Source organism: Argiope bruennichi, chromosome 1 (assembly GCF_947563725.1).
Source record: "Argiope bruennichi chromosome 1, qqArgBrue1.1, whole genome shotgun sequence".
Taxonomy (NCBI): domain Eukaryota; kingdom Metazoa; phylum Arthropoda; class Arachnida; order Araneae; family Araneidae; genus Argiope; species Argiope bruennichi.
This window is the reverse complement of record NC_079151.1, coordinates 77,240,082-77,525,901: the sequence shown is the minus strand read 5'-3', so window position 1 is coordinate 77,525,901 and position 285,820 is coordinate 77,240,082. Positions and strand designations below refer to the sequence as shown.

General features: G+C 27.5%; 6 protein-coding genes across 15 annotated transcripts; 5 read left to right on the top strand and 1 right to left on the bottom strand.

Moving 5' to 3' along the window:
• The first annotated feature begins 25,744 nt into the window (after nucleotides 1-25,744).
• On the top strand, nucleotides 25,745-55,072 carry LOC129977422 (INO80 complex subunit D-B-like). Of its 3 annotated transcripts, none has more exons than XM_056090561.1 (12): nucleotides 25,745-25,842; nucleotides 33,187-33,289; nucleotides 36,360-36,628; nucleotides 43,070-44,016; nucleotides 44,681-44,780; nucleotides 44,881-45,111; nucleotides 45,553-45,653; nucleotides 45,901-46,034; nucleotides 49,271-49,475; nucleotides 49,601-49,738; nucleotides 52,207-52,344; nucleotides 53,500-55,072. In XM_056090561.1, exons 3-12 carry the CDS (start codon nucleotides 36,408-36,410, stop codon nucleotides 54,543-54,545), a joined length of 3,261 nt encoding a protein of 1,086 aa, XP_055946536.1. In that variant the 5' UTR covers nucleotides 25,745-25,842; nucleotides 33,187-33,289; nucleotides 36,360-36,407; the 3' UTR covers nucleotides 54,546-55,072. The 3 variants fall into 3 exon arrangements, with proteins under 3 accessions (XP_055946536.1, XP_055946535.1, XP_055946537.1); XM_056090560.1 differs by having other exon boundaries at nucleotides 25,797-25,952; XM_056090562.1 differs by having other exon boundaries at nucleotides 25,797-26,000.
• Nucleotides 55,073-82,522: 27,450 nt separating this feature from the next.
• On the top strand, nucleotides 82,523-144,282 carry LOC129976082 (uncharacterized). 3 transcript variants are annotated; one of them, XM_056089580.1, is made up of 25 exons: nucleotides 82,523-82,621; nucleotides 83,116-83,201; nucleotides 88,549-88,797; nucleotides 91,169-92,060; nucleotides 95,550-95,666; nucleotides 97,286-97,416; nucleotides 102,887-103,074; nucleotides 103,858-103,956; nucleotides 105,241-105,384; nucleotides 108,048-108,198; nucleotides 110,383-110,640; nucleotides 111,087-111,338; nucleotides 116,518-116,782; nucleotides 120,966-121,119; nucleotides 122,182-123,860; nucleotides 126,514-126,635; nucleotides 129,576-129,783; nucleotides 135,981-136,126; nucleotides 136,828-136,950; nucleotides 137,045-137,197; nucleotides 137,556-137,732; nucleotides 138,325-138,533; nucleotides 139,943-140,026; nucleotides 143,072-143,239; nucleotides 144,011-144,282. In XM_056089580.1, exons 2-25 carry the CDS (start codon nucleotides 83,130-83,132, stop codon nucleotides 144,228-144,230), a joined length of 6,261 nt encoding a protein of 2,086 aa, XP_055945555.1. In that variant the 5' UTR covers nucleotides 82,523-82,621; nucleotides 83,116-83,129; the 3' UTR covers nucleotides 144,231-144,282. The 3 variants fall into 3 exon arrangements, with proteins under 3 accessions (XP_055945555.1, XP_055945631.1, XP_055945468.1); XM_056089656.1 differs by having other exon boundaries at nucleotides 82,527-82,557; XM_056089493.1 differs by having other exon boundaries at nucleotides 82,543-82,736.
• LOC129976256 (uncharacterized protein F09G8.5-like) lies at nucleotides 141,530-172,433 on the bottom strand. The gene is made up of 8 exons (XM_056089774.1): nucleotides 172,390-172,433; nucleotides 170,849-170,949; nucleotides 167,195-167,260; nucleotides 165,289-165,512; nucleotides 159,994-160,207; nucleotides 157,873-158,260; nucleotides 157,468-157,596; nucleotides 141,530-142,018 (listed from the first exon to the last, which is right to left on the bottom strand). Exons 2-7 carry the CDS (start codon nucleotides 170,926-170,928, stop codon nucleotides 157,468-157,470), a joined length of 1,101 nt encoding a protein of 366 aa, XP_055945749.1. The 5' UTR covers nucleotides 170,929-170,949; nucleotides 172,390-172,433; the 3' UTR covers nucleotides 141,530-142,018.
• Nucleotides 172,434-172,820: 387 nt separating this feature from the next.
• Nucleotides 172,821-223,942, top strand: LOC129981101 (cytoplasmic dynein 2 intermediate chain 1-like). Of its 3 annotated transcripts, none has more exons than XM_056091787.1 (24): nucleotides 172,821-172,860; nucleotides 173,752-174,397; nucleotides 176,993-177,036; nucleotides 181,752-181,808; nucleotides 184,034-184,234; nucleotides 188,034-188,182; nucleotides 190,862-190,964; nucleotides 196,276-196,384; nucleotides 199,590-199,690; nucleotides 202,358-202,481; nucleotides 203,843-203,916; nucleotides 204,000-204,079; nucleotides 204,168-204,243; nucleotides 207,823-207,928; nucleotides 208,504-208,564; nucleotides 209,338-209,381; nucleotides 209,766-209,946; nucleotides 213,199-213,286; nucleotides 216,320-216,386; nucleotides 216,469-216,527; nucleotides 216,796-216,841; nucleotides 217,974-218,151; nucleotides 220,246-220,318; nucleotides 223,310-223,942. In XM_056091787.1, the coding sequence occupies exons 1-24, from the start codon at nucleotides 172,858-172,860 to the stop codon at nucleotides 223,409-223,411; spliced, it is 2,772 nt and encodes a 923-aa protein (XP_055947762.1). In that variant the 5' UTR covers nucleotides 172,821-172,857; the 3' UTR covers nucleotides 223,412-223,942. The 3 variants fall into 3 exon arrangements, with proteins under 3 accessions (XP_055947762.1, XP_055947754.1, XP_055947770.1); XM_056091779.1 differs by having other exon boundaries at nucleotides 172,847-173,075; XM_056091795.1 differs by lacking the exons at nucleotides 172,821-172,860; nucleotides 173,752-174,397 and having other exon boundaries at nucleotides 177,020-177,036; nucleotides 181,757-181,808.
• Nucleotides 223,943-235,401: 11,459 nt separating this feature from the next.
• LOC129976174 (gamma-aminobutyric acid receptor subunit beta-2-like) lies at nucleotides 235,402-255,004 on the top strand. Of its 4 annotated transcripts, none has more exons than XM_056089618.1 (11): nucleotides 235,403-235,556; nucleotides 235,651-235,688; nucleotides 238,352-238,437; nucleotides 241,017-241,138; nucleotides 241,551-241,615; nucleotides 242,984-243,216; nucleotides 244,852-244,934; nucleotides 248,067-248,204; nucleotides 248,334-248,594; nucleotides 252,619-252,785; nucleotides 254,452-255,004. In XM_056089618.1, exons 3-11 carry the CDS (start codon nucleotides 238,385-238,387, stop codon nucleotides 254,674-254,676), a joined length of 1,347 nt encoding a protein of 448 aa, XP_055945593.1. In that variant the 5' UTR covers nucleotides 235,403-235,556; nucleotides 235,651-235,688; nucleotides 238,352-238,384; the 3' UTR covers nucleotides 254,677-255,004. The 4 variants fall into 4 exon arrangements, with proteins under 4 accessions (XP_055945586.1, XP_055945593.1, XP_055945600.1 ...); XM_056089625.1 differs by having other exon boundaries at nucleotides 238,273-238,437; XM_056089611.1 differs by lacking the exon at nucleotides 235,651-235,688 and having other exon boundaries at nucleotides 235,402-235,556.
• Nucleotides 255,005-263,470: 8,466 nt separating this feature from the next.
• Nucleotides 263,471-285,505, top strand: LOC129967297 (GDP-fucose protein O-fucosyltransferase 2-like). Its single transcript, XM_056081877.1, has 7 exons — nucleotides 263,471-263,804; nucleotides 263,975-264,237; nucleotides 267,608-267,857; nucleotides 276,433-276,499; nucleotides 277,401-277,701; nucleotides 277,969-278,092; nucleotides 280,052-285,505. Exons 1-7 carry the CDS (start codon nucleotides 263,668-263,670, stop codon nucleotides 280,203-280,205), a joined length of 1,296 nt encoding a protein of 431 aa, XP_055937852.1. The 5' UTR covers nucleotides 263,471-263,667; the 3' UTR covers nucleotides 280,206-285,505.
• The last annotated feature ends 315 nt before the right edge of the window (nucleotides 285,506-285,820 follow it).

Below are 285,820 nucleotides of genomic sequence, written 5' to 3'. Positions count from 1 at the left end.
AGTAAAAATGAGTGGCAAAATAAAGATATTTTTGGAATTTATATTTTCCCTACATTCTTTTTCGATTATTTAAGGTAAAAGCAAGAATTCGTAAGGTTTTGGGGGAAAAAAATGTGAAAACTTCTTTAAAAATTTAATTAAAGTTCTAAAACCTTTCTCTTAGTATCACTATCGTAAATGCAAAATAATATTTTATATTTAAAAATTCAATAAAGATAATCGTTTATACTGAAAAAAAAATGCTAAAGACAATAAAAAAAATCTTAGCTGAGTGTTGAAAGAACATATTATTTTCTAAACATCTTTCAAAAAGAGCAATAACATTTTTTTTATCCAACGAATGTTTTTATTTTGGTATTAAATGAAGATTTAATACATTATCTTGTTAATCACTGAAAAGCATTCACATCTATACTATGTTAAAAAAAATGAACTAATTGCATTGATATATATATAATGTATGTTTTACATTACTATGTAAAAAAATTTTACATGGTAATATATGACATATTATTTAATTTTGGCAACAAAAAAATGTAAAAGCCTATTGAGAATTAAATGAAACATAAAAATGTTTTTGAAATTGCTAGTAAAGCAAGTTTTTATTTAAATAGTTTGTAAGCCTAACATAAAACTTACAAAAAAAAGAAACCTATTTTCTAAATTATAGAATAAATTTCAAATTTTTTGTAAAAAAAAATACCCCACAAAGATGATGAGCGAAACATTTCACACTAAAAAATATAAATACATTAGAATAAAACTCTTAAGCTGATGGAAAATGAATCTCGTTGCCGAAAACCGCAAGGCAATTATTCAAGGTAGAGCGTCGACAGTTTTATGACTTCAGAGTGCGGGGGGTAACTGCCCCTCAGCTAGGAAGAGTCCATGTCTTTCAGAACCATGCTGAAAAAGTCTGGATGTTAAAGGGAGTGCCACTTGAAAAGTGCTTGGATGTTAAAGAGATAAATATATATATTTGTTTCAGGTATTAAATCTTCCTCCTTAATTTCGAGAAATAATTTTACAATTCAATGTAAAAAAATGTTTTAATAAGTTGAAAAAAATTTTCAAAATTCAAGAGATCGGACACATTTAATTTATAAAAACTAAAACCTTATCAAAACAAAAATTATAAATATTTATATTTTTACGTAATTTTTGTGCAGTGTTATATGAAGCAATTGAAAAACGATTACCAATTCCTTCACAAATTTTCCGTATTTTGAAATTACAAGGCAGTTTTAATTTTTCTCCGAAATCGGAAAAAAGAAGGATCTGTTCTTCTCACAAAGCAAAAATTTGACGCGATAAGCAACATTGACACTGCTTTCAGGTGCCTGGGAATTAATTAGCATTTCTACTGGGCGGAAGATCTGCAAAAGGGGAAATATGTCTTTGCACTTAAAAGTAGTAAACAATATAGCAAATATTAAACAATATAGGAAATGGTGAAATTCAATTTAAAAAGAATCGCATTTCAGAGCAATGAATAAATATATTACGTCATCCATCTTTAAAAATTAGACTTAAAACAGATATTTTAGAAAAAAAGTTTATATTTTTTCAAAATACTTTTTTTAAGAATATAAAAAGCCTATAAAAGGAATATAAAATTAGTTAGGCTTAGAATAATCCATTCATCTAATGATTCTTTCTAATTGTATAGAAGAATTGAATAGTTTCTTGTACAACGATCTATGAAATCACATCCATAAAAGTATGTATTTTGTATGAGAAATATTTACACGATATCATTTTTTTTCAAAATATATTTAACAAAAAAGAATATAAGAACTCTTTGTGGTATAATACGTGGAAAATAATAAACTTAAAAAAAAAAGAATTTTTTCACCTTATTTATATAAAATTAATCATTCTTCAGGTTAATGTACCATGAAACCTCATGATAAACACTAGAAAATACTTCGTTATCAAAAATTGCAGAAATGAGATAGAATTATCAAAAACTGCGATTACAAATTGAAGTAAAATGAATCTCAAGTTTCCTCAGAATTGATATTTTTACCTCTAAATACTGAAAAATGTACTGAAAAAAAATTAATGCTTAACAATTAATACAAGATCGATCATTCTTAGGTGAATGTACTAAAAAGACATCGAAGGAATCAGTCGATTTCAATTTTATGTACGATATTAATGTAAAATCTTGAAGTCGGCAATTGGCAAATATATTGAAAGTGGAAAAAGAATAAAAAGAGTCGTGGAATCCCTTCAACCTAAAATAGCAAAAGAACAACTCCCCGTATGGGCATTACGCTATCAAAATTTAAGCGGCCTGAGCTGACATCTGAAAGAAAAGAAGGGTTATCGGCTGATCCCCGACCCTCCAGGGGGAGGAAAGGAAATGCCAGAAACACAAAAACCTTCTTCTCTTGTGTCCTCAGGGAATGCCCCATCTCCTTAACTGAAGTCCAGAAAAAGAAAATTCTGTAAATGGGTTGAAAAGTGAAAGGACCGGTTATTCTTCGAATTACCGCATCATTGGATCATATATCACTGAGATTTATCAGAGCGGTGACTTTGCTGGAAAGTGTGAAGTCACCGCTCCGCTTAATGGTAGCGACCTTGACTTTCCGATATTCGCATTTGACAATGCACTATCCCATAAAGATCATTTTTAATTGCCTGTGACATGACTTTCTGATGGCATTCGTTCTGTGCACTCTGCTGGCGCCGGTACAATGTAGAACTAAAGTAAATATTTTAAAGAAATAGCATTTATTTTTAATTCAACTTTCTCAGAAAATGCTTTACTTAATTAAATAAATAGTTTTGAAAAAATCACATTTAAAAAGTAAGTTGAAATAGATAAATTAATTCAATCACACGTTACTTAAATTAATAAATTAAGGATTTGTTACAATTAATAAATTTTATATTTAATAATAATTAATAATTTTTAATTAATAATATGATTGAAATAACAAATATTTGGAAAAAATATTTAAAGATAACAATAGCAAAATTATTTGTTATTCAAAAAATCATGGGTTATGCATCTCTACCTGTTTCTCTCATTCAAATGAACAAACCTACAGACCTTAAAAAATTTCAAACAAGTGTCCTCCTGAGGGAGAGAAAAATTTCACAATTATTTGATTGGATAAGAAAGTGGGCAGTGAATTGAAAAATGTAGATTTTTCTAGAATTCTCTGGATGTCAACTTTTTATAAACTTCTTAATTCGTAAATAAGTATAAAATAAAGAGAGAACATTAGTAAACTGTAACTGAACTAGTAAACTGACTTCACAAAAGCAAATAAAACACAGAAATTTATAAAAATTGAAATCAGGCAATTAAATCAACTAACTAATAATAATAAAAAAAAGAATTTGGAACAAAAGTAAAGATAAGACTACATACATTCTGGAACTCGAAACTATGCTTACTGTAATAAAAATACAAACAAAAAGAAATCAGCAAAATTCATAGCGTAAGGACATTATTTAAGAAATAATAGATAACCGAACCAACTTATGAATATGTCTTTTTATTTCCCTAACAGTAACTTTTAGTTTTAATGTTCTTACATGACCGTGACTGCCACGGTGACCTTGTGGTAAGGTTTTGGCTTCGGAACTGGAGGATTTTAGGCTCGAGACCCGATTCCACCGAAAAACCATCGTGTAAGCGTGTCTGGTGCACGTTAAATCCGTCGGGGCCAAATGTCCACCTGCTAGTGTGGTGTGGAAGCTCCGAGAGGGCAGTGTCAGCTCAGGTGGCATCATGGTTATCTGACAGCGTTTCAGAATTATGAGATACGTTCCAAAATAGCCCTAGTGTTGCTTTGAAACGGAACTAGGCTAAACTAAACTACATAACCATTAGTTCTCTCAAAAGTGTCCAAAACTCTACCATTTTCCATTTCATTGATGATAAGTTAGCATTTTTCACTAGTACTAAGTCATTCACTTTTAAATTATCAGATGGTTTTCTCCATTTGTTGTGAAATTTCAATTCAGTTAAGTAATCTGTATACCAGGACTTCCAAAAAGATTGCTTTACTAGTGATTAATTGAAGTCTTTCCCAAAGAGGAATTTTTTGGCCTGTATTATTACTAAAAAATCACGGACAGATTACACATTCTTTCACAGCTAAGGGGATGATGAATCTTAAACCATTAATTCAGTAAATATGTTTGATTGTAGAATTCAGTAATTGAATTCCTCCATGCAAATATTTGATATGATAGTATCGGACTAGCAACCTGATCACTAGATGAGTTTTTGGAAGGATGTAAGGGTGTTTTAATCGATAAGGTAAATTTGCGTTAAAATTCAATAACGCACAAGACACCATCTTCCTTCAGAAATGGTTTTAGCTTTCTCAATTTACTGCTTCAACCCACTTCTTCTTTCAGCTGATGGATTTACGTTAGTAAATTCAGCTGCTTTTCAGATTTGAATACAAACTTCTCCGATCGTCAGAACTCACTCACTTCCAAATATGATGTTTGCTATCTCAACAATTTCAGTTTATCAATAAACCTAAGACACACCATGTCATAACTCTTAACAATTTACTTTAACTGGAAAAGGATCAAAATTTTTCAAATTCTACCTTAACGACGAAACTATTCACAATACTATTCTTTTTCTCTTCTTTAAACTCATCAATATCCTGTGATTTCTCTAGCAACTGCTTAGGCCAATCGTTGCTGCTTTTCTGGAGCCAATTAGGACTAGAGATGCATAATCCACGATTTCTTTAATAACAAATAATTTTGCTGTTGTTATTTTTAAATATTTGTTCCAAATATCTGTTATTTCAATCATATTATTAATTAAAAATTATTACTTAGTATTAAATATAAAATTTATTAATTGTAATTAATACTTAATTTACTAATTTAAGTAACGTGTGATTGAATTAATTTATCTATTCCAGCTTACTTCCTAAATTTGATTTTTTTTCAAAACTATTTATTTAATTTCTTTATTGGAATAAATCCTTTTCTGAAAAATTTGAATTAAATATAAATGTCATTTCTTTAAAATGCTTACTTGAGTTCTATATTCTATCAATAGATGGCGCCAGTAGTAAGCAGAATATGTGCAAAGTCATGTCACATGAAATAACTAAACCAAATGCATAAACAAACAAAGCTACATTGTCCATGTATCAAAATTAAGAACATATTACCTACCAGAAAAATTAAAATTAAGTCATGAATAATAATTTTAAAAATTCCTTTTATTTCCCATGTTTTTTCTACATAATCCCCAACTTAAGTTGGCTCGCTGTCTCCACTCGTAAGATCCACTCTTTATCTTAATTTAGCCCATAGTAAAATATTCTGTTATTTCCTAATATCATTCCACGTATAAAGCTGCGTAAAAATTACTGCGCAATCAATCTACGTATCAAATGAAAGTGATTCCTTCGGTGCCCTTGCCAAGGTGTCAAAGTTCAAAACGTGTATTGAATTGGAGCGTGGTCGGAAATCGCAGGAAACGAAATCATGAAGGAACGAAACAAATGATCATTTGTTTCGTTCTTTCTTGACTTCTGCTTTTGTGCCGCGCTGCGCTTTCTTGTAAATAACCATGCTTGCCTCCCGAGAGAGAATAAAGCGAAATTAAAAATCCAAAATGTCTCTTCGCTGCTTCGAACCTGCATTCTGCTTCAACAAAAATAACCTTACACACACACACACACGCACGCAAGCACACACACTCGCACACACACACACATATATATATATATATGTAAGGTTATTTTTGTTGAAGCAGAATGCAGGTTCGAAGCAGTGAAGAGGCATTTTGGATTTTTAATTTCGTTTTATTCTCTCTCGGGAGGCAAGCATGATTAATCGAATTATATATCAAATCAAATATCTCTCACAGGCCCTAGGGGAAAGCCTGATTGAGATTAATGCTTAGAGATGGCTCATATTACAAGAATCACAGACTAATTTAACATAAACGAATTTAATGAACTGAACGAACGGCTGGGCCGTTTTACATCAATGAACGCTATTACAGTACTGAATACAGTTTTATTGGCGGGAATCAGGTAGGTTCTTATTGGCTGTTGAGTGATGGCGGGAGCGCTGCCAGGATGACGCTCCGTACATCACAATGGGCCGTTCTGATGAACTTGATGTCCTCGTCAATCTGAGAAAGAATCTGAAAAACTCAAAAAGGAAAATTTTAGATTTTTTTAAAACAGGAAAAAAAAGTAGGTGCTTTATGCAGTTGCAGACCAAGGCTTCATATAATCTACTGCTGTAGAGGTATGGTTGGGGCCTTCGTGGATTCCCACTTTCTCCATCAGGTACCTCTCGTGTTGCGATAGGGACCATGGAACTTCGGGCAAAGCTTCAAACCACTGCCGAATTGAGTCCTTTGTATGGTCACTAAGTTACCTGGATTATATTGAGTAGCTTTCTTCCTGTGCTTGTTGTCAGCTCTTTTATTTTCTTCTTGAAGGCGGAAGATGTTCTGTTGCGCTTCTTCACGAATTCCACGCGGTTGTCGATGACCAATTGCTCATATTCTTCCTGTAGGATGTCGAGAATTTTCTGGTCATTTTTATGCCTCATTTGCACACCGATGATGAGTTCGAAAGGAGTACATTTCGTACTCCTTGGAACAGTAGAGTTAAATACCCGTTGTGCTGCTTGAACAGGAGTGTAACACTTCGTGGGATCATTGATGGAAAGTTTGTCAAGCAGGAGGATAAGAGTTCCATGAACCCTTTCCACCTGTCCATTTCCTCGATGCATTCCTGTGGTAATTTCAATGTGATTTATATTTTTATTCGCGCAATAGTTTGTGAATTCTTTGGAAGTAAATGCGGAACCTTTATCCGTGATGATACGCATGGGATTTCCGAACACTGCTTCCTGCAATTGCAGTTTCGTAATTGCATCATTTGCAGTGACACCTTTGGCTGGATATAACCAAGCAAACTTTGAGAATGCATCTATTACGCTGAGAATATGATTGGAATTTTTATTGGTTGACACTAAGAGTCCAATAAAGTCAACATGGTAAGTACTTAGAGGAAAGTTTTTCTTTGGAAGCGGGTGTAAGAACCCTTCAGGTTTACCACGCTTTCCGTTGACTAGGATGCAATCGACAAAGTTCATTATTACCGATTCAATACTTTTTTGCATAAATGGGAAAAAACAGTCACGTTCGATAATGTTTTTAGTTTTCTCCACGGCGAAGTGCCCTTTTGAATGAGCGTTCTTAAATATTTCGTATTTCATTAGTTCAGGCCTTACAAGTAAACGACGGTTGTCCTGACATTTATACAAAATGCTATTTTGTATAAATGTCAGGTATACCAAAATAATATTACCATAGACACCACGAAATCAACTTGGTTGTTATCTTTACATAGTTCTTTCAATTTTTTTGTGTATTCATCTGACATCTGTGCCACTTGCACTCGCGCTGTTAACTCATCACAAAGTGCAGTCATGACTGTTGGGTATCTACTAAGTGAATCAACGTGACGCATTTGAATGCCTGAGCGATGTACTATCTCATAATCAAAATTATCGAGGAATAAAACCCAACGCGCTATTTTAGGAATTAATTCTTTTTTAGTAATAATCTGTTTGAACGCAGAGCAGTCAGTGACAATTTTAATTTTAGTTCCTAAAATGTAATTACGGAATTTTGTTAATGCTTTAGTAACAGCTAAAACTTCTAGTTCATAGTCGATAAATTTTCTTCCTGAGGTGTTTTTTTACTCATATAAGCTATGGGATGAAAATTATCATCGTCGTCAGCTTGAAGAAGGATTCCACCATAACCTAATTTAGAAGCATCTGTATGGAGTTCCAGTTTGGAACCTGGTTTGTACAGATATAAAACTGGATCTTGCGATAAAGCTCTTTTAAGGGTCTCAAACGCTTTTATTTGAGGGGGACCGAATTCAAATATTACATCATTTCTAAGTAAATCGCTTAGAGGTCTAGCTATTAAAGCATAATCTTTAATGTACTTCCGAAAATATCCCGTCAAACCTAAGAAACTTTGGATTTGTTTTTCATTACGTGGTTGAGGAAAATTTAGTACTGCTGAAATTTTTTCAGTTGATAGCCTAATTTGTCCATTTTCGATGACTTGACCAAGAAAGTTAATTTTTTTCTTTCAGAAACTGACATTTTTTTAGATTTAACTGTAGGCCAAATTCAGAGGCTATGTGTAAGACGCGTTCCAATTTTTGAATACCTTCAGAAATGGTTTGAGAGGGGATAATATCATCCAAGTAAACAATTAAAGTTCCGTCATGTATTAATTCTTGAAAAACTACTTGAATGTAACATTGAAACATAGAAGATGTATTCGTAAGTCCGAAACAACATTTTTTAAACTGAAATAATCCTTCATGGCTAATATAAACCATGTATTTTCTGCTGCCTGGAGTCAAATCAATATGAAAGTAAGCATTTTTGTGATCTAATGTGGAGAAAATTTTGTCTGAGTGTAATTTATCAAAAATATTTTCTATATTGGTAGATGAAATTTATCTTTTTTTTTTTTTTTTTTTTTTTTGTTCAAAGAACGGAAATTAAAACACAGTCTGGGTTTGCGATTTTTACGTTTCACTAAAACAACTGGAGACGCATAATCAGAATAGCTTTTTTCAATGATACCTTGGACAAGCTATTCCTCGATTCGGTTTATAACTTGTTTTTCTATGGGAGCAAGTTTACGAACCGGTGAGGTCCCAGGGATGTCATCAGTTAAAATAATAGACATTTGCAAATCTGTAGTACGGATTTTATTTGGGGAGTAATTTGAAATTAAATTAATTACCCGATCTTTCATATTTTTATCAGATAAATACCATATATCAAAATCATTTCAGAATAAACATTTAAAAGATTTGTGCATACTTCTGTGCGGGTTGAGGTTCGAATTCGCAACGTTAGGGTTCATAGCCGAATAACAAAGCCACTAGACAAAAGTGTACACTCTTCTCCGGAAGTTGTTAACTGGCTTATAATGTTACCACCACACTTCTTTCACTAACCATTCAGAATTTACATCAGAAAAACTCTTTTCAAAACAAGTATCAGTTATTAAATTAACATCAACAATTTTATTTTTATTCAAAGATATATCATCACTCTGTAAATAAAATTCAGAGTCAGCATTTCTTTTCGAACAAGTAGTAATACTTTTATTTTTATTTAGAAGAGAAGCTGAATTATTATAATTTTTTATACAACAAGCAAAATGAAAAGAAATATGTTTTTTTTTTTTTTTTTTTCCCTCACGGATTAATTTATTCGATTTGTTTCCGGCATCGACAGAAGGAATTATGCAACGTTGGTATTCTTTATCACTTGATGACTCAAGCTCGGATTTATTTTCAAAAAGGCATTCAGTTGAAGGATTTTTATTAGAAAAAGTGTTTTTAAGATCTAAATAGCTATTAGATCTATAGCTATTACATTCAAAAGAAATATTTGTATCTGCAGCTGCTAAAACTCTTTTCGCTTCTGATTTTTTATCAACATGACTAATATATATCGCCACTAACGGAAGACTGACAATTGAACTGTTCGCTAATTTAATTTTTGTGCTATGGCCTACATAATTTAATTTCTTTACATAATTAAGATTAATAATCATTAATACGCTTCCGCTATCAACCAAAGCTTTAATAGGAAAGTCGTTTACAATAATATCTACGTATTCCAATTCAGCGATTAGTAACTCTTGTGAAATTTCATTTGATTTAAACACGGAGTTTGCAGGATTTGAGTTATGGGGTCTTCCCTGATTGTTATGTTGTCTAGCATCAACATTTTGGGGACATAATTTTAATAAATGCGATGTAGAATAACATTTAAAACAAGTTTTCCTATCAATATTTCCATCGTGTATATGACCGTTATTTTGGCGGGAATTATTGATGCACGGCCTTGAACTGTAGTCATGTGTATGTCTACTCTCCTCCCAAAACAAACTTTTATTTCTTGCGCGGAAGTAAATGTCTATTTCTTTTGCTAACATCAGCAGTTTTAACCAGTCGGAGCCTTGTTTGATCAAAATGTGCTCGGATGTGTCCTTGTCAAGAGTGCTGGTCAATTTATCGGTTACAATTAGCTCACAAAGGGTCGCAAAATCGTTCACTTTTCTTAGCTCTAAATAATATTCTAAATTCGCTTTTAATCTTGAGACGAATTGCACGTGATTTTTTCCTTTAAATCTTTTGTCGGCTTGAAAGTTATCCCAACATTCTTTAGCAGATGGTTGGAATTCTCTTAACATTATTCTTTTGATTTCGTCATAATCTTTTATTTCGTTTTCGTTCGCGTATAACAAAACATGTCGGCATTTCTCGCCTAACAAATTTTAGAGGTGAAGGATGCTCGAGGATAGAACCTGGGACCTTTAGGTTAGCAGTCCAGTAACTAACCGATTTTGCCAAAACAGCTGTTCGGGCAGAAGCGCTGTTACTGGCTTATATGCAATTCACCACAGTACTTTCCCTCCAGTGAGTCGAAGGGGAGACGAACGATATGGCGTTGAGTGGTGATGTATTATTAGGAGTAGCTGTTGTCTTAATAGGCCTGTACTCAGTTTTGAATAGCGCCAAGCGTTATGGCGAGCGTTTGTGGGTGCCAATGCGCCAAGTGTGTCTGGCGCCTTTGGGCTGCTGCGTCAAGTGTGCGGGTCGATGGCGCCACAACAGCTGTATGAAGGTTGAAGGTTCAGCGTCAGAGGTCACCAATTTTAGAAGTGAGGGATGCTCGAGGATAGAACCTGGGACCTTTAGGTTAGCAGTCCAGTAACTAACCGATTTTGCCAAAACAGCTGTTCGGGCAGAAGCGCTGTTACTGGCTTATATGCAATTCACCACAAAATTTAGAAGGACTTCGGCTTTATATTCAGTTTTACCCTGTTTTGTTTCGTTCCAAAATATTGAAAAACAAATTGAAATTTTCTGATTTAGTTGGTATTGGCTTTGTCAATGTGCGGATGCTTTTAATTATTTGCTCGATGGACTCCGCATAACTTTCTGGAGGAGGTCCGTTAGGACTACTTATTCTGGTAGCTTGAATGTTTCTCATACTTTCTTCATGAGCTAAAGTTAATTTTAATTTTTCTAATTCAAACTGTCTTTCCTTTTCACGCGCTCGTTCGGTCTCTATTTTTCAGCGTTCCTCTGCTTCTATTTTTTCGCGTTCCTCTACAGTTGAGATGATAATGTCTTTAAAAAATTCCAAATCATCTTTAGCCGCTTGGCTATTTTCTATAATTTATTCAAGCTGCACAATATTTGTTTTTTCCAGAACTACCTCATCTATTGCTTCAGCGACAATAATTAAATCTTTCTTTTTTTGTATTTTTAAACATTTTGAATATGCCTTTACTTTTCCTAATAACAAATGCTAATATAATAACGATAATAATAACAATGCTAATATTTCTTCAAAACAGAAATTTCTAAAATAAACACATTCAAACAGTTTCTTTTTCTTGAAAAAGTCATTCTCAAATATACAAATTTTAAAATAAATGCTTGCAAGATTCTTTATTCAAAATGATACAGAAAATTCTCCTACCTGTTCTTCTTCAATTATATCCGTTGAGATAATATTCTGCAGGAACTTCACAATTTGCTGAACCGAAGATTTACTTGAACAATTTTGTCGGCTATTGCCGAACCGAAGATTTTCTTGAAAAATTTGTCGACCACTGCCGAACCGAAGATTTTCGTGAAAAATTTTGCCGGTTACTGCCGATACGAAGATGACGAAAATTAATGGTGAAATTTCCGGATTCTTACCGGATCGAAGATTATTTTTCTATTTCCGAGGTCATTGCATCCAGGACCGAGCCCCCACATGTAGACACATGTTAACTCTGGCTAGAAAAACAGGCCTCTACTAATCGGATTATATATCAAATCAAATATCTCTCACGGGTCCTAGGGGAAAGCCCGGTTGTAATGAATGCTTAGAGATGGCTCATATTACAAAAATTCACACATTAATTTAACATAAACGAATTTAAATCTCATCCTTTCAATTTCCACAATCTCGTAAGCACTCAAAATTACTATTTCCTTTCACTTTTTAATCTCCTTACACCATTTAATCCACTTTTCTCGCAAATCCTCTAATAAATTATCATTCCAATCTATACACATCTCCCATATTTCCTGCAATAAAAATTCGCATGAAAAATAATGTTATCAGTCGAGCCGTATTGGAAAACCTCACTTCCTTTTGTAAAACACAACGTTTATTACTCTTTAAAGTTTTTAATCTATCTATTAAACCCTTCGATTTCAGATAAAACAACTCGATCGAGAGTCCTATTTAACCCTAGCACTTTCACAAAACTACTTTTCCTACCTTTAAGACCATTCTCAATCCAAAATTTTTCTAACTTACAATTATTGAACCTCAGGTTTCTCAAAATAAACCATCACTTTTCAAAATGGATACAGCATCCAATGAAAGCTGCAATTCTCCATTCATGCGATTATCATCAAAATACAAATCATCGACATACAGTTCAAAATTTAACTTTGAAACAATTTTAATTAAAAGAGTAGTATTTAATTTTTTTAATTCATGGCACTTAATTTAAACGGAAATGTTTTACAAAGGTAAAGGTAGGTGTTTTACAAAGGGGAAAGGTAAGTGAAGGTTATCCGAATACCAAAGAAATTTTTAAATACTTTCTTTCACTTTCGGAAATTCCAATAATCAGAAAAGCCTTCTCTATATCAACATTAAATGCTATTTTAAATTTATGAAAACTGGAAATCACGTCTAAAATATCAGGATTAAAATTCGGGCCAATTTCCAATTAATCATTCAAAAATGACCTCTTGATTTCTAGCTGTAATTCAATACTACACGAACTTCTTTATGTATCTTATATTTATGTTATGTTATGAACCTTCTTTATTTTTCTTCTCTGACAACTGCTCTGTGGGGCATAAAATAATCATTTTCGTCTCACCCACGCTTTTCATTAACTCTCTTAAAAATTAATTTTCTTTATATTCATTCTCAATTAATTTATTTTTAAAGAAAACTCTCACTAATTCATTGAAATGCGTTTTAGCTTAACTGTAATTTTTTAAAAAGTAATCCGGATAAACTCTCCATAACAATTTAATTTCATATCTCCCATTTCCGAATTTTAAATCTCTTTCAAATTAATCTATTGAAGTCTTGACAACCGCCTTCAATTCTTCCTAATCTGTAATTCCTAAAGAATCCATTTCCAACAAAATTTAAACATCTGCAGTAGAGATGCATAATCCACGATTTTTTGAATAACAAATAATATTGCTATTGTTATTTTTAAATATGCGTTCCAAATATCTGTTATTTCAATCATATTATTAATTAAAAATTATTACTTAATATTAAATATAAAATTTATTAATTCTAATTAATACTTATTTTACTAATTTAATTAACGTGTGATTGAATTAATTTATCTGTTTCAGCTTACTTCTTAAATTTTTTTTTCTCAAAGCTATTTATTTAATTTATTTATTAGAGTGAACCATTTTCTGGAAAAGATGAGTTAAAAATATATGTCATTTCTTTAAAATGTTTACTTTAGTCCTATATTCTACCAATAGATGGCGTCAGCTGTAAACAGAGTACATGTAATCAAAATCAATCATGTCACGAGCAATTAAAAATGATCTGTATGGAATAGTGCATCATCAAATACGAATATCGGTCACTTCCGTAAAGTGGAGCGGTGACTTCGCACTTTCCAGTGAAGCCTCGCACTTTCCGGTGAAATCACCGCTCTGATAAATTTCAGTGATATGCAATTCAATGATACGATACGATAATTCCAATAACCGGTCCGTTCACTTTTCAATCCAATCACAGATTTCTTTCGAGAGCTTCCATTGGACAGATCGTATCGATTGTTACTTTCTATCGTGATCTAAAACCTGTAAGCGAAATATCATCAGTAAGATCGTATCAAGGATTTGAATCACACCCCTCTTTGAAAAGTATTGATCACTTGTATTTGTGACTTTTTGATATTGGTTACGTAATAACCGCTCTGAAAATATTCGTCATCCCTAATCTGCAGTAGAAACGAGGAGTGCTTCCGAAGTAGTGGGTGTTAAACTATTTTCCTATATCCCTTGTAATGAGAAACCAAAAATCGTACGGACGCAAGTCATTTTGTTTATTTTTTGGAACCGATAGTCTTCGATTATTCCCCAGCAGATATTCGCGATATTAAGATATTTATGTGGTTTATGTGGTAATCCATGCAGTTTCATTATCCTTTTCATCTCTTTATTAGAGACCTGAATGGGCAACCTGTTAACATTTCTGTTGATTGAGTCTGCTTATAAGATTTACTTCAGTGATATCAGATGTTTTTTTGATAGGTTTGGGGAAATTCTCTGAATCCCATAGTCACATAAAATTCTCATAATTTTACTTGTATTAGATTTAGTAATGGAAGCATAAGCGCTGCATGTAAGTAGTAATACATTTGATTTCAAAATCCAGGAATTATTACAGTGTACTAACTCATAAATTTCCAAAGGGGAAATCTAATGTCTCCTTTTTCTGTTTGGTAAAATGATCCAGTCGATGGTAAGGCTTCCCACAGAAAACAATTGTTTGAATTACTTACTCCCTTTAGCATTACAATTCGTCAATAAACACTTATACCATAAGTTATGCGATTTTTAGAATTTTCATTCTTTCATTCTCCCATTCTCACTATCAAATTTTTGAAACTTAGAGCACCTATTCCAAAAAATAGTTATCACTTGTATTCTCACATAAAAGGCGTTGATCACTTTTCTTCACTTCTAACACATAAATGTTCGAAATTTTTTTTAATTGGGATTTTTATTTTTGGAATTATTTATTTTTCGAAACGGTTTCGTAAATGTAGCTTCGAGTTTGGATTCACCCTTAGATGAGAGGTAAATTTCGCAATTCCTACCTAACTGCAGAGGTTTGTACGAAGTTTCCCGCTATTTAACAGTAATACGCATTTTCAATTCGCGATCGAGTATATTGCTGTGCTTAGCTATCATAATTAAATCGAACACCAATTTAAAGTCGTTTACCTCACGCAAATGCCAATAGTATTCAAAAGTTGCCCATAATCACGAAGGGAGCTGTACAAAACTCTCATTTTGTGATTTACGAACATACTAAAATTGATTGAGACATTCTTGAAGGTTTGGTTGAGATTCCTTTAAAATAAAGCTTTGATTTTATCATAATTAGCTGATTCTTCCTCAGTCATAAAATCCACTAAATTTGCAGTCTTATCTCCTAATATATAACATATTTTTTTGTTTTAAAATAATCCTCTAACGATTGAAAGAACTATTAAATAATTCTGCTTTGTTTAGGACCATAATTGTTGAAGTTTTTGAACTTTTTATTAAATTTTCTAGATTTATTTTAAATGGCTTTATATTACTAGACTGCGTTGTAGTCTTTGCCACTTCCAATTCTTTATCTAGGCCTGCTAATCAAATTTTCTCCAATTCTACTTAAATTCATTATCTAATTTTTTTATTCACAAATTTCTTACTTTCTTGTTTTTTCTTAACTACATCATCGATTACACTTTGCACAAAATCTATATCACTTTTATGAATATCATTATTTTCAATTAGAATTTTTTAATCGATAACTTTCCCCCATTCGGTATATTTAAATCCAAAACTTCAGCGATGAGGCTCAACTCATCTTTCTTTAAACTTTTGATAACAGAGATTTTCAAATCTCACTAAAACTTATCATACCTAATACAAATAATTCAACACAATTAACAAGCACACAATAAAACAGACTAATTAACCAACAAGACTACTTGAACTCATCTGCACACTTTTTGCTTCAACACAATAATAATAAGCTATTACCGAAAGAAAAAAACTAACACAATAAGCTATTATCTCATCACAACAATTAACATAATAAGTTATTACCACAACTCAAATGACTCAAAGTAATTATTTTAACCCTATTACCAAATCACAATTAACAATTCTCAAATTTATCAATTTAAATCTAAAATTTGCACTCACTTAGCTTAATTCTAAGCCATTAATTCCATAAATTCTTCATTACACACAAAAGAAATTGATCTCAACAAACCACACAAAGAATAAACAGAGGGAGGGACTATTTACCACACTTCTGACACCATGTAGGGGACTCAATCCCTGCAGCTAGCCTGCATATTATGTTATTCCTTGTGAAGAGAAAACTTCAAATTTCTCAAACATGTTTACTGCAATAGGTATTTAAAGAAGTGGGCAATGTATAAGAAAAGATTATGTAATATGTACAAATGAAAGTGAATGCATGCAGCGCTCCCAACTCCTTAGATAATATAATTAGAAAGAAGTTATGAAATAAATTTTTATAATATTTAATTTATTTTTTAAAATTTTAATCTATTTAAATAATTTACAATTCAAAATAAATCCAAAATTTCATAACCAGGTAGATTCCATGAGCAATAAATAAGGATTCATTAATTTTATTCGACTGAATCTTAGTGCTTATCTGAGACTGAGATGGCCTTCCAATCAATCTTATCTAAGGATAATCTATACTTATAATAAAGCTCAATGTGTGTGTGTGTGTGTATGTTGGCGCTCTACAGGCCAGGTCATTTGACATACAGCTACCAAATTTGGTACATGCATACCTTAGAGGTCGGGAATGTGCACCTGGGGTCCCTTTTTTTGAAATTTTAATTAGAATTTTAATTAATTATTAAAAACTAACTTTCCCGCCAAAAAAATCTTCCATTTTCCCCACCGCCAACTTTTCCGCCAAAATAATCTTCCATTTTCCCCAACGCCAAATGATTTAGGCTTTAGTTCTTTTTTTCTCCCAACAGTAATGAGGCTAGGGTTAAGAGTTTTCGGCGGATTATTTCAAACGATTCTTTTTATTTTCTTAATGTTTTATTCATTTAAAATTAAACATTGTTAATTAATCCATGTTTCAGATTCATTCTGAAGTACTTTTGAATTAAAATAACACAGAATAAAGGAAATTAAAAATGTATAATCTGCATAGCGTTACCCCAACTGGCGAAGAAAATTCACGCATGCGCACTGTGTTCTGATTGTTGGCATGGCAACCATTAACAACAGACGATTTAAATTACTTTTAGGTTAGTTGTATGCTTTTGTAAGTAAATTTTATTTATGTTAGTTATATATTTTTTTGTATATGCTTATAGTTTTAAGTACATCGTTTTTTAAGTAGTTTTTTTTAACCTGTTTTCAATGATTTAAATTATTTTTAGGCTAATTGCATGCTTTTGTAATTAAATTGTATTTATGTTAGTTATATATTTTTTGATATATGCTTATAGTTTTAAGTACATCGTTTTTTAAGTAGTTTTTTTAAACCTGTTTTCGACCGATTATTTTAAACGATTCATTTTATTTTCTTAGTGTTTGATGCATTTAAAATGAAACATTGTTAATGAATCGATCCGTTCATGATGAATCTGAGAAAATTTTGTTGACAAATTCTTGAGATATTATATAAATTAAGAAAGATATTCTTTAGTGCCCATAAAGTTTAAACGCTCAGTGACTCTATTATCAGTAATCATATTATTAAAAAAAATGCTTTGTTTCAGTAAAAAATATTATTATATTAATTGCAGATTAATCCTTTACACTTTAATTTAAAGCATAAATTCTACGAGTTGTAACAGAAAATTAGAGAGATACATATCACGTTATGACTGAAGGCCTTTATAATATTATGAGTGAATTATATGACTATCAAAATTTGAAGTTTTAAAATATTTTGCTGAAGAATCTATTAAAGTTGGAATTGCATAAAATATTTAATTATTAAAATTTTAACGAACATTAAGATTGGCGAACCGGCTGGTCGCCAAAGGCGGCTAGTTATTCATAAACCAAGGGTAACAAGATCTCCGAAACTTTATCGAATATTTCTCAATCCAAGTAGCATACAACATTGTATACTGTTATAAAATTTAGAAAAACAGTGCTGCAAAATATTGTTTTACAATATTAAAAACAGTGTAAAATGTAAGACTTGCCATTTTGACTGCTGGAATTATTTAGTAAAGCTGATTGTTTTTAATATACTGCCAGTGAAGTAAATTGCTCCTTTATTTTTATTTAATAAGTTTTTTAGTGTTTTAGATTTTGTTATTAATCCTTGAATTTAAACAACTTCAAAGTAAAGGTGGGGGGGGTAAGTAAAAATAGAAGTTTTACTTTATTTTTTTTTTCAAAATTATTAACATTACTTAATAGCCATTTTTCAAAATCACTTCTATACATTTGAATCTTCACTTCTATACATATCGAGAAACAGATAATATAAAAAAATTTCCCTTTAACATGAAGCTTGGTTCGCTTAATTTGATTTATTTATGTAGCTTCAATTGTAAAGTAGTAATAATGATGGACTCATAAAAAGTTAAATAACATAAAACTATATATATATATGTAATGATATTTTAACTCTAATTTCAATTTAATTAATTTCCAAGATTTTATCTTAATTTAGCCCATAGTAAGTTCATTCTCTTATTTCGTGCTCCAATTCCACTGTCTCTACTTAATTAATCCAAGAGAAGCTTTGTTGAATCAGCTGAAATCTAACTTTCCCACACTGCGCGTGAAGAGATAAAATACCGCTGATCAGGCAAATTCTTTTTTAAAATATCCTTGTGTTTCCCCTGCCTTCACCGCGCATGTAACAAAAATCCCTATCGAAATCTCGTAATATATTAGTACTATGAAGAAATAGTTTCCCTATCAAAATCATAGGTTATATAAGACCAGGGATAAAATGCCCAAGAGCTTTTTCCTCATTCCTTTTTCTGTGTCGTTCTGTGTGCTCATCGCTTGTACTGCTTTTTCAAAATGAAATAAAACGACGTCACGAAATTAAAAGTATCTTCACTGTCTTCAAACTACATCATGCTTCACAACAAATAATGTTACACACACACACACACACACACACACACACACACACACACACACACACACACACACACACACACACACACACACACACACACACACACACACACACACACACACATATATATATAATATAAGTAAAAATCTTTTATAAATATATATGCATGTAAACTCGCGATCATTCAGCCGTGTAAGAAGCTTCGCGCAATTTATATATTTTTTCCTGATAATAAGCCTTGTGCAGATGAGAATATATCAAAAGAAAATGTGGTCTGCTCAGTAAGGTGGTAGATACACAGGAACAAAATGATACAGCTGTAAAACTTCAAATGTATTATTAGAATATGATAAAAAAGTAAATTAATAGTTTTTATAGAATTGAATATGAAATTTGTAGATCAAGTCTATAAACAAATGGGCGAGTCAAGAAGTTACCCTCAACATTAGGAATTTTGCAGAATTAAAAAAAATATATTTTAAGCACTTTTACAGATATGCACGTAATTTTTAAAATTTAATGCTTTAGTATTTTAACTTATGTAAAAATTTTGCTTTTTGCTGTCATATAAAAATTTTGCTTTTTTGCAATTCTCTTTTTTTCTCACAGTCATGAGAAAAATATTAACAATGAACACAAACTTAACAATTTGCAAAGAATATACATTTAATTTTGTTTATGAATTTATTTCATCCATTTGTGTGGTAAAATTATAATTTTTTGATAAACGAAAAAAAAAAAAAAAAAGAAATACATATTATATTTTTGGAGATATTGCTTAAAGTCTTTATAATTAATTTAACATTTGATGAGACATTTTTCAAAACTTTATAAATCTCAAAATTTTCATGAGACATGTATTTTTCGCTGCTTATTTCATGGTGAGCAATCGACTGAACTAAAAAGAAAACCAATCAGTGCAATGAGAAAATTTTGGGAAACTGATAGTTAACTTTATCGACTTACTCGGTTAATTATTATGTCTATCTAGACAAGTATGTCATTTCCGTAGACATTACTTTTGTGAAGATGGGATTATATATGCTCGCATTACAGAGGTGTCCCCCTTTTTTATACCAGCATTGCTAAATATTCTTTCGAAATCTCTTCCTGAGTAAGTCATATCAAAGTTTTTGTACAAAATATAATTTCGATGTAAGATTTTTCATCAAAATCAATTATATCAATGCTAAGAATGCTTTGGAAGAAACAAGCAGACGTTAATAATTTCAGTCCTTCTGATTACCATCATCACATACGAATGGCCGAAATTTATTTACTTCACAATTACAAATAAGAGTTTTCAACTTTTCGTAGTCAATACTCTTTCTATCCAAAATTTTCTTTAGCGTACTTTTAGCATGCGAATAATCCGCTTCCACTAATCATCTCACCATGCGAGAATTTGAGGGTTGAAATTCTATTTATTACATTGACAGTGGAAAACGACATGATCTTTTCCCGATCTATACTGTTCAGAGCATTATTTGTTGCTACCATTATCAGTGTAGATTATATCCAGTCGGCCTTTCCTAGCAAAAAAATTTCTTAAAGCCTTTATAAAAACTTCTACCGATCAGGAATTCATGAATTCATTACAAAAACCAATATAAATGCCATAAGTAAAAAGTATGATTCAAGTCTTTTCTTTAGAACGGAAACACAATAGGTCTGCCAAATTTATCCATGAGATTTCAAAGGCTGCAGCAATTTTTACGTTATTTTTAGGAAGAAGAGCTAAAGGTTGTACTTTCGATTCAGCTTTAAATATTTTACAAGCAATTCGAAGAGAGACTACTAATTTTTTTGTAATTCATATTCACCATTACTTGGCTAATTTTTGTTGTTGTTGTTGCTGATTTCTAACTTTAGATATTCGTTTTTCTTTGGCAACATATTTCATTATTTTTGTCTTCATTTTTTTAATAGAAATACAGAAGAAAATTAATAATTTCTTCATCGCTTACCTTCCTAGATTTAATTTCTACAGGATCACTTATATCAGTGACTTCCAGACTCCATAATTCTGTTAAATCTAAATTGCATAAGTGATCTTTACCAAAAATGCCGTCAAACTGTTTATTTATCCTGAAGTGTCGTTCCAAGCTCTGTTTTGGTGACTAAACATTATCAATGGGCTCAAATTATTTGATTTGGTTTTAGTTACTTGAGCGTAAATTGAACAAGGTAATCTGATCCCATTAATAAACTTTTTTTAAAAAAATGTGACAAATATTAGGATAATGTACCCATGAAAAAAATATGCAATGTATGTTGTTATGTGTTATATGTTGCTATGTAATATGTTGCAATTTTACATTGCAACATATTTTATTTTCAATTAAAACGGAATAGATGTGAGTGAAAGTTGTGCATAAGCTTTGCAATGTAATATTATAGACATTATGGGAATCTTTAATTTCATTGTCCCCAAAAATACGTGGAATAAAATTTCTAAATCTATGTTTGCAATTCTAGTTTATCCGCAACATTTTTTTTCTTTTGAAAGATCTCTCAGGGCAAAAATCTTCAAATTATTCTAGATCAGTCGTTATAGGTGATTTTATGTCGTAACGAATATATTTAATAATAATGTAGATAAATTCCACGGTTTCAATATCTCTTTTGAATATAACTCATGTTGTGTATCTAGTTTGGTTTCATTTATACCTGTACACATAATATTATGATGTTTTCTCTTACATACAATGCACTAGAAATAGGTTCCAGAAATCTTCAAATGGTGACCTTGTTTCAAACAGACAAAGCATGCACCTAACTTCTGCAATATTCTTATTTCCTACTCCAATACCATATCAGGAAACTTAAAAGCATTCTAATATATTATGAAATAAATATAGAATATTGTTATGAATTTGCAATGCTGTTTCTCAGCGCAGTTAGTTCCATTATACGAAAAACAGATTTAAGGACAACTTTGATTGATACTGAATGAATGGCTAATAAATGATACCAACATGGTGATAAACTTGCCGAATTTGGCCAGATAGTAGAATGAAGATTCTACTATCTCCAGGAATTTTGATAACAAGGCCATTAGGACGTGAATTATCACAATCCTTCTAGAATTTTTTGTGCTCTACCTTGGAAACTATAAAAACCCGGAAGACCGAGCTGGAGTAAACCAGTTGCGCGAAGCTCAAGTGTTGAGTGGACGTCAAGTGATTAGTTAATAAAGGTTTGAACCATGTGCCAAGTCGTAGAGTCAAATATTAAAACAGCATTGTCTCGTGTACTGAGTAACCGAGTCAGTAGGGAGTAAACAATTGAGGTACAGCTGAAACGAGGAGATAGTCAAGAATCGCTGGCTTTGGAAGGACGTGAACAATTGTGGTGAAGCATTATAAACCAGATAAAAGCTACGAGACATGAGCAATTGCTTTTGTCTTGTGGTCTTGTTACTCGGCTACGAACCCAAACATTGCGAGTTCGGTCCTCGCTATAACGAAATCAAGACACTACTAATAAGATACTGCAATTTTATTTTTAAAGTGAATACAAACAGAAAATATTCTTTTGCAATTTTTAACTTTCGATATGCGCTTTAAAAAATCGTCTGGATTCCTATTTTAAAAATCTGCAATGAATTCCTTGTAATTCTCGTAATTCTTTTCTGCTGAAATGGTTCCCTTGATAATTTGTTATAGTGGTTACATTTAGTTACATTTTTTTAAATATTTTTAATTTAACACTTTTCATAATGTAGTTATAGTTCCTGTACAACTCAACCATTGCAAAAAGTAGTAAACAAAACAGCGTAGGGTTGCTAGAAGAGCGTTCCGATGGGTTGCCATATTGGCGACAAAATAGAGTGCACACTATTCTTCACTTTATCGGAGCTGTTTCGTCAACGAGTCTTAAAAGCTACTAAAAAAAATTTTTCAAACAGCAGAGAAAAGTCAAGAAAGCAATACTGCTCATGTTATAGATATTAAAAATTCCAGCCAGCATGACAAGCAGCTTTCTGTTAAGAAAGACCGTTAAAATACTAGATAAATTTAGAGTTTTAAAGCTGAAATCAAAATGTGAAATTGCAGCATATGTGTTTGAATTTAAATAATTTCTCTCAACGATTTCTTAAGAATGAAAATATAAGAGCTTTCCTTATACATAAGAATATATAAGAACTTTCCTTAAAAATATTAACTTCATTAAATTTTTTAACAATTATGAACACTATTTTTCAGCACACGTAAAATTACTTTGTTCAAATAATTTTTTAAGGATTAAAAAAATGTGGTAATCCTGCATTTTAGTAATAGAAGATTTTTTTATTTTTTTGTTTTGTCGCATTAAATCCAGAAATATCAATGAATAGATTATTTATTATTCTGGTTTCTAAATCAAAAAATGCAGATGTAATTTAAGGGCAATTAAAATTGTATTTCTGAATGTATAAGAGAAAAAAAATAATGAAAAATCTGAATTTATTGCTTCGATTAGTAAATTAACAAACTAAATATACATGCTTAATCTGACACCTTTAACTGTTATTTTAATGAAGAAAACCTTTTGTGTTAAAAAGGCAAGTCACTATTTACATTTCGTATTCAAAATTTGTCTTGAAGTATAAAATTACAAATTACTTTATGAAAAAATAAACTAAGTTGAACTTAAAATCTCTCAGTTATGAATTGCTTGTGAAAAATGAAAACGTTAAGCAAAATTGGTATTCTTATTTATAAGAAAGTATAGATAAATAAAGCATTTTTCTCTTCATCATGTTGCGAACAACGTTACTAAAACATGTTAAAAATCAGTTTATATTTTACGTCACTATTGGTTTATACATTTAAAAGTAATTATATCTCGATAAAATTTATGCATCATGTAAAGATTCTTTAAAAAGTATGAGGAAAATTTAACAATCATAGTGAATTTAAAATAATTTTACTTTTATCAATAAACGGTTTAATACGTGATAAGTAAGCAAAATATATCTTAAGAAAAAATTTAAAGGGGATTCGAATCTTTAATTTGAAATATTGTAGATGATAATGTTTTATTTTTGATTCATCTATCCTATTTTATTTTTTAAAATTTTCTTCCAATAATATAGCAGCGATAACTTTTATTTCGTTGTTATAAAAAATTTTCTTAATATCTTCGAAATACGGGTGAAGTAAATTTAGCAATTAACAACAAAGTAAGCAAACCCTTCACTAAAATCTCAAATTACAATGACAGGGTGCTCTATTAGTGTGAAAAACTGGACAGGCATTTCCATTATAGCTCAACAGCTGCCCCTTCCTGTTGTTACTCTAAAGGAAGGATCGCTTTCATTCCATTTCCGTAGACGAAAAATTTCACTGTGTTTTTGGGTACTATAATATTCTCATTTGCCAGGCTCATAGAGTTAATAGGATGTGCGAAATTTAGTGAATTTATTTGCGTTTGGTTGAGAAAGAGTTGTCAGAAAGACTGAATTGGCGCAAGAGGCTTGGCGTTAAGAGAATTTTATATATAACACGGGAAATAAATCGTTGTGATCTGGTTCAAATCCATTTTGTGACGATAATAATGTTTGAAAAGTTTCCAATAAAGGCTTCAAATTTGCTTCTATGATAATTTTCCAAAGGTAATTTGTGTCGAATTTTTTCCTATTTTTTAGGGTAATCTTGTAAGATTCCTGAATGACCTGGAACTCATAAAAGACAACATTTTTGATTCTGGGTCTCCCTTACAATTTTGAGGCTAGATACAGAATAATTTTGGATGAATTTAAAGTTATATTTTTAAGCGAGGTTAAGGCCAGATGAAGATTATCAATTCTAGATAAAGATTAAAATATATCTTATCAAGAACTAATTTTACTTCCACGACTTTATCGTCACCTCCCATTGATAAGTATAGATGATTTATGTATCGGAAGAGACGGCTTGACAGACTTTAGCCCTGAAAACAGAATTTAGATTCAATAAATAAAATTTTGGTGAGATGAAAGACAATCGTTTGTGGCATTGCGTTCATGTATTAAAAGGTGCTAAGAAAAAAAAGTTAGAATATCGGAAAAAAACATTATAGAGAAAAGCGGGAGAGTGAGAGATGAGATTAAACAGGAAAATAGGCTTGATAAACATTGTTATAAATTGAGTTTAAATTAATTTTGAAAAATTGTTTAAAATTAGAGAATTAGTTGTACAAAAATGAAATCTCAATCACTTAAAAGTCATTTTTTCAAATGACTTTTCTGTGATGGAGGTTTTAAGAAGGTGAAAAAATAATTTTTGCATCATGACTCTTTTTAATCAAATGGCAGAAAGAAGTAAAATAATTCTAACCTTACATCCCCTTTAGTAGGATGAAAAAAATCTTATGGAAAAACAAGGAAGAGAAACAATGAAGGAGAGAAACTTCTGAACAATTTCTAAAGCCCAAATCACCTATGCTGTTTACCCTCATCACGTGCTCATGAGTTTAGAACAATTTTTATCTTAATTGAAATGTCTTTCCGAAATGTGTGGCATGATAAAAAAAGAGAATCAATGAAAATTATATTTATATACACAGTAGTATTTTCATGTTAAAATTTTTCTTAGTATTTAGTTTCCAGTTAAATATCAATCTTTTTTTAAGGTTACAGCTCTAGTGCTCTTTCATTCAATTAGCTTATAAAGCATCTAACTATTTAATGTTAGCTTGTTATGACATGTGATTTTACATATTTAAAAATAATATTTAAGCTTTTCTCCTGATTCAATATTTTTACAAGCTTTAAAAATATCATTCAAAATTTTTTTTGAAATAAAAAGAATTCTTCAAAATTAGAGTAAATAACAAAACAAATATAATGGTGCACGGGAGCCATATTATTTGTTGTGATTGATCTTCGGAAATGTGAAGTTAATGGTAAATATGTTTGTTAGTATATTAATGTCCTTCATCCTGGGAAAAATTATTCAGAAAAACTTGGATTATGTGTGTTTATTATATTAGAGACGGAGTTTTATAATAAAATAGTGAGTCAACCTCTTTCTTACAACCTTTAAAGGAATTCTGTTGCTTATGTACGTAGGCTTAGCTTTAATTCTTTTTTGGCATTGTTATGTTATGTTTTCAGAAATTCTTATTACCTGATTCTGTCTTCTCGGAATTTAAATTAAAATCATATCGAAAGGTGTGAAATGGTTGAATTATGTGGTTCAAATATTTCCTGGGTAATTTTTTTTATTTATTTGTCAAGACAATTATAATTTGAGTGTTTATAAACAAAACTGTGGCATTAAGGTAAATGAAATTTTTTCCCTCACTTTATATTTTTTACATATTTTCTTTTTGATTACTATTATTTTTTTAGATATAAAGTATCCTTCAAATGAAATATTAGATTGATATTCAATGATTCCTAAAACAAACTTCATTATTGTTTTCATTTCAAATAATATTTACTCTACTGACTTTAATTTTTAGCATCAGCTTTGGGATTCCAGTTTTTTTTTAAATTTTATTTATATTGCAGTTAATGAGTACATTTATTTCTCAGTTTGCAACATATCACATAATTTGTTTTCTGGTATTTAAAAATATTTATTGATATCTACATTTTTCTAGGTATTGTAATCTATATTATGTTTGGAAGGCGAAATCTTAAATTTTTTTTAGAATAGAATATATGTGAACAATATTTCTATCAAAAAAACCTTATTTTTTATTTAAGATATATTTGCTGAAAACGGATGATTATTTAGATTGTAAACTATTTGGTCACAATAATTGGTTGTGTTTTGTAAATTGTGTCTAAAATAACAAACAGTTCAAAAGCAATTCAAACTAAATAATGTAATGTAAAATTATATATTTTTTTTTATTCCTTACTTTGTTCATTAAAGTTAAAACAAAAGTTGTTATAAATCAGAAATTATTAATATTTGTGGGATTGACTGAAATTTTTTTTATTTTTTACTGATTACAAAATATATTTGTTTTTGTTAAAAATTAATTTCGAGGTATGTTTTTTTTTTTTTTTTTTCACTCTAATGGACGTAATGAAAGTTGGGAAATATTTTCATCCAAAAAATTCTATCTCTCAAGATTCATCATTGTGCTATTTACTAGACATCTATAGAATACAGTAAAGATTCTTTTCTTCAGTTCAGATGCTACTGATTTTTTAATTACTTTAAAATGATTTGTTTTTGTTTTACACAGTATATTTTTATTCATTCATTGGCTGTACAAATTTCATAGATTAATTAATTGATAAAGATACATTAGTATGTAAATTGATAAAGAAACATCACCTATTCACATAATTAAATCTTTAAAATGGTACATTTTCATATATTTGTTTAAAAATTATATACATTTTCAATAATGTATAAAACTGCACATGTGGTAAAATTAATTGCATTTTTTACTGTTTTCATCTTAAATGAAGTGTACAAAATATTGTAGAAATTGTCTGGATTCTTTTTTTTCTCTCCATTGTTCAATGTCGTGTAATTCTGATTCACGAAAGGATTACTATGGCCCTGTTCTATGATATGTATGTTATTTAAATAGACATAGTATATATAGAGAGAAATATTTATATAAGAAAATCACACGATAAACAGGTTAATCATGTGATTTTCTTATATAAATATTTCATTCAAAACATAAAGGAATTTAAAATGTGCTTTATGAAAAATATACAAAAAATTATTAAAAAAATTCTTTTTTTCCTTATTTAGTATCAGCATTAAAGTGAATGTGGAAAAAAGTTAAAGTTTTAAAAAGACATAGCTTTTTGAATTTTATTTTATTACACATCTAATCAGAAAATTATTAACCTTATTAGCAAAGCTCTAACCTCTGACTTCTAATTTACCTCAGACAGCCATACATTTGGACTGCCAAAATGCCAAATGTTTATTTCTTTTCCCTTTATAAAGAGAGTCATAAAACGGTTCAGAACAGTCTTGTCTTTTTGCAATGGTTGCTTTTCTACTTACTATCACTGATATCTCCAGAAAGTATCTGAAGGCAAATGCTTAATTTATATTAAGCTTTCTACTTGCTAATCTCAAAATATACTTGTGGAACTGCTTAGATGTCAGAAAAATTTTAATTAAAAACGATATTAATACGACATTGTTTATCGACACTGATAAATATCATTTAAATTAATCAATTATGATGGTAAGTTAAATTTTTAAAAAAATTCTTTCGAAGCTGTAAATTTATTAACTTTGATAGAAATTATTTTAGTAAAAAGCAAAATATTGGGAATTATGTTTAAAAAAAATGAACTGATTTTTTTTGAAGAAGGAATTGCATTTACTGCAATACAAAATATTCTTTAATATTTTTTTTTTCTACAAGTACTTAAAAATTGTTTCAGTTATGAATACAATGATTTAAATATTCAGATTTTATAAAGTCTTGCTTATCAATATAAATTTTTTTTTTAACTTCAATCTTTTATCTGCCTGTACTTGATACTTTCTTAATTATAAATAGAATTTCTAAAGCATGAATATTAAAATCGATCTTGCAGATCATTTGAAGTTTACCTTCAATGTATTAATTGAATGAACTTAATTAATTTAAAAATGCTAGTAAAAGTTCCTGTTTATTAGAAAATATGGGGTTTGATTGCTATATTCATTAAAATTCTATATTTCTTTCATAGCATTTATATTTTGAGTTTTAATAACAATTGTGGCTTTCTAAAGGACATTTGAAAGAGAAATGAGAAGTTTAGATTTTCTAACTTTTAGCAGTATATCTGCAAGATTTGTATATAGTAAACGTCAGCTAGCAAGTAAATATTTTTTATTCTCAAATAAATGTTGTTTGTCCTTGTTGTCTTTTTTGCTATTCTATCATTTTGAAATTTTTAGTAAATATTTGGTATTTATTGTGGAAAGAACTTCATTTTTTATATACCTGTATATATCTTAGTAATCTTAAGGTTCCAGAATTTTTTTTTTTAATACTAATAAATAAATTTGAGCTACAGAGTTAGAAATGAATTTCTTTATATCAATTAAAATTTTAAGAAGCATAATATATTGTTTAGTGAGTTGTATAGATGAATAAATTCTTAAAATAAAATAAAAGTGACAATTAGGGATTGCAATACCGGGATACCGAATACCAGTATTTTGAGCCATTTGCACAATTTTGTAATACCGGTATTCACAAGTTTAAAAACCGGTTTTTCGGTATTTATTGGAAATTTTTAAAATTTCTCCACTATATGTTCAGGTATCGCGAACATAGCAAAATAGTATGCGTTTTTGTTTTTATGTCTCCATAACGAAGGCAATTAATTAGCTAATTATCAATTCGAATTCAATTATCGAAGATTATGATGTCACTACTGTCGATAGTGAAAAGGAATTGTCTCTTGAACAAAAATTAGAACTAGCGATAAATAAAAAAATTTCAATGAACCAAAATACAATACAGAAATCAGCTATATCCAAAACCATCCGACGAGAAATCGATTTATTTGAAGATCAGGAATTTAGAGGTAAATACTTGGAAAAAATTATATCACGCATTGCTGACAGTACCACCAACTAGCATAGATGCCGAAAGAGCGTTTTCGACAGCTGGTCATTTTTACACAAAATTACTTTTCAGGCTTAATGACAGTACAATGGATGCATTATGTTTTTTTAAATCACATTTCAAAAAGTTGTAATAGTACCCCAGACAGAATAGTGATATTTACACTTTTTTGTGATTTAAATAAATAAAATGTTTCTTTACTTTTTTGTGATTATATACTGTTATAATTTATAAGTTACAAATTATTTTTTGTGATATTTACACTCTCTAATAAAACAGGCAAATAAAACAAAGAAACACTTGCATTTTCTTTCTTTTTCTAAAATTTCTAATACCGGTATTAAGATTTAAAAAATACCGAATACCGGTATTGAACTTTTGGTCCGGTATTGCAATCCCTAGTGACAATTTTTTACTAATTAAATTTTTATGATACAGAAATGACTTTAAAATGATATATGCATGTTTATGAAAATTTAAAGTTATGTTTCTGTATTAAATTTGTTTTCATAAATTACAAGTTTATTAACATATTCAATGGCGAAAAATAAAATTTAAGGAATGTATAAAATGTTATAATCTAGAGGGATTATCCTCATTACTTTTGGCCATTTTGAATTTTTTTAAAACTATATTTTAACTAGATGAAAATGAAAGTTTATGCACATGTTACGAATCCAAAAGTTTAAAGGTATTGTTATGTTACAGATTGACACTGGAAAAAATATTCATGTTTATGAGATCTCAGCTTTTTCAGTAAATTATGCATAATACTGATAATTATGCATAATATAAGGTTTCTTAAAAATGATACATAGCTGCCAAATAGCAACTGTTGGTCATATTTTATATTAAAACTATACCATTTAAACTATATTTAATATATAAGACATTTAAAACTATTAATATATTTAAAACTATACCAACTTCTGAAGTCTTAAAAGAAATTTGAAGGGACAAATGTATTTTAATCACTTTTGGATGATTTAATTCAGAACAATAAAAAAAATAAGATGTTAGGCAAATTCTTGTTGTAAAATAATAATTCATACATTACAAGAATGAGATAATGCATGTAACTTATTAAGTAAACAAATGGTGTCACAAATAGTTATACCATCAAATTCAACCAACTTGTAACTTAGATTGTGCTGCCATCTATGAAGAAGAAATGCAAACACTTCTAATTTGCAATAAAATTTAAAATTTAACAAAATTAAACCAAATTTTAGTATATACCATTTAGGTTCGACATAAGAATAAGGTACAGATGCCATAGTTTTCATTTTAATTTCTTGCTGAATGTTAGTTTCCTTAAGTATTACAGATGAGAGACTTGGTTAATTAACATTATTTTGGAATGTTTTTTTGAAAACACATACTGTACCAAATCTTATCATATTCTGTAAAGAATGATGCTAAACATGTATGGGTAAAATTTAAAACAAACTCAATTTAATGCAACCATAAAGAGTGATATATTTTTATTGACTGAGTGATATATTTTAAATGACACAGAGCAAGCTATTATGGGTCCTAAATTTATTGCAGGTATATAGTTCTTTTTTAGTGTTATCTTAATTAATGTTGGAAAGTCAAGGAAGAAAAAATGTTATAATTTCCAAATGTGTATTAAATGCTAATAATAGAAGTGCAAAAATGTTTTCTTGTAGAAAAGAATGTGTTTAGCATTCTCAAGTTAGTTTAGTATATATATCTTATTTACTTGTGCTGTATATCTCATTAGTAAGAAGTATATATCTCATAAAGTAAGAAGTCAAATGTAAAATTATTATCGTTATAATTTATTCAAAATCTGATATATATTCATATTGAAAGAAATCTAAAACGGATACTGAAAGTTGTAGTTCTTCCACAATCAATTTTTTTGTGTTTATTTTAAATTTATTATTATTATTTATTTTTCACATTTTTCTGCTTTTTAAGAAATCTGCAGTTCAGTTGCTTAAAAAAAGGACTATCTGAAAGATTAAATGGACAGAAATTAATATTAGATAGAAATGTAATTTTCAACAGCTATGGAGTTTTCATAGTTTCTATGGAAATTAGAGGAAAACTACAGAATTGTGGATATGTAATGAAAAACTATGAAAAATTATAAGAAAAGGCTTAAATATGGAAAATTACATAATATGTTGAAGATACTCTTTTCCCAAATCTTTCCTCACAACAGTGCAAATAGTGGAAGTATTTTTAATGTGGTTTGTGGGAGGGAGAAAACTTATTCTGGCATGAATGCAAAAACTCTAGAGTCGCTAAACTTGTAACTAAAATGACTGTGAATTTTTTATGATGTTAATCTTAGCAATGATGACTGAAGAAAAGCAAAAGTTCTTGCTATTTAATAAAACAAAATTGCAAATGTCTAACATATAGTGTTCATTTTTTGATCAACAAATTATATCATGTGATTTTTAATTTAAAATTAGCCATATATATTTTATCAATAATAAATGGCATGAATAATGTTTGAAAATATTTGTTTTAACTAGTCAGAATTCTTTGGAAATACATATTTTTCAATGGTTATTGATATTATGTTATATGTAATATATCAGTCAGAAATGTTACTAATGGCTATGTAACCAATGTTGGAGGTCATGCAAAAATAAATTTAGTAGCTAGTAAGTACAAAGCTGATATTCTTAGAAAAATGGAAAAAAGAAGTATTTGATAAGCAATTAAGGAAGAAGCTAGTATCAAAGGAAATGTCTAGAAAGCTGTCAATTTGCAGAGAAATATTCATCTTTAAAAATGAAGTCCTAGGTCATAAAAATTTCTTCCATATCTGAATCTTGTAAATAAAATGAAGCTACTTGTATCAATGTCACTGGTGCTCAAAAGCAAAATATGAAATGCCTGTTGAGCTATGGCAATGAAAGTAAAAGAAAGTTAGTATTATGATGAGATGTCCTAAAAAGTCCATTGACCAATTAAGTAACTCTTGCTAAAATGTGTTAGTGAGATATGTTTTCAATAAAGTATTGATTTTTTTTTTCCTTATATTTGTTGCCTTATATACATTTAAATTTATCTTGGACAATATATTTCTCAAAATACTTTTGGGAAGATTATATGCTATTAATTTCTTACGTGTATATATATATGTATTTTGAAATAAACAAAAAAGCTATTTGGGCTCTAATTTTAATAATTTTTTTTCTGTATATTGACTATTTAATGTCTACTTTTTGCATGTTGTTCATTTGTGTATTATTTTGTTTTATTTTTTGGATTTCCTCTTTTTTGCCTCCTTTTGTCAATCACTTCCTAAATACCTGACAAATTAATGTACTTTTTATTAGATGGACAGAATATTTTATTCTGTGAATTCTGAACTTAGTTTACTAAAATATTGCCATTTTTGAAGTGGATTTTATGTATTAGTGAAGTAACTGGCACTTACATATTAATGGAGCCAAAAAAATTGTCATAGAGGTTATGTTTTTTGTAATTAATGATTAATAGCCAAATATGTCATTTTAGTTGTTGGCTCGGTTTGTCATTAATTTATAGTCAAGATTAAAGTTCTCTGGTGACGTCAAGTTAAGTCAAAAGTTGTGGTAAATTCACAAGTACCAATTAAATACGGATATTCATAATCATCTTAGTTAGAGAATTGCATCATGAATTGATGTTATAGTGTCTTATTATTTATAATTTACTTTTCAGGAAGTTGCCATTCTCTCCTTCCCTTTGTTTTTAAAATTTTCTCGTTCATTAGATGGGATGCTGATATTAGTTTTCAAAATGGATTAAAGTTATAGCTATGATGGTGAGTAAATATTTTTTTTTTTTTTTTTTTTGAAAAATAACTGTGATGAAATAGAAATTTATTTAGTAAATTTTCAAAAAATCATCATTAATTCCTTATAGCAGCCTCTGAGATTCAGTCACCAAGATGGTGTTGAATTCTCATCAAAACCATTAATTATAATTCTATTGATGAAATCATAGTTGCAGTTTGATATAATCCTAAGGTTGCCAAGTAAGTCCAGTAGCTGCTATGAAGGTAGTACCAGCTTTTGTTAGGAATTAAGTGTGAATTAGTGCTTCATTTTCAGATATTTGCATTTTATACTTATTATTCTTTATTTACTATTGGAGGTTAAATTTAATTGAAATGAAACTGTCTAAAATATTTTTAATGGCATGTATTTGATATTATTTGTAAATTTATTGCTTTCTTTGTTTTATATATGAATTTTTTTTAGCAGTTTTCTTTTTTCATTTTATTTGTAAATTTTCTCCTGCACATTCTTTTAATATTTCAATTTATTTAGAATAATCTTGTTTAAATTTTTGAAACATATTATTAAATTTTTAAAAAAAATAATTTAGGGCTGTAGATTGATCTTGTACCTACTGGCAAGTTGAAGAGAAAAATTTATGGGAATTGGCTATTGGAATTTTGAGTTTACTAATTATATGGAAAAATACCATCAGTATTCATCATATACTTTTTAAAGGCATTTTTTACCATTAATTTATACATTATTGATTCATGTGTTTTTTAGCATCCTCAGATGAAGAAAAGGGATATTGGAATTTGTAACATTTTGTAAATGAATGTCTGTTGTTAGTTTTTGATAATTTAAAAAATCTTTACCTGAATTTTAGTTGACCTTCCACAAATAATTTTAAAATTAAAAAATGAAATAAAATGTTACATACTTTGAATGAGAATATATATATGTATATATATTCTCGGCCAACAATTCCAAAATCTATATCTGCAAGCTTCTATTTTTGGATTGTGTAGTGAGAAGAAAGAATCAATAAATAATTTTATGTAATTCTTTTATTGATTAGTGTATAACTTTTAAAATTAAGTAGTAAGTGAAAATATTGATGCATTTATATTAAAGACTAAAAGATAATTGTTTTACATTCTGTTCCATAAAATGCATACAGTGTCCTTTATTCCCAAATAGTTTTGCTAAATGCATTACATTGATACAGATGAGTATATATCCTTTACCAGCTGATTGTTACAAATCTCTTATATGAACAATGAGTACACACTGATCATAAAATATATTACTGTCATATTCCATATAGTTTTCAGGAGATACAATCAGTGATCTTGTGGTAAAGTCTCTGGTGGTAGATTAGTGTGTTCCAGATTAAAAATTTAATTCTTTAAAAAAGTCTTTATTTATAGGCATGTTTTCTTGCTGATGTAGCATGGAAATTTGGTGAGAAAGTATTTGTAAACTATTAAAAATATGAAAATATATGATGTTTTCATATATCTGAATAAATTGAATTTTGTTTGTTAAATTTTTCATTTGCTAATTTTATTTTTAAAGAGTAATTTCTTTTAAATCTGTTGGTTGGGAAGTTACGACCATATTTTTGTATGATTATCAATTGATAGTTTAATTAATATTCATACATACCAATTCATTAACCATTCATTTTTTTTATAGAAAATCTTCTGTATGATAATTTGTATATTTGTGAAATTACCTATATTCAGTTTTCATTGCTTTCAACCACTGTTATTATTATTTGGTTTTCATTTATACCTTATTAGTGAAAATATGCTTGGAACTTTACCTATAGGTTTCTATAGCTTTCTTATAAGACTTGTATCTATACAGAGCTTGATATAAAACATATGAAATAAATAAAATGTTTATAACAAATTATTCCAAATATTTATAACAAATTGAGGTTTTATTTTAGCATTTGGATTTTTTTATGCAAAAAGAATATTAAAAAGTTGATTCCCACCCCCTCTTCACTTGGAAGTCCCCCCAAACTTAAGATGTTGGATAAAGCCTCAATTACGCCTGTGGTTATTAAATTAATTTCAACCAAATCAAATCAAATTAATTTTGGTTTTAACTGAAGAATTCATCTATTATTTGGTTCAGTTTAAATAACATAGTGTTGAAATTTTTGATATGAAATATCTTTTTAAACCTATGTGGTTAAGTTTAAATAATATAGTGTTGCAATTTTTGTAATGAAATATCTTTTAAACCAATTAGATTAATAATCTTACTAATGCATTTACAAGGAGAAATTTTTTTTTTGGGGGGGGGGGGGTTGGAGAGTATTTCTTTCTTAAAATTTTTTCTTGTATTTTTTTGAGCAACATACTTTTTATAGTTTTTCATCTTTTTTTTTTTTTATTTAATACTTATTGTCAGTTTCTTTCTTATTATTTTCAATGCTGTTTTGTATATTTTTTTCATAAAAATAATGCTATTTTATTTTTTACGTTATTTTTGATAAAATATTTAAGATTAAAAGCTCATATAAATTATGTGCAATGCACCACATTCAAAAAAAAAATCCTAATTTTAGTTTTATAAAACTTTTTAAATAATGATCATATTGATGAATAAAAAATATATTCATTTGCATTATAAAATAGATAATATAAAATATGGAAATATATAATATATTTCGTATCTGAAATGATTTCTGAAATAGTTTAAGAATTTTTCTAACTGGCTGATTTCAGCTCTAAAATTTGCATGTAATGTATTCTTTTTTTTTTTTTTAAGTAGTGTTTAAAGTTATGTTTTGTTAGACAATATGAACATTGTCATTTTCACGATTTATTCTTATACTTCTTTATGGATTAAAAAATATATATTAAGGGAAGAGAAGTGAAGAAAGATAGATTAAAACTCTTTGAATTATCAATCAGTTCAGCAATTAATCATTCTATCTGGCTGTTGATTTACAATTTTTTTTTATACATTGTGAAAAAATTTTATTGCATGTCTAAGTAAGAAAACAAGACGTTGACACATACATTATCAAAATTCATATTTTTTTGTGAAAAATATTATTATAGGCTTCTGATTTTGGCTAATTTTTTTCAGCTTTTATCATCTAAAGGCAGACTGTAGGTCTGTTTTGAGATATAGCCCATGATGTTTGAAGGGAAACATATCCATTACTCTCCTCTGAATAAGAAACCTTTATGTTCATACAGTGGTAAACTTTGTAAACAGAGACGCATCAATGGCTATGCTTTTTGCATTCGACATATTTTGGAGGATAAATCTGCTCCATTTAAGCAATGTGCTCATGTTGCTCGATATAATAAACAGAAATGTACCAATCCCATTCCTTCCAATGAAAATAGGGAGTAAGTTCTGATTTCCTTTTTTTTTTTATTTATTTAAGCTTTTATTTTATTTTTTGGAAATTTGAATATAGATTGTTATTTAAATATCATATTGTTATTCTTTAGTATTTCCTATGCCAAAGAATTGGAGCAACTTTACTTACCTTATTTTTTAAAAAAGATCCCTCCTGCTCCCAAAAAACAAACAAACCAGGTTTTAGTTGGTATAGGTCATGTTACATTATTTCTATACAATATGCACTTTAAAACATTTGACGGAAAACCAAATTTTATTATTAAGTAATTAGTTGCATACTTATAATATTATGTCCCTGATATATAAATAATGGAATTTTCTGTAGTATTTACAGATCATTTATGCATGTTAGAAAAATATAATGCATTATTAAATTTTATATAAATTTCTTTTCTTTATTTTTCTTTTTTTATGTATTTTATTTCTTTTGTCAATTATTTTATGTATTGTTTGTTTAACTGATTAATGATTAAAGTGCAAGTGAGAAAAGTGACAATGAACACACGTGCACACACACAAACAGTGGGAGGAGTCTTCTCAAAATTTTCTTGTGTACTTCTTTAGTAAAAGCACTATCCCTTCCTGTCATACCATATAAAAATTGTGGACCTTGAGAAAAGCCATGAACATTACAAGTCCTCAGATTTTAAGTCTTGCTTATGTTCATTTTGTATTTTGCTGTATAGAGAAGAAAATGTGCTCCTTAAGTGTCTTTTCTTTCTTTTTTTTTATCTATTAAAATCAAAATTTTATACAAAACTGCAATCTTAGTAGTATATTTATACTCTGTTTCACCCTAACTTGGCAGTATTGTAAAAGGTAGAAAATGTGACGCTCCGCGTTGGGAAAGAGTTCCCCATCAATTCCGACTTTAAAATAGTTAAAATGCGCAGAAATTTATCAAATAACATCATAAATTACAGAAATCCTTTTTTTTATGAATATGTATTTAAAATCATTCTCAAGTTAGAAGTGCTTAAATGTTAAGTATTTTGTAAATAAAGCGAACGAATAAAACTAAAAGATTGACATAATGAATTCCACTTTGGCTAGAACCGGTCTTCAAGGTCAATATTTGGCACACTTTTCTTTTACGTCTCCGCCAACTCAACTTCATTCAGTTCGCAACCATTATCATCTTTCGTACATTTTTATTTTCGCTTTTTTAGCAGCTGATATTTTTGATACTATTAATCGCATTAGTAGTTATTAGTTTTGTTTGGTGAATATTTATTCGATTTGTCATTTCTATTAACTTCTAAAATGTTTGAAAAAGAGAAAGTGTTTTCACCGACTACGCTGTGCACACCTTCAAGACGAGTGAAACCAACAAGAAGGGCAACATGTAAAAACATATTAAATGTTTATTCTCGACTCCGAGAAAACCCCCAAGATTCTATCAATCAAATCGTTGATAAAGTTTCGCATTTTACAGATGTTTCGCAATGAACAGTTTTCCTTTTGAAAAAAGAAATAAAGGCATCCTTTAAGCACCCTGGAAAGAAGCGGCCAGGCTCAGTAGATAAACATTCAGGTCTTGTAAAATATGATGATTTTACATTAATATGTATTTGACGAAAAATCCGTGCATTTTTTTCGCAGAAATGAGATCCCAACATTAGATAAAGTTTTAAAAGATGTGAACGATGATACAGATATCTTTTCGAAAAACATTAGCTGAACTACGCTTTACAGAATATTGAAAGATATATTGTTTTCTTTTGAGAAACGGTGAAATGAAATGAAATAACTTTAATGATTTATTAAAATAATGTGTCAATAATATTGAAAAAATAATGAAAATAAGAAAACAATTAATTCTCCGATAAAGTGATAATATGACAAAGTAAATAAATATTTACTATATGGCGAAAAATTTGCGAGATAAAGTTTCGCCAGCGATCTGCATTTCTAGTAACATTGTACTTTAAAGTAACCCTGTTCCCCTGACGACGACTGCGATTCGGCATGCCTAGAATATACACTACTGCCAAGTTAGGGTGAAACAGAGTATAATTGATTTTTAAGTTATCATGTTTACATACATTGTTAAAAAGTTTTATAGAGATCTATGCCTTGGATGCGCAAATTTTGTGTCGTATTTTATCTATCTAGCTCTTTATCCATATTAATAAAGATGATGATGTGTGCATATGTTGGCACTTTTAAAGCCAGATCATTTGACCTTCAGTTAGGAAATTTGGCACACATGTACTTTGGAATCAGAAATGTGTTACCTCAAGACGATTTTTTTTCAATTTTAATGTAAAAGTTTTATTTAATATGCACTCTATAGTGATGTTTAAATATTAATTATAATTTAAATTAGTTAAAAATTAAGTGAATTTAAGTGAAAATTAAGTGACACATTTTCTTGCAATAACGTCCAAAATTATTATCACAAAAAAAGTAAATTTTACACCATTTTAAAATTTAAAAAATTATCTTTTTTATATCAATTTAATAACTGTCCAGATTTTTCCTTAATTTTTCAAATATCTTTTTAATGATACCAGTTTAGTAGCCATGTAAAATTTCCTGATTTTTAAAATTAAATTTTTTTTATTCTGCATGATTTTCAACAATAGATTACATTGTTGACCCTAAGTACAAGCCATTTTCATTTTTTAAGGCAGAATTTATTTCACTGATGGCAGGATATTTTTTCAATTGTTGAATGCCGGAGAACAATTATATCTGCCTGCTTAATATTGGTCTGATTTACAAGATGTATAAAAATATTACAGTATCGCAAAATTTAGAACATAGATGAACTAGATATTCATGTTTTTAATAGTTCCATGATATCATGGTACCACATTCCATTAGAAAGGTTCATGTACACAATAAACAGCACATGTAAGAACATGGCTTTAATGTCTGATAATTTGCTAGAATCATGCGTATGAAGTTATATCTATTTATTAAAAAAATTTTTTTTTAATTAACCAATATTCCCAATGAACCAGCTGGTCGTCAAAAGATATTCCTTCTGAACCATCTGGTTGTGAAAGGCAAATTGTTTTAATATAAAGACAACTCCAATCTATTGCAGCTAAAACTAAGTGAGTTATGAAAATTTTAATATTACTATCTTATAAAAACGCACAATTTTAGACTGCTCCATCGATCGTTTCAGAGACAATATAGCAGTCAATTCTCAAAGTTTCTTCAAGTTTGATTGGTAAAAAATTATGCAAATGTTTATAATCTGTGATTGCAATTTTTATAATTTGGTTAGGTTTAATCATAGAAAATATGTTTTTTTTTTTTATATTTAAAAGTTGGGAGTGTCAAATCATACCAAAGGACAGTTTAAAATTTAGACTTATTAGTTTTTTGAATTAAATTTATTGACTAAAAACAAAATCAAGTATTTTTGTCATTAAATTTTTATCATTTAAATTCTTTGAAAAGTAAAACTAAATTTTATGGTGAATTAGAGAAATTTTTATTCAATAATTATTTGAGATATTGCATAAAGTATGAAAAATTCCATAGTGCATGTAAAATTTCAAGGTTGAATGACTCTGTTTTCAGTACTGATATTTTAAAAAAAAGTTTTTGTTGTACTATTTAAAGTTTAGTCACTTCCACTTGAATTGTAAAGTTCAAATTTTAAGGGACTAGCAGACAACGAGAGAGATGCATAATACAATGAACAGGACAGATTAAGGCTTTTCTAATGGTATGAGTTCTATGGCTATCAAAATTTGATGCTTTAAAAAAGTATTTTAATGAAGCTGTTCAGAAACCAAGTTATATAAAATATTTGATTGAAAATTTTAATGGGCATTAATCTTGACGAATTGGTTGGTTGCCAAATGTTGCTAGTATTTTTATATATATTGTCATTTGCATTCGTAATGACATCAACAAAATTTGTGTACTTAAATTCCAATCGAAATTTGATAGAAATTTATCAGTTTGATATAACGACTATATATGAATTTTCATCCATAAACAGAAATTATTTCAATTATTTATTTTTATATTTTTATTACATTTATTTAATTATTTTTTTTTTGGACTTTAAGAAATCTGAGAAAGTGGATATTCATGAAAATCTGACACTTTAATTATTAATATTATTTTGTGATTATAGTACCTTCTGTTTGTATATTTGACGTACGAGAAAGTAAAAAATTTTGTTTGGTAGAGAAACACTATGCTAGAGAAAAAAAGAAATGGTGCTCTTTATTAGCTTCTCATGTGTTCTATGTTGTGTGCAGAGGTTCTTCAATAGCTGAGGCAATTGAATTTTTGTCTTCAAATATAAGCATATTATCTTTAGAAATTTTCTAAACATATAATGAAAAATATTTGAATTTGTAAATTACATAATTTTTTATTGATTTGTACTAAAGATTGATGTGAGAGAGGAATATCTTGTAAACCACTCATAGTGAAAATTCAAAGTAATTAACTTCAGGGTGACAAAATGAAACACAGTTCATTTACTCAATTTAAACATACATATCTGGTCTGATCAAAATGTTAGGTATTTTCTTCAAGATGGATGGATTTTAGGATCTTCGCAATAAATCTTTTGTAATCAATTAATAATCTGAACAGGACAAAATGTTTTTCATGGTTTTCTTTTATTTAAAGTATTTCTTTCCATCGAAAACTTATTTCTCCATTCTCTTATATTTACAGTTTTAGAAATTTCACTCAAATCAGTAATTTCTTATGATCTTCGTTTGACATGTTTCTTTCTTTTCTTTTTATTTTAAAAGAAATTTAAAGAAAAGAAGAAAAACTTTTATGTTTTTATTCATTTTTAATGATGGTTACTAAGATGCTGATTCTTAATTTTTGCTTTTACTTTTCAATTTTTTGATATCTGAATTAATCTTGCAGGAAGTTCCTAATTAGAAGCACTTATATCACTTAAAAAAATACTTTGTATCTTTAAAGTATGTTTATTTGCTAACAGTTCACTTATTGGATGAATTTCCTCAACTTTTATTTTATGTGAAAGTTTATAATGCCTGGATATGTCATGAATGATCTCCTGCCACCTTCTGCTATCCATTTATCTATCCTACTAGCATAATCTGAAAATAAAATCTTGATAATTTCCAACTTCTACAGCTAATACAATTCTGCCATTATATTTGCTTATCCAACTAGTCAAAATGCCACCAATATTTATTGTGCTAGTATAATTTAAAATAGTACTTCCATTTGCAGTCATAAAATCTGTGACATGACAAGCTAATCAACTCTGAAATTAACAATGCTGCAGAAATATTTATTAAGCAGTGACCTTAAAAGAAATACAAATTTGTATATTAGTAGTCTAAGTTTTCCAATTTCAAAACTAGATTTGAAATTTACTGTTGATAAGCATCATTATATCCGTTACATTTCGTAAATGTTTTTTAGAATTTCCATTATTTAAATATTTTTTTACGAATATTAATCTTTTATACCATCAGAATTCTTATATGATTTTCAACTAAAAATAAACATGAGTAGCATTATAATGCATTTTTACATTACAGCCATATAACATCTTTATCAAAATATCATCTGCTGCTGATATTTTTGTTGGTACTGGGTTTTCCGGCTTGAAAACTTTTGAAAAATGTCAAGTCCAACATGGAATGATCTGTTTTTTTTATTTTTTTTTATTGAGTTTTTTAATCAGTAGAAATAAAAATTTTTGAAGATTTGCTACATTAACTATTACATGCACTTTATGCATGTAATAGTTAATTACAATTAAAAAAATTATTTAAAAAATTTTAGAATTTTTTTCATTTTGAATAACATTTTTAAAAATTATCTAAATATTTTTTTCAAAGTGTAAGCTGTAATAACAGAAAACAAATATTCAATAAAAAAATGTTTCTCTCAAGGAATTTAAAAATCAAAATGGAAACTTATGAACAATAATGAGAAAAACAAACAAAAAAAAAACGAGAACAATATTGATTTAATTTAAAGTTAAAAGAAAACAAAAAACACAGATGCTTGCACTTGAACCCAGATGTAGTTGAATTGCAATGCGAGCACATTTAAAGCCACTTTTCGATAAAATCGCAACCAACTTTAAAGAGTACATTATCAATTTAATATGACAGATGATCAGTAGATCACCAAAAGTAGTGACTGATGATAAATTGATGCAATATGTGATAAAAATTCAATATAAGAAATATATAAATTATCTTGACTTGCATACGTTTGAAGACCAAAGTAATCTGTTATCTCCTAAATCTCAAGAAAGAGATAACATGACAGCTATTTTAATAAGCAATTTTATTTCAAATTTTCCATAAATTATTCTTTAATGATTAAATGTTTGTAGGCTGATGTTATTTTAGGTAGTTTATTTTTAACTTGAAGGTTTATTATAAAGGAGCTTCTACTATGATGATTTTGGTAGTAAACTTGTTATTTCTTACTCTTTTCAGATTTTGTAATAGTCACATGCAAGTTGCTGGGATGTTGCCAAAGAAAGAACGCAAGATTAAAAAGGAAAAGGAAAAAGAAGTTCTCCTATCTGTTGAAGGGAAGTTGAAATTTGCTGATCGATTGAAAGCTTTATTGACAAAAGAAAGTAGTGTATCGTGTAATGAAGACACTTATAATTCTGATGATCCTTATGCATTTCCAGATACTGTTTCTGAGAATGAAAATGGTTGCATTGGTTTTTCTGCAACTCCTATTCTTAGGACTGTTTGGAATAATTCTCAGAAAAGCTCACCAGATACTTCATCCTTAGATTCCCCGTCAAGATGTGAGCAACCTACAAAAATTACACTTTCCAATGATAGCAAATTAAAGAGCAATGCTCCTACTCTGTCACAAACTATGAACAGACTTCATGCTAAAATTGCACAAAATAAACTCCTTGATAAGCAAAAGAAAACTCAAGATTCTAGTCAAAGTAATGTACCCTTAATAAATTCCCAATTGCAAACAATAGGCAATGTAAAAAGTGATCCCTTGTCCCCCTTGGAAATTAATAGTATCAGTTCCGAATCTAATGAAGCTAAAAGAATCTCTGAAGCAATAAAAGATGAAATAGTTATTAAAATGGAACCTGTGGAAGATAATGGGCGATCTGAAGACTCTATAGTATCTAATTTTATATCTTCACCTAATCCACCATCAGTTGTTCAGGCTGATTCACGAATGTCATCTGGTGTGAATTCCTGTTCATCTGAAAAGTATTTCTGTGACCCTGATAAGTCTCCAGCGCCCAGTGATATTAGTTCTAAAGAAAAGCCTTTGATAGAGACAGTAAAGAAGGAAAAACCTGAAGCAGCAACGAATAGTAGAATTCCTATTGTGTTAAGAAAGTTGCATAGAATTTTCAAAAACAGAAAAAAGCAAAATAAATACATTTTTCCATCTGGTAAGTTAAAAAAAATATTTTTGTATCTAAATGTTTAAAAAAATTCCGTATTGTAATTCATTGAACTTTCATGTGCAATTGAAGCTGCAAAGCAATTACAAAGTATTGTGATCAAATGAATCTGTCTTCCTATTGAAAGATATATAGATTGGTCATAACTGTTTTAGTATGGCTAAAAATTGCTTGAGTTCCAATTATTCAAAGATTTTTTTTTGTTTGGTATTGTCATATCTTTAATGATTTTTTATCAGCATGATGAGGCCTATGAATAAAAATATTTGAATTGATATGCAGTTAAAAAAAATTATCAATTGAATAAAATAAAAATTTCATGTTTGTTCTGTGTTTCTTGGAACTCTAACTGCATTTTAAAAGTATTATATTTCTAGTTGCATTCTAGAGTCTTGTATTTCTAGTTGCATTCTGAAATCTGTTTTCTGTTGTTTATTATGTGTCATACTATAAGTGTAAATAAGATTTTATTTTTCTATAAGTTTTAAAATTGCAAATTCCATTCAAAGGGTAGAATTATTTTTTCTAGTAGGGAAAACTAGAGAAGAATTTTTCATTAGTACATTCTTTTCTTTTTCTATGTTTAAATGCCATTTTCATTTATGTATTTATAATAAATAAGTTCAATGTTTATGCATATTCATTCTTTCAGGTCTGTATTCATCTGAGAGTGACAGTAGTGATAGTGAGGATGAAGGTCACTTATTCAGTCAGTTATCTCGATTTTGTTCGTGGGATAGACAAAGTTCAAAGTAATTGAAACCGAAATATTTTATATTGTTTGAATAAATATATTTTACTGTATTGTTTTATGGAATTATTTTTGCAATAGTAAATTTTGTCTATTTGTAGTTCTTTACAAAATATGAAAGCGGATTCCCGAACATCTCAGCATGCTCAGTTGAAGACAGAACTCTTAAGAAATTACTATCAACTTTGTCGTTTGCATTCTCTTCAGAAGCAGGAAAGAGAACGACAGCGAGAAATTATCCAGCCACTTATAGAGGCAGCTCGAGCTTATCCTATGCAAGCAACTGAGATTTTATCCAATTACTTAAAAAATCCTCTGAAACAAAAGAAAATGTATGTTAATCTTAAACATATTGTTTACATGAAAAGTATTATAATTATTTATGTTATTTAAAAATGTTTTTTGAACATATATATACATATCGTTTTGATTCGTCTGAAAAAATTCTAAAAAAATCTCGTCATTTGTATAATTTTATAATGGAACAGTGGCATTTTTTTTTTTCATCTTAAATTTTATTGTGTTGTTTTTGTATGATAATGCACTATTTTGAATAATAATTTTTGTTACATATGATATACTGCTGATTGGAAAATAATAGTTGTTAGAAAAGTAAATTGTGGCTCAACATTATTAATTTTTAAAATTTGTGCTGAAAAAGGAGCTTAAAATTTTCCTTTTCAGTTTAACACTGATGTTTTAAAATATTAGTATTTTTGTAAAAGTATATAAATTGTTATTATATTTTATTTACAAATGCATATATATTTCAGTGATAAACCAATTACATCTACTAAGAAATTTTGTACTTTTAAACGAGATGAAGTTGCTTGTCCCAATCCTGCTCTTCCGTATACTTGGCATTGCAAGAAACGTATCCTTTAAAAAAATTTTGATTTCCAAGTCATGTGTAATGTTGTGCTCATTAAATGCTGTTTCAGAAAGGAAATTAAAAAAAAAAATTCTAATTTTAATAGCTATTTATATAAATCTAGTACCTACTATTTTAAAATTATTCTGATTTGTTTCAGTTTGTTTCTTAATGATTTCAACTTCTTAAATATGTAATAATATCATTTTTTTAAACTTCAGTTTTCGTTATTCACCTTAAATCTTCACAGACATCACTTACAATGTTGACCAGCTTTTATTTGAACATTGCACTGCTAAATTTGCCGATAATACTCAGTGTTGTGTTCCTGTATTTGATGTTTGTCATGAACTTCCTTTGTGTTTTGAACATGCTAAAAAAAGGGTAAGTATTTTATTAAATATAAACTGCCAATGGTGATTTGGATTATTTATTAGTAAAAATTTAACTTAAATATTTTATGTAACTTGCTCTCAATGACCTTCCTTAGCAAAAGTTTCTAAATTTCAATTTTTCATAAACATTTAACGCTGTACTATTTTAGAAGCCTTGTGCCATTCCTTATTTAATACTTCTCCCTAATTGCCCATCATATCTCCAAATTTGAATTGAAAGAGAAAAGAAGGAATTTCAATTAATTCAATAGCTTTCTTGCTGAAATTAAATGAATTCATTAAAAAAAATTTTTTTTAAGATTGAAAGTAGAGTATAATTCATCATTGATGTTTTGTATGCACATTTTTCTCTTTCATAGTTTACATTATAATGGTGTATAGAATTATTCACTTAAAATTCTTCTGTTCCAAAAAAAAAAAAAAAAAAAAAAAAAAACCCAGCTTATGTAATATCCATTAAGAAAAATTCTGAGTAAAAATAAAAGCTATCTTCAGGTTATAATCAGTAATGCATTTTTATACACTCGGTTACTTTACAGAAAAAAGTAGCAGCATTTAAAAGTAAAGAAAAAACACACTATAACAGGGTTGCCACCCCACTTACAGGGAATTTAAAAATTGTCTTAGAATAACCTGGGAAAATACAGAGAATTTTATGTTTCCTAGTTACTTTTTCCCATTCAAATAATGCTGATCCCTAAAGATTGCAAGAATAAAAGATCGTAGTCATAGCTTCCAAAAATGAAAATACCATTTGTGATTGTATAATGCAGAAACTTACCTCTTTTCTTTCACCCCCTTTTTCACTGCATAGATAATTCTGGTTTCGATTTGTAAGACATTGCTCTTTTTAAATGATATTCCCAAATCGCAGCTAATAAGCATGTATGAGACCTTTGTCTGGTGATTAGCTTACCTACTGGGGTTTATTGAATGGTTTATTTATTATTTGAAAAACCATGAGCTTATTCAAAGTAGATTAAAGAATATTTTTAAATCAATGAACTGCTCAAAATCCATGTGTAATGCAAATTGGACAAATAAAAAAAAAAATCAATTCTGATTTTGATGAATGAGTTCAAGAATTTCCACTAAATGAATTTGTTGCGTACTGCTCACCATGTAAGAAGATCATAAGTTTAAGCTATATGGGGAACAGGCACTTACTAGTCATACCAAAAGTGGAAAACATACAAGACTCTGTGCCAGTTCAAAAGAATCATCATTAATGCTGGACTTAGTATCTAAAAGGTACAACACATCAAATCCGAAACCGTCAAATTCAATGTCCGAAGATAATTTAATTTCAGACTTTTGAGTTCAAGAACAATAATTTAAAACTGAATTTTTATGGCATTAAAACTTGTGTCACATTTGTCCTCTAATTCTTTCAATGAGAGATCGAAAATACATTCACTTATGTTCGCTGAAAATGAAAGAGCCAAAAATGTACATTGGGCCATACAGAAATGCTGTACCTTATTTGTAACGTTTAGGTCCATCAGTTCCATGAAAAATCTGAAGAAATTGAACCTAAATATATGAATTGACAAAAATGAATAAATAATAATGATAAAAAAATCTTGCTTTATAAATTTTGTTGTTGTTTGTTTGTTTATTGACTATTAAATGATTTGTATCATGATAACAAAAATGTCTTGAGTTTTATTTCACCCAAGTCCTTAATTTTGTGTGACTTAAATTTAAAGAAGTAGTACATCCCCCACTCTTAATATTTAAATTTTGTCTTGCTAAATTCTAGATAGAAAATAAAAATAATTTTTTTTTCTGTATATAAATATAAACCTCCTTTAATAGGATAGTATTTTGAACAATGTTAAATTGTTGCTTCCTTTCCTTTGCTTGTTCCACTCCTTAAAACTATATTCCACGAGATCTATTCGCACATTTTTTCCAGATTTGAGTGGCAACCCTGTATGATAACTGTGTATGTTGCCTCGTGAAAAATACTTAAATTTGAAAACCATTTTTAAGCACCTTAAAAATGCTTACTTGTAAAGAAGGGTCTTATAGAGTACTGAGAAGTTTTTTGAGTAGTACAAAGGAAACTTAGTTTTGTTTCCCCAGCCATTGGGGGAAAAAAAATGTCCAGGTTTGTTTACCAAATTTGCAAGAAACAAAACTAACAAAATTGAAGAATTTAGAGAAGGGAAAAATTTAGAATTTTTAACATTTTAGATGGTAAAATTTAATTTAGTTATGCGTGATAAAATTAATGTAGTCATACCTGAAGTTGTTTATTTCTATTACTTTTGACTCAGTATATGAAACAGATGGTTACTAGACAGGCTCTCAATGTCATAAAAATCATGAATGGAGGCCTAATAGCAATGAATACTTCTTCCAAGCTTGATTTTTGAAACAAAAATTCATTTTTCTGATATGAAAAAACTCAGTATAAGATTTTTTTGAGATCAAACATTTCTCCAAAACATAAATTTATTTGCAAGGAACTGTAGAGCAGAAACTCTTTGAAAAAAAAAATGCTTTTAATAAAATCAAATCCATGGTAAACTAGTGTCAAATTAAGCTGTAAAAAAAAAAAAAAAAAAACTAGCAAAGTTGCAAAATTCCTTAGAAATTTTCATCTTCAAAAAGTGAAGTCTGTGGCTATAAAAATTCCACATCCAAATCTTATGTAACAAATGGACTGGTTTGTTATACCAAAGTGTATGATGTTAGAAAGCTGCCTGCGGTATTTTCTCAATAAAGTGTATTTATACGTTTAAATTTGTCCTAGACATTGTATTTCTTAAAATTATATGCTATTGATTTCTTATTTTCATAAATATTTAAATAATAATTTTAAAAAAAACCCAATTGAGATATAGTTTTGCTAAATTTTTAATACATTGATTATTTAATTCATAGTTTTTGCATGCTTTTCCTTTGTGCATTGTTATTTGACACTTTTTGGATTCCCTCTTTATTGCCTTCTGTTCAATCATCCCTGTACATGCAACAGGGCATCAGAATAACTGATTATGAAAAATCAATTTTTTGAAACTTTCATATTTAATGTTTTCCCTGAATGTTTTCATGCATGAATTGTCTGCTCACTTTTAAAAACATATATAAGTCTGATTTTTTGTCACTTGACAATAAGTAAATGTTATAAATATTCTTCATGATTTGACTTATTTTTATTGAAAACTAAGATTTTCAGATTCACTTACATAGTATTTATTTTCAATTTTCTTATAGGATAATTATGATAAAATGGCATCTGAGCCAAAGCCAAAGAAACCTAGGAAAAAACCAAAGCCATCTGCATTAACTAGGCCCCCTAAGCGAGGCAAGAAGAAAAAGAAGCCAAGTTCTGTCCGTCCCTCAACACCTCCTCCTCTTCCTCCTCCTCCTCCTCCAGTATTGCCTTCTGTATCGTTACCTTCTAACTGTCATCAAATAGGTATAAAACCTGGTATTCATTTGTGTCTTGCTTTTAATTATTGATATATAGAATAGAAATAGATTAAGTTGCAAATATTGCTAATTTTGAATAATTTGTTTGATTTGTTTAATCTTTTCTTTCAGAAATTCCGAATGTAAATTCATTTTCTAATGAAGATATCAAATCTGTAGAAGCTGTTTTGCCTGTTCCTGACTTAAATAAAGATATAAATGGTGATTTACATGGGGATTTGGAAAGTGATTTAGAGGATTTCTCTCCAGGTATATATTATTTTTTTATGTTTACTGATTACGATGGTCCAAAGAAGATAAGCATATATTGTAGATAACTTTACTCTTGATAAAATGAACAAAATATTCTGTTGCAAATCCAGAATTGCTTAATAATAAAATAAACTGCTTTTTGTTTTCACTCTTATGCTGTGATAGCTATACTGTATGATAAAATTTAAAGAATTGTTTGAGTGAAAAATTATGAATTAATTGAAAATATAATTAGATAAATTATCATATTGATACTGATAAATATGCAACTATAAAATTATTATTCTATAATATTTGTTTTTATTTTTATTATTAATTTCATTAGAATTAAATAGTACTAAAATTCAATCTATAGTTTTTAATTAAAAAAAAAAGTGCAGATATAAACAGTGAATTAATGAATATATAATTGTATCAGAAAACTCCATGAAAACATTTATTGTTTTTTTTATGAATGCTATTTAAAATGTAATTCTAATATCGATTGAATTTTACATTTTTAATTGTCTCAAATTCAGAATCTCCATTGGTCTGTTCTGAATACATCTTCTTTCCAAATAATGTTCTTACTCAGTTTTATTTTAGTGCAAGAATATCATTCAAAAATTAATATAATGGATGCTGAAATATTCTGAAATAAATATTATGAAATATTCTCAAAAAGATGCTTTAGAAGGATTTTGCCTCTTAAATGATGTAGAGACAATTTATTAATAGCTAGATAGCATACCCAGTTATTTTATATTTTATTGGCAAACATCTTTGTACTAACATTTCTTCATCTCACTCACTTGATTTTATATTCATTCACTTTTGGATCTAACAATAAGAATAATAAAAACCTGGCAACATTTAAAAAAAGAATTGTAACAAAACATTTGAACTGATACTGATGTGCGCAGATGTTATCTATTCGCTTAAATTTCTATAAATTCTTAATTTTGGGCATCAATATTTAATAAAATCATGATATTTTAAAACATCTACAGGTTCTTCGTGTTTTTTTTTATATATACTAAAATCAGCTCGTACATCATAAAATCCAACAAACCAATAATACTAGAACGACTGGTCTCTTCCACATAATGGCTGCTGATTGTATTGGGCATTCAACTATTCAGTCAGCATGTATATACATACTATCCAATGCCTACAGAATTTCTGTAGTTTCTGCGGAAATTAGATGAAAACTACAGAATTATGAACATATAATAATAAACTATGGGTAAATAAATTTACAAAAAAAACAGACATATATGAGAAACTGTAATATACCCTTAAAAAACTTTTTTCCCCCCGCATCTTCACTGACAGCAATGTGGATAACTGAAAATATTTTTTTCACGATTAGAAAAATAAAAAAGAAAACTTGAATCTTGTTCCAGGATGAATACAAAAAATCTGAAGTCGCTCTTCATAACACAAATGAATCAGGTGGTTTGTTATGATGCGAAACTGACCAACGATTACTTAAGAAAAGTAAAAATGTTTGCTTTTTAATGAAACAAAATTGTAAATATCTAATAAATAGTGTTAATTTATGTGATGAATAAAATCATGTTGTGTGATTTTTAAAATAATTATTTCATATATATATATATATATATATATATATATATATATATATATATATATATATATATATAGTCAATAATAATTGTTTTAAATAATTTTGAATAATACTTGAAAATAGTTATTTTAAGTGGTTAAAATTCTTGGAAATATTTATTCTTCAATAATATGTTGTATGTAATGTATATGTAAGAAGTACTATTGATGCCTGAGTTTCCAATGTTGGAAGGCATGTATATAAAATAGAAAACGCAGTATATATTATAACTATAACAGTAAATATATAAAACAGTTTATATATTACGAAATCTCATCCAAAATAGTGAAAAAAATCAACATGAAATATCCAAATGACATTCTGAGTTCCATATCTAAATCAACGAAGTTGTGTTAATTTTAAAAATTCATAGTTTCCTAAGGCATTCAAACAAAATTTGCCAAGTTTTGTCACTTTACTCAGTTTTCATCTTTAACTTCTGAAATAATGAATGAAAATTATATCAGGCTTGCAAAATCTCAAAACGAAGTAACTTTTACTTTGAGATTTGATTGTAAATACCATCATAGAAAGAATTTTTGTTGGTGATGGAGAGAAAAATGGAATTTAAAAGTATGCTAAGTGATTCAAAATGCAAGAAAGCTTTAACTATTTCCTGGAGGATCAGATGGCATGAGGAGAAAGCAAATGAAAACGAAATAAACAATAAGTGCTGATGCAAAATAAATTGTTTTAAAATAATATTGTTGTTGTAATAAATGTTGTAGCAATATTATCTCGCCTTTGTTTAACACTGGTGATATATAGAATGTACAGAATAATTACAAATATGTTTTATTGTATGCCAATTGAATCCCTTTTTTTCATGTTCTATTCATATGTATTTTGTTTCCAGGTGCTATTGAGAAAACTTTAGAACTGCCATTAGATACAGCTGAATTGGCAAATCAAGCTACAAAACTTTTAGAAGAACATGATTTTACTGATGTCTTAAATAAAATTCCAGATGATGCTTTTAATGATCTCTTTGTTGGTCAGTTTTTATATTTTGATTTTTATATTTATTTGCATTATTGTTGATATTCTAAACCATTTTTGATACCTCATAACAAATAAAATGCTTTTTTTTTATCTTTTGTACCTTGTAGGAAAAGTGCATGTTAATGAAGTTATTTTGCTCTTACTCAAATATGCTTTCATTAGTGATTGTATTTACAGGTACAAAAACATTAAATGAAGAACTTAAAAAATAATGCAAATAAAATGCGAAGTTAATGATCTCATAATTAATTTTTATTTATGTTTAGATTTATTTGCACACCTATGAACAAAACAATTTAAGCATTTAAAAAAAAAAAAAACTGCCTGTTACTTAATGCTAAAATAAAAATTGGGATTTGCAGATCTGATGAAAATGTGGACCAGAGGATGTACATCATTATTACAGATTTTGCAGCCTTATTCTATTCTAGATTGCATTGCTAGATCTGTACTTTATTCAGCATACAACTTTAGTCAGATCATTTCAGTGCTTTACAAATATTGTTTACATCAAAGAAGAATGTTTGACATTGTTTTTAGTATCTTTTTGTTTGCTTTTTTTCATACAGATTGTGTTAAAATTTTTTTTTAATTGTACATAATTAAGCATATTGAGGAGAAAGTGTCAGCACCAAATTTATCAAATTATTAAAATTTCCAAATTTTTATTGTTTTATAAACTGGAAAATATTCAGTGAAAATTTAAATTGCTTAGATAATATCCTTAAAACCAATATTCTTCTGTATAGCAAAAATTATAAAACAATAATATTAAAAAACCTTTTATAGATAGAAACTAGAATTTTTAAATGACAAATTGTCAAAAAGCTAAAATTAGAATTTCTTCCATTACTTCAAAAATGAATCAAAGCAAATAAGTTCCAAAATGATGGCACACTGACTATAAAATCTGGCTGGCATGTAACATATGTTAATCAAAAATTGTTTAGGAACTGTAATGACTAATGAGACAAAGCAAAAAAGTAACATTAAACATGTTCAAGTTAGTTGTAGAAGTAAAATGCAATTGTCTTATTAATAATAGGATAGCATGACATTAATAGGATAATGAACTTAACTTGTTTATTATGCTTAATACTTGTATTTTTACTGTGAAATTTTTTAATGTAAAATTTTTAATTTCCAGATACTAGAAATGGCGATTATATTCCTACTCGAGAAGAGACTGAAGAACTTGAAAGAGCTCTTGCTGCTGTTTCCAAAGACGTCCATTTAGCTAAAGAATCGCTTGCAAAATTATCATCTGCAACTACTGGACCTGATTTAGAAGAATTGGAACGTACAATAGAAATTCATGGCAGTTTATTGGGTGCTGAGAACTTGACAAGTGCAATTGATGAAAATTCCTTTGCAGATTTGCCCAATAACCATATGGATACATTAAATGTTATTTCTAGTAGCTTTTCTACAAGTGATTTAAATTCATTTACCCAGGCTCTTTCTGCAATGACTCCAGAAAGTCTAGACCAAACTAATCTTCCCTGTGTCACTGAGAGCTCTCTTATACCCAATTCTTTAAATGTACCTCTTACCAATTCAGAACTCCCTCATCCTGAAATGCTCAATGGTCATTCTGAAATCTTAGCTGGGCTTCATCCTCTACATGTAGACCCTACATTTTCAAGTAATCTTTTAAATACTTCTACGGGTCTCAGTCTTACACATCCAAGTACTGTTGATAATAAGCTTTTTACGAATGGATCTTTACTATCCACAATGTTTTATAACATTGGACAAGTATCTTCCAATACACCTCCTCCACAACCACAAACATTTACTGTGGCATCCATCTCTGGGAGCAATACCTCTGAAGAGGTAGGTCTTATGTCTAATTCTGGAGGCCTTAACAATTCAAACAATTGGCTGCTCAATTCACCAGATGTCCTGGCACAACTAGCTTATCAGAATGGTTTTCTTGTGGCATCACAGGGGAGTAATTCATCTTATGCTAATTCATTTATTGGAAAATACCCTGTGCAAGATATTGCCTCTGAGATGGCCTTAGGATCTAATGACTCTCCTTTGATGCCTCCCATTGGTTGTAATGCAGAAAATGTGATATGTGGAACAACTGAGCAGCCGATACACAATATAAGTATTTCCAATGGACCTGCACCATCTTTGCAGCAAACTAGTTCTGTGAAAGTAATTGTGCAGGAAGGAGCTTCCTAGCAGTTGCTTATGCTTAATGTACAGAATTCTGGCCGTACCATGTAGGAGAATGCATTTAGGTATACATTTGCACACTTCACTATCATAAGGTTGGAAGTTGAGGAAACTTTTGCTATCTTTACCTGCATTGGGCAGTTTTTTGGACGGGTATGTGTACCTTTAATAATGGCATCATGCTCAACTCTGCATACTGTGTTTTTCTTTATTGTAAAAATTCTCATATAACCATGTGAATTTGTCATTGGACTGTGTATAGTGTCGTCTCTTATGAAATTTTTTCATTTTTTTTTGTACAGATATTTGATGTTGTGTTTCTGTTTGATTCTACTTTATTTAATCTGCTTAGAATACTATTAAATTTTAGCAAACTTGCTTATCTCAGTGTTTTCATAAGTAGAATGTGTCTAATTAATTGATGTTTGATTAACTTTAAAATAATCGTGGTTTAACAATAATGTGCTATAAATGCTATTTTTTTCTCTACAAATCATTGCATGCTGTGTTCATCAGTTTTATGATGTCTTGAAATATACATGATCTTTATTCATTTTAATGATAAACAAACTTTTTTTTATTTTATCAGAATCTTTTTATTTAAAATATTAAAATAAAAGGTAATGTCTTCTGAATAAAGAATATTTTATAGAGCTTGTTGAATATATGTTTAGTGTTTTTTTTTTTTTTTCTTCTAACCATAACTAAACATCTGAAATATTACTAAATGTAAATTTTAAAAATATCAGATTTATTTTTTATTTGTAAAACTCCAATTAAAACATGAGATTTTACATTCGCTTAGCTGAAAAAATAAATAACTATAACCCCTGTAAGAATTATAATTTTCATTAATAATATTAAAAAAAAAACTTGTTTGTTACACTTGTTGCAAATTTATATGAACTTCTTTATGTGTTGTTAATTTATTTAAATTTGTAAATATATGTGGCTGTACTTGTGTTTGTAAATTGTTTTGTATTTTTAAACCAAAACTAGTGATAATGTTTGAACAAGCATTGCTTATGATTTTTTCCTTTAAAAAATCATTTGTATTGAAGTAATGAAAGTACTGTGATATAATGTTTGTGAAATGTTTATTCTTGTCCTTCATTTATTATTTTTTCTAGTTCTTGTTTTTAAATGATTTTGAATTTGTATTACTGTATGATAGAAATGGCTAATTTTACTATTTATTATTTTTTTTAATGAAAAATGCTTTTTTGTTATCTAAATTTTAAAAAAAAATAGATTTTTTTTTTTTTAATTAGATGGATTTTTCATATTAGAATCGCTTTTCCCCCTTCTTATTTTTCAAAAAAAAATTTTATCTTATGAATAAAGAATGGGTATTCATCCATGATAAAAATTTAACAAATGCAAAATTTAATCTTTATATAAAAATGTTGGTTCTTACAATAAGTAATATGTGTATATTTATTTTTTCTTATATTTGCTATTTCTTTTTTTTTTAAAGCTTTTTACAATAGTGGAGTTTGCTAACTTGCAGGTAATTCCATTATGTACTGCTTAGTTAAAATCTACTTCGAGTAGATTGACAGTATTATGGTGGGTTATGCTAAAAAGTATATCATCTTTAAGTATAAAGAATTAGAATATGATGAAAAAGTTTTAATAATGTAGCACAGTTTATTAAAAATCCATTTTAATTGTTTCATTTTTGAGTATATTGTGTCAACTTTATAGTAGAATAGAATAATATAAAAATTAGTTTGATATATCCACACAAAAAAAATATGCATATATGCATGATTGTTTGCTTATTTTTATTAAATCACTATTTTCTTTTTTGTGTATGAAATATCTTTAAAAGGATTGCCAAAATGAGTTTTAAATATTTAATGATTCTATATAAATTCTATAAGACTTGAAATTCCTACTTATATGTCAATTTCTTTCATTAGAACATAGATCTAACTAATTTGCATCGTTAACCATTATAATATTCTAAAGGTATTTTTAAATCTTTTTTTTATAAATCATGTATGCAACTTTAAGTGGAAAAAAGATGATAATCATTTTTTGGCATCAATTTTTGTGTAACTAATTAAATTTTGCAAATAAAAGTCCTTCTAATTGATTTACAAATTAAAAACTTTCAACTTATGTGGGTGCTTCTTCATTTGGACCAATAAAATTTATTAGATAATTGGAGAAATTCTTGTGCCTGGGTATTAATTTTGTACAAAGTAATCATTGATTCAAAATCCACATTAAAAAAAAATTATTTACCTTCATCTTAAGCATTACTTTAGAAGGAATTAAAAAGAATTAGAACCATTTGATTTCAAAATGCATTTTTTTTAATTAATGAATTACATTTGAATATCTTTACTCCAGAACTTTTTCTTTTCACCTAAACTTACATCTAAAAGTGAAATGAAAAATATCATCTGAATAACACAAGTTTATATTTATGGATGTGGTATTTATTATTTGTAATGTGTATTACTTTCTACCTGTTGTGAATTTCAGTAAAGCAAATTGATGGATATTTCTATTATCAAAATAATTCACAGAGTTACTCTATTGACATACAAAAACCTTTATTTTAAGGTTAATTTTCCTACTGTTATTCTATCAAATTTCTCTTATAATAATTTAATGGCCCTAAGTAAATGAATATTCATATTATGTTACATTTTTCTTTTGTCTGATTATTCGAACCACTTTCTAGTTTCGGGCATATTTTTATGTTAAGGTTTGAATTATTTGTATATTTTTTTTGTTGGTTAAAAGTTGCTTTTAATTCAATAAAAAGCTACCACCTATATTATATTTGCCTTCATTTAAAAGAATATTTATATTAGCACACAAAAAACCAATTTTCAAATTTATCTGTTGCTAAACTATATTTTTCTGTTTAAAAAATAGTTATTGCATGAAAGTAATCTGCTGCAAGATATGGTGTAGTGAGTGAACTGATATAATATTAATGTGAAGGAATTTATAAAGTATATGAATGATTAATTATCATATCATTATACTTCATGTATCTTTTGAAAATGTATATGCATCTGATGTACTTATTTAGATTGAAAGATAAAATTCATTTATTGGGTAATAGTTAATAATAAAATAGTGCACATTAATATTTTTTAAAATTTTATATATGAGTTTAAATATAGGCGGTGCAACAATTCTATTTCTTTATAAAATTACAAATGATTCATATAACATTTGAAAGATATTATTAATATTGATGTAGTTTATTTTTTTGAGGGAGATGGATAGTAAAATATGCCATCCAGAGGATAAGAAACTTTCTTTTCCCTTTCTAATATTTTACATATTTTTAGAAATAACTTTATCCCTCTTCACTTGTGATTTGAAAGATGTACTTCATATAAATATTTCACTATTAATTTATTACTGAAAGTGGTTTGCATTTCTCTAACAATGAATACCAGTTTTAAAATCAAACTGTCTGTTTGAAATTTCAAATATTGATGTGCAAAATGTTTTCCTGAAAATGTATGTGAGTAAATAATAGTAATTCTTATATTATTGTATTTATTTGATATATGAATTTAATTTTCAATTATTCAGTGCATTTTAGTTTATTTCAATTTTAAAATGTACTGGTAGATGGAATTAGTTCTGACAAAAATCTTATCAATGTAAATGATTTCATTGATAATTAATGAGTTACCATACATTCACGTGTGATATTATGTACATGTTGACTGATTCGGTATTTCAATATGTTATGCATTTGAGTTTTTCTTATGAGATGAAGGATAAGAATCTGCTTAATTTTATGTTAACATCAGTTATATTGTATGATAATGGAATGATTTTCATTTGAATTGTTCTTGAAAAATCAATTCATAACTCATTGTAAATCAAGAATTTGTGTAAGTTTGCATGTTATTAAACTCCGAACAACAAATACATTTGAGATTTTAGTAATTTCTCAAGAAATTGATCAAAAAGCGTTTAAATCTGAATTTTGTAAACTTACATAACAATCATGAGATTTCTAAAAAAATTTCTTTTATTCCAAAAAGGAGGGGATAGTTTGAATTAATTTTAATCGGAAAATGTAAAACAAATAAAATAAAAGTAAAATTTCTTTTTTTTTTCAGTTAAATATTTTTTTTAATTCATGGGTTTAATAAATATTCACACTTTGATTCTGTGAATATTTAAATTAATAAAAAAGCTGTGCATTTTCTGTCTGCTTTTATAAAAGGGGAAAAGGAGCATAATTTTGAGAGAGAGGGGGTTCTAATATAATTAGAAAATATTTCTTAAATGAAAAAGGCTAAATAAAATAAGATGCTCAGATTATAATAATGAATTAATATTTTCTGAAATCAGAATGTTTTAAGTTTTGGTGTTATAATAAGAATTATAATTGAATTTTGAGTGATAAAAAAGTGCATCTTTAATTTGATTTTCTAATTTGATGAAGTAAATTTTTCACATGGGCATATAAATATATTTATATAAATGGGCATATAAATATATTTATATAAATTTCATATGGCATGTTACAGACTGATTTATTATCTATAACATAACTCTGTGAAGACATTTAAAATTTTGTTTAATATTGATTATAAATTTGATGAGCTAATCTAACAATTCATTTGAAAATCATCTTATCTCTTTGCTTGTGCTGAATTTGAAAATTAATAGCAAAATTATGTTGTAAAATTAGTATTGATTGATAGTAATTATGTTACAAAATTAATATTGACATATTATATCGAATGGATTATTTGCAGTATAAAACAGATTAAATGATAAGATTGAAAACATCATGAAGATTAATATATCTCTTGATTAACATAGTAAAGACATATTTGGATTAAATATGCATCATAATTCTTTTCATTGCTTCTGAAAGATTGATTTATAGTCTGAGCATATTTTTAATTTCTAATCAATTTTTCTTGTCCACATGTTTTGTAATATTAAAAAGTTCTTTAGAGGAACTTCTAAATTCATTTTTTATTCTTCTATAAATATGCAATATTTCATGCCACTTTATTATTTTCTCATAAATATATATTTTATATATTTTCATTAAACAAATGTGTAGAATTATTAATTAAGATGTTGCCAAAGTTTATTAAAACACATAAATTTCTGTATCTGCAGCATGTCAAACATAATATTGCTGCTGAAATTTAATAGTCTTTTGAAATGTCTGTAGATATCATTACTTTCTTTTATATAGTTATTTCAAAAACAGTTTTTATGTAAAATGTTGGGGGGAAAAACTCCAATTTATTTTCTATGAATTTGTATTCTGTGATTGATATTCTTTGACCAGTTTTGTTGTTAGATAAACATTTTTTTTAACCCTACAAGCTACTGATTTATTCTTTACATTTTATAATTAAAATAGAAATAATATTCTCTCAACTGAATGAAATTGACTTTTCCTTTGGCATTAAAGTACTATTCTTTCAGAGTGAAAAAATATATTGAGCAGATCTCTTTCATGGTTTTATGTAAATTTTGTTAAACAGTATAATTCTGTGAAGATCAGTATGATTTTGACTGGAAGATAATATTTCTTCCATCTGATTTCCACTGAAAATTCTCCATTATAAGGTACTGAAGAAATAAAAAAAATGGAGTCAGACTAAAAACAATATATTTGAATTTATTAAGAAGTTAACAATGTAGAATATATTGTATAATAAATGATGGGCAGTCTGCATATTTTTTTTTTCTGTGATGGTGAATAATTTTTTATAGTTTAGTTATCTGAAATGCTGTAATTATAATCTAGTTGTTTTGTTAAATTTAAATGTTGAACTTAATTTAATTTTTATGAAATTTGGAAATTGTTCCGATATTTGCTTCGAGATCTTATTTTTTAAGTATAATTCTTCTAATAAAAAGTCGAACCTTATGTTTGCCAATCAAGTGGAATATAGGATAATTCTAAAACAAGTCCATAATCAGGATGATAAAAAATCATTTTAAAAAAATGACCAGATTTATCTGATGAATAAAAAAGTAACATATATCTGTATATGTGAGGTTACATGAACTATATAAATGTAATACAAAACAAACAAAGAAAACCCTTGTATGATCAAAATTTATAAAAACAACAAAAATATGGCAGTTTCCAGTGTCTTCCAAACTAGATGTGCCACTTAATTCTGTGTACTGAAATATTATTTTATTATTACAATATGTTATTTAACATCAAAATAATACTGTTTGTATTTTAAAAGAGTCTGATGTAAGAAGGAAGAAATAAAGCATTTTATTTTTCTTTAAACAATATTTTGTAGTAAAATGGACCTGTGTTATAAATATGTATTCAAAAGTACTTTGATACTTGCTTCATTTTCTGCATGAGAAAGGTTTGCATGTTTTGTTCCAACTAAACTCTTTATGTTAAAACTTTTAAAATGTTTATATAATATGGTGCTTCAGTGTGTCATAGTTGGATTAGAAATAAAGCAATACTAGGCATCTATAAATATATACGTATATATGTTTAAAAAAGTTTTTTAAGAAGTGTGCAATTATAAATTTTTTGTTCTGAAGAAAATTTGGTATGTCATATGCATAAATATTTTCTTTTTTTAAAAAAAAAAAAAAATAATTCTATCGCTTAATTTACTTTTAAGTTGTGATAGTTTTTAGAATATAAAAATTGTATTGAGAATTGCCATCAACATAGCTTGGTGTTTTTGTAAATATTTTTTAATTTTTAGGTACTATGAAAACATATATTTATGCATTCACTGTAACTCTTGAAACAACAAATGAAAACTATGAACTTATTAGTAAATATGCTTTTTCATAGTATTTTCATGTAGGAACTGATTGTTGTGATGTCGATGTTAGAATCTGTTGTGAGTGTAACATTGCTTAACCATTTGAAAATAATTGATTAATTATTTTTTTTAACATTTCTTCATTATCAATGTCGAAACTCCCATCATTACAAGATTTAAGAATCACTTTGCAATACACCAAGAAACAGTTTTGGTTTTGATATGGATGAATGTTTATTGTATATTTGATGTGGAATGCATTTAAAAACTTTCTAGGATTTACCATATATTCAGTATTTACTTTAAGCATAAATGCTTTAAAAAATAAATTTTAAAGGTAGTAAAATTGTGAAATTTCATCTGTTATAAAAAATTTTTTTCTTTGCTTTGCTTTACAAAATGATTGAAAATGTATTATGTGTTAAATGTTTGGTTATTGTTTAAACTTAAGTGAGAATGTATTGTATCATATATCATAAAAAGAGTTATTTAAGATATAAAAATACATTATATTAATAAATAAGTTTTTGTAATAAAAAAATGTGATAAATATGTCGTTTTTTTTATTTTTCTATTTATTTCGTCAATAACTTTTATTCAGGAAGATATTACTTTTCAGCAACACATCAAATTAAAATTAATTGTTCTTAACAAATATTATTGAAAAATAGTAAACTTGTGTTTTCAGTGCTACACGCTGATAATTGAAAGCAATCTATAGAGCAAATCATTGACTTTATTTGTGAAAATATCATTTGTTTTTAAATATAAGTTAGATAGAATTTCTGATGAATTTGGACGTTTATGATTCCAAATTCTTTTCATTATACAGTATACTTTCTAACATTTAAAGACAGAGTTCGAAAAGAAAAGACATTTTTTTTTTAATTCGAAATTTCTATTTATATATTATGAATTCTGTAAATTAAAAGAGTTTTGGCTCCTTGGCAAGGTTTTGGAGAAGTTTCTTTCTTTTTCCTTTTCTTTTTTTTTAATTCGAGATTTCTGAGAGTTTATAAAGTCCTGATGCAATCGCCGATAAAGAAGTTTTTAACTTCCCCTAATTTTATTGTATAGTTCGCTTTAGAATTGTATTTTTCTTTTTGGAAATTTTATGTGCAGGGTAACCAGCCTACCGGGAATAATCGGAGAATTCCGTGAGATTGGAAAAAAATCAAGAAATTTTTTTTCTAAAACGAATTTTTTTATTTTGATAATAAAAGAAATTCTTTCTTTACCGCGATTTCTTTCATAATTTATGATGTTATCTTGATAATCAAAATAGTATTATAATTTTTTGATTCATCATTTTTGCATTGTGGCTCGAATTAACATTCGTGCTTTTATAGTCGAAATAATTTAGGAACAGTAAAGGTTATTATAGGTTATAATAACATTCGAAATTACATTTGGGATAGAAAGAAAAAATTAATCACCATAACTAATCTATTACAATTATAATAATTTACCAGAAAGTTTTTATTTATTTATTCAGAAAGTCAAGATGCAAAATATAATAACAGCAAAAATAGTTTTGTTGCTGCATTCTATGAAAGATGTAACGAAGGCCCAACTCAAATTACTGTTACGATTTTCAGCTTTAATGGACCTCTTTCATTCAAAAAGAAAGAAAATTCGATTGTTTTAGTTTACACTTTCTCTGATTTGAAATATACAAAGAAAAGGTATTGTGATCATCAAAAAATATGGATTCAGAATTTGATGAATCTCCTGAATCAAGATTTTAAGTCTGGAAAACGCATTTTTGGAATTATGTCTGTGAAATCGTTATCTCGGTAATACTGCGAGCTAGACGGATAAAATTTCGCATTGGGATTTTCACACCAGATTTATAGATTTCTATCAAATTTTAAACAAAATCCATTAGCAGGAAATCTGTGCGGCTGTCTGAGAACAAGCGAACACGATAATTGTAATACTTAAAGAGCTAGATGAATAAAATTTGGTATGCTGAATTAGCATTTAACTGGCCGATAAAATTTTGAACAAAATCCATCGAGGAATTAAGTCTGCTAGTATATACATCATCATGCTTGTAAGCGTTATTAACTCAAAAACGCAAGACAACGAAATGAATTGGAATAAAGTTGTAGATATGTGTCAAATTTTGGTGTCATTTGGATATAAAAAAAGTATCCAAAATGCATACTCTGTTTTCTTCACTGTACTGTAAAGAACAGAACACTTATGTGCGGGACTCAAATTCAAAATCTGTACACTCGTGGCTTTCATGTGTGTATTGGTGAAGGAGGGGGTGATTAAACCTTTTTAAGGAGTATGCCAATTAGCTTAAGATCATTCCAGCTAGTTTTTTTATTCGAAATTCTAGTCGATCATTCTACATGTTGCGGAGGTATGATTTTTTAAAATTAATATCTAAAATTATTTTAAACTAGATGTAAAATATTGTCTAGCATTATAATCTATGATTAATAAGTTTTAAGAATTAATTTATTTTTCCTTCTTTTTATTTTTCTTTTCTTTTCTTCTCCTTTTTTTTCCCCCCTTTCTTTCTTTTCTTTTTTTTTTTTTCTTGAGATCTTTTTGTTGAATTTAGAAGTATCGGACGTTGCTGTTTATGATTTCTTTAAGCAATTGCCAGTTTGTGTATAATTTTTTTTTTCTTTTCTGAAAACCAAACAAATTAATTACTAAATTATAGTATCTTCAAAGTATTATTGTACGATCATGATTGCCAATATTTTCTTCCATTTTTTTTTTAATTCTAAGAATCTGTTGCACTTTTTTTTATCCTTATCTGCATTTTTTTAACCCTTATCGTTTAGATCCATATTATTTTAATTCGAAACTTGTGTGTAATTTATTCTTAATTTGGCTAATGCTATTTTTCTGTTTATCCGTATTTGCTACGCTTCTTAATTCTGAGTGTCGAAATTGGAATTCGTTTAACAATACAGTGAATTCTGATTATCAAATCAAGATTTACTATATTGTTAGATAAAATGTAAGTATTTTTTCACCAATTTTTCATCACGTTCCTATTTTGGAAAAATCCAACTCATGGCATGTGCACGAAAGCGCAGAGAATTTCTATAACTGACAATAAGAATAGAAAGTATATGAAACCGATAAAAATTTGCAGAATTTACTCACTCCATCTTTTTCAAAGCTTTAACCCTCCAGCTGCGTATCCCGCGATTTCACGGGTTGGCAATCAGTCCATTTCTGCTCGCGTTTTTCGCAGTTCAGAACGTTTATTTTTGCTATTCTTTCACTTTCTTTGAAAAATATTTCAACTTATTTGCAAGCATCGCATCTAAATAGTGATTTTAAAGAAATACGCAGTCAAAGGGTTAATGCAAATAATTTTTTTATCCTATAAAGAAAAAATTAGGGCAGAGAAAAAAATTGCAATATTATGTGCTACTTAGGCATCGGAGTAAGTGTGATAGTGCTAAAGTTTATGATTTACTGATGCTCAGATTAAATGAAAAATCTAAATACCTGAAAAAATATAACCCTAGAAAGTTCATAAAGTTACAAGATAACATTAAATGCCTATTAACTCATTGAGCTTGGCTAGTGTGAGGATTCTAGCACCTCAGAACCCAGAATATTTTTTCGTGCACGAAAAAAAAAAAAAAAAATGGGATCGCCTTTTCCTTCAGAGTAGTTACAAGAGGTTGAACACGCTAATCTATCAATAAATTGTGCAATTAGTTTTAATAATGAAAAGACATCGTACAACGATCATTTGCGGTTTGTTTAATTTGTTGTTAACTGCTAAATTTACACTCGTGCATCTATCGACTATTTTAAATAATTGCGTTTGTTCTTATCATTTCTAAGGTGTATAAAAAGGCATCAAAAATATTTTCTGGTATTTTTGTATTAACCACATCTTAGCGATTAACAGCAAGGATTGCATGCTAATAGATCTTTCGTAAGTATTGTTCGCCAGTGGAATATAATTATTAATTAATACACAAGTACTTTTATATGAGATAATCGAGAAAATTTCGGGACCACTACTTAACTACTTCTTACTACTGAAAATATTACTTGACTTTTCTTCTTTCACATGTCGTGTTATTACTGATTCAAAATTAGCCCCAACGTCAATTTCGGTAGCAAATTCTTTTGCATCAATAGTAACTCATGTCCATACATTAAGGATAATGTAAGTTCAGGAAAAGAAAGAGTCAGAAGTAAAACAAATGTGACTTATTTGCAAAGCCTATTTATTAAACAAAAGGTAAAAAGCAAAAAAGATGCTATATGTTTGATATCATTAATAAAAATTGCGATTTTTTTTCTCCCTGATCAAATTTAAAAAAAAGCAATATTACATGGTTGGTATGATGGTTAATACTTAGTATGTCTCCCAGACTATGCAATACAGTCCATACAACACCTAGGCATGCCAAGTGTCAAATTATCGATCTAATCTTGGGGAATATTACACCACTCATCAAGCAATGCTCTCCAAAGTTCCGGTAGACATGTAGAAAGTAGTTGACGGGCTGCAGCTGGTCGGCCAAGCATGTCCCATATATGCTGTACTGGATTCAAGCCCGGTGAGAATGCTAACCAGTCCATACGAGTGATATCCTCCGATCGAAGGCATTCTTTTACGATGTTTGCACGGTGAGGGCAGGTGTTGTTATCCATCAACACGAATTCTGCGCCCATGGTGCTCCGAAACAAACATACATGTTGTTCCAGATTGACGTACCGATAGATTTGGACTATCATGGTTCCAATTTGAATATGAGGTCAGTTCTGGAACCGAGAATAGTTCCTCCCCAAACGAGCAATCCTGCACCACCATAACGGTGTCGTTCAATGATGCTCTCTTGGTAGTAACGGGTACCTGGCGCTCTACATATGAAAGTCCGGCGAGAATCAGACTGCAAGCTAAACCTGCACCGGTCGGAAAACATCACACAAGTCCACTCTTGCGGTGTTCACAATGCATGCTCTCTACTCCAGCCTAACCGCAGACGACAGTGAGGTGCAGTAAGTGGAACACATCTGACAGGCCTATGAGCATATATACCAATCTGCCCTAAGAGTCTGTACACGAACTGCCTTGAAACTGTCGTACCAGTGGCTGAAGAGAGCTGACGAAACAGGTCTGATGCCGTGCTCCGTCTGTTTCTTTTGAAGTAACTGACAAATACCGGCCCTCTTTCGGCGCTGTAACGCGGGGGCGACTGTGTTGTGACGTTTACTCACATTACCATCATCTTGGAATCGTTGCCAAAGCCTGGAGATGACACTCTGGGCGATTCGAAGTTCCTCGGATACTTTCAGCTGGGTACGCCCACATTTCAGACGGCCAATAATTTTACCCCGCAAAAAATCAACCAGATGCGTCCTTTGTGTCACAACTAGTTATTGCACTGAAAGGCTTATAAAGCGCTTGCGAACAATTTTACTTCTTTGCCTATATTCCTTATACATCACTCTCTTACATTCTAGTCATTGTGACTTGCTATCGGTGTCATCTGGTGGCTTTTTGCAATTTGCATATGATTTTTGAAGATGTGTGTAGTCTTTTTCGGGTAATATATTTATTTTAGAGTTCGATTTCCGAGTGACTCAGAATTATTCTTAATTTATGGACATGAGTTTGGACTTAATTTATGGTTTCAGTGAAGTACTTATCCGATCGAAGATTCCCAAAGATTATTTTGCAATTTCATAAAAAATCATGAAATACAGATGCTAGATCACAATCGTTTGCAATTTAGTATTTTATCATTTAATATTTTATCAATTTAGTTTTTATTTGTTACTAGCCGCCTTTGGCTACCACCCGGTTCGCTAATCTTAAAGCTCGTTAAAATTTTAATTAAATATTTTATGTAATTCCTACTTTATTAGCTTCTTTATCAAAATATTTTAAAACTTCAAATTTTGATAGTCATATAATTCACTCATAATATTATAAAGGTCTTCAGTCATAACGTAATACGTATCTCTCTAATTTTCTGTTAGCTCCCTAGAATTTCTACTTTAAATTAAAGTTGAAATGATTAATCTGCAATTAATATAATAATATTTTTTACTGAAACGAAGCTTTTTTTTTTTTTTTTTTTTTTTTTTTTTGCTATATGATTACTGAAAACAAAGTTATTGAGCATTTAAATCTTATGGGCACTAAAGAATAGCTTTCTTAATTTATGGTAATATCTCAAGAATTTGTCCACAAAATTTTCTCAGATTCATCATGAGCAGATCGATTAATTAACAATGTTTAATTTTAAATGCATCAAACACAAAGAAAATAAACAGAATCGTTTAAAATAATCGGTCGAAAACAGCTTAAAAAAGCTACTTAAAAAACGATGTACTTAAGTAAAACTATAGGCATATACAAAAAATATACAACTAACAAAAATACAATTTAATTATAAAAGCATGCAACTAACCTAAAAATAATTTTAATGAAGTTAGCATCCGTTGAAAATAGTTGTCAAGAATCAGAACACAATGCGCAGGCGTTAAAATTTTCAACGCCAGTTATGTTAACGGAAATGTGTGAATTTTTCTACACCAGTTAAGGTAACACTATGCAGATTAGAAATTTTTAATTTCCTTTATTCTGTTTTATTTTAATTCAAAAGTACTTCAGAATGAATCTGAAAGATCGATTAATTAACAATGTTTAATTTGAAATGTATCAAACATTAAGAAAATAAACAGAATCGTTTGAAATAATCCGTCGAAAAATGTGAAGTCTAACCTTATTAGCGTGGGGGAAAAACTGAAGCCTTACTCATTTGGCGGTGGGGAAATAAATTTTTTTTTACTGGAAAGTTAGTTTTTAATTAATAATTAAAATTAAAATTAAATGTTCAAAAAAGGGACCTCAGGTGCACATTCTCGACCTCCAAGGTACACATGTACCAAATTTGGTAGCTGTGGGTCAAACGATCTGGCCTGTAGAGCGCCAACACACACACATTGAGCTTTATTATCAGTATAGATTAGAATCTGCTAATAACTAATAAACAAAAAAGCTAAAATTGTTTCATTCAATATAATGAACCCAAAGGTCTCGTCTCTTACTAAAATATCAATTTCTTATTTTTCATATATGCTTATTAGAGCTCGTGTACATCTTCTAAATTGAATCTTAAAAGCTTAAGGCTTCTATCCTACTCTCCCATCTAGAGCCAATGTCTTCAAAGTCAATCCTTGAAAATATTTTTAAAATATCACCTATCAAAAAATAGATGATAATTGTTTTAACCATGTTGAAAAAATTAACAGATTCCAAGGATAGTTTTTCCATATCATTTAAAATGAAATTGAGAAAGCCACTACTAAACTGAACTTAGAATTCTCAAGATTTGAATTGCTTACCGAACCCCCCCCCCCCCCCTCCCTCCAACACATATACGTTTCTAATTTCCTCCATTTGAATTTGTCCCTTCCATTTTCTCCACTTCATATTGCGTGAAATGGGGAAATGGGTGAAACAAATTTATCAGCATAGAGAGATAATAAGAATATTATATAACAAATTAGAGCTATTTAAATACTCTTTAGTTAAAAGAAAATATGTAATATTATATTTAGATTCTTGACATTTTTGTAACAAAACATAGAAAAAATGGCAATTTTCTATAAGTATAGATAGATAAATAAAATTAATTAGAAAATAGGTAAATAAATTTAATCTAAATTGATTACATTTTGCAGTGATGTCAGGAATTATAGACTCTAATGGATTGATCGAAATGGACTTGTTCTCTGATTTCTATGACAAACAGATTTTTCTTGCTTGATTTATTTCCGTGGGGGTCACTTAAAAAGCCTCATCTACGATACACCTGCAGACTCAGATGACGATTTTGTCATCAAAATGGCTGTTGCTGTTGGAAATGTGCAGGACATAGCTGGTGTTATCTTAAAGTACGCCGTTCCATGCAGCGATGGTTGGTGATCCTTCTTCCGAGCATTTACTGTGAAATATTGCTTTAATAAAGGCTTTGTTACATTTGTTTTACCCTCTTGCCTTGTTCGTTCCCCTTTCTTATCTTTCCAAGGCTTTTACTTGCCATTCCGTACTGGGAATCCTTTTATATTCGTCTCTTTTAACCCTTTCGGGACTGGAGGCCTCTATCCTACACGCACGCACGGGACGGAGCGTACACAAAAGGTACGTCATTCCATAAGACGTTTCGCGTCGCTAAGCCTAACTTTGAAAAAAAATCACAAAATATAAAGTCCTAACGTCGTCATTTTTTCTACCTTTTTAGATTATTAGTTCATTTATAATTTGAGCACATTCTTCCAGCATAAATCGCGTTTTCTTGCCATTATAATCAAAACCAAGTTTTCCGTAATAAAAAGAGAAGTACGCGAAATGTATCCGAAATCTAAGCAAAATAAACATTACTGACGGCAAAAAACAAAAAGATTAGTTGCGGTTACACAGCAATAACAAAAAAAGAAGAAGAAAAGAATTCGGAGAGAGATCAGAAACGCAAATGATTGTATCAAACACAACGTTACATAACCCATCTCTGCTTATTTACATTATTCTTACCCCCCCTCCCCCGCAATAGCTGATGATTGAAATAGCAAAGGCTGAATATGAGCAAAACGAAGGTCAGGATACTAAAACTATATTTATTTCAATAGTAATGGACACAGAGAGCCATCTAGTGGCGTTTAAAAATTATTCCAGTTTAGAATGCATATGTGCATCACCGCCCCATGAGTTCGATTTCCAGAAATGCACGGGTTGTTCCCGGCTGTGGGAGACAATCAGTGGTGATGCATATATGACACGACCGAAGCGAAAGGTATAACCCTTTTTAAATTTTGCCGGACATTTTCCAATCAGCCTGTATGCCTGAAATAATTAACATTGTCAAGGAGAAAAAAAAACCTCATCCCTCATTTTCCCAAAAGTATTAATATAGATTTTAAATATTAAAAGCCTTTTATACTTAATGTCTTTTGTCTTTAATATTCTGCATCTGATTTTTAAAAGATCAAAGATATTAGACTCTTGCAATAAAAATTTATCTATCTCACTTCATAAAATGCAGATTTTTTTTCAAAATTCTTAATGTAGATTTCTTGTAAATTCTTAATCAAAGGGACATGCTTTAACAAAAGCCTTTGTTTTTACACCAACAGTTATTTCATCATAACATTGCTCTAAATTCTTCATAAATCCAAACTAGGAGGATATTTGATTATATATATAATTTCTTTCATATATTTTAATGAAATTCCTATCTATAACTGCACAAAGAGTATTAATACTTAACTCTTATGTCCATTAAACTGTGTTTCCATTGATATTTCCCGATGAAATTCTTTTTTTCTCTCTTCTTCTAACAAGTTTAAATTCTGAGTAATGCGGTGATATATTGTTTTCCTTTAATTACCTGAAATTTAGGACCCAACATTTCTTTAAAAATTTTAATCACGTTACTTCTGCGAATTTTATATCACTTGTATTTTTCGGTAGATTTTATATTCTTTGTCATTATTTGCTTATATTTAAGTTCGATTTTTTTTTTTTTTTTTTTTTGTACATCTGGAGGGTTTTTTTTCTGTTTTGGTAATTAGATATATTTAGCTTTTGATCGCCGCACAAGTATGAGTAAAGGACGAAAATTTACAAAATATGATGGTGAATGAATATTAGAACTACTTTAATGTGAGCCTTATCAAGTTATTTCTTTCTTTTGGAGCACTGAAATAATGTAATTTTCTTGAAATTGAGGTTCACAGTACAAAATAATGCAGGAAATAGATAAATAATGTTTTGTTCTAAAAGAACTGCATTTCAGAGCAATGCACACATATATAACGTCACCCATCTTTGTAAATTAGACTAAAATATATAATATATTGAAAAATTATATTAAATAGTTAAATTCGTCTAAAAATGTAAGTAAAATTAACTATGATTACCATCTTTTGTTTCTTTCTAGTTGTCTAGAAGAAACGATTTGATCTTTTAATATCGATCAATGAAATGACAAGTAAAAAAATTATATATTTTGTATGAAAATATTTACATGTAACATTTATAAACTTGTTTGTCCATGTTTGTTGTAAAGGTTGTCCATCTTTTTGTGATACATTATGTGGAAAAATTTATGAAAATTAATATCATATGGAACTACATGGTAAACACTAGACAAGAAGTCGTTTTCAAAAATTGTATAAGTAAGTGAGAGCAGCAAAAGTTCTATCTAAATATTCAGCTGAATTGATTAAAATTTAAAAAAAAGTTTTATCACTGCTAATATTTTTATACCACATATTGAAGGAAAAAAAATCATCTCAACTAGTTTATTATTGTAAAATTTACGAAAACAACATTGGGCAGTTTTGTAAAACAATATTATATAATATTGTTTTATAATATTGGAAAAGTGACAAATGTAAGGGTTTTGTTATATTGATTAATATTGGGTTCCAATATTGTATAATGTAATTTTCCTGGTATTCTCAGTGCTATAAATATTCTTAAAATGAATTATAATTACCTATTCGAAAAAGCATACTTTTTAGGCAACACGTGCACTTTATCAACCGCTTTCAACGGATGTTTTAAAAATAATTCAGTTATTTCTTCGAGCGCAGTCTCTAAGATCGCACCTTCCTGTTAGTGTCCCAGTGATAAACAAGGCTTAGCAGATGGTGCTAAAACTTGGACCCCAAAATATCATCCAATTTACTGATTCTATTATGAAGCAGTGCTCCAGGCAGTTTTAAATGAAGTAGAAAGTGATTTTAATGATAAGGATAATTGTACAGAAGAGTTTTTCGATGAAAGTTCGCATTGAACTGATTCTGATATGTATGTTCAAACATAATTAATTTTTCTATTGATAATGTTTTTTGAAAAATTTATAAAATGTATTAACCCTCTGGGTGGTTTCATTTTACGCGTGAAACTTCTGAAAAGCGAGAGATGCTAGACTAGTAATGTATCGTAAAAGCGCATTGGTTTTCCAAACGAGATGCACTGAAAGCATTAGCCGAATTTTTGCTTTCCCCCAAACGTCATGTGGGTCAAGAGTCCCTAAGGGTAGGAACAAGTTACCGCTCATTCAAGTCAAATTTTATTGTTTTCGTTTATATTGTACGGCTACAAAAATCAGAGGGTTTCCAAGAATAGTGAATGGGAAGACTGTTCTGTTTCTTTTTAACCCCGATCACTGATATAATACTTTGCGAATCGTAGTACAGCAGAATCGTTGAACAAAAATTTCACTATATATTCGGTCTCATTATATATATATATATATATATATATATATATATATATATATATATATATATATATATATATATATATATATATATATTTAAAAAGAGAGAGAGAACAGTCAATGTACAATTCAGTCAATGTCAACAGGATTATTCTTTTAAATAAATCATTGTAATATTTTTGTATCGAGCAATAACATTTGCAACGCGTTAGTATATGTCTAAAATTAGAACTAATCCTAAATAGTTCTGTTAGTCTGAAATGCATAAATAACAATAAAGAGCTGATGTATTATATATTAGAAGAAATGGCATCATCTTCTATTATAATAAAACATACAATTTTTGAGTGCAAATCAGCAAATTGGTTGGACAGCTAAAAAATTATATTATTTTAGAGCCACATAATTGACTACCTAGGTAATAGTTATCCAGGCCCTGAAACATCTCGCAGCAGTTTTATCAGAATTCAATGTTGTTTATAATCCTTATTTTTTATTGATAAATAATGACATCTTTGTTTTTAAATGATTCAAAATTATGAAATATACAATTTAAAACCTTATGAATTGTACCAGTGTAAATGGGTAGTGGGACAGATGCGTACAACCATTTGCGTACGAATCATAAAACTGTCAATCAGTTGTCTCGTTTACAATGCGGTTGTGTTACTGAGAAGGTTCAGTTCTAGAAGAGGTTACAACATCTTAAACGTTATCTAAAAGTGTCATATTTGGCGAGAGTTAGCCTGATGTTTGACACAATTTCGAATACTTAACGATACGTTCATTAATATAATTTCATGCGTTTTAATACAATAGGAGTAATTTCTACTTGCTTTTTATGAAAGATGGATTGCTTTTCAATGTATATATTTAAAAATGTAAGATAAAAACATTGGGGAAAAATATTTCTGCTCATATAAATAGTGTACCCACTTCGAAATAATAATCATTTTTTCTAGATTTCAGATATAAATGCATTACTTTACATAAATATAACGTTTTGCATTAAACGAAAGAGTTTGCGTTTCATTAATTTTTGATTTATTTCTTCTTGATTCGTTTATTTAATTCAATAAGTTCGTTATTTCAATATAGGCAATTAAAAATTATTTCTTAAATTTAAAGTACAATTAAATGAGGTTAGTGGAATTGAAAGGATTTGTAAGGAGGGATTTGTATTTGTTTTTAAAAAATCAGTTTCCAGAGTAGAACGCCATTCAAATTTAAACTTTTCTGTTTATCATCGTAGATTTAATTTAAATGTTGTTACATTTTTTTCAAAAATCTGTACTCTGATAAAGATAAATTATTTGTTCATTATACGACTTTGCACTTTATGTATGAAATATTTTAAGTATAAGGTGCGTAAAATAAGCAGCTTACTAAATCAGAAGTATATTAATATTTTGCTAAATGATCATTTGTACCTGCGAAAATTTGTAGGAAATATTAGCTGAATTCAAATTTAATTTTCTTCTAGTTGCACTATTCATTAAACTATAATCGAAATCTACTGTTAAATATAAAACAAAATTAAGAAAAAGGATTTTTACATTAATATATGTAGTATATGTTCTTCAGAAACTTTAATTTCATTAAAGATCGTTCTTATATGTACAAAAAGTCATTAAAAATAGCGTTGAATGAAGTTGTGGTAAAATACTCTTCAACAATATACATCTACCCCTTTATTGAAATGTTTACTTATTAGCTATGCGTTTTTTTTCCATATTTTAAACAATGTAATTATTTCTAATTTCAAAAGAATTCATGGCCGTTTTAAACCTTCCTGGGGCCCTGAGATAATGCAAATCTCAAAGCCCCTTTTTCCCTCCAAATTTTTTATTGATTTTAATTTAATTTTTATTCACCAATTTTAAGTAGTAAATTTTGAAAACTGAAGTCGCAAGTCCCTTTCTAAAAAGTCCATTTCAATTTTGTACAAATAAAAAAAGTGCACTGTCAAGACGTAAAATTAATTTTAAGCAAAATATCGAAAACAAAAGAAAACTTTCTATAACACTCTAAACAATATTGTAAAAGGAGGGAATATATTTCTTTAAACTGTAAAGCTTCAAATTTTTTAGAATTATAAAATAGCATAACGGGTAAATGGTAATTAGAAATATTACTAGAGTAAAGTCTCAAAATTAATTTATAATTTTGATTATAACTTGAATAAATTTGACTGCACGGCCCACTGTCATTAAATGAAAGTATAAAACTATTTACCTTACTACAACTATTAAAAATTATCAAGAGCTGAGGGGTTCCTTGACAATTGCCAACTTTACCTATTTAAAAATCTCCCCCCCCCCAGATTAGAATTATTTAAATAATTTTTTGGACTGTTGACATAACAGCTCCTGTATAGTAGATTCAAATCTCTTGGGAATTTAATTATATTTAATAGAAATGGCTTCAAGGGCATCTTTCGATTTTACCATTGATTCGGACGTTCTTAAGCGATTTTTTTCGTGAAAACAACGCACAATTTGCAGATATTTTGCTATGGAAAAAGTCTGGTTATCTCACAATGAGCCCATAGTTTTCAGAAGTCCAGTCGAGATCCATATAAGATTTTAAGAGCAAATGAATTTAGAACATTAGTTTCTTTACTTAAAAAAATAAAGGCAGACTTCTTTTACTGCATTGCAGAAGAAACTCTTGCTGTAACATTAAAGAAGTTTTTAAAGAGATGTTTTATTTCTTCATAACTATGTAAGTGAACATTCACTTCTATTTCTGGAATTTACTTTCATTCATAATACATGAAACTTTGATTAAATCTTCAGTATTCCATTATAGTATTTCCATTATAGAAATTTGCAATCTTGTAATTAAAATAAAATGAATAATTTCCTATTAGTATATTGCTAAATAAAAAAACTGCATTATAATACTTATGTAACAGTTATAATTTTTTTTCTCAATATAGGCTAAAAGTTTGGTGAGTTTGTATTGGATTTGAAGGAATATTTCACAGAGCATTAATTCTTTAATGCTACTATGTACAAAAAAATAATTTAAATGATTTCTTAGATCATAGTATTCAATACACTGCAATATTATAAAAATCAAATAAATAGTAAATGCGGGATAAGTTTAAAAATTGTGAAAAATGCTTTCTTACGTATTATTATTTCATTTCCATTTGTAATGTTCCATTAAAATATCCTGAGTTTTATTTTTAATTCATAAAATAAAATAAGGACTGCTTTAGGAACTTAAATAAAAAATTACCTAATAACATACGCACACACACACAAAGGATGGGGGGGGGGGAATTGGCTTTTAACACGGAAGCATATATTTTAAATTTCACAGATATCTCCAAATTTTTCGTTTAAAATTATTCAAAAATTAAAGTGTGGAATATTCAGACTTTAATATAAAAGTTTTAATTAACAAAATAATATTTTCTTCCAAGAATGAAAGTGAATGTATATATATGCGTCTATCATTCTATTTAAAATATCGACCATTGGACGTAGAGATACTAAATTTAACACACGTATATTTGGAAGAAAAAAATATGCAATTCAGTGCATTTAAAAATATTAATACAAAAAATATTATGTCTTACGTAAATTATCTTAAAACTTTAAAAAAATTCATTAAATTTATTGGTTTACCAGTCTTTGCTTAATTTTATTCTGTAAAAAGAATACAGATCTTAGATAGCATGTATGTTTTATAGTCAAGATCTTCCGTTTATATTTACGTACGAAAAGATAAAGTTTTCACATAAAAGAGAATACTAGATTTTTAAATATAAGATAAGATGTATTTTTATTATATCAGGCTTCTTAAATTATTTATTTCATGTGTATTTGAATTATTTATTTGAGTTCCAGAAATTCAAAAGCTTTGAACAGATTTAATTTCAAATAGTAGTAAATTTATCACTGTTAAATTCTCTTATTGATTTATGTGCTATTAATTAGCTGAAATGCACATTTAAATGATCCACTTATTTTTAAACAATGGGAATCGTTTGTGATGGTAATAGTTAAGTTCAGGTGTATTTTTTTTTTTTTTTAGAATGGAATTTCTATTTCGGATTTTTTTAAAGTTTATTGATTTTTATTTCATGAGAACTATATTTAGCATACTTTGATTTTGAATGAATAATGCAGAGAATTTATATGATTTGGAAGTAAAAACTATTTTTTACTGTAAATTTTTAGAAAGTTATCAAATAATTCTCTTATTTTTTGATAAATTAAAATTCTAATTAAAAATTCAAAAAATCACTTTCCTACCCTCCAAAATATATATTTGCCAAATTTGATAGGCAGACGGCAAGGTGTGTACAGAGAGGTGTACACATAGAGACAAAAGTTTTTTTCCCTGTGTTTAAGCATCAAAATGTAGTTAAAATACCAATACATTTTCTCGCCAAACACTCTTGCCAACAGATAACATATGTTTTAGCAAACCTAGACTAATTACCCCCTACCCCCTTTTTTCAAAGAGCTACGCGTGATTTATTGGCTTTTTTATGAGCTGTACGCAAATGGTTGTACGCATCTGTCATACAACCGTGTAAATGCATATCAAATGTTTTTATTTAGAATTTATTTTTGAAGTTGTATACTGTTCTAGTGATTTTAAAGCGTTAGTGAAATTTAAAACAATCGATATTTATTTTTATTCCTCTCTCATCTATTTCCACCATTGTTATTTTCAAAAACATTCAAAGGCAGCTAAAACAAACGATTCTTTTAAGATATTATGCAGGAGTATTTTATTCCTCACAAATTTCGATACGTTTATAACGCTTAAAATTTTCTTTTAAAATATACAATGTACATAAATGTTTGATTCTAATTTTCGTCTAATCTGAAAAACTAGTTTGATACTTTTCATTTAAGCAGTTTTAAACTTAATAATTCAAGATATCTCCTACTGTACGATATTTAAAAATTGCACGTATCACACACCTGGTTTTCGCAGATTTATCACCAAAATTTGATGTAAAAAATTTATTCGCAAGTTTCAGAAATTCTATATTCATATATTTTCCAGCACTCAGAGAAACGGAATTATAAAGAAATGCTGAAAGAAAACAAATAGTATCCACCCACAATATCATCCACAGACGTTTATTATTATTATTATTATTATTTCGAAATTGGGAAATCATAGAAAGCAGGCGATCATTGATGACATATCTAATGGACAAAAGTTTTAATATGAAATAAAATTATGTATCTATGCTTATAAGCTCTCATATAAAGCAAAAATTAATGAAATTGATCTTGTGGTTGAAGTTGACGCTGATTGGAATTATATATATACGTTGGTGAAATTTTGAAATCATTCGGAAATCTGGTTATTAGCGGATTTGAAAGTATCCAAGGTTTGTAACATAGTCAGTAGACTTTTATATATTTATTTATTTAAAATAAATGTTCACTACAGAAAAAAAAAATCCGATTAAATAGAATTTTATACAAAAGGAACATTTCTTTAAAAATTATCACCGAGCTATGAAAATATTGCAATGTGGACTAGGAATTTAAAAGTTAAACACATTTGAGATTTAAAAGCAATAAACACTGGACTTCAAATGTATTAAGAAATATATGCATGGAAACTAAATGCAACATTAAAAAGCAGATTAAGAATTAAAAATATGTAATATTTAAACGTAATAACGTAGATTAAAAAATTCAGCCGTTTTTAGAAACTTGTTAAAATGTTTGGAAAATTTGCATAACAAGTATTTATTTATATAATTGAATTAAAAAACAAACAATTGTTTCTCAAAATTTCAGATTAATACAGCATACTGGATATGGCTTAACCCCTTTTTTCAACCATTTAAACCCCTTTATTAACCATTTTTGACCTCCTTTCAATTCAATAACTAGGGTTAAAAAGGCAGTGCATGTACCCTTGGAATAATTCTATTCAAAGCATTTGAGAGAACTTTTAAATTATTTCTTTCTCGTACGGCAACGTATTGCAATTTTAATAAATTAATTGCAATTAACTTAAATGTAATCTTATCTCAATTATTAGAGAAAACTGGCTGATGGGAAATCTATATGACCGTGAATGCTTGAGCATGATACCCCAAAACAAAAGCGACTAGATCAGTTAAATGTATCATGCAATTTTATCAAAATGTAGATTTATATTAATTTTTTTAAATATAATTTGTAAAAGGATTGATTATCCGTGAGTCTGTCTGTTCGTGAGTGTTTGATTAATCATTTAAAATTACAAAAAATAGATAAATGAAATTTGGTTCTTTGCTTTGACATCATTATTACAAATATGTATCGAATTTTTGCTCCAATCTAAAAGGATAGAAAGACGTACCTAATTCATGATTCTATTCTAAAGAAATACGGATACCGCTGCACTCACAATCATATGCATAGGAGAAAGTAGAGAGGTAAATAATAACATGATATTTACTTTGATTGCAAATCCTTAAATTGCTTTTAATAATAATAATAAAGTATTGATAAAATTTGTTTTCTAGTTTGGACCAAGAGATATGTATACAGAATTTATAGGTTGATTTTTATAATAGTTCTTAACCTGTATGTTTAAAATGCCCTAGAAAACCCTGCTATGAAAATCACACAAGCCGATAAAAAAGGGCCAATTTTATCCATTGTCAATTTTTTTATTTTTCATATAATTGTTGAATTTTACATTATATTGTCTTCTATATACCTTCATATACGGTAAAAATAAATATGATTTAAAAAGTAAAAAGTAATATGTTTTTTCAAGAATTTTATTTATTGTAACATGTAATTTGAGAAGAAAATGTATGTCCAACGCATTTACTTTTTTCAATGATAATATATTTTGAAAAATTTCTAAAACATCTATATATCAAGAAAAATATCTGCAAAATATATTGGCAGTTTTTCATACTAATGCATTCATTAAAAAATTTAATTTGAATGTAAATGAAATGCGGTGACCTCCCCAGTTAAGTCCTAAAATTTCATCTCCCCAGATAAGGGTTAAAATATCAATATTAGGAAAATGGAAACATAAAGTTTTCTGTTAATAAATTCTGCTCCTCAGAATTCTTGATGGTTTATTGAAGGCTGGTAATTTAGCATGCTCTGTTTTTAGAAAGAGTTGGATGAAAAATTTTTGAAAAGGGGTTTTTAAATATATGATTCATTTTTTGTTTTGTTTTGTGTCTTTTAATTTCTTTTATTTTCTAACATTAATTAATTTTACTTTAAATTAATTAATCTATTAAAAATAAGATATCAAAAATTTTATTCGTGTTGTCATCTGATCACCTCACTTAAAAATATAAAAATGAGTAATAAATAGTTATATTGTTTTACTAAATATTGGAGTATCAAAATCATGACGTTGCTAAATGCAGAATCCCGATACTATTCAGTATTTCTAAAATATTCTACAATATTGTGATGCTATTAGGAATTCATAGTACATGAAATTAATAAATAAAATCGATCATTCCTAGGTTAATGTACCAAAAGGCACTGAATGAACCACTAGATATCCATTTTATATATGATGCTAATGTTAAATTAAAAAGGCGCAGTATTTAAAATTGTAAATGTAAAAATAAATTGTTTAATTAAAAAATTGTAATCTTTTGACAGTATATAGAAGTAAAATAAAAATCTTTGAAGAAAATATAATACAATTGAATGCCATTTTTTATGAATTATTTTATTATACAACTAGCCGTCTTTGGCGACCAGCAGGTTCGCCAATCTTAATGCTCGTTAAAATTTTAATAATTAAATATTTTATGTAATTCGTACTTTAATAGCTTCTTCATTAAAATATTTTAAAATTTCAAATTTCAATTCACTCATAATATTATAAAGCCTTCAGTCATAACGTAATATGTATCTCTCTAATTTTCTGCTAGTTCCCGTAGAATTTATGCTTTAAATCAAAGTGGAAATGATTAATCTGCAATTAATATAATAATATATTTTTTTGTAATACGATTACTGAAAACCATCACTGAACATTTAAACCATTTGGGCACTAAAGAATATCTTTCTTAATTTATGTAATATCTCAAGAATTTGTCAGCAAAATTTTTTCAGATTCATCATGAGCAGGTCTATTAATTAACAATGTTTAATTTGAAATGTATCAAACATTAAGAAAATAAACAGATTCGTGTGAAATAGTTGGCCGAAAAATGTTAAGCCTAGCCTCATTACTGTTGGGGGAAAAAAAATTGAAGGCTTACTCATTTGGCGGTATTGAAAATGAAAAAGATTTTTTGGCTGAAAAGTTAGTTTTTAATTAATAATTAAAATTCTAATTAAAAATTAAAAAAAAGGAACCCCAGGTGCACATTCCAGACCTCCAAGGTATACATGTACCAAATTTGGTAGCTGTAGGTCAAACGGTCTGGTCTGTAGAGCGCCAACACACACACACACACACTGAGCTTTATATAAGTATAGATTGAATGCCATTTTTTAAAAAAAATTTCATAGGAAATGATTTACTTACATATAATAATTTTTTGAAATTAAAAGCTTAATTGAAATAACAGTTATTTGGAATAAATATTTAAAAATAGCATTCCAAAAATGTTTGTTCCAAAATCCGAAATATAAAATGATCATACATCTTTATTTCTGATTAAAAATAATAGCCAAATATGCCCCAGGAAAGTATCTAATTGTTTTAAAGTTCATATCATGGCTCTATAGGAGTAGGGATGACGAATATTTTAAGAGCGGTTATTACGTAACCAATATCAAAAAGTCACAAATACAAGTGATCAATACTTTTCAAAGAGGGGTGTGATTCAAATCCTTGATACGATCTTACTGGTGATATTTTGATTACAGGTTTTGGATCACGATAGAAAGTAAAAATCGATACGATATTACTGAAATTTGTCGGAGCGGTGACTTCACTGGAAAGTAACAATCGATACGATCTGTCCAATGGAAGCTCTCGAAAGAAATCTGTGATTGGATTGAAAAGTGAACGGACCGTTATTGAAATTATCGTATCGTATCATTGAATTGCATATCACTGAAATTTATCGGAGCGGTGATTTCAGCGGAAAGTGCGAGGCTTCACTGGAAAGTGTGAAGTCACCGCTCCACTTTACGGGAGTGACCGATATTCGTATTTGATGATGCACTATTCCATACAGATAATTTTTAATTGCTCGTGACATTATTGACTTTGATTACATGTATTCTGTTTACTGCTAGCGCCATCTATTGTTAGAATATAGGACTAAAGTAAACATTTTAAAGAAATGACATATATTTTTAACTCACCTTTTCCAGAAAATTGTTTACTCTAATAAATAAATCGTTTTGAGTAAAAAAATAAAATTTAAGAAGTAAGCTGAACAAATAAATTAATTCAATCGCACGTTACTTAAATTAGTAAATTAAGTATTAATTACAATTAATAAATTTTATATTTAATATTAAGTAATAATTTTTAATTAATATGATTGAAATAACAGATATTTGGAACGCATGTTTAAAAATAACAATAGCAATATTATGTGTTATTCAAAAAATCGTTGATTATGCATCTCTATATAGGAGTAGTATTCATCAATGATATTTGTGATTTTTAATATTTCGTATAAAACAATTAATTAAATTTGTGGTTTTTAATATAAATACTGTGTTTTTTCTTTCAAATATGTTACATGAGAACGGAACGGAATGATCTGCATTTTATAGAAAGTAGAGTGAAAGTGAATCTTTAGTAGGTTAGAATGATTAAAATGTTTTATGAAGAAAAAACAACGACACCCAAACGACAGTTTGAATTATTTACACGAATATGATTTAATACCTCTCTAAAAAAATATTTTAATCACTCTGCTATTTTGATACAAGTAACCAATCACAACTGAATATTTTTTTTGTCCGATAATGAAGTCAGATGTTAACTGTAATTCCGCGTAACCGAGCCGTTAATTATTTTTTTTTCAATTCGAGCCGCTCAATTTCAACTGAAGTTACGTCTGCGGTGGTAAACATAAGCATCAAATTTTGTCGAATGCTACTTTTATTTGACATTTTTTTTTATTACAGAAGTGAATTAACTTCTTCTATTTGCTTCGAATATTTTTTGATGAAATCATTTTCGTTAAAATTTATTACTAATATCAATGTACTGATAATTCTGTATACAACACATTTTCAGTACTAGTGAGTAAACAACCCAGTCGTGAATTTTCATTAGTTCCTAATTTATTTTCCGTCTTTTTAAATTTATTATAGATCTCTTACTTTATTTTGTGTGTACTTGTGTGAAAATAAAATTTTTGACTTTTCTGCAACTTTTTATCTTCCTGATTTACTGATACCTAATTTTTTGAATGGTAAATTTATATCTCGTTTGTTATGATTTTGCTGTTTAAATCAATATGTTTCAATGTTATGATACCTGAACGCAAAATATTTATTCTTAGAATACATGAGTTATATGTTTTACTTCAGTGCATTTTTTAGTTGAAATCCATTTTTCAATTTCAAAGTACTATAATTTTAGTTTTATTAACATTATATATTCTTTTTCTTATTCCAGTACAGATTTAAATAATGTTGGCAGTCAAGGCAATAATTACAAACATAAAAAGTAGAGATATTTCTTCCCTTTTAGAAGATATTCAGGTAAATTTTGCTTTAAAAAATTAATTTGAGTTACCTTCATTTGCTTTTATTATTTCTTTTCTCTTGATTGAGTGTTCAGTAAAATTAAAAATTTACTAGTATTAATATGTTCTGGTAGGACACAGGGAGATAGTTTTATTTATATTTTCAAGACAATTATAAGGAAGTATAAAGTTAATGCCAATACTTAATCATAAGATTTAATTTTCAATTTTATTTGAAAGTTGTAACTATGCCCATTTTAATTCTTTTAAAAATGTTTTTCTGGAAAATTGGAAGTATATGCATGTATGTTTTTAAATTGAAAATTATATGTCAAATTTTTATAAATATTGCAAATTAGCAAATTTTGTTTATTCTATATTAGCATGTTCAATGAAAAATATAACAAACTGTTTGATGATTTGTTTCTAAAGGAAATTGAATAGCTGCTTAAGTTATGGAAATATTACTATAGATCATTTCTATAAATATCTAGATACGTAATCAAGCAGCCATACAAAATTTTCTTTTACTTATTATTCAGTTACTTTAATATTTCTTTAAAATATTTATATTAAGGAATAATGTTATTTAGAATATCAACATTTCTTTAAAAATTAAATAAAATATTCTTTAAAATGTTTCATAAAAAATATTGTTATTATATCTTTATTCAGAATAAATGAACTACTCAAAATACTAACATCGGAGAGGAGTAAGCCGTAAGTGAAAATAATTCTGTGGCAGATTTTCATTTAGGCAAACTAGATTACTGACTAGCCAGAGAGCTGCTAACAGTCAGTTAAATAATGTTATAAATTTCCAAGTATATTAACTTGCAAAAATTACAAGTTTATTTACTATAAAAATGTTAGGGCTATAACATATCCATCGAATTATTAAAATCGCTGTTGAATAGACTAAAGGAACTTAATGTTCTTAAGAACTAACGAATGAAAAATTAATTTTCAATTTACAGTATACTGAAATTTTATTCATTTAATGGGTTATTCTATACTCCCTTGAAAGGTCTAATAAATAATAATTTTGTTATATTTGATGCTTATATGCAATCCACATTCCATGTGTTAATCACCAATTTTTTTAAAATTAAATTATTTAATTTAAATAATTCTAAATTTTGGTATTTATCCATTCCACATTTCGTTTCAAAGCAATAATGAGAAAAGATACATTTTTTTAAAAAAACTGAGATTAAAAAAATTTAAAAATCAGCGTAACTTAAAAAAAATAAATAATAATATTGTTAAAGGAAAACAGCAAAAATATTTCAACTTTTTAAGGTGTCCAAATAATTTTGGAAATGATTATATTTAATACCTGGAGATTAAAAAGTAGAGAAATTTTTAAATACATATACACAGAGTAGACCAGATTATAAAAATGTTTTCATAGTTTTGCTTTTTTTGTCTTTAAATAAATTTAATACAAAAAAAGAAGTATCAGAAATAATTATGTTGGAAATAGACTTATTGATTCTAATCCACTTTCTGATTAAAAGTTTGAAAAAGTATGGGGGAAAAAAAAGCTTTTTAACACAATATTTATGAAGGATAGGAATATATAACTTTCTGATTGGAATCTTTGAATAAGACAATATCTTCAGCAAGTACTGCAAATTCCAGGTATCAATACAAGATTTGACTGGTAGAATTTTGGGTACAGATATTTTAAAATGTGCTTGTGTCAATTACAAGCTTCAATGGGGGTACTTACGAAGATCTGGATGGTCACCAAGGGTTATCGCCAAGTAGTAAACAAAGCGAGCGATAGCTCATCTATAATCTATTTACCATGTGTTGGAAGTTATGTTGAACACTTGTTCTAATAAAAGTTTTAAATCATCATTCATTTTGTGTATCTTATATTAGCACCCTTTATACTGTGGATTTTCTTGCTGATCTTTTCTTATCAAGAATCATAGAATGCATATTCAATCAACTGTTTTTTAATCTTATTATGTTTCGATAGTTTTTGATATTTTAAAATGACTTCAGACTTGTGATTTCCTTTGCATTTTGTGCACATATTACATTGATGAATGGTTGCCAAAGTGGTTTTCCTATTAATTGTTGTGTAAAGTAATTCTGTGTCTTTAAACACTGTTATAAGCAATATCTTATTTATTCTAATATTTTAAGAATATTTATTTATGGATTAAAAAGTGTGGATTAGCTTTAAAGAGGATAAACTAAACATACGTACTTTGAATATTCCTATTTTGGAATATTAAAAGGAATGTTTCATTTAATATCCTTTTCTTGAGGCAGCTTCTCCTGAAAATTTTAATGCAATGTGAGTTTTTCTTTTAATTATCTTAGAGCAGTATACCTTTTAATTTTCTATCTAAAAAAAAAAAAGTGTTGCATAGTTTTTTGTATATGTGATTTAAGATATTTTTTGATAAAAAGTTAATGAAATTTTCTTAGTGGCAACTTTTAGACATAGCATTTCCATTATTATTATAAACATAGAAAATCTAAATGCCTAATATCTTACTCTTTAATGCATAATGATATTCTTACTGCTATTTCTTTGTTATGTATTTTTAATTAATTTTAAAAATATTAGTTACTTGTTAAACAATTTCTATTGTGAATTGCTTCCTGTAATATAATGGGATTTATTTATTATAAAGATAGGCATAAGTATTAGTTACTTGTCATATTTATATTTAAACATAAATATTTTTTTTATATTATTTGTATCTTTCATTTGATTTAATAATTGTATATAAATTTTCAATAACTTTCCATATATTACTGTATTAGCTGTCATTGGTGACCAGCTGCTTAGCTTTGATTAATGATCACTATAATTTTCAGTTAAATATTTTATGTAACTTGATTATTTAATAGCTTCTTATGCAAAGTATTTTTAAATTTCATTTTTTTTAGTCGTATAATTTATACTATTACAGAAGCCCTATGCCATTCTATTCATTATAATATGTGTCTAATTTTCTGTCAGATTCTGTAGAATTTGAACTTTAAATTATGAAAGAAGTGATTAAATTTTAATTAGCAAAAATATTTTTGCTAACACCAAATATATTTTTTGAAATAATAGAATAAAAAAAATTGTTAACAGAATTGTTCAACATTGAAGTGTTATGTGCGCTACAGAATATTCAATAAAATTTTATCCGATTCATTTTAAAATTTAATTACTTACTTTCTAAAGGATTTAAATAATATAAACGATATTTTATTTTATTTCAGCCTGTATATGTACTTTTTAATCCATTGAATCATATTTATTAAAATAATCTTGTCAATCTATTTCAATCTTCTGTGATCAAATCTTAGTTATAAAGCTTTGACTATTACTAATTTAGAACAATTAACAATTCCATTATTTTGATTCAATCAGCTTTGGGGATTACTCTGGGCATTATATTTGCATATTTTCTTCAAAACGACCCATTTAAGAGAGGAGAGGTCTAAATTTCATATTTTTATGAAATGGTGATATTCAAATTTTCACATCTTAATCTCAAAAGTGTCTTTTAGTGTCACAAAAAAGTTGAAACTTTTTTTAAAATTTAAAGTATTAGTATCTCAAGGATATTTTATTAAATATTAGTGGTTCATTCTTCAGGTATATTGATTCTACTTGATTTTAGATGAAGCCTTTAGGCATAATTTCATATCTATAATTTCTCAAAATAGTCTGACATTAATACCTTGCTATTTTAATTGTCGTATTTAAATTATTTTTATGTGCTTTAACCTTTCATATGGAGATTTTATCTAATTGTTGCATATTTTTTAAAAACATTCTATTCAACTAAATTTTGTAATATTTTAATTTCACTTTTTTATTTCTTGTACGCGCTGCACAGATGTTAAACATAATCATTCTTTAGCTTTTAACAATAGAAGAAAATCACATGATTTTAATCTTTGATGAAATGTTGAAAATTGTTTGAATTTCGGAGCAACAATTCAATTTATTGTTGAAAATTAGGGGGAAAATTAAAAGGGGAAATTAGGAGATTTTAAAAATGTACTAAAATTCTGAAAAATTTGAACAAATATTAAATTAGTATCATGAAAAAAGTTTTTTAAATTTTGAAATGGCATTAAAAATATTTTTGGAAACTATAACAAAAAAAAAAAAAAAAAAAAAAAAAAAATCTGAATGTTTACTTAATTTTTAATTACAATTTTAACTAAAATTTCAATTTAAATGCACATTTAATCCAAAGTGGTGCACATTTCCATCCTCCTGAACATACATGTGCCAAATTTAGTAGCTGTAGATCAAACAGTCTGGCCTGTACACACTCATGCCTACATTCATTTTTATTAGTATAGATTAACTTATTACATAGTTTGCAGTGCATATTACTAGTTTGTACAATAACTAGTTTGCCAAGGTTAATGGATATGTATAGTTAATTGAATGTTTTATGCATAACTTGATAACTTTATGATTCCTACAACGAAGTATTTTTAGGTATCAAATTATGATTAATATTAAATCTGTAATTTTTAATAGCTATATGCCTGTTTTTTTTAATTGCATGCATAAACCTTTCTTATGAAATCAGGCCCCATTACATCATAATGTCATTTAAAATTTAAAATCTGGTTTATTTGTTTTTTAAATTCCACATTGTGTTTTGTGGTAATATAATTTTACTTTCTGATTTCTCATAAATTGTACAGATAATTAACAAGATCTTTCTTTTTTAACCTTTTAGTAATGGAAGTAAATTACTTGATTAAATATTTGATGAAACATTGAAAATGGTTTGAAATTCATTGTACAATAAAATGTATTGTTACAAATTATTCAAAAAGTATTTTTAAAACATTAAATTGTTATTATTGTTCTTGATTGCATAGGTTATTATTATTTCTTTTTGAATTTAAAGTTTGGTAAAAATAATTTTTATACAATGATATTTTTGGAAGCTATCCTGAATTTAAAATTTAGTTTTTAATAATTGAAATTTCTAAAAATTTGCATTGAGATGCACATTTTTATCTTTTAAAGCATATTTGTGCCAAATCTGTTAATTGTGGATCAAACAGTATGGTCATAGAGCACCTACAGATAAACACATTTTCTTTTATTATTCAGGGTTAATGCCATTTTTTTTTTATAACTTAAATGCAATTCTTTCCCATTTTAAGTTCTTTGATTTCTATTAAATTGTTTCATATTCATTTTTTTATTATCTATTTATTTAATTTTTATTTTTTATTTTGCTTTGTTGGACTACAATTGAGATCATCAAAATGTATGCTATTTTTTATATGTTATTGAGATTTAAACATTCACTTTAAATTTTAGAAAAATTCTAGTATTTTAATTTTAATGTTCTTTCTTTCAGGCTCTTTTAAAAGCTAACAATGACAGAATAGCTTGTATTGATTTATGTATGGTTTTAAAAGCTATATATCATTCAATTTCAACCAATGGAGACACCAAAGAAAACGACAAATATTCTTTAATATTAACAGTTGTTCCCTGCATTAATCTTTGTATTGATTACATAGAAAATCATTTTACTTTTGAAGATGCAGTACAACATCAGATTTTACCTGTTTTATTCCATATTGTCAAATTATATATGAAATTTGTAAGTTCTGATCTTTTATTGTCTTATTTTATGATTCAGTGTATTATGTTGATAGATTATTTTATATAATTTCAATTGAAATGTCTATTCTTAATGGAGTATTAAATGGAAGGCTAAATTTATTGATTGTGAACTGCTTTTCTAACAAAGCAGCTGTATAACTAAAAATAAGATTTTTTTTTATTTCTGATTTATGGAATTAAGTTTTTGTTTCATGTTAAAATTATTTAATTAGAGGATAAGTAGTTTATTACTTCATAAAATTTTTTATCCTTAAGTTACTCGTTTTATAGAACTCTTTTCTGATTCTCTTAAAAAAATCATTTAATAATGAAAAAAAAAAAAAAAGCTGTTCATTTATACCACTTTAGTTTGAACGAATGTATTTTTTTCTTTAGTCCATTATTTGATTTTTACCGTAGTGAAATTCAAAACAGTATCATTGCTTAATTGAGTTCCATTAAATGTTTAAATGCTGCATTTGTATTAAAGTTTGTGCTTTAATACAAACTTAAAAATTATTCAAGCACTTCATTAAATAAATTTATTCACTTGATGAATGAGGAATGCGATTACTGTTTCATGTTGGCTTTAAAAAATACTTTTTAAAAATTCATTAACTATCTTTCTTTATTTTCATTTTGCTTCTAACTATGGGGCTGGCATTTTTTTAACTTTGTGAATTTGTTACCATTATTTATAAAAATTAGGAATTAAAAGTTTTTCAATTTTCTGTAAAATATACGATCACATTTTTCTTTAATCTTTTTGAAAACCAAAGAAAATTTTATTTATTTTTCAAATAGATTAAAAATAAACAGTACTTTATAATTAACTTTCTAAATTTGAAACATTAAAAAGAGCCCTTTATTGAGCTTCGGAAGTGATAAAATAATTTTTTATAGCCTGACCCTTTTTAAATGCTGCTATTCTTTTCCATAAAAAAAAAAAAATGAAAAACTTGAAAGCATGGTATTGTTCTATCATAATTTTTGTGGGTGTTTTGCCAATTTTATGGTAGTACTCGATCTGGAATGCATTAGCTTTAATCTCTATAAAGCTGCAAATAAAATGCTCTAGATTAGTAAATATGATGAGTTAATGCAGAAGTGAATTTACACTTTGCAGCCTTGGCATGACAAATGTTATTTGTTGCTACATATATAAAAACCAAATATAAATTTTTTTGACTATGCTATACTTCTACATCAATGTAGACATTTTCAGAAATAATATATCCATTAAAATTAACTAGTAATTTGATAATTTTAAGAAATATTGAAAAAAATATTTTTATTGTTAATCTTATAAAAGTTGACTAAAATTTTTTGGTAAAGATAGTTTTACTTTTTATTGTTATGATAGTTTTTTTTTTTGTTTGTCTTTTTGGTTTTGACAAAAAATCATTTGTCTTTCAAAAGAAGAGGTTGTGTTTCTGCAGTGTTCTAGAAATATTAAAACTGGATTGTTGCCAAAACACATATTAAAATTTGAAAAAATACACATTTAAAGTTAATTAAATGTTTCAAAAAGAATAATATATAATTATAAAACAGGAAACAACATATGCTTTAGAAAATGTTCAGGTTTGCATATGCATGAATGTAAAAGTGTTAATTTCTTGGGCTAAAATGCTTGGTTTAAATTTGTGCAGCAATTACTCACTACATACCTTGGAAGTAATTCATAGATTTTATGTTTCCAAACAAAAACTAAGCAGAATTCCATATGCATCTAGAATTATCTATGGATTTTCAGTCGAAAGAGAACAGTTCCAAAAAATTATTATGTATAGTATCATCTAATTAGAAAATACACAAGGGAGAAAAGAAAGAGAAGAACTCAATTAATTGGTTAGAATAAATGTAAATTGGATTCTAAGTTTAAAACAGGGTAAAAAAATCTTAATTGCATGAGTACGGTCAAAATATCATCAAAATTGCTACATTTAGGATAAACTGAAAATAGAAATTTGTATTGTTCAATTAATTAAAGCTCTAATTTGAATTGATTGATAAAAAGTTCATAATTATCAATCAGTATTGTTTTTCATGTTAAAACTGTGAAATAATTTTCTGTGTTGTTAATCTAGTTTTTATTTGTAGCTCAAAAACAGACTGTTCAAATTTTTTGTTATTCTTCAAAAAAGACTATGGGCAAAATATTATTTGAGATTTCAGATAATTCAATTAAATATAAAGATTAATATAAGAATGGCTATAACTTCCTTCACCTTTTTGAACTTGTATTTTCTCTAGTTGTAAAAAAAAAAAAATTCTAGTTGTCATTGCATGCATTAATTTTTGTGATTATAACGTAGCATTTAATTTTGTTTTATTTAATTTAAAAAGCTTTTTTTCTTTCTTTACAGGATTTGTATTCTCCAGCTTTTGCTTGTATAGAATACTTAATAAAGCTCTTATCAGATAAACAAAAAGTTGTTAGTGATGCAAAAGCTTATATTTGCAATCTAGGAGCATTATTCTGGAATGAAGCTCTGAGAATTGACAAAAAGAATGACCAAATTGATTTTGAAATGGGTTTTAAATTTAGATCTATAGCTATTGAATTTATGCTATTAGAAGATAAACATGAAAAGCTTTATCAAAAAATTCCACTGACTCTCATTCGTTATTGTCACAACAACAAGAAACATGATCCAGATAATGTCATTAAATTTCTTAAAAATGTGTGGACAAAATTATATTTGCTTAGCAATGAAAGAGACCACAAATTAAATTTATTTAAATTTCTTTATTCTTTATTTGAAGTATCTGTAAAATATTTCCAATCTATATCATTTTCAAAATTTCTGTTTTCTCTTCTTCTGGAACTATCCGAGAGTTTAGTAAGTGAGAATCAAGAAATATTTTTAAAAATTTGTATTGAAATTGCAAAGTTATCAATGCAGTTTTATTTAGGAGAAGATATTACAGTTTCTAAAAAGATAATGCTTGATTTTCAGAAGATAGCAACAACCCAAAAAAATTATGAGTCTTATGAGTTTACTTTGCTTTCATATACCTTTGGTTTTTTCTACTTGTGCTTTACAGAATTTGTATATGTTATTGAGACAAGCAATGAAAATATCTTATCATCAGCACAAAAGAATAGAAAATGGTATGTTAGCTTAGTGAACCAATATCTCAGTATTTCATCAGATGAGCATTTTCAAAAAAATTTTCCATTTGGACCAAAGACTGATCTTATTATTTCTAAATGTTGTGCAATTTTCTTTGTGACACTTTTAAAGACAGAGCAAGGTAAGTGCATATTAATGTTATATAATTAAGTTATTATTCATGTTGTATTAAAGTTTGTAAAGTTGTATTAAAGTATGTATAATATAAATGATAAATTTCTTGCTAAAAACAATATTATGTTTAAATTTCTGTATTTTCTGAGAGCTTTGTTTTATAATTAAAATACAAAATCAAATTTAAAAATAATGTAGTTCAAGCTTTAATTAAATTATGGTTGAATTAATCTAACAGTGTCTATATTTTTGTATTTGATCAATTAACTTAGAAAAAAGCTAGATAATCATACGATATCTATGATTATTCCTTAACATGAATTTTTGAACTCAATTTTTAAAAATCTCAGCCATAAACTTAGGGGAGAATTTTCTTATTTTAGTGAGTTTAAAAAAATTATTTAATGATTGTATAATAAATATTTGAAATAATGATTATGATAATGATTTAAATGATTACTGTTTTGATGATTGTATAATAAACTGGATATATTTATGCTGCTTGTGAATATCAATTCTGGTAATATATTAAATGTTTGTACCTTACGGTGTGCTTTAGTTTGAAGAATATGGCCAATTCATGTTCAGTTTCTGATCTCAGTTCATGATTATTGAATTGATCAATTGTTGGATGTTTACAGAATGTGCCCCCAATAATCTTTATGAACATCATAAGTGGATGTTAATCCAATGCATAAAATCTTTGATTATATCTTGATGAATCAAATTAATTACTAAAAAATTATCTTTTAATACATTTACATTTATTACTTTTATACATTTATTACTCCATTGTTTCAGTCACTCATTAACTTTTAAAATTCTTGATTGTCTGATAATCATGCATGTAAAGGCTATTCACTCCTATTCTGCTGGGTTTCCTGACTTGTAGATATACCTGGTAATGAATTGGCTGATAGGGCAGCAAAATCTGCCACCAGTTTTATAAATGAATTTTTTTTTTTAACGACATCAAGAGATATATAAAAACCATAACTTGGAATGACATTCAGAATGGGACCATAAAGAGGCAAACAAGCTTCATTTTATCAAATATTCCATCAGATTTTGGCCAAGTTTATGTAGCAGAAGATTGGATACAATTATTACCCATTTAAAAATTGGCCATACTAGATTTACACATAAGCATTTGTTGTTAGGAGAACCTGTCCTTCGATGCAGAATATGTAAATGCCTAATGACAGTTCTTCACATTCAATGTTTTCATTCTTCTGACATTAATTCAAAAGGCATTCTTCATAAAGTGCCTCATCCTAATCGTTTTACCTTTTTAAAAATGATTTTTTTTTTCTATCTGATATGAATATTGTTCATTTTTTTTTAATGCTTCAAATCTGTACAACAATTTTTTTTTTTAAATATCCAGATTAGAATATTTGTAACATTGAACAGAAGTTTTAATTCACCATTTAAAATGTGACCATATGCCTTTTTATGAACCATATGTTTGTATATATCTTATGGTAGGTGTTGCATAATCAAAAATGGTTTTAGCGCCAGTAAGCTGCATCAAGCTTTTAATACATTTAAGTATCATAAGCGTGAAAACCATTGTCTGAATTTTTTTTCATCCACAAATTCTTAGATATCGCTATTTGTGCACTGGTTAATTTGCTTTACTAAAATTGGATTTGTTCTTTTGGACTAATTAGAGGATTACAGATTTTGCATTATTTTCTTTTGCATTCATAATTTACATAAACTTGTTGCACACTAAATCTATTTCTGAGAGTCAAACCCCTCGTGTCCATGTGGCAAGGAATTTCAGAGTCATTAGGATGACTGTGATGTCATCCTGATCACTGATTAAAGTTCAAAATTATTAGAAAAATTACATTCCGGAATAACTTTTAAGAAGATGAAAAAGTTAATATTTCTGTCTTTAAGTTTTTTCTGTCTTAATACCATTTATTTTTAGTTCAGCCAGATTCAAATGAAACAGTTGTATATCTTGGATAAATTAATATTGAAACTGAGTGTGCTTCAGTTCATAATGAGTTTTAAAAGCTATCTATTATGGGATATGACAAGATTTTTTTGCATTTGTTGAGTTGTATTCACAGCGTGAACAACACAGATAAATAATATCCGACAGTAGATTTATTCTTTGGTGACAGACTTGAGATGAATAAAATGTGTTACAAAAATTATTTTGAAAATGTGACAACAGTTAACCTACTCATTGTGTAATATTATGACAAAAAGAGAAAATCTCAAACTTAGTTTTCTTAATTTCCAGATTTTTCTGAAAGTCATCATTTTAAGGAAGGAATTGTTATTGAATTTTTATAATGACAATGAATGCCATCATATCCATCTATTGTATATTTTGCAATAATCAGAAATTTACTAATTTGAGCATTTTGAATTTGGGTTTCTCCTCTGGCCTCTTGAATTTCCTTTTAATATAATATTAAAATTTTGCCTATAATTTAAATTATGTCTATAATATTGATTTAATTGTTATTCAGAATTTAAAATTGCAAATTTTGCTCAAAATAAAATAAAAATGAATCTCGCTTTAAAAAAACAACTGTAAACATATTAAAAAGGAATGCACTATTTATTTTTTAATTTTATTGTTATATTCAAAGGTTGTATATTTATTAAAAATACTGACATATTAACTGATATTATTTTTAAATTGACAATTTCTTGATTATAACATTTATTAAAATTGTGTATTCATTATGTAATATTTGTTAAATTATTAAAAATTATAAATTAAAAACATTAAAATTGAATTTTCTGCTATTTTCAATATATGCTTATTTTTTTTATTTTGTATTTTTACATAAACTGAATTTTTATTATTTAATTTCAAATTATTGTTTATCATTAATTCCATTATTTATTTTTTATTTATATTTATTAATTTTTTTTTATTAACATGATCATTCATAAAACAAATTAAACTTCAACTACTCATTCAACTTTTGTGCAATATTTTGCTATCAAATGGATTTTTCTTTCTGTCGGATAAGATGTGATAATATTGAAGAAAAAATGAAATTTCAAACAAATGATTTTTTTGTCTGTTATTCTAGTGTTATGCATTTTTAAATGTATTAACATGAAGTAAAATGATGGTGAAAGGCGCTTGAATTTTCCCTTCTGAAAGTTATATATATATATTATGGTAATAATTCTACCAAAAATATTACAGTTTGCTCAACTGAGGTAAAAATCTCTTGATCTATATTTATATCTAACAAATTATTGGAATAAAGTAATTATTAAAGAATTTTTACCATAATCAAAAATTATAAATAGCACATGATGGATTTGTGTAAAAAATTTAATTCAAAGGATATTTTTATCATTTGCAAAGTATTTTTGGACTTAAAAATAACTACACACAGTGTTTAAAATCGAAGTAATTCTGAAAAATTTTGGTCTTTATTGTTGAATTATTGAAATTTTGTATCAATTTATTTATTTTCTCTCAATATTTATTTAATTTTCCTAATTGCAGATGTGAAGAAAATGCAGGAAATAATTAAAGAGGCTCAATTTTGTGTGCAACTTTCTGTAGCTAAGTTCAAATCTGCCAATCTGAATAATGAATTGAAAAAATTCTTTACTGGTTACTGTAAGTATTACATTTACACATTGCATATTACAATATTCATTGAATATTAAATACTTATTTGTTAGTATACTAAAGAATAGCTATAATATATAGCTAGTTATATAGTTAGTATACTAAAGTTTAGCTGAATGTATTTCACAAAAAGTTGTTTTTAATGACAAATTTTTGCAGTTATTAAATTTCATTGTGATGAATAGTTTCGGTATTTAAAACTTTTGCCTGTGAAAAGGACGCTTATACTAATGAATAGAAATATAAATACTTGTACTTCAGCTGTGGTGCACATAAATATTTCTTAAATATTTAGCAGATATTATTATTTTCTGTATGACATGATAGTAGTAGTTGCTAATTAGTAGTCCAGTTTTTCATTTTACGGCATATTTTAGGATTTGGGATATGTTATTATTGCTAGAAAAAAGGCATAAATACTATGCATTCTTCTAAAACTTAATTTATACTTTAAATCTTATTTTGACTAATTTTATTAAAAATTTTTATAAACATTTGCATTGAATATTTTTATGTTTAAAAAAGTTCAATGCAATAAGAAGCTTCTCAAGATTTTGTGTTAGATGTTATGAAAGGATACTTCATTAAATATTATATTAGTCATTAAACTACAAAGTTGGAAGCAGCTATTTTAGTAAATAATAATTATAAAAGAAGAAATTAAAATTTCACTTTATTTTTCATTTAAAAAAAAATGCTACTTTTTTTTTTTTTTTTTTTTTTTTACAAAAACTTTTATAAGAAAATGGTGTTAATAAAATATTTCAGTCATATTTATCTAGATAACAAAGCAGAAATATATGTATGTATGCATGTATATAGAATGTAAATAATTTTAGAGGAATTACTGTAAATAACATTTGCAGTCTGCCTGCATGTTGGGAAATGGCCAAGTTGTTGGGAAAATTGATTGAGGTCAGAGAATGTACTGATCTTGAGAAAGCCTTTCAACAATATTTTTAAATTCTTCATACTTTTTTTATTGCTATAGCAAATCTTTATAGGTAACTGCAATAGTTGTGATTGAAATGGTAATCTGATAGAAAAAGATTTTCACGATGATGGCATTGTTTGCCTTATCTTCACATGCTGTTTCCTTATAATTTATATTAATATAATTCTAATTATAATACTCTGTCATATTAAAATATTGTTCTAAAAAAAGAGAAAGAAAGAAAAAGAAAACCTAAAATTTATCACAGCAATTAAGTTGAGCATCAGCATTTGAATTATATTTTTAATATCAATGCTTATGCTTGTAATAATTCTAAATAATTAAATGTTTATTGTGTTGGATTTTTCAGAATTTTTTATATAGAGCTGCAAAAATAGTTTTGAGATGACATGCTTCAAAATTATTGCAGAGGAATTATAACAGAAAAATGTTGAAATGTATGATGATTTAAAAAAAAATATCTAATTAAATATTCAAATAATGCTTTCTTATTCCTTATTACCCAAAAAGCAGCCACTTGCTGAATTTACTTTTTTGGCCCTTGTGGTTTAAGAAATTTTGTGATAAATGAATCAGTCAATTTATCATGGGTATTTACCTATAATATATATTAATAGAAATTTCATAGGTATAATATTTCTATCTTTTTCAGTAAATGCTGTTACTAATATAGGATTTGCTTTATACAAAACCGGATTGTATTCTGAAAGTATTTATTTCTTGGAAGTTAGTTGTGATGTGTTGTGTCAGTATATACCTGCTGAAGAAATGGAAGATTTAAAGGTAATTTCAGTTCATTACAAATAAAATGTTTTTTTTAAATAAAAATCTTAAAATCTAATATCCTTATTCTTTTATTGCTATAAAATTTATTACATTTCTTACATTCTTAAATATGTACATGTGACAATTGCTTACTAAATGTTTTATTTTGTAAGTTTCCTCCTAATCATGATAAATTTTGAAATATGGTAATAACTTTTTCTTTCAATATATTTTCATTAATTTATGTCATATAATTAATGATATTTATTTTCTTGTGATTTTGAGTATTTGTTTTATGATTTATTGTGGCAAGTTGGAAAGTGAATTTTGTAATAAACAATTAAAGAGCCAAATTTATAAAAAAATGTGGCCAGAATAACAAAATCTGAGCTTATATTTTTCAATAAATTCCCAGCTTCATACTTACATTTGATTTTAACATTTTATTTCAACTTCTGTTTTCATAAATTGAGTAAACATTTGATTTTTTAAAAAATTGACATTACTACATTTTTTGCTTTTATATACTCAATGAAATCCTCAGCTTTACAATTAAATAATTAGAAATTTGAGTCCTGAATTTACTTGAGCTCCATTGTACTATCTGGGTGGCATACTGTAGGTCTGAATATTCTAATGCTAATTCACAAATTTGAAAAATTGATGTTGGCTCAGATATCATGATAATCTGACAATTTCAAAATTACATGGTCCATCATTATTATCATTGTCTTTTATCTTAATGCATGAAACATAACCTAAAATTTCTTGAAGTAATTATTTAAGGTACAATACACTATGTGATCAAAACTATCTGTACACTTTTTGATCTTTTGGTACTATGCACCATGCATTTTTCCAAATATCCCTAGAAAGTCTAGATGAATTAACTTTACTTTTGCAAAATATATCCTTGAATTCACATTTTAAAGTAAAGATTCAATCAAGAAACATTTAGAACAACTTGAAAACGATGCAGAAAAGGATTTTGTTTTATGCCATATTATAGAAAGAAGATAATAATTTTAAACTTTCAAAAGTAATTTTATTTGCATTTAGGCAAAAATAGCATGTATATGTGGAAAGATATAAACTCCTTTTTTTAATTCCAAACTTTTTTTGTGTATATTTTTTGCTTTTAAAATACAGAATTTACAATCAAAATTATGCAGCACTTGCACAGTATGCAAAAAAGTATTTTTAAAGCATTGTATTAAAATTTGAATGGAATGTTATAAATATCTGTGAAGATGTGATTATTTTTGATTAATAAATTTTAACTGCTCATGCATGAAACATAGTTAATACTTCTTTTCATAATTTCAAAGCTATAGTTAAAAGACAACTTATATTGAATGTTATTAAGACCCAGAAAGATTTTAAGAGAATCTAAATAACAATCTTTTTTTTACAAATTGAATTTTTTTTAACTTCAATGTTTGAATACTTATATAGAATTATTTAAAAGATTAGGAGTTTACTAAATACTCACTCCCTCATGCTTATAAATTAATTATTTAACATTGCAGTCAGTTAGGGCATCATAAATAACAAATTTTATTCATTATTATTTGCACAGACTAGAATAGAGCATTTAATATAGACTTCTAATGTTAAGTAATTTAATACAATATATAATTAAAAGTGTCGAGACTATATTATTTTTTTGTATACCCTACAGATGTATCCCAATATGAGAAGGCACTGCCCTTTAAGGTATTGATGACTGCTGCTCTATGAGGAAGGTTATCAATTTTTGAAATGTTCATGTGGGAATTGTATCACATTCTCATAAAAGGAAACTGAGAAGCCTTATTGCTGATGTAAGGCATAGTGTTAAATTCGAAGTTCCAATTCATCCCATAGGTAGTGAGGAATTCAACTTGTCATATGAGAGTCTAGATTTCAATTCCATCCAAAATCCTTCATATATGAACATCAAATTCAATTTCAATCGCAATGTCTCATATCCATAAAGGGGCTTTTTTCAAAAAGATCTGTGCAATTCCTGCTGTAGCATTTCAAAAATTAATGGCTTGTCATTGCAGCAAATGGTAGTGCCACCTCATATTAGTGATAACCCTTGTCATTTGGATTCTTTTAGAAAACAACTGCAATTCAACTTACTGCAGTGCTAATATCTTTCTGAATCTTCATAATATTCAATGGAATTGTTATATAAATTTCTTTATATATATGGTTTTGAAATTATGAATGGAAATATATTTTATGTATACGCAGTTAAATTTTATTTGCTAAGATTACATATATTTCCTCAAATTTTTATAAAACTCACTTTAGATTATAATATGGAAGGAAGTCACATATTCTGTAAATTTTGTATAATTTAGTTGAAAATTGCATTTTATAAGCAAAACACTTTCAGAAGGATTTGAGATTTTAAAAAAAAAATCATTTATACCTTCCCAAATATATTTGCTGCTTTTATAAAATGCATAATGCTTGGAGCACAACACTATTGTTGAAAATTTCAAATTACTGTTATTCATTTTATTTTTCAACTAGTTGCATCAGGCAAGTAAATGGTTTACTGAGAATTGGTTGAAATTTGATTTCATATAATTCATTTGGACTCTAAAGCTGTGTTATTTTAATTGTTTTACTTAAGTTCTGTTTACTGTGTACATGAATCTTTCTCATTGAGATAGTCCTACAATGTCATAAAGTTGTTAGAATCATAAATATCGGTTCAGCTAGCTCCTAAATTTCAGAAATATATATATAATTTGTCTTGTAAACTGCACAGATATTAAACAGAACCCTTCTTTAGTTTTCAACAATTGAAAAAATCATGCAGTTAAATATTTGATAAAACAATTAAACTGTTTGAATTTCATAGTAGCATTATAATATTTTATTGCAAATTAAGCGTATTAAAAATATAATTATCAAGCTCAGTAAAAATTTGCATGTAAATTAAATTGGTATCATTAAAAAGATTTTTTCAGTTTTGAAATGAAATAAAATTTATTTTTGTGCAATAATATTTTTGAAAGTTATGATAAAATAATACCAAAATTTAGCTTCATAATTGCTCTGAGATAAGCATTTCCATTCTCCAAAGTGCCACATACTATCAAATTTGGTAATTGGAGGCCAAATGGTCTGGATAGTGAAACACACGTATACTCTCTCTTCCACTCCCTCTCAGTTTTATTATTAATAGAGATTAATAATACTTTTTTATCCCTTGATATTTATTCTTTATTTTAAAATAATCAACTTTAAAAAAAGTCAAAACCTGTATAGTGTCTAAATGTGATCATGCAGATAATTTTATGATCATAACACTTTAATTCTGTTCAAGTTCAAAATGTTTCAGTAAAAAAGAGTAATATTAGTATTCTATTTAAGCAAATTTCTTTTTATTAAAACTTTGGAAATTTATTACTTCACAGAATGCAAATTTTCTTTGAAGGTTGAAAAAGGTATGAAAATTGTATAGAGAATTTAAGAAAATTTGTCACTTTATTATTAGTGCTTCTACAAATATCTGCATTTAAGGAATCAATTATTTATTTCCTTATTTAGTGAGGAATATAAAATGAATTATAATAAGATAGTCATTTTGTATTAATTTTTGTGTTTTATGTACATAAATTTAAAAAATTATTTACAGTTTTATGTTAATTAAATAGACCTTTTATAAGTTGTCATTTTTAAAATTAAGGTTTGTTAAACTGAAAAAGCTGATTTTTATTTATTTAATTATCTAAAGCATATTTTTATTGTTTTGTTCTTGTAACTTTCTTAGTAGAAAATTTTTAAAGTGACTGGGCTAATTTTTTGTATTTCACATATTATGTTTCTAAAATCTTAAAATATTTTATTCGTGATATGAAATTGCATGCACTTACAAAAGCATTTTCTTGGTAAAGGAAATAAATTATGAATTCTTTAGAATGTCTTCTTTTTGTCGTGATAAAGTTAAAAGGTAATTTTTGGTGAGTTTTAAAAGTTTTGTGTCAAGTTCATGACCAAGGAGCAATGCAATCTAATTAGGAAGGCAAAAAGCAATTAAAAGAAGATGCAGAAACTCATTCAGAATTTATATAGCTTCACAAGTGAATTTTCCCTAATTGTTAGTTGAATTAATTTTATGTATGTGTATAAGGAAGAGCATAGGGGAAAAAAAAAAAAAAAAAAAAAAACTGAGCAATTCATAAGTTTGCTGCTTTTTTTCTTTCAAGCTCTGATTGACCATAAAAAGTTAAACAAACAACATAATAAAATTAATTTATAATCACGAGTTATATACAAAAATGATTACGAAAAATACGATGAAAATTTGGACATTGTCATATTGGTGAACCAGATTTCCGATTCCCCTCTTCAAAGAATATTGCTGTTAATGATATGAGGTGAACTCTTTGACCTCCTCATTAATCTGGATGTCCTTTGAATTTCCTTTTAAGGAAAAATTATTGACATGAATACCTAAACATTCATCTTTCGAAGTCTTGACTTTTGCATGTTGGTTAGCTATTTTATTATCTGGGATTCCAAGGATTTCAGCATTCTCAATTTCTTTCAATTTAATTAATTGATTGAATAGCACCTTATGTTGAAAGAGTTTTGTGCCTTTGTTGTCCTTTATAGGAAAATATGGTTTAGGTCCAAGTGATTTTCATCATTTCTCTGAACTTAAAAACTGTCTAGGATGCCCTGTCAAAGACTGATGAGAAACTTCAAAGGACCTTCATTAAGACCTATCTCACACCACTAGCAGCAACATTTTTCAAAAAGGGGTAGAAAACCTGATTCACCAATGTTCATTTGGAATTATTTGTAAAAGTAACCATGATGATGTAGTATAACTTTTGGCAGGAAGTTCATTTTGTCCCCCCCCCCCCGTTTTTTTTTTCATATGACCCATTTTGATTTGAAAAGAAGAGGAAGGGGTAAACAAACTGGCCTTTGTATTTACATGAGTATGTAACGATATTTCTTAATTTAATTAAAATTCTAATTAATTTCCTACTTTTTATTTTAAATTAGCTCATACTACTTTATTCTAAAATTTTCTCTGATCTAGATTTTACACTTTAAAAAACTGATCACTTTACAGTTCTCTCATGTGCTTTAACACTAACAACATTCCTTTCAAAACTATCTAAAATTCCCTATCCTGAATTGACACATATCAAAGAAGTCCTAGGTGAAAGTGCATAAAGGAAAACTCATGTTTTTTCTCTTGTGTCCCAGTGTGAACTGATATATCTTCACATGTCATCCCCATGTATGAATCATGCCTTTGTGTGAAAAAATAAATTCAAATTAATTCTAAAATTGTCTTCTTGTTGGTTCGACATCTGGTAAAATATGTATGAATTTGAAAAGAATCGAGCTTGAAAAACAGAAGTCTATTCAGCTGATTGTATAATTAATCGATGTCATACTATGCATCAGTAATTATGTGTTGTTTTTATGTCCTTAGTTATATGTGTTCAAATGTTTTTTATTTCAGCCTTCTTTATGGAAGAAAAAGGAAATTTTGATTTATTGTTATTTCCTATCTGGAAGCCACAAAACAGCTCTTCTATCTATTGTGAAAATGATATTGATATTCGCTGATAAAAAAAAGGAATGCCTGGAATTGTGGAAAAAAGTAAAACGAGATGCTTTACGAATGAACGATTTGGAATCGACTTCTGTGTAAGCTGAATTATAATTTATCTCTCTATTTATAATGCTACACAAAATAGATATAATTATTAATGTAATTATAATTTTATACAATTTTTTGTTAAAAAATAAAGATATTTTTTATAATTATTTTGATAGGAAGGTGCAAGAGTAGATTAAATTGAAAAAAATATTGTTTTTTAGCCCTTTATTTACAACTAAAAGAAGTAAATATTTTTAGTGTTAAATTACATTCATCAATATTTTTAATCTTTCTTTCTGCCTTTAATTATTTTTGTTGATCAAATGTGCTTTTATATCTTAGTAATATATTTTTTTGAGTAAACTTGAATTATTTTGAGTATTAATAATAAATAATATAATATAAATTTTGAATATCCAACAATACTTTTACAACACTTTTTGTAATAAATGAATTGACATAATTATTAGAAATTATCTAGTTTTGCTTGTGTCTTAAGCATCTAAAGTATTGAAACTGTTTTAATTTCTGTAGAAATTTTATTCTCTTTGCATTATGAGAATTGGGTGTAATTTGATTCTTCTGGTATAAAATAGAAATTTTTGTTTTGTATATTTTAACTTGTTTATACATTTGCTTCTATAAAAATTTGTGTAATATGTAAAATTATTTATGTAAAAATTTTATTGTTATGTGCAAAAACTTTAAAACAGACTTTAATATAATAAAATAGTTCCTGTAATGATGAATTATGAATGAATTAAATATGATAAATTGAATATTTAAAGTAATATATATAAAGTTTAATATATTCTTGTTCTTCATTTTAGTATTATCAATGATGTGTTGTCTGAAATGAAGATTTCACTGAATGTGGAAGAAAAAGTTTTTCTATTAATGGAAGAATTGAAGATTTATAAGACTGAAAGGTTTTTATTATAAAATCCTTAATTTTTGTTATTATTATCTTGAATCAATTTATAGCATAAAGAATAACTGAACAGTTTAGCATTTAGTTATTATAATAATATGTAAATGTTGCAATGAAAATTGTGTAGTACTCCGAGTTTATTTCAGATGATTTTAGTTTGTAACTTGTAACTTATACAGGTAAATACAAATAAACTATAGTTTTCACATCAAAGTGTATAAAAATGGGATATAATTTTTAAAAATCATCGCTGTTAGCAGAATGTTTTTCTTTTCTGAATTGGTGAGTTCAAATAAACTAGATAAATTTTTCACCAGTGATTTTCTGGAAGACGATTAATAGAAAAATTTCAAAACTATAATGTCAAACATAATGCTCTTTTTCCTATTTATATTTCTTATACATATACATTATTAAGAATAAATGCTAGGTACTCAAAAACGAGTTTCCTCTATTTATCTGATTAATTTCACTGCTGCAAATGATGCCTATGTTATGGTATTTATTTCTGGAAATTTTTTTTGGCTTTCTATATAACACAATGTTTGATTATTTAAATTTATATCCATGCTTAAGCTTTTTTTTGTAATTATTGTTTGTGTAGTATTCTTATTTAAATATATTGTCCATATGAAATTAAAAAATTAAAGGCAATGTTTTTTTTCATATATTAAATGTATTATTGTATATATTAAGAAATGAAGTTGAGAAAATGGATTAGTTTTCCTGCTAACATTATAATTGAAAACTATATATTGACAAGACAAAAAAGGAATGGTGAAAAAAGAATTATATCTTTGGGTTCAAATACAAATAATCTTATTTGGGACAATGCATGAATTTTATTTTTCAATTTAATAGATCAGAATGTTAGAAACTGCTCAGAAAGTATATAAAAGTATTGAATGCTTACCTTTTGAGAAATAAATTATAATTAATCAGTTTTTTTTTTCTTGTCATCTCTTCTGATCATCTTTCTGTATGTGGTTTTTATAAAATTACATAAAATTTAAATTAGCAATACTGCTATTTATCAGTTTATATAAAGAATTATTTTCTTCAAAAATAGAAGCACTGTTAATAAATACAGTTAAATATTATCTTATTACTTGCCAATGTGACACTGTATATTTTTGCTGTTTTTCTTCCAAAACAAGCACATGAGAATTAGAATATCTAAGAGAAGAAATAAAATTTGAATCCCTCCCAATTGGTATTTCAGAAGTATCATGCTTAGAGTTTTGTAATGGAATAATCAATTTAATTTCTACTAATATTGCAGGTGCTCATCTGAAGAAGAAATTGTTAGAGTTGCAGAGATGCTTTTAAACATACCATGCAACAAATATGATCGTGGATGTGCTATTCTAGAAATTTTGACCCTGCCACCATTAGTAGCTGAAAGAATTTTTAAAATTTTGAATAAGTAAGTTTGAGTTATTTCCAGAATTTATTTTATAAGTGTTTTTTTTTTAAATATATATTCCATTAGAACTGTACTTAATTATTATTATTATTATTATTATTATTTTTTTTTTTTTTTTTTTTTTTGTGTGTGTGTGCATATTTTCTATTAGTGGAGGCAAAACTCTCTTATAAATTTAGGGAGACATTTTTCTTTCATATAGTATTAGAAACTATGATTGCATGCTCGTGCTTTATTATTTTACAAATTTGCTTTTCTTGGTGCTAGAAGCTGTTTGACTAATCTTTAAATTATGAGTGATGGAATCTTAGGATTCTGTGAAGTAATAGAAAGTAGTTTAATTTCTATGATCTCTTTTGTTTGATATGTAATTTCCTGTCCCAATTTTCTCTCATCTCTATTAATAATAAAGAAGAATATATATGCATCGGTACTTTACAGGTCAGATAATTTAACTTAGATGTACCAATTAGGCACATATAAACTTTGGAGGAATGTCCGTCTCAGAGCGATTTTTAAAAAAAAAACGTTAATTGGAATTATATCATTAAATGTTAGGCAAGATTTTAATATTACTGCAAAAACTGATATAATGAAATGGATTTTTACATCTATTTAAAATCGAAAAGATGTTTTTGAAGTGATATTTATTAAATTTTGTAGTTTTTTTCCCCCTGTTTTTGGCAATATTTAAAAATATTTTTTTTAACATTATTTTTGTTGGAATCATTCAACAATATATTTCATTGTGGCAATGAAACTTAGATTTTTTTCATTATTGCTTTGGGTATTTAATTGCATGATTTTTTTCCTGTTATTTGAAATCGTACCAGAAAGATCTTGTTAATTGTCCATGCAGTTTCCTGTTTATACAGCCATAGTTTGTGGTAATAGAGTGGCTAGCTGTTATTAAATTTTGTGCAGTTTACATGGGGATTTTGAAAATAAAATTATGCTACCGTAATTTGCAATACACAATTTAGTTTTCTCAAACACTTAATTTTTTAATGGCACTATGATGTCATGAGACTTTATACTATTAGTAAGATCCTTATATACAGTGGAACCTTGCTCAAGAAAGATAATTTTTTCCTCAATCTTACTTGTAATGCAAAATACTCATTCAGTGACTCAGTTTTTTTTCATAGGATCAATTTAAAATAGGATAATGGATTCCATTTCAAAAAATAAGTATTCAAAAATATTTATAATGATGCGATTTATTATTTACAATAAATGCGTTTTTATACGAAAGTTGTCTAAAGACTTCTTTTTTTTCTGGGGGGGGGGGGCGTGTTGAAAATTTGATGAAATGGAGGCACAGTATTAGTTTTAAATAAATTTGTAAAACACATAACTACTGACTTATTAGGATGATGCTTCTCAGCATGTGATAAAATAGTTTTCCATGTTTTCAGCATGTACTTTATTTCACAGAGGGCTTCCTTCTGCTAAAATCAATTCCTTCTTGCTGTGACTCAGAATGCATCTCTTAACGTTTAATATTCATCTTCTGATCATGTTTGTATTTTTGCTGTCATTTTTGCATTTTTTTTTTTTTTTTTTTGATGATTCAATTAAGTATATATTTTACAGTTCTGCTTTTAATTTGGAAAAAAAAGTGGGGGAAACTCCTCATCAACAAGCATCAAGTGTTAAATATAGTTTGATAGCCAATGTACATACAGAAGTCTGCATGTGACATCACAATGTCTTCTCATTTTTTTTTTCTGAATCATTCATTATGAGAAATGTTCATTAAGCAAGATTTGACTATACAATTAAATGAAATTAGATATGATGCGTAAGACTATTTAAAACTATTATTTTTACATGTGATTTGATGTTTATCACAATTTGATGCTTAAAAATATTTTTGAGTGAATCATTAACATCAAGTTATGTATTAGAGATTCAATTGAAGTTAAGTGCTGCTAATATTCCTGGCGAATCTGCTGATTGCTGTAAGGAGCTAGTAACAAAAACTGACTTTTCATGCATGGAATGATACAATTGGAAATGGGAAAAATTTTAATGATGTAAGAGTAGACACATAAGTTACGAAAAGGTAGCAAGATCTTAAGGTCTTATTGCTACTGTATCTTTAACAGCACACGGAGAAAAAACTTTACAAGTATCAATTATGAATGAATTTTATTAATAGAGATTGAATATTTAACTTAAGTTTGTTAATATTCAAAAACTCTTATGTATTTTTAGATATATTAACGATGAATTTTAAGTTGTAAGTTAACTACTGTGTTTTAAATGATTACTAACAAATTTTATCTCCACAATCACCAATTATATTTTGGAGTGTGTATATGTGTGTGTGGGGGAGGGATTATCAGACAGCATTCATTAAAATTTTTTGGATGTGAAAAGAATGCAGGGATTATAAGTTTTTATGTCAATTTAATTTTCTGAATAATAAGTACAATAAAAAAATTAAATAGTAATATTATAAATTTGTTGAAAATAGTAATTTTTAAAATAATTTTTTTGATCATGTAAATTATTTTTTGCTTATTGCTTTGCAGATGCTTTTTGCTGAATCTTTCTTATGATGAGATTTTCTGCCTTACAATTGAACTTTTATGTAAATGAAAAATGTTGAATTTGTTTTGTTAAATGTCTGTATTAAGGTTATTTTTTTTATATAGAACACTTCTAGAGATATGTTTAGAAGGTATTGAATTGATTAAAGAATATCAGATGGAAAATCCTACAAATATGGAAGCAAAGCTGCTGTTATCAGTCTATTACTTTTGTCTTTATTGTTTTAAGTTACAAGAGCTACACAGATTTGCACAAGTAAGAATTTTAGCATCTTTTTATATAATAATGTATAATGTTAAAAATTTTGTTTTGAACTTTAATGTTTATATGGCATATATATTAAAAAAAATCATTTTATTTTCTAGGTATTTTCTAATGATTATTGAAATTTATGTATTTGGTATCTGTTTTTGTAATGATATTTAAAATACATTAAAAAATCATTTTGAGAATTTTTTTTTTTTTTTTTTTTTTTTTTTGTAAAGGGTGATGGTAATTTAACCTCATTTATTCAGATCATTCTGTATTGCAAGTAAAATTTAAATTCATTCAAAAATTTGTAGATAGCCAATTCAAAGGGTATACTAAAGAAACATTCCAGGGAAAAAGAAAATCCGTAGATAGAGTTTATGAAATTTCAATTAGGATTTTACTTATAAAAAAATATGTGAAATTTTGATATTTCTTCACCATAACTTCTGAAATTATCATAACCCCTTTTAAGACACTTTGTTCCAATTAGTATTTTTGTAAAATACTTGTTGTATTAAAAGGTATGATTCACTGACATTTAGACTTGAAGCACACAAAAACATATATAGTTTAAGAAAAAAAGATTTTGGATTTGGTGAAGTTTAATATCTTCAATTTCAAATTAGAGTTCAATTTTTTTTATTGAGATAATAATAATAATAATAAACATTTGGGAGATTTATTGTGCAGTGCAAGGCTTCTAAAATACATGTCTATAAAAATTTGAAGCTTAAAAATATTCTGTCTAGGAAACCAATAAGATCAAGTTATGAAATATTTAATTATTAAGCAACCATTATTCTGGGCAAACAAACTTATTGCCAAATGTTGCTAGTATTAAATATAATTGCATGTTGCTATTAAGTACTGCTAGGATCTGTCATGTATAATGATAGTGCTAATATTTCTATATTTCTTGGAATTTTTAAAAGCCTTTAATGCATATCAGAAGAACTTTTATAAACTTCAATATTTCTTGGGAAAAAAGAGACTCTATTTATAGAAATTGCATTATTCAGAATTAAAAAGTTTTCATTTAAAAAAAATTTAAAGTTCTTGTACATAGTTAATGTTTTAGAGTTAAAGATTTAAAACAATCAAACTATGAAACTATATTTTAAAAATTGCAATAAATAAAATTATTTTTCAAAAATGTTTGCGTAATATTTGTTAGTTTCTGCTTTGCTTTTTGCAACATCTTTATTTTTCTTCTGCTTGATGTCAGACTTCTCTTTCACTGCTTTCACTGCTGATTCCATTCAATAATTATGTTTACTATAAGAAATGTAAAGCTAAATTAATGTTAAAATAAAAAAAAAATCTTATTTCAACTTAAAAAAGATTTGTTTAAAAGAAACATAAAATGGCATATATTAAGAAGTGTTTATTGATTTTTTTTAGGCTTATTTTGATCTTCTTAGAATTTTTATTGCAAGTAATAATCATTGAAACAGTTTTTTCCTTCCTAATTTATATCCATTTTCATTAATAAAATCAGTGGTTGCTTCTGTTATCAAAATAGGTATGCATCATTATTATGTAAGAATTTTTGTCCTATATATACTTGATATGTGGAAACAATTTTCTTTCTGAAAATATGATATCCTTGAAAAATTACACACATGCACACACACACTGATTTAAAGAATGTTCTTATTAATCTTCTCTAATTAATCAACTTATTCATGATTTGGTTACTGAATTGAGACATATACATTAGAATAATAAGGGAAATCATTCAGCTTTGAAGATTTTTGTGTGATACCAAATATATTTCCTAATTTTTGCAATACTGGTGAAAATTTTTATATACCGATTCAATAAAAAGTAATATATATAATGATAATTACAATGTGTGTGTGTATATATATATATATATATAGCTGTGATATATTATTATTACTACATATCATTGCTGACTTTTAGAGTTATATCTTACCTGTGATTGCTGTGGAGGGAAAAGTATGCCATACCTTTTTACATTGGTTACTAAAAATGGAATGCAGACAGGAATAAGATATTTATAGTAGCTATGAAAACAAATTTAATTTTATTGTACCAGTGAAAAATAGTACTGTAAAATATATTGAAAATTTACTTATTTAAAAAGAAAATTTAGTATTTTGTACAAAAATAATTTTTGATGTCATAGTCTTTATTACAAAGTTTTTTTATTTTCTTATTTAGTCAGAAACTGAAGCATCTTTGAAATCTAAGTCTGAAGATGAAGAAAATGAAACTTGTGATATAAAGCCAACATTTCCACTTGTTACTTTTTTTGTTGAAGCTGAGGTCATCAAAAATTTAGAAATGGCCCTTGAAACATGGATGGGAATTTCTAGAGATCTTAATTCTGATTGGAAAGAATTAACTGAGTCTGTTAATAACTGGAACCTTCTGTCTATTATTAATGCAACTGCAGAATTGTTTTCTACATCAGCATATGTGTGTATATGTATTTAATTATATTTTTGATTCAAATTTGATATTGATTGTTAATTTTTAACTTATATTTTATGTTAATGCATACTTCTATTTTTTATAATTATTAATTTGACTGGAGATACATGTACATTAATCATTTGTATTTTTTGATTATATAATTAAGTTTAATTTCATTTAGAAGTTTTTATTTAGATATTTTCTTTGGCCTTCTTATTTTTTTTTTTTTATTTCCTGTACTCATAATGAAAATAAAAGCTTACAAGGAAAATTACTGATTTTTTTATAAATAATCAAATATTATTATAAGGTTTAAATTTAATTTCCTATTATCATAAAGTTTTAATTTATTTTATCCACTTTTGAAATATTTCTTTCAATTTTTTGAGTAATTTGTTATTATTAATTGCATTGTGTACAGTCTTTATAATATTTAAAATTTTTCGTAGGATTTATACGAGTTGCGATCATGGATTCTTCTTTGGAATGTTGCTTCAAGCATTGAAAATAAGGAGTATCAAATCAGTAGTTCAATTTCTTTAGCAGATTTCCTTTTGAAGTGTGGTTATTCTGATACAGCAATTCAGTTGCTCAAGCTAGTTGAAAATGATCCTTTTTTAGATGAATCTTCTACCAGTCAAGTTTTATTGGGACTAAAACTTAAATTGATAAAATCCAAGGTTTATCTACAGAAGGCAATGGTAAGATAAAAATTTTCTTTAACATTTGAATATGTATGCAGGTATCTTTTCCTACTAAAAATGCATTTGGAGCACATTCTACTGTTTGAAATAAAACAAAATATGGTTGACAGTAACTTCAAATTGCTCCTCATTTTTCAAATAAATATTTTTGTATCAAATTTGGCTAAGGAATAATATTATTGGGTATTTGCATAAATTTATTTATTTGCATAATAAATTTACTTATTTGCATAAATAAATAAAACACAGGTCATTAACTGGGTAAAGAGAAGTGAGTTATGTGCAAACAGTATTTAATTGTTTGAGTATCATGATAGCATTGCTCGAAAAAGTTTGGCCAGTAAAATCTTTCTATCAGAAACAACCAAATACCATTGCAGCTGTTGAGAAAACCTGCTTACAAAAATGGCGAATGTCTTCACCTGCTCTATAAAGCACGATGGAAAAATTTAAAAGGACTTGGCTATTTAAATTCTGCCAGTAGAGGAAGAAAAGTTTATTGCATGGAAGATATAGTTGCAACTATTCTGGAAACCAAGTTATTCTTCAAATGGTAGTGTGAATATGCTTCTTGTGTTGTTAAACATGCTATATTCTTTTGTTTGAATAATCATGTGACAGATTTTGTATTCTTTATTAAAAAAACAAACCCTAATAAATATGGGGATATATATATATATATATCCTTTAATCCTCAAGTAGCTTTGTTGGATGGTAGTCGACATTACTTGGCTATAGAGTTTTCTATTAACTGATTAAGCTCAATTTTGATTTAATTTCCACTAACAATTTTATTCTGGATAAAGGAACATAATTATATATTCCACAAAGGATTCTTGCATCCTGAAGAAGTTATAGCATTATGTGATTTTATAACCATATTTATCATTGAGTTATATTGTTATGTGTCAGATTCTAAACCTGTGTTTTGGGCAAATAATATCTTGATATGCTGTCAAATTATATGATTGTGGAACTTTGATATTGACAATATCTTTAAAATGTGATTTTTACACTACAGTGCTTGCAGTATACTACAATTATTAATCTTCTAAGAGTTTCACACATATTTTGATGTGATGCCAGGTTATATTCAAGAATATGATGCAAGGATTTTAAAGTGTGGTCAGTAACAAAGTAAATTTTGTTTGCATAGCTTATTATGTAGATCATACACTGTTTGTAGAACATTTCAGACATACATTAAGACGTTTATTTCCCCCTACAAGGTTTGACAAATTGATTGATTTAGTTAATACAATGAATTCTAGCAAGGCGATTCTATGACATGGATGTCTTAGAATTTGAAGTCCCACAGTCTCCTGTTGGCATGGGACATTGTGGCGGTACTCATGTTGTGAGTTCATTCTTTGGAAAGGGAAATATAAGATGTTTTTCCTATCTGCATATTCCATAATGGTTTTATATTGATTTAGAATAAAATTGTGTTTTGTTTAAAATAGTATTTTTTTGAAATAGTTTATTTAATTTAAACATTGTTATTAAATTCCACAGAGATTTTATTCAAAATAGATTTTTACTCTCACCTGTGCATCGCATTGTGCATTAGTGTATGCACTAAACATCGCATTTAAGGATTGCAGTACCGGTATATTGGGATACCGAATACTGGTTTTTCGGTATTTACTAGAAATGTTTTAAATTGTCTCCATTATATGTTCAGGGATCGCCAACATAGCAAAATAGTATACGTTTTTGTTTTTATGTCTCACTAATAGGCGAAATTAATTAGACCGTGAATACAAAGTTGCATCGTACGATTAAGAGAAGTGATAAAATACTGTGAGTCATCCAAGCAGGTAGATCAAAACTATCCTATTATAGCTCCGAGCGATACTGCACACGCGCAGGATTTTTAGTCTGATATTCGTATCTGTGAAAACAAGGTTGTAGTAATGAAGAAAGTGCGTAATATTTCGATTTCTTTTAAACAAGTGAGTTTACTATTCACATTGTATTTGCATATCATATTTTAGGGTTCAAAATATTTTTCAGATTCATTATATGTATATATATATACTTATAAATAATAACCCATAATAATTAATAAGAATAACTTTAAAGAACATAAAAAATCCGTTGATAATACTTCGGTTTGGTTTCATTATTTATGATGAAAAGAATACAGTGACATAGTGTAAAAAATGTTCAAGAGTTATTAAAGTGAGCGGAGGAAGTACAAGCGGACTCCACACACATTTAAAAACAAAACATGATAGAAATTTGTTAAGAGGAAAGAATCTAATTGCGATGAAGATACAAATTTAAGCACAGTTTCTAAACCCGAATCCTCGGGAATTTTAGATTAATTTGGAGAAAGAAAAAAAAAGATAATTTGGATGAAATTATAAGTAAAATGACAGCATTTGATGGTTTGCCATTTCGAGTGTTTTGCACTTTTACTGAATTAAAAAAATTATTAACTGCCAAAAGTTTTAAAAATCTACCAACGTCGATTAACACTATAAGAAGAACTGTTATAAACTACAATAACAGTGCTTGCAATTCTGTGAAACACGGGCTAATACAATTAAAAGTAAATGGTGAAAAATTTAGTCTTGCATATGATGAATGGACAAAGTTTAAGAAATAGACGCTTTTTAAATATAAATATTCATTCAGAAAAAAAAAATTGGAATATAGGACTTGCACATGTCTTGGGACCAGCTCGTATGCCAGCTGAAAAATGTGTGGAATCTAAATTAGCAAAACATGGATTATCCCTGAAAGAAGATATTATATCTATAACGCTTGATGGAGCAACAGTTATGAAAAAAGTTGGAAAGTTGATTGGTGCAAATCAGCAATTGTGCTATACTCATGGAATTCAATTAGGAGTAATAGATGTATTATACCAAAAATGTATTCCCAAATACTGTGCATATAGAGACCGGATTCTGACTTTGAAGAGAGTGCGATTGATATTGACAATGAAGATAATAACAATGTAATTGTTGAAGAAGATATTACTAATGAAGATGAAATATTAGCCCATCAAGATTTGCTTCCTGTAATTTATAAAGTTCGAAAAATTGTTAAGATGTTTAAACTTTCTCCTCCAAAAAATGCCATATTACAAAAATATATACTAACTGAAAATAAAACAGAAAATATGTTAATATCAGATTCTAAAATACGTCAAAACAGCTTATTCCTATTGATGGAACGATTTTTGAAACTGAGAAATCCAATCCAAAAAGCAATAATTGACTTAAAACCTGCAAATTAATTTTTCAGATTAGTGAATTGACTTAATATCCAGAACTGTATCAGCTCTACTTTCAATAAAACTGACTGTTGAAGTATTATGTTGGAGAGATTCTAATTTATTAACAGCTAATGCAACAATAAACTTCATTTTGCATTCACTGAAGGAACAGCACACATCACTATCTGAAGAATTATATATTACATTGAAAAATCGCACAGAAGAAAGGCATACCGAAATAGAAAATGCCTTACATTATTTACATAATTATAATGATTTTAAAAATGAAAAAGAAAAGAGACTAACCAATTCAAATTTGATCACGTTTATAGTAAATTTTCTTAAAATTTTTTTACCCATAAACCTATCTACATTCAGAAAAATTTGGTACAGTTATTGAAGATTATGATGACACTAATGTTGATAGTGAAAAGGAATTGTCTCTTGAACAAAAATTAGAATTATTAATAAATAAAAAAATTTCAACAAACCGAAATACAATACAGAAATCAGCTATATCCAAAACCATTCGACTTAATGACAGTACAATTTATGCATTATGTTTTTTAAGATTACATTTCAAAAATTTGTAATAGTACCACAGACTGAATAGTAATATTTACAGTTTTTTGTGATTTAAGTAAATATGATGTTCCCTTACTTTTTTGTTATTCTTTATATACTGTTATAATTTATAAGTTACAAATTATTTTTTGTGATATTTACACTCTCTAATAAAACTGGCAAATAAAACAAAGAAACTCCTGTTTTTTTTTTGTTTTTTTTCCCTAAAATTTTTACTACCAGTATCCCGATATTAAGATCTAAAAAATACCGAATACCGGTATTGAACTTTTGATCCGATATTGCAATCCCTAATTGCTTTGATGCATTAGAAACTTAGAAGAGATATTTGTGACAAACTGCTATTCATATGTAGCAACATATTTAATTCAAACTTTTTTTTCTTAGTTGAAATTTTTTTAATACTAATCTAAACTTTTTATATTTTTTATTGCCTACAATTTTTTTCTTTCATCACACAAAATAAACTGATGCACTTAAAAAAATATTAAAATAGTCTAAATTTCAACGAATATATAAAAATTGTTATATTGCTTCTCTTTTCAGATTTAAATTCACGCTTTTATTTTATTATGATTAGTTCATTTAATGTGTTGATAAAAAAAAAAACACTTTTCTGATTTTAAAGCATATATACAAATTCATAGGTGTGTGTGTGCTCATTTTTTAAACTTCCTTAATAAACTGAATAAAATAGTTTTTTTTTTTTAAATTTATAAAAATAATGAAGAGAAAATTTATTTCTTAAATTTTTATTTGAAAACTTATTAAAATGGGAGTAGATCAATAAATATGGAAAATGATTTATTAATACAAAAGTGGAAAATTAAAAACTTCTTCCCCCACACTAATTTTGCATTGATAATTCCAAAGATAAGTTTCATTTAGATTTTTAATTAAATTATTTCTATTTTTTTATATCGCCTAAAGATGGATGGATTCCAAATGCAAAACTTTCAAAATCATAACAGCAAATTAGCAATTCTTTAAACAAATCTACTAGAGGAAAGTGCTGTTTATATAATGAATTATTTGCTTATATTTTTCCTAAATTGGTAGCTTGGAACTTTGAAAGTGCAAATAGTCATGAATTTTTTTTGTACGAACATGAATTCTTTTTTCATGGAATATTATAAGAACACTAAACAAATTTAGTTAATTCACTGCAATAATTTTTTATTAAAATTAGTTATTTACATGTTTAATATTAATTGCACTGATTACTTTATAATGTTATGAATTTATATTTTTGAATTTTTTTTCATTGTTTTATAAGTGTTAAATCTTTTTTTTTAATATCAATTCTGTCTTTTAATTTAGTTATTTTTGTGAATGTATATTAATTCATTATATATTTTACAGTTTGATGAAGGACTAATTCTTCTTCTTGACATTCTTCAAAACCCAGTTTTTGAAAAAAAACTGAAGCAAGTAAAGCTGCTGAAAGTACAATGTTTAATGCTTCAAACAGAATTCCTTTTAGTACCCACCTGTGCCTTCCACAATGCTCTAAATTTAAAACATTTTCAAATTAACACTTCAATTTCTTCTGCAATGGAATGTGCAACTCTTTCAGCTGGACTTTGGAAAGTTATGCTTGATAAACAGAATTCTGATTCAAATAATGGTATACTTCACTTTTTTTTTCTTTTTTGATATTTTTAATGTTATTTATTATTATTTTATATTTTATTTGTTATTTTGTTTTCCAAAAGAAGTATACAAAAAAATTATTGTGTTGGAAATAAATGATGTAAAACTGAATCAACTAAGTTAGCAAAAGCAGAAAAGAAAATGCATCATGCTTTTTTCACTATCATGTTCTACTTCATTCTCCATATTTTTTTTTCTATTTTTTTTGTATTTAAAAATTAGTTTTTTTCCATCTGCTTTATTCTATGTATCTAAACATTTTTAAGACTGGAAATACTATATATTTTTCAGATATTTATTTACTATTTTCCATTAATACACTTGTCAATTAAAACACTTGTAAGTTTGTTGTATATTGGGTATGATGTGTTCATAATGTATTAGAAAAATTCAATAATTCTCTGCCATTATTGTAGATCTTGGTACAAAGAATGATGACATGATGATATAGAATTCCCATGCATTCAGAGGTGGCTTTAGTGTGTGTGGGGGGGGGGGCAGTTATCCATCCTCCCACCCCATTGGTGAGAAATCAGGAGTTTTGTTGTTAAGTCTTCACTACTTAAGAACATTTCAGAGAGCTGGGCGTTAACGAATATAATAATTTAAAAACGATCTTAAAGTTAATAATCGAAATATCCAGGTAATTATTTAAGTCTGCAGAATGACTATATTTAGCCAAATAATCGATGACAAGTCGATAAGCCATCGCATTTTGCTGATAATTTGTAGTCAATCAATCAAGAAATCAGTGTTTGGATGCCAATGATGTTAAGTACATAGATTTAATTCAAATGATTCACAATTCTACATAATTTTCACTAGTTTGGTCATTTTATTCACCAATATTGTGATAGGTGAATAAAGTGTTACATTTTTGCTAATTGTTCTTTGTCTTTCAACTAAAATCATCAGAATTTATGAAAAATTGTTCTTATTTTCTTCCATTATTTCGTTCACCTATCAGTGGGATTAAAAGAAAAATTGAACCATTTATATTGTATATGAATAGCGCTATAGGGTTGTTTTCCATTATTCTGAATCCATTGAATAGTTTGGAAAAATAATTGTCATTGTATTCAACAATTTGTTACTTCCACACCAATGAATTTGCATATTTTTCTGTTCTGTCTTGCTTATTTCATTATGCTGATTCTCTGACTAAAATCTGGTTAATGATTAAAGTAAATTTAATAAAACATGGATAATTATTGTTAACACTCTTCTGTCATATACATTCTAAGAAGAGTTGCTTTGTTGTCACGAAATTATGTGAATTCAAATTCACTATAAATAAATTAGTAATAAAGTAAATAAATTCTGTAAATGTAAATTGGATTAATTTGACTGTAAAATATGTATTTTTTGCAATCTATTTATTAAGATGCAATTATTTCACTGATAAAATATTATTGCCTGTAATTGACAATAAAAATAAATATATGCAATATAATAGCTTTTGAGCTAAATTAAATAACTTTATCAATTATACTCTAAACTTGTTAAGTAAATTATTATCCAAATGTTTTAGTTTCTACATTCAGTATTATAGCTATGCAATCAAGAAATGCAATTTTTTTTCCTTTAATTTTTCTTTCAATTACTGCCCATGACAAAAACTGTATAGTCGCTAGTGTTTCTGCATTTTGAATAAATTTTGTGTGAAGGTGTTTTGATAAAAGATGAATAAAACATTTATTTATAGAATATTTATGTATAAAACATTAAGAAAAACCGATGTATGCAATTGAGGGGGGGGGGCCTAATATTTTGGGTTATATTAGTTTGCAATAGCTCTGAGGAGGAGGGGGGGGGAACCCTTAACTATAAGAGCATGAGCCTTAAAATAAGGATAGGGGAATTCAAATTCAAGATCTTACTTTGTTTTTGAATAAAACTTATTCATTTTCAAATCTAAATATATACAAATAATTGGCATGGAAATCTTATGTTTAAGTAATGTATTTTTCATGCTTTACTAAGTATTACTTTAAAGAATAAGTTTGTGTGCATATATAATAAACACAAAAAATGTTTTCTCTAGTTTTTTAAAAAGCAAAATCATATCTTTTCTGTATTGTATATTGTTCATATTCGAACAGTAGTAAACTTTTGTTCATGCATGTGAGTTTATTTGCCTCAGACTCAAAACATATCTGAGTTCTTGCTCATTGCTGCAACATTTTTTAAAATATTCTCTTGCCTAAAAATTTGCTTTTTGGTAAACTTGTCAAATATTTTTAAAATTATTTATTATGGATTTGTAAAAAATTTCTTTTGCAAAATTGTTTAAATTTTGTGTCTACATTCATTTTACATAGCCTTCATTGTAACTGCATGCATTCATTCATGTAGCATCTTATGTCATCCAGGAACAATTCATACTAACTTGGTTAATGTTGAATTGATACTAAATTGTATTGTTTGCCAAGAATGCATTGAATTGATTATACTAAAAGATACATGGGCATGAAGCACTCTGAATTAGTACAACAAATTAGGGTAGCATTGCTCTTAGAAGTGGGAGTGACAAAAAGAAAGAATCATAGGAAATCACTTCATCTGAAGTTCCTTGTTTTAAAACTAATTTTCTTCAGGGACTGACTGCTGTTAAAGATAATTGATTTTTTCCCCCTTTTCTTTTGAATTGGAAAGGGTTTATAAAAATAAGCGTACAATTCATTTTTTCAAGTTTTTTTCTTGCATTGACAGTATTGTATGCATTAATTTTTTTTTCTTATAAATAAATATTGTAGAAACATTGTTCACTTTCTTTTTTGAATTAAGAAACTTTTTTATAATTTTTTCGATTTAGTTCTTCAAATTTCTAAGTGTTTTCTTGGATATACAGTCAGTACCCAATATTATGCATTTGAAAATTATTGTAGCCTTGTTCAATTAATTCATTTTTGTGGTAATTGAAATATTTTATAAGTATTAAAAAAGTTCCAGAAGAATTTTTTAAAATTCTAACGAAATCCAAAGTACTTAGAAATGTACTTATCATTAAAATCCGATTAAATATTTTCGTGATCATGCTACAACAAATTAAGTTGATTTAATGCTACAATTTTTTAAAAATCTATATGCTGATCTCTTTTTATAGAATGAGATCTCAGTACAGAATAGACTCAAATATTGGTAATTTTTTGATGGCCAGTAAAAAAAAAAAAATAGTATAGTAAATATTTAATATAAACAGTATTTTTAGTATAGTATAAACAGTATAGTAAAATTTTAACATTGTAAAAAAAATAAGGACCAGTACCTAAATAAGAAAATAAATAAAGAGAGTGAAGAGTTTTATTGAGCTAATTAATACTTAATGTGACTTTAAATATAAAATGAATAATGAGTTGTTTTAAACCAAATTAGAAAAGATATGCTTGCCGCCCTGTCAAATTTGTCTTGCCCCCTCCCCACACACACAGGCGACAAACTTGTGCAGCCACCTCTGTATGCATTTAGAAATCGGATTTTGATATTTGAACATGAGTATAAATGTCATTTTGATAATTATACCATTAAATTGTATAACTATCTTTTTTTTTTTTTTCATATGTACAAATATTAGTGCAAATTTTATGATTTTTTCCCTATGTTTATGATTCAGTATTTCCTCCATATTATAGCTTTCAAATCTTCTTGCAAAAGTAACACACACAAGAAAAACAATTGTTGCACATTTTGTTAAAGAAAAAAATAAGTTTTCAAAAGTAATGAAATTATGCTAAATTGAATCTAGTTTTTTTTTCCCGCAAGAGATTGCTATGTTGCAACAAATTAGAAATTACAAATTAAGGATTATAAATATTTTACTTTGCACCATTTTAAGTTAAAATCATACGTTGAAACATACAAAATAAAGTTTTTAGATATTTTTGTTGTATTTCTTTAAAGAAATCAAGATATCTACTAAATTTAAGAAATAGAGAAAACAAATGCTTGCAAATTCTGATAAAACTAAACTAAACATTACTAAAAAGAATATGTTTGTTTATGTATAAAAAAATATTCTATTAATTTGATATTTAATAGGTAGCAATAATTTTAAAAATCAGTTTCCTATTTTGTTTTTATTGTAATTTGAAAAATGTTATATATTTTTGTTTAATGTAATACAGGCATTTCAGTAATGAAGTATTTATCTTCAATAGATTGGATGCCTTTCAAGACCTTGCTGCTCAGGAATTTTCTGAAATCATATTTACTTTTAGCTGAACAATATTTTGAAATCGGTGACCCTAGATTTGCAAGATGCTATTTAAAAGAAGGCTTGAAAATTGCTCAAGAACACATTTTGACATTCTGGTTTGTAAATATGGATTTAATTCTGACACTTTTTCTAGTTTTTTCCTATTCTGAAATATGTTTGATTCATGAATGGATTAAAATTTTTTGCCAAGTATTAAATTTTTAAATTCATTTATATTTTAAACATGAACAATGTTTTAACTGCAAATATTATATTAAATATACATTATTTAAAATATATAATTGCATTTAAATAATGTATAATTTAATTCATATTATTTTATCCAAAATCTTAATTTTCTGTTTTTAATTTGACTGCAAAAATGACATAATTTGATTATTTAATTTCTTCTAAATCAGTTTTGGAGTCACTATATTTCATTTTTGCAATTTTTATTAATGGTTTTCTTCTTAATATCTGAATAATGCTATATAACAGTTAAATGGACATGATATGTATTATAAAATGTGCCCTAGGTAGCAAGAGAGATCAAAATGTTAAAAATTTGTCACATATATATAGTAAAACTTCAAAACATTTGTCTTCATAAAAATTTTTAAATCAAAATGTAGAAGCTGTGCAAATTATAATCTTTTATTGCACTTCATTTCTTTTTGAACATTTATAATCAATTTCTTTAATTTTATCTATCTGGGATCATAGGTTTGCTGAGAATATTGATTGTATTTATTTTCTCATTTAAATTGCTTATTTCTCCCTCAAACTTTTTAAATGTCAAATTGTGACAGAACAGAAAAGCTGTGTCATTTTGATTACCTTGCACCTGTTCCATCCATTCTATATATGAACATCCTAATGTACTTGTATCTTGTGCCATCATAGTTTTAAAAATGTAACTGTTTAGTCCATTTATCTTCTAATTGCTGAAGTTTTATAATTTTAGTTTCTTATTCCTTATATATATATATTAAACAGATAACAAAGAATCCTTCCTGAACTTTCCACAATGAGAAAAAAAAATATCTTGAAAGGAAATAAATTTTTGCAAATTAGCCAAATATGTATTATAATATAATGTTTTAAAAATTGTCAAATTCATGAAAAATTAATCAAACTTTTTTAGTTGATTAAAATAATTTTTTCATTTTATTTTACAGGGCATCTAAAATGTTGATAGTATTAGCAAAAATAGACCTACTCTGTCAGAATCCAAATGATTGCCTTGTGAAATTAGATGGTTTAAAATACATTATGGATCAAGATACAAAGAAAAATGCATCATTGCTTTTCTCAAAAATTAACTCTATGGCAAATGTATCAGCATTTGTTGATGAATCAAATGATTTCATTATTGCTAGTGAAATTAAATTAAAATTAAAAAGAGATATAAAACAGAATTATATTCAAACTAATGTACATGCATCTCCAATTTCTACTAAAATGGAGAATTTTAAATTTGAAGTTAAATTTGAATCCTATGCCAATGGTCAGATGTTTTCAATTTTTTTGTTAAAATTAGAAATTTGGGCACTTAGTTGTTTGCATCTGATTGCAGAAGATAAAATTTCATTTGCCAAAAGTCAATTAAAAAAACTGCTACAGAGGTGTGAAATTCTGAAAAAGAAAAACAAAAGTTTTTTGGAGACTTTGACAACTGGAAAATTTGATCTACCTGTACCTTCTTTACGATATTCTTGCAAATCTGAAATAAAATTGTTAACATCTGTATTTCTGGAACTCTCTTTGATTCATTTTTCTGAAAATAATATAAAATGTTCAGAGGAATACCTCAAGCATGCTTTTAATTCATTAAGTGATTCTTATGGTAAAGAAAAGTATGCTTATCCTATTGATTATGCTTTATTAAATTATCATCAAATTGTAATGATTTTAAAAAAGGATTTGAAAATTGCATCAAATACTTGCTTAGAGTTTAAAATTTGTCCATCTGTGCAAAATAAATATGTGTTTCCCAGACGGATGTTAAAATCAGAAAAATCTGCTTTGAATATGAACACGCCTACTAAGTGTCCGCAAATTTCAGTTACTCCATGTCTGACTAAAAAAAAATTATGCCATGCCCCTTCTAAAAAAGATATTTTACCAAGACATTTAAAAAAAGACATTGAGATTACAAAATCCATTGGAATGAAGTCCCTTGTATTTAGCAGTAGTGATGATGATCCTTTCTCAGAGTTTAAAACTCCCAGTCCACAAAAAACGGCATTAAAAAATATTCGTACTAGAAAGAAACCAGAAAAATTAGACTGTGGATATCTTAAACCCAAAAACTCAGATAAAAGTATTAAAGCATCATGTGATATATGGAAATGCCATACACTTTTTTCGCCAGATACATCCAAGGAAAATAAAGATCTGTCTTGTGAAGTTAAATCAAGAAATGTACGCCAGACTAGACAGAAAAACAAAAATATAATCTCCGATTCTAATCATTTGCAAATACCTCCTAATATAAGAGCTTCCAGACGAGTTAAAACAGCTAAGAGTAAGTTAAAAAATACAGAAGATATTGTAAGCATTGGAAATAATACATCTGAATGTCATGATTTGGCATCTGCTACTACTCCGACTGAAAGGATTTCAATAGAATATAACAGAAGTTCATCTAAAAATAGGCTCAAGGAAGATGGGTCTTTGAGAAGCTTGTCCACTGATGATGTCTTTTACTCAGATTGTCCAGAAGTAATTTCTAAGAAGGAGAATGATTTTTCAACGGCTGAATTATCTTTGGAAAATTCTTATCCTATTATAGATGATCTTTGCAAAAGCTTGGATTCCATGGATATTTCGTCAGAGAAGAATTTAAGCATTTCTGGTATTTAATTTTTAAAAAATATTTCATACAAATATTAGTTAATATATAAAGGAAGCCTTATTTTCTAATAAACTCTATTTAAAAGTTTTCTCTTTAAGCATTTGTTCACATTAATGTTTCATAAATTATTCTCTTTTTTGAAGATTTTGTTAAATCATCAGTTTTGTAATTCGTCAGCATTTTACTGTCATGTATTAGATAATTTTCTTTCGAACAATATTTAAAAAAAAAATTTTTTTATAGTATTACATTATATTGGTTTTATAAAAAGATAATCTGACTTTAAAAAAATTCACAGTACCTGTAATTTGTAGGAAGAAGTTATCAATTATTTATATTGCTTCATGCAATGAAATTTGGCTAGTTTGGGTTGTTTTAATTCGATTTCATTTGTAATTCAAATTTTTCTCATAATTAGAATTCTTTTCTAACACTTTATAATTTAAGTAAATTTATTTTGGTTGATTTGAAGTTGAAACTAATAATTACCCTCACCTTTGTTTGAAAATAATAATTATTTTTATCTTCTTTTCAAATTATCTTTATGATATACTTTATGTATACATTGAAACAAAAAGCATTAATAATTTCTTTAAAATGGCTTTGAACAAATTATATTTGAATTGTAAGGTTTATTTTGAACTTTTGCTATACTATAGTTGTAATCAAAGTGCTATATAATTTTTAGTTATTATATTAATGATTATTTTAGTTATATTCACTAAAATAATTGTTTTAAAATAATAATAACTTTATTTGTAAAAATTATGTATTAATTTATTGTGTATTATTTATTAAAATCTTAGAATGAATCTTTATTGTCTTTTTTAGCTTAAATATTACATCCTTTCTTTTTCCCTAATTACCTAATTTTTTTATTTTTTTTATTTTGCGGATAGTTCTAGAGCTAAGTTCCCTGTATTGGAAGAGTTATATTTTAATAATAATAATTAATGCAGTATACTTTAATCAAGATATTTTAAATGAATATGATTATTAATTTCAAGTTGAATAACTTTCTATTCATAATAACATTCATGTTTTACTATACAATATTTTCACTGTGCTTTATCACATCCTTTATTAAAAAAATTTTTTTTAATATGTTTATATTCAACTATCATATCTGAAAACCAGTGCTGTAATTTAATTTACTGGGGATTTAAAATTCTCTAAGTATATTGTAAAAGCTATGTGTGTATGGAGGGGAGAGAAGAATGATTCACTAGATATATCTAGTAATACTCCATTATCAGTGAGGAGTGATAATTTATCTTTTTGTGTTAGATAATAGGACTGTATGTTGTTAAAATAGTGATGATCAATAGCTTTTATTTTTTAATAAGAAATATTTATTAATGATATAAATGTTTATTTCCTCTTTTTTTATGCCTCAATTACTTCTGAATTTTTGAGCTAAAAAGAAAAATGTTGTTATATTCATTTAATATTTTAACATTCATATTTCCCACTCAGGATCACTTTGCAAAAATAAAAACTGAAAATGGATATTTTCAAACAGGGGAAAATGGCCTTTAATGATATTATTTTCTTAAAACCATTTCTTTTGCTACAACTTTGAATCTGTTAAAAGTATTTCATTATTGAAGGAAAGAATTTTTATTTAAAAAGAAACTCTTAATTAAGTAAATAAGTTATTACCAATGTTGATAAATAATTATCTCCTACTAAAAGATATTTTTAGAAACCCCTTCAATGCAAGATGAAGTTTTTATATTTTTGGTATTTAGCTTATAGCATTTTTTAATATTTAGAACTCTTGTTAAGAACAAAGTTTATATTAAAAAAATTAAATTAATAGTTACATTAATTAGTTTAACAAAAATATTATGTTGGCTTTCACAAATATCTTTTTCATTTTATTTTACTGTAAAAGTTTATTTATTCTCCCCTCCCTGTGAACATGATATATATTTAAAAACAAAGGATTAATAAATAGATATTTTTCTGATCAAATAACCTTGTTTGTATCTTTCAATAATTATTCAATAATATTAATTAATATATGATGGTAAAAAGCATTTAGATTTGATTAAATGAAATTTTGAACTAGAAAAGCTAATTTTTTTAAAGAAATATAATATTTGTTGTTACATAACAATTTGCTGTACTTAAAGAATGTACAGTTTTAATAGAAGTAGTGCTGTATTGCAAAGAAAGAATAATAAATCAAAACGTTTAACTAAAATTTGTTTAATATACTGCATATCAATAGGGTTAAAGTTGTATTCAGAAACTGTTATCGGCATGTTTAACATGTTCTTAAGAAACACTGTACAAGACCATATCCTATTTCAAATGAAAAATTGCCTTATATTTTAAATTACGTATAGCATTACCATACGACAAATTTACTGTTCTTAACTAATATTACAAATATTGGTAAATGTATAATATAAATTCTGATAAAATTTTAAAATATATTCCAGCTTTTCAGGTAGGAAGAACATTTTTTTTTTTTTTTTTTTTAAGATTAAGATTTTTAAAGAATATATTCTATAGTTTTATCATTGAATATTTGTGTATTAATAATAAAAAATTTGAACTTCTCGATAAAAATTTGAACTTCTCTTCATTGAAGTTATATTTTTTATAATACATTTCATAATTATTTTGTACTTTCTTTTTACAGTTGAAAGACTAACAGACTGCATTGAGAAACTGAGATTCATCAGATCACTAGTTGAACATATAGCTCCTTATCCTCTTTATACAAACATATGCAAACTTCTAGCTATTTTATTAATGGCAAATGTAAGATTAAAGCTTTTAAATGTTTTTTTACTCATTTTAAAGATAAAAATGTCATTCATTTATGTTATACTTGTACCATCCCAGGTTTTAACTAGAAATTTTGTTTTAAGTTATCCTTTTGAATGTGGTCTCAATATTAGAAGATAATGAATTGCGATTGGTTTTTAATTTGTAAAATATATCTTTTCCTTGAATGTTCTATTAATAAAATTATTTTGTTAAGTATAATGTTGGAAAATTAAAAATGTGTAGTATTGTTGCAATCATTAAGTTTAGAAGTAAAAAAAAAAAAAAAAAAAGTGCTTTTTTATGCAAGATTACTTAAACAGAATGAAGCTATATTATGACATTATTGAAATATTTTTCTGTTATTGACAGAAATGCACAGATTTTTTTAAAATTTTTAGTTGTAAAGATAAGCTATTATTGTGAAAAATATTGAAAAGTACTAAAAAAAAATGTTTTGTTAGGCTTTTTTAAATAGTTCTATTAAGATTGCATTTATTTAGCAATGAAGTTTGCAAAGGTTTGCGAAATTAATTAATGCATTGTTGATTTCATCCAGATGATTAGAAAACTGGCATAGTTGTTTTTTGAAGAGAAAGTTCAAAGTAATCTGTCTTTATTCAACTTTTCTGTGTACACCTGTAAATGAATCAGTAAGCATGACTGACACAAAGGTGCAAATTTTAGTGTTTTCAGAATAAAATTTTATCAATATCTTGATTAAATTCATTTTCATAGTTTTCTACAGATTAATTATATGAATATTTAAACTTCTCTGGTATTGACTCTCCATTACTTTTATATTACTGTGAAATCGCTTTTTTTTTTCTCGTTATTCACTGGTTGTCACCACTAAGGTTTTTCAAAAACCATCAAAATGGTTGCAAAAGAGTAATGGGCTTTTTTTTCTGGTATTACAATCAATATCTTTGAAATTGTGATATTCACTAAAGAATATTCTTGATAGCAGGCACAAATGACATCCATACTTTTAAATGTGTTTTATTCATGGAATCCATGAAATTTTGATTGTGTATGTGTTGTCTGATTTGAAGATTATCAAAAATTCCAGTTATAAATATTTTTGTACATGTTCCAGTCATTTTTTTTTTTTTTTTTTTTTTTTTAATCCTATGTCTCCAAAACAAATGTTCTTTTGATGAGAATCTTCCGTGAAATTTTTCACTAGCTCTTGTTTTATGCAAAATACGAGTAAGATAATAATATTGATTAAGGATTGATGCACCCCCCCCAACGACCATTTTCTGTCACAATGACTGTTTTTTTTTTTTTCCTTGTCTAGTAATATTGTCAGATTTTGTTATCCCATAGACACTAATCACATTGATAATTTCTGTCGCCCTTCAATGCTATCCAAGAAAAATGTTAAACACTTTTAATGCTGCATGAATTATAAGTTGTTGTTCATCTGTTATAGGAATATCTTATTCTTTCAAGTTTTAAATGTTTTACAATTTAGCTCATAAATTTAAACAAATTAACTCATATATTTTTTACATTTAAAGCTCATAAAATAGTATATTCTCTTGTTTGAAATAAATACATCAAATATCATCAAAATCAGTTTACAAATTAACAAAACAAACAAAAAAAACGTTGTTTTTAGACTTGTGTTATTTTTTAAATTTTAGTTTGCATACTTATATCTTTCTTGATTTAAAAGACAGTATTGTAATGTAGATTTTTTTTTTTAAATTTATAAATGAAATTATATGGTTGTAAGATTTTAGAATATTTGCATGAAATAATAATACATATTAAATGTTTATAAAACTATACTTAAAACATATTTATTAAAATACTTTTATATAAATACTGACACAATAGTCAAAAGAAATGGGGGAGGGGGGGAGAGGTGCACATTTTCAAATAAAACCAGAAGTTATATTTTGAGATGAGGTGGGTGAGAGAAAAATACATTGCATAGAAATTATAAAGTAGTCATCTTAAAGAGTTGTTATATTGAAGAAATAAAATTTTATGTACTCCAAAGCATGTATGCTAAAGCTGTCAAAATTAAAACATCTTATGGCAAAAATGCTTTTATTGATTACATGAAGCATAAAATTATAATGTTTTGCTTTATAGAGAGCAAGAAGTATTTTTTGCATACTGAATATAAGTCTTAATGTACCATAAACAGATTATTCATCCATTCTGGGCAGATCAAATTCTCCTGAAAGATTGAGTGAGTGATCTCCACTTTATAAGACACTGATAAACTTGCATAGGAATTATATTTAGAAATTGGTTTTGATTATTAAATAGTGTGGTCCTAACTGTATCTATCTAGACTTCACAAATATTGTCACTATTGATAAGACTTGAACAAAAACCTGAATTAATATATCAATCACCTTTATGGTATTTTAAGGTCATAGTGTTCAAAGAAATTTCAAGAACTGAATTGAATGAAATTTGAGGGCAGGAAGATGTTTTATTGCTGTGGATACAGTTTTTTAAGAACTTCACATTTTTCGATTGTTATAAGATTTTATTAGTTGAAGGAATGCAATAAATTTTGCTTATACATTCAAAGAAATTTTTGATATTGTTGTGCTCCATTATTTTACAACCATTTGGGTAGACACAAAATTTGTTGGCAAATTTTTTTTTTTTTTTAAGTTCTTTGATAAAGTAGTTTTTAATGTTAGCATGAAATTTATATTTTAATTTTCATAAACACCAAGAATTGTTGGGAGAGAAGAATTATTACTTTTGTCTATTAAGATTTTTTTTTTTACCCTCTATATTTTAAAAATGTTTAGGATTATGAACATTTTCATCTGTTAAAAATTCATATCATTCATCTTGCTTCATAATTTGATTTAGCTTTTTGCTAGGGATTTCTTTCTTTTCATTTATTTACTGAGATACTTTCTATATCATTTAAATTCTTTTTGTCATTTATAGAATGAAGCACAGTCCAGAGATAAAGATTCTGCATTTATGCTCAGTGAAACATTTTCTTCAACATTACGCCAAATTCATTTAAGTAATATTATCTATTACAAAAGTAAATTGATAAATGGTGATAGCAATTGCATTTTAGAGACTTTAAGAAGGAATAATCAGCCTATATGCATTCAAATGGACAATATTCTGCAAACTATACCCAGTGGTAAGATGTTTATATTATTCTATATGTTTAAAAGAACTTTAAGTTATAGTCATGTTCTAGTTTTAAAGCGTTCTGTGCTGTGTATTTTTAATACTAAATGGAATTTTTGAAATATCATACTTTAAGTTTACTTTTCTTTTATTTCTGCATCCAGTGTGTTTAATGCTCTTGCCTAAAAATATTCATAATGGTGGTGTTATTACACTATTATAAGTTGAGTTTTGATTGTTATTTTGTAAAACCAATTATATCACAATGAATTAATAACTTTTGCCTATTTTGCCCTGATCAGCAATTACTGAGACCCCTTCATATTTATAAATTATTCAAACTACTATTAGCTTTAAGAGAAATATAACAAATTCAATAGAAAATCAAAAAGTTAGTTTTATTTCAAACTTTTAAAATAATTTATGCTGTTGTATATTCAGAAATAAAATCCAGAATATTATGCATCCCCCCCCCCAATCTCTGTAAAGATTTCTAGTAACTCTAATTTACATTCTATTTTATTTCTGAATGGGGGGGGGGGGTCTTCCTCCATGAAAACTTGAACTTGTAAAAACTCAATGGAGCATCTTTTCTTTTGATCATCATTTCAATGATCAATTCTTTTCTTGAAAATGTGCATATTTTGTAATTCATAATAAAATCAGTGCTTTGTACTACCTTCTAGATTTTGAGGTTCCTTCTCAAAAATATGAACTGATCTCAAGTAATTAAAAATCTAAAAATGTGTGTTTTGCTGTGGTGACAAATCAAATCTATTGCATTTAAATCCATTTAATTTTTTGCACTGGTAGTCATAATGGATTCTCAGTATGAGTCCAAATTTTAGAATTCAATGTCGGGAATTTTTATTTCGCATTTTGTGTTGTCTTGAATGAATTTCCCATTTATTTACCTTTAATATTATTCTGTTTATAATATACAGAGTGTTTCAGTGAACCGTTTTAGAACTTCTAAGAGGGGTAGGGTACATACTGACGAACCAAAATCATATACCCATGGGCAGTCAGAAATGCTTTCCTGACGCAGTAGATGGCGTTGTGCGAAAAGTTTGAGCTTTCGTGCAGGGAATCTTCATTTCGCATAAGAACGCCAAGTTAGTAGGATGGGTGATTACACGATCGCAGAGTTAGCCGATATGCATTTGGCGTATGGGGCTCAAATTGTAGTGGGCCAGCCGCACAGCGTTTGTACGCTGAACGATATCCGACGAGGCGTATTCCCAGTCATAATTTCTTTGCAAGACTGCACCAGAGGTTAGCTGAGACAGGTTCATTAGAAAGAGCTCACAGGGACAAGGTAAGAACAACATGGACTCCAGACGCCGAACAGAATGTGCTGCAGCATGTAGAGGGGAATCCAAGAACGAGTACACGAAGTGTAGTAAACGCAGTCGGGGACGCAGCCATTGCAGCGTCTGGAGGATTCTCCGAGCAGAAGACATGCATCCGTTTCACGTGCAGCGTGCCCAGACACAGAAACCGGAGGATTATGTACCTCGTATTGCTTTCGTACAGTGGTACCTGGGAAAAGTGCTACAAATCCCCTTTTTCCTGCTGAAGTGTTGTTTTCCGTTGAGGCATCCTTCACAAGGGAAGGAATTTTCAACACGCATAACGACCATATCTGGGCGCATGAAATACGACGTCGTGCAGCACAGAATCGATTTTCGGTCAATGTATGGACCGGTATTGTGGGAGATCACCTCATCGGACCTTACCTGTTACCGGGTCGTCTAACCGGACCTACGTACTTGCTCTTTCTGCAGCAAGTATTGCCACAACTTTTGAGAGATGAACAGATTTCTGCATCGACGCAACAGACAATGTGGTTCCGACACGATGGAGCCCCTGCCCATTATAGCGGAGATGTTCGTAACTACCTGGATGTCACATTTGGTCAACGGTGGATCGGACGTGGGAGTCCCGTGCGTTGACCTGCTCGGTCACCCGACTTATCATGTCATGATTTTTATTTCTGGGGTCATATGAAATCGCTAGTTTATGACATCCCTGTTAACACTGCTGTGGAGCTCGTTGCAAGAATCGCAGTAGCTGCCGGAGAGATTCGAGATATGCCTGGAGTATTCCAGAATGTTCGGATGTCCATGCGTCGGAGATGTGAGGCGTGCATTGTAGCCGTGGAAGAAAATTCGAACACTTACTTTAATCCATGTACCTTTTGCTTCTTTTCATATATTATTAAAACGATTTCTCATTTACGTCTCTTTTCTTTATGGTGCTTCTGTGTACAACACCGCTACAGGAAAGCATTTCCGACCCCACATTGCTCTATGATTTCGAGTTGTCAGGATATACCCTACCCCTCTTAGAAGTTCTGAAACGGTTCACTGTAACACCCTGTATACAATACATATATATAATATAAGGAATGCATTATAGAAGGGAACAAATGATTATTGTTTAAAAGAAATTTGTTTTGTTTTTTTAATTTATTGAATTTTTGAAAATTTTTTTTAATTAGCCATTTCCCTTTATAGTCATAAAATTCCTGCATTGGTCACTTCTGAACTTAAAACAGAACAATAAAAATATCTTTTTTATCATTGATTTATATTTATTATTATTGTAAAGTTCCTTTTTCAAATATTTTACTGTAGATATTTGTGAGAGGAAAACAATTTTTTTTCTTCATTAGATAGGCCATGAAATATTGTATGAATCTGACAGAAAAATATGGGGAAGAATAACTGAAGCTTGAGTAATGTCCAAATCAGTTATGGATCCGAAAGAAAATACATGAAATTGAAACATGATCACTTAAATATTGAAACCTTTATAGAACACATGTTATTTGCAGGGAAACAATAAATAATTTTCCCATGAGAAACTAAATACTTAAGAAAGTAGATTATAATCTTTTTTGATTTTTTTTTTAATTAAGTCAAATATGCTTTTCCAAGGCAAATCTGAATAAGAAATTAAACATCTTATCTACACATTGGATCTTCAAAATTTAAAATTATTAACTAAAAATTTCATTTTTTTTCTTCTTTTGGGCTAATTGTGGATATAAATTTTTTCAAAAAGAAATTATGTTTGACTTTGCCTTTTGATCTGTATTGATCATTTGAATTCATTTAGAATTTCATTCAGTTTTCTGTAACATTTTACTTGAGTTATAAAAAGATATTCCTTTAAATCTTAAGTTAATTTTGATAAATAAATAAAAATGTGTTGATAGTGTAATGTCATTTTGAGATCATTCTATTATACTAACTGCTTTTGGTAATAAATTATTTGCGAAGATTATTAAATTTGGATAAATATAAAAAAATATTGGATTTGAAAAATATTGAATTTGTTAAATATTAAAAAAATATGAAATGCATATTTAAAAAAAAATTATTTTGTTATTCAGTAAGACCAAAAAACAAAAATTTAACTGAGTTAAATCAAAACAAATTATGGCATAAATGAAAAAAAAAATTAAAAAGTGTATTAAAAACAGTGTATATATTTGAAATAAAAGTGGAAGTGAAAATATTACTTTCAAATTAATGTCTAAAGGAATCATTTTTTTAAAATCTTTATTTTAACTTTGGCTAAAGCATGCAATTGAATATTTTGCTAGATGAGTTTAAATTTTATAACATTAAAAAATTTTACAAACAAAATAATTTACAAAAAATTACAAAAATTTTCATAAAAAAAATTGATTAAAAATAAAGAAAACATTATATAGTGAAATATTGAAAGTGGTATAAAAAGTTTAATTTTGAAATTTAAGATGATGGAAAAATTATTTTTATGAGATTCAGGAGATATAGTAATGAATTTCTGTCTAAGTTATAGCAATTACCCCATCTGGCTTTGGTTAAGCCTATTTTTTTGCACTTGACTAATTGTTCGATGTCTATTTCTTAATTTGTTTTACTTCTTTCCACTATGTAAACACAATTTTTGGTAGACCAAAGCATTTCTAATAATATTTTGCAGTTTCATTAATTAATAAAGCATTGAATCAATGCAGTTGTAAAAACATTCAATGAAGCAATCTGAGATGTTCATATAATTTGTAATACATTTGTCTGTTATTATTCGACAGTATATAATAAGAGCGATTTCTGTGCTATCATATATATATATATATATATATATATATATATATATATATATATATATATATATATATATATATATATACATACACACACAGAGAGAGAGAGAGAGAGAGAGCTTTAATTTGAAATAACTAATATTATATAAAGCATTAACTATTTCATGTAGCGTTAATCTTTTTTTCTCATTTTAAATTGAATCATTATTCCGTTTTAAGGCATGTACCTACTAGCCATTCCAAGAATTATGATAATTAATTTTATACAATTTAAACTTCTAATTGCCCTGTATGTTGCAAATATTTTAATTTCATTGCATTTTTTTTCTTTTTCATAAACCTATGTTTATTTTCAGTCATTTTTTTAAAAAATTCTTATTTATGCATAATATCATTTTTTGGGGGGGGGGGGACATTCAAAATGATTATTTTTGCATTTTGTTTTTGTAATTTTATTTTATAATATTGTTTTTATTATTACTGATATTTATTAATCCATGACATAATGAATATTAGTGAATCCATTCATTATGCAGTGGCCAAAGTTCTGTGGATTTTGTTCATAATAAATGTATAAAATCTTTCATTTTTAATGCATCTGGAAATTTAATCCTATTTAAAGAGTAATAATAAAGTAAAAGAGAAACAAAATTTATGTAACTTCCTTTTAATTGTAAGTAATTTTCTTTGGCTATTGTCTAGTTCACCAGAAATATTGATTGTGTTTTATCCCAATAAAATCTTTATTGCATAGCATAATGTTCACGATTCCCTCAAATATTATTCTTAAGATCAAATGGTTATAGACAATAAACACAGTAATTTTATTCATCTTGCATCTTTTCTGTTTATTGTATACATAAATTTTGCTAATGGCGTTGAGTCCCATGAGATCATATTGTTATTAATGATGCAACTGTCTATGTAATCTTTATAATTGTGCATTGTTTTTATGATATTGTAATTTAATTTTTTTTTCTTATATAATCGGTACAGATTATAAACGAAATTCTTCCTTAGGCAGAATGGCAGAAAGTCGAGAAAACATTGAAAATAATTTTAATTTGGTTCGGTAATGAAATGCATAATTAAAGGTTATGTGGAAAAAAAATGTCGCAAAATGCAGGGGAAAAAAAATTGCAATTAAATTAATATGAAAAAAAAAGGCAATCTTTTAAAATTTTAAAATGTAAAAATTATTTTGGAAGAATGTCAAAAATTTAATCTTGAATAATTTATTTGACATGTAAATTAAAATTTCAAAAATATCTCCATGATGCGCATACACAAAGAGTGTCTGCATGCATAATATAATGCTAAATTTGCTAACTTTAGGTCAAGTAATCTGATTTGGAGTGCACCACAACTCATGCAACATATGTATATTCCTCATTATTAGTAATAGAGAATAAATTTGTCATTTGATCAATTGAATGGCAAAGATGAAGTGTATTGAAGGACATTTAATTTTCAATTTTTCTGATTTTGTGTATAAAATATTTAAGTAAAACTGAAAAATAAAATTAGAAACTGATATAATTTGTGAAGATTTTTGACAATATATACCCAACTTAAATGTTTTGGAGATTATATTTGATCATATTATTAAGCACTTCTGAGATATTACTATGAAAATTATTAATATAATTAGCAAATAAATTTGTCTTTATATTTCTTTGATGGTATGAGAACTTTGATTGTTTTAATTGCCAATGAGCAATATTTCTTATAAATTATCTTTAAATTATAAAATCAAAAATTAATTCTAAAATTTTTGCCTTTTTCTAATGTTAATAATGTTTAAAATAAAACACAATTTGTATAAACACATAGATACTTTAATACAACATCGACTACAAATTTACCATATTTGCAGCTTTATTTATGTATCGTTTATTTATTGTTTGGTTTGCTAGTTGCTGTAGCTTAACCAAATTGAAGCAAAAATATTTCAGGAAAAAGCTTAAAATATTCCACAATAATGATGCTTTCATATTGAGTTCTAATTTATATATTAGTAATTTCTTCTTGGATATTTTAAATTTTTATTTATTGTGTGGAAACTAAATTTAAATTGTTCTTAAATAAGCTGTTTTTTCACTTTCTAGATTATACAGTTGTTCAAATCAGTGCTATACCTGATGAAGAGTTTAAACTAAATTCAAAATTTAGGGCTTCAAAACTCATTGTTTGTCGCTATCAACACAATATGACACCTATAGTGATGTGTATAAATAGTTCATCAGATGAAATGGTGAGTTTTTGTGTTAATTATTCAACTGTGTAAAGAATTAGCAGAAATATGATATTAAATTTGTATTTTGAATCCATTTTTCTTGAATCTATACTATATAAAGTTATTAACTGAATCGTTTTTTATTATATTGTTATTTTTTTCTAATTTTTTATGTAAAAATTATGTTAAAATGGTAATTTTGATTCAGCTTCTCTAAGAATGAAATTGTTACATGTATTAACAAATATTTTTTCCCTCACTATTAGTATTGACTTAAGTACTTGTAAAATTAAGTCATGACAGTCTTTTACTATTATCAGATGAAGCAGATATTAAAATATTAATGTTAACTATAAAATGTGAAAGAAACTATTTTTGATATGTAAATTTGTTTAAAAAAAAGTTTAAGTTAATCTTTATCATTAGTAAATAAATCAAATATAATTAAATAAACTGTTAAAAATGAAATGCTTGTTTTATTTAGAGAAAAAAAAATTAAACAGTCTTGTTTTTTTGTTGTAGTTTGGTTTAGTTAAAAAAAGTAAGGTTTTAAAATTTTTTAACAGAATTTTTCACATTAATGCTTACATAATCTTAACAAATACTATTGTTTTAATTTAATAAAGAATAGGGAATTTTAATAGGGGAAATCTTATATTATTATGATCATGAACAAAAAAAAAGTTGTTTTCTAAATTAATGTGTAATTTCTTTTTCAGTTCAACACTAAGCTGTTCTCCAACTTTGAAAATATTTTATTAGAAAGCACTTTGATTATGAAGAAAAATGATGATACAAAAAAGTGGTGGAAAACTCGAAGTACATTGGATTCGAATTTGAAAGTATGAAAAAAAAATTTAATTTATTGCTAGTAAATGTTATTATTTGAAATATCTTTCATGTTGGCATAATATGTGATTTTGTATTTTTACCAAGTCTATGGTAGAAGATATGGAGGATAAGTGGTTGGGATGCTGGAAAGGTCTTATTCTTAGTAAATGTACAAATGAAGATAGATTACTGCAGTTGATGAAAATTTGTGATTTATTACCGAAAGTATCAATATCTGCAAATGAAAATCTTCTTCTTGTAAGTATTTTATTTAGTTGATATTTGAATTTGCCTGAGATATTAACTAAAATAGTTATAACTGTATAATAACTACTTTAATAATTATAATGATTTTTTTTTCTGAAATAAGGTTCGATTAAAACAAAGTATTACATTATAATCATACCACAACATTTTATGTTTTTTTTTCTCGAACCAGGTTAATAAATTAAAATATAATAAATCATTTTTATATAATTCCTTTGATTTTTATTTCTGAGTAGGTTCTAATTTTTTAAATAAAACTACCTATTTTATTTTTTTAAAATTAAGGATTGCATTTTCAAAAAACTTAATAAAAATTTAGATTGATTTAAAATTTCTATATTTCTATTAGATTTTGTTAGATTCAGCACCATATCTCTCAAGGGAACAACTCTCAGCTGCTGTTTGCTATCTATGGAATTGTAACCCACTAGATGAAGTTTATTCAAAAGTTTACAAGCGGATTTTAGAATTTTCATCTGATCTTCCAATATCTGGAAGACATCCATTGATTCTCATCTTAGATAAAGTAATGTTAAATTTTGATATTTAATATTTGATTATATATATATATACCAGAATTATCTGTTGATAATAAATTACATTTCTTTTGATTTTAAATCATTCTTAATACAATATATGTGCCATTTTATGTACAACTTGCAGCATTAATAAATTTAAATAAATCATGAAAATGATATTTAATTATGTATTTATTATAAATAATATGCCATTAAATTTAAAAATTGCAAAACATTTTGTTTTGGATTTCATTTAAACAAATTGCATAATGCTGTTTATAATCATGCAGTTTTTTATAATTAGAAAATAAAGCCTTAAAAAAATATTTATTTTATTTTTTACTTTTCATTTATATCTCATCTGCTTGATTATCATAATGCCATTTCAAAACAGAAGATTTCCCCCTTTTCCATTTCTTTGGATCATAGTTTTTTTTTTTTTTTTTTTTTTTGCAATATTTCCTTAATTTTTCTATCAGATCCTATGATTTCATAAAGTTGCTCCTAAGAAATTAAAATAATTTTCTTACGCATTAGTGAAAATTTGTATGAAGATGAGTAGTAACTAGCCACTAATAAAATTTGTCTTTTTCTTCATAGAATATACAAGCTCTTCCATGGGAGAGTTTGCCTTTATTAAAAGATGTCCCAGTTTCTCGAATACCTTCACTGAGTATTTTAAGTTCTCTGTGTGCAACATTAACACCACTATCATACAAAGAAGTAGATTGCAACAATACATTCTACATACTTAATCCAAGTGGCGATTTAAAATATTCTGAGGAATATTTTAAACCTGTATTTGAAAAGTAAGTTTTTTTAAGCAATCCAATATTTATTTATTTTTTATTCGAGCTTATTTCAAGTTTGTAGTCATCAAAGGTACATTAGTGGTTTAGGTTTAAATAATTACATTAGTATGTATTAAAGCAAATTTTTAAGATCTATACTTGGTTGCATTAATTTGCAATTTTATACTTAAAAGATATTTTTATTGAAATTTACAGTCAGGTTTTATTTTACTATTCTGCATTATCTATGAAACAAAGTACAAAAGTTAACTAAAATTGAAATATCTACTGCTTAATAAGACTGAAAATTTTAGATACTAACTGAGGATTATCTTGCATGGCTTGTTGCTTTTGATTGTTGATCATCAAAAGAATTATACAAATGTACCTATACTAGTTACCTACAATATATATATTACACATACAATAATATTTTTTTAAACATAAGAATGATATTTGTTTTTATTTACATTCATCTTAAAAGCTTAAAGTATAGTTCATATAAATGCAAGACCCTGCTTTTATTTGTAGAAATTTTTTTCACTGAATTCAGAAATTAACTGGTTTGCCAAACAATATATCAATAAGATTTAAAATTTGCAAAATGTATAAATTGATATTTTTGGGTTTTCTATTAATAATCTGGAATAAAGCTGTCTGATTAAATAATTTTAAATTATAGTTCTGAAATTTAATAAACTGTTACTTTTGAAAAATGACAAATAAAACTAATGAATGTTATTAAAAACCAGTAACTAAGTAAAATGTAAAATCATAAATTTTTAAATGAAGCGATTATTATCAATCTAAAAAAGGAAATTTAGATAGATCCATAATCAAGTAATAAAGATAGATCATTTTCAATTAAGATTTCATTATTAAGATTTATTATTTAGATTTGTTAATAGGCAAATTAAATCTGATGTTGACAGAACTTTAAATGAATACAGTTCTCCATTGTCACATTTCAAATATTGATTTAAATTCCTTGTTATATTATTGAAAAATTTGAAATGCATTTTAAATCCAAGAAAATATGGTAATTTTTTTAAAAAAAAAATACTGTTTTTGAAATTTTTAAGAAATGCAAAATGTCTGTAATTTGTCCTTTGCTAGAAAATATTAAAAAAATATTTAAGTGCAAACAGAAGACATTTATCTGGGCAAAGAAAAAAACCTCCTTAAATTCTTTAATTTACTATTTCATTTGATTAGTGGTATTTTAATGGAGTTTATTGAAAGTTTGGATCATTGAAAGTGGAAATAAAAATTGCGTGTGGTATATGACATGCTAAAATCTTTAACTTTCAGTCCAAAATTTGACAAATACGTTCTTTATTTTGTAATTTTTTTTAATGAAAAATTTCAAGTAGTATCATTTTACATATGTATTCATTTAAGAGCTGTCATCTTTTCTTTTTTTACAGACAGGTTAATTGGAAGGGAATTACTGGTAGAGTTCCTGATTCACAAGAGTTTTCCTCTGCATTCAAATATCATGATTTATTTGTGTAAGTTCTTATTCGAATGCTTTAATACTAAAATAGAAATAGTAGTGTAATAAACTTAATAAAAGGATAAATATGAAAATAAACTTAAAATGGCTTTCATTGCCTTACAATATTATGTACATTTTTATACAATTTCTACATATTCAGAATTCATTTTAGAAAAGGGATATTTATTCAAATATTAATTTTATGAAAATATTTCTTATATTTATATCTTATTCTTATGTTTATATCTTATTCTTATATTAATCTTGTATTGTCGAGTTACAATGAGCAAAATATTTATAAATTAAAACTCTTTAATTGAGATTAGCTGTTATTTATTTTTGGATTTTAATAAATCTTTCACAGCATATTGCCAATCAAATATCAAATTCTTTTGTTATTTAAAAAGACATTGTTATTATTATTTTTGATTTGAAATTATTTTTCAGGATTTTTTAAAATATTTATTCAATTTTATATTAGTTCTAAACATATTTATATTGAATTTTAAATGAGTTTGTGCTTTATTAATTCTCAACATTAATTTTTATCTTAAGTACTTTAAATTGAAATTTTAAAGCATAATTTGATTTGAATTAAATGTTCAAAGATCTGAACCTTTTTCTTTTTTTAATTTTACATTTTCTCTATTTATCTTTCTAGAAATATTTGCATTTTAGAATATGTTATGTTAAGATCTGCAAAAAACCCTCTTATATGTTTTTTAAAAGATTACATATATAGTTACTTATTTCTATCAAAAAATTTACCTATTAGTATATATCAATTCTAACAAAATGAACTAAACACATTTTTACTTAAACTGTAGACTCTGAATTATCAAACATAAAACGAACTTATGTTGAATAAGTGCAGATATAGAGTGAAAAAAGGGGGGGAGGGGACATTGTGTAAATTTCTTTCTATATATATCCATGATATGCTGTATTTTAAGTTGGAGGAGTTGTGTAAGTATTAAATTAATTATGTGAACTGAACTTAAAGAATTAATGCATTGTTACGTTAATTCTTTATTTTTTGCTTGATTTATTAAATGGCATTAATAAATGTAATGTTAAATATGTTTTAAAAATAAATCCATTAAATCAAAACAGTCTGGTTCTTTCCTTAAAAAAAACTTTATGATGCCAAGTTACTTACAGATTGATATCAGTTTCTACAAGTTTGTTATTCATTGTATTTAAAATTTGATTCAATATCTTTTAAATCTTTGTTAAGGGTTCTTTCTCACCCTGTAAAAATTACTATAATTTTGCTTTTAGTCATCTTAAGAAATTGATCATTTAGAATGATTTGAATAAAATTGTGAGGGATAAAAGCACAAATATCATACACACAAAAAAAAATTAATGGCCATGTTTGATACCATATTGTTTGAAGTTTTAAATTTTAATTATGATAATTGTTTGGTTGTTATATATTTCTAACCTTTATGTCCTATAATGACATAGACACTAATCTATGTGGATAAGTAACTAATATCTACACTTTTGACATATCTTTTCTAACATTGTGCTTCTGTCTTCGGTTTTTGTATTGTTATGTTGTTGTGATAATACTTCGAAAATGTGGTCCTTTTTTTTTTTTTTTTCCCCGTTGATAGATCATAGCTACTCTATTAAAAGTTTGCATCAAAGAAAAACAATGAACAGTGATCTGATTTCTTTAACAGAGGGTTTCAAATATTCAGAAATCCATTGTAGATTGAGTTATGTAAAATTGACTAAACAAATATAATGTTTGAAGAACGATTAGGATAGCTATCAATTGTCACTACAGATGACAATATTCTTCGAGCTCGTGAAATTCTCGCTTGTACAACTTGCTATTGGCTATTCTCATTCCACAGGTCTATATGACGGTGCATTTCCTCCTTTGTGGCAACATTTTATGATGAATCTCTGGACCATTGGCACCTTCCATACAGAGGAATTGGTTCATTGTTTATCTTTGCTACAAACTTCTAATGGAGTGGTTATAATCGATCTGCAATAGAAGGGATAGTAATGGCAGAATCAGGATCAAACTTTTATAGCATTATAACATTAATATAGGTTAAGACAAAAATCACCATGCATAATGTAAGAAGAGTTATGTCAAGAATTTAGGTAATTTTTATTTAACCTCTTGGTGATATTTAAAACTAGGAATATAATTAAATTACAATTTATATTTATTAAAATGGAATGCCGACAAGACCAGACTGTACCGAAATTCTATAAAGTTCATTAAAAAATTTTTTATTTCTGTTAAAAAATTGCATATGCATTTGAATAATGAATAAATTATTATTACCAATATTTTGTTTGAAAGTTGTATTTAAGGGACTAAATTTATTTGACTTGTAGTGTAATTATGAAGGTGCTAAAAATGAAAGTAGGATATATAGAATAAGAATATATAACAAAAGGTATGACATACATTGTAAAGTGTATTAGGCAAATTAATTTTTTTTTAAAAATTGATCATAATAAAGGAATTTTATAGCATTTTAATCTTAAAATATTGTATGGCTTTAAGCAAGAAGCATTTCTTTTTTATAATAATAAGTTTATTTACAATTTTATTACTTTATTGTCTCATGTTTCCACTTTGAAAAGAAAATCGGAAATAAGTATAGTTCCAGGTGCAATAAGTATAGTTTATAGCGTTCAGTTGTAGGATGAGGCTTTAGCTTCAATCTAAACTTATGGAGATTTCTTTGTAAATAATAATAATGTTAATTAGCAGTTAAAAATTATTTGGTATTTAATAATTTATTAAATTGAAAAATATGAAATACTCAAATCATGCAAGAAGATCAAACTAATATCTTTGTATAAATTCCTGCTTTTTAATAAGAGCATAAAAATGATTTGTCATATTTTGACTGATACCTTTATGAAGTGCTTGAATTAAATTCTGTAAAAAACGGCAGAAAAAAAATCTAGAAAACTTAGTATTAAAGACAAGACAAGATTCAATTGGCATCCATTATAAATCATATTTGTAATGACTTTTGTATTTTTGAAAAAGAAACTTGATGTATTTTTTCTAAAGGTATTGTGGTCATGGAAGTGGCAGACAATACTTAGAAGGCATTTCGGTCGATACAATGAAATGTCGTGCTGCAACAATTTTGATGGGATGCAGCAGTGGGCGCTTAAAACAAATAAGCAGGCAGCTGGAGGCATATGGAATTCCATTATCTTATTTAATGAATGGATGGTAAATATTATCATTTTTTTTAGCTTAGAAAATAATGTATAGAGATCTTTTAATATATCTTAATTGGTAATGATATTTAAAATTATTATTCTTTTACATTTATTGGATACTATTTGGAAGTTAAAGTGTGAATATATTTTAGCTAGAAGTCTTGAAGAGTTCGGATTATATATAAATATTTTTGTGTGATTGTTTGCATGAATCTTTTGGGGGAAATTATTATAAAGTATTTGTATCAATAAGTGAAATAACTATAGGATAGTAAAGCTGAGAAAATTAATACTGGTTTGGAAATTATATTGTTGCTCCATGGATGTCTGGTTAAATAAAAATTTTTTGTTTAAATATAGAACTGAAATCTGCATGTAAAACTTGGGTGATTTTCCATATATGTATATATGTATCTTAACAAAAGTTTGAATCAAACATATATATTATTTTGCATCATTTTATATAAAGTTGCTTTATGTTCTTTAAAATAAATTTAATTAATTTTTGCTCTATTTAAATTTGGAGCAAAGGTTTTGTGCAATTAAATACTGATGTGTTTGGATAGATAACTTTTAAATTTTGATCACTGGAAATTATTATATAATGCACTTCTAAATGGAATTGCTTTAAAATTCAATGAATAGTACTTCAAGATGCATGTTAACAACTTAATAATTTACCCTCCTTGTTTTGATTAATATTCTGTAATATCCATTCATATATTTTCAATTTTCATATAATACTGCAAAATCAAACATAAATGTTTCATGTCTATTTCAGCCCATTTGTAATTGGGAATTTATGGGATGTCACAGACAAGGATATTGATAGATTTACAAACAAATTACTTGAATTATTTGTGCCAAATTATTGTCAAAATCAGAATTCCATAACAGAAATTGCAGATGCAGTTAGACAGGCAAGAAATGCTTGCAAAATGAGGTATTTAGTTGGAGCAGCACCAATCATGTATGGAATTCCGACTATGGCCAAAAATTAGTTTCGTCATTTTGTATTAAAACTTGTAAGACTAAGAAAAATGTCTTTTTTCCCTCAAGACTTTTGTAAAATATTTTTTGTATGTAATAAAATCTTTTTACCTTTTTTTTTTCAGTAAAATTATTTATCCTTTTTTTTTACTTTCTTTTCTTTGAAAGTTGTTTCCAGCCTGTTATTTACCTATCTGTGTTAAAAGCTGTATTGTGTGTGTGTGTGTGTGTGTTTAAAGCGGTAGTATAGAATTGCATTGTAATGTGAAACGTAATTGAAAGTTTAATACAACTTAATATTGATTAATTGCACTGTTTAAGTTAAACTCTTAATCTTAAATGGTGGAAAAGATTAAATTTTTTGTATGTGATTATAATATATTTATTTTATGTCGTATGTTGTTCACCGAAATAGAAAAAATGGAATTTACTCTGTGGAATTTTTAACTGAAAGATATTTTTAATATAATTATAATTTAAAGAAAAGCTTAGCTTATCTATGTCAGTATCCTCACAGAGGTTAAATAATAGTATTTGATATATTTAATATTATTATGAAATAAGTTTAGCTTAATTTTAAATGTCTATTATTAATACAATACAGATAAAATGATATCAATCATTTAACACGACATTTATTTGAAAATTTTCAATTCAGATTTTTTATCATTTAATTAATTTTAGTGAAATCGTTTTTATATAAATTCATACCCATGATATCGTGAAATTGTAGGTCATTAAAGTTGTGTTATTTTAATTGTCTTGCATACGTTCTGTTTATTGAATTCTGTGCATATGAATCTTTTTAATGGATGAAAGTCCCAAGACATCCTAGTGCTATTAAAAATGCAAATATCCTGTCATTTTTCTATTTTATTGTAATATTACTATTTGCAGTATTGTAACTCAACTTTTTTGTCTTGTAAACTAAACAGATGTTAAGCATAATTCTTCCTTAATTTTAAATGATGAAAAGATCGCATCACAATCGCACAAAATGAATCAAATATTTGATGAAACAATGAAAACACTTTAAATTTCAGTGCAGCAATGCAATCTGTTGTTGAAAATTAGTCAAAATAATAATAATTTGAAAAATCGCCAAAATTCAGGAAAAATTTGGTCAGCTTTTAATGTAGTGTTATTATAAAGGTTTATTTATTTATTTTTTTAATTTTCAAACAATGTAAAGCCTTTTTTTTTTTTTTTTTTTTGTGCAACTATATTTTCAGAAGCTATCACAGAAAAACTTCGAAATTTAGCTTAACTTTTTATAAATTAAAATTTCATAAAAATCGCTCCAAGATGCACATTTCTTTCTTTCAAGTATATATATATATATATATATATATAATATGCCAAATTAGATGTAGTATTGGGCCGGCGTCCTGGCATAAGGGTAGCTCGCCTTCCCCGTGATCTGGGCGTCCTGGGTTCGGGCATGGTTGTTCTTCATGTGTTCTATCTGTGAGATGTGTCAATGTGCTCCCCTGTAAAAAGGGGTTGTGCAAACGGATGTGATGCGCGAGTAGCTAAGATGTACTCTTGGCCCAAGTTGGTGCTACTAAAACAAGAGATGCTCCCTTGTCTTACTCCGTCAGCCAGCTTATCCATGGCAAGTGCCATTATAAACAACAATAACAATTAGTATTGGAGATATTGTTAATGGTTGATTATTTCGAAATTCTTTTTGACAAAAACGCATTTAAAAGTAAATAGTTACTGTAAAAAAAAGTATTTCGTTGTTATAAAATTTTCCAAAATTAATCTAATATTTCCTCCTGCTGGATATTGTTCGTGCATAAGATGTTTAGTGCTTAAGCGCAGATGACAAAAAGCTGCTATGACTCCATATTGCATGTTTTTAAGCTTATTGAGTTGCTACTTAATAATAGTTTTGTAATTTGCTAATGAAATTATTTAATTTGTTCTTTATTCCCAATCCCTTTGTTGATTATTTTATTTTAATTATTTTATTAAGAATACTATTATCTGCAAATTCGTATGATTAAAAAAAAATATATAAAAAAAAATAAACTTGTGTAGAATTTAGATGCTTCAGATTGAGTAATAAAATTTTATATTATAAAATAAGGCCCAACTCTAATATAGTAATTTTGTTCGTAGAACCGTGTTATGCTGAAATTCATTGTTGGGTTAAAAGTTATCCGATTTTATACAACTCTATATGTAAGGTGTTCCAAAAATATCTAGCAAAGTTTTAAAAAACTGAGATAAGCACTTTTTTTTTTTTTTTTTTAAAATCTTAGAATGTGTTTTCAGAAATGAGAATGCATAATATCTAATTTCTATTTTCACTTTGTTATTTTAACTTTACATCCCCTTACTGTAACAAGTAAATTTTTTGTATTTTAAGTGAACATGAGTTTGTCACAGCTTGGCCAGTATTCGCCCTTGCGCCATAAGAAAACAGTCAAATCAAATTAGATGCCAGCAGATGATGCAGGTTATATCAATTGATATCATATGGGAGTAAAGGTGTCTGGAATTACAGCATCTCAAAATTAAAAAAATAATAATTGATTTCCCAGTGACATAAATTTTATTTCTTTATGTATATTCTCAATTTTTTTTTTCAAAACTAATTTAAACATAATTTATAATAACTTTTTTTCCCTTTAATCAGGTTTTTCTTTCCCCTTCATATATTTTTACTTTTAATTTTATATCTTTGTACTTTTTAATTTGCATTTTTCTTTTCATTTTATATCACCTGGAAGCAAGATGTATCTAGTTAAAAAAGTTTTCTAAACTTTTTTTTTTAAAACCATTTTTCTTAGTTTTAAGTTGCAAATATAATTTTTGTGATGTTATTGTACAGCCATTATTTTTTATACCTTTTTTTTCGTACTAATAGGCGACATCCACATTCTCTCTAGTTTAGCTTTAATTATATTAATTTTTAAAAAGTGAGACTAAAGCTATTTCAGTCCAGTTTAAAGGCGACTGTTTATATTAAATCGTCAGATGTTGGAAGCACACATGAACTGGCTCCTTTTTCCAAACTTCCAAGACGTTTAACCCTATTGATATAACGTCCACCAAATTCACCTATTCGGCAGTTTTCTGGAGCAATCGCATTTTCGTTTCATTTCGTAGTTTAATGTAAATATATGTGTACATTTCTTAGTTTCAAATTTTAACATTTAAAGGTCACTACTATATTAATACAAGGTGTTTCGCTTGAACACCCTCCTCCCTTCAACTTTATTTGTTATATACTATTCCTTTTAATATTTTTTGTGCAGTGGTTAGCACTATACTTTAAAATTTTAATAGTTCTAAATTAATACAAGGAAAACTTTAAAGTGCATATTGCTTTTTGGAATTCAAACTTTTAGAAACTTTATTTTCTAAAACTTATAATAATTTTTCTTGTCAGTTAAGATACTCTTTCCAAATTGTAACCAATCTCTAATAATAATATAAATTATTGCAGCTTTATAGGATGGATTATCGAAACTAAATTAATTTAATACACATTTTAAATACATGTGTATGAAATTTCTTTTAAATACTTCTCAGTTATATAAATTATTACACTTATTTCTTCTACTATTTCTATTTAGAAAATAAATAAAAATTAATTACAAAGTGGCAAAAATTCAAATGTAATATTTAACAAGTGGCTGGGAATAACTACTGTTCTGTGTAATTAATAGCTGAAAATTTTATCTTTTAATATCTTTAGTGACTAGTGAGCTTGCAGAGAATATTGGTTGCATTTAATTTTATAACTTCATACCCATGATTAAGCCAAAATAACGAACATTTAAGCCGTGTTATTTTAATTGTTTTACATATGCTCTGTTTATTGTGTATGTGAACCTCTTTGATGGAGGTCAGTCCAATGACATTATGGAGCAGTTAAAAACGTAAAGATCCAGATCATCTATCTTTTAAATTTCGCAATAGTGTAGCTTCATATTTTATACGACTTGTAAACTACATAGATATTTAACGCTTTTTCTTTAGCCTTCAATAATGAAAAAGTGAATAATTTGTTCTATTATTATAAATATGAAGTAAACTTGAGCGGCTGATTTTTAAAGCTGCATTATAGTTCATATAATTTAATGAATTAATATAAAATGCTTTGTTTTATGAAATGTTATTAATTAAATATAAAAGTTGTATTTAGGAATAAATTAATATTAAATGCTGCCATGAATAAATTATAATATTAATCTTTTGTTAAAAATTAAGCAACAATTTTTTTTCTTAGAAAATTAGCAAAAATTCGCATGACTATTAAATTGATATCATGAAAAAGATTATATATATTTAAATTCTGAAATGGTGTAAAACTTACTCTTTTATGATAATATTTTCAGAAATTTTCATGGAAAATATTTTGTAAATTTTTAATTGAAATTTTAAAACACTGAAGTTCTCCCTCCAAGGTATATATGTTCCAAATTTTGTAGCTTTAGGTCAAAGGATTTGGCCTGTAGAGCACCAGAACATACAAACACTCTTCATTATTAGTAAAGAAAGATATAGAATTTGACATTCTATGTGGAAACAATGCATTTTAAATATTCTAAGAATTCAGTTTTCTTCATATTTTACTTGATTTAAAATAGTCTTTGACTTGAATTTTTAGTTTCAAATTTCAAACATAATAATTTACTAAATTTTAATTCAAAATAACTGAAATGCAATATAATAATTAATGTCATAAGCAACTCGCAAATTTTAAATTGATTAAATTACTTTTTCTAACATGTTGGGCAAACCTATTAATAAGTAACTGATGGACTAAAACATAACTCTGTAAACCTAACCATTCATTTGGTATTATAATGCTAATATAATTCTTTATAAATTACATTGAAATATTGTTTAAGAAGTAACTCCATCCCTTTCCCTTTTAAAGTAATGGTAAATATTTAAATCTCTTGCCTTACAAGTATACTAAAATGTTTTGAGATTGAGGTGGTGTTATAAACAGGACAGTTAAACAACATTTTCTAATAAGTGTTCACTCTTCAAACAAATCTTTCTTCTATTAATTCCTTACTTGTAAAATATGCACTTTTCCTTTTTACAACAAAGATCTATCATGTGTTGGCATTTCTTAATTTGGCATGATTATTTCAGCTTAAGACAGCTGAAAATGAAAAGGGTGTTTTTTCTCTGTATATATATATATATATATATATATATATATATATATATATATATATAATGTCAATGAATGTAAAAAAAATGCACATCAAAGGGTTAATTTTTATTAGTACTACTTGGTATTGCAATTAGTATACAAATCATCCAATTTTAAAGCATCTGGATATCAAGATATTAATAAATTTATGAATAATTATGTTATATATTTGAAAACATTTGAGTATCAAAAATTTAGAAAAACTGCAATTTAATGCAAACAAGATTGCATAGGCAAGTAATCATTTTCATATTTGTTTATACTTCTGAAACAGGTTTGTAGAATTCATTTGAATACAAATGATGATTATCATTTCTTGTTCATAAACTTTAAAGCAGTAGTAAATAAATACATATATAAATGCTTTTTTTCCAAACAGCTTCACTGTAAGATTCTAGTGAAGAACTATTTAATCAAATTCAGCAAAATAAATTAATTCTCAATAAAATTAGAATGTACTTAAGATCACAAATATATTCATTAAAAATTCTAAGTTTCTAAAATATTTTTAATAAATATACTTTTTATTTTATATTTTTAAAGTACACACTTTGTAAATAAGTTACTTTCAGTCTTTATATAAAAAAAAATGTATATACAAGATATGAATACAATATTTAAAAGAAATCATATTTTGTGTTTATATTTACATAATAAATAATAATAATAAATTGGAATGTGCTATAATTCCAAGTAAAATTAAACATTTCTGAGGAATTACACTGAACAACAAGTTTTATAAAAGAAATGGCCGTTACTAGTTATTCATGGCAAATTCAAATTAGAATGAGTAACTCCCTTTTTATTCTCAATTTCAAAATCAAAAATATAATTTTATATTAATTATTTAATTAGTTTTTATAAAATACAATGCATATATATTGTTTCAAACAGTCTGTGGAACATTTTATACAATGCTTACAATTTTAAGATGATTACTTAGCCCTATTGTTTAAAAAAAGGAAATCATAAAAATAATATAAATTTTAAATTACTTATTTTGCAGTTATTCTGAAAGCATTTTGCACATTAAGAAAACAAACTTTTTGCCCTTGTTTTCTTCTTTATTTTATTGAAGTATAAAATACTTAAGAGTAATTTCAGATAATTTTAATTTTTTGATTCATGAATTATCTGATTTTTAAGTTCCTAGAAATTGACTCAATTATTTTTAACACTGCATACGAACATATCATAAAATTAGATAAATGTTTGTATACTAATTATTTTCTTTATCTCATAAAAAGGTATTTAAGTTAGAATAAAGATAGATAGATATATCTTTAATACTATATATATAAATCCAAGTCTATTAAATATGTAGATATTCCTTCAACATAATTCAGATTTAATCATCGATAAATTATATTAAAAATATTCCGACTTTTAAACTGAATAACTGCTGTCTTTTGTTAAATCTTTTAACAAAAGTATACTACTATTCCCTACCTCTTTCTTATTCATTTAATAATAAGAGGCAACAGTAACTAAACATAGTATGTTAGTATTTCCATTTTACATGCTAAGTCAATTAAAAAATATCTACAAAGAATACTCCTAATTAAAAAGCAATTACTATTAATCATAAAACTGAAATTTAATATTTCCCAATTATTTTTAAATAAAATTTGATAAGCCAAATCAAATGCAAAAGGTATGTTAAAATTCAATTATGACATTTTAAAAATTGTTGTTCAGTGTAATAGCTAATAACTTTAGATTTACTTACAAAGTTTCTCATTATTTATGAGAAATTTGTAGGGAAAAAAAGCATTTTTTTTTTTTTTATCACAATACCTAAAAATAAAATATGAACAGTCTCTTAGATTTATAACAGTCTTAAAATATCACAAAAATATAAGATAACCCAAAGAATAAGTAATTAGAGCAAAGATGCAAGCAAATAAGATTATTTAAAAAATAAAAATATTTTTATCAAATTAAAGTTTCATGCCATTTGGGAGGGGGGGATGCAAAAACTGAATGTGTATAAATATTTAAAAAAATACATAATATCTGAAGTTAAATGCCATATTTTTAAGTAATAATTGATATCATGAATTTGGGTATGAATGACGAGAATTACATTGTTATAAACTGATCAAAATAATCATGCATAAAAATTGCTCTATACAGTTTTAGAACAGACACATAAAAAGGAATAAATTGCTATTAATGCCACATTATTATTTATATTCAAAATTGCATCTAAAAAGAAAACAAATGTTGAAAGTAAGGAGTAACTTTGAAACATTTATCTATATACTTTATTCCTTATTTCAGAAAACAGCAATTTTTGGCCCATTATGGGCCAAAACTAAGCTTTTCCTTTTGTTTTTTCATATTCTAATCAAATTTACATGCACATTTCTTTAAAATTAAAGGGTTAAATATTTTTAATATGTTAGAGAATTTATTTAAAAAAATGTTTATTCTATTAGAACACAAATTTTTCAGATCTTAAAGCTATCAGATCATTAATTTAATCATATTAATTATTTAAATTATTTCCATCTACATATATATTTAAAGTAAAAAGGTAAACATTTTTATCAACACAAAAATGAAACAAAATGCACATATGGCAGGTACATAAAGAAACAAACAAATAAAAAATGATTTTAGTTTTGTATTAATAGTTTTACAATTATTAATACAAAATGACAATTCTTAAGTTGTTTTGAGTATATATTTTTAGTAAACAAACTTTTCATATTCATATTTTTTTTTTACATTAAGAATATTAAACTTGTCTATAACATAATTAATTATATGAAAATTACAAATAAATAATTATTTCAAGAAGTTCAAGTATTTTCTTTCATGTTTTTAACCTAAATCTTTATTTTTCTATGATGTTTAGAACTAAAGTTTTAGGCTATTGCAATATGCATATAATGATTTTTTTAATATTGAAATTTACAAATAAGTATAATAGCTTCATTGTGTTAAAAAAAACTTTTATTTTTTTTTAAAAATTATAATTTTTTCATCAAGTTTATTTATGTTCATGTTTGGCTATATGTTATTTTTTTTTTAATTAATTGTAGCAACAGTAATATACATACTGGTGTAATAATCAAGTGCATAAAGGCAATAACTAAAACAGAATAACTGTCAAATATGCTTAAAATATTTTTAAGAATTAATTAAAATTAGAACAAAAATTGTCTAGAAATAAAACTGGTACCACTGAAAATCTTATTTAAATATTAAGATGGTACATAAATCATTTTAATACTGTGATATTTTTTGGGAGATTTCTTGGGGAGAAAAATCAAAGTTTGCTTAATATTTAATTAACTAATACTTTACTTCAACTGATTCTGATATGCATAATCTCACCCTCCATGCATGATGTGCCAAATTTGATAGCATTTGGACTAACAATGTTAATTTGCATTTTGTACACAAAAATAACATCACACTGAAGAAATAATTATGTAAAATCAAATAATTTAGAAAAGGAATTTAATTTTTCATGATATACTACTTAACAGAAGCTTACATTTTTGGGGGAGATTAAGTCCTAAATTATGCAAGCTAAATTTAATTAAATTTGCATATTTCATATCAACTTTTACAGTAGCATGAGATTAATTTACCCTTTTCATTTTCATAAATCAGAATACAGTTACAAACAGAACTGAATGATTTAATACTAACTAAAATTAGTGTTTTACTATTTTAAGGCAAATATTTCAATAAAGATTTTTTTGTAGGTTTATAGAGACATTGAGAATACAATTCAGTACTGTTAAAAAAATTATCAATGCATAAAAATTTATGACATATGATATTTCCACTGGTTACTTTTTTTTTTAATTCTTCAAGACTCAAATTATAAAAAGACAAAGGAAAAAATATCTCATGATTTCTCAGATATATTATTTAGAGATTTTTCCCCCTGAAGATTAACAATTGGCTTTCAACAATCTTACACTTATTAAAAGACAATGAGACGAACACAAATGTCACATAACAAAGGAATATTTATGTTATATTAAAAAAATACTTTGAACAGTTATTTTTAAAATAAAAAGTATTCACTGAAGGGAGGAGGGATACAATTTGCTTATGAGCACATATAGGAACAAATTTCACACAGAAATGTAAAACAAATAATTTACATATATAAAAAAAAGACTATTAAATATGCAGAATTAGCCTTAATAATATAAATATTTGATATATTCACAAATTATTTAAGCAGATATAATTATTAAGTTCATACATGTGTGTTTGTTAGACAGCAGCTCAACGTAGAAGTACAATTTTCTGACAGACATGGAAGAAAGTATTTATATAGCAAGATAAGTCCATATATCTTTCAATGACAATAATATTTAAATCTATTCTGTAATTATAATTTCTATTTTCATCAATTTATTAGTTTTTTTTAAATAAAAACTAATTAAAGAAACTTAAGTTGATGATTCAAACAACTAAACAGATTTTATTTTTCAGATTAAAAAAAAAAAAAAATTGATACTGAAGGATAGTTTTACCCTATATTTTTATTATTTTCCTCCTCCCCCCCCCTTTTTTTCCTTCTTTTTCTTCTAGTTTCCTTTGAAAATGATCTAGAAATTTATCAAGATGACTTCAAAGAAAATGTTTAGGATAAAAAATACTCAGATGTAATAGATTACACCTGTATATCTTTACGTATCTAAATAATTTCAAATTTATAAATTGAGTATTAGGTTTTCTCTAGATTGAAAATTGTTAACCAATAAATATATTAAAATTGCTTTCTTTTGTAAATAAAATTTATTTCCAAGAATACATCTTTTACAACAACAATATTAGCAAAGCATACTTTGAAACAAAATGCCTTTTTTTTTTTTTTTTTTTTTTTTTTTTTTTTTTTTTTTTTACAGATAAGTCTAAAATTATAAACTGGACCATGAAATTATATTACTATTATGTAGATAATATTTCTATAACAAAATTCTCATAATTAAGGTTTTATTGCTTTCTAAAATTGTTTCAAGCTGTTTTCTAATGAATCTCATTTCCTATATGCTACTATAAAGTGGGTAAATGTGATAGCTTTGTTTCAAGTATGATCTGCATTCCATGACAATGCAAGATCCTAATATTATCATAAAAAAAATTTCTTCAAAATCATTTTCTTATTATTACATGAATTCTTCATGCAAATGGATATGAAGAATTTCTTCATGTAAATGCATTAAATAATATTTTTTAAAAAACCCTGCTAAGTTTTCAAATTAAGCTTTGATTGTTTTAAAATTGAATTCTATCAATGAATGATATTTAGTAATAGCTCAGTTATAAAATCAGGATAACAAACTTAATATTTATTATAAAAGCATGATACTCTAATATAAACTCCAGGTAAATGAGTGAGTCTTTATTCTATAAATTTATGTTCGATTTCTCCAACTTTTATAGTTTTATTATTTGTGATAATAATTATGAATAAATAAAATATAATGCAATTATATTAAATACATTTTCTTAATTAAATAGAAAAATTGTGTGTCCAAATTTAAAACGGGCATTATATAAATACTTTTTTCCATAGCAATATATTTATACATATATTCACATATACTTTAAAAACATTGCAGAATTCCTTCAAAATACAAATTTGCTCTTTAATTTGTTATAAAATTAAGTAGAAAAGCAACAGAAGAGAACTATTTAAATTTATTCAATTATTAAATAAAAAATAACAGCAGTATTTGTTTAGTTTTTCATTTAATTCAATGCCAAACTCTAGAACTACATAAAAAAAAAATCTTTTTAAAAAAAATTTCCCTATGGCCTGCCTAGGAGTTACATAACTTTTCATATACAGTGCTCCAATATCACAGCATTTAAATCCTTTTATTAATGTTGGATTAAAAAAAATGTTACAGAAAACAATTAATATAAATCTCAAAATATATTACTGGGTAATAAGAATTTTCAGTAGTTATAATGCTTTTAATTTAGAAATGAACTGACTAAAGAGAAATCTTGTTTGAGAGAAAATTAAGACAATAGGTTTTTCAATACTGCAATATATTCCTTTAGTAAATCCAGCATTCCGAATCCATACCATTAGATATAAAAATTAATAATTATATACAACAAAGAATACAAAAAAATGAAGAAATTTAACATGTGGTATTCACATATATTCCTGGCGAGAATCATTATACAAAAGTGTATATGATTATCACCAAATGAAATTCATTAACCAACAATTAATACTTAATTAAAAAAGAAAAGAAAAACTGAAATGAACTAGATTGAATTTCAGGCTGTAATATGCCAACATTGACTTTAGCAGGTGAAATTGTATAATAAGACTGATAAACATTATAATGCACATCTGTCAAATAAATTGTTAAATAAACCATTAAAATGAAATATGATTAAAGGTTTGCCATCCAAATTATCAAATTAATTTTTGTCAGCAATATGAATTTTTTAAAAGAGTTGGATAATTAAATAGGCAAATACCTAGGAACTCCCTCAAATTCAAAGGGTCCCGAGCACTCGGGATTCTATCTGTGCCATTTTAATAGACACTGAAATGTGTGCTTTCATTTTATCATAAAGCCCACGCAATCAAACTTACTTAAATTAAAATCAAGCATGATTTAAATTAATTTTGGAACATTATTCCAATAATATTCTTAATTACTGTCTTCTATAAGTTATATTTTATCATTTTAAAAAAATGTCCAGACCTATTATTACATATTATTTTCATTGTGTTGGAAACAGTTTCATCCTTTTTACAAATTGTTTTCTTTAAAATTACTTTGAAATTCAGCTATGTATTTTTTTTAATGCGATATACTGAAAACAAAATTTAAAAATTGATTTGTATTTAAATGTTTTGTTATCTCAGTATATCAAAATTTGAAACTTAAAACTATTCATATAAAGATTAAAATAAAACTTATAGAAAAGAGAAAAGGGGGATTTACAAGATTTTTATCACCTAAAAGTCCTCGGGTTTAATCCAACCCTTCATTATGAGAGTATCAAGGTATCATCATAGAGAAGACATAGCTTGTTCCATACAAAACTTAAAAGTTATGGGAGAAAAAAACTAAATTTACAATTAAAAAATTAACTCTGCACATTAATAAATATTTTTACTCCAACCAGATTTCTAATATGAATTTTTTTTTATAATTTCATAATATTAATATTATTAATAGAAGCTGAGAAAACAGATTGTAAGCAAGCAAGCAATTTAACTATTAAATTTTGATATGGATTTACAAAATGTTTCAAGCTATATTTTAATAAATGAATAATACAGAATGACAAATCAAATATAAAAAAAATTCTATCATCAACAACTGTTTATCAGGTATAATAATGACTCATTAGTTTTTATAATATTATATTTCTTTATTCATCGACCATGTATTATTGCAAATGTTCTGGACATTTTATCGAAAGCAATATGTTGGCATATGATAGAAATTTCAAGCAAAGTTTTAAGACAAATATTTTATATAAAGAAAATGGTTAATGAAGTTAAAGAAAAATGGCTAGTGTTATAGGCAAAACAAAATATCAAGGAATAAAATTATAAAGGTTAAATAGATTTGTCAGAAGAAAACATGATTGGTCCAGTAAATGTTTTAAAATAAAAGGGAAAAAAAAGGGGGGGGGGGTAATAAATTATATTCTTGAAGAAACTTTTATTTTAACTTTAAGTTTTGAGATTCTATTTCATTAAATAAATAAATAAAAATAAAAACACCCACAGTGGTGTTAAAAAAAAACAGATGAAACATTAGTATCAAATTCTGTAGCAAGTTCGTTTTATAACACCCACAATACAAGCTTCATGAGAAGAAACAAAATGCTTGGAAAATGAAACGAAACCAAAAACACAGAATTTTGATTTGACAGATGTGATTATAAGAAATCAATTTGTATTAAAAAAGCAAAGTTTAGATATACCACCACTACAAAACTGTATTTTTCATATTTTAGTTAATATTCCTTCAAATAATTAGTCATTATATTCATTATATAATACAAAAAGAGAGCAACACGATAAATTTACATATTACTTATGAGGAATGTTGTTGTTGTTCTTCTAATTCTTCCATTTGGCAATGTATTGCTGTGTCAACAACTTCTAGACTGGCCCAATCTAATTCCTTTATTAAACAGAGAACAGCAGATAAAATGTTGGCAGACTGAAAAAAAAAAAGTGAATGAAAGATCTCTCAATAGATTCATGATATTGATGCTTTTTAACTGATAATTTTTATAATCTATTCACACAGTAGCTCAGTGATCTTTAAGATACAATTATACACGTGATAAATAGTTTTGTCTATATACTAATTAGATCATAATTTTTTTAAATGACAACAACAGCAAATAATATGAAGAAAGGAGAGGTCAATAATAATTTCATACAATTCACAAATTTAATTTCAGGGAGAAAACAAAATAAAATAAAGACTTACTCTGCTTTTTCCACCCTTAGGTAGCATGCGGATTGCAGTAGGTCTTTCACATCTTGGAGTCATGCGTGGCATATAAGGAGGAGCAAATGCACATTTTGGAGAATAATGTTCTTTTGTGGAAGAAGATCCTGATGGTGTTTCAGGATATTGCTCCTGTTCTTGGACGAACTCTCGCTCAAAATTTTCTTGAAAATTAGCACAAACATTTGAATTAGAAGTTACTGGACTTGTTTCTGCTGATTGTGCACAGATTTGCTGATAACATTCTTCTCTTTCAGAATACACGGATTCTTGAGAGAATCTTTCTTGATAAGCAGCTTGGGAAACATGATTCATAGATTCTGGTTGCTTTGCAACATTTCTAACAACATGAAATGATTCGTTTCCACTGTGAAAGATTATTCATGGATTAAAAATGAATGAAACAATGACTTCTAAATTTAATAAAAACAGAAATAGGATTTTGACCAATACTATTTCTGATATCCTTTAAAAATTAAAAAACTAATAGGGGTGTTTTAAATTCCTTTAGATATTCATTATTAAAAATAAAACAAAAAAATTATAAAAATTTATCAGAAAAATATGTTTCAAAAATAAAGCCCTATTCATATATAAATGAATTATGTTGGGGCTCAGCAGAAATCTACAAAAGAAATATCTTTAAACAGAAAAACACTGAATTGTAAATAAATAAAATAAAATATGTTTCCTTTCTTACAAAATTTTCATGCAATTAAATCAAAATCTGTGAAGGCAATTTTGATTTATTGCAAAATAAGTCAATGAATATAAAAAAAAGACTTTAAATATGAATGATAATCTTTGTTTTTGAGTTCTGCAAAAACAACACTGAACAAATTGAATATAAAACAAGACCACTTTAATTATATATTAAAAAGTAATAACTTTACTTTACTTAACCACTTTAATTATATAAAAAAATATATATCAAATAATACATTTAATATTTAAGACAAAAGATAAACCTCTGCTTATCTTTTTAGATTATTAGCAGTTATATACTAGTAGATGTATAAATAGGTCTTAGACACTTTCCAAAGCTGGTGTTTTTGAAATATGTAATCTTTTCATTTACTGGAATCAGTTACATTTGATGAATTGCCTTTTTAAAGTGCAAAATCCAGATTTGAGCAAAATTTTGTTCTTCTTTAAGATTATGATAAAGTGATTATTCTTCATTCTTCTTAGTTAAAAAGTATAAATATATTTTATATATATATATATATATATATATTAACAGCTGTCATGTAGATTTACTTAATTTTGGTTTCCTGGTAGAGAGAAAAATGCAAATTACAAAAACATTTTTGCAAAATCTAATATAAAAAAATCCTACAAATAGTTTCCTCCAACACTCTTTCATTCCTAGACATGATCTTAAGAGGCTATCTTTAGCCTCCTCGACCCTTTAATAGATAAACTCATCCAATAAATTCAGTTTAATATGTTGGATGAATGGTTAGCCCATGTTAAAATTTTTAGGCAAAGTTTATGAATAAATGTCACTCAAAGTGAAAAAAAAATCTTCAAAGAATTGATTATGCTATGATAGAAAAAATAATAATTGATATCAAAAGAGTTTACCAATTTCATAGTTAATTCTTATCCAAAATATAGAATATAAAGCCCTGGACAGTGAATAGTTCAAATCAAATTTTTGGTTTTATAATATACACCCTATAATTGAAAGCAAATGCAATGTCTTTAATTATTCAATACCAAGTCATTCCAATTCTAAGATCTGTAGACAACATTTACCATCATTGAAAGGCTTTGCACTTTCAACCTGCCCCTTGCAGGTTATACTTATGAAACGGGAAGGCCATACTGTAAATATTCCCAATTAAATCCCCTCCTCAATTTAAAACAATAGATAATCTGTAATAATAATATAAAAATAGCAGAAAATAGAAATATACACCAGGAAGATCTCCTCATAAATAGTTACATTAATATTTCTTAAAATAACGAACAATGATAAATAAATAAATATATAATTAAATATAAAATAGTTTTACTGCCTTTGAAATGAGGGCAGAATGCATTAAAAAATTAAAAAATATATATTTCAGTAAAATATATAGAAATTAAATTTACTTATTAGGAGTCACTGGAGAGCCAAAGGCCGTGTTTTCAACTGAGAAACTTTCTGTGTGGCTTACAGAAGAAATTTCTTCATAACTAGTAGAATTTTTAATGGCTGAATGTTGAGAATTAACTGGACTTGTTTCTATATTATCATCTTGAGGAAGTAACATTTCAAGTGGATAGCCATGTTTTCTTGCTGATTCAATTTCATCAGGGCGAATTGCTATTCAATTAACAAAAAATAATAAATAAATAAATAAAAATAAAATAAAATACTTTATGAATACTCTTCTATCATTTAATAAATTTATTCAACATAATAGAGTATCAATTGAAACAATCTCTAAGAATAAATAAATAATTAATTTTCAAGATATGTAATTTAAATTCAATATATTTTCAAAAATTTTTCAATAAGTTCTTAAATAATTAGAAAATATATTCAAAATCACAAAAAATAAATTATACCAATTTAATGTACAAAAAGAGATAAAACAAAGCAAATGAAATAAGAATTTGTTCTCTAAGAAACTATTTTATTTTTTAAAATCAATTGCATTTGAGAAACAGCTTGTTCATCCGGCATAATGAGTGATTCACAACAATTAAATATTCTACATATTTCAAATTTCCTTGAGAAAGGCATCTGGAATTTTTGATTACAAACATTTAACAAATGCCTATTCTAAAAGAAAATTTCAATTCTTTTCTAATAAATTTTTTTAGAAAATTTGTGTTTATTTTATTCATTATGATAACACACCTGCAGATTTATCAACCTAAAGTGTATGAAGTACCTAAAGTGAAAAAATCAGAAACGGCCTACAATTTATTAATATAACAGCTTAATTTACTAAGTCTAAACATGTTCATAAAAACTTCAGAATAGTATTTTCTATATTAGAAATGTTTCAAATTCACAGACTTTTGTTAATGGATACAATAATGAAATTAACAGTAAAAATGACGATAATTAAAATAAGAAAAAACATGTTAAGTTAAAAGAATGTTGAAAGCTTTTTATACATCCATTTGAGTTACAGGAATAAACTGCAGATTTAAAATATAAAAAATCTATTAATTTTTTTTTTTTCAGATGAATGATCTGTCTTATAGAACATCACCATATACACACATTTTCATTATTATTATTATGCATTTACCAAAGTTGTAGATTGTGTCCCATTTCAATCATATCAACGCATGCCTTTCTCTGCATGTCCCCTTAGACAGGACAGTATTTTCTAACTTTAAACTGTGATAGATGTTTCATAGAATTCTAAGCCTTACATCAGTTCTTTCTATTGTATACATGCTTCTGTCTAATAACACATTTATTTTCTCATAAATTATTAAATTATTATTTACTATTAAATTAATTTAACAGCAAAATTGAAACATGCTAATAAAAATTAATGAGTAGCATGTACAATCATTCAGCATGATTTTTTTTTTTTTTTTTTTTTGCTTTGTATTGTAAAATTTTGTATATCAAGAGTCAAGAATAAACTATTATAAGTTACAAATTTCAAATTTTATGTGAAACAAAAAAAAAAACAAAAAAAAAAAAACTTTAGAGTATAATGTAATGTTTGCTGTTTCTTCCTCTTATTATTTTCTAGCACATAACTACAACACACATTACCCCCTTCAAAATGTCAGAATAATGGAAATATAATAGAAATATCAAAATCAGTACAACTGGACTTACAATCTCTGAGGTGCAGAATAATTAGTATCATGGGTGACTTTCTTTATAAAATTCATAAATATTTTAACCAAATAAAATAGGGAAGACTTCTTTATAAAGCTGACAAAGAATATGAAAAAATGAACTATATCTTCAATTCCTCAATTTTTTTAATAATAGAAGAAAATAATGGATTTTTTAAAAAGAATGGAAATGGTTTGAATTTCACAGCAACAATACAAAATATTATTGCAAATTATAAATAAAAAGTATACTTATGTATATTTACCTTTTATTTGCTTGACTGAAAAAATAACAAAACAATTAGTATTTTTTAGCTATTTTATTTTTATCTAAGGAATTTCAACTAACAGATGTATGTGTCAAAGGTGCAGCTGCATTATCACATGAAAATCATTCAAGAAAAAATTCCCATTTGAAATTATATAAAGTCTGAAAGCATTCCCATAATTTCTTGGTCCTCCTTCTATATTAATTTGCTGAATGTATTGTTCTACTACTGGTCATGAATTGACATTCTAAAAATTACTAAAAAAATTAACATTCTCTTTAATAATGAAGAAATATCTTGTAATTTCAAGTTAACTCCTTTCCTGCTTATTTGAGTAGAAGTTTTATAGACACACAATACAATTTATTTCCATTTTGTAAATTCTTCTTAAATATTGTCTTTCACCAACCTTTAAAAACATTTTAACTGTTTTAAATTTCTACTTAAGAATTCTGTTAAATTATTATTTAGTTAGTTATCTATACTTATAATAAAGCTCAATGTGTGTGTGTGTGTGTGTGTGTGTTGGCGCTCTACAGGCCAGACCGTTTGACATACAGCTACCAAATTTGGTACATGTATACCTTGGAGGTTGGGAATGTGCACCTGGGGTTTCTTTTTTCGAATTTTTAATTAGAATTTTAATTATTAATTAAAAACTAACTTTCCCGCCAAAAAAATCTTCCATTATCCCCAAAGGCTTCAGTTTTTTTTTTTTTCTCCCAACAGTAATGAGGCTAGGGTTAAAATTTTTCGGAGGATTATTTCAATCGGTTCTGTTTATTTTCTTAATGTTTGATGCATTTAAAATGAAACATTGTTAATGAATCAAACTTTCAGATTCATTCTGAAGTACTTTTGAATTAAAATAAAACAGAATAAAGGATATTAAAAATTTCTAATCCGCATAGCGTTACCCCAACTGGCGTAGAAAAAATCACGTATTTGCGTTACGTAACCGGCGAAGAAAATTCACGCATGCGCATTCTGTTCTGATTGTTGCCATGACAACGTTATCAATGGATGATTTAAATTATTTTTGGGTTAGTTGCATGCTTTTGTAAGTAAATTGTATTTATGTTAGTTATATATTTTTTGTATATGCTTATAGTTTTAAGTACATCGTTTTTTAAGTAGTTTTTTAAACCTGTTTTCGACCGATTGATTTAAACGATGCATTTTATTTTCTTAGTGTTTAGTGCATTTAAAATTAAACATTGTTAATGAATCGATCTGTTCATGACAAATCTGAGAAAATTTTGTTGACCAACTCTTGAGATATTACATAAATTAAAAAAGATATTCTTTAGTGCCCATAAAGTTTAAACGCTGAGTGACTCTATTTTCAGTAATCAGATTATAAAAAAATGCTTTGTTTCAGTAAAAAATATTATTATATTAATTGAAGATAAATTCTTTCCACTTTAATTTAAAGCATAAATTCTACCGTTTTCAACCGTTTATTTTAAACGATTCTTTTTATTTTCTTAGTGTTTGATGCATTTAAATTTAAACATTGTTAATTAATCGATCTGCTCATAATGAATCTAAGAAAATTTTGTTGACCAACTCTTGAGATATTTCATAAATTTAAAAAGATATTCTTTAGTGCCCATAAAGTTTAAACGCTGAGTGACTCTATTTTCAGTAATCAGATTATAAAAAAATGCTTTGTTTCAGTAAAAAATATTATTATATTAATTGAAGATAAATTCTTTCCACTTTAGCACCCGTAGAATTTAAAGCATAAATTCTACGGGTGCTAACATAAAATGAGAAAGATACATATTACATTATGACTGAAGGCTTTTATAATATTATGAATGAATTATATGATAATCAAAATTTGAAGTTTTAAAATATTTTGATGAAGAAGCTATTAAAGTAGAAATTGCATAAAATATTTAATTATTAAAATTTTAATGAACATTAAGATTGGCGAACCGGCTGGTCGCCAAAGGCGGCTAGTTATCCAATAAATCTAAATTGGATTTCTTTTTTTAAGTTCTTCAAAGCTTGTCCCTTCCTCTTTTAGATGTGATATTCCTATCAGTGAAACTGCATCATGTTTTTCTTCATTATTTGGATACAGTGATAATAATATCTGAAAACTACAATACATTTGAAATTCATCTTTAAACTTTCAAATTTACAATAATCCAAAATATGGCTTTTTACCAATGACTATATTTTCAAAACTACAAAATCAAATAAAATATTTTGATATAAAAATCAAAAACAAACAAACAAATAAATAATAATAATAATTAGGAAGTTTCTTCCCTAAGAAAACTCTAAATGAATACTAATTTTGATGTTTTCTGCAGAAATTAAACTAATGCTAAGATAATGTCCTTCCACAGAATACTAAATGTAATGGAAATGTTAAATGTATTATTTCTCATTTTCAGTTTCTAGTTGTATTCAAGAAATCAAAAAAATTCAAGTAGAAAATAAAAATTCATTATCAAATTATTAAGATCTCAAAGGATCGAGAAACAATAAAAAAATAGCGAAAATATTAATTCAAGGAATATGTAAAATTACGAAATATTATTGATTCATAAAAAAATTTAAATATGCAATTTAATAAAAATGCTGTGCGTTGCACAATTACAATTGTTTGAACAATTTATAATTACAAAATAAAGATTTGATTATTATTTAACTACTTAAATTTTATGTTACACAGAAATAACTACACTGCCCATTACAATGCATAAGTACCTTAAGTTCTTATAGCAGAAATATGTCTGATTTAAGATGCTACAGACATCTTAGGTACCCATATTCACAAAGGATTTCATTGTTATAAAATCCAGAATTTATATTTTAGAGTCAATAAATTTGATAGAGTTTTCGAAACTGTTAACTTATAATTTGTGGGAACTGGAAGGGGATAGAAATATGTTCCAATCAGAAAATATATAACCACAGTTTCATTTTAAAACAAATGATTCTGATTTAATGATACTCTAACTTAGAAAACAGATTCATTTAAGAAGATATGAAAATTCTCATTCTAAGAGATCTTATAAAATGATGTTTACTTCTTACAAGGATTTTCAGAATTTATAAATCAGCATTATTATATTTGGGATAATGCAATTTAATTTCAATGCTCTACAATAAGAATGGATGCAGCAACTTCACAGCTTTGGAAAGAAAATCATAAAATTAGGAATGTAAAAGAAAAGGGTAAGAAATCTATACATAATTTTTATATAAAGAATAAATCACAATATAAGTTTATATACATTTAATAATTAAAAAAAATATTTTAAGATTTGGGTTAAGTAACAATAAAAGCTTATATACTCACGCATGTTATCTAACTTTTGCAATTGTGGCAAGGCACGGATAACTGTAAGTCGGTAATCATCACTTTCAGCACAAGGATTGTCAGCTAACCATAAATTTTTTAACTTCGGAAGATCTCTAAGATGACGAATTTCTGCCAACTCAGAAATATTATTTTTTCGAATATACAGCTCTTGTAAATTACTGCAGTGTGAGAAGTCTTCTAAGCTTGATATGGCATTAACACTAAAAAGAAGTAAAATGCTCCTCTAAAATATTAATAAATGCAATTTTCTGATACAGTGGATTATAAAGTAAGTTGCTTAAGAGGACACAACCATGCTATAAACCTCTGAATTGTTATTATATATTTTGGGCATGATAATTTTAATATAGTACAACTATTGAATTTCTCACATTCAGAAATGGATTTATAAACTAATTTATTCAAGCATCACATAAATTTCTTTCTTCTTTGGAATGTTAAATTCAAGCACAAGATAAAACTATTTTTCTGGAAAGACCAATTATTTTTCCTTCTCAACATAATTTTAATTAAACAGAAAAAAAATGCAGCAGTTATTTAATTTGGCCATTATTATTCTATAAAATTGATCAATTAGATTTAAATTTTGAAGAATAATTTTGTGAAGTTATGTTATATAACACACACAAAAAAATTAATAAATTACTTTATCTATTTATTTTTTGCTTTGATAATCAAATTACCTTACATCAGAAGTATGGCAGATCTCAAAATTTGTCAAATGAGCAGTAATCACCCTTGTAGAATATGTGTGTGTGTGTGAGTTGTGCAAGACATGCATTTCTTGAAGAAGCAATCATTGAGATCTTTAATACTTTTTATTTTTCATAATTTCAAGCAATTAGTCAAATGTTCATCTTATATCAAGATTTCTTTGCCCAAATCATGGCCAAACATGGCAAAAAGAAAAAAAAAATGTGAACTCAGTAGGAAAGCAGAAAGAGAGACCATGAGAAAATATTTCGATATCGCATAGTTTTTGAAAAGAATTTGCAAAAGCAGCATTTTGATGCCAAGGGAAAAATCAAAGCTAGAACTTATCAAAATTAGCCGAGTGTGACTTATCAAAGCTGGTTGTTAATCAAAGCTTCATTGTAACTCAGATGTTACAATGAAGGTGGAGTTTCAGTGATTAGAAAATTAATGATAGAATATAGGTAATTTGAAATTATTATTACACAAATATGAAATAGTAATTTTAGTTTATAGCTTTCATGTTGACAGAAAGTGTTCTTGTACCTTAGAGAAAAAAGACAGAACTAATTTCTTACTTTGGGGTTTATGTATTCTTTTTATAGTATTAGCTGAAGTCAATGCCCCTCCCCAAAGGCTAAATGCCAACAGATAAGGGAGAATATCAGAACAAACATTCTTACAATATTACTATAGTTTTTTTTTTTTTATGGCGCAAGGGCCAATACTGACCAAACTGTGCCAAACTCGTGTTAACTTAAAATACAAAAAACTTACTTATTACGGTAAGGGGATGTAAAGTTAAAATCACAAAGTGAAAATAGAAATTAAATATTATGCATGAAATTGATGTCAAGTAAAAATGAAAATACATTAATATGGTACACAATGTTACTATAAATAAGTCTCAGTAACTGCTTACATATTTTAAATATTCCAGTATTTTTATTCTTACATTCCATTTTCATTTAATGTTTTAAATATATGATTGTGGCATATAGTGAAGAGTTGATATAGTATTATGCTTTTTAAAAATAGCAAAATTGAAAAAATAAGAGATCTTATAGTAAAAGACTATAAAAGCATATTAGACATAAAAAAATCACAATTTCAAAATAATATTAATAAAAATGCAAAATAATTAATTATAATCAGTAAATCATAAATTTAATTAAAAATAGTGACAAACCTTAAAGACAAAACTTCCACATTAGGTAGTTTTTTTACAATGCTGACATCAGTGAGCTCACTGCCCCTACAAAACATATACCTATTAACATCAATTCCAGCCAATTTCAATTAAAGAAAAAAAAAATGGAAATAAGACATAAGAAATTCAAATTTATAAAAATATTTTTTGGTCTGTCACACTAATTTTATACTTCACACAGACCTACTCTAAAATATTTTTTTTTAAACTATACTGTTTATTTTGCATTTGCTATCTGTATATATGATTTTGAGTACAAGTCTTCAGCAAACTTCTTTCAATTTCACAAAAGGAATGAAATTAAATAATATATATATAATAACAATATCAGAATGAGTTAAAAAAAAAAAGACATACATGAACATGCCCTTAACTTACTATTTTCAAATAATATATACATTTATTTCGCTTAAAATTTCTTTTCCGATAAAAACATTAATTGAATTTATTAATACAAATAATGGTATAAATTCCATTTAAATACTGAAATTAATTAACATAAAAAAAGAAAGAAATATCTTATTAACTCATTAGAATGGATTAAAACTGTCTTCTGTCAAATGTGATAATAATTGGTCAAAATCACTGTAGTGAAGAATTTTAGATTTCTTATTACCTTAATAATTTAGTTTATGATTATAGCAGTTATATATAAATAAAATAAAATTTTAAAATTAAATGATGAACTCCAAACAAAAATTAAAAGAGAGAAACTAAATAATTTTTTAAAAAGCACCTATTCTCCATAATGCAAGTAATAAACTAAAGTCTTCATAATAATGGATTTCACAATATTTATTGGTCTACTCTCTTCACATTTGAGAGATCAGAAGAAATTTGTTATATTTTTATGAAATGGATTATATAAAACATATTTTAAATTCCATATATATATGCAATTGGCATTATCCTTTTAAAATTTTGACCTAAATTTGCAAACTATACAACAAATTTCAGTTTCTTATAAATATATAAGAATAAAATGTAGCTGATAATGAGTTATTTCATTTTACCAGATTTTATTTTTGGTCCATTTATAATCATCTTAACTTTAACCTAATTTGTTGATAATTTTAGGTTCAAAAGGAAACTGTATTTAACAGAATAACACTTTTTAATGTAGATTTCAGATATATATAAGAATTTTTTTTTGTCATAGTTATTAATCTCCTTTTTTTTTTCTTTGCATTACAATTTTATTCTTTTTATTATACTTTCTCTTTCTATATATATAACATTTACCAAATAAATGTTTCTCTAACCACAGTTTCTTATAACAGTACTTTTTTCAAATTATCATGATATTTAATTCAAATAATTCATAAATTATTTCACAAATCTAAAAAACAATTCGGATGCAATACTTAATGAAAAATACTTATTAATGTGTGTTAAATAATTACTTCTATTCATATTTATAAATAATTAAAACAATAATAAAATACTTCATGATCTTTTTTTAAAAAATAATATGTAATATCTAATTTATAAGCTTATGCTAAATGAAAATGGCTTCATTTTGCTATACAATTTATACTTTTGAATTCTGAAATTTCTACCATAAGATATTTATAAATTGAATTTACTTTTAATATTATATATATATATATATATATATATATATATATATATATATATATATATATATAGTTAAGCAAATGATTTTTGTGGTGTAGTCTTGAAAGAAACTGCAGATACATAACATCAATAAAATAACATTACTTTATTTTTTAACTAGAGTGATTAAAGAGGAAACTTAATCGCAGTTTTCAATATTATTGCCAGTAGGGATTGCAATATCGGAAGAAATTTATATTTATTTATTTAAGATTTTAATATTTTAAGAAAATTTACTCTAAACTTAATCAGACTTGAATTGGTTATTTTTTTTTCTTCATATTCATTTTTAAAATTATTATAATTATGTAAATACCTCAAGTCATTTTCTATTTTGGTAGGCCTTTCTTCTGTGCGATTTTTCAATGTAATATATAATTCTTCAGATAGTGATGTGTGCTGTTCTTTCAGTGACTGCATCATAAAATTTATTGTTGCATTAGCTGTTAATAAATTAGAATCTCTCTGACATAATGCCTTAATTGTCAGTTTTATTGGAAGTACAGCTGATACAGTTCTGGATATTAAGTCGAATTCACTATCTGAAAAATTAATTTGCAGGTTTAAATCGATTATTGCTTTTTGGATTGGATTTTTCAGTTTCAAAAATCCTTCCATCATTAGGAGTAAACTGTTCCAACGTGTTTTATAATCTAATATGAACATATATTCTGTTTTATTTTCTGTTAGTATATATTTTTGTAATATGGCATTTTTTTGTAGAGGAACGTTTAAATATCTTAACAATTTTTTGAACTTTATAAATCATAGGAAGCAATTCTTGATGGTTAATATTTAATCCTCATTAGCAATATCTTCTTCAACAATTACATTGTCATTATCTTCATTGACAATATCACTCTCACTCTTACTCTCTCCAAAGTTGGAATCCGAAGTTTCTATATCCACAGTATTTGGATTCTTCTGTTCTTTATTTTTTTGATATATAATACTTCTATTACTCCTTATTGAATTCCAAGTGCATAGCACAATTGCTGATTTGCACCAATCAACTTTCCAACTTTTTTCATAACTGTTGCTCCATCAGTTGTTATGGATACAATATCTTCTTTTGGGGATAATTCATGTTTCGCTAATTTAGATTTAAGCAATTAATTAAGCCATTAATTAGCTAATTAATTTTGCCCGTTAGGGAGACATAAAAACAAAAACGTACACTATTTTCCTATGTTTGCGATCCCTAAACATATAGTGGAGACAATTAAAAAAATTTAGTAAATACCGAAAAACTGGTATATAAACTTGTGAATACCGGTATTACAAAATTGTACAAATGGCTCAAAATACTGCTTTTTGGTATCCCGGTATTGCAATCCCTAATTGCCAGCAAACAAAAATATTAGTTATTGGAGAGAAATGTGATGCAATATTGCCTCTATGAATCTGAACAAAAAAAAAAGTGTTGGGACATTTTAACAGTTTAGAAGACGGTTCCTATTTTGGTGAGTGATAATGGAATTGAAATTAAAGTATTGCTTGGTACAGTTTAAACCCATGCAATTGAGCAGTTAAGTTTGAGTTTAAAGATTTTATGGAAAGGTTTCAGACTGATTTTAAAGAAAATAAAATAATATCAACAAAACTTTACAAAATAGTCCTGATTAGTTAATTAGAATCCTGCAGAATTATATAACTGTTTATTGCAAAATTAAAAAAATATATATATTCAACAAGAATTCTGCATATGACACCATTGTTGAAAGTCATGTGCCTGCTTACATGGCATTGGGAACATCCTCATTTAGAGTACTTTATATTTTACAAAGTTTACATTTTGGCACTGTATCAAAAGCGTGAAACATTAATTATTTCAGATTTTCTAAATAGAAAACATTCTATATGATAACATCATTGGTAACATATTTGTCACGATTCCAAAAATGAAAATTCAAACTCTTCAGGACTAGAATTGTTGGTGCAATTCTAGTTGAGGGTATATCATATTTTTATAAATTACAATACATAGTTTATAAAAATATGACAAAACATACGTACCATGCATTCAGCTTTCTAACACTTCGTAGGTCTTGTGCTCGTGTTCTAGCTAATACAGTATGCTCTGTTAATTTTGTCATGCTTGCAGATATTATTGAGACCTAAATATAAAAATATTTTATGCTTCATCAAGTCAATAATAGAAAAGGGACAAAACCAAAAATATGAAGTACAATCCTAGAAATATTGAAAGAAAAGACACTTACAAATTATGAAATACAGTATATAATTTATAAAAATATAACACAAATTCATTTTATTCATCAAAGTTTAGATTGTAAATTTTTTAAATCTTCAGACATTTAATAAAATATGACAAGAACAAATAAATCACTTAAAATTTGCATATTATTACTTAATATATTACAACTCAACATTTTCCAATAAACTGTAATTTCCAATGATATATTTAAAAAATTCTTTCTCTTCACTAATTCTTTATACATTACAATTTAAATAGTATTAACATAAATGCAGATTATCAGGCATCTAAAAATAGATCTTAGATTAAGACAAAACCTTTTATAAAGCAAATAAAATATTGCAAATTTTACAACCTATTTATTGATTGTTTAGAACTATGCAACTGAAAAGTATTTCAGCTAAAATGTAATAAATAAAGGAACAAGAGTAGGAATTAAATATATTACTTCCCCTAAATAACAAAAAATAACTGTCAAAAAGCTCAAAATCACAAACTATTTAATAATACTGATAAAAAAGAAAGATATATTTGAAACAAAATATCATTAATGTACAAACATTCATAAATAACAAAGATACATTTAAAACATAATATCATTAATGTGCAATCATTCATATATAACAAAGTAAAAAAATCCAAATGTCTACATATAAAAATAATTTAATGCAGAATTTAAATAAAGCAGTATGGAAAACTTATACCTTAGTTTACATGATCATGACTTGAAAATAAATTCAAGATCCAGACAAAATTCGAGAAATAAGTATGTAACAGTAGTTTTAATTTAAATAATATTTAAAAAATTATTAAAAGCAATAATAATATTTAAAAAATTTATTAAATATCAATTTACTAGCACAAAAAAAGTGTTTTACCACACAGTTAATCCCTATCCAAACATAACAAAATATATCGTTATTTTTATAGGAAAAATATCAAAATACTGAGTAAAAACTGATAAAATACAAGAGAAAAAAACCAATCATATACGCAACGCATGATGCAATTTTCGCTGCCCGCTTTCTAGATTACCTACGAAAAGTTTAAAAGAATACAAAAAATGTTCATTACTCAAAAACCAAATACAAATAAAAGAAAATTACCACAGCATTATTTATTTTATACCACAAAATAAAAATAGATTTCAAAATATATCCTAAATTTGTGAAGTTTGACAACCATATGACACATTTCAATATCTATTTCCCTTTTATAGTAAAAAATTACAAAGAGAACAGGAGGGGCACCTATTTAGAGATGATAAATTGAATAAAAATTGTTAAAATACATCCGAAAATCATGCAAAATTATTAAAATAAAAAGTTTTTTTACTTACATTTCAAAACAAAGTTTTCAAGCAGCAGATGTGATGAAAAAGAAAACAAATATGAATATTTCACTTCAATTAACGAAGTAAGTTTATTTGATATAATGCTCGTATTTCCTTTTATTAAATGTGTTTTAAAAATCACTTGTAAAAATTGATAATGAAATATTTGATATTTAAAAAATTTTGGAAGATAAATTTAAACTTTTCTTTCTTGTTCATGGTATTAAGAAAATATGTCCCACTAGAGCTGTTATATTATTAGCGCTGTGCTGAGATTTAAAAGATTTAATCTAATTTTAAAAGAGCATATAATATTTTTTGAAATTGAATGCAAAAATAAAATTCTTAATTGTATTTGAATTTTGCTAATGACCTTTATGATAAATAAATAATAATAAAAATAAATAAATAAGGGAAGTAGTTAAACTGATACATTTTTCACTGCACTGGAATGAAGGGAAAACTTGAGTTGCTATGGTAACATTGATAAATATAAACTAAGTTATAGCACTTTTTTTTTTAATTCTCACTTTATTTAGTTGTAGTTATTACCTTGACCAAAATAGAAATATTTTCCTAAATTATTGATCAGTAAAAGTAAAGTAAGGAAAAAGTAGGATTAAAAAGTTAGTAAGGAGGAAAAAAAAATCCAGAATGTAATTGTCATATATATCTCATTTTTATCGATCATGGTAGGTATTACCTCAAATTTGTTTGTGAATTGTTAGGAATTTATTTGAAAGAATTAGAAATGTACAATTCATTAACTTTTGGGGAGTAAGTTTTATGTGATTCATCATTTGAAGAACTAAAATAGAAAGCTGAGTGTTCTACTTTTAATTGTATGGGATTACTCAGTATTTTGTTTTCAAACTTACAATATTTTTTATGATTATATTTTTAGAAGATAAAAAACATTCTCTCACTCTCTCTATAGAGAATATAGCACATATGATGCAAATTAAATGCACCTCCTCACATTCTTTTAAAACATGAGGATTAGTAAAAAATTTATCTTTCCTTTTTTGTAATTATTTTCATTATTTAGGTTTTAAACTATATTTTTGGAAGTAGTTTACAAAATTAAATCTATTTTAGTTTCTTAATCAAATTTAGTTAATTCATTTCATAAAGAATTCTCTTAAAATATCTGATGTGTTAAATTAATGAATTATTGTTAATTGTTTTATAATCCACTATAGACAATCTTAGTAGTTACTAACAAGCTTTTTGTGTCATTGAATATAAATACTGAATAAAACTATTAAAATTATCTTAAAAATTAATTATAGTATTATGATATAATACTTTTTACAAGTTTTTACATGTAATATTTATTTCTTATGTAAAAACTCTTTTTGTTTTTAGTCTCAAAAAACAAACCTTCCAAAAAGAAAAGTAAAGCAAGAAAAAACAAAAGATTCTAAAATTGACAAAGACAGTGAAAACTCAAAGCCTTCTCCTGCTATTAGGGAAACTATTAGAAATGAAAAATATCGTAGTGGAAGTTTGAATAGACATATTCCTGCCAAAGCCCAAGAATCTCCAAGGAAATCCCAAAGTGTGGACAGAAATCAGTCAGTGAGATCAAAAATAAATGATGCAGGAATTCGAAAAAGTCCACAGCAGAATGCTTCAAAACCTTCTAATAATGCTGCCAGTAAAAAGAAAAATATTCGAGATTCACAGATAAGTAATAATAAAGTGGAAACTAGATCCAATCCTAGTACTTCTAATAGTAAAAAAAGTATTTCAACTACTTTAAAAAAGAAGAATTCAGACAAGCCTGTAAAAGTCAATGATGGAAAAACCAATGCTCAAATAGCGAAAAGCTTTGTAAAAAATTCTCAATCAAGATTATCCAAATCAACTAAATCTTCAAATGAACAAAAATCCCTGAAGAAACAAGAAAGCCCCAAACATGAAATTTCACATAGTCCTGAAAGACCAAGGACTAGTACAATTCGTAAAGGAGTACCTGAAAATGTGAATCTACATATTAAAGATGAAATAGGTAAGATACTCATATTGTGGAATTTTTGATGAATATTACTTTGTCATTTTGTTTTATTTTCCTTCTTCATGAATGAAATGCATTTCTTCTATAACTTTTATTATTTACTAAACCAAAGTTTTTTGGGGGTAAATGCTTTCTTTAAGTTCATTCTTTCTTAAAAAAAGGTTAGAATGCAATTACCCTCTTCTTGTCTTTAATGTTTAAAATAAATTTTTCATAACTTATTCATTGTTGAAGCCTCTAGACTTCCATTTATAATGAAGTAATTCCTTATAAAATTAAATTTTTGTAACATGATTAATTATTTAATTGCCATCTCTTCACACTTACACCTAATATATAAGTTATATTGATTGTGTGGTGTTGCTTTAGAATTTTAATATTTGTGAATTTAATTTTTTAAATATGTTTATTTAAATTAAATATTCTGAACTTAATTATCAAAGTTCTCAGTAATTTTATCAGATTCACTAAAAATATGGAAAGTGAAAAAAGTCCTTTCAAAATAAAAATATTTCATAATAATGAATAACCAAATTTTTAATGCACTTGTGGTGAAAATTAGTTTAAGAATGTCTATTCGCATTACAAGCATTTTAGTAAATGGCATTCATTTTTAAACTTTATTCCAAAAAGGTATTTTATATTTAGTGATTTTTAGAGCATTCTGAAATCTTATATATATAATGATATTTTAAAATCTAATTAAAACTTAATTAATTTCTCAATTTTTAGCTCATATTAATTTCATTCAAAAATATTCTCTTATTCCCTGATCCCATTCCACTTTTCCTATTTCATTTATTCAACACAAATTCTAAAATTGCTGAATCAGCTAAAAGCTGACAAGTTCCCACACTCCAAGTGAAAGGATAAAATATTGCTGATCTAAAAAAAATTCTTCTAAAAGATCCCTATGATTCTCTTACCTGTGTTGGAAATCCCTATTAAAATCTCACAGTATATATTCACAAGTGTAAAATTTTCATTAGCTTTTCCTCATTTTGTTTTGTGTCATTCTGTGTTGTGCTCATCACTTTTGTTTGTACATAATTCGTGCCTTCCAGGATGCAATAAAGCGACCTTAATAATTCAAAATCTTCTCTGTCTTCGATCATGACTCTGTTTCAAGAATTATGCTTACATATATATATAACTATTCACAATATAAGTAGCATAAATGAAATCTGTATTCTAACTGAGAAGAAGAGGGTAAATTCTCTCATTATAGATATTTGTGAACAAATTGTCTCTAAAAAATACAGAGGTCAAATAGAATTGTCATGTTTTACATCTGGTTTATAAGTATTTCTAGATTAATTGACAATATACAAGCTTGAATTTGGAAATATAATTTATGCAACATTTTTATGTATTTTACTAGCTTGATTTGTATATTTCTTGCTTATTTTCTATGTTTAAAAAATAGACTAATACTTTCAGAATGGGCTAATATTAAATCAGCTATCAAACTTCAATAAAAAATTATAATTATTATATTTTGAAAGTCTTTTTATACATGAAATTGTGATGGACCTTTAAGTCATATTCTTTTACTAGTTTTGCCCTTATTCTATTTATTGTGTATATGAAACTTCTTAATGAAGTTAAGTCACATGATGCTTCATTTGCAAGTAAGCATCATTAAATATATTGCCTAACATCTAATTATAGTTTGTAATGGACAATTTCTTTTTATTTTCCATGTTAGTTAATTGATATATAAATAAGAATTCCAGAATGATTCCAGAACAAAAATGATACTCTGCATTTTATCATATTAACAAGAACATCCAACTCTGTGTTAACTGAATTGATTCTGTTGCAAATAAATCAATAATAAAAAATAAAAAATGTCTAATATACTCTTTCAGTCATAAAATATATTAAATGTATTACTTAATAGATTCAATAAAAAATTATATGAAATAAAATAAAAAGTGAAAAATTCATTATGACATTGCTAAAGAATTATTAAAAAGTAAACAGAACTTTCATTCCTTAGCTTTCAATGATGGAATTAAAAAAATGTTGAAACAATTGAAATTATTTTTAAAAAATAGCTAAAAAGGATGCATAATATATTTTTAAGCAATTTTCAAAATCAAAAAGAAATTACTGATGACTAAACTGCTTTATTAAAAAGTTTTTTTTTTTTTTTTTTTAATTTTAAGATGCTGAAAAAATTATCTTTGTGATATAATTTCTAGAAGTTATCAACAAAAATGGCATTTTTTGCTTAATTTTTCATTAAATTTTTATAAAATTGTCCCTAAATTCTTATTTTTACCCTCCTATGTATCCATGCAAATTTTGGTAAGACAAGATCCAATGATTTTAGAGCTATGCCCTGCAGAGCACCAACAGATAAACTCTGGCACTCATTCATTCATTCTTCTTATTAATAGAGATAAAAATAAAAATTTCAGTACTTCTTGACTTTTAAAAATACTTTTGCTCGATAATTTTAATCTGTTTAATTAAAGTGAATGTAGAAAGAATGTAATATTCTAATCATATTACTTAATTAGAATATTAAGTAATATGACTTAACTTAAAATATTCTAATCATATTTTGTTTTTATTATTTAGGATCACCTGTACTGACATCTAACAGTTCATTATCTGGAAGTAAAGTAAGAGTAATTTTTTTTCTCAAATTAATGAAAAAAATAATTTTAATATGTTTAATGAATGTTTGAAAATTATTTCCAAGAGAATATTGATAAACACATAAATTTTTTTATTGTTAATTAAAAGCATTTTAGTACTAGCGGGATTGGCCACTTCAAAAACATTCTCGCATATTCTTCAATAAAACTCTTCTCCACAGCATAAAATGTTGGGTAAGGCCGCGAATAATTTGCATGGCATTGGTGAAAAATAGTTATGAAATATTGATCTTTAGCGTGAATGCAGCATTTTTTCTAAATCTATCATGTGAATATATATATCTTTGCTGGCGATTGAAATCAAAATCTGACACTGAACTACAGTTGTAGTCATAAGATAACATACCGAATTCCATTGGTTTAAGTCGTTGGGTGTTTGGATTATTGTGTTTAAATGCCATCATTTTGACAAATTTTGTTCAAAATTTGTTAAGAATCTATGTATTAGATACTAAATCTATATAACAAATTTTATCTACATAGCTCTTTGCGTTTTGCAGTTATCGTGTTCAAATGTATTCGGGTAGCTTGCCAAATAGACAGATATCTGAATGGTTTTCGTTCAAAAATTAACAGTAATCTGCAAATTTAGTAGCAAGTCTGTATACCAAATTTCATCCGTTTAGATCAAGTATGATTTTGAGTAATCGTATTCGCAGTCTGACTGATAGGCAGACAGTCATAATGCCAAAAATATTTTTTTCGAATTCAGAGAGATTTGAAATATGGAGATTTGTTAAAATATGGATTCGAAATTTTTGAGGATTACGATATTTCCAGTAAACTTCATATACAAGACGGTGAAAAGATTCTTTATAATAATATTTTACATATTTTTATATTGAAATGCCATATTTCCTAATTTGTAATCAAACAATACACATAAAGATATAATTCATTGTTTTAAACTGATTGCTTTGTTTCTTCTTTGATAGTAGTGTTTCATAAAAAGAACTTAGCTTGGGAAAGTATTTAAAATCACTTAGTTGTAAACACTTCAATTTAATTGCAAGTTACTGATTGATATTACAGTTTGAAAATTCAAAATGTTTCCCAGAAGATTCCAGTTGAAAATCCATACTCCTATATTCTACATTTTTGTTTTCTGTCATTGAGATATGCAAGGCCAAAATATTCAAAATCGTCAAAGAATTCTACTTCAACAGTTTAATTTCAAGAGTTCAAAAAATACATTTCCGAAATTATGTTTATCTATCGTCTTGTAAATATAATAATTCAAAAACATTTTCGGCTAGATAGATGAAATTCGTCGCTCTGCCTTTACAACAAATTGTAGACTTCTGGCGAATTTCGAAGGGAATTCGTTTTTAGGAATTTCGTTTGTCAGTCAGTTTGAATATGGTAATAGATTGATAAATTACGGTATGCAGTTTTAACATTATCTAAATCCGCTTCAAATTTTGAATCATATGCATTGATAGGTTCGTCATCTATAAGATTGAACATCTGCATGTTTGTAATATGGTAACTCAAAAACACAATGCTTTAGATAATTGAAGTTTGTATCTGATCTTGTCACTAAAATTTGATTTCAATTAATCGAAAAAACAAAACAACAAAAAACAAAAACGATTGTTTTCTTTTCTTTTTTCCTCTGTATTCCAAAGCCCAAAATGTTCTGCAGGACTGAGAAAATAAAAATCGACACATTCTTGGCGTTCACATCCTCGCCGAAAGGGCACATTTTTCTTCAGGGAGATGATTTGGTTTAGTTTAGTTATATTAACGTCCGTTTCAAAGCAACACGAGGGCTATTTTGGGACGGACCTCGTAATTTTGAACCGCGGTCAGATGACGAGGACGATACCTGAGCTGACACCCCCCTCTCCACACCGCACCACACCAGCGGGAGGACGTTTAGCCCCGACGGATTTAACGTGCACCAGACTCGCTTACGCGACGGTTCTTCGGTGGAATGGGGTCTCGAACCTGAAACCCTCGGGTTCCGAAGTCGAGACCTTACCAACAGACAGCAGGGAAATGGAAGTAGCACCTTTATAAAGGAGTGTGCGAGAATGTTTTGGGAGAATACTCCCAGTCATTTATTTAATGTGTGGAATTACTAATTATTTTGAACCTAGGTGTCTTTGTAATTAAATTATGTTTTGAATCTTTGCTATGTTATTATTATTATCAATAATAATTTTATTTCTGAATTTAAAAAAAAGACGCATTATGGCAATAAAAATTTGAATAAATATTTTTTGAAAATTGCATGATTATTATTATGTAAAAAGAACTAAATGTTTTTCATTATGTTAGAGAAAATTATATTGATTAGGAATCTTTATCCTGAAAACTAATGCAAGCAGATGACAACTGTAATACAATGTAATGAGAATGAATGTAATATAATGAATATGATTTACTGTGTTAATGTTAAAAATTTACAAAATTTGTTCTTATTTTCTGTTTTGCAATTTCTGTTCTTATTTTCTGCTATGTACTAAATATTTACTTGCCATATAAAATATATCTATATCTATATCTATACTTATAATAAAGCTCAATGTGAGTGTGTGTGTGTGTTGGCGCTCTACAGGCCAGACCATTCAACCTACAGCTACCAAATTTGGTACATGTATACCTTGGAGGTTGGGAATGTGCACCTGGGGTTCCTTTTTTCGAATTTTTAATTAGAATTTTAATTATTAATTAAAAACTAACTTTCCCGCCAAAAAATCTTCCATTTTCCCCACCGCCAAATGAGTAAGGCTTCAGTTTTTTTTCTCGAAACAGTAATGAGGCTAGTGTTAACATTTTTCGGCTGATTATTTCAAACGATTCTGTTTATTTTCTTAATGTTTTATGCATTTAAAATTAAGCATTGTTAATTAATCCATGTTTCAGATTCATTCTGAAGTACTTTTGAATTAAAATAAAACAGAATAAAGGAAATTAAAAATTTCTAATCCGCATAGCGTTACCCCAACTGGCGTAGAAAAAATCACGTATTTGCATTACGTAACTGGCGTTGAAAATTCACGCATGCGCATTGTGTTCTGAATTCCGCATTGTGTTGACAATTATTATCAACGGATGCAGACTGGATTTAAATTATTTTTAGGTTCGTTGTATGCTTTTGTAATTAAAATGTATTTATGTTAGTTATATATTTTTTGTATATGCTTATAGTTTTAAGTACATCGTTTTTTAAGTAGTTTTTTTAAAACCTGTTTTCAACCGTTTATTTTAAACGATTCGTTTTATTTTCTTAGTGTTTGATGCATTTAAAATTAAACATTGTCAATGAATCGATCTGCTCAAATGAATCTAAGAAAATTTTGTTGACAAATTCTTGAGATATTACATAAATTAAAAAAGATATTTTTTAGTGCCCATAAGGTTTAAATACTTAGCGACTCTGTTTTCAGTACTCATATTAAAATAAATGTTTCATTTCAGTAAAAAATGTTCTTATATTAATTGCAATTTAACCATTTCTTTTTTAATTTAAAGCATAAATTCTACGGGTGCTAACAGAAAATTAGAGTGATACATATTACGTTATGACTGAAGGCCTTTATAATATTATGAATGAATTATATGACAATCAAAATTTGAAGTTTTAAAATATTTTGATGAAGAAGCTATTAAAGTAGGAATTGCATAAAATATTTAATTATTAAAATTTTAACGAACATTAAGATTGGCGAACCGGCTTGTCGCTAAAGGCGGCTAGTTACAAATAAAGTAAGTAAAACGTAACTGATTGAATCACTTTTTTTTTACGAGATTTTCCAACTTTGTTCAATAATCGTAATGCATAAATATTTTTTGCGAAACTTTTGATTGGGGAGAGTTATGTCATAAAGATATACCTAAACTATTGGGTTGTTGCATAATTATCATACGTTTTTAAACAGTATTATATCAGGCGTTCTTGAACACTATTTATTATGAACAAGGAAACATAAAAATTCAACACGAAAATTTTTAAATGATTAACCAGGAGTGTAGTCACCATATACTTCAATAACCGAAAGATGGTTGAATGGTCCACATTGAAGTTGTCGATAAGCATTCGAATTGTCAAGCTTACATCTTCTTCCATGGCTGCCAAAATTGACTGGTCTTAAAAATCTGATGGTCAACCTCTCCCTGGCTTATCTCTTAAGCTAATGTCGCCAGATTTGAAACGGGCAAACCATTCCCTGCATCCACTTTCACTGATTGTGCCCTCACTGAAAAGTTCGTTGAGATCGCGAAATGATTGCACATTTTTCCATCCTTTCTCAAAGAGGTACAGCATAATATGACAAATACGAATATTGTTATCGACATTCATTTTTATAACCTAAAACAATATTTTCTTTCATAAATTTATAAAATATTGTAAATTTTTATTAAAATATAGCACGTCAAAGAAACGCTTGATAATTATGCATCAACTCAATATTTATTTCTATGCAGGATTGCACTGATAATAAAAATAATTTTTGAATCCTTTGGCTATTTCTACCACTGTACACTTAGACTACCAATCTATATCCCTACCCAAAAAGAAAACTGTAAAAAAGCAAAAAAAAAAAAAAAAACCTATATAAATGATCAAATGAGTTTGTTGAATGAAAGCAGTTGAAAAGTTATTTATATTGCTGTTTCACGTAACTTATATTCTTATGATTCAATATTTACATATTTTAAAAATTTTCTAGAATAGTTTGAAAATTGAATCTGATGATGATAAAGCTTCATATGAGGAAGATTTTGAAGTGAGTTTTTAGAATTTATTGCACTTTAAATGCATAATGAATAACTAATAGTAATAATGAGTAATTCATACTATTGAAATTAACTTATATATATAAATAATCCGATTACCTTTTTTTAAAATGTGAGTTTTGATAATCATTTATAAAATCTATCTTCAGCTCTTCCATCAGGTATTAGTTTAAATAAATTAAAAACTGCAAGTATTTAAGTAGCTAGAGGAAAAACATGTTTTCTAAAGCTTACAACTAAATTTTTTTGGAAACATTTTTGAGGTTTGATATTTTTATTTTTACTATAAAATTTTGAATAGAGATAAAAATCATCTTAATATCAGAAGAAAGTCATGCGATTGAAAGTTAAACATGTTGTGAAAAAATACAATAGCTTGAATTTAATAAGTTATTTACATGCAAGCAACTGCTTTAGATATATAAAGTTAAGGAAATGTTTGCCTTTTAATATATTTACATTTAATAAGTATTAAAAATGTATTCAAAATTTCGTTTTGCTTGCTTTAAAATTATAGGTATATTTTAATCTGATAAAAATTACGTATAAGTGATTATATTTTTCCAATACCTTTCAATATTTGCTGAAGATGTTTATCAAAAACCTGATTTTGATATATTATTGTTACTAAAGATCTCCGTTTAAATTTATATTATATATCATTTGTTATTTGATTATATGGATATGAATTTAAGAATATATTTCGTTATATGATATTTCTGCATATTTATATTGGATCAATCAGAAACTATCCACTGCACTTATTGTTCCACTGCGTTTATTTGTTCTAGATATGTGTAAGAAAAAGCAAAATACTTATAATTGTACGTCGTAGGAATTTTGAATTCTTATATTTAAGTTAACTCAGTAAAAGTCTCAATGCTAATTTAAAAAGTATCACAGCATAAAATTGTTTTAAGCTAATTAAAATTAGTGAAAGAGATGCGCAATATTGGAATTTATATCACTGATTTTTTTTTTAATTTTAAGAATGTAAAAAAATAATTTTTGTGCGATGATATGTTTTAAAGTCATGGCGGTAAAACATAAAATCTTTCTAACCCCATTTCACACTCTTTAGAGCCAACAGAAATTTTTCAGTAGCGCAATTAATCTTTTTAAGTGCTAAGGAACATATATACTATCTTAGCAATGGTTGTGGAATTGTATAAGGTTCAAACGAGCAAACTATGGGATATTCAGATTTATATAAAAGGATGATTCAAAAAAATAAAGATCGTTTAGTTATAAAAACTGAAAAACAAATTATTTATGGAAAAATAACATTTATGGTACATATCTGAAACTTCCTTCACTTCTCTACATAATCACCTTCTACATTTCAAAATTTGTTTGTACCTGTAGTAAATTTGTAGTAGGGGATTATCTTATCTCGAACTTCTGAATTCCCATGCTATAATATTCTGCCTCCAATTCAATAAGCTTTCTCAGACAGACTTTCTCGAAACGAAAGATAGTAGCAATCATCTTTTGGGATCATAAGGGTAAAGGTCTGATTCTACGACGAAGCATCCAAATCAGGAGGAAAGGTGTTTCTTCATGACAGTGCCCGAAAAATTTGAAAATCAATTGGAAATTTTTGATCAAACACCCTATAGTTAGGACCTTGCTCCTAGCGATTTTCGTCCCCCCTCCTCCTAGCTGGAAGAATGTGTGGGTGGTAAACGTTTCGGAAGAGTTGGAGAATGTGGTGATTACCTGGCTGAAGGCAGATAGCATGCGAATTCTGAAGCTCATAACCAGAAATGAAAAATGTTTAAATGTAAGATGTGATTATGTAGAGAATTGAAGAAAGTTTCAGATATATAAGAGAACTGTTTTTTCCAATGAATATTGTATTTTTCATTTTGTGTGACTAAACAATCTTTATTTTCTGGATGACCCTCGTATATAGATTTCAAAATAATAGCAAAAATGTTTTTAAAAAATTAATATTACTTTTAGCATAAATTTTTGTTGCTGGTGAATAATTACATATGTTCGAGTATTATTTATATTAGAATAAAGTGAAATAAACTCGTCTTGTGTTTTAAAGATTTAGATAATTAATTAAGTTTAATTTATGTTTAAGTTTTTTAACTGCAAAATTAATCATACTCCTAAAAGAAATTTATTCACAAACAGCTCTTGCAAAAATTTATAACTTTTAGTGGTTTTTTTTTATTGCATTTTGTGATAAATTCATATTTTACAGGATTATGATTCTGACTTTGAAGAAAGTGATACTGAGTCAATATCAGAATCTGATACAACAAGTAGCAGTATGGAAGAGCAAGAGGAAATCCTCCAGGATGTTCAGATTGAAGAAAATAGCCTTAAAAATTCTTCTCCACTTGTTGAATCTACTAAAGTGCCCGACAACTTAAATATGCCTGTCATTAAAGAAAAGATTAATGTGAGTCATATTTTTTTAAGTTAAACTTTTTACTTAAGCTTTATTTAAGCTTTTTACTTACTTTGTTAAGTTAAGCTTTTTTTAAGTTAAGCTACTTACATCCTAAAACCCTTGTACCTAATATCATTGTTGGTATAAAATCATATTTCAGAATTGAGGAAAGATTATAATTACTTTTGATATTGACTAATAAATGAACTTTCATTTTGATGATTACTCCTTAACCACAGATTTCACTTTGAGATGCATTTTAAAAATTGCCAGATTAATATTTGTAACATGATAATAAATTTCATTTGCAAATTAATTTTCCAATAAAATTTTCATAGGCAGCTGATCAGTTGAAATTTGATTCTTCCAGTTATATTTTCTTTTATTTCTTATTTATGAATTTATCTCAACTATAACAGTACTCAATATTGCTTATTGAGTAACATAGAAAGAAGCTTTTAATTTTTTTTTCTTATTTAAGGCTTTTGTTTAAGTTAACTTTTTAAGGTGTTAAATTTGATGAGTAATTGATTCATAATCGACTAATGATATATAATTTTTTAAATGTTGGAGTACTGTAATTCTGAATAGGAAAAAATTATTGTTCTTATCATAAGAGTAATTTTTTTACAAGGCAATTTTAGATAGGAAGCTCTTTAATAAATGTAGATAAAATGGTTACAGACTGTTTCAAGAAGTGGCTTATAAGGAGCATGAAAAAAATCATAATTTCTAATAATTGATTAATATGCTGTAAATGAGAATATGATATATATATATATATATATATATATATATATATATATATATATATATATATATATATATATATATATATATATATATATATATTGAGTCATACATCATAAAGCTTCTGGAAATAATAAAATATTTGTAGATATATAGTATTTATTTGGTATAGTTTCATTTGAATTAATAGCAATATTTTACATTTATATATTTACTAGCCGCCTTTGGCGACCAGCCGGTTCGCCAATCTTAATGTTCGTTTAAATTTTAATAATTAAATAGGTTGAACCGGAATTTAATCCCCTTCTTCGCTAAGTTGCGATAACGCGCCAAAGCTGACAATATTTATTATGCACTATAATTGAACATCTGCTCCTTTGCTTTTGAACATTTCGCAAGAAAGTTGTTGGCGATTTTTAAAAATTGCGCCAAGCAGTGGGTTAAACTCCGGTCGTACCATTAAATATTTTACGCAATTCCAACTTTAATAGATTTTTCATCAAAATATTTTAAAACTTCAAATTTTGAGAGTCATATAATTCACTCATAATATTATAAAGGCCTTCAGTCATAACGTAATATGTATCTCACTAATTTTCTGTTACCTCCCGTAGAATTTATGCTTTAAATTAAAGTGTAAATGATTAATCTGCAATTAATATAATAATATTTTTTACTGAAACAAATCATTTTTTTTAATAATATGATTACTGATAACAGAGTTACTGAGCATTTAAACTTTATGGGCACTAAAGAATATCTTTCTTAATTTATGTAATATCTCAAGAATTTGTCAACAAAATTTTCTCAGATTCATCATGAACATCGATTAATTAAACATTGTTAATTTTAAATGCATCAAACACTAAGAAAATAAAATGAATCGTTTAAAATAATCGGTCGGAAACAGGTTTAAAAAAACTACTTAAAAAACGATGTACTTAAAACTATAAGCATATACAAAAAAATATATAACTAACATAAATACAATTTAATTACAAAAGCGTGCAACTAACCTAAAAATAATTTAAATCATTGAAAACAGGTTTAAAAAAACTACTTAAAAAACGATGTACTTAAAACTATAAGCTTATACAAAAAATATATAACTAACATAAATACAATTTACTTACAAAAAAATGCAACTAACCTAAAAATAATTTAAATCATCCGTTGATAATGGTTGCCATGTCAACAATCAGAACACAATGCGCATGCGAGAATTTTCTTCGCCAGTTACGGTAACGCAAATGCGTGAATTTTTCTACGCCAGTTGGGGTAACGCTATGCAGATTAGACATTTTTAATTTCCTTTATTCTGTGTTATTTTAATTCAAAAGTACTTCATAATGAATCTGAAACATGGATTAATTAACAATGCTTAATTTTAAATGCATAAAACATTAAGAAAATAAACAGAATCGTTTGAAATAATCAGCCGAAAAATGTTAACCCTAGCCTCATTACTGTTTCGAGGGAAAAAAAAACTGAAGCCTTACTCAATTGGCGGTGGGGAAAATGGAAGATTTTTTTGGCGGGAAAGTTAGTTTTTAATTAATAATTAAAATTCTAATTAAAAATTCAAAAAAAGGGACCCCAGGTGCACATTCCCGACCTCTAAGGTATACATGTACCAAATTTGGTAGCTGTATGTCAAATGACCTGGCCTGTAGAGCGCCAACACACACACACACACACATTGAGCTTTATTTATAAGTATAGATATATATACATATAATAAAATTAAAAATATTGAAAATGCTTAACTGATGTTTGAGATCTAATTTATTTTAATCATATTGTTTCTAGTCGAGTAAAAATCACTATATGGATTTTCACTGTTCAGTCTTATAGGTAGATTATGTTTGATTCATACTTGTTAACTTGTTGATTAAAATTTCTTATTAGATTTATTGATAGATGTTGAAATGAAATTTTCAGCAGAAGCTTTCAATGGATTTCCGAAAAATAAAGCATAGATAGTTGAATAACAATTTTTAAAGTAGACTCAACATTTTCAATTTATTTCTGTGCTTAAACTTATACAATCAAAAACTATTCTTATAATCTTATTGCACATTTTTTTTTCTCTATTAAAAAAGCTAGCATCAAAGAAAACTGGAAAGAAAATATCCTGCAAAGCTGATAAATTGCAGAGTAATATCCATTTTTAAAAAATGAAGAATTTTTTCCACATGTGAAACTTGCACACAAAGTGAAGCTGTCTGTTGTACTAATTTTATTAATGCTCAAAAGCAAATTATGAACTGCCTTGGGAATCATATTAATGAAAAACCTATTAAAAAGAAATCAAAAGTCAGTAATGTGCGAAATATGCTGTAAAGAGCCCTTCATCATTAAAGAAATATTTGTTAAAATAGACTAGTGAAGGATGTTTTCAATACAGTACTGGTTTTCCCCTCATATTTGTTATCCTATATACATTTAAATTTGTCCTTGGTAATATACTTCCTAATTTGTCTTTAGGAAAATTATATGCTATTGATTTTTTTTCTTATAAATATTTTGAAATGAATATAAAAACTTGATGAGCTATAATTTTGATAATTTTTTTTCTGTATATTGACTATTCAATTCCTAATTTTCGTATGTTTTTCTTTCATGCGTTTTTTTGTATCTCTTTTTGGGATTTCCTCTTTTTTGTCTTTTAGTCAATCACATTTCAGTGCCATAATTTCTGTCTTAATTGAATATCGTCAAAATTCCAGCAGTTTCAGAAATTCTCATCTTTACTGCCAAATGATCGCCATGATCGCGGGGGGGGGGAGGATAATTGACCCGACATCCATTCAGCATCCATTAGAACTATCTCTAAAGCTATCTTTCTTAGCAGAAGACTTACTGCGATGGCAAGCAATGTTATAAATTCTTAACTATTGCTGCGTTACATATAATAAGTAGTTGCATTTTGTGTTTAACTATAGACCTCCTTATAAAGTTTTGATATTATGTGCATAATTTAATTTTTATATTAAAAACCAATAATTGATAATTTTGCTGATTATCTTTTTTCTTTCATTTTTATTGCCTGGAAAAGTATTTGAAAATGAGTGATCGTTCATCGCTGCATTCTGAAAAATCTATCAAAGATCTTCCGGAAAAGAAACCTATTAAATTGTCCCGATCATTTATAAATTTTCAAACTGCAATCGAGAAAGAAGAGTCAAACTGTACTAATCAACACTTGTAAGTATCTTTATGTGCTATCAGGTTTATATGTTTTTTCATTTCTATGTTGTTGCTATAAATCTAAATGTTGGTAAAAATGATTACAAAAATCTATTTTCTGCTATTTTGACATCTAGTCTACTTTTTAAATGCAATAGTACACAAATAATTCATTTTTAAATATTATGATCATCAAGTGCATTGAAAACTTGGGCAATTTAAATTAAAATCTCATTATTTTTATTTCTATTCTAAGGTGATTATTCTAAGTTATATGACAAAGGTTTGCATATAACAAATAGCTCCCAGATCAAGTACTAAAATTTTAGCTATTTCTGAAATACCCATATTTTAGATCACTCATGCGGTTGAGATTCAATATAATGGAGCAAATCAACTTAAGTCGAAATAGAGTGGAATTATCTAATTATTTCTTGAAGTGGATTGAAATATTGAATAATCATCTCGGAAATGCAAATGAATTATTCAATCTTTGAAATTACAGAATTAAATGAGAAAATATTTATTTTCTTGATTCTTGCAAACTGTAAATGTAGTCATATATATATATTCATTTTTTTTTTTTTTTTTTTTCGTTTTGAGGGCCTTTTTCACATCAGAATCCTCGACAAGTACCCCAGTGCCTGCGTTTAATCTACCCTTGACTACCTGATTTACTTCGATTATCATTTTTGACTTTACATTTTAACACAGAACCGGATGAAAAATGAAAATATTTATAACGTAATGTTGTGCTAGAGAAGGTTTTCTAACAATAGATATGCACGTTTGTTTACTCAGATGAAAGATATTTAACCTTATTTACATTATATTATTTTAAAAACAGTACTGCAATCTTATTATGGAATACTACTTATAAATCGTAGCAAAAATGTTTTTAAATAAATAAAATGATTTTATTTTCAAAAAAAAAAAAATGGAGAAATTTTTGTTTAAAGTAAACTTTTTGAATATTATTATTTTGGTTTAATTTTCAGTTCTTAAATAATAATAAAAAAAATTTCTATTCTTGTAAAGTGATAAAATTATATAATTGTTTTTTTTAACTTGTTTGCATAAAATGATATAGCAATGATACAGTAATTTATGGAAGCAACATAGGGCGATTATATCTGGTGAAGAAATGCATTTCAGTCAGTTGCTTGTAATAATTGTCGAATACTGTATAATGAGTTCATTTTGAAAAACAGCATGCCGTTTTGCTTATGCCATTCCATTTTTTAAATTAAAGTTTTGCTCATTAGTTTGTTAATAATTCTTAGTAGTGATAGAAAGACAGAGCTGCAGGATTCTTAAATAAAGAAGAGGTTATATTAGTAGATCAAGCCTTCTGGTTTTAACTGATAAATTCAATCTTTCTGCCATTTCATTTGCATACCGAATCATTTGAGAAAGAGACTGCACTCTGTGACATCAATCTCATAGATAATGACAATATCAATCTCATAGATAACTTCATAGAATAATCTAATTTTTTCCCCAGTTCTTTGTCCTTTTGAGTAGTCAAACAAAAACTTCCACTTCTGGCATCTTACAATAATTGTGATATATATTGAATGCATCATATATATATATATATTAAAGAAATCGTAATTTAAAGTCTATTAGCAAAAGGAAATGACTTTAACAAGGACCTAATACTATCAATGCTTTTTGACTTGATTTCCAGATTAACTTTTCTGATTCCTATGCTGAAGATATATTCTATTCTTAATTATTTAAATTATCCATTCTTATCTTGAAGTCCCAATTATGCTTCCCTTTCTTGATTCCCCAAACCAACACAATCACACAACTTGCCATTTTGTAAGAAGTTCCATTGGTCTTGATGCTAACAAACAGGAGGTTGAGACTAATTGAACCTTTAAATGGAAACCCTGTAAATTTTTTCTATGGATTTTCTTTAATATTCTCTGTTATTTTTTTCTCTATGTCTCGGCACATTTGCAAATACTTCTAATTATATCCTTATACAGTATTTCCAAATAATAGTGTTTAAATGAAAACATTTTACATTACACATTAATTTACATTACACATACTTAAGCTTTTAAATTGTATTATATTTAATACTCTGACTATGTATATATAATATTTATATATGGCATTCAAAAAATATTAAAATTTTTGTAGTTTTCTTATCTAATAATTTTAAGACAATTTTTAAATGCAATATCAAAAGGAAATATACATTTAAAAATAATGATATATTTCTTTGTTAAAGAATTACAAATTGCATTTAATAAGAAGAGGTGTAGCAATAGAAAAACAATGTATAATAGGTTCCTGTTACATCAGGTTCAGGGACTGCAAGGAGATGAAATATTAGTGCATTTATATGTTTTTTAAAAGAAAATTAAATAGGATAAGAGGGTGAAAAAAAATATCACATTGCTCCTAGTGGTTTAATATTTGCTCACTTTTGATGACAATTGAAGATGGAAAAAAATCTTTTGTCTTGGAGGTCACTTACCTCTCTCTGCCATTGTGTAAGTTTTAATTACTTTTATAAGTAAAATGTATAATTTAAAATTTAATTTGCTCAACCCTTTATGTAGTTGAAATCAATTATTTATCTATTTTAAAATACATTCTAGTAAATTTTTAGATTATAAGCATATTATCAGTTGCAGCGTTTAGTCAAATAAATGCCTTATTTTTCTTTCAATATTTTAGGAACGATTCCCTCAGTGATTTAGAGAAAGCTGATATCTCAAATGAGGAAATAAATTTTCCTGTAGTTACATACACTTCTATCAACAAGCCTAATTCAAAACAGGTAAAAAAATCCTTTATTATTTTAAAAGTAGATTTTTTTAAAACATTAAATATATTATTGCAATGTGAACATTCTTTTCTTATCTTTTTTATAAATTATTTGTAGCATTTTATTTCTTTTTAATATTGCAATTCACAACAATTGCACAAACTAAAAATGAAAAGTTTTCTTTATTTATAGAGGTTTTTTTAAGCTGTGGCATTGAGAAGGTAAATTATACTCAAGACACAGAATCTTGTCTTATTCTTTGGTCCTATTTTTCAATTTAAATGCAAGAGTCTCTTGCCTTCCCAGCATATTTCTCCTCCCTTTCGCTATTCATTTGTTTCTGTTATTGTACTAAATTCATATTTGACTCTATGGTTTGAGCTTCGATTCTGCTGAAGATCTACCATGCGTGTATGATGAATGCTGTATCTGCCCTAATTCAAACAGTCTATAACTTGACAAATGACCTATAATTGTAGAAGTTTGTAAAAGGGGAGGATCTTTCAAGTGTCATTTTCGTCTTCGGATCACGAGTCGAAATTACATTATCCGCCCCAATTTCTTTTAGTTTTGAAACAAGATGTTCGTCGAACAAATGAAATCCTTAACTTTTAAAATCTTTCTTAATAATGTCAAATCATATACTCACTATGACTCACGCCGTTTTAATTTTGGAATCCAAAACATTTGTAGCATTTGTTTTTTGTAATATTATATTGCAGCATAACGTAATACGACAGGCAGTTAGATGTTGTGTTATGATAATTATTAAGTGGCTGCGGTCATTATTAAATCCAAGGAGAGTAATAATGGATTATATTCTTCCCCAGAGCTAAATCAGTATTCCTGATTTAAAGAGAAACACTACACGTGTTTACGCATAATCTCCTTTTTGAAAAATCGTCGTAACATTACTTTTTGGCTTCACGACAAGAAAATTTTCCTGCTTTTGTAGTTTTAAATGACAAGTTGATCTGTTCAACATAAATATTGATCCTCTCTAGTCATACTATCGTATTTCTATCTTTCTCCCAGCTAAGCAAAGTTTTAAGTTAGTAACAGGACCGGTAATCTGGGAGGTGCGGCGGATGCTATGCACCTGGCCCCGCGATTGAGGGGCCCCCGACATGATCAAGAACTAAAATAATGTTCTGAATGGTAATAGCGGGCTGGAAAGAAGAGAGGAAGAAATTTAACTGGAACAATAGATGGGTTTTGAAATATACGAAGTTTACAGATATATTTCAGTTTAGTGTAAGTTTGCAACATATTATAAACACAAAGAAAACATTATAAATTTACCTCACCTATTGTTAAATTGCATTTATAAATTTGATAATTCATACTATAAGCTATGTAATATTGTTAGATATAATCATGTCCATGCCGAGGAAGTATCCTTCTAGGTGTCGAGATTTGACTTCAAAAAACGAAAAAAGGAAGAAAGGCTAAATTTCAATTAGTCATGAGTATGTCTCTTTTCTTTTTTACAAAGTAAGTCTGGCAACGAAAATGCTTCAACTTCAGAAGTTACAATTCAAGCTTCAACTGGCGAAAAATATTCCTCACAAACTGCACAATCTTGCAATGAAAGAGTAGAAACAGTGAAAACCTTTGAAGAACCATATGTTTATACAAATAGGATTGAATCAGAAAATAACGATGCAAATGACAGTAACAAATGTGATCATGTGCATATAAATGATACAGGTTTATGACCAAGCATTATAACTGTTAAGTTTAAAATGTTTTCTGTTATAAACAGACCGGTGCGACACAAAGGAGTTTTTGCTAAGAATGCTGAAGGTAGATTATTTTCAACTACTTGTTACTTTTTTTTAAAAAAAGTGCCAAATGGTGAATTGCAACTTCGCAGCTGGTTGATTTATTTAAAAACGCAAGACTCGGTATTTTGTTTTTGCTGTATGTTATTTTCCAGAGGAAATGAAATCCCTCTATTTATAGGTTCCACGATTTATAAGTGTCTGTAATAACTGGAGATAACTATCAATTGTAATTCAAGATCATGAGCGTTCTATTTGTCACTTAATTCATTTATTGTTTGGAAATAATTACTGAAACGACTGAATTTACACTCGGCTATTGATAAAACAAATCAAGTTAATATAAATAAGGAAGCGGAACGACTTAAATTGTTATCTCAAAGAATTGTAGATGTGATTCTATTTTTAGCATGTAATAATCTTCCTATTCGAGGAAACCATGAAATAATAGACATGTCTAATAATGGAAATTTTTTATTTGAATTATTAAGTAAATGTGACTTTGCTTATGGATTATATACAAAAACAACAAAAAATCCCAAAAATAGAATTGTATATGATTTAACACATACATTACAAGAACAAATTATTCCTATGTTAGGAAATGAAGATCTTAACAAAATTAAAACTATACAAAAGTAGCCATATATAACAGTATCCAGATGGATTCTACAGTTGATTTTTCCCATAAAAAGCAAACTTCCGGTTTTATTAGGTATGTAAATTTTGAAGAGAAAATATTAAATATAAATGAGACATTTATAGGGTTTATTGAAGTTACTGATGTGACTGGAGAAGGACTAGAAAAAGTTATATTAGAAATATTATGAGACTTGATTTAGATATTATGGATTGTATTGGGCAGGCATATGATAACGGTAGCAACAATGAAAGGAAATACAGTAGACTCCCGATTATCCGCGCCTGACGCACTAAGTTTTCTTTCTTGCTTCCAAGCAAAGGGAAAATGCTTCCAAAGCAAGAAGCAAACACAAATGACTGATTTCTTCAAAAAGGTGTAGTTTTACAGTTATGCTTTTGTAATTACATAATACATTACAGTATTAAAACAGTACATATGTATTAATTTTTCTGTGCATCCTTGACGCCTCTCGTAAGTACAAAGCACTTTTCTGTTTTCATTAACAAAATGCATTTTAGGTAAGTTTTGAGTGATATACTAAAATATTAAGCGTTAGTTAAACGTTTCCTGCTGTTTATTTTACGTTTTATTGTACATAAAACGATTTTTCAAAGTTGGAAAGACTGTTTTCTCTTTTGCTATACCCGTTTTTAGCTTTTTTCGGATTATCCGCGCGGCGGCCGCGCCACCCAATTCCGCGGGAGTGTACTGTATAAAGGTGTACAATCTAGAATAATTGCTCTAAACCCTTATGTGATTTATGTGCCTTGCCTATGACATTCCTTTAATTTATTAGTTTGCGATTCCGCTTCCAGGAATAAATATTGTAATTTTTTTGGATATTGCATCGTTTATATTGCTTATTTTCTGCAGCTACAAAAAGATGGGAAAGTCTACAAAGAATTTAAATATTACTCTTAAACCATTATGTGACACTATTTGGTAAGCCAAATTGGATTCGGTTAAACAGTGTATATACAGTTTAAACAAACTTGTAATGAATTTATTGATGCAAATGACAATAATATAGCGGTATCCGAAGCTAAAAGTCTAACGGAATTAATACAAGAAAGGATATTTATTGTGTGTTTAATAATATGGTTTGCAATAATTTCCAATATAGCACTATCAATAAGTAATTTCAAGTAAACACAGTTGTTCTCGACTGGGCTTTCAATTTAGCCAATAAAATTAAAACTAAAATCCAAGATTTAAGAACAAAATTTAACTCATTTTTAGACGAAGCAAAAACGATAGCACGTAATTTGAATCTTCCAGAACATTTTTCTGAAAAACGAATTTGAAAAAGGGAAAAATTATATTTCGAAACAGCAGAAAATGAAATAAAAAAAAACGGTTGAGGATTTTAGATGTTATCTTTTTTAACTCTGTAAATGATATGTTATTGTACAGATAAAAGATAGATTTTAAAATATTTCAAGTTATTCACTGGTATAAACACTCCAGAAAAAAAGAAAAAAAATTAGAAAAATGTGCCCAAAACTTTGTAACGTTTTATGATAACAATGTAGATGAAAACCTAATCCAAATAATTGTTTTGCTACGGGATTTGATTTTGAATGAAAGAGATTTAAACAACGCTCAATACTTATTGCAATATAGACTAATTAATAATTATGATGATTTATTTCTAAATGTATTAACTAAATTAAAACTATTTTTTACATTGCCAATTACTATAATAAATACTGAGCGCTTTTCCAACTAATTAAAATTAATAAAGAATTGTCTTAAATCAAGCATGTGTGCATAACGCTTAAATGTACTTGCCACACTAAGCATCGAAAAAGAAATTGCAAAAAATTGTAATTTTCTTCTAATAATAGCAAAAATAAAATTATGAATTAAATAAACAGGCAATAGTAATAGATGTTCGTATTTGTAGTTTTTTTTAATTTTTTTATTTTACAAAATATTTATTACCCCAAATAGTTTTTTGCACCTGGGCTCCTTCGTAGAGAAGGCCGGCTCTGGTTAATAAGTTTAAGATAGCAAAGTTATGATTATAATTCAAAATATTTTTTTATTGATAAATAAGATACTTTCCGCATTTTCAGATCAAGTATTCAGTTTTGATTTTTTTCCCCTATTCCTCGACAGAAATAAAGAATGATAGAAAAAACCCTCTAAAGTCTGAAATTAAGTTCTATTAAAAAGTATGAATTAGAATCAACAAATTGATCAAATAATCTACAAATGCCTAGAATCCTTGTTTAAGCATGTTTATGCAATTATTTGTAATCATATATTTTCATTTAATTATGCATCAATTTTTAAACACCATTTCAGATATATTTTAAAAACAGTTTTGTTTAAAAATCAATTAAGAATTAATTTCAAGTAATATTTCTAAGAGTTCCATTTTGTAGGAAATTGGCTGTATTTTTTTAAAATAATAGTGAACTTTTTTTTATATATTTTTCGAGAAGCAGTTATAAATGTATTATTCAATTTAAATGCAATTTATCATCGAAAGAAAAATTGCTTCATTTCTTTTTTTTTTTCTCTCAATAAATTTAGTAATATTAATTCATGAGCATGCAGTTGAAAATCAACATTTTTTTTTAACTCATTGAGTACCACGTTAGTCATTAACTACGAATTCTGAGCCTTTAAATATGCTTTATTTTTCAAATATCATTTCTAATATTGGAAGTAATGTTTCATTGCAATTTTAATCTAGAAGTGGGAAATATTGTTATTCGATCATTTTATATCATTTTCATTTACCGTTTAGAAAACCTCAGCACTGAACATTTTGATAAATGAAATGCATGATGATCTAAACCGAAAATCATACAACTACATTTTGTCTAGTTGAAGTTTTCAGAATGTAGTGCTCGATCACTTTCATTTTCTATTTTTTTTTTTTCAGGTGTTTGTACAAACTGAGCTTTGTGACGATGAAGAAGTTCAGACCTGTGAGATAGAATTAGTCAATAAATGGACACAATTTCCTACTAAAGGGACTTCTGGATATGGAGGTTAGAAATATAACTTATCTATAAATGTTTGATTATTAAATAATGTCTTTTTTTCATAAAAAAAGAAAACCAGAAGTTCTTTGCTCCACTTCCTTGTATATTTCATGTAAAAAACGTCTTTTATAACGAGCAATCAAAGCTTATTGTATTTACATTTTATGTAACCGAACATTTCTAGTTTATCGATAACTAGTGGGAATGGTTTCTGGTTTACTCTCTAACCGAATAAACTGTGAACCTTCGGCAAAGCCATGGATGTTAAAAATACAGATTTTTATTACCAGAATTCCGCACATGAACATTTTGTGCTTCAAGTAGCATGGTGAAGAAAATCGATTACAGTCTAGTTTGTGCCCCCCCCCCTTGCCAAACATTTTACATTTTGTGATTATCGTTTCCACTTGTGCTCGGACAACCAAACGGATAGACTTCCTGTGAATGGATTTCTTTCAAAATTTGAGAAAGTTTAAAAAATTGTTGTTAAGGTTATTCGCTCTTTTGTACTTATCGTGTGAACTTATATTCTACAGCCGAAAAGACAGAATTTCTTAGCAGGGATTTCGCTCAAAATTTTATAGAAATTTTCATATTGAATCTATAATTTACCAAATTCCATCCATCTTGCTCACAGTATTTTTTTAGTTCAGCAAGAATCGGACAGATAAACGTAATTCCAAAAATGTACTTTTCAAACGATGAAAGGTCAGAAAAATAAAGATTTGTCAAAATTGCGTGTTCGAATTTTCGAATTCTTTGTCTTTTGCAATATTTTCTATTTGTACATTTCGTATACAAGAAAATAAAATTGCTGTCATGCACATAAAAGCGACAAATATTTTTATTAAGAAAGAGTGACATCGACTATAAAATTGACAGATTTTCCTTGGAGGCGAATGATAACAGGAATCTATTAAAAATAAAAACAATGTTTATCCTTCCTATTTGAATAAGCACATGTTTTCAAAACATCTTTTATAAAGAATGTTCTTGCCTTTGTAATTTGACCTAATCAATTTATTGCCGAACAAACTAATGTTAAAGAAATGCCAGATTGGAGAATGGCCGTTACGGACAAACATATACCCTCTTAATTTATTTCCAGATCCCGTTTGCATGCCCAAACATTCCCCGTCAATCCAAAATATTACTTAGATTTGATTTATCACTATGTCCAATCCAACAAGCTTCTGCTGAGAAATCGAAATCGTAGAACACTTCTTGTTTACTTGTCCAAAATGTGAAACAATAAGGGCCAATATCTAGCAAAACTAGGAATTAACTCATTGAATTTTGGATTTTCAATCGATCAGAGCTTTTAGGGGGAAAAAAAACTATACTTTTTGGAGTTTTTTTTAATTACCATTAATGTACTGAATAAAGCATTCCAAAGTCTTTTTTATGTTTTAACATAAAAACTTAAAAGATATATTTTCTAACTTTCCTTCAAATAGTAGCTGAAAACAAGCACCAATACACCTGTCAACCTTAGAATCTTGATAGTATAGCGAAGAAATTAAGCGTGCCTTTTCAACAAAGTACTTATTGCTACTCCAAATTAAGCATGGGTGTACAGATTTGATGTAATTACTATATGTCAACTTTCATATATCTGTTTCGTTGCATTTTTGAGTTATCGTGTTCACCATACGTGTGAATATATGAAGAGAAAATTTTTTCAAAACAAATGTACATGCATAATTTAAAAAAAAAAAATGGACTTAAGAAGTCTGAACCATGTAGAATCATCCAAATCTCGAGATCATTTTTTAATTTCTTGTATACGAAGTATAAAGGAAGTACAGTTCAAACTCGAAATTTTGATGAATCTCCACTCTCGAGACCTCACTGAATTCAAAAACACATTTTTGATATTATGTCTGTATGTGTACATGGCAACTGAAAAGAGCTATGAGCTAGATGTATAAAATATGGTGTATGGCCTTACAACCAAATTTATAGACTTCTATCTAATTTTGAGCGAAATTCACCCAAAAGAAGTATGTCTGTCCAGTTGAGTTGTTCCGACAATTACATAATATAGATAATTATAAAACGAAGAGAATTAAGTAAGTAAATTTTGCCGCACAGATTTAATATTTAAATACCTATATATGTCTCAAATTTAAAACCAAATCCATTAAGGGATTGACTTTCTGTCTGTCTGTGCTTTCACAAGCACGTTAAAGCGATAACTCGATAATATTAATTTAATATACAATTCAGTAATAAATATACAGTTGCAATTCTATGTCAAATCTTGATTTTGATCGGTTAGAAACAAAGCATTTGAAATTCAAATTCGATTTTCGAGTACCTTTTGCTAAATGCCAGGTTAATCACCAAAGATCACACAATAGATTCCATAAAAATGCTAATTTCATCCAAAGATCAGTATTTTGTAATTATTGTTTGCCATATTTTGTAATTAATGCCATACAAATCATTCGTGCCATAATTTTATGCGGAAGAAGGAATAACACCTTTATAAAAGAGTATGCGAGAAAATTTTGGAGAGATCACTTCCTCAGATTATTTGTTTTGACGATTATTATTCTTTCTTTCTTTTTATACGAGAGAGTAGAAAATCCTCCTGGTTTTGCTCCTTATGAAAATTTTTTAAATAGGCTGTTGGCTATATTAATTTAATTATTTATATTATCTTAATTAGTGTTATTATCTACTGATTTTACTATAAGATATTATATTATTTAATAATTTAATTTATTAAATAAAGGTTTTTGTATAGGAAGGTAGTTTTTCTTCTTTTAGAAAATTATAAAATGTTTTAAATACTTTAAAGCAATCAATTACAAATTATTACATGTAAAAATAAATAAACAAAATGTTAATATATGAAAAAATTAATTATGAAATATTATCTTCATGTTTTAATATTAAATTTTCATTTTGAATAACCGATTTTGAGGATTTAAAGGATTTTGTTAAATATATTGGGCGTGTTTTGTTATTTTTGCATTTTATTGTGTTCTTTTTAATCTAGAAATATGTATGCTGTAGAAATAATAGTTCTGAAGCTATTGATTATTACTTATGCAAATTAATTATTTAATTTCAGAATATTCATCAAAATTTTAAAGAGACCGGAATAATGCTTTTTATATGAAATATTTCATTTAATTTTCGAACAAGAAACGTTTTTAAATACATCAAATGCATTAATATCATAATTTTTCTTTCATAACAGGCGATACAATATCATCCAATGATGATAAAGTAGCTGCTTGGAAATCTTTGTTTAATGTGCAGTCTACAAAACTTACAAGTTTTCTTCAAAAAAGTAGCAACGTAAGTTTTTATTATTATTTGTTTCTTTTTAGATTATTTTCTGAATGAATGTAAAGAGCATTAATTTCTCGATTTTTTTGAAATTTATTTAAATTTCCATGAAAAGAAAATTTTCAATTTGGTAAAATTCTCTATACACCATTCCATTTTCTAATTTGATATATTTGTTGCTTCAAGAATTTAATGTTTTTAAAATAAGTACATTTTCTATATTTCATTTATTATAACTGAAACTTACTTTTTTTAGTGGAAATGCTTTGTTTACAGAATTTGCTGAACATCGACATATACAAATGCATTCATTTTAATAAAGAAATTCTCCAAATTTCTGAGAGGACTGCTAGAATTCTTAAAAATCTCTCAAGACTTATTTATCGTCTTAATGTTTCTATAGTAAATATATAGTAGTTTCAATAATAAAAAAGGCAGAAAATTCTCATTTATAATGTTTTTAAGTGTACGGGATTGAGTCTTTAAATTATTTTTAAAATATGTGATTATTTTTTCAGACGACTGCCTCAAATGTATATTTTGATATTCATTATAATTATATTGAAAGTAAATTTTGTGTCATTATTATATTCTTTCTCACGACGTGGTTACATGCCGCACTTTCAATTTTTTTTTCACAAAAACTGTATCAATTGTTATAAAAGAAGTGCAAAAATATTTTTAAAGGAAAAGCTGCACATATATCATTTAATTGTCAAAAAATTAAGAATTTTTTTGTATAAAAAATCTTTATATCATTTTGATTTCCTTACTGTTCATAGAATCTTATTATGTTTACTGAATCTTATTACACAATTTTATATTTCAAAATTTTTTCTTCTAGGTAGAAATGTTGCATTTCTGCCAAAATATTGAATGTTGTATTTAAAAATTGGTACTTTTTGTTAAGTTAACAATAGTTGCCGCTGTGCAAAAATTATGATGCGAAATAATGAGCTAAAACTTTTATACAAAGTTGCTAAACTGTGAATAAATGAGAAAATTAAGAAAATGTATATTGTGAAGTGAGTGATAAGTTACTGAGATTGACGTGTTTTTCGGTGCTGGCAAAATTATGGTAAAAATTTCAAAAATTTATTGTAATTTTCACTGTTTCACACTATTATGTAATATTTATATTGCTACAGATAAAATAGTCCCATTTATAGAGCATGTTTTTAAATGCAGTAAAGAAACTCATAAAGAATGACCTATCAAATAATAATAGTAGTAATCACGGACTCTCCACTCATTTGCATGAGAAAATAAACGCAAAACTGTATATAATTAACTAAAAGTAAACCAAAAAGTAAATTTCTGCTAGTTTATAATATAATATTATATATACACAGTTGAATCATATGACTATTCAACGCATTATGGCATCGACGGAGCAGGGGCCATCACATAACTCGTGAAGACTTCGAGGGGGAGGGTCTTTCTGTTTGATCTATCGATAGTGTTTTCTCACAGCTTTTCACGCGGATAAAGATGTGAGGAATTTGGTGGCCAAGACAATAACTGTAATTCTTCCTTATACTCCTCGAACCATGCACGAACTATTTTGAGCGTATGGCATGTAGCATTATGCTACTGAAATACCCCATCATTTTTAAGATGCATAGTTGACATGTAAGGATGTATCTGATGGATAAGTATGCATAGCTATTGAGGGTACCTTCTACAGAAATTAATAGTTCAAAATCATGCCAAGAAAACATGCCCCAGATCGTCACACTTCCTTCTCCAGCTTGGTTTTCGGAAATTTGTTTTCTAATGTCTGTCAGCGGATATACTAGTAGCCATTTGATTATTCTATGTAGTAGAAAAAAAGACACATCTGCAACCTTTTTCCTCTCTTCCAGGGTCCAATGTTTGTAATGTAAAACAAATGCATGACGTTTCTCGCAATTCACGCTTCTCAACATGAGTGCTGAAATCAAATGTCTGTTACAAAGGCCAATACGCAACGAAGTGTTTTAACAGTTGTCCTCGGTAGCTTTCAGGTGCATTGCTGCTTCATCTGGGCCATCAATGCATGGGAGATAGTGCGTCGATCACATTTGATCAGGCGTTACAAGTGACGTTCACCCCTACAATTAGTGACCCGTAGGGCCACATAACCTGCACCCTTGGATTGCACACTTTCTTGATTCTTCCAGTTATTGTACACATTCATTACGGCAGTACATCAACACTTCACGAACGCTGCGGTTTCATAAAGGCGGCCAACGCATATTCTGTACCCGATGATCATTCTCATTGCAATACCCTTTAAATTGCGTAACTCACCTATTACGGCAACTATTACTATGTGAACACGTATTCTGAAACCACCTTAATGTGCCGTCCAACGAAGATATTTCTCATTCTTTTATATAATCAAACTAATGATCCGTTTTCGATTAATATTCTATTTTATCATGTAAAATGATACCACCTAATTTGATAGGGGGTATTTTATTTTTTCTTCCTTTCCTTTTATTTTTGTTTTGGATAATGAAATGTAAGGAAATGTTTTCCTTATATTTCATTAAATCTTTTGAAGATTTTTTTATGTTTCGAGCAAATGAAAAATGTTATTAATATTTCTTCTAAATAATGTTACATTTTTTCATAACTTGTCCGTTTTACTTTTGAAAGTTCTTTTTAAATAATAAATAATTTACTTTTTAGGTAATATTAACACTTTTAGATGAAGAATTTACTGCATTCAATGATGAATTCAAGACGAAAAAGAGACAAGGCCTCTTTTATAGTGATGGTTATTATGTTCTTTCTCCTTTAAATTTTTTATCAGGCAAGTCTCCTTTAGAATCGCTTCCTTTCTATAATCCGTTCAAATATTATATTTAAATAGAATTCGCTAATTTTTATTTATCTATTATTATGTTTTAAAAACCATTTTAAAATCATTCTTTTATCAACCTCATCAAGTAAAGTTGGACAAAATATGGATTTAGACGAATTAAAAAAAAATTCTTCTCTATTCCCAAAATTTATCCATTGTAAAATTCCCAAGACATATAGAAACTGATATAAGCTTTTGATCATATCTCGAAATTAAACGATATTTTTGAATCTCATTTAATTGGTAATTCTTTCTGAAAAGAAAGAATCTAAAACATATCATTAGAAAGCACTCTCATTTAATTCTAATTCAGTTATTTGATGTAATTTTTACAAAAGATATCGTGAAAAACATTTCTGTGGCAAATTAATTTGATAGTATTTTTCTTTAACTTACATTTTTGAGAAGTAATAAATTTTTTTTTCTATGTTATTCATTTAAATTCCATTTCGAATAAAAGTGAATTGTAAGTAGCTGCTCCTACGAAACAGCCGCTATTTTTAGCAATTTGGATTATGTTAACTGGTTACTTTCTTCCTTACATTTAATAATGTTAGCTAACACCTGAATCTCTTTATGACTATTTAGTAGTATTATAACTTTAAGATTTTTGTATTTTTTTATATGTCTTTTTCCTTTTGTAAATTTGTTTGTTTATTCCTGTATTATTTTGCCTTTAGGGAAATTTGTCGATTGATAAGCAAATTGTTTTTCCTTTTGTAATTTTTTTGTTTTTTTCTGTATTATTTTGCCATTAAGGAAATTTGTCAATTGACAAACAAATTGTTTCTTGATTAAAAAATGTGTGTTTTAAAAACTTTTGAAAATACACAACATATCAATCATATCAATATGTAAAGTATTCTGATGGTTCTAAATTATATTTTTGATAAAAAAAATTGCCAAAATTGTATTAGTTTTGTAGTTAAAGGAGATATTTGCAATTTTAAAAACCTATTGAAAAGCTGCCACAGAATTTCTGAATATTCTGTTGCATCTTTTAATATTTAATTTTAGCAATCTATATATAATTTTGGTTTTTTTTTATTAATAAATAGAAAATAAATAAAAATATTAATTTCTATCTATATTAAATAAATAGAAAAGACGAATATTTTTATCAAATTTTGTGACAAAAGTATTGATTATAGACAACAAAATAAAACGCTCTCGAATAATATGAAAAGTTTAAAAGGTTTATATCAGTTCGGTAAATAATATTGTTTTTGTTTAATTTGCTGCTTTAATATAAAAATTTGTTTCATTTAAAATTGTGCTCATGCTCTAAAAGAAGCTTTTTTTGTACTTAGGTGTTCCAGTAATACAGGTTTACTGTTCTGAAAATAGTCCATATATTATCACCATATATGGTAATATGATAGAGGTAAATTTATTAAATCCTACGATATGATTTTGTCATCACAAATATAGTTTTCAAGAATTAACTTCATTTTTTTTCTCTTTCAGTTGCCTTTTGAAAATGATACGGTCATGGAAAAAGGAATAATTTGCGTATGGAATGCGTTGGACAGTAAGACTCCTGAATAGAAAGTATCTAACTTGTTTTTAAACTTTAAGAATTTTTGAAGGTATTATAAAAGTATGTATAGAATAATAAAATTTTTATCATTATAGCATTTTAACTGCAAATAGTCAACCTTCCTGTGGAACTTTTGGTCCGGGATTTTCTGATGTTGTCATTGCTGGCATGGTATATTAGCACTTCCTACTTTTTTTACTTATACAAATTAAATAAATTTATACAGATTTCACAATTCCATAATTTATTAAATATTACTAATTACCAACCCTAACTTAATATCGCTTACTTCAGATGAAATTAAATATGATTTGTTCTGTTCTTGCATATTCGTTTAATGGCACAATGAATAAGTGAACTCATACATTTCCACATCCCTTGATAGATTCGAGTAAAATGTAGTACACTAGTTCCTTAGTATCTCGGATGATTAATTACCACATATTAAAAAGTATCTATGCTGCCTATAGAAAGCAAAATTAAGGTGAAAAGATTCTAAGACGCTCCATCATAATTTCAAAACATATTGCACAAAATATTTTTTTTTTCATCGTCTTAAAAGTTATATTGGATAAAAGTTATTTTATAGATAGATAGAGCCATTTAGGACTTATTCCTCTTTTACTTAATTTTGCCTTATGTTTTAGTACTTTCGAATTGTTAAAATTTTAATGTGCCCATTTGAGTTATCATGTCCTTTAAATACTAAGTTTTTTTCTTTTTTTCTTTTCCTTTGCGCTTATAGTAAAGCGTATAAAATTTAGCTTATTGTAAACTAATCGTTTTTGGCTACAAGCTGATTCACTGGAATAGTGATTTTATCTTTGCATAACTTGATGTTCACGATTCCTTCAATAAAGTACGGCACGTTGTGTTTCGCGGTACTGAAGCATCATTTTCTGATTCGTCATACAAACTACGCAGATAATAAATGGAGTCCTTCCTTACCTTTCAAAAGTGGGAGAAAATCACGCGATTAAATATTTGACAGAGCAATGAAATCAGTTTGAATTTTTGTTCATCAATTAAATCTATTGTTGAATTGCTAACATTTTTTTTTTTTTTAATGTTCGGCAACTAAGCTGTAATCATTGAAAAAAATTATTTTTGAATTTTAAAATAGTTAAAAATTAGTATTATGCAATAATATTTGCGGAAAGTATCTTTGGTAAATGACAAAATCTCGACTTTTAATTAATTAAAATTTCAAAGAAAAAATTGCTTCCTGGTGAATATTTTCACTCTCTAAAGTGTTTTCTGCCAATTTTAGTAACTCTAGGGCAAATATTCTGGCCTGAAGAATGCCAAAATCATTCAAATTCTCTTTTATTATTAGTAGGGTTATTTGCATAATCACTACTGAAACATTATTTATTGTATTAAATAATTTAACCCATAATCAAAATAATAGTACATTTGTTTATTTTCCACTAGTCGCATTTGACGACCATCTGTTTCGTTGGGGTATTGATTATATTTAATTCCAGTTAAATCGTTTAAATAAATTTTCAGGTCCATGATTTCGCCAAACTGATAGATATTAAAGTCGTGTTATTTTAATTGCTTACATATGTTCCCTTTCATTTGTACATGAACCTTTCTAATGGAGACCAGTCCCATTATAACGCCATTAAAAACGTAAAGGTGCGATTCAACTAGCTTCTAAATTTTGAGGTAAAAAAAGTTTCACTTTCTTTGTCTGGTAAACTACATACATATTAAACAGAATCCTTCTTTTTTAGCTTTTAGCAATGGAAAAAAATCGCGCTATTTTGTATTTGATGAAACCATAAAGAAAGTTTTGTTCCAGGATAACTATTTAATCTAGAAATTAGGATTTGTATGATTATTAAGTTAGTATCACTAAAAAGACAATTTTGTTAAGTTTTGAAACAGTTTTTTTTTTTTTTTTTTTTTTTTTTTTTTGTAAATTACATTTAAAAAAAATTTATTGTCGAAAAATGCCAAAATTTAGCTTAATTTTTAATGATTGAAATTTTAATTAAAAAATCCCACATCCGATATACGAGGTGCACATCTCTATGGTACATGCGTCAAATTTGTTAATTGACACATCAAACGTAAGTAAGTACCATCTTTTATGGTAAATCTGGCCTGTAGAGTGCAAATGCAAATACATAGACATTCATCTTTATTAGTAGCGGAGATTATTCTTTTCTAATAGTATAGTGTATACTTTTGTTTTCTATTTTATTTTCAATTTATTACGAATACAACATATTTCAATGATGGATCTCTGATTAAACATTGTCAGATATCACATATTTTTTAATATGTAATATCTAATGATATATTACAGATTCAAAACTATTTTTGCCTTGATTGTATGGGAGTAATAGCAAATAGGGAAAAAGAAAAATGAGTATCTGAAAATTAAAAGCGAAAAACAGGCCAAAAATCTTCAATTTGTCAAAACAAGAAGAAAATGCCCGCTGGCACATTCTAAAAAGTTTGACTTTAAAACCGATGCTTTAAAAATATATAATTCCATGAAAGCTGACAAATTTATCAAGTGAAATGAAAGCTAATTCAAGGATTGTAAATTAAAAAGCAGTTATTGAGAAGATATTATATCATAAGCCAACAGGGCTCTTTAAAATTTTCAAAGCTCTAAAATATAAAACAAAATTACAGTAAAAAGCTGAACACTAAAAATAAAATTAACATTTTAAAAGTTAGTGTTTAAAAGTGAATCATTGTGCTCACGTTTTAAAAGAAGTGTATACTTCAAAACAAATGAAGAGTGAAAATGCCTGAGGAAAACCAGTTTATTAGTAAAAGCGTGCGAATGATAGATATGATCAATTAGTAAAATTGCATTAATATCCAACAAACGAAGGGATTGTAAAAGATTGTGTTTAAATAAACTTTGAAAAATTTATTAAATATATATATATATAATGTATACTTTGGATATTAAGGCCCTTCCTTAAATATGACTGTGTATCAAAAGCTCTGAATCAAATCAAAAATATAATACAACCAAAAATATTTCCAAAACATATATTTATTTATGGCTAGTTGATATTCCGGCGAGTGCGTGTTGCTTCATGAATATTACTTACTTATGCTTCATTAAAATTTTGTCCTATTGTGTCCCCTTGTCTTTAAAATGTTTTTGGTATTTGTTGTGAACAAATTTTTATCGTTCCCTTTACCAAGCATCCAAATTAATATGTGACAACTTTCATTTATATCACCTTTTATCACTTATTATACTCGTCCAACGTAGCTAAAAGATGCAAAAAATGGCCTTTGAAGCAAAGCACCCAATGACAAGCATGAATCTCAAAACAAACATTCCATTTTAAGAGAAATTCCAAATTGAGAATTTGGTATTCAGTGTTCGAGAACATGTAATATTGAAGAGAAGAGATATCTCTAGCCAAAATTATTTATTATAGTTATAATCATGTAATCAGAATCTGAATTTTTTTTTTTTTTTTGGCCACCTATGATTTAATTTATTCTATTTTAATATAATTAATAATAAAAAATAAGTATGATAAAACAGCGAATTGAAACTATTTAAAACTTTCTCATATTTATTGTTAATCATAAGGATATATTAAAACTTCGGAAAACCATTTTGAAATCACTATTTTCACTATCTGTTTCCTTTCATTGTTTCTGATATTGAGAAACAATAAAATAATTTTCATTTCAATTTCTTTTATACTCTTATAAAAGTCCAAAGTTATTTTTTTATATTTTGAAATTTTATTTAAGGTAGATGGAGCTGTAATGCTTTGGGATTTGACTGAATTGAGTTCAAATCATTTTCAAATGAAGACAGATGTTCCCATAATTTTGCGTTCACCAACTTATAATACAGGTTTGATTATTTTTATAATTTTTTTTTGTGTTTATTTTGAAGTGAAGTTTATCCATTCCTTGTGTGATTATATATATATGTATGTATGTATAAAGTGAGATTATATTTTTGTAATATTTGAAATATTTTATTTGCGTCTTATTACAAAAAGGATCAAATTTAGCTCAGCAGTTATAATGTATGCATTTTAGAAATCTATTTTTTTTTTAAATAGCGTTAATAAGAACATGGTACAAATACAAAATGATAAGTTTTTAAATGTATTGTTTGTATCATTGTTGTGATATAATTTTTAATGGCTATTTGATATTGAATCCATATGTATGTTAAAAATGAACTATAAATAATTAACAGTTTAATTATAATAAAATCTGAAATGATTTTCATTTTATTTTTTAATAAAAAATAATGTGAAATCGGATTGAATTTTTTTTAATTGATTGGTGGCTAATCGCTAGTAAGTTTTCTATGGTATTTTATTTTGTTACATGTAGTTTCTGATGCTGTATCATGATAAGTTGAAATTTGATAATTTTTTTGTTATTTAATATTTACAAATGTTTAATATTTCATAGCTCTCATCCTTGCCACCGAGAGCCATAGTAGCTGTATCGCTGCAATTCAAGCTGTGACCAAGTAAGAAATTTGCTAATTTTTCTTATCTTTTAAAACTGTTCCATGGAATTTATTTAATTCAATCATATCTCTTATATTTGATAATTGGAAAATAAAAAATAAGAGTTATTGTTCAGTGTTCTCATAAAAAATTATACCATTATTAATTATAATGATATATAATTTAACTTTATAATTATATAACTTTATCTATAATTTGCTTTTATTTCGTTATGTATGAATTTATAGTGGGAAATATGAAATCTGTATTAAAAAAATAATGGTCTTGTTTCCATACTTTTTTAACAAATTAAACTGGGTATAAGGCAAATGATTAGAAACAATATTTAATATTAATATATTTTGTTTTCTTTCTCTAAGAAACAACTTGATTTTAAACTGATGTAGTTGATTCTATCATCTTAAAAATAAAATCTTTCATTTTGATCTAAATTGTTTTTTTTTTTTTTTTTTTTTGTTTTTTTTTAAATCTTTAACTTTTTTTTTTTTTTTGTCGACAAACAGATCTTTATTTAAAGCAAAGAATGCGCAAATAAGTTCTTTGATCTCTTGATTTTATTTTTTAAAGACTTCCGTAATATCACTTCTTTTTTCAAAATTATAAATATGACCAATTTATTAATGCAACTTTTCATTTGTCTGCTGGGAAACAATGATGTATAAATTTCTTTGATACTGCTATGATTAGTTGCATATTTCTTTCTTATTTTAAAACCATTCTTATTAGTTCCAAATAAGTGAAATTTTAATTTTTCTTGCCATTTTTCTTTCAGCAACTCGAAAGAAGACTGGAGATCATCAGGATCTTTGGAAACAGGTTAAATTTCAGTTTATGTTTAAAATTTGAAAACATTTTGGTTACTTTATTGTTGTACTAATAGTGGTAAGCAAATTATGTTCGTTCGAAACTTCAGCAATTCCCATGAAGAAATTATTAGAATTCAAAATGCTGTAATTAGTATCATAATTACAAATAACTTACAAAAAATTTTTATGTGCATAAAGGATATAATAAATGTACCAAAAGTATACCAAATTTTTGAAAGGATAATTTTTTTAAATTTAATTCAAAAATGATATATACTATTTTTAAAATTGTGTGTATGTTTTTACCCTTTTTTAATGAGATTTAACAACTGCTTGAAATGTGATATTTATTTTAAGTTCTGTTATCTTTTTTTTTTATTTATTTTCCAAATAGGTAGCAGTAAGAATTTTCATGTGATTACGTTAGAAGATATGGGAGTGATTAATATCTGGGTTGTTGTGGAAGTTCTAAAACCGGATATTTCTGGTTTGGAAACTGACCTTGGCTTAGCACCAGGAGGAAAGTATAGGCTAGTTAGGAGTTCACGTATTCCTTTATTCAGTCTTGCAACATTGTAAGTATAAAACTTATCATCTTAAAAATCTTATCATCTTTCTTAAATTTCAACTAGCACCTTTTCAATTAAAATGTTTATTTTATTTGGTGATGGTATTACGGGTTATTTTCAGGACACAAAAATGAACAATCTTTTTGGGAAAAGTAAAAATTGATGAATAAGTTAAAAGAAAAGAAGGAAAAAAAGGGAGTGGAGGAGTGGTTTCTTAAATGCCTTTGAATCTCGATCATTCTCTCTATTTGTATTTGCATTGAAGCTCATATTTGTGATGATTCAATTTCTTATTACAATTCTAATCAATAATTAAAAGAAAATGATTAAATAAGATCATTCTTTCATTGATATTAATAATAGAAGACTATGGAAGGTATTTAATTTTGTGACCAATCTTTCGCTTCCATTTCTCCACTGCATTACAAATTTTTTTTTATTAAGTAAACCCTTAAGCTTTTTAATTCAGCCCTTAATTGCTCTTATTTCAATTATTTCATTCACAAAACTACAAGAATTATTCAAAATACTTCCAATCACAGTGATGAGGCCATTGTGGCCATTAAAAATCAGATCTACTCTCACTTTCCGTTTCTCCCCTTCCCCTCTTCCTTTATTTCTTACATCTCTGAATTTTATGGTAAAGATCCGTATCTTAAAAGCCTCCTTTCTTGAATCCAACACTTTAATTTCGTGGACATTGGAAACAATGTATATTGCCACATGACTGCATTTTTGATGGAAACTCTAACGCAGGAAATCGAATTCAAACGAGATAGAGAGTCCCCCAGAAAAATGTAAACACAATTTGTCATCCTGTATCAGGGTATTTTCGTTGATAATTTTTTTGAAATTTAAGTATGTTGTAGTATGGTTTTCCACTCAACATATGTCGGTACTATCGGCACAATTAGTGAGATAAGAAAATGGAAGGAGCACGCTTGACGTTCGAAGTGCGTTTGAAATGTTTTATCAGGTTTGGGAATGCCATCGAAGTGCAGCGTCAGTGGACCACCAACCCGCCTAACAATGAAAAGCATCATTATGAGGCGCATGGAACGATTTGCGATATTTATAAAGGAAGATAGGGAAGAACGCTTACTACAGTAAGTCCTGCTTCGTCAGCCCTCGTGTTGAAAAAGTTTTAAACATCACCACATAAGTCTGCTACATAAGTATGAACAATAATTAAACGTAATTAAGAAGTATGATATATAAAGTTTTTTTTTTTTTTTTTTTTTTTTTTCTTAAACAGTTACACTTTTACATTTTTCTGGTTACACTTTTACTTTTACATTTTACAGTCTCATTATCATGTATTATCAAACCATGTCATTGTATGAATAAATGGTGTTCGGAACTTGGAATTTAATTTTTGCCTGCTCGACTTTCAACATAATTAATGAACTTAGAAAATATTTTACAAACAGAAATAATGCCTAAAAAGACTGGTAATGTTCCAAAAAAAAAAACTATATTTAAATGTATTATTATTTTTATATTTAAAAAAAACTATAAAAAATTAATAAAAATTCTTATAATTAATGGACATTATTTCCCTCTTATTTGATTATTTCTTAATTTAATCAAATAAGAGAAAAAAGTAATATTAATTGCCACTCATTACTAAAACAGAGGACTCTGATACTCTGCGAAAAAAAATACGCATAAAGAGTGAAAAAAATTCCAATGTAAAAAAAAAAAAAAGAAGAAGATAGAATTACATACATTCTCTCAGCTTCAGTTACAGCTAATCGATTTACACGACCCAGACAGTAAAAATATAATCTGTGAGTCTATCCAAGAGTTTAAAGAAGGTGTCACTCACCCTTATGAAATTTACTTAACCTACATAAAGGAATGCATTATATAAAAATACTGAATATACATAAAATGAAAATGAAATTATTGATAATATTTCAAAAATCTTTTTTAATTACTTCACTCATTTTCAAAAAAAAAAAAAAATTAGTCATTCATATATTTAAACTGAAATATTTCCAAAAGGCCGGGAAAAATTTTACTTGTTATGGTTCAATATCACAATCTCGAAGTTTGATTTTAATATAATTAAATAAAACTTCATTTACTCTAATACCTTAAAAATCTCCCAATTAGATTTAAATCAAAATGATATGCAGCAATCAGTTGCTAGGTGATCATCAAATATTTACTAGTGTTCAAAATTAAGGTCACAAATATATTTTTACATTTATTCAATAATGCTATTTGTATAATTGATATATATAGTGATCATCAAATATTTACTAGTGTTCAAAGTTAAAGTCACAAACATATTTTTATATTAATTCAATACTGCTGTTTGTATAATTGAAAACATTTATATTGTGTATATTTTGAAGAAGGGAGTCACAATGTTAGCATCCAGTTTTAAATGAATGGTGTTCAGCATTAGTCTTAAAGCAGAACATGAAATCTAATCGGAAATGTTGGCTGAAGTGGTATGAAAATTATGATGAAATTCACTTTTGACTTATTGTAATGAGAATAAATTCTCATAACCATTCAGATAATTCGTTGAGATGGAGAGCCGTCAGCAAACTCAAATGGAGGTACTTCTGTAGTTACAAGTGACACCAAAAATGGTATCTTGGTTATGGAATCATTTCAAAACAACTGGTAGTATCAATAAAAGGCCTGCCTAAGGCTGTCCAGAAGCCACGTCATCCACCTATAATTGATACTTCGCATTAAGTGCATGACAAACATAGTTAAACAACGTCTATAGAATTTTCCCGTGGTCTTGTTGCTGCTTCTGGAAGAAAGGATTTTCCAGCAAACATTATGCATACGTCTAACTGGAAGAACTCTTAACTCACTGCGTCCAAGACAGCGTCTCCTTCTTCGCGTATTACATAGGTGAATCCTTTTAAATTGAAGAATGGAGCTAACACACCATTCCTTCACACACTAAGAAAGGCGGCGTAATCTTTTTTTCTGAGAAGTCAGATTTAGCCCACTAAGTGATTTAGAGAAAACCTCGAGTACGATATCATCTCTCCAATATAGACGGTGTCATGCTATGCAGTCGTATACCACTTCACGTCTTTGATATGGGTAGCGTCATCGCACGGTTATAGAAGTTAGAGCCTTCAATACTGTATGAGGTTTTTCAGGGATGCAGCTGGCCAAAGCACCCTTTTTATTGATAAAAATACGAGGGCAACAAATTTTGGTCATTCATTTTGTTGAATTAATTTGTTTTTAAATACATTTTTGTTTCTTTGTATCTTTCAGATCAGTAGGACAAAAAATGAGCATTCGGACTTTTGATTTTAAATTAGTTCCATTCGATACTAGTAGAATGCTTGTGACTACAGATGCTGTGAGTTTTCCTTTTTATATATGTATTGTATATATTTTAAATAGCGATGAATTACTATATATACTGCTATATTATTTTTGAGATTCTTTATAAAATATAATTTTGTTCTAATGGTTTAATTGGGCAAAATATTTTCAATACAGACTCTTTATATTTTTAGAAATATTTTTATTTTAAATTAATTATTATTTTGTATTTCAATAATGTAATATTTTATATAAAAACAGTATATGAAATGTTATATATATATGTGTGTGTGTGTGTGTGTGTGTGTGTGTGTGTGTGTGTGTGTGTGTGTGTGTGTGTGTGTGTGTGTGTGTTGTGTGTGTGTGTGTGTAAAGATATTTTAAAATATAATTTAAATCTTAATTAATTTCTAAGTTTTTTCTTAAATTAACCCAGATTAACTTCATGGTAAAATGTTCTCTTATTTCCTGATCCAATTCCACCTTTTTTTTATTTAATTAATCGTACACGAGCTTTAAAAATTGCTTTAATCAGCAAGTTCTTACACTTCAAGTGAATGAATAAAAATCTGTCAGGCTTTGCAACATTCTTTTAAAGATACCTAAATTAATACGTGTCAGAGAAATCCCTATCAGAATCTCATAGTAAATGACTAGAAAAGTTGCACTGAAAAAATACCAAATTTTTTTTGTATTCTTTTCTTCAAAATTCCAATCTTGCGGTACTTTTTTATTTTTTAAATTCTCCCACCTTAGATTCATCCGGCTCTCTTGATTTCTTTTCCTTCTTTTTTCTCCCTCTTTTGTTATTTTATTTCGAATAGAAAGGACTGAAACTCAGCAGGCTAAAAAGCAATTTTTATTCCCTAATTTTGACTGTTTTTAATATCAGCAATTCATGTTGCCAATTTTGAAGAAAATGAAATACGATTTTTTCTTTTATTTCATTTTTTACTAGATGGCATTCATTAAAAAAAGGATAAGATTAATCTATATTTTTCTTTAATTGATAATTTTTAATCTATAATTCAGATAGTTGCAATTAAAAATTTTGAACTACTTAAAGGTAATTTTTTAAAATGTATTTGAAATGAAGAAAAGTTATTGAATTTATCTTGAGAAATATTTTTTGCGGCGCTGCTCGTTTCCATGCTGATAAGTCACCACTTTTGAAATTTTGTTTCCTTTTAACTTGGGATACAGTAATCGTTCCGCTTTCAGAGGGGACAGTAGGGAGTACGCATTGTAATATGATGTGGAGTGGGAAAATATATATCGCGCATGAGTGACTTTGAGTGATGTTTCCAGAATTATTAAGAATACTTGCTGTCTTTTGGAGTCTCATTGATGATAATTCTTCTGTACTTTGAGCTATGCATATTTTTGGATGAAAGGATTTCTTAGAGCATCTCTAGGAACAAATAGTCAGCTTCTTTTATGGTAGATTTTAATCCCTTGAGATTGAATATTGTACTGAAGAGTACTCTTTTTTTTATATCAGGAAATTTTCAGTTGTTTCTCGGATAACAAGAGGAAAGGTTTTTATTATTATTATTATTTATTTATTTATTTATTTATGATGGAAATTTTTTCAAATCACGTTTAAATGTGTTTTCTATTTGGATTTCGTACACGGTACTTGAGACAACCTCAATAATCAACTGTTCTGGGATTTCCAATACATCCTGCTCTAGTAGTTTTGGACCAATATGTCTATATTATTCTGCGTTAACATATAACAACATACTGAAAATAATGTATCTTGCATTCATATAATAGATATAGCCTCTGATATGGAAATTACTGATATTAAAACGTTGCTCTATAAATTTTTGGTTGTAATTTTAAGTTCATGTAAGTGATAGTTTCAATGTTTAGATTTTTTTGTATTGGCAGGTAAAAGGAGGTAAGAGTAAAAGAGATTAAAAACTTTTTTTGCTTAAATTATTTAAGTTGGTTTTATCAAGTTGGCGTTATTTCAATGTTTTCTTCTATTTCTTCATATTTTGTGACAATATGAAAGCCTTTAATTAAAACTAAACTCAGTGGCAAGTTAGTCCATACGGGCAAGGCCTACAGTGCCCATTTCTGCTTTCTTGACCGGGGCCCTGGGATTCAAGGCATAGTTCCAGTTAGGTGGTCAGCCTAACGCGGAACCTCCAATGTTTCCCAAGCACACTTGGGAACTCAGTTTATCAATTCACTGAAGGGATAAAAGGCTGAGTCGACCTTGCCCAGCCCGAAGATCGAACCTCGGACATGTGCGTTGGGAGCGCGAAGCACTACAACAACGCCACGGGGCTTCGAAAGAATTTAATTGCTGATGGTTTTATTTAGACTGTTCAGAAATTACTTGATATTTGCATTTTCATTGCATAAAGATGAGGGGGGGGGGGTAGTTATTTTCTATAGTAGAGTAACCTTCTTTTAAATTTTACCAAATAATTAAATAAGTAAACATCATTTCCGTCAATAATTCGTGTTCGGTGACTAATCCTATCTTGTGGTGGAATGTAGATTATTATGATCCGTGCAGGAAGCAACAGGACGAATGTTTTAAGGAACATTTCTTTTAATAATCACATTCACACACAAAACAAGCACAAAGACAAGACATTCACGCGCGCAGCTTAACAAAATGGCATCACATTTCTAATTACACTCACAGTGCATTATGGGATGGCTTAATCAGGCACCGCCATCTAGTATCAAAAAGAGAAGATGTAACTGCTACAATCACATTTTTTTTTAATGAGTAATTGTGATGAGACATTCTTGTGTCTGTCACTACTGTCATTATATCTAATTTTCCCTGTTTGAAAATTTTTGAAAAGAACTGCAAATAATATGAATTATCCTATATATTGTTAAATTGCAAACTATCAAAAGTAATTATTTATTTGTATTTGTTCCAATTTCATAAGTAAAAGTGTTGTTTAGTGATGCGGATTTGTAGACTTTTTTTTTTTTTGGTAGAAATGTCTTATTATTATTATTATTCTAACTTATAACATAAATGAACAAAAGTTATAATATTTATTTTATATCATTTTTTTTATTAAATTAGGGAATTATCCTTCATGTAACTCGACACAGTGGAAGCATTGAACCGAGGTTTTATGCTGCTGATACAGGTAAACAACTTTATAAGTACAACCCGGTATTGTTTTAATGCGATATTATTTTCATTCTAATATTATTTTTTAATTTTTTTAGAATTCTCTTCTGAAATACGCTGTATAGATTGTTCACCTCATAATGATGATTTGTTTTTAGTAAGTATAGTTGTACTTTTTTTCTGTTCGTTTAATTTTTAAACAAGTTCCTATCTTTAAAAGAAAGAATAAAAATTTTTGTTTTATTATATTTCCTTTGATTTTTTATATATCCTCTTCAAATTTCAGATTCAAAAATTCAATGCTATTATGCTTTGAAGAATTTGAGAATGTCACAAAACATTAAATTTCCCTAATTAAATATAATATTTTATTTGAATTTTTTGCAAATTCTTCCTTATATTGATTGTTATTCTTTTTTTTTAAGGTTGGTTCAAGTGATGGTAGTATAAGACTATACAATACAAAATTAGGTATAATATTTTATTTCTTTTTTGTATAAACTATTTCATTATATATAACATTCAACAGTCACACATTTTTAAAATTAAAATTGTACGTATAAAGTTTAATACTGCAGTTGAAAACCTTTTATTAAATTTAACCACTGCATATTAATTATATTTCAGTTTCTTTAAAAATTACATTACTAGCCAATTTCAATGATCAACTGGTTAGCTAAGAGTATGTTTTGAATTTCAATTAAGAGGGTTTATTTAAGTTCATGTACAGTTCATTTAAATCTCATGTGTATAATTTGTCATAGTTCTTTCGTCGAGTTTCAGTGAAGTCTCTTATATGTAATTTGTTTCGTATTCAATTTCAGTGAATTCTCTTGTTTATAACTTGGTAAAATTCTCGTGTTCAGTTTAAATTAAGTCTCGTATATGTAACTTGTCGTTATAGTTGTCTCAACAAAACGTTTTTTAAGCGAAAATATATGACGATATTTAGCCCGGACTGTTTTAGAAGCTTTAAATCATTTCTGTTTAGTATTCTTATACAATTTCTCTTTAGAATCAAATATTGTGATCACTGATGGTCGTTCAGCGGTTTTGGTTGACTAACTCTATCTCAAGATTTGCTTATAAAGAATGTATTATGAAATTGTGTCTTTTTAATTTATTTCAAAAATAGAGGATAGAGAAAGGCAGTCATCATGAGCTTTCATATGGAAAAAAACTATCAAAATCGGAGCAGTGGTTGAGATTGAATTAATAATTCATTTATTTTCTTTATTATTTTAAATATATAGATTAGGGAATAATTTTTTGAATTATAGTTGTACTTTCAAGCTTCAGTATTTTATATGAATATTTACTCTATTGTACCGGAATACGGCCCATTGCCAAAGTTGTATTGATAGGAATAAATCGAAGGCCAAATGTTTACCTCGTGATATTCTCAAATTTCGAATTAATTCTGATAAAATGTTGCGTATAGAAATTTCTCGATGAAAGTATATTGTTTTCGTAAAAAAGTATTATATTGAAAAATATCATTGGAATAAAAACGAAAAAGTAAGATATTTATGTTTTTATTTATTTCATTAAATATTTTAATTGATGACATTTTAAAAAAATATTCCGCTTATTCAATTTTCAGTTCGTCCATTGTTGGAATTTTCCTTTGGCGCTAAAGGAGAACCCGTGAATCTTTTGAAATGGTCAGTTGTACACCCAGCTATCTTTTGTGTTTTAAGCTCATCATCTCATATTCACTTTTGGAATATCATGGAGAATTCTATCGAGCCTTTTCAGACATATCATTTTGAGGATTGCAAGTGAGTTTTTTTATTTAAATAAATTCTTACAAGAACATTACAATTCTTTAAAAATATATTCAAATTTTAGCTCTTTAATTTATTGATGATTTTTAAGTTTTGTATAGTTTTAATACTGTTTGAGTTTTTAATGATATTGATTATATTGATTTTTATTTAAATCCATTGTATAGAATTTAAGTATAAAATTAAGTCATTTAAGCATAAAAGTTATAATATCCAATTGGGTTAAGAGTTTTCATTATCTGGTTTTGCATGTTTCTTTTTCTTTCGCGTAAACACAGTGCAGTAACTCTTGAGTATCCGGCCTAATATGGCGGATGGGCAGACCGGATAACAAAAAAATGGATAGGCCGGAGTTCTATGAACTCATTTCCTTGCCCACTAATGCCAGAAAACAAAGTTTTTATACCAAACACATTATGTAATTGGCATTTTCTCACTTCTTAAGGAGTACTAAGACCACCATTTATCTCAAGCCATATAGAATGTGAATGCGGCCGGGGCGCGGTGAATCATAGAAACAGTTGCCGGTAACTTGTCGAGTTAAAATAGAAGTCTGCACTGATAATTTAAAAATGTTTATATACTGTACTACACGCTGCAAGAATTTAGTGGAGAAAAAGTAAGTTAAAGGATATAAACTTTTCACATTTTAACAAATTCTGTAATGCCAACTTAAATTCAGTAAACATAAACAAAACATTAAAGTAAATCATGGGTTTAATTCTCAAAAAATTTGATTCAAACTGATTTTATTTTTCACTGATAAATTATTATACAGATATGAAAAGGTAATCCTAAGATAAGAGTCAAAGAATTTAGTTTTTGAAAAAATCCTTAATAGATGACTGTTTCTAAAACGCCTTGCCGTCCTCATTTAATTACGATAACGAAAACTAGGCTGGATAGTCGTGAACCGGATACTCGGGAGTGTATTGTATATAAAAAAAAGTATTGTAATTGTCAAAAAACTCGAACTCGAGATTTCAAAGAATTTTCTTGTTTCAGATCTTTCCAAATTCGAAAAACAGATTTTTAAAATTATATTAATTTATATTATTGTGGTGTATATATATAAATTATAAATTATATATAATTGCTTATCGTGTGTCAATGAAAACAATAATTTAAAAATGCCTTGATCCAGATGGCTGAAGTTTACTATGTACTCTTTGCATCGAATTCGTAGATTTCTACCAATTTTTAAACGAAATTCATTCTCTGGCTGCCTATCCGAATATATTTGAACACGATAACTATAAAACATAAAGGGCTAAATGGATAGAATATGGCTCACAGACTTAGAATCTAAAATGTAGATTCGTGTCAAATATTGAATAAAATCCATAAAGGAGATGACTATCTATATTTTCATGCATGTAAATATTATAATTCAAAAATGAAACAACTTCAGTAAATAAAATTTGGTGAATAGTTTTAGCATCTAAAATGTAGACGCCAAATTTTGAACAAATATGTTAAAGAGTTGACAGATTTGCTTAATAAGTTGTGTCTATGCTTTCACATGTATGCAACGAGATAATGGAAAACTCAGTGACTTAAATAAATGAAATTTTTGATATGATATTGTGACCAACTTGTAGTTTTGAGTCAAATTTTTGTTGCAATCAATCAAAAATGTCCAAAATATATATTCGGTTTTCTTTACTATACTACGAAGCCCAAAATGCCTATGCGCGGTACCCAGAAAAAAAAAATCGGAGCACTTTTGGCTTTCCTAGTTTTTTCTCAAGGTCCTCAATTTTATTCTGAATCGGTGAATAACACCTTTACTAGAGAGTTTCCAAGAAGTTTTGGGAAGACCTTTTCTGTTATTTGTCTGCAAATGTCACATATAAGCACTTATGTCTGAAGATTTGAAAAATGAAATTACAAACTGATTTATGAAGAATAGTAATCATAATAAAAAAAATTTTATCTTCTTTCATCAACCTCTGCTTTGTCTGACCATATTAAAAAATTGAATTAATACCATAAATTTTTTAGTGTGTATTTTTCCCATTAAAATGATATTTCACGTTTTGTGATGACTTTTTTTATCAAAAATTTTTAACTGATTTCTTTTTTTAGGGTTACCTGGTTTGCATTTAGAAATGTGGACCGAAATAGAAGACATGGAACTTCTGATAAATTATCTAATTTCGTAAGTAGTTAAAGTTTGTATTTGTTCATTAAGTGCTTTTATGGTTTCTTTTGCACGACAATTCTTTAATCTTATGCTATAGACCGATTCCAATAATCTTGGCGGAAGAGACATAAAAATTGCATAGTATCAGCCGAGTCTATTTCGATAAGTTAGGCAATAATTGTAAATCAAAGTTGGTCAGATCTGGCTTGTTTTCACTTTTTTTAACGATTGCATCAATAATGAAAAGCAGAAAACAAAGGCAAGTATCAGTAATAAAACGTAAAAAAATGCACCTTCAGTATAATTATATGCATTACTACCAAATTAATTTTCCGCAACGTGATTTTTCTTTTCAAACTTTTTCTCTGCCAAATCAAAAATCTGTCACCAATTCGTCAGAGTAACATTATATCTTATTTTATTTATACTTTCGTTTTATATTTTTTTTTTCGATGCTTGAGTTAGTGAAATGCAATAATTAAGAAATTCCATTGCTCTCATTAATGATTAAAAACTCGTTTAATTTTATAGAATGCTTAAAATAATGGTTAACTCGAATGGTTAACTTCACGATTTTCAAATGTATATATTTTTGTAATTAAATCAGTCAAATCAAATTTTTCAATAATATCATTATAAATTTTATTATAAAATAAATGTGTTTTTTCATATTATTCAGTAATTTCTAACTTCTTTTATTTTATCAAACTAAGTTTCTTTCAAATTGTTGCGCCTAGAATATATTTCAATACGATTGTTCTTAAATGTATTATATAATTGTTTCGAAAAATACAGAGTGCGTTAAATTTAATTATTTCTTTTAACTTGTATATTCTAAGAAGGTAAGAATCTGCAATCTTTAATATGATATCATTTGGGCATCATTGGAAATAATTATTACAGAAGCAAAAGTATGTAAAAGAATATTATTTGCATAACAATGAAGCTAATTTATTTTAATGAATTAATTCTGTTAACTTTATACATGGAGCTGATATAAATCTCAGCTCTATGACTTTATATATAACTGTAAGTTTTGAAAATTCCTTTACATTTCTAATAAGAAAACTGTGAGTGTTTTAAATGTTTGATTTAAGAGTGAATACTTAACAAATATTATCAACAAATGTGGAAAATTTATTTATGCATTTTTTTTTCTATCAGAAAGTAAAGAATTAAAACGTTACATTGATAATTTTCAAATTTTATTCACAAGAACAAACAAAAGAAAAATACATAAATCCTTACATTTAAAAGAATAATGATGTTATTCTTGTTAAAAATAATATTGAAACTAATTATTTTTTCGTTTCATTATTTTGTAATTACTAACGGCCTTTGGGGATACCAGATTCATCTGGATTAATAATCAATAAAATTTTTAATTAATTATTTTATGTAAGGAACGGCTTCTTCAGCAAGATATTTTTAAGTATCAAATTTTGATAGATATATGATTAATATCGCGACTTTCGTAAAACATATCTCCATTCATCGTGTTTTACGAAGGTCGCTTTCATACTTGTAAATCTTAAGCCGTTTTGTTCATTTTATTATGCGTCTCCTTTTTTCTTTCTTTCTGGCAGCGCTCTGAAATTGAGTTTAAAAAAATTAGATTATACTTTAACAATGTGACCTAATTTCTAACCTAAAATAATGTAAAATTTGGCAATTTTTCTTCATTAATAGTATTTTAAATATAAACTTAGATCTTTTATAGGCTCTTCCTAGATTTAAGTAAATATATTGCTTGCAATCCGTTTTTTCAGTAAAGTTTTGTGTTAAGAACAGTATAATAATTTGGATTGAAAACGAAAAAATGTCTGCACACTTTTATGATGACTTTTATCAACAATATTAGTTTTCTTTCAGAATTTTTAAGTTTTTCTGTGTTATAGTTTGTGGCACGTTTAATATTCGTCCAGAATTTTTACGATTCTTGTTTCAAAATATACTTAAAATATTTTTTTACATTAACTGTATGCAAAAAAAAATATTAGTATTGTTAAAAAGATAATTTTTTGAATGTTTAAATAATGTAAAAATATTTTTAAAATTTCCAGAATTTGGCAAAAAATGTGAACGACTATCAAATTCGTATAATTAAAAAGACAATTTTTTGAAATTTTGAAACAGTATAAAATTTGTGCATTGTAATATTTTTCAAAAGTTGCGGATAGGCATTAACATTTTATTTAATTTTTAATTAAAATTTCAAAAAATAACGCTGTGCACATTTGTACCCTTAAAGTGATATATGCCAAGTTTGGTCTATCTTCCCAGTGTGACTGTCAAATGTCTGTCCAACATATATTATCATAATGCCAAATTTCAATGTTCAGCCGTTGCCATTTTTTCTTTCCGCCTTTCTTACCTTTCTTACTTGGTAAAACACCATATGCTCAAATTTTTGCATTTTGATAGTCTATCAAATTTTATGCACTCATTTAAACGTGTTTGTTTTTGGGTATTTTTGTGCACTATCAGTTTTTGATTATTGTACATTGATATAATTTTAACCCTAGTTTGGCGCAGGATAGTCAAAACCATGGCTCTTGCGCTAGAAAAATCCAAACAAAGCCAAGTTTGGATGCGCACTAACTTTCTAACAACAGTCTAAGTAATATCTTTACGAAATTTCAAATTTCTGTTCCATTCTTTAATATCAGAAATTAATCGGTAAAATTCATAAATATAATTTTCAATAAAAATGAATTTTTTTTTAATAAAATGGCAAAAGCTTGTAAGCTGATAGTTGTTAATAAGCGCACTTTAAAATGCTTAGAAATTTCGAAGATTCGCTATATTCCAATATGCAAGCGTTTTGAAGAAATTTTTAATCATACAAATCTTTAGAGGATTTTATTTTCTGTCCAATTTCTTTTTGATGAAATATGCAATAAGTGGTGACAGATTGATACTTAATTTTTCTTTTTCCACGATTGTACATTATAAAAGATTTATTTGAAATAATAAATTTTTTCAGCGATTTTTTCAATATTTCAGGTAATTTCAAAAGAAAATGGTGAAGTAGAAGTACACAGTTTTCAAGCAAAAATTACTGAAGAAGAATATCTAAAGCAATTAGAATATATGAAAAATTTATAATCTTTTTTAACAAAAGAATGAAAATTTTGTGGTATATTCTTTTAAAAGTTGCTGTCTTTGCAATTGAATTATAAAAGTTGTTAGATTACAAATAATTTGCATCAGTAATGAACAATCTGTTTTCTTTTATGTAAGTACTGAGTTTTCTTCATTGTACTTTAAATTTCTTTTTCATTATTATCACAAACAGAATCTTGTTCCCACCTCTTATTTTCTTTAGTCTTAATGTTAGCTACATAAACACTTTATATTATCAAGACAGTTTCTTGCAAAAGATCGTGTGATATTTTTGTGGAATTGCTTGAAGTTTGCAAATATTGATAATGAAATTATTCTGTATGTAATTCCAGTTAAATCAGTGTGTGTTTTGTATTTTCTATGTATTTGAAAGAATGAGAAATAATAGCGCATTTTTTATCTGAATAATTTTTGTAATGTACCACTATAGTTTATTTTTGTAATGAAGAACATAATGAGGAGAAAATTTGGCATGATTATATAATTATAAAAAGTTTATGAATTTTTATTGCAAACCTGTATTTTTTAATTTTCTGTATTTGGAGAATGTAAATAAAAATTTATTTTAAAATGTTATTTAAACATGTATTATCTCTTTATTTATGTGTGTATTATCACTAAATAGTAATTAGTTTTAATGGCAACAGAATATTGTAATATAGAGTATTGCAGTCTTCAAATAATTCGAAATTCTGATGAATTTTCAGATTTCAAACCTCCTCCGAAAAAAAACAAGCACATTTTTGTAATTATATTTGTCAGTCTGTGAATACCATAGTTCTAAAACGCAATGAACTTTGATACAAGCCCTTAACGCCAAAACTGCAATTTTCCATCAATTTTTTAATGAAATCTGTTAATGTAAATTCTGATTGTTCATCCTTAAACATGCAAACTTATTAGTTCAAAAAATTCAACAAAAAAAAAATCCACAAATAGTACGTTTCTTGGGAGAACCCGGGCTTAAATCTGTGCTCTCCTTTTTCTAGCCGTTGTTTCAAAACTGTATAATTGAATAATTCTGTTATAATAACACTATGCATGTATATAGAACGCAGTGAATCAAAAATAAAGCAGGTTAGATAGATGAAATTTGGCTTACAACATCATAACCAAAATTGCTGGCTGTAACGGATTCAGACAATTTGCGGCTCTAGTCATTGCACATTATGAGGGCTCCTCTTTTTAAAAAACTGATCAGTTTACTGTTACATTTCAATACATTTTTAGTTAAATCAAAATGGTGATTGATTTTAGGCTATTATTTTTCAATATATTATTTTGAAATTTTGTGAATGCCTTCGTTATGTATTGCGATTCAGAAATGCATGGCATCCGAATTTATTTAAAATACTATACTACAAGCTCATGTTTTAATATTATATAAATATTTTTATATGCTAAAAGTTATATTTTTTATAAATTTATTTGGCAACTAGGCTAATAATATATTTTTTTTATTTCTGATTCTCAACCTAGGGTCCCTATTCTTTTGCCTATTCGGAAATCCGCCATTTGTTTGCATATAAATGTTATATTTTGGAACAAATCATCAAAGTCTTGACTAGCTATCAATAGGGCTATTCATCAAAGGCTTGCCAGTACTGATATGAGATTTAAGTGCTAAATGAATAAAACATGGCAAAATATGATATATAATGATGCATTTTACTCTAATGATCAATCAATAAAATTTAAGCAATCTAATAAAATGATAACGTGGAATAATAAAAGAAGGTACAAGACCTTTTTAATTCATTTGTATTTTAAAGTTAATTTTAATTTCTTAATTATATACTTTTCTTCTTTCACATAATTTATAAAATTGGACACTAAATTATAATGACAAATCAAGATTGCTTCTTTCGTCCTACCATTGTGTTGAGATATGAGAAATTATTTCACAGTGTTGAGATGTGTGAAAATGTTCTCCCGACGTTTGCATTGTGGAATAATAATGGGATGGCAAATATGTATTTGCATAACTTTGTTAAACATGATTTCAGATCAATATACAAGAAGCGTCGGATATTTTTCTTTCTATTAAAATAATACAGTTTCGATTGAAATTAGTTTTCCTTAAATAATCTTTTAGATATATGAACTGGTTTAACAGAATTTCTGTTTACGATATCTGTATTTTTCATAAGTAAATATTCATTAAACGTTCTGTTTCTTCCCTTTCGGGAACTTGCTTGAAAGTCATCTAGTCGAATACGCTGATTTTTCGAAATTAACTATGGCAATTGCACAGTTATTTCATAGCAGTATTAAAGAAATCGTTGGCCTGTTTTTCCAAAGTTTCCGCTTTGGCGCTGTTTAATTTTAATCAGGCTTTAAAAAATACAAGATTCTTTTGCGCTTTATTCTAATAAAATAAGAGAAAAAGGGATAAATAATAGTATGGGATTGAGCTAAATTTTGATGACGTCCGTATAAAAGGCATTTATTTTAAGACAACTCTAGTTGTCGGTCAAATCGCAGCAAATCAAAAACATAAAAATTTATTTATGAATCTTGGCCTCATAGCTTAATATCTATATTAAATTTTGAGATAATTCTTGAGAAATGAATACATGACATATCGAAACACACGTTGAATATTGAGATTTGAATTCTTGCAAATGATACTAAATTGCAATAAATACTCTTTTCCTTATTGTACACTTGAAGACTTTTCATAAAATGTGTTGTACTTTGAATAAAATTTGTTGTATTTGTACTCAAATACAAGAAATTTGAGGAAATCACACTCACAACGGTTCTGAGAATAAATGAGAATATGTTTGTATGTTCAAAATTTTGCTATAAACTGCAGTATGAAAAGCCAAGAACCTTCTATGTGGAATTGTGCAATGAAGTAAAAGTTCGAGGAAGGCAGCCAAATAAAAAGCAGAGAATTTTCGCATAAACTGTAGAGAGGATCGTAAATTATCTTTGCATGTATAATGGGGGCAGTTAGAAAAACATGTTTGTTGTGGAACTGTTATCAGTGATTTATGTTTTTATGGTTTTTTTCATGAGGTTAACTAACTCGCGTTCTTAGATACACTGAAAATGAAGATATTGTATTCAAGAATTCCAGAAATCGAGCACAGATTGCATCACTTGTTTACTGTTAAATGTTAAAATACATTTTTTTTTTCCTTTGCTGTTGCATTTTTAGTAGATGAGTTTATGCTTATTTTAATGTTGATTTCTATTTATGTAGTATTTAAATATTTCTAAAATTGTTCTCTTTATCTTATAAAAATAATATTTATTAAATCCAGCTCATTCTTTACAGTCTGGGAATTTGACAGAAAATGTTCCGATTGCCGGAAAGTTTTGGTCGAATTTAAGTTCGAAATTCGACGAAAACTTTTTTACTAAACTATTTAAATTGAGGTTTCAAATCGAGTTCACACATTATCATTCAGATTATATAGGCAACATTACCAGGGTTGATCAAATATAAATAAAATTTTCTTAAAGAAATTTTTCCGAAATATTACTTATGGGAATATCGAATTATTTTTCATTGTATCTCCTTTAATACTTTACTTACTAATTACTTTTATTAATTAATTGAGAATTTTTTTTCACATTTATTTATTAAAAAGAAATCATATTAATACACCAGTACTACATAAATTCCTATATTTCTCCACTCAATGAAAATCTTTCCCTTCCTGACGTTTGTTGGATGAATTCTAAAATATTAAATCTGAACTGTATGGAACTTGTTCGAGTGCTACTCTCGACAGGATATAATTGCTGTATAGGACAAATTTCAACAAAACTTGACATTTTCATTTGTTCAAAATGAAATGATTATTTACTGTTTAACAGCACTAAATACTTTCTTCATTCATCGTTCCAGATAATAAATAAAATAAATGATTATTTAAAAAATAAAACATTGTCAAACGATTATTTAACCTTTAAATGACTTACCATGTCTCTATAGAAACATATATTAAAATCTCCTACCGTATAAAAATTTTTCGTTTATATTTGATTTATCCTCATATTTTATTATACTTTTCTAAGTATTCTTTATTCCTTTCAATCCAAGAATCTTTTAATGTCATAATCGATACGTTAAATATTCTTATGTTTTTTTTTTCTCCTACAAAAGTTTATTGTTTTCAGTTAAATACAAAAGTTTTGTAAGATTAAAATAAAATAGATAAAGAATAAAAGACACTAGTTAAAAACATAACTTTGTTTTATAGCACAAAGAAAGTTTGATGTTTGATTTAAAAAATCATAGTATTTTGTTTTATTTGCAGCTGTTTCTGTTAACATAAATTATAAATTTCTTTTTTTTTTCTGCTTTTTTTTAAGTCAAATAAATGAATAGTGTTCATCATTTCATTATTTTGCTTTGAAAATCATTGATATTTTCCTCGCCTTTAAAATTTTCCAATGTTACTTTTTCATTGTTCAGCCTACAAACTGTTGCCCGTGGACTTGATATTTCAGGTGCATGGATGCATTGATAATGAAAGACGGATGCATCAAGAGATCGATAAATCCCAAATTCTAGTTAATTTGTAAAAATTAAAATTTCTCATGACATAAATTAACACAAATTTTATTAAATATTAAATGCTTTTTTTCAGAATTAATAATTGCTAAAGTTTTCAATTAAATATTTTATGCGATTTTCTCTTAATAATAATAAAAATGAGAAAGCTTGCTTCCATTTTTAAATAACTTCAACGCGAAATTATTTGTATTATTTGTAGTTTAATCATTGCCGTTAGAAATATTAAAGTTAAAATGTTAGATAAGATGATTAAAAAATTACATAGTACAGTGAGTAGTTTGATGTAAGGCTTCTAAAATAATACCTTTCACACATCTATCAAAACTTGAGGTTTAAAAGTACTTTGCTGAAAAAGCTCTTGAAAGCAAGCTACATAAATTATTTATTGGAAATTTTATCAATACCGAAGAACCAGCTGGTCATAAAAGGTTCCTAGCTATATGCATTATCAATTATATAAAATAATCAATTAGTGCATCCTAAACTAGTGAAACTTCAGTACTTAATCCATTTGTATTTACTCTCTTAAGAGAAGGAAGGATGAAATGAGCCACAAAAATCGAACGTTCTTTATTTTAGTTTGAAATAATTAATTTAATAATGAAAAATTGATTTTTTAATGTTTCATATTTCCTTTATTCTATTCTCTTCTGTTATAGTTTATGGTAATTCACTTACGAATACATGCGTTTCGATCATTCACTAAATATAAAGATTGTCCAAACAGAAATAGAACATTTAAAACAAATCAATAATTGATGTGAGCGCTTTTTGGTATAATCCGTCTATTTCAAAATATTATCATCTCTCTATTTATACCCTACTGACAATGCTTCTTTTATTGTAGGATCGGTTTCTGGGAAACCCTTTTCGGTGCAGCATATTGATTCTGCGATGAATTTTCTTTATACTTTTCAACTGTTTCAAATGACTGACTTTTCAAACATTAAATTCAATTTCGGGAACAAAAAAAAAAAAAAAATTCCCTTGCTCAAATCTGCAGTATGAAAGTTTTGATCCGCTTTTGAATGATCCATCAATTCCTGACTAACTGTGATACAATTTGTTATTTTTTTTTTTTTTAGCAATCAAGAACCTACGCACAAATTTTGCCACAATGCAATACGTCTGCAGATTATCTACCAAAATTTATGAAATAATACCTAAATCCAACTTAAAATTCGCTATGTATAATCTTAAAATAAATATCATTCCTTTATTTATCTGAAAACGACAGTGACTTCCACGTGCAAACATTCGTGCTGTAAACTTACTGATATCATATCTACGATACATTAATTATTAATATATTCTCAAATGTAGTTTTAATGATATAAATATACCCATTTTCACACTAACAATTTAAAATTATACAAATTTAAATTCAACTTATAAAAGTTTTAATTTTTCGCATCGTTCAAACGTGAATTAATCCGAGAAATCCCAAGTCTGCCTCAAATATCGAAGGTCTCTTTCATAAATTATTAAAATCCTGAAATTCGGATTGCTAAAAATATTTAATATTTGAAGTTAATATCAAGCTGAGACTCAATGAATGGTGAAGTATTTTGTCAATGTAAAGAGATTTTACAAGTTTCGAACATAAACGGTTATAACCTTAACGAGGGAATTTTTTTTTGTTAAAAAATTTATTAATATAATTGATTTGACAAAATAATTTACTAATTTGATAGTTAATTAATTGTGGAAATTTTATAAAAAATAAAAGGAAACTTTTTCAGAGAACTAAATACCTTTATTCAGTAACTAGCCGCCTTTGGTGACCTTTGCTCGCCAGGAGTAAAGGTTGCTAATAATTTCAATTACATGTTTTGTGTAATTCGGTCTAAATGGTTTTATCATCAAAATATTTTTTAAATTTCTATTTTTATAAGCAACGTAGGATTCATAATATTTTAGAAGCCTTACACACTTCTGTTCATTGTGCTTTGTATTTTCCTAACTTTCGAACTATAAACATCCAGTTATGTCACAGGCTAGGATATAATACTATTTAGAAATAGTAGAACTTAAAAAATTTTTAACTGTTACTTCATTCTAAGTTAAATCTTAATTCAAGTAAAACAAAATTAAAAAAAAAATTATTGAAAACTGAAACTTTTGCAATGTGGAAAAATAACCTGAAATTTCATATCTTGATCGTCAACAAAGGAAATATGCCAGTACGAATTATTAATAGCAATAACGAAAATTATTTTATTTTTATTCCAGTGATCAAATATATTGTTATAAAATACATTTAAATATTTTTAAACAATAATTAAAAGTAGAAAAAATTATATGGCAAGTTACTATCACTGACGAGATGATTGTATATTATATATATATTTAGACAACGTATAAAAATTTTGTGCTGTGATATTTCCAGAAGTCATCGCTGAAAATCGCCAACATTTTGCTTTATTTTTAACTAATTAGAATTTCAATTTAATTTTCAAAAAATCTGTCGTGGTTTTCAATAATAATTTTCAGCTCCATTATTTTGTAAAAGACTGGATTAAAAGAAGCTGTAAAAATGTTCATTAAAGCAATCTGAAAAATTCGTAGACATTTGTTTATATTTAATTATTGTCATTCGGCAATAAGTTACAAAAGCGAATTCTGTATCTCGTAAGTTAATGTTCCACACACACACACACACACATACATACATATATATCAACTAGCCGCCTTTGGCGACCAGCCGGTTCGCCAATCTTAATGTTCGTTAAAATTTTAATAATTAAATATTTTATGTAACTCCTATTTTAATAGCTTCTTCATCAAAATATTTTAAAGCTTCAAATTTTGATAGTCCTATAATTCATTCATAATATTATAAAAGCCTTCAGCCATAACGTAATATGTATCTCTCTAATTTTCTGTTAGCTTCCGTAGAATTTATGCTTTAAATTAAAAAAGAAATGGTTAAATTGCAATTAATATAAGAACATTTTTTACTGAAATGAAACATTTATTTTAATATGAGTACTGAAAACAGAGTCGCTAAGTATTTAAACCTTATGGGCGCTAAGGAATATCTTTCTTAATTTATGTAATATCTCAAGAATTTGTCAACAAAATTTTCTCAGATTCATCATGAGCAGATCGATTAATTAATAATGTTTAGTTTAAAATGCATCAAACACTAAGAAAATAAACAGAATCGTTTAAAGTAATCGGTTGAAAACAGGTTTAAAAAAACTACTTAAAAAACGATATACTTAAAACTATAAGCATATACGAAAAGTATATAACTAACATAAATACAATTTTTAATTACAAAAGCACACAACTAACCTAAAAATAATTTAAATCAAGTCCGCAATCAGTCACAACAATCAGAACACAATGCGCATGCGTGAATTTTCAACGCCAGTTATGGTAACACAAATGCGTGAATTTTTATACGCCAGTTGGGGTAACGCTATGCAAATTATACATTTTTAATTTCCTTTATTCTGTTTTATTTTAATTCAAAAGTACTTCAGAATGAATCTGAAAGATCGATTAATTAACAATGTTTAATTTTAAATGCACCAAACATTAAGAAAATAAACAGAATCGTTTGAAATAATCAGCCGAAAAATCTTAAGCCTAACCTCATTACTGTTGGGGAAAAAAACTGAAGCCTTACTCATTTGGCGGTGGGGGAAATGAAAAGATTTTTTTTTGGCGGGAAAGTTAGTTTTTGATTAATAATTGAAATTCTAATTAAAAATTGAAAAAAAGGGACCCCAGGTGCACATTCCCGACCTCCAAGGTATACATGTACCAAATTTGGTAGCTACAGGTCAAACGGTCTGGCCTGTAGAGCGCCAACACACACACACACACACATTGAGCTTTATTACAAGTATCGATATAGATTGACACATGAAACAAAAAGGGGATGGCATTTAGTTTTCAAATATATAAAGATATATTTAAAACAACAACAATTTCCATCTATGAATGAAATTCAAAATTGTTTAGTTGCCAGTCCAATACAAATATTTATATACCAAAAAAATCCAAACGGAAGACGTGTCCAAAGCTCGGTCAATAAAGTGTGGTGATTTTTCAGCTGATAATCTTTAAGTTGCTCACTAAAACACGAATCGGGTCACCAGATTTCAAAATTTCAAATGAAAAGGAATGCATTAACTAAATAATAAATATTTTCTTCAAATAAAAAAATTTGAAAGATACATAACAGACATATCTTTATTGAGATATCTACAAAATCCATTCCCGATATTTTAATAGTAATAAAATTCAGTCAGAGTTGATGAATCATCTTAAAATCTTACATAGGCTAATTGCGAAATATGATGAACAATAAAAGTTTTCTATCATCACATTTAAAACATTAACTCAAAAAAAGAATTAAATTATATATCATATTATTAACACATAAAAAATTATATTTTGTGAAATTCATTCACAATATGTATGACATTTAAAACGCATGGACATTTAAAACATTATTACTGTAATTAAAAATGCTATTTTATTTAATCTAATTCATTCATAAGATATATAAATTATCTTAATTGCCTATTTAGTGCATTTTTATGTCGACAAATTTAAATTTAAATTTGTTTTGATGAATCTTTAGTTGTAATTAATCCATTGTTTTGATTTTGAAAAATTCTGTTCAAGAAAATATAACTACATGACATATTTATTTCTTCCCAGCCATCTTTGGAGACCAGCTGGCTCACCGGGGCTATTGGTTGTTTTTAATTTAAAATAAATTACATAGACATAGCTTCATATTCATAAATTTTTTAAGATGAATTATTAGTCTTACATGTATATTTTTCATTATGCACATGAATCGTCTTAATGTGGACAATCCCATAACATCATAGCGCTATTAAAAATCTAATTGTCTAATTCACCTTCTAACTTTAGGAGTACTATAATTCACTTTTTTATTCATCTCTTTTAAACTACATAAATATTAAATAGAATCGTTTCTCCTTGATTTTTATCAATAGAAGAATATTTTTCAATTAAATAATTGATAAAACGATAAAAATAATATGAATTCCAGAGCAACAATTTAATATATTGTTAAAAATTGAGTAAAAACATTTTTTATAAAATATCTATAATAAAATCGGTATAATTAAAAAGACGATTTTTTTAATGTTAAGAGAACAGGAAAATAATTTTTATGCTATAATATTTTCGGAAGCTATGGTGAAAAAACGTAAAAATTTTGTAAAATTTTCAATTTATTTAAATTTTTTAAAAATCGCTCTCAGGTGCATGTTTTTAGTCTCCATAATATATATTGCCAAATTTGATAGTTCTAGGTCAAACAATCTGTCCAGTAGAATGCTGACATACACATTCTCTTTTATTATTAGTAGAGATTAGTTTACTGAAGTGAATATGTAATTCTTAATAGTATGTCGAAAATACATCTTATGTAATTTTTCAGCCGTTTCGTGAATTGGAGTTCCTCATCTAATCTTTAGTTCTTATCAAATGTATAGCTTGTCAACACTTGTATTATTGCTCATCCATTTCTGATAAAAAGCAAATAATCTGCTTCTTTGATAGAAATATCTTAGTTGAGACTTAATAATTTTTCACGATAAAAAACTACTTTTGCTTTCTGTTTCAATTTTAAACATGAACATCTGTAACTTAGTTCAAAACCTATATATTTTTTTAAAAATCTATGATGAAATCTTACTTTTATTCTCTACTACCCGTCTTATTTTGTTTAAAAAATTATCAATTTTTTATTATTTCCAAATGTAGATAAGTTTTTTTTTTCTTTGTTCAAGCTTTGTCTTTTATTGTTGAAATAAAATGTAAAAATGATTATCATGTGAACATAACTATCAAAAGTTTGTCATAATAGTGGAATTTAAATAATATTTCAGTATTGATATACCTACTTGTAGGTGTTAATTTTATCGCCTCTTTGGTAAAAACTATTTTATCGACGTTTTTTGAAAAGATAACAGTGAAAAGAATCAAAACAATTTTTCCACCTTTGATCAATTTCCCGAAACATGCGCACTTGAAATATACGATTACAGGAGGAAAGGACGTATGAACACAATGTTTTTGTTTGGATAATCGGAACATGATTTAAAACTGCACTTTATGCTTATAATTTGATTTTTTGAAGTAATACACATACCAAGCATATTTCTGAAGAAATACATGCACGCGGGTAAATTTTATACTTTAACATGAAAGAAAGTAATTTAAATGTATATAAAGAAAGTAATTTAAATGTTTTTGATATTTTTAAATCAATCTGTAACCTGATATAAAACTATATTTCATTCCTTTGATCAATATATTCTGATACCGGCGCATTTTAAGTGTACAGTTATAATTCTAATATTATAATTGTATTATATTACTTAATTACTATTACTATTGTACTATATTACTTAATATAATTCTAATATTATATTAAGTAATCTATAATTCTTTAAAAAATTATAGCTTTAATTTCTTCCTGAAAATCACATAAAAATTTATTGAAGAATTTTATTTCGAAGGTCTTAATGCAAATCTGATTATTGCTTAACCGAGTTATTGGTGGAATAAACATATATAAATTCTAATTAATCTACATTCTAAAAATAATTTCTTCCAACTCCGGTCTCATTTTAATCTCTAAATTGCGTGAGCTATTATTTTCCGCAGTGATTAAAATGCGGTATCAGCTACTTCTTTTCTAAAACTCTATAGGTTCAAAAGGGTTTCTCGTATTCTCTTCTTCCTTTTCTATTCGATGCGTCGACCGCACTCTACATGGTTTTGAAGAAGCTTGATAATCGAGAAAAAATAAACCTGGATCATTTCCCTAAAATTATGAAGAATAAAACTCGTTAAAGAAAGAAGTTCCTTAACATTTCCTTCAAAAATGTTTTACATAAGTATGGCAATTACTAATGATTAATTCATCACGAAATTTCTCAAACCACGAAATCTAGAAACTTGAAATTCGCATAATGGTATACCACTGCACATATCTAAGATTTTAGATGTTTTCTAAGAAATAATCAATAAAAATTTTAGCAATTAACACTTTCGCTGCCACGACTCACACCCAATATTCGGGTCCTCTGTCTAGTTAGATGACCCCTTCTTTGCTATCTCTTGACTGCAGTAGAGAAGGGTTCATCTAATAACATAGATGGTTTGGTTCAATTACATATTATCTGTAACGCACTAGCGCGTCATGCGGCAGTCAATGTGTTAAAAAATAACCGAAATTTTCTTCCGTAATTTGGTGCACAAAAATTATTTTTAAACCTTCGTAAAATTCGAAAAATATATTTTCGTGAAGTCAATTTTCCCGTACTCTGTGTTCGTTAATTTTTAACATAACTTACTACTGCTGTGACAAAATTCTAATCAGTTTCATTGTTTTATCAGATATGTGAGTCACGTGTTTCTATTATTGTTAAGTCTATGATAAAAAAATAATGCTACTTTCTTTGGATACTAAGCTCCAAAACAGAATGCTCGCTTTTACATACATTTCGTAAAATACACTCCATTTAATATCCGCTCAGAGTAAATGGACCTCTTACATCATCATTTTTGAAATTGTCTCAATTTCTCATGGTATTTATTTTGCAATTCGTCTCATTTTTGACATTTCAATATTTTTGTGAATGCAGTCGATATATCATATGTCTTTTAAATGCTTATCTTTCAGTTCGGAACCATTGAATAGTAAGAGTTTTTCTTAACTTGGTAAGTCTATCGATTTTCATTGTAATATGAAAATGTTTTCTGACAGTGATTTTGAAGTAATAATTCTTAAAGAGGGAATTTATTTTTAGCGTTGTTTTAACTTCTAATAATTAATCAAATTCTTTTTTTATTATCATTACAATAATGAAACGTGATATCATTTTTATACTTTCAATGGATATTTTAAAACATATTTTTCCGCTATTTTTAAAAATTAAGGTATCTGACTACGTTTGGGATGAATTTCTTGAAAAAGGTTCGAAAATAGTTATATTTTTTGAATATTTGCATAAAAAAAACAAGTGTGAAATCAAAACATACCAATTAAGTGGCAGAAGTTTTTTTTAAAAAAATTGGGGGATTTTTTTTTTTTTTTGCTAAAAAGATGCATAAAGCAAAAACCTATTAGTTTAGAGATTCATCAAATGATTTGATTAAAATTGTGCAGATAGCTTAAGAAATATACTATATAGTTCCTGACCTAAGAAGTAAGCTTTATTTCTATTCATTCTTTAAATATTGGGCATCGACTAAGTAATAACACGAAATTTTCAATTTTTTCACATTGTTATTAAAACAACTATGAAATACTTCTAAATGAAGAGATTACTTATTCTCTAGTTCAGGAACTGTGGAATATATTGAGAAATTATCATACCAATTTTGAACAAAAATATGCATTAGATTTTAATTTATGAAGTTTTGTGCAAGAAAATTCTATCAAAGATTAAAATGAGAGAAAATAGCCTCTAAAAATGTAAAATTAACATTAATATATACGTAAATGCAAATATTAAAATTTAGTGTAACTTCTCAAAAAATAGACTTACACAAAATTCTAATGGTTATATAAAAAAAATCTATTCAATTAAGAATAAAAAAAAATAGAAATTTTCTTCATAATTTCGCAAAAAATCGACTTCTCAACGTAGTCACATTATCGTGTAATGTAAACGTTTTTGATTTTTGCATATTGACGGAAAAGTTGATTATTGAAATTATATAGGTCCTTAACTTAGAAATAATAACCGTGAAGATTCAGAGATGATTCAAACATTAATACAAAAGCAGTTATATTTTCTTATTTTTTTATTATTATTTTCTATTTTTTTGGCAGCAAGGGGATTTTTATATTTCGATAATTCAACATAAATTTCGCATAAATTCTGCATAAAAATTTCCTTTCTTTGTTTAAATTTCATATTTAATTTATTGATTTAAATGATATTTTACTGCACTTGTAAATAAAATCCATTTGAAATGGTAACTATATAACGAAATATATCCAATACATTTACTGCTATTTTGCTCTTATCGGTATCTTAAATATCAACTTGCAGTTGAATTTCTATCGCAAAGTTTTTATTTTTATATTCAAACTCAAAATTTAGGATAGATCACAGACCTTTAATCAGGCAGATGTAAGACACGAAGAAAGTGAAAAGATTCACCCTCTATGAAATAGAATTGGCTAAGTGATTCTCATTATTAAAGTTTCAGATTTCATTCTCTACAAATCTTTGAGAAACTAAGCTCTGGACTAAGCTTTGAGGACTTAGTTAACATTAAATACTATAAATATCCTGGATCAAAGTAAGGCAGTTCCAGGCCACATAAGTGTTAAAAAACATATGAACTTTTGGAAAGGATTTGTTGAGTCCTTGTTAGAAATGAGCTATTAAGCCATTTACTTTTAATCCTTGACCTTCCAAAGCGCGGGTGTATGTAAGAGAAGTAAAGAAGAGTTGCATTTCATATCGTTTTACCACAGGGTGCTCGAAAGCTCGACTTTGGATATTATTGTAATCCTTTCGGCGAATTCTTAGTTAAAGTTTGGAATTCGAGTGTTTTAAATTTAAATTATTAGTAGTAGAAATAATCTTTTTTAAATTTTAAAATGATGCAAAAAAATAATTTTTGTGCGATGACATTTTTTAATGTTATCGTAAAAAAAAACTCCAAAAATCAGTTTTGATTTTTAATTTTTTTAAATTTCAAAAAGAAAAATACTTTGAGAAGCACATTTCCACCCTTATATTTGTGCCAAATTTGTCGTCTCTACGTTTTCTCTAACATGTAAAGCGCCAATAAATAGAACACACATTTTCCTATATTGTTAAAAAAGGTTTTAGAATTATTTTTTAGCCTGAAAGGAAAACTGCAAATGTATATACACAAAAAAAAACCTTTGAATTAGTTATATTAGATTAGACGTATTACAACTTTATTGTCTACAAATAAAATAAACAAAAAAAAGGGTTTTTTACAGTATTGCACACTGGGTGAGGTTCTGACTGAGAGTGCTTGTTATTTATAAAAACTTTTTGTATTTTATTATCTAAATTTCTGTTCTTATTCATAAATTCCTCAAAAAAAAAATCCATTTATTGAGAACAACAACCAAACAATTTTCTTAAAGAAATCAATGAGGTAATATGTTAAAACAGCTAGGTGTACTTTTCACATCAGAATGATCTTCCTAGTAAATTGTAAGATCATTGTTGTATAGTCATATCAGCAGTCCTGAAGTAAGTCCAGCAATCTACTGGATGTATGAGTTGAGTAGCTTTATTTAACCTTCTAGATAACTGTACATCCGTAGGGATTATGATTATTTTGCTTCTTCACTTGTGGATTCTCACGTTCTCTCATCTCACGCTTAGAGAACTGAATGCCGTGGGAAAGGACACAGTAACATGATTTCAAGCGCAGCATACCTAATTACTTTCCAACTTTTGTTTCTAATTGGGTAAGTACACGATATTTTAATTTAATGTTGTTAATCGAAAAATTTTAATGCCATAATATATCAATGATATATTCGTAAAATTTAATACTTTCGACACTTTTATTAACTTTCTTAATATAAGAAATAAAAACTAAAGTTACTCTAAAAGTTAAAATATTTTTGCTACTCAAACGAATGTATTAAGTGTGTTTTTACTAAGAGTAACATTTTAAAATCTAACGTAGCTTATAAAATCACTGATTTTAAGAGTAATATTATAAAATTCTACGTCGTTGTAGAGGTCATTTATAAATAAATATAGTTCAGTTTCTTTTATGGAGGAGTTAGAACGTTTTATTTTGTTGGATTTACTGGCTCCAAAATAAATTGGGATCTTAATGAACAAAGAATTTTTAAAAAAAGCTAAACATAGAATGAAAATGAAAATAAAAAACAAACAAAATGAGATGCAATAATTAATAAAAATATTGCATCGATTATTTGAGTTTTGTTGCTGAATTTTTTCTCACTATACATTTTTTAAAAGTTGAATCCAAAATTTTTCAGTTGGGATAAGATTTGCTTTATTATCAAGCCATGCTAAAAATAATTATGATTTTTCTGCATCTATTTATATTATGTCAATTCCTTCCCTATGACTTAATGATAAAAATTTGCACTAAATCATAGAGCTCAGTCCTGCTGATATGTAAATGCTTCACAACTGGAAAAGATCTTGAGTAGAAAGGCTTTATATTCTTCTAACTGGCCGGAAATATTTTTTTATATCTCTATTAATCGCATAAACTCAATTCAAATCTTTTGATCTTATATAACTCTAGAACTTAAAGTCAACAAGATGCTTCATGAAAAACAAGATGTAAATATTTTTCAACTATTACCTTTACATTTTTATGTCATTTCTGCGAAATATGATAGTTGGCCTCGTCGTTCTAACTAATGCTACTATGCTAACTGTTTAATGCGGATTTTAATATCTACAGTTTATTATTTTCAATCATTGTCTAACGCTCATTAATAACTTATTAACTATTATTAATTAACTTATAATTAATTATTGATTTATATATTTATTTAAAGAATTCTGACTTTTAATTAATTTTTCTGACTTTTAGCTTAACTGATTAAGCTTACTTTTTCGCAGATTATGCCAAAACATCCTTATGATGAGCTATATAAAATTTCTCAGCTTTTTCCAGATTATTTTCTCCGATTATTTACACACAATCTTTCATTTCATGTATTATAACTTGTTTATAAGCATTTTCGTGTACTTTTAACAGCCTAATTTTACTACCTTGTACCTTTTCAAAAATTTTAAGATAGTACTTTTGGTTATGTTTTTCAACAAATTTTCTACGAATTTTTCCTTAATTATAGCTTCTTTGTGCCTAAATTATAATACTTTAAATAGTTTTCCTGAAGAAATGTGAGTTTTTAAAGTTATTTTCTTAGTTTTATTTTTTCAAGCTTCTTAAATGAAACAACACGAAAATTATCCCAAGTGGCTTAACAACAATTTCTTAGTATTCTGAACGGATGTAACATTTCCTTTCGTTCCAATTAATGGTATAATAAACTAGATACGACTGAGACCTGAATTTTTCCAAATCAATCAAATGAAGTTTGCCATGAGATTTCCTAAATCTGATTTTCCCAAAAAATTTCAAATATTTTCTCCACTAATTTGTATAGGTAAAAATTGTGGAACGCCTGGAAAGTATTAAGTGAAGTTCTGTTGATGAAGAGGAAATGAAAATGTCATCAATGAGCTCTCGCCAACCACTTATAATATCTTCAACAGCATCATTATCTTCTAACAATAATTTTTGATTCTCTATTTTATTAAGCATAATTTTCATACAAAGATGATTTGCATTCAATAAAGCGAAGTTTTGCAATTTATAAAATCTGGATTTGATATAAAAGACAGAATTGATCTCTCTACTTTAACAAAATGAGAAAGAGGGATTTATCAGTAATGAGTTGTTTCACTAAATAATATCGCTCATTGATAATTATTAACTTCTACTGCTTGATTTTTATTTGCTTGTTATACTGCTTCATTTTTAGCATTATCAAAAGATGCATTTGCTTTTTCGTTTCACACTTAATGGAAGAAATTACTATTATTATTATGCAATTATGTACCTTGTTATATTATATGTAGAAAATTGATTCAGGACTTGGAATTACGGGTTTAAAATTCTCATGTCACGTTTACTTTAAAGCTCTGTTTTCTTGGATTTGATTAAATGCACCCATTCATATTCGATGACCAAGAATAACCTGGGACATTTTTTTCTTTCTGTTTCATAGATTAATTATTTTTGTAAGGAAAAAAACTCCAGTTACAGGAACCGGAGGAATATTAAAAAAATTATAATGCATACTTCTTTTGTAGATGCGATTACTTATTTTTAATAATGTCATTTAGAATTATCTCCTATAAACTCTATTAATTTTAATGTCTGCATTTGTATATAAGTAAAGTGATACTCTTTTAATTAATATAACGTTAAAAAACTCTATATTTTTTAATTATTATTTTGACTACCAAGTTTATTTTTTTCTTCCAGTTTTGTTGAACCAACGGTTAAAAGACCACATGCCGTTGAGTGGGAACACCAAGAAACACTATTTGCTAAACTGACAAATAAAGAGAAATACAATCATAGGCTTAGGCCATATGCTACTAGAAGTAGGTTTATTTCCACAGTTTTATTTATTTATTTATTTGCTTTCTCGTACACGAAGTTTAAAAAAAAATATATTGTTATCGCCAAACAATTCGAGTTTGCGATTTTGACAAATCTCTAAGTGTCAGAGCTTCCCGAGTCTAAAAAAGTATATTTTTGGAATTATGTCTGACTATGAGCGCAATAACTCTACAATGTATTGAGATAGCGGATGAAATTTGGTATATCGATTACACAGTATATTTCTAGATTTCTGTCAAATTTTGTTTGAAATCCATGCAAAGAAATTCTATCTGTCCGTCTGCAACATCATATGTCAATTTTAGGTTCAGATTGAATTTCAGTTCTTGAAATAATATTTCCAAGATTTTATTACATTTGTTTAATAAAATGTAATATTATTTTATGTTTCAGATGCTGTGAGAGTGAATAACAGTATGTTCATTTACAGTATATCATCTATTGATGAAGTGAGGACTGTAAGTAAAGTTGTACTTTATATTCTAGCAAATCTCTACTAATAATAAAAATGAATGCTTGTCTGTTTCTCTGAGTATATGTTGGGGGGCCTATAGACCAGACTGTTTCCCTTAAAGCCATCAAATTTAGTAAATATATACTTTGGGGGATGGAAATGTGTAGCTCAGGGGGATTTTTTAAAAAGTTAAATCAATTAAAAATAAAACAATTTTTTTTAAATTTTTCCACTATAACTTTCAAAAATATTACAACAAATAAAAAATTTCTACATTATCTCAAAATTCAAAAATAGTTTTTAAATAATACAATTTTTTTCTATTATTGAAAAACTAATTAATTTTTAAAAAATATTTTAAATGTATTTTATGATAATATATTTTCTTGCTGAAATGAAACTAGAATCGTTTTCATTATTTTTAGTAATATTTCATGCTGGCTTTTTTCCACAGTTATGATAGAGATATGATAAATCGGCTTTTTTTTCTTCATCTTGAATAAGCTATAGAATTTAAGACATGTTTTTATTAAATTTTTTGAAATATTTTTATACTTGTAATTAAAGTTTAACTTCAGAATCAAGTAATGGTAAAAATGTTTAACAATGCGTCTATTTTTAAACATCACTGCTCTTTTCTGTTATATAATTGGATTCATAAAGATATAGACAGGAAAAAATTAGGGAAATGCAAAACACAATGAATAGATATACAGCTACGGACAGAATAGTAAAGCTTTTAAAATAAAAGTTATATGTATATCAAAATTTGAAATTTAAAAATATCTTTAAAAAGAGTCTGTGGTAAAACTATGCTATACTGTACTATCGACTTTGAACTGGAAGAATAAACAAAACTGAACTCAATTTATAATATAAACCATGCGTATAGATGTACATTAACTCATCGCAATTTAAATATCCTCACAATAGCAACTTGATTAATAATAATTCAATTCAAATGCCTGTCTGATTTATCGCATTTTACAACGATGAAATCCACCCCAAGTACTCATTCTATAGATTTCAGTTTAAAGTTTTTTTTAAAATTCAATAGACCAAGTTGTAGTTTTTCTTGCAATACGAATAGCCAAAATAATTGACTAAATAACTGTCGATTCTGCTGCAATTGATTGTGCATTAAACTTACAAAGTAGGCTTCTAATACAGAGAATATAATCTTTATCAAAAATGTGTGTTTGTAAATTAGAGGAAATACAATTGCATTATAAGGACATTTATGAATTTAAGAAACTGTATTGTTTTCAGATATGTAAGAAATGATTAGGAAGGCTATCAGATCACAGATAAAAAAATTACACGAGTTAATATCAAATTGAATAACTTTTCTAACTTTAATCATTTTGTACAGGAATATTCGATGCAAATATTATATAGACAAACTTGGATCGATGAGCGATTGAAATTTCCACCAAATTCTAGTGTTCCAAAAATTGTAGGAGACAATTGGCATGCTCAGCGGATATGGACGCCTTCTATCCATGCTGTCAACGATAAAGAATTGGGTTCTTTTACTTCTGGTGGCGCGGAAGGTACAATTCTTATGCATATCCATCCAGATGGACAAGTTTTACTCAGCAAGAGGTAAAATTTCATTTATTTCCTCTTATTCTAAAATGATTTATTAATTTCATTGCTGCGATAGTTATTTAGTTAGTTTGTATGAATTTCTAACGAAAAAATCTTGCCTCTAGAATGCGATTAAGTTCTGTTGGACAGTGCAAGAGTTGTCTCTCTTCTCTTTCTCAAATTCTAAAATCTCTTAATTTATATTGATTTTAATTTAGTTCCTATATAAGTAGTTTTTAAATGCCAAATATTATGATAAACTTAAATAACAGAACTTTTATTTGCCTCTTATCTTCGAGGAAGTTGATTTTAGCTTCACACTCATAAAAAAACTTAATTTAAACGCAATTTTAAACAAAATATTAAAACTTAAAAAATAAACATAAAATTTAAAAAAATAAACGAAATATTATATACGAAATTTGCCAGAGATTAGTCTATAAATTGCAAAAATAAATTATGTCACACTATAGGTAAATTTGAAAACATGAAAAAAATTATGGAACCGATTTGTACTTTTGAACACGATTTTTATTTACATGAATCATACAAATTCAACAACAAAAAAAAACAAGTATTCAGTTTATGTAACTATTGCATGTAATGTGAAAAATATATAATATGTGCTCTATTATATGTATTATAAATAAAAATACAGCTTAAATTATATTTTAATTTGTAATATAAAATTTATTTTTTATATTTGTAAGTCGCATATGCCGCATGGAGAAGAGAGAGTGTATGCCTCATCGTTGTCAGCAGACTCTATTATACTGATTCTTTTTAATGGCTTTCATTAGTCTTCAAATCAGTATCACAGTATACGCTTAGAAAATATAAGGATCACTGTAAGGCAGCTTGTTTAAGAAATTAATTTATTTTTTCAATAAATTATCTAATATTGTGTTGTATCAAACAATATTTATAAATCGAAATGTCGAAATTAATAGTCTATATCCTTTTTAAAATATATCACTGACTGATCTGAGTATAATTGTATTATGTTTGATATTATAAATATCAAACAAAATACTAAATTCTTTTAGTGAAGGATTGTATGAAAAAAACTTAAACCATCGCATTCGAAGATTTTTTTTAGTTAGAGCCGGCTCAACGAAGTGTACGGTGAACGGGAAATCATCTCTAGATTCGAATCGAATACTAAGCTTTCAGGCACATGGCGAAACTTTTTTTCTGTTACGCGATTTAATGTAGCATTTTTATATATATATATGTTTCTTTTGTGAATGATTAATTCTGATAAGTTCGGGTTTGAAGATAGTAACCATAAATATATGATAATTTACTGAACTATTCTTTCACATAATTTTTCTATAATTATATACTTCATGAGAAAGAGTAAAACTGGATTTATAAGTTCAGACTAATAGAGTGTAGCATATTATTTGGGAGACAAAACTTAAGATTTTTAATTATATATATATCTATCATAAGAAATTTAATATCAGATTATATGTTAATCAAAACTTATTGATAAAAAATATATTAAACTGTTTCAAAATATAATTTTAGAATATTTTTGAATCCATTTTTTACTTATTAAATTCAAATTAGAATAAAATATTGTTAGCAATCATATTGAAGCGCATTTAATTATGCATTCATTTTCTCTGGCTCATTCAATATTAGGGTCAAGCTTCGAGCATATTGCGAAATGCAATTTTATAGATACCCCATGGACAAACAGCAGTGTACTTTGGAAATAGAAAGCAGTAAGTAAAATACATTTGAGAATAAATTAATAATAAAAAGCATTTATATTAAACCTTACCAGTGGAAAAACATCAGTATTGCATGATTTTCTATTGCATGAAGCAGTTTTCAATAAATTGTGGTCTAAGTAAGAATTTAAGCTATAATATGCTTCTTTTTGTGAAAATACTATTAATGAAAATATAAATTTTCTGTAATTTTAAATTATACTTTCTTAAATGTTTTTCCACTTGAATTTTTTAAAATTAAAGTTTAGTTAAAACACACTCACGCACTAGTTTTCATTCTCTTTTCCATTTAAAATAATTTAGCCATCAATAAATAATAAATATAAAAACATATAAGTAATAAATTATAATCAATTCAAAATCAAATTTTAATTGCGGCATCTGGTAATGGTAGCGTAGAACTCGACTGAATCATCTTTGCTATGGATTTTGTATATATATATATATATATATATATATATATATATATATATATATATATATATATATATATAATATTGAAACACTCATTTCGAAAATATTTATTTTAAATTTTAATTTTTAATTAAAATTAATTAAAAATTAATAATTTTTAATTTCAGTTTCTTTGTTAAAACATAACATTAAGTCAAAAAATTTCCTCCTTTTTACTGATTAATAATTAAGTTATTCAAAATTAATAGAAAAGACAAAATTTAAATTATGTCAATGCACAATGCCACGGTTACAAGGCAGAAGTCACTTCTGATCGGGCAAATTTCCGAACTGGCTTAAATAAAAGAAGCAAAAAAATTTATTTGACGTCTTACAAAAAATTGTAAGACGAATTATCGTTTGCTAACATCTCAGAAAGATTAAATTCTCTGTCATTGAAAACATCGATATTCTCGTAAATACCAGCGGATAGTTTCCCACGTCGTTTTGACATAACACAATATATAATCTTCACAAAGATTAATAGAATAATCGCAATGTGCTTACATGTTTTTAACAGATGTGATTACAAGTTGTCTACTATATTTATCGATTTATCTACATCAAGTGGCCTTCAGAAAATGTGTTCGAAAATAACAATAAAAGAATTATGCAACACCTAACAAATATCAACATCATACCAATGAAAGCTAGATAAAAAAAAATCAACATCATAAGATTTTATTAGAATAATGTAATCTTGATTTATATATGCATTACAGTTATTCTTACGAATATTAAATTGATTTACTTTTATTTAAAATCGAATTTTATGATTTTTCTTATCTTTGAAATAATAAATTAGTTACTATTTTAAATTCAGGTTAATGCAAATTCCGAGTGTCAAAAACGCAACAGGATATCCTTGAATTTATGGGACTAACTTTAAGAATAGGTAAAATATATATAACTAAGCATTTTTTATAGTAATATGGGGTCGGAGGTGAAAATTGTAGGTGTAAAAAATAAGACATGCTGAGAAAAAAAAAACTCTTTATTTATATATATTTTTTTAGAGCAGGCGATGTACAGGTTTAGTTTACGTAGCTTAAATAAAGATGAATTTTTGGAAAGCAAAATATTAATTAATTATAAAGGTTTATTTAGTTTCCATTATCAAATCGTTTACAAACAATTTTATTGAGTTTGAATGGCATTGTGCTTAACTTCAAACGATTATTTGCTTTTATAGAATATTTTTGAGTGATGAAGCGATTTACGCTCTCTGAGAAAGCAAACATGTATCTTATCTTCGGAACTTCGAATTGTAACAGAAGAGGGGCGTTAAGGTTTTACCATGAACACTTCCCCAATAAAGCAAGATTGGATCACAACATTTTTACACGTTTGCACCACCAGCTTTTGCGAAAGCCGTTAATTTCATGTTAAGAAACCTGATCTAGGCCGTTCAGTCCTACCATTTCTTGTTGTCTTTACCTAAACGTTTCATCCTCGACTCTATATTGCTATATAAAAAAAAATGCTGCTTGATATGTATTTTACTACGCTTAAAGTTTGGCCCATGAATTCAGGGACACCTTGTACATGTAAATCTCTGCTGGCCTTGTAGATCTCCGCAGGTACATACGCCATTTCGAGAACAAGGATAGGAAACTACTTTGTAAATTAACAAGTTTCTAATTCTCCTAGTAACATAAGGTATAATACCTTCATTATTAATGACGGAATGCATCGATTCTAAGTATCATGCGTATGAGTTCTTGTGAGGGGTTAATGCACGAAAACCCCGCCCTTATTTGTAATGTCTATTTTACCTATTTCACAATATCGAATTATCCATGTCGTTCAGCTTCACAGGATATCGATGGTGGGTCTAAATGCTCTCAATAATTACATCCTAAAGATTCTATTCAGTTATTCCAACAATAAGAAGAACTCTTTTTCTTTCATGAGTTTCATATTTTTATTATTAGTATACTATATTATGAAATTCTTATAATAATCTGCAACAATTTTAAAATGATGGAGGCATATCATGAAAGGAAAACCGAAAGAACTCTAAAAACAATCAACAAAAGCAAAGGCAAAGTATCTCAGTATAATAATAATAATCAAATAATATCTCAGAAATAAGCATTTAAAAAATTTGTTACATCAAAAGCAGTCAGCAGTTTGTTGTAAAAAATAAAATAAAGGAATACAAATATTTCAAACCCTTAAATTTTGCTTGAATATAATCGAAATTTATTATATAATTCTATTTAAGTGAACTCTCCTCCAGGACATCAATATAATTTTTTTAGGAATAAAAATCCATTTTATTAAAGATCACAGGTGAAAAATATCAAATTCTTTGGTATTTCTCATGGATAAAACTTTTTTTTATTACTTAAGATTAAAAATAAACAATGCCATGGTAATTTCAAAAATGGCTGATATTTCTTTTGATGCATTTAAATGATACAAACTTTCAAGAATATTTGATAAGCGATGCATATTTCTAAGACAGACAAATAATCATGCAACATTTACATATATCATGCATGCACTCATATATTATTGTACACAAAATTTACACAATATGAGTTGAGGAAAAAAATATATATATATAATAATATGTGTTTTTTACTTACATAAGTTATTTTTTAAGGGTTATATTACAATTTTTGTACTTTAATATTTTCCGTTAATTGTTTTCCTGCTTTACAGGTACTCTTCCAAATACTGCTTTAGAATTGGCATGGTCTGAACAGAGAGCTTTAGAATTGAATCATAAATTTCTGCTCACAGGTTTCATATTGACGAATTATACTCTAGAAAACATTATATTTTCTTATCAGGACACTGGTAAATGGAAAACAATTTTGTGTTTTGTAAATGTTTAAAATTTATAAATTTGTTCTCATCAAAATACAAAAAAATGATAGTAGTTTTGGAAAAAGCAAAGCAAATGACTTTCTCGTTAAATATTTACAGGCAATTTCAGCCGGATCACGGTCCGATTCAACTTTGAAAGGGAATTTGGCCATTTTGTCCTGGATGTTTATATTCCAACTATGTTGTTTGTGGTAACTTCGTGGCTGTCCTTCTACATAGAAATCCCAGCTGCACCTGCTAGAGTGACCCTTAGTATAACCACTATGTTGACTCTGGTAACGAGTGAAAGAGCTATACGAGAAAAATTACCTAAAGTATCCTATGTCCATGCTCTTGATATATGGAATGTCGTTTGCACAGGTAAGAGATTTAATTTTTTAAAATATACTTGCGAATATTGAATAGAAATATTTAATGTACTTTAGTAGTCACATTGAAGAAAAATACTTCATAACTTTTCAATTATTCCTCTGTGCTATTGTTATTTTTTACAATAAAAAAAATGTCCAACAGAAATTTTTTTTAATACAGCTATATCTGCTAACAAAGTACATTAAGCTTAATCTGAAAAACCATATCTTCCGAGAAAATCACTTTAACTCCTTCAAAGTAGAAAAATCATTTTGTGCTAGTGATTTGTTTGGATCTCAAGAAGCGCATGAAAATAACTTTTTTTATTCACCTTTCAGAACAAAGGGATAGATTACAAAAGCGCTAATATACTGTGATTGGCGAAAAGTTTCTGAGCAGCAAGTTTTTAAATATATGAATTGTACATGAGAATCCAATTCTTCGCATGCCGTATAGTTCCAAATCGTCTACCACAAAAGCTTCAAATTTTGTAGAATTGCTGACTTTATTTCTGCTGGGTTGGCTCAGAAAACAAATTTTTGTTGAAAAATACTAAGTTTATTGAAAAACTCTACACCCATATTCTCTTTACTTTTAGTATCTACCACTTAAAACATTGCACATGACTCGGTTACTTTTGACCATACGCTTAGCGAAGCTTGCTCGTAGTTAATTGCCCATTTAACATAGGTTTAGTTTATTTCCCACCATTTCACCCTTCTACCCATACCATAATCGCTCATAATCGGATATACGTGGTCACTAAAACAACATTACAGCTAGGGATTGCAATACCGGACCAAAATTACAATACCGGTATTCGGTATTTTTTAAATCTTAATACCGGGATACCGGTATTAGAAATTTTAGAGAAAGAAAGAAAACACAGGTGTTTCTTTGTTTTATTTGCTGGTTTTGTTAGAGAGTGTAAATATCACAAAAATAATTTGTAACTTATAAATTATAACAGTATATAATCACAAAAAAGTAAAGGAACATCTTATTTATTTAAATCACAAAAAAAGTCTAAATATCACTATTCAGTCTGTGGTACTAATACAAATTTTTGAAATGTGATCTTAAAAAACATAATGCATCAATTGTACTGTCATTAAGCCTGAAAAGTAATTTTGTGTAAAAATTACCAGCTGTCGAAAATGCTCTTTCGGCATCTACGCTAGCTGGTGGTACTGTTAGCAATGCGCGATATATTTTTTTCAAGTATTTACCTCTAAATCCCTCATCTTCAAATAAATCGATTTCTCGTCGGATCATTTAGGATATAGCTGATTTCTGTATTGTATTTTGGTTCGTTGAAATTTTTTTTATTTATCGCTAATTCTAATTTTTGTTCAAAAGACAATTCCTTTTCACTATCGACAATAGTGACATCATAATCTTCGATAATTGAACCGAATTCTGAATGTGGATAGGTTTGTGGGTAAAAAGTTTTAAGAAAATTTATTCTAAACTTAATCAGATTTGAATTGGTTATTTTCTTTTCTTCTTTTTCATTTTCATTTTTAAAATCATTATAATTATTTAAATACCATAAGACATTTTCTATTTCGGTATGCTTTTCTTCTGTGCGATTTTTCAATGTAATTCTTTAGATAGTGATGTGTGCTGTTCTTTCAGTGACTGCAACATGAAATTTATTGTTGCATTAGCTGTTAAAAAATTAGAATCTCTCCGACATAATGCCTCAATAGTCAGTTTTATTGGAAGTAGAGCTGATATAGTTCTGGATATTAAGTCAAATTCACTATCTGAAAAATTAATTTACGGGTTTAAATCGATTATTGCTTTTTGGATTAGATTTCTCAGTTTCAAAAATCTTTCCATCATTAGGAGTAAACTGTTCCAACGTGTTTTAGAATCTAATATTAACATATATTCTGTTTTATTTTCAGTTAGTATATATTTTAGTAATATATCCTTTTTATAGAGGAACGTTTAAATATCTTAACAATTTTTTGAACTTTATAAATTATAGGAAGCAATTCTTGATAGGTTAATATTTCATCCTCATTAGCAATATCTTCTTCAACAATTACATTGTCATTATCTTCATTGTCAATATCACTCTTACTCTCTTCAAAGTTGGAATCCGAAGTTTCTATATCCACATTATTTGGATTCTTCTGTTCTTTATTTTTTTGGTATAATACATCTATTACTCCTAATTGAATTCCACGTGCATAGTACAACTGCTGATTTGCACCAATCAACTTTCCAACTTTTTTCATAATTGTTGCTGCATCAGTCGTTATGGATACAATATTTTCTTCAGGGATAATCCATATTTCGCTACTTTAGATTTAAGCAATTAATTAAGCCATCAATTAACTAATTAATTTCGCCCGTTATTGAGACATAAAAACAAAAACGTATGCTATTTTGTCATGTTGGCGATCCCTGAACATATAGTGGTGACAATTTTAAAAATTTCTAGTAAATACCGAAAAACCGGTATTTAAACTTGTGAATACCGGTATTACAAAATTGTACAAATGGCTCAAAATATGCGGTATCCCTGTATACCGGTATTGCAATCCCTAATTATAGCGATGTAGTTTCACACGTTAGACACTATGTCTGATCAAGGTTATTGGTTATTATAATAATCAAAACTCTATGCTATCATTTGTTGGTATTCTGCCGAAATAGATATATTTACAAATTAAAAGTTTTACTCCTTTTCGTATTTTTACTGAAAAATATATTGAAGAGTATCGCAAAAATATAATTTAGATTTTTAATGAGTTTCAATATCGTCGATTTATATATGAACACACACACACACACAATTTTTAAAAAAAAATGCCGCGAGTTTAACTTGTGAAGCTTGGCAACACGTTAAACTTTCATAAAAACAAGGACTTGCGTCATATTTTGGACCAAATTTATCGATGGAGTGAAGTTGTTATTGTAAATACAGATTATATATATATATATTTCATTATACAAAAAATAAGCTTGTATGCGAAGATTCTTTTTATGTAAACGTTAGCAATCATGTTAAATCGAAAATATACGAATTTTAATGGAATTCAGATCACATGATGAGAGAGTTGCATGATAAAAATAATTGCAGATGTCTAATATTTAAAGATTTTCTTACACTAGACTATGACTTCTGAAAACTGTATCAAGATGCTCCAAAATTAAATAGATTTTGTGTATGAATAGATACTAGTGTTGTATGCATTAGTTAGTGCTAAGTCACTCATTTTTAACGAACATATCATACTTGTTTCTATTTATTATAGTTGCTTTGAGGCCTGTGTATATTGTGACTAAGATTAAAAATAAATTTTTTAAACTTGTGAAAAAACAATAAAAAAATTGTACCTAAAATGTTTAACTACCATAATAAAATAGTTTTTTTTTTTTTTAATTTTAAGATGACTTAAAAATTATTTCATTCAGACAGAAATCTCTGAATCTGTAACCGTAAAACATTATAACTACGAAATTAATAAACAACAAGCGCACGATGTATGCTTTCTTCATTTGTTTAATTAGCAGTCATTAAATTATGAAGATAAAAATGAATTGGTTCTCACTACAAAGAATAATAATAAACCTATTTTCGAATATTTTTTTTTCTCATATAATGTTGAGTGAAAACTTAAGTAATGCATTAAATAGGAGTCTATATAGTATTCCTTAATATACGATACACTCTCGAAAATATTTTCTTTTAATATAAATTACATTTAAAAACCATATTTATTCACTACTGCATAAGTTAAACATTTTACATTAAAGAAAAGAAATTTTGCTTAAAAGAACTTTATTAATAATACTTTTTTGGACGATAGGTGAATTTCGATGTTTGGAAATTTGAAACACTGTGAGTCGAGCTATCGAGCCGCCATTCTATAAAATGGAAATCTTTTGAGACTGAAAAACTGTTTAGCTTTGATGAATGTAAATAATAACCCTTCATTAATTGATCTGATATGATAATAAAAAAACATATCAAAATGAAAAATTATAGTTGAAAAACTTTTTTTTTTAATTTCAGGGTTTGTGTTTGCATCCCTAGTTGAATATGCTTTAGTTAACTACATATATCACAAAGACAAAAGGAAAAGGAAGAAAAACGTCGGTATGAAAAGAGCGGAAAGTACCGCTACATTTTGTTCAATGGAGAGCGACACTGGATCTAATTTAAAAGTATTTTCCAAAAAGGTAATGTTTCTCTTAACTGTATACATTATTGTATCTACTAATTTCATATTCTGTTAAACAAGCTCGATTCATTGCTTTTATAAAAGTATATATTACACCAAATTGGAATAAGTACTTGAAAGTTCTTGACATTCTAAATTGATTCTTAAAACTACAATGTAATTATTTATAAATTTAAATCCAAGATCTTTTACCTCATCATTAAATTTTTCAACGATTTTCAAAATAGATTCAGTTAAACAAAATAAGCAGCTAAAGCGTACAACATTTATTTTTGAATTCTTAATCAAACGGATTTCAATAAGTAAAAGATGGAAATGTATCATCAGCAAACTATTCATATGTGTCGGTAATGCTTGACGATAATAGAAAACTTTGACGAGTTGACAGCTGACCTTCAAATTCACATAGTTGAAGGAATTGCTGAGAAGGAGGAAAATATACTCAACAGTGAGAATTTCGATGAGAGACTTCATAGCTGACTAAGAATTCTATGCCGCGGAGAACCACAAGCAGGTCGATTAAAAAACGATGTTATTAACCTGTTCTCCAATTAAATATATAAAAATGGAAATTTTAAAAATTATGAAATATGGGGATTTTATGATATTTGGGAAATTTGAAAATATTAACACTTAGTCAAGTATAATTAATCAAATTCCTACTGGTTTTATAACTTTCCCTTAGTTATAACAGTATTTATAAATATGAGAGTCTGCTTAAATAGTACTTCAGAAAATTTGGATACTGCGAAGTTTTAAATCATAATGAATAAACAAATAAGATCATAAAAATTTTCTCAAAGTTATTAAAATAAATAAATAAATGAGTAAACCAACATGAATCATTGACATATTGATTAAGTTGAAATGTGAAACTAAAAGAAGGGCTTCATAATGTACATTGCCCAGGACCTCAAAATACCTAAATCTATCAATGACGCTCAAGAAATTGAAGGATAACTTGATCGTTCCGTTTTTCGTGATGCCAAAGGTTGGCAATTTGAACATCTATTGTAGTTAATAAACCTTGTGTACGTATAAGTGCGTGCATGCCTGTGCTTTTAAGTACTAACGCATTTTTCTTTCATTTTTCTTCATTTTTAGTTTCATTTTCAATATATAATAAGTATCAAAAGTATTGAAAAGGAAAACTTTTTGTTGCGAGAATCATTTTTGTCAATTCTCTGATTTAAAAGTAACAGATCATTATAAAATACTGTAAAAAACACAAGTCACAATGGAGTTCCCATTTTTTTATTATTATTATTATTATTATGAAGGACATGAAAACACTTTTGAATAGCAAAACAAATCAGTTGTTTTTGTTTAGAATTCATGTCAGTCAAAAATATGTTAAGTAACTATTATATGTACCTGAAAACTACAGAAGCCATTTTATTAATAAAATTTTAAATCTATCGCCATCAAAATGGAAGTTTTCGGATATCTTGATGTTGTTTATTATAACTATTATAAATTTTTCTCCTCCGCTTTTCTTTTTCAATGGTAGCATGCACTGTCACATAAAACAGCATCTCTATTATGAGACTGTGCCTTTTATCATTAGTTAAAAAAAAAAATGCGTTTAATTTGTTACTGCAAAAAGTATTAGAAACATTGTTCTTTAATTTCATAAAGATTTGTAATTTGTGATTCATTTTCAGGGAGAATTAGAGCCTGGAATGCCAAACAAGAAAGCTGCGTCCTTTGCCTCTTTCGCTGATGTGCAGAGTGTAAACCAGATGGAAATTACTTGTGGCTGGCCTCTGGATGAATTTAAAATGACTCCCCAAGATATTGCGAATAGCATAGATAGAAAATGCCGTGTTATCTTTCCAGCAGGATTTATAGTTTTCAATATTATTTATTGGTTAGTTTTGTTTCTGTGAGAATGATTGCATCGAAGTCTGCTGTACTTCAAGAACAGTTAAATTTAGTTAGAATTTCTCCAGGTATAGCGAGTAGGACAACGAAATTCTTTGGAGTGCATTATCTTATAAATATTCTGAAGGAAATTGTACAACAATTTATTTAGAATACTTATAAGACAATCGTTTGTATATAAATAATTTGCAGTTCTTTTTTTTAATTATTGTTCTATAAACTGTCATTTGTAACTTTTTATCATAAATTTGTATTTGTGAAAAACAACACTATGTATTTTTCAAGGGAATCTATAAATAAAGTAACTTTTTTAAATAACATACTTTTATTCAGTATTAGGTCCAGACATTTAGATGTATTCCTATATGTATTTCAATATTTGAAGAAAACAAAATAAAATAAGCTTTAAACACCACGGTCCTATTTATTGAAAAAAGATATAGTTACAAGATCCTTTTTACTTTCGCGTATATGAAGTGTTCAATATTTTGTAACTGTAAAAGAATTCGGTGATTTGTCAAAAAAAAAAAAATTACTGACTATATCCATGTTTCAGACTCCTCAGAGTCCAAAAAACATATTTTTGGAATTATATCTTCTGAAAATGAACAAAATAACTCAAAAACATTTTTAGCTAGAAGGCTACAATTTGGTATATGGAATATGAGACGACTAAGAACTCCTTTTTTTGGCTTCTGATCACAATAACGAAATTATTTTGAAGGGAATACATTTCAAATGATAAGAAGCTACTGCTTATTGTCTGAAATTTATTTTACCGCCCATTCTCAACTGTTCACCAAAGAACTGTTTTTATATTGCACTTCTATAAAAATATATTCTATTTCATGAAATAAAGCATATCAAGACTATTTAATATTCTCAATTTGATATTCAGTGAAATCTCGCTTAAAACCCTCTCGATTCCAGCGGGGCGGTTTGAGAATTTACCCTATAACATCCACGTGGGTCGGTTTGGGGCGGCTGCTAGCCGTTTCAGGGGAGATGGGTATTAAAAGCGGTACTCTACTGACCACTCCAGGAGGTCCTCGTTATCTTCGACAATCGCGGCTTTTTCACAGTAGTTTCCCCTGTGCCTTAGGGCGGTAGGGGTTGAGGAGGAATTCACTAAATAGGTTGTTGGCGTATATTTTGTATTTTGAAAGCGTTTTAGTTTCCCCTGTGCCTTAGGGCGGTAGGGGTTGAGGAGGAATTCACTAAATAGGTTGTTGGCGTATATTTTGTATTTTGAAAGCGTTTTAGTTTCTATTTTCAGGTGTTGTTAGTTCAAAATTGGAGAGATTTTATGGCCATTTGTAAAAGAAATTTTCCACTGAAGTTCTCTGGTAACGATGAATGATATATAAGGATACCGACACGTTGTTTATTTTTCGGACAAGCATCAGAAGCCCTTTTCAGTAGTAAGACTATTGTAATGATATAAAGACAAACCATTCATTGTCAATGCGGCCTATTCACGTCGCAGTTTTCTCACAAAATGGGTAGCGACACTTGTTACTATAGAAGAAAGTCGTTTTACACTCCAAGCATCTTATTCTGTCATCAAAGGACTGTCGGAAATTCTGAGGCCGTGTACAAACTACCGCTTTTAAAATAGAATTAAAAGACAAAGAATACTCACAATTTTTTTTTTTTTTTTTTTATCGTCCTCTTCAAAGAGTGAGATAAGTTATATAAATACTGAGTTCCTTTTTAGGATGCCATTCTGAAAATTTCTCTTCAGTTATGAATTTCTACTCTTTATTTTATGTACTGTGAATAGGGTGTTTGGATTATCAGAGTAATTTTTGTATTGAAACGCTTATTATTTCTTCATTATGAGTAAAAGAAATCGTGAACACACTGAAGAAGAAATTAAAGCAATTTTACTTGATTCTGATGAAAGCGACAGTGATCTATCAGCGAAGATGATGGTTGGCCAAAAAATGATACTTTAGCTGATCTCTCGTTTATTCTAAGCAAAGAAGCAGGAGATGAAACTAACGAGGGTCAGATGAACGAGAGAGATAGAGATGAGGAGTCAAAAAATGTTATATAATGTACATATTATCAAAAATTTGCAAATGATTCCCTCGTGTGTAAATTTGTGGAAATTTAATATGAAGCTTTCGTTCAAAAATTTAACAATACTATAGAAAACTTCACATAACATTTTAAAATCAGAAATTCAGCTTGAAAAATTCAACATGACAGTTCATACTAAAAAAATAATATTTATGATGAATGTAATTTTAAATGTGTTAAATCTTCATATTTAGTTTATGAAGAATGTAATGTTTTAGTAAAATGTTCAGGCTGAAAACTGAAGGAATGTATTTTCGAAATATATTTCGCTGAGTAATTTTTCCCCCGAATTTTATTTCATAAATTTTTGTATTTCCGTATTAAATGAAGTTTTAAAAATATGTTATCTCATCTATCGAAACAATTCGATAGATGAGATTTATAACGTTTGACGTAATATATTCCTTTGGTTAGAAAAAAATTTTAATAGTTATATTTTAAAAGATTAGTAAAAATGAGTGACAAAATGAAGATATTTTTGGAATTTATATTTACCCTACATTCTTTTTCGATTATTTAATGTAAAAGCAAGAATGCGTAAGGTTTTAGAGAAAAAAAAAGTGAAAACTTCTTTAAAAATTTAATTAAAGTTTTAAAACTTTTCTTTTAGTATCACTATCGAAAATGCAAAATAATATTTTATATTTGAAAATTCAATAAAGATAATCGTTTATACTAAAAAAAAAATGCTAAAGACAATAAAAAAAAATCTTAGCTGAGTGTTGAAAGAACATATTATTTTCGAAACATCTTTCAAAAAGAGCAATAATATTTTTTTCATCCAACGATTGTTTTTATTTCGGTATTAAATGAAGATTTAAAACATTATCTTGTTTATCACTGAAAAGTATTGACATCTATACTATGTAAAAAAATGTACTAATTGCATTGATATATGTATAATGTATGTTTTAGATTACTATGTAAAAATTTTTTACATGGTAATATATGACATATTATTTAATTTTGGCAACAAAAAAATGTAAAAGCCTATTGAGAATTAAATGAAACATAAAGATGTTTTTGAAATTGCTAGTAAAGCCAGTTTTTATTTAAATGGTTTGAAAACCTAACATAAAACTTACAAAAAAAAAAAAAAAAAAACTATTTACTAAATTATAGAATAAATTTCAAATTTTTTGTAAAAAAAATACACCACAAAGGTGATGAGCGAAACAATTGACACTAAAAAATATAAATACATTAAAATAAAACTCTTAAGCTGATGAAAAATGAATCTCATTGTCGAAAACCGCAATTCAATTATTCAAGGTAGAGCGTCGACAGTTTTATTACTTCAGAGTGCGGGGGGTAACTGCCCCTCAGCTAGGAAGAGTTCATGTCTTTCAGAGACACGCTGAGAAAGTCTGGATGTTAAAGGGAGTGCCACTTGAAAAGTGCTTGGATGTTAAAGAGTTAATGAACATAATTCGTTCTGGAATCTTGCTTTAATGTGTTGGAATCCATGTAAAATAGGACAATACTTTCGATTTCGAAAAATACTCAAATTTATAAAAATGTAGTTTATTATTTATAATGCATATATTTTTTTACAAAAAATTATTTTAAAAGACATTTGTCTTTGACGACGCATCAACATTTGGCGAAAATGAAACGCAATATTATCGTTAAAGGAATGTGTAACTAAATTGCACGCATAACTATTACCTTAAAGATCCGGATCTGCGAATATCAAATTACAAATTTAGAAAGTGTTTATATGATAGTCGAATAATGGTGTACAAAAATTATCGCAATATAAAAAATACAGATATCAAATACTTTGTATTTGAATATTTTGTTCGGAATATAGAAGAATACTTCAAAAAGGTATTCTTCTTCGATGATACCTTAAATTATTTTCAGTACACAGCTATTTTATTTGGATTACTATAAGAGTAATTAAATAAGAAAAGTTTTATCATGGCATTTGTCGAGTGTATATGGTTTCATGATAGTAGGCCATTAGTTCTATCATCTTCAATCAGTTAAATGACTTTCTTTGTGATTTAAAAAAATATATATGGAAGGAAATTCGCTAATATGACAAACTAAGTAAATAATATTCTTATTGTATTTAAATTTCTTTTTAAAAATGTTTGCATAATTTATAAGAATTGTTTCTGTGGGTGCGTTTTTGTATTTCATCTGAAGAAAGTTACTTTCGACAAAATTATGCTAGAATGATATTTAACACGGTATGCGTCCTTTCCGTCTAGCACGCGATATTCGATTCCTATAGTACGTGGTCAATCAGAAATCAACGTAAAGTTATAATAAAACTGCATGATCGCCAATAAAATCAATTAAATTTCTTTTTTTAAATAGAGTACTTGACCTGCAAATGTGGCGAGTTAAAACATTTTAAAGTGATTTTTTTTTTTTCATTGAAATCTTTAAATGCATTTTCACGAAATTGGATTTTTTTTATTCTTCTTATTTGCGGTAAACATTGTTTCTGAAAATGATTTTTATATATGGAAATTTTGCCAAAATATTTTACTTGGTTCACTCTATCTTATGAACTAGAATAAAAATCTTTCAATTCATATTTAATCATTTTATCAGTCTTAAATTAGTGAAAAAAATCGATAATATTTTTAACAAAAATTTTGAATTTTCTTGCAAAACTGGGAATCTTTTTAAAACTCTTAGAGTTACTGGAAATATTTTGCTTCATAATACAACTAAAGGTATTAGTTATGTATGTGTAAAAATAATCAAACTATATTTATTAAAATTTACTAGAGGATGTTTGGCGTAGCTGTAAATATTTACAGAAATTTAGCTAAAAATTTCTTATAATTTCAAAACTTATAAAACTACACTGGAATTTTTCAAAACTTATAAAACTTCACTGAAATTTTTAATTTTATTCCCCGTTATAATTAAAAATATGTTTGTTTTTATAAAATTATTATAAATTCAAAAAAATGCTCCAAAAATTGGCACGTACATTAATGTCTATGTCTATCGGTAATGCTGAACCAAATACATGCTGTTTCATTTAGTGCAGAAAAAAAAATGGTTAGCTTTGATACACAGTTATTTGGCGCTTTGCGAGGCTGGCAGTTTTTCAATGGCGCTTTACTTAGGGTTACATTGCCGCCATTTTCTTTTTCTGCTACTGCTTGTTCTTTGCCGTTCATCTATTGTTGCTACGTTTTCGCGATCTGGCACGTTGGTACGTCTGGTAGGTACGTTATCCGATTTCGATGTATTTTCAAATATTTATATCTGTTTCTTCGAAAATGGAATCTTTAAAGTATATTATTAGCAAATACCACCTCCTGCATCCTGAGAATACGGAGTTGCCGAAAACACAATACAGCGTGTAAGGTAAAGACTGTAATCCTACAAGGTTGTTCTTTGCCTTTATGTCTGCTAAAAATGCCTTTTTTTTCTTTTTTTTCTGAATTTTTTACAAGAAAGTGGTTTTGTTAAAAGGAATATAATTTGCGAACGATGTGGATGGCAAATGATAATGCAGAAATATGCATCTACTTCTGATGGAGTTCATTGGTATTGCGGTAAGAAACTCAATGATTACATGTATTATGCTTTCAAATCTGGCCATTTCGCTAAAATTTGACGATAAACAATTTTTTTGGCGAAAACGACTGTATATCAAAGCTGTTCCAAAAAAAAAAAAAAAATCATATTGCCGTACATTCATATCTGCAGCCTTTCAAAGCTTCACATTAACCACAAGAGAAAATTGTAGGATGGGTTACCGTACCGCTTCGATATTCTTCGCATTTCTGGAGGGGCTCATATTGAACATTTTTTTTTCCTTTATTAGCCCTGCAAAATTGGGATATTTATTAATAAGAACTATGTATTATTTAAATGATTGAATCAATTCTAAACTTGATATGCAATTAATTAAAGAAATTAAAATGAGAAAAAGAATAGAAATAATAAAGAATTAAATTCCAGATTTTTCACTGTAAATATTTATATTTAATTGCATTAGAACAACGTAAGATTTGACAAGATTTATAAGTGCTTTTTTTCATCTGTTCGGCGCCTCAGCTTTTTCACCCTGATTATATATGTTAGAAAACTTTTCTGGAAGAGTCTCAACTGTTTTTTCACACATTTCGAATAGAACTTTTGATTGCGTTGCCATTTCTTTATTAATAGTTTGATTAATAGATATTTTGTCATTAAGTGTTTTTTCGATCTCGATATTTGGTGCATTTGTTTTGGTTGGCTGTAGAATATTTTGTGGATGCTGATTGATTAAAAATTCTACTAGCCTCACCTGTTATATGATTTCGAGAGTTGAAATCCAATATCTGCTGTTCTTTAATGTATAAGGGATAAAACTTCGTCGTGGCTCGGTGGGCGCCTTGACAACTGATACATTTTTATGGACACTGACATCCATCATCATCAGATATTCCGCATAAGTGTCACACTTTTGCTGTGTCGAAATCTTTTGTCATGAACAAAAATGGAACGTTTTGCACATTTCCTTGGACAGTTGATTTTTTTTTCTTTTTAATTTATGAACCACATTTTCATTGAATCTGGAATTAGAAAGTCCGAAGAATGGTGATAAGAAAGGGTGAAGTTTCTCGTGTTTCATTTGGTTTTAAAAATTGCTGGATTTTGGTGATATCGTTGTACTTCCTTAATTCTTCTGCTATTTCTTCAAGTTGTATTTTGGTAGGCATATCAAATAAACTAGAGGTTGTCTTCTCCCATTTGGAATGCTTTGTAACAGGTATATTCATAACTCTTTCTAAATTTAACAGTTGTGCAGCACAAATTGGATCTTTTGTATAAAGATAATTTTCTCTTGTTGGTCAAATTTTCCTATTTGAAATATTTGGGTGCCGGTAATTTTTTCCTTAATATATGCTACAATAGAAAATGAATTATTTTAGGAATCTGAAACATAGCATCAGAATTAAATAGGATAAATTTTATTTCCTCATACTGTTTTTGATCCAATCTTAGAAGTTCGAATTTGGGTTTAGCAGTTTAAAAAAAAAAGAAAACAAAAGAACACCGTTTCAATAACTTGTGGATGCATTTTTAATCTATCGCTAGCTGAATTCAATGAGCGAAATTATCATCAAATTCTTTTACAGTCACAATCTTGTGATTCAGGTTCAACCAAAAGAGAAAAGCAACACTAAGGGAGGGAAATGAATAGATCTCACCTGTTTTCTTAAAGAAATAAATGCGAAACAATCCAGAAATAAAGAAAAGAAAATTGCATTCGTGCCTTTGCAGAAAGAATGAGCCAATTCGAAAATTTTGTTTGTCAGTAAAATAAAAATAACTGAAACTGCTTTCAAAATCGAATTTCCAACAAGTTGATAATACGAAAGAAAACTACTAAATAAACACAAAAAATATTGACAAATTTCAAAAAATTTCGACTCAGAAAAGTTTTTCTGACAGTCTGAATTACTCGTTTTCACAGTACCGATTAAGAAGAATATTAACTTAAGAATATTCTAATCTTAGTATAATATTTTGTGCAATACAAAGAAACACATTACAGCCAAATGGTATGGTAGCCTTTATAGTTGATTCCGTACTAGAGATAATTCATTTTTACCAATAGATGTTTATTATGAATTAAATACATTGAACCTGCTATTTTTGAATGAAATTTTCAGGAACCCACTAAGATGATAATAGTAGTGTACCATTAAAATATGACTCCCAATAAAAACGTAAATTATCAAATTTGTGCACACCTACTTCCGAGGAATCAGGCCATCACCTTTGATAAATGACTCTCAGATTTTGCCTATTTTCGGAAAGATTCATGGAGTTCTTGAGCCCGAAGTTCTTCATCTCCAGATACTGCAAGTGAATAGTGTTCAGCATTAGGGATGACGAATATTTTACGAGCGGTTATTACGTAACCAATATCAAAAAGTCTCAAATACCAGTGATCAATACTTTTCAAGGAGGGGTATGATTGATACGATCTTACTGGTGATATTTCGATTATAGGTCTTGGATCACGATATTAAGTAACAATCGATACGATCTGTGAATGGGTTGAAAAGTGAACGAATCGGTTATTCCCGGATTTATTGTATCATTGAATTGCATATCACTGAAATTTATCGGAGCGGTGACTTCAAAGGAAAATGTGAAATCACCGCTCCACTTCATGGGAGTGACCTTGAATCTCCGATATTCGCATTTGATGATGCACTATTCCATAAAGATCATTTTTAATTGTTTGTGACATGACTGCATATCTGTTTACTGCTGGCGCCATCTATTGGTAGAATATAGAACTAAAGTAATCATTTTAAAGAAATGACATATATTTTTAATTCAAATTTTTCAGAAAATGGCTTACTCCAATAAAGAAATTAAATAAATAGTTTAAAAAAAACAAATTTAAGAAGTAAGCTGAAATAGATAAATTAATTCAATCACACGTTACTTAAAGTAGTAAATTAAGTATTAATTACAATTAATAAATGTTATATTTAATACTAATTAATAATTTTTAATTAATAATATGAATGAAATAAAAGATATTTGGAAAATGTATTTAAAAATAACAATAGCAAAATTATTTGTTATTCAAAATATTGTGGATTATACATCTATATTTAGCATGGCAATTAGTAATTTTAATGATCGGGCTCATATTCTAGAATATCATAAGGCCACAATTGATCTTCGATGCATTTTCAATCAACCAATCATTAAATGTTTTGCGGCAGTTTTGTTTTGAGAGTTTCAATCAAACTAGCGCATGTGATTTAAGCCAGTAAAAAACATTTTTCAACTTCATCTAATGTATACATGATTTAATTTCATTACATTTTATTCCAATTTAAAACAAATTAAGATTCATAATACTGCCTACATAATTAAGTCGCTAGTTTAATTAATGTTATAGCTTTATTTAGAAATTCCCAATGATCTTGAAAGTTGGATTAATCTTGTTATTCTTATTTTTTAAATATTCTTGTACTTCTGAATTTTGTTCCGCTGATGAAAAAGATACCTCTTGTAATCCGCCACCATCACGTGGTTCACATTATAAACAGAAACGGTAAATTTCCGATTGAAGCTAATGTCTACATTTTATACGTTCTGTAATGTTTTAAAATATTATATGCTTATTTTCATATTCAGCATTCAGTTAGATTCAATATCTGTTTTGAATTTTAAATAATCTTTATTTGTATGTATATGCTCAGATTTTATTTTTGTATATTTTAGATATTTATTATATGATGTTAATCCTGGTGAAGGTTTTAATTTAAGAAGAGATGTTTACATGCGTATTGCTACTGTTGTAAAACAGTTAAATGACGATAAGAAAACTGGTCAGTGGATTTTGGTTCTACCTCCTTGGGGTCCTTTATATCATTGGAAGTCTAAAAACCTTGGTTATCAAGCTCAGATAAAATGGGACAAATTCTTTGATTTGGGTAGTTTGCAAAGTTATGTCCCTGTTATGGAACTAGAAGATTTTCTAGATGGTATGTTTAGATTTTAATTATATTTCTTGTATTTATAAAAAAAATCATTCATCATTGGAATATTTATGTATTTATTTCAATAATACTTCAAATATTGCTTAAAATACCATTTAACTTACAATGATATTATTAAATTTTATCTGTAACATGTATTTTTCAAATGTGACTAATCATTAAAAATTTTTTGGGTAGATTTATTTGTACTTCTTTATTAACTGCATGTCAACAATTAATCGCAAAATAATCCTTATAGCAACCACCAATTAACAGCAATAAAAAAATCAGCAGAGATGTGTTGTCAGTTATAGCAAAAATAAGATTATGTTCACCAATTATATGCAATTAACCTAAAGCTTGCCAATGGTTTGCAGTTAATATGCAAGTATTACTTTGAAAAATGTCTATTCTTTGTAAATAAATCAAAATCGGATTTTTGTTTTTAAAGAGAGGAATTTAGCAGTTTAAGTCTATTTATTTAATTTTGGAAAAAACTTGCAATTTCTAATTATTTCATGGATTTTTCATTTAATTTTAATGTAGCTCATTTATAATATTTAAAATTAATTTGCCTTTCAAAAAAAATTTTTTTTTACTTAATAGTGTTTTATATACTGAAGCAATTATAAAGATATTTAACATATTTATGAGAAACAGAGTATTTTTTTTTCATTTCACTCTAAATTTTAATATTTTGTAAATCAAAATAGAAATTATACATAGTTCCTCAAACTTTATCCATTTACATATACTATTCATCAGTAAATTAAAAGGGGATTCTTAAACTAAACTCAACGGCATGACAGCCCACGTGGGCCAAGGCCTACAGTGCCCATATCTGCTTTCTTGACCAAGGGTCTGTGGTTCAAGGCATATGTCCCAGTTAGATGGTAAGCCTAACTTGAAACCCCCAGTGTTTAATTCCCAAGCATGCTTGGTCCTCAATTTATCGACCCACTGAAGGGATGAAAGATTGAATTGACCTTTCCCGGTTAAGGATGTCAAGCCTGTGTGTTGGGAGCTACACCATCAGGCTTCAAAAGGGAATTCTTAGCTTCTATAAATTGTTTCTGGTATTCATCTAAACAGTTATTAAATATTTGTGAGTAAATTTCAATTAAATATGAAGTTATTTATTGTTTGCATAAGCTTTAATGCACATTTTAATTTTATTTGGAAATTTTAGGATCCTAAAGATTTTCTTTTTTACTGTAAGTGACTAAAATCCTCTCCTCCTCTTCTAAATATACTGCAAATGGTTTTAAATTATTTGAATGTATTGCAAATGGTTTGGAATTATCTGATTATATTATAAATGGTTTAGAACAGTTGTGAAAGAATTTTTCTAACATTACGATTGTAATGAAATTGCATTTTTATAGTATTTAAAATTATTATTTTAGTTTTATATTGCCATTATTTGACTAGAAAACAATTTAATTATATTTATTATGTAGGCTTATGTTATTATAATGAATGGATAAAGGGGAAATATGTTTATTTTGAACAAATCATGTATAATTTGACCAAAAGAATGCTTAATTATTTTTAATCTAAAAACAAAAGGAAATGATTTAAAATATACGAAAATGCTTGCAAGAGGTAAAATCCAAAAGAGATTTGACTATTTGACAGATATTTTATTGGTATAGTATGGCTTTGGCAGTATAATTTCAACCTCAGACAAGAATGTTGAATATTCAGAATGAATATGTTGAAAAGTGTGAAAGGAATTGCTGATTACAAAGAAATACAGTATTTCTGTGTGTAGGTTTAGAATTTTTGGAACTTTAGAAAAGTTAAATTATAAGTGGTCAGCTTTTATACAAATTTGCTAATCTCAAATAATATATATATGCTTTTTTTCATTAGCCAAATACAAGCTATAAATCACTGAATATTGATAAACTTAGTGCTTTTTATTTTTTTAGTTTATAGTTATCAAATGTAAGGAAATAATTTTGAATGAAATTTAAAATTAATTTCTAAACTTTTTTTCTCTTTTATTTAATTTAATTTTTTTTGTTGAAAAAATTAATTATTTTTGTGAAAATGCATTGTTTTATTTTTAAAATTGTTTACTAATTATTGTTTTTTTGGTATATCATCATCCAAATGAAATATGTGCCATTGGTGAAATTTGTTTCCAGAAAAATACAAGATGGAAATTTGCCAGCAGAGAAGCACTAAAATTTACCTAAAGTAAAGACAGAATAATCATAAATAATTGGCTCATAAAAATAATTCTAAAAAGTTGATTTTCATTATTGGCATTTTATTTTTATTTATTTATTTTTCCTTTATAGTAACTTGATTAGAAAAATTTTCCCAAATCTTCTTTATAATAACCTGCTTAGTAGTAACTTCTTGCCTTCTAGGTGAAATATCTGAACATCACAATATTTAAAAAATAAAATTTAAGGAAAGTTTCATCTTTTGCTCTAATTTTAAATTTGGGATAAATTTTTGAAGGTAAAAAATGCAATCTTAGCTTATACATGAATCGATTTATGTTCAAAATATATAGCAACAGTTTTGCAATAAATAATATATATGTTTTTTTTTTTAACTTGGCACACTTCTTTTTTATTCTTCATTGTTAATATACCTTTCATCCTGCATTGTGATGCAGCTAAATCTGACAAATGTTATTCATTTGAATTTTTTAATTTATCAAAATAGATTTGTCAGATATTACTGACTTATCAGAGCCAGGCTATTTCTGTTTTTATTGCATTATCTTCTTATCTGCAATTTGTATGTTAAGTCCATCTGAAATATGTTGCAGGGTTTTCATTTTACAAAAATATTGGATTTTAATAATTAGATGTTTCTGGATCATCTTAAATTATTTATAATGTTTTCTTTATCTTATGGTGTGTTTTTTTTTATTCATGTTTTCTAAATATAAAAAAATTCCTGTATCCATTCAAATTTGAGAAATCTTATATTTTTATTCTTTTTATATTTTTTAATTGAATTTGTATATTGCTCTGTACCAATTATATCTGACATATATCACACAAATGTATCCAGTTTCAACATATTTAGTTAAATGAATACACATCTGCTTGGAAGAATTAAATTATCTAATTGTTTTTATTTAATTGTCAGAAATTAAGATACATGAAGATCAAATCATATTAAAACAACAAATCTGATTTCCCAAACTTCTAATATTAGGAATTTTATAATATTTTTAAAAGAGTGATACAATAGCTTGAACTTTTGATTAGATTTTATAAATTAAAACTAATTTTTTTACAATAAAAAATATTTACTTCTATTGGAAGTTTAGTTTTAAAAATATTAATATATAATATATTAGTGAGCTTCTGGCTTGATTTTGCTATTGTTTTAAATTTCTTTCCAGAAAATGGGTATAAAATTGACTCTTTATATTACCTTCAACATTATGCTGAAGGTTGGAGTGACAGTGGTTGGGAAGAGCGCTTTGATATTAGAGATTGCATTGAACCACCTCCATATGAAAGAACACAAAAAGGTACATATACAGGATGGTTTTGGGGCTATGATATCATATTCGCCAAAGAATTTCACTGTCTATCCATACAAGGTTACAGTAGTACATTAAAGTCATTTCTCATGTCATCCACAGCTAAGTAAGTATCCTGTTATGTCTTCAGTATAATAAATGCATAAAATTACTCTTTGCTTGTTTCATTTCTACAACTGATATCTAATATATCAGTCATAGTACATCATCTCATAATATTAAAATATTGTCAGATTAGTCCTGAATTTTATAAATTTATAAATATCATAAAGCTTGTGATTAGCTAAGTAGTATAGATGTTTTAGGAACATATAAATAAAAAAAAATTATAATTATTTCTTTTTTAAGTAGTTGTACATATAATAGATCAGTAACTTTCATTTCGTATAGAATAAAATTTTGCTCCAAAAATATAACAACTTAAAGTAGTTAAGTTGGTTATTAGTAAATATTAATTAAAATTTTTTAATTTATTTATTTTATTGGCAAATTATAATCCAGGTTTTAAAAATTCATTTGACCATAATTTTGAAATTAAAAATTATTTGGTGATGGATGAGTAAGGATTATTTAAAAATCATGAGAAAAATATGTAATTATATAAACAATATATTTTTCGAAAAGAATTTCACTGAGAATGCCTTGCCAGATATTAAAATATAATTTTATATGAATGATTGGCCTTTTTTCTGAATGTTTACAATTCTGACACTATAACAAAATCTAAACATAATGTAAATGCATATGATTTAAATATTTTTTAAATGTATTTTTATATTTATTATTTTTTTATTGCTTAAATTATTTATAATGTTTTCTTTATGTTATGGTGTTTTTTTTATTCATGTTATCGAAATAAAAAAAATTCCCAGTATCCAGTCAAATTTGAGAAATCTTATATTTTTATTTTTATATTTTTTTAATTGAATTTGTAGATTGCTCTGTACCAATTATATCTGACATATTTCACACAAATGTATACAGTTTCAACATATTTAGTTAAATGAATACACATCTGCTTGGAAGAATTAAATTATCTAATTGTTTTTATTTAATTGCCAAAAATTAAGATATCATGACGATCAAATCTGATTTCCCAATGCTTTTAATTGGATTTTAATAGGTTAATGTTAATTTTTTACAATAAAAAATATTTGCTTCTATTGGAAGTTTAGTTTTAAAAATATTAATACTTAATATATTAGTGAGCTATTGGCATGATCTTGCTATTGTTTTAAATTATATTTTTATTAAACAACTAACTAATGATTACTGAAACTTATTATTATTTAACTAATGATTACTGAAACATTTGATTATCATTACATATCAGAGCTTTTTCATTCTAACTAAAGTAAACTAAATGTTAAAAACAGTATATATTCAAGGCAGTAAAAGTTAAGTTTTGTATATATATCTAATATATAAAAATCTCGTGTTTGTGTTCGTACTCCTCCGAAATGGCTCGACCGATTTTTATGAAATTTTTTTTATGTGTATTTGGTAGATATGAGAATAGGTCGTAAAGTATATTTCATAACGCTAGGTGAGTAAGGTGTCCCTATTCACGTTCAACGTACGCTGATGAGATCAACGCTTGCTTGAAATCATCGCCATTGTTGCGTAATGTTGAAAAAGTCCAGCTAAAAATAAACATACGCGTCCAAATGCAACAAGATCCATCTGCTGACACATTCTCGGACCAATTGTTAGATATCGGCGATGGAAAAGTTGCTGTCTATGAAAATACTGAATGCATAAAATTGCCCACTAATTTATAAGTCGTTGATTCGCAAAATGCTCTCATTGACAGCATATTTCCCGATGTAAGCACACAATACATCAATCATGTGTGGCTGGCAGAAACAGCCATTTTGGCTGCAAAAAAATGTGGACGTCGACGATTTAAACTTCAAGATACAGCAGTCGTTGCCAGGTGACTTGGCATACAAATCGATCGGTACAGTTTCTGATGCTAACGAAGCTGTAAATTATCCAACCGATTTTTTGAACTCACTGGATTTGTCAGGCATGTCACCCCACCTTCTACGACTAAAAGCTGGATCTCCGGTTATTTTACTTCGGAATTTGAACCCACCATGGCTGTGCAATGGCACGCGATTGGTCATTAAAAAAATTGATGAAAAACGTTATCGAAGCCACCATTTTGAATGGCAAATTCCGAGCCGAAAATGTTTTGTTGCCACGAATTCCAATGATTCTCACAGACGTGCCAATTGAATTTGTGGGATGTTTTAGTGGAGAAGGTTGCAAATTGGGATAGTTAAGTTACATCCACACATAAAGAATGAGCGACGACTTTTTTATATAAAAATAAACATCTTTTAATTTTTAACGCTAACACATCGACAGACAACAGATTTTGTGAAAGAACGAAAATTTATCTTTTTTAATTCGCACAGCTTGCGCGCTTGATCGTAGATAACTGCTTCGTACTTCCGGTGCGCAGTTAGGAAAATAGTTTTTCGAATACAGTCATTTTGATGGAAGCAGGATCGCCACAGTACTCCCCCCTCTAGTAGTGCAGCAGGCACTGAAGTTAGAGGTAACGAGTGTTGAAGCGAACTCGTCGGCCAGATCTGGTCACATAAGGTACTGGAGTAGAATTTGTAGGTGACACAGGACTCGATGGAGACAGTTCAGGTACTGGTTTTGGTGAAGTCGGAACTGCAACTGGTGGTGATATTGCTGGTGCAGAGGACTGGTGAGAGTTCTCGAAGAACGCAGGCTTTAAGCGATCAATGTTGATCGTGGACTGTTTGCCGTTCTTTTCAATTGTGAACATTTTATCAGTTCGTTTGAGTACGAGGTATGGTCCATCGTACGGCGCTTGTAAAGGTTTTTTAACAGCATCGTGGCGCACGAACACATGTGAGCAAGTGTCCAGAGCTGGATGAACGAATACTTTCTTGGTGTCATGAGGTGCAGTAGCAACAGGTTTAAGTTGATCCATCAAGGTCCGTAAATTTATTAGGAACTCATGAGGCTCGACGTTAATTGAAGGGGATTCAAAAAATTCTGATGGTAGTTTAAGGGTTGAGCCATAAACTAGTTCGGCCGATGTGCACTGTAGATCTTCTTTTAATGCGGTTCGGAGTCCGAGCAAAACCAAAGGAATTGATTCGGTCCATTTCGTAGATGCATGACATCGGAGGCTTTGTTTAAGAGATCGATGGAATCGCTCGACTATTCCATTGCTTTTTGGGTGGTATGGGGTCGTTCGGATCTTTTGGACACCCAAGAGTTTGCTGAGCAAAGAAAACAAGTTGCTTTGGAATTGTCGTCCTTGATCTGTCGTGATTATTGAAGGCAAACCGAAGCGTGAGATCCAATGAGTTATGAATGCACGCGCAACAGTTTCAGCAGAAATATCAGGAATGGGAATTGCCTCAGGCCATCGTGTGAAACGATCTATGCAGGTAAGTAGGTATCCGCAATTGTTTGAAGGTGGAAGAGGTCCTACGAGATCTAGATGGACATGATCGAATCTGGCTGCAGGTAATTGAAAAGATTTAAGAGGACTATTGGTGTGTCTAGCTATTTTAGATTTTTGGCAATCTAGACATGAACGGGTGAAATTTGAAATGTCCTTTTGCATGGACGGCCAAAAGAATCTCTCTGAAATCAAATGTTTAGTGGCACGGATATCTGGGTGGGAAATATTGTGCAAAGATAAAAAAACTTTCTTTCGGAAAATTTCTGGGACGTAAGGTCTAATTTTGTTTTGCTTGACATCACAGTAAAGTTTAGATGAATTGGGGTCGGTTGAGAGAGGTTTTAAACAAAGTGACAGTTCATTCTTTGCCAAAATAGTCTGAAGTTCTTCATCAGATGCTTGTGCTTCCGCCATGGCAGAAAAGTCTATTTTTGGTAACTGTATTTCATTAATACGAGATAAGGTATCAGCTACAACGTTTTTTGAGCCCGATACGTGCCTGATGTCGGTGCTGAATTGTGCAATGAAATCAAGGTATCTTAGTTGTCTTGGAGAAGAAGAGTCAGATTTTTTGGTGAAAGCAAAAGTAAGAGGTCGATGATCTGTAAATATTATGAAATTTTGACCTTCCAACAAGTGTCGAAAATGTTTGATAGTTGCATATATCGCCAAAAGTTCCCTATCATACGTACTGTATTTACGTTCTGAGGGCGTAAGTTTTCGGGAATAAAATGCTAGAGGTTGTTGACCATTAGACGTAGTTGTATGGAGGACAGATCCGATGGCTGAGTCTGAAGCATCAACCATGATAGATAATTGCTGGTTAGGTGAATGGAAGTTCAAAGTAGCTGCATTTGCAATATCAGATTTGCATTTTTCGAAAGCTTCTGTAGTGAGGTCAGTCCAAGGAACAAGTCGCTTATCATTCTTTTTAGAGTTTTTTAAAAGTTCGTGTAGGCTAGCTTGAGTCTGAGCGGCATAAGGCAAAAATCGACGGTAAAAATTGAGCATGGCCAAGAAACGCTTTAGCTCAGATATATTTTGAGGTTTGGGAAAATCAGAAATGGCTTGAACTTTTTCCGGTAAAGGTTTCACGCCTTCAGATGTAATTAGACAACCTAGAAACTTTACCGATTGCTTCCCAAGGACGCATTTTGAAGGGTTTAGTTTCAATCCGTGCTGAGATAATCGTTCAAATACTGTTTTTAAATGTTGTTTGTGCTGTTCTACATTATTTGATGCAATCAGTATGTCATCAAAATAAGGAATGCAGAAATCTAAATTTGACAAAACTTGATGTATATAACGTTGAAAGGTTTGTCCCGCGTTTCTTAAACCAAAGGGCATATAAACATATTCAAAAAGACCAAATGGGGTTGTGATTGCTGTTTTTGGAATGTCCGCTGGGTTAATAGGAATTTGATGATAAGCTCGGATCAAATCCAGGGTGGAGAAAATGGTTTTATTGAAAAACATTTGAGTGCAATCTTGAATATGAGGAACTGGGTATCTATCAGGAACGGTAATTGAATTTAAACGACGGTAGTCGCCACACGGTCTCCATTCTCCATTAGACTTTTTCACCATGTGTAGAGGACTTGCCCATGGGCTACTAGAAGGACGGATAATACCTTGAGACATTAAAAATTCAAATTCCTGACGTGCAATTTTTAGCAACTCGGGAGATAAGCGACGAGGTCTCGAAAATACTGGTTGACCAGTTGTTTCAATAAAGTGATGTATTTTAGTTGATACTTTGCTTTTTGTTGGTTGAGATGGATTAGTGAGGTCTTGGAATTGCGATAAAATGTCATAGAATTCTGAATCACCAAGCAAAATGGATATACCAGAAGTTAATGAATCTGTGTTTGTATATTTGCCATGAGTGGTTAATTTAGTTATGCCATCAATCAAACAACCACTTTTAACATCAACCAAAAGATTATAGTGTTTTAAAAAATCAACACCTATAATTGGTTGGTTCACATTTGCAATTATGAAAGACCAAGTAAAATTTCGCCGTAAATTTAAGTCTAGCGTAAGGCGTTTTTTACCAAAAGTAGCTATTTTTGTGCCATTAGCAGCTAAGAGGAGTAATTCATTAGAGGAATCGGCTTTAGGAGCATAATTGTTTGGTAAAACAGATACGTCTGCGCCTGTATCCACTAAAAATTTCCATTTACTAACTTTATCGGCCAGCATAATTCTATTAATTTTGCGATCGTGGCCAAGGCCAGTGGACGACCGCCGATTTAGTTTCCCGAATTCTTGAAAGAGCAAGGCAAACTACATTTTTTTGCTTTTGTGCTAAAATTTGTATGATAAAAGCAAATGCCATCAGCAGGTTCTTTATATTTTTTTAAGCGATCACGAGAGCAACTACGACTGTTTTTAAAAGGTCGATTTCTATTTCTGCTTTGAGAGCGTAATTGGCGCATTGTTGTAGTAAGCTCGCCAACTAAAGTCGTCAAATGGGCGACTTGTTTTTCAAGTTGGGCTATTTGATTATTCGAAGATTGAGGAGTAACGGAATTAATGTTTGAATGGCCAGCCAAATCATTTATTTTATCTGCAATTGATGCTAAACCAGCTAAATCTTCATTCAAAGCAGTTAAAATAGTTTGTGTGCTGTTTGGCAGTCTTCCGAGCCAAAGAGATTTTAAGAGTGGCTCGCCAACAGTATCGCCCACCAATGTTTTCATACGAGCTAATAACTGAGATGGTCGTTGGTCGCCAAGTTCTAGGCCTTGTAGCAGCGTACGTATTTTCGAAGCTTCACTTTCAGAATGCAACTCAATTAAACGTTTTTTTAATGTTGGATATTTATCAGTATCAGGAGGTTTCAATATTATATCGCTTACACAATTCAAAATATCAGAATCAACGGCAGAAATAACATGATTAAATTTTGTATCGTCAGCAGTAATTCCCGCCAAGGCGAATTGCGCCTCAAGTTGAACAAACCATAATGCAGGGTTAGCTTTCCAGAAAGGCGGAAGTTTGACGCCAACACGAGAAACTGTTGCGTCGTTGTTGGCGGAATTTGGAGTATCTCCTGGCATGTTTTATTCAAGAAATCAAAGGCACGTTATAAATATAATTTCACAAAACTGCTTTGAAATACGAAAATACAAATAATATACTGATAATCAGAGTAAATAATATGAAAATGCTAATCCAAATTATATGACAGAAGTTCCGATGGAAATTATTTAGGCTGTGAAAATAGAAACAATATTCAACGATACGCTTACCGCCATTAGGAAGAAATGCGCTATGGCGCTATTTAATGCATAAAGAAAACTGGGAAAGTTATCCTTTCACTTTTCGAGTCACCAAATGTGGGATGTTTTAGTGGAGAAGGTTGCAAATTGGGATAGTTAAGTTACATCCACACATAAAGAATGAGCGACGACTTTTTTATATAAAAATAAACATCTTTTAATTTTTAACGCTAACACATCGACAGACAACAGATTTTGTGAAAGAACGGAAATTTATCTTTTTTAATTCGCACAGCTTGCGCGCTTGATCGTAGATAACTGCTTCGTACTTCCGGTGCGCAGTTAGGAAAATAGTTTTTCGAATACAGTCATTTTGATGGAAGCAGGATCGCCACAAATTCAAACGCGTTCAATTTCCTATTAGATTGGCATTCGCAATTACAATCAGTAAGTCGCAAGGCCAGAAGATGTCTGTTTGTAGCTTAGATTTGGGCACACCATGTTTTTCACACGGGCAATTATACGTGGCATGTTCTTGTGTGGGCAAACCAGCGAGCTTATTTGTATTGGCAAAAGACGGACTGACAAAAAATATCGTACACCCAATTGCTCTTCGAAATGAATATTGATTTTCTTTATTTCATTTTTATATTTTAGAATAAAAAAAAATTATTACTTTTTTCACTTTACGTTTAACTTTTAAGAGATCAAACAATGTATATGTTCGTTACGTTAATGAAATGCATTGTATTGAGAAAATGAATGGTTGGTCGGCGATCATCGTCCACATTGCTCCATTCCTCTTTCTGACACAGATCCCATCCCCACACACTTACAATACATTCGTTATTTTTTAATTTACTACCAAAATATTAGCTAGAAATAATTTATATGGCAGAACAACGTTTGCCGAGTCAACTAGTATATATATATATATATATATATATATATATATATATATATATATATATATAATAGATATGGAAAATTCTAATGCTGTTGTGTAATATGACATCATTATGACTATCATTTCATGGATTCAATTTCTCTTGAATTCTTTATCTATAAACTTTATTTTCTGTCACTAAAGATTTAAGATCTCTCTGTGGTCTTCATGAAAATCAAAATATGCTAGTTGAAAATATTATTTTAATTGATGTGTTAAGATAACTTTCAACAGGCATTCATATGTAGCAAGCAATTCGTTTTTAAAATGCTCTTCAGTCTGTCATTTTCTGAGCAATACTGGTTAAGAACACTAAGGATAGAATGACTGTCTTCTAAAATGAAATGTAGTTTACAGCCTGAAAATAAATTAATCCTATCTGGTGTGTTAATATATCATAACTAATGATTACTGAAACATTTGATTATCATTACATATCAGAGCTTTTTCATTCTAATCATTAAAATTACATCGTACTTAAAAAATTTGTTCTAAATGGTATGTGAGTTTTTTTAAAGGAACTCTAGAGAATGAGTAGTTGAATAATGAATAACAGCAGAGCATCTGATGCTCAGTTTTAAGTACAGTTAACTGGAAAAGAATTTGATAGTTTGAAAAGTAACTGAATATAAATCTTCCTCTTTTCAGCCAGATATGTTTAATCATTGCTAGCATCTGATAATTCACCTTTTATTCATTCTTGCTATCTGAAGGAACGGGATTTTCTTGATAATATTTATCTCTATAAACAATATTTCTTACTTGTCATCATCAAATGAACTTAAGTCTTACATAAAAAAAAACTAGCACTTTTATGAATAGTTTAAAAAATTTTCTTTGATCAACACAAATTATTGTTTTCTATTGAAGGGAGAAAAAAATTATTAGTTGTGTATATTTTTGAATTTGTTAAAAAAATCTTTTATAAATTTTGAAAAGTGTTATATATCTTTTTATGTTATTGAGATACTATTTTTTTTTCTTGTTATGTTGATATCATTCTTTCAAAATTAAATCTCCAAAATTTTTTTTTATTAAATTCCTTCATTTTCAGAATTGTTATGGTAGATAGAGCTGAGGTAATTTTACATAATGCTTTTGGAAGCCCTGAATATTGGATGGTAAGTTTAATAAATAAAATATTTGTTATGATTATAAGTGATATTATTTTGAAAACTGTATATTAAGAATTTCTGTGTAATGTTTTTGATTATGAAGAACAACATTCATGGTTTGCTCTTATTTGTCTAATTTTCAATTTCAGAATATAGGAATACATATAAATAAGTTTTCATATGACAGCAAATATCTTAGGTACATGACTAGTAGATTTTTTTTCAACCATGTATGTGATATCATTTATTTATTATTTTGCATTATTTTGGGAAATGAAGCATTTCAGCTGGACTGAAAAAGCTTAATACTATATGTGATAATATAGATTCTTGGACAGAGAAATGGGGATATTATGGGTATAAAAGATATAGATAGTATTAGGCAAATAAAATATCTATAAAAACACACAAAATGCTTCTTTGTATATTATATTAATGGATGGATTTTGGCAGTTTGAGATAGTAGTCATTCCCCCATACATGCTGCCTGGACCATTTTTTAAAAGATTGGTTGCACTGTTCTGCAAAAACAAAAAAGATTCTTCATGAATACTTTTCTAGCAGCTCTAAGAAATAGTATATTGCAAGGTTACCATACATACATTGCCAAATTCATAAAAATGGCACACTTCTGAGATATATATTCTTTAGACAATATTTTTTCTTCCCATACTTTGTAATATTAATGCCATGAGAGGTGAAAGGAAAATGTAAACCTTAACCTCTAAATCTTGAGAAAGGAGAAGAGTGATGTTTTGCTTCGTTGTCAAAAATCTGTAAGTAAGAAATCTTTGAGTTTTTTTGTATCCCTCTTCTAAACGGTTAAAGGGATGTACTCCCTTCTTTCCCAAGTTTCAAGGTGTGAATTTAAACATTCCTCTTATCGATTTTAATATTCTTTTTCTAGGTTCGGCGTAGCATGCAGTTTTCTAAGAAGTTAATTGAAATTGGTGATACATTTAGAAAAATGTATCTGAATTCTACTGATGAAAATGATAAAACAAATATACCTCAAAGCATTTCTTCACCAATAGAACGAAAAGCTATTGGTGGACCTTATGTTTCTGTGCATCTTCGAAGACGAGACTTTGTGCAAGCTAGGCCAAATGATGTGCCAAGTATTTCTTTTGCTTCTAAGCAAATTTTGAAGCACATGAAAAGACTCAATCTTAAATTGCTGTATGTTGCTACAGATGCTGCAGAATCAGGTAAATGTTTTTGATGGGTTAGTTGTAATGTATGTATTTTGTAAATACTGATTATTAATAAGAAAAACGATAAAAAGAGACTATGTAAAATAAATATCTAAAATAAAATTCATCTTTATAACAAATACCTGTGAAAGTGCATGTTTTATTCTCAGATGCATTTTTGCTTTACTTTGCTGAATTATTGGGTAAACTTTCAAAATTTAATTATGTTTATAGAAATATGTGTATTTAATGCTGAACTTTTCAAAACACTTTTGTATTTAGAATTTGAAGAACTTCACCTGTATATACCTGGTGCTATACGTTTCAATCCAACTGATCAAGTTAAGAAAGATATATTAGATGGTGGTGTAGCAATTGTGGATCAATGGATATGTGCTCATTCCAGGTATATACTTAAAGTTTGATATTGGAAAATTATTATTTTATGCATTCACATTTCCATCAAATGATTCCACTGCTTAAATGATTTATAAAAGCATGCAGTTAAAATTGTTATCCTGTTTGTGAACCATTAATAAATGAGTTCAAAAAATTTTTAGTATTTTTTTTATATCAAAAAATAAAATAGTGCAAAAATTTCTTTCATTTGGCTCTTCTTTCCTCTTTCAAATTTGTTCTCCTAATTCTCTAGTAACTAAAACTAGAGTATATATTGAAAAAATAATATACTGTTTGTTAATTTATATTATTTACATATACTTGTGAAGGTGGCAATATATCATATGCTATATGTTATTGTAAAAAGTAGGCAATGTATAATCGCAAAAATTAAAATTTCTTATTAATGAGGATTAAAACAATAAATGCGGATTTTTTTTTCATTGTACCATTCATTTTTTTTTTTTTTTTTTTGCTTTTTTATTGAATATTGGTTTTATAAAACAAATATATGTTATTGCTTAACCAGTAATTGCTATAATTTTATTTCTTATAATTGATTATTGCTGATGAATTAAAAATTAATGATTGAAAGCATACCTGTATGTAATTTATACGTGTTTAATAATTCCATTCCTGTAAACATTTCTTTTTTTAAAAAAAGCATTAAAAATTATTATTTAAGCAGTTTTTACTTACAAATATTAAAAATCATGGAAAGTGAAGGAGCTTACAAAAAAATTTTCAGCCCTAATACTATTTGTACAATCCTGTTTTAAAATCATGATAAAGAAAGAGAAAAGAAGGAAAAAAAAAAAAAAAAGATATTGCTTTAAAGAGCCTAACTTTTTAAAAAATATCAAATATAATTGATTTAATACCTGGTATTATATTATCCATCAGAATAAAATATTGGAAGTTTAAATGAATATAATTTCTTATAGACTGTCACTAAATGCATTCACATTTAAAAGCATTAAGGCACTTCTATAAGTAGATACAATCAAGAATTAATCATGTGTCTTTCTTAGATTTGTAGTATACAAAGAGAAAACACTGTGATTGCTAAAATTTAATTCAAGATTTTTTTTTTTTTTTTTTTTTAAATTTTGAAATGTTTTCATGTTTACGGATTCTCAAATTTTCCAATTCCACTACAAAAAATGTTTGGAAATTCTGTGTGTCAGTTTATTTATATATGAACATGATAATTCTAAAATCTGACTAACTAGAGGGATAAAATTCAATATGAGTTCTTAATAACAAAATTGAATCTGTGTCAAATTTTAAAAGAAATCCATTAAAAAAAGTTCTTTCTTACCATCTATCTGGATGCATTTTCATATAACATTATAGAATATCCAAGATTTTTAAATTCAATTTAGAGCTATTAGAAAAGACAGTTTGGAGCAATCTTTATTGATACCAATAAATAATATCTTTATTCCTACATTTGTATTTATTTCAACTTACAACTTTCAATGAATTCTTTTGAATGTTCATTTGCAATTATTTAAATCTTTTTAAAAGAGAATAAGGGATGCTGCATAAATATAGAATCTCTTTTTAATTCTTATAGAATTAGTTCTTAATTAAAATTTCTCTATTAAAAATAACTTTTAATGAGTAAAAAGAATTTGTTAATAATTGTAATTAAGTTATTATCAGATTATTCAAAATTAATTGTATAAAAAGGGTTAATTTAAGTTATGTGGAAACCATCAGAACTTCAGGTTACAGCATGTTTTGGATGATTTAGTCTAAGCCATCTAAGACATTACTCCAGCCTTTTATGATGGTATAAGCTATAGTTTTATTAGTTGAAGAATTTTTTCACATGTTTTATAATATTAATGCAAGATATTTGTGCTTTAAATGAGTGAAATTATGTATATCATAATATTTTATAAATTACTAATTTCATTGAAATTGAAAATATTACTTATTCAAAAGTAATCTTTTTCAGGTTCTTCATAGGGACTTATGAATCCACATTTTCATTTCGTATTCAAGAAGAACGAGAAATTTTAGGATTTCCTACAAAGACAACGTTTAATAGGTTGTGTGGCGATAATCAGACAACTTGCACACAGCCTTCAAAGTGGACCATTGCTTTTTAGTAACTGATTTTTGGAACAATAAAACTATGGAAGATGAGAGCTTTTTATGCATTACATTATCTTAAATGTGTTCTAATGGCAGTAAAAACTTATATTGGTAAATATTTTTAAGTAAAGTGCTATGCATTTTTAATTTTGAAAAATGAAGCTCATCAAATCAGATTTCATTTTTTGCTATACTTATCTTTATATAATTTTTATGTATAGATAAATATCATATAACAATTTGTTTATCAATCCTCATACCCAAAACAATTTAAAGTTTTTCTTATTTCTGGATTTTAGGGAATTTAAATTGTAAATCCAGTCGAAGGGAAATAGGTTATTTAGTGAATAAAAAAATATTTTGTGGTTCTTGAAAAAATTTTATATCTTGGCTTCAGTGTTGAATTTTAAAGATGCTTTGAGATTGATTTTTTTAAATTATAAATATGGTAAAATCTTTTGTAATAAGGCAATATTAAAGTAACTGTATATTTAAAAATACAAATTTGAATTTGAAATTTTGTCCTATGAGATAAAGAAAATATATTTTAAAAATTAGCAAAGAGAAAATCCAAAAATAAGGAGGATTCAAAAGTGGTAAGTGGATGTAGATCTGAGACTTCCAACATTTTCTGGACCATCATTCTCTTCATAAGAAAAAAAAATTCTAACCCTCTTCTCTTTCATAACAGTTTATCATACCAAATATTAAAATATTGATGCTGGGAAATAGTACCAACTCCACCTATGGTGTAGACTGTTCCATTTCCACTACTTATTCTTTCTTTAACGAAACTTAGTAATCAAAAACCAGAAAGGAAAGAAAATGAAGACACAATGAAGGAGAAATTCAAATTGAAGGAAGTAGAAAAAGGATTATAGATCTTCATAAAATTTCATGAGCAATATTTCTCTATATCAGTACATTATATTATGAGGATTCATTTTGTAACACTATATTTTCAAAATTCCGGTGGCTGTTGTATAAATCAGACAAACATTTGAAATTACATGTCATCTCATTAAGAAATTCATAATTTTTATGTGATGTTATGTGTAATAATTTTAAAATGTTTCTAAATTTTGTATTTCTAAAATATATAATTTATATTCGTTCATTTTTATTTTTAAATAATTTATATGATTATCAATATTATATATTTAATTTTGATCGGCAGATTGAAAAACACGACCTTTCTTATGCTACCTTTTCTAACGATGATATCATTTAACACAAGCAGGTAACTTTTAGAAATATATATTTAAGACTAATTTCTTTCAGATATAAGCCCTCATTCTGCCAGAGAAAACCTACTATATACAGAGTGTTCCTCAATCAATATGACAAACTTGCAGGAGGTATATGGGACACAAAAATGAATAAAAATCACATAGAATTAATGGGCCCGAAATTCCGTCTGTGCAAATTGCAAAGAAAAAGAACAAAAATAACAATACGTTAGCATAACAGAAATAATTTTAGTGGCAAATTTTACATTTGCAAACAGCTACTTGCTACATAAGGTGCTGGAAATTCCAACCAGAAGCAGTCACATTGTCTTCACAACTTCATCACATGAAATTCTAACGTTTTGGAGGGTTTCTGGCATATCTCGCATCTCACCTACATCTATAGACATACGTACGACGAGGTCTTCAACTTAATCGTGCAACAAAGTTTTCATTTGACTCCAGCAGACATGATAGATCTGCAGGTTTAGCAGGCCAATGAACTGGACCGCCAGGAATTATCCATTGCTCTACGTAAGTAACGTTTAGGTGTTAGTGGTGTAATGTGGGGAAGCTTCCTCATGCTGGAACCACATTTGAGCGGCATAATGGCAGAGAAACATGTGGTTCTGTAATAAATTCGGACAAAACCTTCCTCAGGAATATGAAATTTACTGTACCGTCTATACTAGGAGGCAAAAGATATTGTTCTGTGAGGTGTTTTCCAAGAAAACCTGCCTAAACATTGATAGAGAAATGACATTCTGTTGTACGTGTATGCATGTGCCATGGAGGAGAGATTCAACAAAATTCATAAATGGATGTTATGCTTACCTCTAGGGAAACTTTCGTCATCTTTGAAAAATAAACATCCAGAAAATGTGCTGTCCACCTTGTTTTGTTGAAAATATCACATAGTAAATATCCCTCAGAATTATCATTCAGGCTCCAATGATTGGGCATGCTACATTTAATATTCTCCATACAGTGAAGTGGGAAAGGCCCACTCATTAGCCTTACGCTCTAGTACTTGTATTTGAATAGCTTTTTTTTAAGGCGTAAGACGTTCTCCCAATTTTTTTTCCGTCCTTGTCTTTCATTTTCGATCATGATAGCTCCCATTAAACAGCAAGTTTCACGTAGCCCACTGTCCATATGTGCAGGCAAAATTCGACCACAGATGATTATTCAGAATGTTAAAAATTTCTCAGGAAATTTAACCTCCACTCTACAGGATACTGGGCAGGAAATCCTTAACACTGTCTTTCCAAAAGATCTTGCGTCGGTCGAAACTCCCATACAAAAATCAATTAGGGTCACTAATAGACAGTACAAATCTCTTACCTCCGACCCTGCATTTACGCGCCAAGAGATCCGACAAGTTTTGCATGCATTCAAGCCAAAAACGGCCCCTGGTCTGGATCAGTTATCCTTGGAAATGATTGAGGTCTTATTTCTGCATAACCCAGGCATCATCGAATCGCTGTTTAACACTTGCCTTAGATTGGGGCACTTTCCTACCTCTTGGAAGGCAACTAGGGTTATCCTTCTTGCAAAACCAGGCAAAAACCGAAATCTAGCCAACTCATACAGACCAATTTGCCTGCTTTCCATCTTTGGTAAAATCTTTGACAAACTGATAACGCAGAGAGTCACTTACCTCCTGCATCAAAAAAATGTGTTGCACCTCAATCAGCACGGATTTAGAATCGGCCGCTCATGTGAGACAGCCCTCTTTCAATTATGACAAACCATCCAAGGTGCCCTCCGACACAAAGGTATGGTCTGCATTTTGTCAGTGGATGTTAGTGGCGCTTTTGACAACGTTTGGAGAGAAAGTATTTTGCACCAACTGACCCTTGCAGGTTGTCCGCTAAATCTTTACCATCTCATCAGAGACTACTTTCGCCAGCGTCACGGTACATTAGAAATGCAGGGAAATTCCTGGTCCTTTCAAATTGAAAGCTGCGTTCCACAGAGTTCTTGTTGTGGGCCGGTTTTTTTTGGAACGTCGTAGTTGACACCGCCTTAAATCTTCCACTTCCTACAGGCTGTTTTATTCAAGCTTACGCCGATGACCTTGTGGTGCTCATTGGAGGAGTCAATATAACTGATATTGATACTAAAGGGGCAGATATTTTGCGCATTCTAACCCAATGGGATAAGACACATAAGCTTACTTTTGGAATAGACAAAATGGTTTTATGCCAATAACTTTTGGTAACAGATTGAGCTTGGCTGACCCTCCGCACATCTCATTTCAAAATTCAATAATTAAAGTTACCTCATCCTTCCGATACCTCGGAGTTATTTGGGATTGTAACTTTTACCGAGCACTTTCGGCTGGTCCGATGTAAAAGTGACCTCCTGATGTACAATTTAAACTCGGTCGCAAATAAATTCTTTTCAAGACTCTACCATCTTCTGAGACGGATTTATTCCGCAGTCTTTGAACCCTATGTCCTTTTCGGCTATGGGGCTTGGGGTCTCCGGCTAAAATTCAAACAACTTGAAAGAACCTTTGAAATTATTCAAAGGAGATCCCTAGTTAAAATCTTAAAAGCATTTCATACAACCAGCACACATGCACTTCAAGTTCTTGCGGGCATCTTGCCTCTACACTTAAGAGATACGGAACTTTATGCAAACTTTCTCCTCAAAGTTCAAAAACTTCTAGTTAAATACAATGACATTATCTTTGACCCACACTTATACGAACCAACTCAAACTCCTTATGACCAACTCCCTTGTGAGTGGGTTACATTTCCTTTCCGACAATTACCACCTACAGGCGATGGAGTCGAAATTTTTACTGACGGTTCCAAAATTGATAACCGTGTGGGTTCAGCAGTTGCCTGTTATTATTACGGTAAATTAATCCATGTCGATTCCCATCGACTAGAGGATCATGCAATAGTATTCCAAGCTGAGGCCTGTGCTTTCTACATGAACCTGGAATATATAGATAATATGTACTCCTGGATCAAGGCTTCAATCTATTCTGACTCACTATCGCTACTCTCAGCTCTTGCTTCACCAAACCGCAAAACTTGGATACTGAAGCAACTAGCGGATAAAATTCAACGGTTAATACCCACCGCCGACTCTCATTCTTTTGGGTGAAAGCTGATATCGGCGTGGAAGGTAATGAAGCAGACAAACATGCCAAACTTGGAACAAACAAAAACAGACAATTGATTCACGTGTCCCCAGATCTCACGACACTTTGAAAGCCAATATCCGGAGAAACATCATCGCTGAATGGCAACGTGAATGGGCATCTACCACTAAAGGTCCTCAGACCTATCATTACATCCCTACCTTCTCCACCAGGAGGAAATCATACCATCCGTTCATTATCCAATTCCTCTCTGGCCATGGAAGATTTCCATCTTACTTTCAAAATTCGGCATCACTGACAATCCATACTGTGATTGTAGTGAACTCGGCCCCGCAGACCATTATGTTTTTGATTGCATCTATACGCAGTCCTTCCGACTTAACTTTAAACATTATCCATCAAAAAATCAATTCATACTTGATCCAAAAATTATCCATCATATTATCTCATGGGTAAATGACTTTATTCCGCGGCTCTAATTAGCCGCCGATGTTTGTTCTGCCAAACGGGTGGGTTGGGCGTTTCCCTTGATTAAGACCCATGTGGGTAGCTATTAGGATAAAATTTTCGGGTTCCACCATTTCACCAACGATGTGCTTCGTGCACGGTATTGGGGTGGAAACACCGTACTTTAATGTCCATATGTGCGAAGATCATGTGATGAGAAGCATCGTGTATGCAGGAAAAGTTCCTGGTACAAGTACAGAGTGCTACGACCATTACAATCCAAAGCTGTCAAAGCACTAAGTACATGTCGAGCAGTTCAATGTATAAATAATTGTCCACGCTACGGCTTTGGGAATCGGTTCGTAAATACTGACTTCCAGTTTAATCGCTGCTCGCACAATCGGCTGTTCAACACCCTTTATTGCAGGAAGTAAGCATTTCAGATCTTGGAATGTTAAGCGATTAGGATTCATATTGTCCCTTTATATCTTCCAGAAGTTTGTCGCAATGACAATGGAGCACCCTATATATATATATATATATATATATATATATATATATATATATATATATATATATATATATATATATATATATATATATATATATATATATATATATATATATATATATATATAATATAATATAAGACTGTCGTGAAATTTGTTTTATCATTAACTAAGCTGGTAAATGTGGTCAATATTTTAATCACTTCCTTATTTGCGATACTAGTTATTTACCAACCATATTATTATCAATGTTATTAACAATAACATTGATAAACTGTTAAATGTTTAATTATACTTAATATCACAGATATTTTATGCGCTTT

What these genes read in the sequence shown, in the direction of transcription:
- LOC129967297 (XM_056081877.1), top strand. Translation starts at nt 263,668, where the DNA reads ATGATCTTGAAAGTTGGATTAATCTTGTTATTCTTATTTTTTAAATAT. An exon ending in ACTAGAAGATTTTCTAGATG is followed by an intron (nt 264,238 to 267,607) that starts GTATGTTTAGAT and finishes ATTTCTTTCCAG; the next exon opens with AAAATGGGTATAAAATTGAC. An exon ending in TGGATATGTGCTCATTCCAG is followed by an intron (nt 278,093 to 280,051) that starts GTATATACTTAA and finishes AATCTTTTTCAG; the next exon opens with GTTCTTCATAGGGACTTATG.
- LOC129976082 (XM_056089580.1), top strand. Translation starts at nt 83,130, where the DNA reads ATGTTGGCAGTCAAGGCAATAATTACAAACATAAAAAGTAGAGATATT. An exon ending in GAAGAATTTAAGCATTTCTG is followed by an intron (nt 123,861 to 126,513) that starts GTATTTAATTTT and finishes TTCTTTTTACAG; the next exon opens with TTGAAAGACTAACAGACTGC. An exon ending in TCTGCAAACTATACCCAGTG is followed by an intron (nt 129,784 to 135,980) that starts GTAAGATGTTTA and finishes TTCACTTTCTAG; the next exon opens with ATTATACAGTTGTTCAAATC.
- LOC129981101 (XM_056091787.1), top strand. An exon ending in CATATGAGGAAGATTTTGAA is followed by an intron (nt 181,809 to 184,033) that starts GTGAGTTTTTAG and finishes CATATTTTACAG; the next exon opens with GATTATGATTCTGACTTTGA. An exon ending in CTGATAAATTATCTAATTTC is followed by an intron (nt 220,319 to 223,309) that starts GTAAGTAGTTAA and finishes TCAATATTTCAG; the next exon opens with GTAATTTCAAAAGAAAATGG.
- LOC129976256 (XM_056089774.1), bottom strand. Translation starts at nt 170,928, where the DNA reads ATGACAAAATTAACAGAGCATACTGTATTAGCTAGAACACGAGCACAA. An exon ending in GTTAGAAAGCTGAATGCATG is followed by an intron (nt 167,261 to 170,848) that starts GTACGTATGTTT and finishes TATGTTTTGTAG; the next exon opens with GGGCAGTGAGCTCACTGATG. An exon ending in GTGGAAGTTTTGTCTTTAAG is followed by an intron (nt 165,513 to 167,194) that starts GTTTGTCACTAT and finishes ACTTCTTTTTAG; the next exon opens with TGTTAATGCCATATCAAGCT.
- LOC129977422 (XM_056090561.1), top strand. Translation starts at nt 36,408, where the DNA reads ATGATGTTTGAAGGGAAACATATCCATTACTCTCCTCTGAATAAGAAA. An exon ending in TAAATACATTTTTCCATCTG is followed by an intron (nt 44,017 to 44,680) that starts GTAAGTTAAAAA and finishes TCATTCTTTCAG; the next exon opens with GTCTGTATTCATCTGAGAGT. An exon ending in TTTTAATGATCTCTTTGTTG is followed by an intron (nt 52,345 to 53,499) that starts GTCAGTTTTTAT and finishes TTTAATTTCCAG; the next exon opens with ATACTAGAAATGGCGATTAT.
- LOC129976174 (XM_056089611.1), top strand. An exon ending in CTATTGATGAAGTGAGGACT is followed by an intron (nt 241,616 to 242,983) that starts GTAAGTAAAGTT and finishes CATTTTGTACAG; the next exon opens with GAATATTCGATGCAAATATT. An exon ending in ATGGAATGTCGTTTGCACAG is followed by an intron (nt 248,595 to 252,618) that starts GTAAGAGATTTA and finishes TTTTAATTTCAG; the next exon opens with GGTTTGTGTTTGCATCCCTA.